The sequence below is a fragment of the Sander vitreus genome, chromosome 17 (genome assembly GCF_031162955.1).
Source record: "Sander vitreus isolate 19-12246 chromosome 17, sanVit1, whole genome shotgun sequence".
NCBI lineage: Eukaryota > Metazoa > Chordata > Actinopteri > Perciformes > Percidae > Sander > Sander vitreus.
Window position 1 is genome coordinate 6,821,620 of NC_135871.1, and position 271,561 is coordinate 7,093,180.

At 41.9% G+C, this 271,561-nt stretch overlaps 1 protein-coding gene across 1 annotated transcript; it reads right to left on the reverse strand.

The window, feature by feature from the left end:
• Positions 1 to 14,571: 14,571 nt before the first annotated feature.
• On the reverse strand, positions 14,572 to 227,619 carry adgra1b (adhesion G protein-coupled receptor A1b). The gene is made up of 19 exons (XM_078273676.1): positions 226,949 to 227,619; positions 206,635 to 206,706; positions 188,183 to 188,254; positions 185,762 to 185,833; positions 185,510 to 185,581; positions 184,925 to 185,088; positions 178,418 to 178,631; positions 163,094 to 163,258; positions 151,275 to 151,494; positions 150,600 to 150,749; positions 149,117 to 149,278; positions 148,556 to 148,792; positions 76,352 to 76,565; positions 75,644 to 75,852; positions 53,618 to 53,745; positions 47,651 to 47,774; positions 32,082 to 32,230; positions 17,873 to 17,968; positions 14,572 to 17,487 (listed from the first exon to the last, which is right to left on the reverse strand). The coding sequence occupies exons 1-19, from the start codon at positions 227,164 to 227,166 to the stop codon at positions 16,059 to 16,061; spliced, it is 4,167 nt and encodes a 1,388-aa protein (XP_078129802.1). The 5' UTR covers positions 227,167 to 227,619; the 3' UTR covers positions 14,572 to 16,058.
• Between the last annotated feature and the right edge of the window lie 43,942 nt (positions 227,620 to 271,561).

Below are 271,561 nucleotides of genomic sequence, written 5' to 3' on the forward strand. Positions count from 1 at the left end.
TCCAAAGCCACCCCCAGCAGATTAATTAAACTTTAGAGGGTCCTTTATGGGCCCTCCCATGACCCAGTGCCCGGGACAACTGGCCCAGTGTTCCACCCCTGTCGGCAGTCTTGCCTGTTATACAAAATGAGACCAAATAGAAAAATATAACATCACATATTTCCTACGACCTAAAGACCCTATACATCTGTTTAAGAAACACGTTAGAAAAACAGACGCTGAGGCAAAGATAAAGGGACAGGTGTATTCAGGTGTTCTAAAAACAATGGGACGTTAGTGATTGTAGTTTGGCCAGTGATTTGCATCAAATTGGCACTCCTTCTCGCAGTCATAAGTCAAATTCAAACACACAGATATTAAAGCCTACACATAATTTCAGATTCAGAGTGACTTACACCTTCCGAGGATATCATTATCTTTGATGTCCATTGTAAATAAACATCAATAAATCCGCTTAGAAATCATAGGAAAAAAAAGCTCCTTATGACTTCACTTGCCTGAGAATGTTTTTAGGTGTTCTTAAGTATCAAATTAATCCAGTGTCAGTTGCCTGTACACATATTGGTACTTTGCAAACAGAAACTGTTAATAGCTAATTTGGCGTACCTTAATAGTGCCAATGTAAACAAATATAGGCTACAAAAGTTGAAGCACACCGCTAACTCACTGACTCCATCCATGGCAACATTATACTTCCTGTTGAGACGAAAAGGGGTAGGGAGTGTCAAACTTAACCTTGGCCTACAGTATGTGTTCAAGGATGGAATACTGTTTCTTATACCCTATTATGTACTTTCTTTACTTTCTTCCTTGCTTTCTTTTTAATTTAAATTTACTTTACTTTTCTATGGTTCATCATTAATCTTCTTTGTTGTTGCTTTTTCATGTTCTCTCCCTGCTTTGAGTTTTTAGTCTTGAGGATATGATGCTAAAGTTAGTTCCATGGCATTCAATATCACAATAATCATTAACAAAAATCTTACATAATCATTGCAAATGTATTAAAGACTAAATTGATTAGTAGGCCTATATCAGCCATAATGACTGCAATACATGTAATAAAAAATAAATCTACAGTACAATGAACGCATTGGAATTCATGCAGTCATGCAGCTGTATGCAAACAGAATTCTATGCATGTGGCTTGGTGTTGTGCCCAATTGTGTCTGCATGTTTGTGTGAGGCTAGAAGCACTCGGGCATAAAAGTCAGGGAGGGAAAAAATTGCATATTCATCAGGCCTCACAGACAAAATAACCTACTGGCATAATCTTGTTAAATAGCTGCAGTGAGACTTGAGATGTGACATTAGGAGAAACATTTATGAACTCAGCCCATGCGCTTGGCAGGAAGAGAGAAAGGACGGAGTTAGAGTGTATCTCTGCATTCATTTGCATTTGGCTGGGGGTTTGAGATCAGCCGAGGCCCCTCCATTTTTCACCTCCATCTGAACACTTAATTACTTCAGCTGGCTAATCTTTCACTTAATAAAAACCTATTAAATAGGCCTGTCGGGGTATAAGCAGGACACGATTTAGAGGGCCCGTGTTTCTGCTTGGCCTTCACTTGGCCAAGACAATATTCTTTGCCGAGCATATCAGTCTTGCAATTACACTTACATTCATGTGGAAATTTCAAATACTCATGTTTTGACTTCAATCACTTACATATTGTTGGTTTTTGTTGTCTGGCGACTGCAGTAGCACAGATCCTCTCTTATGTGGTTTATGATGAGTTTCTCTTTCTGTCTCTATGCAGAAAATCCTTCTCCAACCACAAAAAAGAACCCAGCTCATGCATTTACCTGTCTGTTGACCTCAGACTTACACATACTGTAAATGAAGGCTATTCACTGACACCCACTTGTGTCCTTCAAAACCTCGAGTTACCAACTTTAACCACTAGATGGGGTTCCTGTATAGAGAGCAGAAAAGAGTCTGAAACCAAAGACAGGACTGGCAGTCAGATGTTTCAATGTGTTTGTCTTGCTGACATTTGAAACCACTACCACTATGTCACAACACTGTCTGTTTTTATATCTTGGGTTAATGGTAGCTCTTCCCTACTCATAGCATTTATATAACTAAGGACTTGATTTCCATCACACTGAGAGGAAAACCCTGAGGAGCTCTCTGAATGCTTCGTGGCTCACATTTCACCCAATATGTTTACACATTTGACCACATGCTTAAAGCCTTTAAGAGTAGGGTGGGGTACTGAAACCCGGTTCCACTATGGAACCGGTTCCTACGCAACCGGTAGTACTCGGACCGGATTAGAACACAAATTTCGGTTATTCATTTCGGTTCCACTTAATGTGTCGACTGAAATATTTTCCCTCTGTCGCTCTGAAACGGACGTAAAAATATGACACTTTCTCTGTAGTCTACCGTTAGCTAGCTACCGTAAATGTAGTCTTTCAAAATGCCATATATTCCCTCCGGGCTCACCAAAACGGACGTAAAAGCATATTAACCACCCTGAGCCGAGGAAACCGAGCACAGATTTGTGACTTTCTGTTGATATCTAGCACCACGAATCAGTGAGACAACGTGGACGTTGTCAGGCGGGACCCGGCGTGTTCTTCAACAACAATAATAACTCTGTTTTACCCGGCGGTGGAAAAGCACCTCTGCCTGATGGCACTTCCTGCAGCACGAATGGGCCCGTTTCGAAGTGGAGAGAGCACAATGGGAGGTGGAGGATTCGTGGCACTACCTGGGCATTGCGCTGCTCCTTTCTGGTAACTTGCATTGAGTTTCTGTGTTTGATTGTTCAAACGGTACCCAACCCTATTCAAGAGTCTGACTGGACATTTGTAATCTGAGATTCCCAGAGCACATGGAAACAAATAAAAGTGTGGAGCGCACAGTCGGTACCATGAATCCTTAATGAGGGAATATACATGGAAATATTGTAGGGTCCGAGGCAGGATTCTAGAAATGCCACGGACACTTAACAGAAAATTAAGACTATAATTTGGCATTTTATTCCTTTATTCGACAGAAACAATAGTAGAGGGAATTAGAGAACAGAGAGATGGGGAATGTCAATTCTCCAGAGTCAATGGCGTGCAACGAAGGCCCCCCGCTGGACATTGCAGTTCATGGGTGGTGCCTTAACCCTTTCAGTGAACTGTTCAGGGGTCAGGGGTCTTAATGAGGGGTCTTAATTATTTTTCAATATGTAGGCCTGAAACCGACAAAGAGCAGTAAGGTTTTATACAGGCAGGAATTATTGTCTTTATAAAATTGTCTGGTGTACATCAACTGATTAGAAGTTAAAGAGTCTGTATTATACTCCTTTTCAGCATCATATTTGTATCTCTTGGGGTCTAATAGAAAAGGTTTACATGCTCTGATGTTCAAAAAACAAATATTATGTTTCTCTTAAGGCTCTGACACACCAACCCGATTATCGGCTGTTGGACAGTCTGGTGAGGTCGGTGACTCGAGTCTGTTCGGTGTGTTCCTTGCCGTCGTCAGTCGGAGGAGCCGTCGGGATCCATTTTGGCCGATTTGACTTGTTGAAACGGCCAGTGGGCAGTCGGACTCAATGACCAATCTGATTGGTGGAGTGCTAGCCCTTGACTAGCGAATCAGTGCTTCTTCCACAAGAAGAAGCCCGAGAGCTGACAATGCCAGTATCTTCTTATTACTAGCCATCGTATTTTCTTCCATTCAGCGATTAATGACAACAACGCTCCTTCTTGACTGCTATCAACACTCTCTGATGAAAACAATGACTGACGACAGCGTGCTCTGTGTTTACTAGGTCTTTTCCGGTTTTCATTTTTTGGGCGACAATACAGATTACTACCGCCTGCTGTTATGGACACGTACTACTCAAGTCGGCCTCGCTTCTGCAGACGGTCGGCCGTTGGGTTGGTGTGTCGGGGCCTTTAGAGTACTGCCCATTGCTGCAGCTCCTCTGCCTGAAACACTCTGCCTGAGGTCTTGACCCTCCTTCCCGAAAAGCCCAGTCTACTCTGATTGGTCAGCTGGCCCACACTGTGATTGGTCAACCAAATTCAAACAATGGCATTCTCAATCATTTCAAACAGGAATGTGCACTAGGCGTTTCAGGCAGTTGAGAAAAAGTGCTATCTGTGGGAAGGAAAGTTATATTTGGAGTGAAATGTGTTTTTTTTTTTTTTGTTTTTTTTTTTTACTTTATACATACACAATAACCTATACAACACACTAAAAGATGGGAAAAAATGAAAAAAAGCATAATAGGGGATCTTGAAAGAAACAGTAAAAATCAGTTCTCTCTTTAAGCAACTGATTGGAGGTTAAAGGAAAAATTAGGCTATTTAACCAACACTATTATTTATTAATGCATTCAGTTCATTTTTGACTTGTTTAATAACCTTTGACTGGTGGAGGTGAACACCGGTTATTGGCAGCTGTGTAGGATTCAACACGCCCATAACAAACAGTTCCTTTAGCGTAATCTCCCGGCCTCACCCCTCCCTCTCCATCCTCTCAACTCTCCTCCCTGCTCCCTGGTCCTTTGCCCACCATGTCGTCCCCAGCTGTCCTGTTCTCTCTCTGCTGAAGGAGGGAGGAAGAAGGGGAGAGGAGGGGAAGGGGAGCTGGCCGGCTGAAGCCTTGCCTGCTTGGCTGTCATGTTTGCGCCTTGATGTTCCAGACTGCAGTAGGAGCCTCTTTTAGGCCACCATAATCCACTGGATTGTTGCATTAAAACCATCACATGATTCTTTGCTTACTGTCTGTTGTACCGTGTTGCGTCACCATTTGAGGAAGCTATAAATAACGAAGAGGGGGCTGCGGGGGAAGGGAGTGGAGACACAGGACTGTCACCCCGGAACCCAACACACAGCTTTTAGTTAGAGCGAGAGCAGTAATATTCACACTTACCTGACTTAGTCTTTGGCATGCATCACAATACTCACAAAGGATTTGATGCATTACGAAATTCAGCAGCGCAGCAGGGGCCAATGGCTGTGACAAGAAAACAAGTTCAAGAAAATATTCAGATGTGTCACTCACCAAGACGTCAAAGTCTTTTTGCCAAAATGAGAAGCCACCTCAGATTGTCACATCATAGAATGGAAATCAGGTGCGGCTGTGTTGACAGTAAGCCACTGTGAAATAGCAGAATGGGGCTGAGGTTGGTAAAATAGGCTAGGGTTTTTTGTTCATTACTTTCATGTGCTTTGACAGGCGATGATAGTCTTCAGAGCTCTTCTCGAGGGAAGCTGAGAGATAGCAATTGGCTGGAAGGCAACCTCTGCAGAGGGAGACTTACACTGATGCGAAACATAGCTATGACAAACAAAGAAACCAATAGAGCTGTTTTTGTTTTCCCATGTCAGGAGCCCCTGTGCACTGCCCGCCAGGCAAACAACTACAGTACAAGTCAGTGTAAGGAAGGAAAAGCAGGCTGTATCTTCCAAGAGAATGTTTGATGACAGAGCAACATGCTTCGTAGGCGTACACGTCACTATCAATCACTGCGTCACTCAGTGTTGTAGTCGAGTCACCAACTGTCGAGTCTGAATCAAGTTTCGAGTGCCCAGTGTTTGAGTCTGAGTCACCAAAGAAGAGTCTGAGTCGAGTCCGAATTGAGTCACCATTACCTGAGTTTGAGTCAGAGTTCAGTCACGAGTCCAGACAATAGCAACTTGAATCGGACTCGAGTCAGAGTCCAGGAATCAAGTCTGAATCCAGGACTTAAAGTTGGATGAGATTTCGGACTACTTTTATGTGTAATAGGCAGTGATGGCCATCAATGCCTATTACACAGAAACTTGATCCAACTTCCAAATCATATTTCATCAGTGTTGGGAAGGATACTTTCAAAACGTATTCCGTTACAGAGTACAGAATACATGCCCAAAAATGTAATGTGTAACGTATTCCGTTACGTTACTCAATCTGAGTAACGTATTCTGAATACTTGGATTACTTCCACATTGAATTGCATTTTATAAGTAGGAATGCGGCCATCACATACAGCTTACTAAACAGGCCTATTCTGGTGTGTTCTTCTGTTCCAACTGGCTGATTGTGTACCTAAACAAGCAGATAGATTATTGTATTTGTAGTCCCGAACTGCATACTACAAAAATCTAACCGCAGTCTAAGCTACCATGAGCTAATTTTAGCTAACGTTAGCTAACATGTCAAATGGGGCTAGTCTTGCAACGGCTCTGGCGCTAGTAAATCAGCATGTAGGAGAATGTAAAGTCTACAACTATAAAACTATAAAATAGCAAGGTGACCAGTAAAACTACAGCAGACGACTACCCTTGGCTAAAAATAACTTACTTTAAGATGCTTCTTCAGGTTGGAGGTGGAGTAATTTGGACGCTGAAAGGAAGTTGGTTACTGGCAAGCAGAAGTTGCACTGCAGTGCACAGTTATATTTCGTTCTCCCTTCTCTTTATTTAATGTGAAATGCTGTTTGAATTTCCAAGATAGAAACGCATTTCTGCCCTGGCTCTGTTGTGCCGGTTCCGGCTCCATCTTTACTTCTATCAGTGATCACGCAAATAGCTAATTTTTTCATTTTCATATTGGGGCTTCTGGGAAATGCATGGAGTTGCGAGAGTGAATAAACCCGTGAAACAGAGAACTATCGTCCTGTAATCCATTGATTTCAACAATGTAACTGTATTCTAAATACCAACTATTTAAATTGTAACTGTAACGGAATACAGTTACTCATAATTTGTATTCTGAATACGTAACGCCGGTACATGTATTCTGTTAATCCCCAACACTGTATTTCATGGATGCTCTAGTACGATTTCATAAATCCTTGAGTCCAAGTCATTAGTGAGCAAGTCCAAGTCGAGTCACAAGTCCAGAGAATAGCGACTCGAGTCTAAGTCTAGGACTCGAGTACTCCATCTCTGATTAACTATGACTGCATCATCACTAACGCGAGTGGTGGAGGTGTTCAGATCTTTTAAGTAAAGCTGCACTAATCAATAGTTCTTATATCAGCAATGGGTAATGTTGAAAGAAGCAATCTTATTGTTTCTCCCCACAGCAGGCACATTTTCAGTAAGTGAAAGATAGTGGAGTATTTAGCAAGTTAAACAACCCAATATTTTTTCCAAGAGTTGGTGGAGACCAAAACTGAGAGAGTGAATATTGGAATTACATTCATCAGGTGGCCAGAAACATGACTCCAAATGACTGCTAATGTTGCTACATGTTAGCTGGATGTGCAAATGGACAATTGTTGGCAAACACCTATGCCACAACTGGGGCCTGTTTCACAAAACCAAGACAAGGGATTAAGCCAGGATTTATCAGTTATCTTGGCTCAATTTAGTCTTGACTCGGTTTCACAAAAGCAGAGGCACCTAAGTTACCATGGAGATTTATTCTGTACAGCTAGCCTGCTAACAGCCAGGATTTATTAATCCTGGAGCCTTTTCTGTTCACCCAGCAGTGGTTTTACCTTATTGTTATCAGCCTGCATTAAAATACAACAGGTGCATATTGCTGTTCAGTTAACTACTGTTATTTAAAGTTGTGAACATACAGTAAATCTGTTATCGACATTGTGGTCTGTTAAGGAAAGCTGTGAACGTGCATCTATCTGAATTACTTCAGCCTGGCTCAACCTAGTCGCTCCTCCTCAGCCTGGCTTGGCCTTCGTGAAACGCACCAAGCCAGGATGCACAGATTAGACTAGGTTAAGCCTCACTTTATCAGTTATTCTGGATTTAAAAATTCTGCTTTTGTGAAACAGGCCCCTGATGTTAGTAATAACATTAGGTCCCATTGTATGCTCATTTTTAGATTCATACTTGTATTTTGGGTTTCTACTAGACCATGTTTGCTTTAATGTTCAAAAAACACATTTTTTTCTCATTCCGTCTGCCTGAATATACCTGTATTCACCCCATGTCTGAAACGCTCTGTTTTAGCGCCTGTCTCTTTAAGCCCCCCTCCCGAAAAAGCCCAGTCTGCTCTGATTGGTCAGCGTTTCAGGGTTTTCCACATCTGCACCCTCAGTCTCTGCACTGTCATTGCAGTTGGGGGACAACTGTAACGGCACTGTAGCGGCTTTTTTTTTATTTTATACACATTTATACATATACATAGTTCATACTATAATGATTCGTAACGTCTGTTAGACACAGATTTAGCATGTACAATACTAATTTGCAAAAAAGTGCAGTATTACCGCTAACATGTAGTGAGTTGGAAGTATAACGTAGCAAAGGGGTATCTGAAAATTGTCCAGGGAGTTACTATTGTAACTTTGCAAAGTTTAAAGACTTAAAAAGTTTGTAGAACAGCTTTACATAAAAAAAAATGTAAGCGTCCAAGTTCAAGCCAAGATAACCCTGATGACATTATGACATCATTAGGGTCATTTTCTCAGACTTGTCTTCCAGAGCGACAGAAGACATAACAGGCAAAGTAATACTTCTGTACAGCACGTGAGTATGTACTAAGTTACTTTCCACCACTGCAGTAGCCTTAAGCCCGAGACACACCAAGCCGATAATCGGCCGTTGGACAGTCTGGCGAGGTCAGTTACTCGAGTCTGTTCGGTGTGTTCCGTGCCGTCTTTTGTCCGAGGGGCCGTCGGCCTTCATTTTGGCCGATTTTGACATGTATAATCGGCGGGGGCGGGCACTGCCGGCAGTCGGACTCAAATGACCCATCTGATTGGTAGAGTGCTAACCCGGAAACGGGGAGTGGAATGAGAGTGACTAGAGTCTCTCAAAATCTGACGAAAATCTTTTAAACTGACCTTTGTCGATCTGAAATGAAGACAGATTCAGCAACTGCACGGCCTATTAAAATGTTTTCAGAAACATGTTTCGGTGAACTATTTTAGTACAATATGAGATCGTATTCTGAACAAGCCACCATGACAGTCTGTCTTTGAATTTCCGGAGAAACCAGACCCACGTGACGCGTTCGTCCAATCAGCTGCCAGTCTTCATTTTTGGGCGACAATACAGATTAGCCTGCTGTTATGGAGACGTATTACGTCTTACTACTTTGGTGTGTTCCGAGGCATTTTTTTGACCAACTCGGGGAGACTGATCAGTCCAACTGCCTTTTCTGCCATCTGGTCAGTGTGTCTGCAGCTTAAGACGCACATTCAGTCATACACACACATCCCAACACACACGGAGAGATTTCATTGACACACACAGCCCCCATTAAAAATGTAGCTTCCAAGAACCAGAGTGATGATATCTAATAAGAAGTTTTGCCTACCTCTTTCTGTCTTCTCTTCCTCTTTGATCTCTCCACCTCACACTTTCTGTTTCTTTCTTCCCGTAAGCCTCAAACTATCCATCCAAATCCCCCCTCTCTGTCTCTCTCTCCGTTCACTCTGCAGCTCTGCCTCGCTCTCGCACCCCTGTCAGTCTCCGGCATGTTATTTAAGTCAAGGACGGCATTAGCATGTCGATCACCAGCCTTCTATCACAAGTCTTGTCTTGCCAAGGCTGGAGCAGGCGTTGTTATTAGGGTGGGGAGAGAGTGGCTAAACATGTAAGATGTTAAAAGAGAGTGAGAGAGGAAGCCGAAGGCATATAGAGACAGGATAACATGACCTATAAGAAATTAAAGCCGATAAGTGATTACGTAAGACAAAGCATACATACACTACTTGTGTCAAAAAAATAAACCGTCTGCGTGCCACATGTTGTCAAGTTGATCTACAAACTTAAAGAAACCCTTCTCATCTCTGTCAATGAAAGACAAAAGCAAGTGTCAAGAGATGGGCCTACAAAGAGACTCGAAAATCATGCCCCCGATCATATGTGCAGCTCCTACATCATTATATGAAACCCTCATTGAAATCAGATCAGACTGTATGTTGTTATTCCAGATCTGATTACTCACACAAGAAAAAAATACATTCAACTTATGTATTTTTTATAACGCAATTTAATGAACGGGTTCATATGATATCGTACAAAAACGTATGCACACCAATTCGTATGATATCCTATGATATTAGGCGAACGTGACGACTGGCCACAGTTAAGTTTGGCGGTCTTTACAGTTGAATTTAGCCGACAAAAGGTGGCTTTGAGTCGGGTCCAGAGCACCGCCAGGTGACGGCCCTTTCAGTTGCTGTTGCAGCTGAGTGTAGCAGACAAAAGGTAGCCGTCATGTGGCAACGACAGTTACATTTAGACCCCAAAACCACTAGTTAATGCTGCGTTCATAGACATCGGAAAAACATTTTTCCGAGTGAAAACGTCATCATTCACGTCCCTTCCTGTGGGAATCACAGGTGGGAAACTCGGGTTAGATTTTGCTAACAGAGTTTCCCAGTTTGATGATGTGTTGTTGACAACTGACGTTTGATGTAGGCGACTTTGGTTCACTGAACATATTTCAATGACAATAAACTGTTTATTGTGGACAAACGCCTCTGCCAAGAAACACACACAGACATAACATGTTTCAAATTATTCATAAATAGGCCCATGTATAAAAACAACACCTTATCCGTGTCCTTTCCCGTTCGTCCCGTTCCTCGTCCTGCAGATAACACAAACAGCTGTCCATGTGCTGTTTCTATGCTCGTATAAAACAGCAGCAAATCTTTTGTTATTGTGGCCTCCATGTTTTCACACACCTGATGCCCTAGGCTACGGCCAACCGTTGGTGGCAGTCATGCAAAAAGTTGTTATGCCAAACGCCAATATAACAGAAGAAGAAGAACACGCATCCCGGCCATGTGAACCAAGGGTTAAGCGTCTCCTCACAACCCAAACCTCCTATGGAGCCATTTTGATGCTATCAAGCCATCACCTCCCGTTAGCATCCCATTGACTGCCATTCATTTTGGCGCCACTTTGACAGCGAATAACTTTACATCTGAAGCGTTTAAAGACTCTATTTGTCCATTGTTTATTTCTAAAGAAACATGACAATGTATAAAAGACTTACAACTTTCAGACACGTTGCTCACGTCACATTTACGTCGTCTCTCTCAGTTGGAGGCTGCGCAGTAACGCTCAGCGCTCACTGGAAAAGTGCTTCTAATGGCCTTCACTGGTCTCCATCCAGAGCAACGGGATCTGTTGGTCCATTCTATATATGTCAATGATGTGAACGCTGTCAGTCAGAAAAACAACATAATCACAGGGGCGGTCCCTGTTATTCCCAGGTGGCATGAACGCAGCATAAGATTAGAAAAAAAAAAAGATTGTGGTTTGGTAAAACATCGGTCCCGACAAAGTAGTACTCATATCATATATCCCTAATCACAGGTCGATTTATAACAAATAGTGGCAATACTAGTCTTTCCTAACCACGGACTGTTATTGTTGACAGCTAAATTAGCTTAGTCATAAGTACGGACGTTAAATAAATCCAGTCTTAGGCCGATGCTCTGACAAGCAAAAGCCCCCACTGTCTACTGTATGTCCTGATAACTGTTTAGAAAACAGTTTTATATTTTAGAGAACTCGCTAACAGCAAGAATCAGTCTCTTGTTCATTGATTTGCACTGTGCGTCGCTGGCGCAGTTCAACACATTTCAATTCCTGCAGCGTGTGACGAGCCCGAACGTGACAGTTTCACGGGATTGCGCCCGCTTGTTGCGTTGCCTGTCAGATTGCCCGCGCACCCCTACCTGCCCGCTCGCCTCTAATTGAAAATGAATTACGAGGCGCGACAATGGTCGAGAAAAGTAAAAAAGGCCTTTATCTGCAGCAGTTACTGTGGTGCATAAAGCAATAAATACGTGGAATACATGCGGTGCACAGTGCACAACTTTTTGTAGGTATAGGCCTATGTACAAACGGTTCATGAGAACAGCCTGGTATTTTTTCAGGCCCACTGTCACTTCGCTTCACTTTCCCCCAGCCACCCCCAACTCTCTCTCTCTGCTCATACTCTTTATTTACAGACCTATTCATTACTACAGGAAATTAAAACACTGTTAATTGTATCATAAACACACATCTGTGCTACTAAAGCCAGATTAATTTTTAATGAAACAGATGCCATCCTGGGCCAATTTCTCCCTTCACCAACCACCGCGGTCCAACCTACCGCAAGTGGCCTGTAGTCTTTCAACCACATGGTGAAGCATCCTTTTGCTTTACTGACTCTCTGTGGTAATGATGGAAGCGGAAAAACGAAAACACACTCATTTGTGTAAAGACACCCCTCGGTAACTAAAGCCATCATAGCCTCATACTCATTATCTATATAATCGCCACTGCAGCTCTTTCGGCACTGCAGAAGGCAAAATAAGGTACTGTCTTCAGACGTCCATGACTCACCTTTAATGGACAGCCTGCAATACTCATGTTCAGTCAGGGTCTTCATAGTAGACGGAGGAGAGATGGGGTCTGACATTTCACATGGCTTTCAGTCAGACAAGTAATCTGATTGGAGGAAGGGGGGGGGGGGAAGAGAGCCTTGTGGCCTTGGTAAAGAAAAAAAAGAATCCAGCTGCATATTAAATGTACTCAGGCGTTTCATGGCCTGTCAAACCTGGATGTGATTTGTGATGCGTGGAAGACACACTGTCTCATTTCCTGGGTGATGTGTGCACATGTATGTGTACAACGTCTGGGCATGCTCAACACACACACACACACACACACACACACACAGCGGCAGTCAAGCCTGCTATCATTTGAATGCCTCCCCTGTGGTGGCTCCTTAAGGTATCTCAATCGCCATCACGCTGTCAGAAGAAATAAACACATTACGGTGAGAATTGAGACAAAAAATAAACTGGCTTTTTCTTTCACTCCCATTCATCGTCATATAACTTAAATGCACTCTCTGCTCACGTACACACACACACGCGCCAAAGATGCTCTCATCCGTTGCATGGTGAAAAAATACATTTATTGGAATCTGTGTCAATGTAGAAAAAAGTGAAAACTGGCTTTAGGTTTTGTCACAGTACCACAGGTGAATATATTCCAGCAGCCGTCTGGTGAGCCGAAAACTAAGTTAGCAAGCTCGTTTAGGGCAGTACATCTGCTACTGATGACAACAGAGAAGTTGGCCTACGGTGGCCCATGATACCAAAAACACATCGTCTCACAGACACTGAGAAGCTCGGGCTGCTCCTAAGACACACCACCAACAAATAGACATGTTGTACAGCAATTAACCTAGCCCAATGTTGTCTCAGTTTAATGTGGCTTCAGAGGGAGAGGCTGATTTCAAATGTTTTGTTGTGATACTGTTACAAATCCCTTTCCAATAACTGTAAAGCCAGGGCCACTGACTGCCAGCATCTAAGGTGGCTCAAAGGAGCCCGTATTGTATGATCAATTGTGGGCCACTGTTTTATAACTCATACGATTGGCCCATAATATCCCATTTTGTCCAGACCCTGGAAATAACTGTGCAAAGTTATGAGGTTCATGCATCATCTTTGATGTCTACTAGGGCCTCCTTTCACTATTTAAAGCCTGCCATCTAAATAAAGGGAGTATCATATTAATATTTCTCTTTTCTATTGTCACTTGTCTGAACAAACATTTCTATAATAAACATACTGTAAGTGACAAATTCTATTCCGGCAGGCCAAATGATATTAATGAGTAGTGCATTTTCTATTTCTGATATGACAGGATAAACTCACAACACATGGCGAGTCTGCATACTTTATGAAGACAACTAAAGTTGCAACAGAAAAAAAGGACATTTCTAAACTCAGATACTGAGTATTAACATTGAGAGGTCAGGGTTTTTTTTCCCCATACAACTTTCTTTACATATAGACTTATTTTATTCTTAAATAGCTTAAATCTCATATAAAATAATTTGCAGAAACTGATTCTATATACACAGACAAGAGTGCACAAGATGGATAAAGAGATGGTGTGCATGCCGAGGAGCTTTTGCGAGAGCAGGGTTTGCTGGGAGATTATATGCGCTGCTTGGTTGTACCTTTTCTTTTTAAAGTTTGGCTTTTCTGACGAAATGTATGAGTGGAGCATCATACTCAATATCATCATTCATAAAACAACAAACAAGTGCTTCTAAATCAATACAGAGCCTCTTTTGCCTTCTCTTTTGAGTGGCAATTGTTCAAAGAGAAGAATGTGACCTTCATGGTAATAAAAATCCATACTTCAATCTTGGCCTCTCCTCCTGTAAGTTATCTACCAAAGCAGAACCATGAGCTTTGTGATTTTCTGGACTGGATTCTAGAATAAATCTAAAGATCACCAGTGGGAAATAAAACAGTATTTGTTGGGAAATAGGCTTAATCCAAGAGTGTGACAAAAAATGAAGAAAAAAAAAAAGGCAAGCTGCAGCAGTCGAGGCAAATAATATGTCCATGGATGGGCATTCATTGACACTGTTAAAATATATCACATCGCTACATACAACAAGGCATGCATGCTTTGGGGCTTTTATAAGACAAATGAAAAATAGATCAAATATAAAGGACTGCATTTGCAATTATTTTTGCCATGTGTCATTTTGTGGCTTTATCTAATAGTGGGTGAGGTTGATGCAAAATGTTTTATTAGGTTCTGTTAAAGGCAGGGTTGGTAACATTTACCAATTTACACTTTTTTTATATATATATATATATATATATATTTGTTTGAAATGGTCTTTACACCCCGACAGCAATAAATAACTCATGGGCTCTGAAAAAAGGAGCGAATACGATCCGTCATCTGTAGCTGCTGTAACGCCCACCAATCGCTGCCTCGCGGTCTGCTTGGAAAGAACCAATGAAATGCCTCCTTGCCCCGCAGCGCGTACTCTACCCCTCCCGTGTACAAGCCTAAGCTGAGTGTACGTCGTCGCAGCCGGAGTTACTGCAAGTCTACCGGAGGATGGAGGAGAAAACTCCGCAAACGTTGCCGCTGCTGCAGTTATTTGGTAGTTTTGATGAGTGAAATTGTGGTCTTTTCTCCACTCTGCTCTGATACAGCGACGCAGCGGTGCTCGTGCACGTCTGTGTGTGTGTGGCTTATTATTTCTTAAAAAAACGTATTATTTCTTAAAAAATAAGAGGACATTTTATTTTACAGGCAGGATTCCCAAAGCAGCTTGTTGTTTCTTCTATAATCACATTCACTGTCTTTTTTTCCGAAAACGTTTGATTTGACATAATCAGTATCATATGATAAGAATAATAAGAATAAGAATCATATGCTGATGTTATAATGTCTGATTGCAGAATAAAAAACAAAACAAAAAAAACCTGCACACTGGTTTGGCAATCAACTCGCTGTGAGAGACCTGGCTCTATGTGGCATTAATAAAAGAAATCGGACTGGATCCAATGACTCAATGACACCAACTCTCTATTCACAATGGCCAACGCTGTTGCTGTTGATGTTGCCACTATTTACTTCTGTCCAGAATAAAAGAAACACAACAGTGAAGACGTCATACAGACAGCACGGTCAATACCAACCTGGAAGAGGATGCTTACATTTTAATGTCACTTCTCTTTTTCTGTTGCTTTGAATTTTTCACAACTCAACTGGCATCCATCACATCTCTGGCAAGCGAAAGGATCTTTGTATATTATTTAGAAAATCTCGAGTAGATGTTCACAGTAGCCCGACTGAATGGCAAAAATACCCATGATGTCTAAAATTGCTGGTTTAGTCGTCTAAAACATGGATGCCAAGAGTTCTTTAAAGTACTGGAGGTTCACTGTCGATTCAGATTCTGAGTGTAAAAAAAATCTTGCAGCGTGTTTGAGCACTAACACACATATTCATACATACAACCATTCATTTTCTTGTTTATATATATATAAATATATATATAGAGAGATACAGAGAGAGGGATGTAGTAATATGGAACAGTGGAAATACCTTCAATTACATCTGATGGTATGATGTGACACGTTTCATAAATTCTTCTTGATGGAGGAGATTCTGTTCTGTGTATGGACGCTCATCAGGGAGCATTTCGATTTCTGTACAGTAAAACGGCACACATAAAAACATGAGGACATTAAAATAAAAATATCCCACGCTGATTGTGATGCTCAAAATGTTGTTCAATTCATTTTGTTTTGTATTCTAGAAAGGGAGGCGAGGGTTTATTTTTGGTGGGACGAGACAGGGGTGCCCCCACACTACACAGTAGTTTCATTCTTCCAGGGTCCAGTGCGTATATTCCCTGTGCTGTCTGAGGTGTATAGGAGTCCTTCGTGCAGCCCCCCCTTTAGAATCCCATTCTGATTGGGCGGGTTCTGAGGGTAAGACTGTCTGCGCGGGGCGTGCATCTCCAGATGGTGATGTGTTGCCATCGGGTCCTGCTCGGCAACTTTGCCGCAGCCGCACAGGAAAACTCCTGTGTCGCCTGCCTCTGCCGGGCACAGAGAAGGGAAAAGGTCCGCCTTGGCACAGCAGATATGCCTGTGGCAGGGATTATGGCACGCCAGGGCCGCGTGCGTCGTAGCTGGCGCGGCATGGCATGTGTGATGCCCATCCTGGTGGCCTTCGTGGGCCAGATGTGGACAGACGTGGGCGTGACGCTCGTGTGTGCTGTGGGGGCTGTCAGTGTGTGAGCTGTGCACGCTGCCTCCGTCCACGCTGGAGGGGATGTGATAGGCGTACTCCCTCTCACTCCCTGCTGCGCATGCAGCGGCGCCGGCCCGGCGGCTGAAGTGACGGCCTTTAGTCCTGGTGCTGCTCTTTAGGCAGGGGTGCAACTGGATGCCCGGCCGGTAACCCTCCGGGTCGGCATGTAGCAGCACGTGTGTAGCCGCTGGCTCCTCCTCCATCAGCTGCTGGCTATGTAGCGCGGCGCAGCACGGCATCACCGGCGCCAGACACGTCACGTGATTATGCGAGGACGGGAGGGCGGCGTGTTTACAACGACCTAAACTGCCGTGGCCGCAGCTCGTCAGTGCTTTACCCTGACATGGCGAGTCATGGTGGCACTGGCCGTGACTGTGGCCATGCCCGGGGGTGTCTCCATTCACGTTGACTTTGGGCCGCGCCTGAGCAGGCACGTGGGCGCCAGAACAGGCATTGGCCTGTCGTCCGGGACAACAGGAACACCAGCAATGCCAAACGTCATCACGCTTGGCACAGTGATGGATGAGGATGAAGAGGCCGAGGGTGACTGAGAAGGCACCGTACAGGCAGCTGAAGATCATGTCCAGGAAGTGGCCCTGCGACACGGCCAGCGCCCCGAAGGTCCAGGTGGCCAGGAACAGGAAAAGGGTGAAGGCCGCCGTTCGTAACTGAGCCTTGAAGGAGTGCTCGTTGGCCAGCAGCGCGGGGTTGATGGGAACCCCTGGGCAGCCAGCGGGGCAGTGGCCCCCGCCGGGCGGGGCAGCCAGGGCTCCGGGCTCGGCTCCCTGGTGGCAGTGGGTCGGCGCGTCGACAGCAGCCAGCCTCTGCTGCTCCTCCGTCAGCTGCTTGAGCTCGTACTTCTTATCGGGGCGTCGCCGCAGCTGGATGAAGGTGCAGAGGAAGTAGATGCACGTCACCAGGACGATGAGGGCCACGGGGCCAAAGAAGGCTCCCAGGCTGGGCTCCCACGCCATCCAGCAGCTGCAACACACATTAACACCGGTGCATTTTAATACTTTGATTTCCAAAACATTTCTATCTCTGTATGGGTCCTTTCCATAATTTGTTGTAAAACACTTAGAATAACAATATGAGCCTGGCAGTTGCAAAAACAGCAAAATTGACAATGCACATTTGCCCTATAGGGTTACATTGCAGCTCAGTTCGTGGCTACCGGTGTTCTCACTCACTAATGCATTGGAAAATAGGGTCCAGGTTGAGACAAAACAAGTAAATTACCCTTGAAACTGTGCACAAACAGCGCTTATTTTTAACCACATTTTCTGTATACACACATGCAACATTTAAAAAGCACCAACACAGTGTGTAATTCAACATTGAGAGCAGAAGCAATTCTAGGACTTACTACGGCGCTTGCTCCCCGCTGCCATAGTTGTCTATATTGACGGCTGCCGTGACCCCGCAGATGATGAGGGGCACTCCACCGCTGACTAAATAAAATCTGTGAGGTGACAGAGGGACAAACAGAGGCAGAGAGAGAGAACAATAAACGATGAGAATGTTTGGCGTGAAAAGGCGTTTACAAATCCCCTATCGCACATCTGGATTACAGCAGCAAACTGTCAAAATATGACTGAGAAATAGTTTTAGACACACAAGAGCGAGATGATCCAGACAGACAGATCAGATTATAGACTTGTGCAGTGAGTAAAGCTCACAACGGACAAACAGGAACGGGCACGAGAACATATCCTTCCCCCCAACCCCTCAAATATGACGTTGGAGCTTGTCAACGTGTTTGTGATCACACTCTACTGGTGTGATCACACCCACTGTTTGTTTTTCTTTGCTACCAACCCAAGTGTGAGTTTTACTCTGAAAACAAATCTGTTTCCTGTCGATGTAAGCGGGATTGACTCGTCAGCACTCCTTGCTGCAAATTACGGCATCTGCTGTTCATAACAGCTCAGGAGACGTGAAGAGAAACCTGGATTTTGAGCAGAAGGAGACGCAGAATTTAAATTCAGCTTGGCTCGCAAAGCATCACAGGTGTCTCAGTCAGATGTCAACATGAATCAACTTATGCTGCTAGAAACTTTCATTTTGAGTTTAGTTTGGAATATTTTGCAGCAATCTTGAATGACAAACGCACAAACATTTTTAAGCAAGTAGTTGTGGTTTGTGATAGAAAGTTATGCTCTGGGGCGACCTGTAGCTCACCCAGTAGAGTGTGAGCTACAGAGCATGTAGGCTGAGTCCTTGGCAGCGGTCTGGGTTTAAACCCGACCCGCGGCCCTTTTTATTGCATGTCGTCCGCTCTCTCTCTCCCATTTCCTGTCCTCAAGCTATCCTGTCAATTAAAGGCCATAAAAAGCCCACAAAATAATCTAAGAAAGAAAGTTATGCCCTTATTGCGCAGTGTGTTCCTTTGTCTTTTCTGCTTCTCGTGTGAAAAAGTTCAACTGCCGGTTCCCAAAGAGGTGAAATTGAAAGACTGTTAGACAGTTGTGACGCACGCGGCTGTATGAACAAAAACGATGGAAGCTCATACAGTATCTCTCGGCTCTCCAAGCTCAGAGAGTCCATTTGCAAACGATTGACTGACTGTTTCAATAAACTCTTGGAAGACAATTCTCTCATTGGGAAATCCATCTCTATTATGGGAGAATTTCCGAGACAGGCTTCAATAGCAATGCTCTCCTCTTCCCATATTAAAGACTTTATAAACTGTTGCAATCATGCTTGGTGTGAACACACTCTTACTGGAAATTCCCATCAGATGCAGACAATGGAGTCAGTGGAGCATAAGCACTACCATCCTCAGTCCAAAACTGACTCCGGCCTTGATCATGAGTAAGGCGTTTGTTGTCATCTAATACCTAACTGATAACAAGACGAGATGTGTGAGGATATGTCTGATCAAGATCAGCAGGTGAGCGATTGGACGATTACTGTGTAGCGTTTGCTGTGTGGTAATACATCAAAAGGCCTTTATTGGTTAATGTTGGGGAAAAAAGAAAACCTGAGTTTACTCACCGCTGCGCTGACCGTCAGGCACTGTAGTCAGTTTGATAATCGGTTACCACATCTCTCAGATTCAGTGTGGATTGTTGCATTTGATAAATTGGAAGCTTATCTGTGCTGTGCAGTGTACCAACTGCTTTAAAAAACGCAAACGCAGTGACACTTGCTTTTACTACACATTTGGATGAATGCTGCTTGGTCTATTATACGTTCCTACAGCAGCAGACTGTGAACTAATGACAATAACAATGGCAGAGAGTTTTGAAGAGAAACAAATATCAAAGATTCTCTATAACTAAAGATTACATGCTGCGCCAGTGGTATGAAACGGTACACACTTCCCGTCTCCTAAACAGGCATGACGTACATATTTAGCATCACGAAAATGAGTTTTGTTTGGGCGAACATTAGATGACGTTAGCTTACACAGTACCAGTCAAAAGTTTGTACACGCTTTCCCATTCAAGTTAATGAGAAAGTGTGTCCAAACGTTTGACTGGTACTGTATGTGTTGCCAGGTCTCGCGAGAGTTTGTCCCTGAGACAGAAACATGTCTCAACCAAAGTTAATTTTCTTCTGATATGTCCGTCTGAAAAATGCCATTTTAATGTCAAAATGTTCTGGAAATATGTGGCTTGTGAAAAAAATCAGTCCAATATTTACTTTGGTAACTATGGGGCGAAGGAAGCGTCATAATCTGTGTTCACGTTCACTTCTTCCATTGGAATCAATGGCGAAACCCATGTGACACAGATACAGGAAAATACTCTGAGCTGGGGCATCTCGGTTCTAAACCGCCTCTGCAAATATGTTGCTGTTGCCGCTTTCTCTGCCATACCCCCTCGGGTATCGCCATGAATTGTCATTCTTACGTACTGTAGCGCAAACTTGGATGTCGTCTTGGAATGAATCGTCCCTCATCTGCTGCCTAGTGAATGTACTTTTTAATTCTCCAGGTAGACAGGCAAGTATCTGAACAATGCACTTGCGTCACAGAATACATATCATGAGCTTTAAGAATTTAGAGCAGGAACAAAGTTAATCCCGAGCAGCTGTCCTTGGCCCCTCTCTCTGTACTGTCATCCACTTTCCTATATAACACTTTGCTATTTCCTCTTTCTTCCAATTCAATTTCAACCTCTGTCACTGCTCTAACCTTTGCACCACTCCATCTTCCACCATCTTCATCCTCAGTTTCCTCCCTTCTCTCTCTCTCTCTCTCCCAATCTGTCCTCTGTCACAAAGCACCCCGGCCCAAAAATTCAATTACAATCAAGATGTTTGTCTGGGCTGGTTTGGCGAGGGCTGGTTAGGTGGATGGAGGGGTGGGGGAATTACCGGCCTGTCACTGTCTGTGAGTGGAACGGTTCCCCCGGGGGGACTCTCCTCCAACAGAAAGCCATTTACACAGCCTTCAGCCAGATAAGCATACATGAGAAGAAGTAGTGGATGTTAAAGCACTCTGTGCTTTAGAAGCCTCATGGCCCTTTATCCCCTGCTCGTGTTTCCTGCAGGCCTGTGCCCAACAAAACACATGTAGAGTGCGTGCAAAAAATGTATAGCATGTTTGATCAAATGACTGTCTACATGCTGCTCTGCTTTTATGCAAAAAAGGTGCTCCTTCACATTAAAATTCTTTCCAATGCACTCACTCTTGTGTAAACACACATACAAAGTCTTGCACACTTTGACTATTTTGTTGGCCATTATATTGGAAAAAAAGGCTTCAAATAAAATGGCTGTGTATGCAGAGTTGTGCTTTGGAGTGAGTTTAGGAACAGCAATCATCTGATATAAATAGACCCTGAAGTGCCTTTTAGCCAGCAGCTACAGTGACTCCCTCCCATCTGTGTTCCTCTGCTTATGCACCGTCCTCGGTTTTGGGACTATGAGCTGTCCTTTCTATGGACCCGGTCCAGGATATACATAGCACAGCTGGGGACAACGGATGGTCATATAGTTCCAGCACAGGGCAAAGACTTATGGGTATGCAACAGTAATGTATTTAGGCTAGGGATGTTAATATTGACTGATTCATACTATCTGTTAAAATAATATAAAAAATCTATATAAAAAAGTAATTAAAAGAAGTTTGTTGCATGGTAAAATAAAACTACTGTACAATCTATTTCTTAACTGCAGTTGCTGCCTACAGGACGGTGAACTGGGACTCAGTTTTAATTAGCATCTTTAATGTAGGCCTACTCACTGGAAAATAAAAGTGCTGCATGTCTGAAATGAGCTTATTCTAAAGCAATAGCTCAACATTTTAGGAAATGGAGATTTATTGCAGGGAATTTCGCTTACTTGCCAAGAGTCAATCTCGGAACCCAACAATTTAGCTTCCCGGGGCTCCGGACAATATTTCGGGATTTTCAGTGTAGCCAGTGGTAATCTGGAGGCAAAACTTCCTCTTCTGTGTGCCGGGTCCGATTAGCAACTTGAGATGCGAGAACAGAGTTGAAGTTAAGAGACTACAAACAGATACCAGCAGATATCTACAAACAGATATCTACATATGAATGCACATAAGGAGCTAATACAAAGCTAAATCGTTGTTAGACGATAGCCGATGGGTTCTGAGATTGCATTTGGGCCAATGCGTTACGCCTCTTTTGCTCTCCACATGGAATGATCACCTGCATGTAACCAAAGCTCACTCAAATGTGATTGGTCACTAATCGGACTACACACCAGAACGCTTCCAAAATCTCAAGAGTTAAATAGGAATATTGATACCACTGCTTTACATAAGAAGCTAGCACCAGCAGATGTTAGCTAATCTTAGCATAAACATTGGAAGCAGGGGCTAGCAAAAGGTCCAAAGGTATCAACTCTTGAAAAGATCACTAACTAACACATTATATTGCATTTAATCCATAACAATACATTTCAGTTTGTGGTTTAATTAGGGGCAATGTCCCACACTAGTTATTGGCCAGGCAGATACTGTATTGTTACCCTTGTGCATAGAGCCAAGCTAGATGGTTCCACCTGTTTCCAGCTAAGCTAACCGACTACTACCTGTAGCCTTATAAATTTAACGGTTTGATATAAAGGAGGTGTTTTCTCATCTGACTTGGAAAAAGAGCAAATAAGCATATTTCCGAAAGTGTCTGCTATTGCTTTAAAACTGCAACGTGTAACAGTCTAGTATATAAATGTCATGTTCTTCTTTCCAGTGGTGTTGGGTCATTTTGTGATTTCAGAGAGATATTCTACCTCAGTGGACCATTTCATTTTTTAATACACATATCTCATAGTTCATGCATCACCAGTCACTCATACTAGCCATTTCCCTTTATGACAGCTAAGAATAGCTTTTCTAAAACATCCCAACCAGAGAAAAGCATATCTATGTGACGTGACTTTATTCTGTGTATCAGACTGTGCTTTTTAAGAAGTGAATTTGCCTGTTTGGATTCTTAATATTGGCAGCTGGGGAGAAATGCTGATGGTGAAATTCAACAGATGTTGGAGATAAATGTTCTTTTAAAGTGAAGTGTTGCTTTAGAGGAATGATCTGCACCCATCACAGCAGATGACTGTCAGTTACAGTTTTTGCCGATTGGTTACACAAATGATACACACATGCGCCACTTGAATTACTCTTTCAAAGCAGCAACAACACACTGATGTACTTTATACACAACACTGCTCTCTTTAGTACTTTGTATACCTATTTTCTCATACAGAACATATACTTGCATTTCAATGAAGAAGTGTGTTGCAGAATTGCAAACAAAGTGCAAAGCAGAAAATGTGTTTGTACTTTTGGTGCATTTGTTTTTGGCATGGTTACAAAAGGTTAAGGTTTTGATGCTTTTGTCTAACGACTCACTTTAAGTGTGTAAAAATCTGCAAAAACTGCAATAGCATGCACAGAGGTGTTTAAGGTGTGTGGTCCAACACAGTGTAGCAGATTTCTGACACAGGTCAGTGTGATGGTCTGCTGGGTATGCCATCAGATGCTGTCAGGAGTGAAGGGACAGGCAACGAGGTAGATGAGGAGAAGAAGGGCGGTTGCTGGGAGGCAGGGGGGGGGGGGGATGGAGAAATTGATTTGTCTCCAGCTGCTAAGTCTCATTCCATGAGCCTGTCTGACGGGGAGCATTACAGTCAATCACTGTGGATCAACTCGGCTGCCGCGCCACACGATCTCCTCGCCTGCCTCCAGACAAATTATCTCATTCACAAGGGGTGCATGATGGGAGAGCCTCGAGAAGGTTCCATATTAATACCCCCAATCACGCAGGTGTCTGAGGATTTGTTTGCGAGGAAAGTGCTGCTTAGTGTTGAGGGGGATCCTCATCCTCAGTGACTTTCAGTCAGGAATACATTATTGAGCAGATTCCAGTTGAAATAATGTCAGACATATGACACTGCTCATTTATAGATTTTTATAGATATTAGTTTCAGGTGTATGGGTGATAAATGTCCATGGGAGTTCTACGTGTCCCAGTAATCCTCTAAAACACCGCATAGAAAGCAAGTCTAAAAGCAAAATAGTGAGGTCTTCCCAGTAGGGTTCATATCCAGTGCAATTGCAAATCATTTTCTTGTGTGGGGTCATTCGGCTATATCGTCTTCAAAATATTTCATAAGGTTCAAGAAAAATTCAAGCAACCGAAACGCCACTTATATATTTATATTCCAACACCTTTGAGGAAATGACACTCCAAAACCGAATATAAGATTAAATGACAAACAGGCATTTGTTACGGTGCACCCTCTGTTTGCCTCCGTATCGCTGCTCTCAAACCTTCCCTTAAAAGGCTTTCTCGTTGGAGCTCCTGGAGTTCAGCTCTGCAGCACAGTTGCAACGGCAGAAGAGCTCACGCAGCACCTTCTCACCGCAGAGGACGAGCACCGGGTGTGTCCAAAAGCTGATCCTCTTAAATATGCCAAATGCCGTGAGTAAGCAGAAAAGGAATGAAGTGGAGAATGAGTGGAAAAGAGAATAAAAGATATCACAAAACGCAGAAATTCAATCAGATGTGTGTGTCTAAGCGAATAGGAATTTAATGGGTCAAAAAGCTAAATGCATTTAGATTTGTGATAAGGCTCCTGGCTCGGCTGCCTCCCGGGTGATTGAGGTAATTATTTATAGCATGGGGGCGGTGATGCCATAGTAACAGGTTGTTTTAGGTTGTTCGCTTCTTCGACCTTCCTCCTCCCCCTTGGCATTCATCTGCCCTCCATTCTTTTTGCCTTAAAGAGCAGCAGAGAGCCTCAAACAGAATAACTGAGCCAGAACAGAACAGCTATTCCAGACATTTTCCTGCCTGCAAGAACGTGTATCTATAGCGATGGGAAAAGTGCAGAATCAAGAAAAGAAGAGCAGTGGTTCCTAACCTTTTCCTGTCCGATGTACCCCCACATCCCAGATGAGCAACTTAATGTCACCTGTCATGTTCCAAAGCTGGTCATTGCATTTGATTTCATAGTGGATGTTAAATGTGGCTAATTATTTCAGATGTTTATCCACTACTTTTAGATAACGATGTTGACCTCTCTGCTCGCTTGCTAACTAGTTGTCATGCAATCTCAAGGCATACGGTGTTCCAGCTGACTCCTTGGTGAGAGGTGTGGAATGTGCATTCAAAATGTCATGGCTGTTTATAGCTTTCTGGTTACCATGACAATACATTTAGGCTATTTATGATCTGTAGCACACCAATTTGTAATCTTATTAGGATATACTTTTTCCGCCTAAACACAATATGTGGATTTGTTTTTTAATCATATCTTAATTTGTATTTTCTTACAATTAATGCAGTCACAAGGTACAAGTACACCTGGTTGGGACTGACTGGGCAGGAGCATAAAAAGCCACAGATAATGGTGATAGCAATGCTTATGGTAATACGATTAAAGTTTTTTTGTATTTCATGAAAATCCAAAAATAGTTGAATGACCATGACAAGCTCAGTGAGGAAAGACAGGAATTTATAGTAAAGACATTTATACTAAACTCATATTAAGTTAATTGACTGATCAAAGATGTTGAACAGAAACCTTAAGACGGATGCTCGTCGTCAATAATAAAATTAATAATAATAATACATTTTACTTATGGGCACCTTTCATAGCACTCACATAACACTACAGTTAAAACAAGCAAAATACAGTTAAAAAGGCAAATATAATTAAATTAAAACAAACACATTTAAAAGATTGAGATAGAAAATGAAAATAAAGCAATCTATCCATTATTTTGATGGAGAGTGAAGTCATGTGGGGTAGGCCTTTTGAGGGAGGTTTTAAAGGTGGGTAGAGACTCTATGGTACGGGTGGATAGCGGGAGGGAGTTCCAAAGGCGAGGAGCAGAATGGCTGAAGGCTCTCAACCCCATTGTGGACAGGCGGGCAGGAGGAGTGGAAAGCAGTGAGGAAGAGGAGGATTGGAGTGTTCGGGATGGAGTGTAGGGCTGAAGGAGTTCAGAGAGGTATGGAGGAGCGAGATTATGGAGGGCTTTGAAGGTGAGAAGAAGAATCTTAAAGTCAATACGGTATTGGACAGGGAGCCAGTGCAGTTGTTTAAGGAGTGGAGTAACGTGTTCAGTTGTTGGGGTTCTGGTGATAATACGGTCAATACGGTAAGCTGAGTTTTGGACCAATTGTCTTATAAACTCTCTCTGTCAGAGTTATTGGTGCTAAGCAGCAGTTTGCTGCTTGAATATCATCTTCAACAGGTGAGTCTGAGCTAAATAGGCCTCAGATCATAAATTTCACTAATTAAAAGTTATTAACTCGGCTTTTATTTAATCTCTGGCATTTCTCAGACTCATTTTCACATTAGCTGACTTCTTTTCTCGCGGCTGACAGTGACTCTGATTAAAAATGTATTTTCCTAACAAGAGTAAATGTGGGAGAAATCCACAAGGAGAGCCAAAACGGTACAAAAAGGAAGACCTGACAGTTATGTCACTACAGAGTGAACAAAGCCAGATGCTTGACAGAATGCAAACTAGCTATGGATGTCTGTGCAGATAAACAATGCAATAACTCATCTAAGCTATTGTTGCCGTCTAAAGGAAACATGAGCCAGCAAACCCAAACATACGCTCAAATACTTTGATACACACACTCCTGCACACGAAGATGAGACTAGGACAAATTAACACACACATTTGCAGATTAAAAATAAGAGAAACTGATCCATATTTCTATGGCAAACATCTGTGGTGGAAAGTGAAGTACATTTACTCAACCACTAGGGGTGGAACGGTACATGTATTCGTATTGAACTGAAACGGTACGGGCGTCTCGGTTCGGTTCATGAATTTACACGGAGAATACACGGTATAAAAATAAATAAAACTTGCGTGCAAATTAATTAATGTAATGCGGAACTACTGTTAGACACGCGATTCTTTAGGGACACCTAATCTGTAGCCCTGCCCTTAGCTCTGAAGCTCCCGAGCTCCGCCTACATGTCGAGTCAGTCAGTCCAGTGAGTCCACACGAAGCAAACTAGTCCCTTCCATATACAGGTGCTGGTCATATAATTAGAATATCATGAAAAAGTTGATTTATTTCAGTAATTCCATTCAAAAAGTAAAACTTGTATAATGTTCATTCCACACAGACTGATATATTTCAAGTGTTTATTTCTTTTACTTTTGATGATTAGAACTGACAACTAATGAAAACCCCAAATTCAGTATCTCAGAAAATTAGAATATTGTGAAAAGGTTCAATATTGAAGATACCTGGTGCCACACTCTAATCAGCTAATTAACTCAAAACACCTGCAAAGGCCTTTAAATGGTCTCTCAGTCTAGTTCTGTAGGCTACACAATCATGGGGAAGACTGCTGACTTGACAGCTGTCCAAAAGACAACCATTAACACCTTGCACAAGGAGGGCAAGACACAAAAGGTCATTGCTAAAGAGGCTGGCTGTTCACAGAGCTCTGTGTCCAAGCACATTAATATAGAGGCGAAGGGAAGGAAAAGATGTGGTAGAAGAAAGTGTACAAGCAATAGGGATAACCGCACCCTGGAGAGGATTGTGAAACAAAACCCATTCAAAAATGACACAAAGAGTGGACTGCAGCTGGAGTCAGTGCTTCAAGAACCACCACGCACAGACGTATGCAAGACGTGGGTTTCAGCTGTCGCATTCCTTGTGTCAAGCCACTCTTGAACAAGACAGAAGTGTCTCGCCTGGGCTACAGACAAAAAGGACTGGACTGCTGCTGAGTGGTCCAAAGTTATGTTCTGTGATGAAAGTATATTTTGCATTTCCTTTGGAAATCAAGGTCCCAGAGTCTGGAGGAAGAGAGGAGAGGCACAGAATCCACGTTGCTTGAAGTCCAGTGTAAAGTTTCCACAGTCAGTGATGGTTTGGGGTGCCATGTCATCTGCTGGTGTTGGTCCACTGTGTTTTCTGAGGTCCAGGGTCAACGCAGCCGTCTACCAGGAAGTTTTAGAGCACTTCATGCTTCTTCTTCATGCTGCTGACCAACTTTATGGAGATGCAGATTTCATTTTCCAACAGGACTTGGCACCTGCACACAGTGCCAAAGCTACCAGTACCTGGTTTAAGGACCATGGTATCCCTGTTCTTAATTGGCCAGCAAACTCACCTGACCTTAACCCTATAGAAAATCTATGGGGTATTGTGAAGAGGAAGATGTGATACGCCAGACCCAACAATGCAGAAGAGCTGAAGGCCACTATCAGAGCAACCTGGGCTCTCATAACACCTGAGCAGTGCCACAGACTGATCGACTCCATGCCACGCTGCATTGCTGCAGTAATTCGGGCAAAAGGAGCCCCAACTAAGTATTGAGGGCTGTACATGCTCATACTTTTCATGTTCATACTTTTCAGTTGGCCAACATTTCTAAAAATCCTATATTTGTATTGGTCTTAAGTAATATTCAAATTTTCTGAGATACTGAATTTGGGGATTTCATTAGTTGTCAGTTCTAATCATCACAATTAAAAGAAATAAACACTTGAAATATATCAGTCCGTGTGGAATGAATGTATACAAGTTTCACTTTTTGAATGGAATTACTGAAATAAATCAAGTATATGACCAGCACCTGTACAACCAAACACAGACGTAGCTGTATCCCTTCTCGCCTCGACCACAAATGGCCTCCAGGCCCGTTTGCTTCACTGTTTGCTCCGTCGTTAGCTGTTAGTTCCGCCATTGCCTGTTAGCTTTGCCGTTAGCGTGTGAAGCTAATACCAAAACTCGTCAACTGCTCTGTGTAACCGAAGCTGCTCTTTTAACACCCCTGCTCTGTGCATTCACATATGAGAGCAGCGCTTGTCTCCCATATCACACTAGTAACTGATTGACTTGTTTACAAGTTACAGATGGGAGTCTGGAGATGATGCAGGGTACTTATTGTTTACTGTTTATATCTTACTTTATACACTTCAAGCTGTTACAGCTAGCTCAGTGGACAGCCTGAGACATGCACAATAAAAACAATTGCCTTCTGCATTTTTTGTTTTGATTTTCCCTCCATTGTACCAAACCGAACCGTGACTTCTGTGTACTGTTCCACCCCTATCAAGCACTATACTTAAGTACAGTTTAGAGTAGGGTGACCAGATTTCCTGGAACTAAAACCAGGACACTGCGTGACCGTAGTGTTCGTGCACGCACACACTTTTGTGTGCCAGCCCAGGTCAGACATAAACACAGACAGATTAGACACAATTTTTCCTACAGAACACGTAGGCCTACTGCTCACAACATAATGGGGTATCTCAGTTAATATTCATGAATTTTCTTGGTATGTAGCCTACATATCTAAGAAATAATATTGCAAGACATTGGGCCCTATCTTGCACCCAGCGCAATTGACATTGTACACCGACGCATGTATCATTCCTATTTTGCACCCGACGCACAGCGGACTTTTCCCTCCACAGACTCACGTTAGTAAATTAGGGAATGAACTTGCGTTCCCGGGGGCGGTTCAGCAAAAAGAGGAGGCGTGTTCCGGCGCAAACGTTCCCTAGTGCTATTTTGCAGTTTCAGAAAACAATTCCGCCACAGACCATGAAAAACCTAGTCTAAAGTCAGTGGCGTGTTATTCAGATGCTATTTAAAGGTCGCATGCTTGGCCGTAATGTAGAGTGTGCACACCGAGCATACATGTTGCTTCTCTCATCTCACGGACCCAGCAGTTCCCATTTTTGCAAACCATACAAGGAAAAATATGACCTTGTTTTACACAACATTTCCATGAATCATGGATGTGTTGATGACATAAATGAGGAAATATTAGAGGACTTAAGGAGATGTGATGTTGAACTGCATGTGCCGATGCCACTTAACCCAAATGCCCCCCCAGCAGCAGCAGCACGGGAGAGGAGAGACAGAAGAGCTGCATCGTCTATAGTGAGGTCATCTCGGTCTAATGTTAGACTACATTGCAAAAATATCACCATGCATTCATAACCTCGTGATTCAGTGAGAGTGAGCCCAAAACATCGGAAAGTATGTTTCTGTGACATTTCTTTATTTACATTTTGACACAAAGAAAAAGCAAACGTCGGTCTCCTCGGCTGTGAACCGCCCCTGGCGTGCGCCCATGGATGTATTAAGAGCAAATCTACCATTATAATAGCAATCCGCCATGGAAGAAGCGCGCCTGCTTTTGAAGGGAATGTGAGATAATGCTCTGATTGGTTTATTGAACGTTACGCTCAAACCACACCTATGAGTAATGTAGCTACTTCAGACCACCCCATTTTAGATTTGCGTCGGGAAATCCGCCCGAGATCCGCCCACGAAGCTACTTGCGTTTGGCATTTGATATTTGCGTTTCAGATCGTTAAAATAGGGCCCATTGAGTGAGTTACGTGTGGGACCAACTTTATTTTTCAGAATTAAAGCATTCTTTTGGAAAATGCACCCACTGAACTTGTGAAAAGATATTTTTCATTGCATGGCATTCAATTAATTATTTGGAACTGCTGCCACAGGCTTGAACTAAAGTTATGGTAACACTTTATAGTAAGGGTACATGAATTATGAATTCATGCATGAATGAATTCATGATTTGTGCATTACTTCATTCCTTTATATCTTATGAATCATCAGGAATTGAGATGAGTTCATAGCCTCTCTTTCATGACCTCATGCATGAACAACACCAACTAAAGCATTAGGTAAGGTGGCTACATCATTATGCACAAGTTGTGTTCAAATCAGAATTTGCGCAGTGAAGACCACATTTTTTTGCAGAAAAATAAATAATCATGATCATGCTTAATAAATCAGAATTCATAATGATGTGCCCACATACCTAATGCTTTAGTTCTGTCGTTCATGTATGAGGTCATGAATGACAGACTATGAACATGTCAATTCCTGATGATTCATGGGATATTAAGGAATGCAGTAACACATAAATCATTGATTACATATGCATAATAATACATAGGCCTACATCAATTAATTCATGCATGAATTCATGATAATTCATGTACCCTTACCGCAAAGTGTTACCAGTGTTATTCTAACCAACAACACACACACACACACACACACACACACACAAATGTCATCTCATTTGATATAGCAGATAGCTTCCCTATTGGAAACATTCATTCCATATACAGTATTTGTTAGAGGAGTGAATTTGCTCAAGAATCAACTTGTTGGCTGAAAGCCTACTGTGAAATTGCGCACGTGTCAGCAAAATTGGCCCGTGTGACGAGTAGCACCTTTAAGGTGGGAATGGTCATGCGGTTCCTCTCGTCAGTCCATGTGTTGTTCATGAGCGAAAGGATCCGCTCAACGGGAGCATTTTGGCCCGGTAGACACATGGCGAACTGACAAAGAAGACCTACATTTTTGAACGGAATCTCCCTGCTTTTGTAATGCGCGAACGTTTCCACCCAGCGCTCGTCGGCTGGAAAGTTTCCAGCGGACCTGGAGGGACTGGTTAAAACGAGACAGATAAGAAGAGGCATTGCAACAATGTTTACAAATATAGATTGTAACGCTGGCTGCACAGATTAGGCAGACGCAGACCGCTACGATTGACTGACACACACACACACACACACACACACACACATTGTTAAAATCATACGCTGGACGCTTCTTTCTACATGGGTTTAGTTAATGATCAGGCTATAATAAGACCACGCCGGCTATGTAATCGCTGACAACCGGAGACAATTGCATAGTGGTTGATGTAAACCGGGACATTTTAGCGTCCCGACAGGCTTTTGTCGGGACTCGGGACACGCAACTCAGAACAAGGATGTCTGGTCACCCTAGTTTAGAGGCATTTGTACTTAAGTGTTTCCATGTAATGTGACATTATTATACTTCTACTTCACAAAATTTAGGAGGCAAATATTTTACTTTTTACTCCACTACATTTTAGGTTAAGATTTTACATTAAAAAAAAATTTGAAATACGATGCATCGTTAAAGATCTTTTTTGGCTTGTGACATGTACAAAAAAGGAGTGTTCAAAAACACATATGCACACACACACACACACACACACACACACAGTACTGTACAGAGCTGTGTATTAACTTTTCTGTCTCGAGGCAGTCAGGGTTAAGGAGGGTTGCGAGGACATTTTGTGCTTACCTCAACAGAGGGGGCTGTTTAGGGGGGGGAGGCGGGTCACCATCTTGGCTCTGCGGAGGCTTCTTGATCACCTGTTTGTAAATGTTCCTGGCCGTCACCCCGAGCCACAGCATGGTCGACAGAGAGGAGTAGTGCAGCACAACCCCGACCTGACACAGGGGGAAAGAGGGCACATCAAGTTATTTATTTGACTTCTCTGAACTTTTGCTTCTATACACTGTGCAGTATGTCTCCCTGGAAAAATTGTCAGACTAACGCAAAGAAAAAGATGTTCAGAGCTGCCACTCATTTCTCAAAAACAACACCAATGTCACCAGTGGTGGAAGAAGTATTTAGATCCTTTACTTAAGTAAAAGTACTAATATCACACTGTTACAAGATAAAAGTCCTGCATTAAGAATGTAAGTATCATCAAGAAAATGAACTTAAAGTATAAACAGTTCTCAATGCAGAAAGATCCTCACATTTTAGAGACTGGAAACGATCCAAACTGTTCTGTCAATCAACTAAGTGTTTAATTGTCTAATCATTTCAGCTGGGCTCGTAGGCCGATATTGTTGGGTAGTTTAATTTATAATAAAATTTTATTTTATAAACTACATGTCTTCTCAAATCTTAATTTGTGAAGTAATACTGACAGCTGACAGTGTTTAAAATAGTTACTACAGTACAATTCAAAATACTGGAGAGAGTCGTCTCCCCCGCCCCCTCCTCCGCAGACTCAAAGTTCATGGAGGTTGCCAGGCTGAGACTGCAGCATCCATAGTCTGGCTTTGCCAGACCCTCCTCCAAAGCACGCTGAAGGAACATCCACAACAGTGTTGCTAGACGCTTGTCTCACATAGCTAGACATTACTTCACAGCACAGCGGAGTAGCTAACGTTAGATAACACACTTTTTCGGCTTGGAATTACGTTAGGAACCGCTAAAAACACCACAACCTCGCTGTCCTCTCCACCCGATGGACAGACACACTATTTGGCTTAGAATTAAGTTAGGAACCGCTAAAAACACAACAACCTCGTCGTCCACTCCACCCGACGGACAGACACACTTACTAGGCTTAGAATTACAGTGAGAACAGCTAGAAAATAACACTACCTTGCCGTCCTCTCCACCCGACTAAACAAACTTCATTGGCTAAGAATTACTGGAAGAATCGCTAAACACACTGCAAACTCACGGTGCTCTCTTCCAGATTTACAGCCCCCCTCACTTGGCTTAAAATAACTCACCGTTGTCGGCTACGGCTGCTAACTTTACACGTTGTTAACAGCCATGGCCCGCTTGCCTGGTCCTCCTGTAACGTTAGCAGGGTTAGCGTGGCTGCGTTAGCCAGAATTGCACTCGGGTACTCTAACTATATAATTCAATGTGACTACACAAATGTTGAAATGACATAAAATGTCCGTCCCTTGTAGCCGTGTTAAATTAGCCTGAAGCTAATGCTTACCTGCTCAGGGGGAAATTAGCCAACTTTGTGTCCTTGGGCTCTAAGTTGTCTCCATCTTTCAAATACATCTCCAATATTTACCCGGGGTTTGTTACGTCTCTGGTCACGCAACTGTTATACACATGCCGTTTGTTTAGGTTGGGTAGAATCTATCTCCGTTGATCCTGTTTGTTTGCTGCTTTCATGGCTGTACTAACGTTACAGCTGTAGCGTGCTGGCTTTACAGGTATATCTGGCAACTCGGCCTGGCTGTCAAACTGGGCAGTTGATAACAACACACAGGCCAAAACACAAACAGAAATTCTGTCACGGAATGGAAATTTCATTAGGAGAAAATACTGGCTCTTCAACTTAGCATGTTTCCTTAAAGGTGCTGTAGGTAGGATTGTAAAGATCCAGGACTTAGCCAAAGAATTTGAACATCAACAACTTCTCAGTCCCTCCCCCCCTTTCTGCTAGAGGCCAAACGGTCTCCTAAGCCCCTCCCCCCACAAGGTAAAATGAATGTGTGTGCATGAGCGTTGACATGACACGCAGTTAGACACCCCCCCCTGGCCCTGATTGGTGTAAATGAACAGGGAGCTGTGGATTTTTGCAAATCGCACTACAGGCTGTAGGTGGTGCCAGAGAGGCTGGATTTTTTTTTAAATTACCTGCTTTATGTAGTTCTACTGGAACATAGGGTCAGTTTCAGCAAATATGACAGAAAGTTAGTTTTATAAGACTTACCTACTGCACCTTTAATATCTGATGACGCATTGGGGTCATTTTTGAATTTATTACAGTAAATACATTACATATTGGACCTTTTAAATAAAGTAAAGTAAATGTACTTAGTTACATTCCACCACTGAATGTCACTCCAAGGCTGTCTCCATAGACGTTTTCCTTCAAGACCTGAAGTCTAAAAGACTAAAATGACTAAAAGACAATAATACAAGAATGGAAAGACAGGTTCAAAAAGTGCTATTGAATCATCAAGGTTGTTTGGGATACGGTGAGGTTCTACTGCTGGATACTGAGCAGCTCCTTATCAGTTGAGTTAGAGGACACGAGGAGTGCACTGCGAATAACAAATCTGAATATAAATGATAGTCACGTTGACAACCATCAGCGCGTGATTGTTTTCCAAAATGCACTGTATACATATCTCCGCTCTTCCTCGTTTTAATATTCATGAATAATGTTTGCACGGGGGAACTGATCTTACTTTGTTTAAAGGCTTTTTCAGCTCATAGAAAGAGTGGAGAGATGAGAGTTACAAAAAAAGAGAGGAGAGAGAAAATTAAAATGCTAGTCAGCCTGTTCATTAAGGCACTTACTACGTTTACATGCACATAATATTAAGTTTTTTGCCCTTATTCCGAAAAAGCATAATATTCCGACTAAGCTGTTTACATGGCTAATAAAAGGGAAGTCCACTAATATTCCTGTTTACATGCAGTCGTGTAAAAAGGATAGTATAGGATTAGGAGTTTTTCAAAGTTTTCTAGTTCAACACAACCTCTTTCTTTCATTTCTTCAACTCCTTCTTGAAAACAGTAATTTTTGCACATATCCAAAAACCTGTTGTTATCCAAGTCTTGTCATGTTCATAAGTAGGTGTGTCTCTCCTTCCGACCAGAGATGTGGGCTTTTCTTTTGGCCATGCATCTCTACTGCAGCCTTGCAAACTTTTGGCTGGTTGGTTTGTGTACAACAACCACAACATACATAGAACTGACCGTAAGCCGTAAACAGGCAAGAGGCATTAAACTCTCCAAACTGTGGTAAAAACTCTGATTGAGACGCATATTCCGAATGCACTGTATACATGTGCAAAGAACGCTTCTAAAACCCGAATAATTATAACACATCCCACACATCTTAATCGGAAAATGCTGAATTCAAAATAAAAGGCCTTATTTGGAATATCCAAACAGAATATGCTGTTTACATGACCTGTATCAAATTCGGAATATTGTCATATCCTGTATTATAGTGGAATATTAGTGTAAACATACTCACTGACAAACCTGAGACACCCAATCAAATGGGTCCTCTCCAGTCTGTTAGGCCGAGGGGCTAAGGCTAGTGCACTAGCGTCTGGGAGTGCTTTTCATTATGCTAACTTATGCTTCCTCGCGTCCTCTCTCTTCCAGTGACCTTTCACTTCTTTTCTTTTTTTCTTTTTTATTTAAAGAACATATGTATATCGCCAGTATGTACATACACAAAAAGGCAATACCAGAGGTGCATAGACAGAGGAATTATATGTAAAAATAAATAAAAGTAATAGAAAATGCAATACACATTCAGATCAAATGTATCATCGGTACATGCAAAATTTCTCAAACACAAAATCAGTCCAAATTGCCTGCTAATTCTTGATGTCTCTAATAGTTTTGCCATATTGGTGTAGTTTTTCCCATCTTATTGTCTTCTAAAACAAATACTGTCTTTATGTGACCTTTCACTTCTGGAGAAGCTTGGAGCGAGGAAACACAGGTGTATCCTATGCAGTCTTTTATCACGTCACGTCGCTTAAGAACAGAGGATTTCTCTTTTGGCAGCTCCATTGTCCTCGCATCTCGAATCTCTGTCTCACGTCCACACTGCGAAGAGCTAAACGCGAGGAAGAGACTTGAGTGAGGGAAGCGAGGAGACACGTTAGCATGATGAAAAGCACCCCAGATGCTAATTGGAAGTGTCCTTGAGCTGGTTATGGAGAGCAGAGAGAGAAAGAGCGGGTGGGAAGTCAATCACTGCTGCAGAGTCCGCAAGCTTCAGAGCTTCATTAGTGCCAAGAACATACACAAAGGAAGGGTTTGTAATATGGAAATAAGGAGAGAGGAAGGGAGTTCTCAAACTAACAGAGATTGTAAAGGTAGGGGTGCACACATTGATCAGAGTTGGCGGATTAGGTTTCAACTTCCTGAAGAAAACAAGAACTAAACCTCTGATATAGGAAGTCAAATTTAATTAGCATAAATAAAGTAATACAGCCATGTTGTCCATCTGGCAGTTTTTTTAAAATATATATATTACAGATCACAAAATTGCAGTCTGCACACTATTTGACATGCACAGAACTACATCACATTAAACTACATTTATCAGACTTTAGATGCACTTCTGAGGCGTGAATAAGTACACTTTTAGTGTCCCATGTATGAGTTCCTTATATTCAGTTAGATTGACTTTAAGTCAGGTTTTGGTATGGCTAGGTATTGTTAAAAAAAATGTGATACCGGTACCGGTACCGATACCAATACCAATACCGTGACTTCTATACCGGTTCCTGAACGATAACAATTTTACACATTATGGCACAAACCTTTTTTTTAAATTTATTTTTCAGCTCCTACTACGTGAGACCTGTCTCTGTCCATGACGTAGATTTTCCTGAATGTCTCTACGATGTGTAACGTTAGATACGCTACATACTTATTGGCTCACTGACGCTGATGAGATTTACTCCTTAGGTATGGAAATTTGGTATTGAATAACGAGGCATTTTTGAATACTCTACACTATAGAGGCATTTCAGTCGCTGCCTAAAACATATTGAATTCCGTAACCAACCCTAGGTTTTGGACATTCTCAAGCAAGATGAGCCTTCAGAGGCAACAATGCCCAGGTTAAACAAACCCCACTCTAAGTTACTGTGACAGTGGCAGATGAGGTCTTGACTACGTGGCAGAAACTGGCCATTTACAGTACAGGCAAGTCTTCTCAATTCACCAGCTGACATTCCCCCCTTACCTTGATTCCAAAGGATAACATATTAGAGTGAAAACACTTATTTCCAACATGGCCCCTTGTTACAACAACCCTGCATGAGACCACAGACAGTCAATACAACTCCACTACAAAATCCAATGATGAGCACACCAACTGATCTCAGACTAGTGAGCAACCAGTTAGTAACGCCAAACCCACAACCAGATTATCCACCAAGGACAACAAATGGGACTCCAACAACAACAGCAGCCTGCCATCTCAGGAGAAGTGAATGCCAGTCAGACACTAGTGCCATCAGAGGAACTACCACACGGGCTATTTGTTTATGTGCTGAAAACAACCTGTGAACATTTTCTAGGGCTGTCCCGAATACCATTTTTGTGCTTTATTATTATATTCGAAGCTTCGTTGGGGCGTCAAAGTGTTTATCGACATTTCCGACCGCACTTTCACGGAGTAAGAGAGAAAGAAAAGAGACGAGGGACTGAAGAAACAGTCAACTGTTACACAAACTCCTGGGCAGTTCAGTGCTTTGGTGTTTCAAAACTTTCTTGTGGCAGCGATAGAGGCAGTAATGTTTCCCGTTTCCTGTGCGGGACTCTCACACCGCCTCAAAACCCGACTGATCGCCGGTTTGGCCACCGCAGCATGACATTGGGTTGCGTTTCTCCAAAAGTTGAATCTGTCGCAATTTTATTACAGTATTGAAAGAAAAAACAAAACAAAAATCCCAAAATTGAAAAATTGAATATCTACCCAACGTTTGTCACCTCAAACTCCCTCTGTCATCACCTAGGTGACTATTTTTAAACAGATTTAGACTCGTGAAATTGTGAAAGCTGTAAAGTAAGTCTGTATTTTGCATACGTGTGAGGTCACTAAAACAAAATGAAAACCATGCTAAAGATAGCTTACTCAGTGTCTTTCTGCAGTATCAATACACCCAGCGTTTACCAAACATGTTGCTATTCAAACAGTGACTAGCTCATTTGATCATTCACTTGTCGGCGCGTGTGGCTGATTTTACGGACATCATTTTCTGCAAAGCTTTAAACCTCAGTATTTCTACAGTTGATTTAGAATGGCACCCTTATGCATTTTCTGTAAAAATAACACTGTCAGGTGAATTGTTTTAACAATTTTAGCGAATGTTACAGAGCTAAATTGAAAGGTCCCTCTAAGCGGTCTACTATGGGCATATTCATTATGTCGGCACCCTACGTCTTTGATGCATAAGTAACCAGTCTACCATAAGCATTTTACACGTGGGGAAATGAGCTCAGGAACACTCAAATTGGACCCAATGGAAGTACAAAGCAAATCACTGCAGATATTGTAATGTCTAGAGCCTCTTTTGCCAGGATTTGCTGTCGCAACTAATTTCACAGTGGCACACTAATGAGGAAATCCTCTGTACAGCATCTTTAAGCTGACAGTTGGATGTAACCTCAGATCTAGGTCACATCCTTAGCCAAGTTCTTCGCTAAATTAATAGGTTATTTAACGCTGGTCACGCTTACTTCAACAATCAACTGAGATGTCCAACCCAATCCAAATTTGATGGTCTAAGGTAAGATGAGGTAAGGCAAGGTAAAACAAGGATATACTGTATGTTGTTCTGCTGCTTAATACAAGCAAACAGAAGATGTAGCATGACAGCTGGGGTGTTGCTCAAATCAATGACAAAATGAGCCTTGTTGGAAAGAAACGATGGAAATAGATATAAGAGATGACTTTGACTCTGAGACCGTGAAGACGTCGGGTGCTGCATAGCGGCGGTGCCATAGTGGGCGGGGAGGCGGCGCAACACTGAAGTGTGGCATACAGATAGAGAGCGGGAAGATGAGTACAGGATGCAGGTGGAGATGGTACGGGAGGAGGGTGAGGGGTGGAGGGCTGGGTGGGTGGGGAGTGCATGCTTGAAGTGCTGCTAGTACTGCCAAAGCTAGTTTCAGAGCTCCTTGAAGTTCCCTCTGTCAGAGGGAGAGCATGTACTTATGTGTCCTCCTGGGAGGAGGGAAGGGGGTGTGTGTGTGGGGGAAGTGGGATGATTGGGGAAAGAACTCAGTAGGCGCTGTTCGTATGAGTGTGTGCATTTCAATATGCGTATATGTGCGTTGTCGTGCGAACACACATCTCCTCAAGCGGTCCTGTAATTATCCCAAATTGTGTCTGGTGGGGCCGGCCTCCATCCCCAGTGGAACAGCAGACAATCTGGGCTCCTGCCCACATCTGAGTTGTCCTGTTAGCAGTGATTGGTTAAAGGAGGAGCAGCAAGAAACAGTCAAAGGCCCCAGGATAAAATTAGATAAATGAATGACTGCTAAATAAGTTAAAGAGCAACAGCAGGGCCAACTCAGTCACATGGCATTGTCAACAACACCTGCTCGCACTGCTGGACAGGAGGCGTAATGCTTAAGTAGACTTCAGTAACATTTACTTTCTAATAAGGGTTTATCAGTTGTAACTTATGGATGTATTTATAGGTAATACAGCATGTATTAATGCTTTATAGATTATAGTAGTAAGCATTTTAAAAGAACAACTTTTCAGTTTCCATGTTGTTAAAAACCAAAATCCATCCATTAAACAATTGATTCAAATTTACAACTGCATTGATGGATAAATGCAGTGGAAGGCTATGGCTCAGGTGATGTTATATCAAAGTTGTGTTTAAGGATCCTCCAAGTGGCCAAATAAATGAAATAATTGGAGGTTTTGGAGGTGCGCGTACCTAAATATATCCAATCAAACGTGATTTGGGGCGATAAACTAATCCAGCCCATTATTTGTTAGTATGTCGGTCGTATTCGCTAAGAGCGATGTCATGGGTCAGAGGTGGGTGCAGTTGACAAACACTCGCACTTACATTTCCTGAAGGATTGTGGTTAAGGTTTAATTTAATCATTTTTTCATTGTCCTCTACTTTTCTGGCCTCTACTATCCTCTACACCTCCATATCTCCCCACAGCACTGTATCGCTCTGTAATCACAAAGCCAAACCCAATTTTTTGATTGAATACCATGCCTACATATTCAGTCTCACTCTGGAATACATTACATTATGGAAGCAAAAGACGACCCAACTTTGATGAGGTTCCCAACAATCTGATTTGTACTGAGCAGGACATGTTGCAGTTGGAAAATAAGCGTGTTAGTATTCTCTGGTGTACAACACTATGTGAAAGTGTCAATGCTTATTTTAATTACTCGTGTTATCATTCGAAAAGCAGCAGTAGGCGGTGCCACGGATCCGGCCTCTGGTCCTCATAGCAGGCTGCTGCCATCCGAACAAGTATACGCCGGGGCTGTGTGAGAGGAAACGTAAACACGGCAAAAGAGCCAGTGTTCGTGCAAGGCTAAAGGCTAACCCCAGCACAATTTCCCTCTCATGTACAGTATATGAATGGAAGACAATAATGTCCCTCCTATCTAATAGTTTAGCCTTGAATTAGATGCAGCCCTGAGCCTTTGGCCACAGTAAGCAGAACTTTCACGAAAAGGTACATGTGCATCTGCATTTGTAGAACACCCAATAGGAATGCTCTCTCTCTCTGAAATGCGCTGTGATTGGCCAAAGCCTCCCGTGATGGCTAGATCTACTTAAAGGACAATTCCGGCGCAAAACGAACCTAGGGGTTATTAACTGATGTATACCTACTCTGTCGCTCTCTGGGACATGTTTTCATGCTAATCGAATGAGTTTGGAGCTTTAACGACTCTACCGTGGACCGCTGGTTAGCTTGAAATGCTAGTATTTGGGGCATGGGGACACTCAAATTAAATCGCTATTTAATACCACTAAAAAGGCTCGAAATATCACCACACTTTAACGTTAGCATAATTTGGGTCCCTAAATGTGAACCGAAGCATTGACAACGTTGTAAGTGTACAGATAGTCATTGTCAATGCTTCGGTTCACATTTAGGGACCCTAATTATGCTAACGTTAAAGTGTGGTGATATTTCGGGCCTTTTTAGTGGTATTAAATAGCGATTTAATTTGAGTGTCCCCATGCTCCAACTACTAGCATTTCAAGCTAACCAGCGGTCCGCGGTAGCCTCGTTAAAGCTCCAAACTCATTCGATTAGCATGAAAACATGTCCCAGAGAGCGACAGAGTAGGTACACAGTAGGTTATCAGTTAATAACCCCTAGGTTTGTTTTGCGCCGGAATTGTCCTTTAAGCCTGAATGCAGAGCCAAGGAGAAGATGCAGAGGTCTAGTTTTCTCTCAGACCACTTGAATTGCAATATGATGAAATATTATTATAATTTCTTTACGGCAAAAATCAACTGCCTACTCTAGCTTTAATATAGGACTGCCAATTTATTGGTCCTAGAGCTACAACTTAATTAACCCTCAACAAAGTATGGTGATCAAGTACAGTATCAATACTGTACACTATTAAGACTGCATTTTGGTGTTGTGCGGAGTATTTAGAGTATATGAACCCCATCCTCAACATGACATGTCAGCAGAGTGAAGAGTCAAATTTTTACCATACATGGTAAAGTTATTGACGTGATGTTAAACAGCAAGAAGCAGGTGAGTGAGGGATGCTGCATTTTATCACAAACAGCAGCCGTTTTGTGTCAGTTCCAGCTGTAATGGAAGACTCGACGGCTGTGACACGAATGGTGACTTCTTACAGGCTTCCCTGTCACCGAGCCTCATGCTAGGCAGCTCAGGCATGAAATATGAAGCTCTGCATCTCAGCATGTAGAGGTGGAGTCTTCACACCGTAGAACCAGGGGCCACCTAAAGTGCTTGTGACAAGTGAGTCCCAAACCTCCTGCAGCTCACAATGAAGGGAGCGAACAAGGCCCATTGATGGAGAAAAGGGAGTCAGTGAAGGCAGCTGAAACTGTGAGTGGAAAGTAGAAACCAACTGTAAATCAATCTTTTTGTAGCTACATACAGTAAATGCACCCCTGCTGAGGTGGACTGACAGTGGAGAATGCTCTGCTTCAGCTAATGTTTCATGCTCACAACCTGAACAGGAAAGTAGGGCTTTGACTTTTGCCCAAAAATCATATTCAAAGTTTGTTTGTTTATTAATATTAATATTCAAATATATTCAAATATTTAGTAATACTATTTTGACCATTAAATGCCTTCAGTAAGACTTATATTGGTATCAAACTTCGTATATGTTCTGTCCACCAGAGAGCAGTGTATCAGTCAGTAGGTGTGCAATGATGTTTTCAGAAGAAAAACACACTGCCACAACAATTCTTTTATTAAAAGTCAGACCCTGGATTAAACACAAACAGTATGCTTTCAACAGGAAGTTCGGATATTTCACCGTAGCCTACGTAAGTGGTCTGATGTTTATACTTTTGCGCTGGTGTGTGCGTCGAGCCGCGCGCGCGTGTGCGCGTGTGTGTGTGTGTGTGTGTGTGTGTGTGTGTGTGTGTGTGTGCGTGCGCGTGTGTGTGTGTGTGTGTGGGGAGTGTGTGTGTGTGTGTGGGGAGTGTGTGTTAGAGTGAGAGAGTGACGGTGATTAGCTTCAGAGCGAGTAGCGACTCTAGAGTCATAGTGAGAGAAACAAAGTGTCTCCCCTGTGCTTTCTGACCACGGTGGGAAATCTGTAGCAGGAAAAGTTAACCCTCTCCTTGATTTCACGTTGTTTATGGAGCAGGAGAACCAGGAAATGAGTCGGGGGGAAATGCAACGCTACCACGCTACGGCCGAGCGAGAGTTACATTTTGAAATGCGTGAAAAAGCCTCGGAATCTGAATTGAAAACGTTTACAAGCAAACACATTTACAAAAAAACAATGCCCATAACAGGTTCAAATATTAAGGGCTGCCTAATATTCGTTCAAATATCAATATTTTTTTTAAATATTTGAATTATATTGGTTTTAACTATTTCCATCACCAATACACTGCAATGGCCACATAAGTTCCTTTACAATGTTATATACAATCTCTATTTACTTTATGAATTATAATTTCATATAAGGCCTTACTCCTTGTTTGCCTGCATTCTTGATATTATGGATGTCACGATTCGATTTGACTTTTGATTTTAAGGTCACTATTCGATTTTCGACTTAAACATTTTCTTTTTGGCAGTGACGGCAATGCCACAAGAAGAGCCACTAGATAGCAGAAGGGTACATTACAACGACAGTTTAAGAATACTGTGGGTATTGCCTATCCTGCTTTCGATTTCTATAGTTGAAATCGACTGCTCATTTTAATTAATTTCAAAATTGTGACACCACTACTTAATATATATAGCAAAGTAAAATAGTGAGGTGCCAGTAGGCAAGAAAGTTTTTCTCCGACTTGTTTCCAAATCTATCCTGACATCCCAAATCTCCACATCCCTCCACAAAACTCGGTCACTCATTCATAGATAGAGCCAGGGACGTCACTAGGATTGAAAGACAGGGGGGGGGCTTAGCCCCCAGGCTATGCAAAACTCTCCCTTGCAAAATCTTACTTACAAACGTTATTCTAATGTTAGCTTTTAGATACATCAAAGCTGCATGGGGGGGAATGTACATAGGTGCTCTTGCTGAGTTATTCTGTAGGCTATGACTTAAATGCTATGCATCTGCTTGTGTAAATGTGTGATGAAGTTAATACCATACCTAATTCCTCTCTCTATTAGATAAGTTGCAGGTCAAAATAAGACACTTATTACTGTTACTGCATGGTAGAGTAGTTGAATCAGTGTCATGTCAACTCCCAAAACGCCTGATTTTGCGGGAGCTTTTGTAAAAAATTGCGATAAAGGTTGCGATGTCTTTGGTATTTTTGTTGCAATGAAGTTGCGAGAGACTGAAAATTGCAAAAAAAAAAGTTTGGATTTTTTTTGTATACTTTAAAAATAAAAAAAATAAACTTGTTTCAGGGAGAATAAAACTACTCTTGGCTGAGTTTTCCTAGTAACCAAAAAGGCTCAGGATGCTGCAAATGTTGGTATAATATGAAAACGGCTGGTGGATTCAAGACAAATAATTAAATAATTTATTGAATGAATCAAATGTGAACATATGTGTCAGTGGCTTGTTGATCTTTACATTGTTAGTTCATAACCTGGTCTGGGACACCCATTCATACGGTTTGATAAAGTACTTTTCTGGACTTTAACTTCTCATTGCACTTACAATAACGAGTGTAGCTGTCCTCAATGTAGGTCATCGTGTACGTCTCATCTCCGTTTTGTGTGTGTGTGCGCGCGTCAGAGTCACATACTGACGCTAAGTCTGGCACGTGGGACTGCTGTGACTGGTTGAAGTCGCGGGAAACTCCGGTTATTGGTAAACATTTCTGTGAAGTTGCTGTGATTGGTCAAAATTGCGAGTCGCACTGAATTCACAGTGATTGGTTAAATTCACGTGAATTGTTGTGATCGCGATATCGCGAATTCCTGGAGGGACTGATATGTATGCATATATGTATGTATGTATGTATGTATGTATGCTCATGTATAGCCTAGCCTACAACATCTGCATACTTGTTTAATTTATTACAGCAAATGAATTCAGAAAGTTAAGTTGGTCAGAATATAGTATATATAATAAATATCCTAAAATAATGTAGTTTAGGCTATGCCTTAGTGCCTAGACCTGCCAACAAATGCCTGATGTTAGAAGAAAACAAAACACCCCACACTTGTTTAGCCCTGTAGACCAGTGGTTCTCAAAGTTTTTGACATCAAGGACCCCTAAACTGACAGAAACTAGACCACGGACCCCCATTTGATTAGATTTTGTCCGAGGGTCCCCATCTGCTAGCATTTTTGCTACTTTGAGAACCATTGCTGCAGACCACTAACATTACTGACCTCAATCAAGCCACTTCCCTCAGAATCAGCTGCCCTGCTTCTCTCTCTCTCTCTCTCTCTCTCTCTCTCTCTCTCGCTCTCTCTCTCTTTCTCTCAAAATATCTTCCAGTATCCATCTGCTCAATAAATTGAAGGATTACATATAACGGTACAATAGCATTAACATTGACACTATGAAATTTAGTATTCAGTGACAACATTCTGTGGGGACTTATATTGTTTTTAATACTATAGAGATAGCATGCTATATTAATGGCAAAGAATACAGAACTTTGGATAGCTAACTAGGTTACATCGACTCTTTGTACTTCTTTTTTGAAGCTGGATAAATTATTTGTTGTTCCTAAATATGAATTTGGATAACGTTAGCGACAGTGAGATGCTTGCTACAGTTGCATTTCGAGTGATAAATCTGCGAAAACAACGTTTTATTTCTCTGATTTACTGCTTTGTTTTAATGCCGCCAGGCGCTCTTCTCTCTTCAGTCACTCTCTACCTTGCTAGTCCACATACTGTTACGTGCACGCGGGCTCGTTGAGCCTCCATCTCTGCCTTTTCCACCAGCTGACAGTTCGTGAAATATAAATAAAACAGACAGACTGCAGTGCACGACGACTCAAACAGATGCATGGTGAGGGAAGATTGATTTAAAGTAGGCCTAGTAAGTGACACAGAGTGCACTGTCAAAAAAAGAAAATATATATATTATTTTTCTTATTATTTGGTGGGGCTTAGAAACATTTTGGGGTAGCTTCAGCACCCCTAAAATAGGCCTAACGACGTCCCTGGATGGAGCCACCAAAGGGTCAGACAGTCCAACTGCAGGAACACACTGCTGTATCACAAGGTGGGGCTGGCTTTCCTATATGCATCATCTCACACAGTCCTAGATGGCATTGTTTATTTTTTTGTGTATTGTATTTTAACCCCTTGGTCTATTCATATTTTGCAGGCTAAAGGTTGAGCATTTCTCATTATGTACAAAGCATTCGAAAACATGCGAGTACTCCTTTACAAGCTGCATTCATTTATGTCAGCAGAGAGATAATGCCTGATGGAAGTGAAAGTAAAACTAATCTGTGGCCAAATGAAAGAAAACAGAATGAACATTCAGACGCTAATGTTAACACGCTAACGGCTCTATAAGCACAGCGGTGCTTTGAGCTGAAAACCAATGTGGGCTGATGCCCATGTTAGTTAATGCTCACAATGACAATGCAAACATGCTGATGATTAGCAGTTACAATGTTTACCATGTTCACGTTCTTAGTTTAGCGTGTTAGCATGCTGACATTTGCCAATAAGCCGGTACACACAAAGTACAGCTGATGGGAATGCCATTAGTTTTGCAAGTATTTAGTAATAAACCAGTAGTGTTGGAAAATAACCACTTAGATAGACTGAAACAATAATGGATGAAGCTTCGGAAAGTGGAAGTGCCTTAAACCTGGATAATATCTATTTTCCAGCAGGGGGCGACGCCACTAGCTCCAAAAAGAAGTCAGTTTCTATAGAAGTCTATGGGAAAATGACCCTACTTCTGCCTTGATTTATTACCTCAATAAACATTTTCCTAACGAGTTTATGGTGTCAATCGCTACTTTCAAGTTTTCTTCAATACAGCATGATGTTCATTTAGAAAATTATGGTCCCATTTATTTTGAAACAGACGATAAAGCAGTGGATGCTTTAGGGGCGTGGCAACACACCGACCTGTCAGTCAGGACAGAGGCTTAGCAATGCTAACCATGGCACTGGGCTGGGCACATTAAAATAGACCTGAACTTGTTATTGGGTGTTGTCTCTGGTTTCATCTTAAACTGTAACCCTCACACTGTGTGTTTTCACTTCATCAAAGTTGATTGAAACATTTGTTTGCCTAAAAATGTCTTGTTCAGCGTTATGCCAACCAAGCTAGCTAGATACCGCTAGCATTAGCTTGTAATTAAAGGGGAGGTTTGCCGATTTTCTTTACTGCCTGCAGATGAATGGCCTTTACCCGCCGGTAAATCTCCACTATCCAGTGGAGATTTACCGGCTTTACAAGGGTTGAAAATCAGCAACATTCCCTTTCTAGCATTTAGCATAGCGCAGCGCCATTGCAACCATAAACAACGCTGGCTTGGCTGCGTCATCCTCCCCAGCTCCGCCCTCTCGTCAACAATCGTCACACCATTGCCAAACTCGAGTCTTCAAAACGGCCGTCCACAAACCAATGAGTGACGTCACAGATTTTTGCAGTCTATGCCAAACTTCCCTGGAAAAAAGATATTTGTATGTAATTCCAATTCTACTTTCCAAAATGTCCACAAAAATGATATAACATATAACTATATTGCTTACCACTAACCTCAGGCAACAAAAGTGGACACAGACAACAGAGAGATAGAGAGTAAGTGCATTAATGACGGGGCTCATTGTGTCACCTCTTTACTAAAAGAGTGACTAGACCATGCAGCTGAAGCATGAAATACACATAAAGCTGCATTACTATACGTCCACATGCACTGCACTCGGGGGCTCTACATTCATAATCAATTTTCTGAAAAGCTTTGACAACTGGATGAATGAAAAGGGAATGCACTTACTGCTTGACAGATGATGGGGTATTTGATTCGATTGATGCCGCCGGCAAACACAGCAAAGGTCAGAGCCGTGTGGAAACAGAAGTTGAGAAGCATATGCCATCCCTTCCGACTGATGCGGATTGCGCTGCCAAAAGAAGAAAAGAATTAGCCGGTGAATACCATACCCCACATTGTTCTCTTTTATCATAAAGTCAAATCTCATTGAGATTCAGTTTTCAAGGTATAGTGCCCATCAGTCACTTTGAGTATGATTTAAGTCAGTCTTTTGCAAGGTCTGCGTGAATTGCCCTTTTTCTTTTACCTTGCTACAGCCATATAGATTAACAACCACAGAAGAGCCTGGGGAATGCTGCTCATAGAGCAGTGCAAACAAGCCGTTACACACTCTGCTGCCAATACATGTGCTGAATAATAGAACACTGTCAAGTATTCTGAAAACACTTCCAACTTTGAAAAAGTAATTATTCACGTTAAACATTTGCAAGTTGGGTCAACTAAAACACATTTTGAATTCTTTTTTAAAACTGTAATGAACTTTTTTTCTTCCTTTTAATGGTTGCTAGCTTATCAAATACAGTAGTACAATATTGTATTTTTCCCCTCACCTTGAGCAACATGAGCTTTTCATGTCTGACAAAATACACTTGAACATTTTAACAGAGTGAACTTTTACCATCAACCAATATTTCATTGGGTACCATGTCATTAACCATGCACACAACATCACTCATGGGCTAACCACAGTGACTCTATAACTGTATTACAACAATGGCATTGTAGTGGAACAGTGGAAATGTTGTAAAACACAACACCAGGAACATTGCAGAAACACACATAACATTAGACTTGTGCACGAGTTTGGGGTCACGGTGCATGCTGGGATGTCTGCCTATATGTCCACCTTGAGAAAATACTATTTTAGGTTGACTCTAAGAAAGGATTTTTAAATTAAAAAAATATAAAAAATAAAATTTTGAGTCAAGAAAATCTAGACTGCATGAATAAACAAGAGTTGACACTGAAAGTCAAAATATGAATTTTAACTAAATTGTTTGCATTTATAATATCTGATTTTCAACCAGACAGAACCATTGCTGCCTTCTACTTGGGTGCTACTGTACAAAATCTAAAGCTAAAACAACACAATCATTCAAAGAAGATCTATGCAATTCAGTGATTTTTAAGTTTTTATTTTGATTGAACTTCAAAGAAATGGTATTTACAGGAATGCTTTTTCCTGACAATGAAAATAAAGTGCTAAAAAATCTAAAGATTCAGTTTAAAAGGTCCAAACCTACTATACCCACTGAAAGACAAAATGGGAACACTTCCAAGTAACTGTATAATCTGTATTTTAGATGATGGCCCTCAGGCAGAGGGCTATTCACAGATCAGATTCTTAGTCAGAGCTCAGTGTGTTATTCAGTGTATAGCCTTCCTACACAGCTCCTTCACACATAGAGTACACATAGTGGTATATGCACACAAATAGGAATCACTCTGCTGGTTTGATGAGGAAATAAAAAGAGATTACGTCCAGTTGGCTGGGCCAATTGTAGTTTTAACAAAGTAAAACTATGCCCTCTTATCCACTTTGTGAAATATGGCATTAGCTGGGGGGTTACACAGTCTTGGGCAGGGCACTTAACCCACATTACCATTTTCCATCCAGCTGTTAGAGAATAGGCTAAATAGGTCAGACAATACTAACATAGTTGTCACTATGTGTGAATAAATGGACCATCCATTCTTTTAACTACTTTCCCATGTCTGCTCCCATCCTTTTCATCCCTACAGTCACTGTCACCATTTGAAATTATATAACGTGCTAGAAATCTCCACTCCCCAAAATGGAGGAGCGGAGCCCCGGCTGCACGTGAGCCAACTGTAGATGAAGCAGTGGCTCAGCAGTGAGCTGCGAGGCGTGTCTGGGGCCGGGCTTCACTGCTCTGTGTAAAGGGAGGGAGAGTTAAAGCTGCTGTTGTCGATGCCTCCGCCGCGGTCCAAGTACTGAACTCCATTCAGCAAAGAGGCCATAAATCAGGCCGGCTCCTGGCCTCCCTGGAAGAAGGTTTTCATAGGCTCTGCTCTGAGCTTTCATTGGGTCAAGTACATTAACCTGGCAACCCTCCACATCCCCATCTCCCAGAAGGTAAGGGGCGGGATAAAATTGTCCTCTCTCTCTGCATCTGCTCTTACCCTGCACCCACTGCTGAGCCAACTGAACGAGCCAATAAAGCTATGGACAGTATAATATGACACACTCTACCATTGGTAGTTTCAGCCAAGCCATTTCATTGGTGGAAGACACGTTCCAAACACACTGATAAGTCCCATAAACCATAGGTAGCAGCGCTGGTAAATGGAGAAATGGAAGTGGTTTCATGCTAATTATGATGGAGGAAAGGTAGCAGCTGGCCGCATAGGGCTGGGCTAAATGGTTGAAATCGATACCACAATATTGAAAATATTCCCGATACTGATAATTATGCTAATAGATACTAATAGCTGTAAACACAGTGATGACATATCACCTTCTAACGTGTGTCTGTCCAACGTTTGTTGCTGAGCAGGTGGTGTACAGTGGGTTTATCAGAGCTTTTTCACAGAAAACAGCTGCCTGCTGTGGCTGGAAATACCGCTGATAAGAGCCGTGAGAATGAACCAAAGCAGTAGAGTTGCAGGCTGTCAAATCAAAACAGTGAGCTAAAAGATGCTTCAAAGCTTAGTGGAGCTGAGGGGAACTGCAGAGTTAGATTACACAGTCAGCTGACCCATTAAAATAGTAATTAGAGCAGTACTTTATAAGTATCTTATTTTGTTGCTTGTAAATAAAAATAAACGTCATAATAATTCCACTAGAAGCTGGCATGTGTTTACTGTCTTTTTTTGGGAGGGGGGGTTCTTATGTCCACTCATTTTTTTAAACACAATCAGGCAACACACACATTGATAGGCATTTTTAACCACATCAACTCAATTCCTTACTACCATCACAAAATGTATGGACAATGAAATATTACTATTATGCATAATTTAAGATTTTTACACCAAGATCCATCATGCTTTGGCTGTAAACAGAAAGTGCAACCTGTATTTATTTTAGCCTAAGCAGTATGTCTTGACATTTTGGCAAATATGGACAATGGGAAAGTGCAATGCTGTACAGTCCCTGTAACCATAAAATACAGACAACAATAAAAAATAAAAAAAAGTAATTCAGTAAGAAACATCATTTTAATATAATTACATTTATGGATGTTTGTCCTTGTTGAACATTGATAACCACTGGACAGACAAAGTTCCTCTGATTTCATCAGTATGTGCATGACATCAGTGTGCTCCAGTTTAACTCTGGGAACACTTGACGCAAATTGAGTCAAAAGGATTATTGGGTTCAACGATATGATACCCACCACTATGTTTTTGACTAGGCTCATACATCACACATGCGCATTGCACCCATAGTCACAGTGTGTGTGTGTGAGCTGAAGTGATACAGTGACAAATTCAAACATGACCAACCCCCGGTGCCTATCCTTGAACAGCCTCCCTCACATTCTGCCCATTTAATACAGTCCCGTGTGCTTCACTGCTCGCATACTGTCAGTCAGCTGGAGTGATACTATATAACTAAAGTGTTACTAAACAGAGATGTGTTTCAGTGCTGGGGAGTGCCTAGAGGGAGGTGTGGAAGACGAGGAGGTGGAAAGAAAAAGCCTCTAACCCTCCCCTGTGTGGGACAGACACCACAAAAGCTCAGGCTTCATATTCTAAATATGGGCTTTTTCTCTCTCTCGTTTGGACTGGAATTAATGTCTTCTTGTTCAGAAAATGTGATACATTAGTGTGTTAACATGTGAAGTATCGTATTTTAGAGTGTCCAAGTTATGCTTTACCCATGTAAACACGACCCGACCACACGCCAAATGCGGGTGAATTTTGCCATTGGTGGATAAAACTGTCAATCTACCTGCCACCTTGGCAGCCAATGGGAATTGAGTGGTTCAGAGTTGTTTTTTTTGCCATTGTTGTTCTTTCACATTTCAACCAAGTCCACCATTTGCTTGGATTTGAGCTAAAAATGTGGTGGCGCATTACGTCACATACATTTTTCCCAAAGATGAATTCTGTCATTGTAGGTAATTCTTATCAGGCTGATGTTTGTTCAAGTGCTCATTTTTCGGATTGGTTTGGTTTTTATTAGTTATTTGATGCTACAAAAATGGGGTGAAACACCATAACTGACATCTGTGATTGACTCACAAGTGGTTGGGCGGATGTATGGGCGGGACTTCCATACTGTGGCTTCACCGCCTGATAACTACTGCGCAGACTCCAAAGTTACAAGATGGCAGCGCCCGTATCCGGGATATTTTGGCTTTACTTTTGAACAGTGGGAGGTGGTGGAGACAAGTTGTCCATCTTTATATACAGTTTAGGTGTAAGACCTGGATACTTATGTGCATGTAAATGTCAATGGCAAAAAGGCATCATTGCATGATCATACATGTAACTAATGATTTTTTCCAGAAATGTCTGATTCCAATATAACCTGTAATGGTGTGCAAGTTAAGATACTAAATCATATATTAAAACACAGAGTCCTGTCCCTCAGTTGTGAAATAGTCCAGTAAAATACCTGTTAAAACAGCCTTTTTATGCCCTGTATTATGTATCAACTAAAAATCAATAAAAATATATATTTTTGGAATATTGGTGTTTTTCTTCCTATGCAGTGGTGCATTACTGCCATTTCATAAAAAAAGCCCCCTTATTAAGGATTTTTCGCACTCGTCTTTACTTCATTCATGTTAATAGTTCTTAAAACCCTACTATGGATCATGGTTGTGAATTATTTCTTTGCATCACGTTTGACTAATAATTAGGGTTGGGTATCGTTTGGGTTTTTTCCAATACCGGTGCTAAAGCGATACTTTAATTTATGGGAAAAGGGTATTTTACAATAACTTTGAATGCACCACAAGGCTACCAGTTTCAAGTGAACGCACCGCCTGTGTTGTTTTTTTCAAAATTTTAGAATATCCAGTTGTGTTTGGAAACTGTTCACATACTGTATCACTCCTGTCTGTTTTTCTTCAGTTAATACTACAGTGCTAGACGACAGTATGTAAGTGATGCTGCTTTTTGGAGCCTTAGATGCTGTCATCACTGTCTGACTGCAGAAGGACACAGCCTGTCTCTCGCCCAGGTGTCACAGATGGATGCAAACTGCAATTGCTCCTGCGCGTTCACACAGTTTCATCAATTTTGGCCTTTAGTCACAGTAGGGACATGAAAACATAAATAAAGCCAAATATATGTGTCTGAGAAAATATCAGTTAACTGTGTTATTCCAAGAATAACACAATATTTTTTTTTAGAAAATGTGACATTCGAGACATTTCCCCATTTCCTTTATATGAAAATGGATGGTGGGCTATTACAATAATTCCACATTAATGCCACGGACATGATAAAGTGACTGATGATGTACAGTACAAGAAAAACTGATGATGAATTGGTGTCTTGAGATAATACGGCAGACAGGCTCTGGCCACTTTAATAACAGCAGATTCTCTGTCTTTGTCTCCATATTTAAGGAATATGGAGTGAAGGTGGCCTACATGCCCCTTAGAAATCCATTGGAAGCATACATTTCTGCTATGACCGTCTGAAACACACACACACACACACACACACACACACACACACACACACGTATGTGTTTAAGACCCTCTTAGTCAGACAGGCTGCAGTGCTTTACGCCAGCCTAAAGCATCTGACTCACACCCCAGGTTTTCTGACAGAGGACTCAAAAAAAAAGGAAAAAAGTTAAGGGATTACAAAAGTGTCTGCCCCAGTGTCCAGATGTGGAACTGAAGTTAATGTCTGTGATGTTAAACACAGGTGCGTACAGTTTAAATGTATACTTCAACAGAATCGAGGCAGTGCTTTTCTTCTTACCTGTGGTGCACTATGTACGTGATGATGGAGGCGAAGAGGCAGAGCAACATGACCGCCGTGCAGGCATACACGACCGGGTGCAAATACTCCCCAGGGTATGGGGGGAAAGACAGCACCTTCTTCAGATCCTGAGGCAGGAAAAAAAAGAGAGAGAGAGAGAGAGAGAGAGAGAGAGAGAGAGACAGAGGAGATCAGACAGAAGTCATCATAAATACAGTGTCATAAAGATAATCAGTGAACAAGAACTAGGCCTGCACAGTGACAGCATTTCTGACAATCCACCCAAAGTCAGAGATGATGAGCTCTTCATATGCATAGGCACAGTAAACTGCGCCGACGAGATATGCAAGCAAAATACAAATGGATGTCAAGGAAATGTCTTCGAGTTAGAACGCTGTCCAAATCAGCATAAAAGAGTAACAACCCTGTCGAGTGAATATTCTTCCCCCTGCATTTACATTTTGTATTTCAGGCATTTAGCTGACACTCTTATAGTCGGAGCAACTGAGTGCAACAATAGCATCGTCTTCCTAGTCTGCCAACATTGAAAGCAAAACAAAAATGGATAGCAGCCAGGCAAAAAACGAAAACAAAGTCAAGTTGCCTTTTGTGTCTTATTGTTAACAGACGCCCATTAAGCCCTTATCAACATCACTGTCCATTTGCTTGGTAATTTATTCTACATTATTCTAAACTCTCAAAATAGAGACACCTTTTTAACACTTCATTTATCACCGTATCTGTAAGATTGAGATCTGTTGTATTCAGAGACAAAACAAGCCATGGTAACATTTCTACACCCATTTCGCATCTCTGTGTGGAGCCAGTTATGACGTCACGATTTAGGCTCCATCATGTTGACGTTGCTAAATAAAGTGCACCTTATCTCCATAGCCCTGCCAGCTCAGTGTGAGTTTGTGTCTGCGAGGTTGATCCACACACACACACACACACACACACACACGCTGTCTGACTCCATCATTGTCTCAGGAAAGTAGCCGAGTGGGATATTCTCTCTCCGTGTTTATCTAAAGGCTGCCTGTCGAGGCCTGTGACGGGTCGTGGCCTTCAAATGAGCATTTATAAGCACAGTTGTAAAGTAATGGCCTGAGATGAAATCAAAGGTTCGGAGTACAGGACGCTGGGGAGATGTAGAGCAGCAGAGTGTGTGGTACAGACACTCATCACTGAGTCTAATAAAGCCTTTCCTGTGTGTTTAAAGAGGAAAAAGAATAAACTAAGTAAAAAGAGTTGGACCCAAGATTTTCATTTGGGTTATAAATAAAAAAAAATCACAATGTATTCTTTAAAAGCAGTCATTGCTCTGATGTTGTTCTGCTACTTACAAGAGATCACTTTATTTACTGCAAACTGCATAAAATACATCACTTCTGATGCTCTAAAACATGTTTCCCATCCATCCATCTGTTCATCCATCATTTATAGCCTGCATTTGACCCTTTTCCCTGTCATGGTGGGCCGGAGTCTTTTTCCAGCTCTCAATAGGCGCGAGGCAGGGTAAACCTTAAGCAGGTCGCAAGTAGGGCTGGGACGGTTACCGCATTACCGCAATACCGCAGTCATGTGACGCCTACCGCGGGTCTGAGCTCGTCACCGTCATCACCGCAAAAAAACATTGGCCTTCACATGTGTGCACGTTGTGTCTAATGACATGGATTGTGCCTGATGACATTATGGCCTACATGGGTTCAAGGTTTTCTAACCAAAACTTATCATCAAAAGATGGAGCAAATCCGACCTTTCGCGAGTTGGGGAGCGCAATGTTCCATGACACATAATATCATTCCATTTGTGTTGACTATTGGGCCTATATGCGAGAGGAGCCTACCTGTGTAATGTCTTGTATCGGACACATGTCTTTGCCTCCAAAAAAAGACAAAGACATTTCTCCGTTCTCAGCTGAGGTAGACACATTAACGTTACAACGTTATTGTTGTTTTGAACGAACAGTCACGGCCATCACACACGTATTAACCACAAATGCATTACTTGAAGCCTGACAAGATGGATTTTCGTGTGATATGTGATCCGGCGGTTCTTGCGTGATGTGTACATTACAGTTGGTTTATCAGAGCGTTTTTCTGAAAACAGTTAGCCTACTGCTGGTAACAAGGCTGACGAGAGAGATGAGACTAAATCAATTAAGTTGGGGGCTGTCAAACCAAAACTGAAAGAGGCTAAAACACCATAGAGCTGAGGGGAACTGCAGAGTCGGGTGGTCATTCTCGGTGGGCTTGTCACTGTGCACGACATCTTCCAGATACATGTAGTCATTTGATCCATTGCTAAAATAAAATTATTGATTACAGCAGCTTTAACACTAACCATAACATCGCTGAAGAGCTCTTCTTGCCTGACTTTAAAAGGTGGTGGAAGAACAGATTATCAATCTTTAATAAAACTACAGACGTTAAAAACCAGAAAATTAAAAACGACAACAGGGAAGGAGAGAGGACCGTAATTAGACCCAACAATAAAATGTACCATCACTTGGGAGGGTGCTGAGGGGTTGGCCCTTTTGGGGGAAAACACATGACAAACACATTCCAAAATGATAGATTTACTACAGATTTAGCTACAGATTTACAGGGAATTATTACGTTTGTATTTGTCCCCGGAGCGATGTCACAGAAGGACAATGAAAACTGCTGTTAATTAAGCTCAATGAATTGAGCAAACATCAACTTAACTAAAGGTCAAAGAGAAAACGTTTCAGTTACTGCATCAGTAAAAATTAACTTGTGCTCAGACATATTGAGCGGGTCACATGGTGAGTGACGGCAGCCATAGTTAAATGGCTTTAGGTGTGATGGAGGAAGTCAAACGTTCTCATGGGATATATTATCGTCATCACTGGGCTTGTAATGGTGGCTGAAAATGTCAGCCTCTTGCCGACAGAGTATTTAACCATTTCTCACCTCAACATATAAAGCTCAGTAGCCCACAGCTGTTCTGAGCTGCTTTTCCTCCAAATCCATAAGACGTCATACATCTTAGAAGTGGTAACTTATTACAAAAGTAGCAAATTGACTTTTATTGTAGAAGAAATCAATGTACTGAGCAGAAAAACTGAACCGGCAGACGACAACTGAGCTGCAGCTCGGAATGCTATAACCAATTTGAAAACATTGAAAAAAAGAGCTTTTAGAAACTGCATTTTTAAAAAGGTGTACAGTTATTGCTTTGCTTTATCTTTTATTAAATTGTATTTATTGATTGACCAATGGACCAAGACAGACTAACCGGCAATAGTGGAGCTAAAAGTCAGGTGTGACTAAAGCTGCAGAAGCAGGAAAAGGCAAGACATGACATACACACATGGGGCCTGCTGGGGTCTGGATTCACTGCTGTAGGAGATTTTAACACTTTCAGTGATGAGTCAATCCCTGCTACTGTAAAGAGCAGACAGTGGGTTACCAGGAAGCCAGGGACTGATTATAACCAGTGATGGGAGTATTATTGGAAAAATGGCAAACCTACCTGTTATTTCTTATACAAGTGAATGAGAGTAAATAATCATTGTTCTTATTATTAAATGATAAAAGTCATGTTACATCACTTAATACATTTTTGAATCACATGCTCACTGCGTTATTTGACACTAGAGCTGTAACAAATAGTTGATTAATCAATAATAAACAGATTACAATTTTGATTAAAACAAATTCATTATTTCGTAAAGAAAATGTCCAAAATTGGGCTGTGGTTTCAGCTTCTCAATTGTGAATATTTGCTGGTTTTCTACGTCTTTTATGATAGCAAACTGAATGTTTTTGGATCTTGGGCTGTAGTGACTATGTATGTCCTACACTTTAGCCACTACTGGCTGCTAATTGAAGTCAATTGTTTAGACGTGTGCTCAGAAGAACCAATATCCAGTCTTTACCAATACTTTATATCACAATGTGTTTATTATTATACACAATAACGCTCATCACGATGTTGTCCAAGCACAGAAAAAAACCTTCCAACCAGCAACACCTGTGGTTACTGACATGAACAAAACATCAAATACATGGCTCCTACATGGGCGGTTGATCAGCCAAAACAAGCAGTTTGACTATGTCAGACAGGGGCGGTTCTACATTGAATTACACCCAGGGCGAGACCCCCTTCAAGCGTTTTCATAATAGAAAACTGCTTTGCGGAGCAGAGGATTTTTTTTTTTTTTCAAGTGCTCGTGATAAAATGCCGCCCCGGGTCAGATGTCGCCCGTGCCAAAAACCGCCCCTGATGTCAGATGTAATCTAGACAATGATGATGGGCATTTCCGATTATTCCGACTTATAGACTATCTTGCACCCGGTGCAAAGCCCGACGCAAGTTTCTTTACTATTTTAAGACCATCGTGCGCCCACGCCGTTTAAATAGCAATTGCAGTTGCGCCCATCTTTGCGCCCATGGGCGTGCTGGTCTTACAGGGAGGTGTGTTCAGGTGCATTCTTGGCGTATTGCTATCTTGAGGCAGCGGGAAGTGATTGCACCATTGACCAACAAAAACCTGGTCTAAAGTCAATAGCGCAGCATTTAATTGTTATTTTAACAGCAAATTAGTAAAATAAATGTGCCTAGGCTCGTGCACAGCACGCGCACACTATGCTTGTTACACACACACAGGGAAGTGCAGCACACAAACATGCAAAAGATTACAAATAAAAATATTATGGTGCAATTCCGCCATCATAATAGCAATGCGCCAAGGTACAAACACGCCTGGCTTTTAAAGGGAATGGGAGATGACACTCTGATTGGTTTATTGCATGTTACGCCAAAAAAACACCTATGAATTAATGAAGACACTAAGTACCACCCTTTTGAACCATGCGCCTGGCGCACGGACCCTTTTTTCCGCCGTCAAACTAGCAAAAGTGGATTTGGACACGCCCTAAAAGCACCTGCGCTATGCGCTTCACGCCGTGCGCTTAGATCGTTAAAATAGTGCCCTGGAATATTATTGAGTAATTGAGAAAATTAGATTAAATGGAAATAAACATGATTTTAAGTTGAGTCAAGTCGATCAACAGAAAGTGTGTCAACTATTTTTGTAATTGATTAATGGTTTAAGTCACTTTTTAAGCAAAATCACCAAACATTCACAGGTTACAGCTTCTCCAATTGGAGTATTTGCTACCTTTCTCACTTTTATATAATTGTAAATTAAATATCTTTCTGTTTTGGACAAAACAAGCAAAGTGAATGTTGGGCATTAGGAAATTGTGACAGCCATTTCCCACCATTTTCTGGCATTTTAAAGACCAAACAATTAATCAAAAACAAAACAACACAAAACTGCAGATTAAATCGTAATTAAAATAATAGTTAGTTGCCATGCAGAGTACCACAAAGCTATACAAGAGAATTCCATGAGACTAACAAACAAACATTTCAAGCAGAAGAGCTGGTGGACCAGGTAGCTTCCACACCAGCCAGAGAAGGACAGCAGTAGCCTAAAGGTTTGAGTTGGCTGGCTGGGAGAACCAGGCTGGCTGAAAGTGAAAGCGTAACAACCACTTCTTCAACAACTACAGAGGTGCTGAACAGCTGTTTAGAGGCCATCAATAGAGGAAGTGCCTTTTTATGGGGCAGCAGCATATACTGTACAGCAGACGAGTATGAAAGAGAAGAAGGGCAAAGCTGGAATAGAGTGTGCATGCTCAGCAGAACCCTCCCCTGGACAAATAAAGGTTACACAAAAAGAGCTTATAGCAGGTAGAGCTTGTGTATAGAGAAAAAGAAGGATGAAGGGAGACTGTCCCTTTCTGTAGATGGATAGGCCCAAAGAAAAGTGGTAAGGGGGGACTACAGGGTGCCCTGAACAAATTGTTCATACTGTATGGCTCCTAGCAGCAGGGTTGATACTCTTGGGGTGATGTGGGGCAAACTGCTGCAGCGCATTTAGAAGTGAAGGCTTGAGCGGGATGAATGTACACTTATACTGAACACTGGCTCAAGAACTATCGCTTTTCTGCACTGTTGTTATAATCCAGCTATCAATCATTTTCTTTAAAGCATATATACTTTTTCTTATATTTTTTATCTCTTAAGGGCTGCTACATTTGAGTTTTACACTGACTCCTGTACATTTAAGTTATGTATAGATCTCACTGTGCTGTGCAACAGATACAGACCGTAGAGTTGCAAATCCCGGCTGTCATGCTGACTGATAGGCCACTGGCGTAGCTCGCAGCATGCACTTAACAACTCTTCCCTGTTGTACTCTTTCTTGCAGAAGCAGGATGTCAGATAGGGACAGGAGGAGCCAGCTTCAAATGTGATTCCTCCACTCCAGTTATTATCATTATTGCTATCTATTACATCACGGCACCAATGGCCACTTTATTAGTCTGTGTGGCAGGACAATGTGACCAGCGCCCTGACAGCGCAATTCATTACAGAGAGGCAACAATACTACCATACAGGGCAGATTGGTTTAGCCTATTCAGAATTAGCACTGGCATGTTATACGTCTAAACGTGCCCCCATTGTCCACCAGCCTCTGCAGCTAAACAGGCCCCTGATCCTCTGTTTGTGTTGTAGTTATAACTTTAATCCAGGATCCTCCCTCCCCATGCCAAAATCAGATTACCAGAGTCAATTAAACTTGATCCATAATCTCAGCGCACAGGCACAGTGGATGCAAGGTTATCAGCCCTCCAAAATAAAATGGGGAGAATACACTGTTAATCTGAGAGGATTTACATGCTCAGTGTCTTGTTTCCGCCTGGTAATCGGTTATGATGATGAACTGCACAACCTGTAGAACCCAAACTTTTGCAAACTTAATGCACTTTTTGCTTTTAATTGATGCAGTTGAAACCGCAGAATCTGTAAATCAATCCGTGACATATGTCCTCGCCAATGTGCTCCTTTCCCTGTGGTAATCACATTGGTGCATGCAAGAATGCACAAACATTGCGGGAGAGAGGGAAGGGAAAGGGAGTGAGAGAAGAACAAAATTAAAATCCTCTAGTGAACAGCCTGCGGGCTCCCGGCTCCCAGCACCCATCCAGCACTGTATTTTGTCATCCTTGAGTGGCCGCGTGAACACTGGAACGGAACCCAAGTGAGTGTGCAAATCAAACCCACTCTGGTTCGCCCATACACCACCGGATAACAGAGAGACAGGACAGCAGACGGGACAGAATAACCTCCGGACTTTACAACGGTCACACACCATTAATGCAGGTCATCAGTGTTTTGGCTGCACCTTGTGGCTGTCACTCAGCTCGTAGCTTTGAGATCCGGTCACGCTCGTAATCAGTGTCTCGCTTGGCAAATGTTCAACAGTGGAGGCAAACAAGGCCCACCTTGAAACGAGCAATCAAACCACGTGGTAAACGAGCACACATCCATCAAATCAACAAACATTATGAGCTGATGAGAAACCTCGCCCGGAATGAGAGATGAAGCCCCTCTCGATGAGCGCCGTCATCTGAGGCTCAGGCATATCCGTTGTGGTGTATTTGTCTACTCAAACATCGGGGGGGGGGGGCATTGTTTCATTAGCATTCATTTCTCTAGAGCCTCCGATTAGAAGTGTTGCATTTAGCTTTAGGATATTCAGAGTCCTGTACAAAAGTTACTGTAATCGCTGTTCTGTGGAGATATTTAAAGCGTGACTATCAAACAAAATGAGCCCTGTGCACTGCTCAACCTCGCAAATAGAATACAAGCTCATAACTCACTGTAGACAAAACCCCGTCTTGGCCCTCTACAACTGGAACAAAGAGACGTGAGTACTCATTTAAGTACTCACGTCTGCAGACTTAGACTTTGAATTAAATTACATAACATTAAGAAATGGGACTAATTGTGTATAAAACTTGAATGCATTACCTTGTCTGTGAACATTATTTCATAATTTTGGACCCTATTATAGTGCTCCATAATAATTTAATGCGAGAACTCAAATATGGAAATTACTTAAAATGTCCATCCCTAGAGGAATGTCATTAGTTTGGCAGGTATTTGATGCTAGAGGAAAAGTCAGGGGAAAGCCAAAGTCAGTAGCAGTCATAAGCTGGGTGCCATGACTCGAAACAAAATGCTGCTAGATTCTGCAAAGCTACTTACAGAATTGGAATAAATTAGATACTGCTGATTAGTCTGGATCAACTGAAGTACATTTCCAGCCGTTCTCAATATCCCTTCGCTACGGGAAACAACTACAACCTTCGAGCTAGCAAGCTACACACGGAAAATGGAAAAGGTTTTGAAGAACATTTGGATTGTGTAACAAGGCAGGCCTGCTTGGTTCTTTCTGGGAATGATGATGTTTACGGCATTTACTATCTAACTGGGATGGTTTGGGACCGATTGGTGGGATTGCTATGGACAAAATACACACAGCAAAGCAAATTACATTTAACCAGGTATCCAGATAAAAATGAAAAACTTACTACCTGAATGTTTTGCATATTGGTCTTTGTTAATAACAATGAGCAAAGAGCAATAAAAGATTCCGTAAGATATTTGTTAGCCTCGGACTTTAGTGAATCAAGGGATCTTGCCAACCTGGAACCAAATCTAAAATGGCACTAGCCACTGGAACCCAACCTTAATTTCATGTTGAGATTTTTCACCGCAAACATTAGATTCAAGCCACCACCCTGCTCCTCCATACTTGTGTGAGAAAACCTTTCATCGCCTCAGTCTGAGAACATGAATCAATAAAAATAAATCTGAGAGAAGATTGTTTTAAAATGTAGAGCAAAGAGGCTAGAACCTCTTCAACAGGGTTTTGTCTTAAAGGGACTGGGTGAGCAAGCACATCATGTCTCTCATCATCATTTGCATGTGTGTGTGTGTGTGTGTGTTTGTGTGTGTGTGTGTGTGTGTGTGTGTGTGTGCGCGCGCGCGCGCGCATGAGAGGGAGAGATAGAGAGAGATGGTTTGTAGGTGTTGTCTGAGTGGGGTGACTCATCTCTTCCAATCGCTACACGACAGAGAATGCTCAATGGATGGGGCTCTATGTGTGCACATACACACACACACCAATAGTCACAGGCGTGGACAGAAGCACACACAAGGGCAAATCTAAGCACATGAACACACACACATGCCAGAAACACCTCTTACACACACTGCTCACGCTCTGTTCTCAGGTCCCTGAGACGGCATGCTGTTCAGCACACAGAGTGGGAGCATACATTACACAGGCCCGCACCTTGTTCCCTTGCGGGTCGATAGGTTGTACCAAAACATGCCATTTCTTTCCCCGTAACGATGGATGAGAATAGGGCAGCGCTCCACAGGTTCTGCTCTGTTAACACTCAAAGACATTGCGGCGGACAGGTTGTACTTTAAACCCAGCCACTGCAAGCAGCACAATGCAAACTAAAAGGATGCATTGCTCTCTGGCAATGGAGGTCTCAGTGGGAAAATAAGCATACGTTTGCCTGCGTGTGTGTGTGTGTGTGTGTGTGTGTGTGTGTGTGTTGCTGTCCACCATTTCCACGTGCCCTTTCTCTGTCTCCAGTACAAACCTCTAACAGCCCTTCTAAGTTGACTAGATAAAAAGCAATTGTGTAATGTTGTGCATTTGATGGCTCTTTTCTTAGCATCACCATAGAAACCTCAACGCATGTTTGCAGGTATGGGGTCTTGCCACCACCTCTCTGAAATGCCAACATAAACAACTTTGTCAGGAAGTGTAACCAGTGCTGGACTGTTGCTGCCATGTTCTCGAACAGTGGCAGCATTTAGCCCCCAGACACAGAGGTTTCTGCGAAAGAAGGGAGCGAGGGATGCTCTTGAATGAATGCAGTCAACCGTGCAAAGAATGAATGCATGGAGAATATGTTATGTAGTGCGTCTAAAAGAAAACAGCTTGTAGTAGGGACAACTATAAAAAGCAGTGATAGGGGAGATAAGGAGATGAAGAGAACGTGTCGGAGATAGATGAAGAGAGAACAGATTCAGCCCAGAAAGCTATCGTACTAACTCCGATCTCTCCCTTGGCCTCTTTTCCCATCCGTCCATCCCCCAACCGCAATGCAATTTTCCTCCATTTTTGATTACAGATTGCTTGCTGAGTGTTCTCAGCCCAGTTCCATTTTACCATCAGACAGTTGTGCTATCTGTGCCATTTAGACCTAAGTGCTAACGCACCATCTCCTCCACCAGCAATTTACATGTTTGCATCTCGTTTAGGGCCATTTGTAAGGCAAAGGCAACGTGTCAGGACAGGGAAATAGGAGGGAATTTCAGCAGCCAGATTAGTTTTCACCTTTGATACAAGAGCGCATCGCTCACCCAGTGATACAAAGGCTATGGATGGGTAATTCACTCTAGCATACATATTTTCAGACATTTCTTTACCCATATTGTCAAACACTCATGGCATGATGCATACCCGGAGATAACACTTGAGGATACAATGCCACTCAACACTGAAGATAAACGCAATGGGGAAAAATTTCCTTTTAAAATAATCTCTACTGCCATCCATCAAACTAACGTGGTTGTGTTCTGCAGCATCAAGGAAAAGCTATCTAGACATCTTTCAAACTACCTTGCCACTACTCCAAACTGCCCACTGACCCCACCCAGACGGCACCTTGGACGTGGAATGATTTAAAGTACTGACATTGGACTTGTCATGGACTTTTTTCACTGGACTCTTTCCTTACACTTACTTAATTGGACTTCTTGCATCAGATTCAAGGTTTTTATGATTATATTGTACAAATATTATCCCATTGCATATTGTGTTTCTTCTGTATTACTTATACAATTGTCTGTTCATTTTTAATATCCATTATCCACCTACAGCAGCTGTTGCACACCCAGCTGTCCAAGGAAGAGGAATCTCTCTTTGAATAGACTCTCCTGAGATTTCTTCCTTTTTTTCCCTTCTGTGCTGAGGCTGTTTGAGGAGTTAATCCCCGTTGCCGTCTTGGGCCTGTAAAGCCCTGTGAGACGTACTGTATATGTAATATTGGGCTATGCAAACAAATTGGACGTTTGACGCCTAATCTTATATGTTTCTTCCGTTTTTCTGCATCAAACTTTTTCATGGGCCAATTCATGGTCCAGAATGATAGCTACAGGCCTGTTGGTGTATGAGCCATCCCCTTGTAAAGCTCCAAGTAGGCAACATGGCCAGTTCCAATCCTCCTTCAAGGATAAGACTGGCATTAGGATGTGTTTTTCTCATTGTCAACAAATCCCATGAAAGACTAAAACCACAATTAATCTATTTCCACTACTTGCCTGTGTCAGTCCCAAAGGTTAAGTGCAGGTTTTGTCACTTTATTCACTGCAAGTCCAAACTGTCAGAAAACAGCACAACTCCGTCTTTCAGTTCATTAAAAATACAGAACTATAGAGCAACTATGGGTCCAGACTTTGGACTTAAACGTGGCTGGGGCATCTGTTAATTTCCTCAAACTGCTTTCCGCCATCCCGTTAAAAACCTCTTCCTCTTCGGCTGTTTAATTTCCCCTCATTTATGTGTTGTGCGCCACCTCGAGGATCCATGAAGTAGCAACGCTGAGAGCAGGGAAATCTATTCAGAGCGCCTTGTTTAATTAATTAAAATGATCGATATTTGCTGCTAGCGTATTGATTATCGTATCACACGAAGGAGGACATTGATATATAGCCGTATCGATATTTTGTGTGATGTGTTTGAATAGTTTTGGGGAAACAATGGAGCTCTATGGCACAGAGAAATAAGCTACAGGCATATCAGGCTTTGGCTACACAGACATTACTTGTTAGAAGGATAAACACAGTTTTTTTGTATTTTTGGTCTTTTCATTGGATTTGTAGAAAAACGGAATACAATTGAACATCCCCAGCATTATCATTTAAGGCTGCTCCCTACTTGTTGCATGGTTCTTACTACTTTGTGGTCTTGTCCTATCAGAGAGCACAGATGCAGGGTTGAACTGCTCTGTCTGTGGAATTGCCTGTGCCAGATAACATCGGGTGGTCTTGCAGTTCATGATTGGATATGAAAAATTTGAAAAAAAATTGTGAACAACGGGTCTAATCTAACAAATCCTTGGCAGCCCCACTGTAGTCGACGAAGGAATACCTTCCTGCATGAAAACCGAAAATGTATGTATTGATATCACATCCTAAAAACATCAAATATGTGAGACCCCTGACTATAAATCTGAAGGGATCTTAATAAACCTTGCCTAAAGATATACCCCAATCGCCTGTCATGTTATCGCTCCACTCTTCAAATTAAGCTAGTCTCATTTTCTGCTGTCCTTATCTCCCCCCTAGGAGTGCACAGGGGGCCACATTGCATCAATAGCTACTCCCTAATTATAAGCCTAGCAACCAGCAGCAGCAGCAGCAGCTCCATGCCCTTACAGAAGATTTTAAAAAGATGCAACCGCAGGGCAAGGCTGTACTCTCCTGAAGAATATGCTTTTACAAAGTGGTATGGTAATGAGGATAAACGTCAAAGGTCATGGTGATCATGACTGGTTGTGGCGGAAAAGGCCATGATGTATAATAAAACCACTTGCCAGAGCTTAATTTGTCCAAGTCTGTTATGAAAATGACTGTCGCCTTTAACCTTCGACCATTCCTGTTTTTGTGCTGATATACTTTTGCTAATCGGGACCTGGCAGCAGCAGCAGCAGCAGCAGTGAAATGGAGGGGCAGAGCAGAGGCGAGCATTCTGGGAGCTGCCGTCTTGGTTGACAACAGAGGTGGACATGCCAGCCAGCCACAGGATCACTTTCTACACTGCCCCAATAGAGGAAAAAATAAGCTCTTAATGTGTGTTGTCTAGACTGCCCAGCATTGTGCAAATGAGCTGCTGTCCGGTTCAGTTAAATGCAGTACATAAATATTGCAACCCAATTGAAAGCCAGTGACAGAAACTCAAACAGAGGCAGAGAGAGGGGAAGGAGAAAGACAGACAGAGAGCGAGAGCGGCTGTGTACACGGCATGCCCTCGTTTCAACCAAGCTGTCTCCGGGGTTCACAGAGGGTTGCACTGTCGACTAGGGAACAGCTGGTGAGAAAGAGCGGGGGGGGGGGACATTTGAACATGGACAGTTTCAGATCAGATGCGTCCTGTTTGGTCGAGACTGTGTGTACCGACAGCGTTCCAGGACATGAATCATGTATGTCAGATGGGCTCTTTCACATGCAAAAAGGACAAGCAGGACCTGTTTGATTTGAATCGTGTGTGACTAATCATAAGACGGTGCAGTAGATGTATGCGAGTCCACACAGTATTGCTATAAAAAAAAATCCAAGTGTTCATAGCTCACTAATTGTTTGAGAAATAGTGTGCCAAAATGATCAACTTGAAAATCAAATCAAAAATGTGACTACATCATTATGTTTCTTAAAGAAAAACATAGTTTCCCGTGCCATTTAATCAGTGACTGTATATAAAAACATCAAAACCATGAGACCATTCAATAGCCTATTAACTTTCTTTACGCAAACACACACACACACATTAAGTGCAACAACTGCGTCTGCTGCGAGCAGCACTATTATAATCTGTCATACACTTACATAAATTGAACAATAGGTTAAAGCAATGCAATCTGTATCCTGTGCTAAAAGAGGTATACACACTGCATTAAAAATAGAGCGTCCAATACAGAGCGTCAGTGAAAAAGGCCCAATAGTTACGTACTGGCTCACTCCAGCAATGCCAGGGCAAAACTGTTGATGTTGGAGAGAAATGGTGGTCTGTGAGCTCTGAACTCATTGGTCAGGGAGAAAACAATATGCATCACATGTCAGGTTATTAGCCAACAGCAATCTGTTTTGAGAGTGCAGCGGGGACTGCTGGATGAGCCTGACCCTTCCCCTTTCACACCACAGCAAGTCTGTAGATCAGAACAGCGGCAACAGAAGAATGTCTGCAGTGGGAATGTGGTTTCAGCGCATGCACGCACGCACGCACACACACACACACACACACACACACACACACACACACACACACACACACACACACACACAGCAATCCCCATGTGCTAAGGTAATCATGCCTGACATCAAATTTAAGTTAATGTTCGCAAATGGAACATGAGTGCAAGTATTAAATATTAACCTAATCCAAACCTCCACTCATGTGCGGTAAATTCACACAGCAGAGCACACCGCTAAGCCTGGGTGTAAGCGGTTGAGTCAGCGCCTGGTTAGAGGAGGCTGCATGGCTGCCTGATGGAGGTGGGTTAGTGCTCGTCTTGCAGCTGCCACGTGTGGAACAAGTGCAAGTGAGGTAAAGGGTGAAAGGTGGCTGATGCTACGTGGGCGGCAAATAAGTAGCATTTACTCTAAGACTTAGCTCAAGCTGCTTAATTATGACAAAGTTTAACGCCAACACAAACAACACATTATGCATTACTGATTACTTATATCCTGTAACGCTATGTGGTTGGTTAGTTTCAGTTAGATTTGTAGTTTACTCTCCATCCACAGAAAATCGTGTTTATTAAGTATTAAGAGGAGGCCTCTCTCATTTTCCCAACCTTCTTTAGCCAAAATCAAGTTTAAGGAATAGTTCAACACTCAATCGCCGTCTCGCCCAGAGTTAAGAGCAACACCTCTCTCATGTCTGCTTTGTTAAACATGAAACTAAAGCCAGCAGACGGTTAGCTTAGCTTAGCATAAACTGGAAACTGCTAGCCTGGCTCTGTCTAAAGGTAACAAAATCCATCTACCTGCACCTGATTAACACATATCTATGTATAAATAGTATTTCTCGGCCAGGAGCAGTGACTTTTCCTGGAGGCTTGTCGTCACAGCAAGGTTGCCAATTCACTCCTCTTCTCCAGAGGCTCAGGCTACATCTACACTACTACGTTTTCTTTTTTAAGCAGCATTTGGGACAAATACGATCTCCGTCCACACAAGAGTTTAAGCTCCAGTCGCAGAACTAATCTCCATCCATATTTACATGTCTGACAACACATATTGCATATTACATGACCATTCGTATACACCGGGCCTGCACATGCTGGTGTAAACAGCAAGCAGATTGTCTGACGTTACTCTGTGGTTGAAAATCATGGATGTAGAAGTTGAAAGTATGGAAATACTTTGGAGAAAGAACAATAATGGCGAAAAGTAAGACCAGGAATTTATTAGTTTGGACCGACGGAGAGATGGAACTGTTACTGTAAGGTATGTGAGCCTACTGAACCGATAAGACTGACTGACGTGCATCAGCGTTTTGAAAAGTCCCTGTTTGTGGCCGGGTTAGCTCAGTTGGTGGAGTGGACACACATATGTAGAGGTTTACTCCTGCATGTCATTCCCCCTCTCTCTCCCCTTTCATGTCTTCATCTGTCCTATGGAAATAAAGGCCTAAAATGCCTGAAAAAAAAAGAAAGAAAAAAAAGAAAGAAAAGTCTCTGTTTGTGCCCGTACAGAATACAAAGCGACCCCAGAATTTTCAAACCAATCATCCAAATGTCTCCGTCTTAGGAGCTCAGAAATGCCGCAGTAGTGTGGACACAAGAACTAAATGTAGCAAATTAGTTTTTATATTGGTTTTTAAACCAACATGTAGTAGTGTCAATGTAGCCTAAGAGGTGCATATTGTATAGTGCCCTTTTAAATCAACTGTCAGCCAATACACAACCACAATGTATCAGCCCACTCTGTTGATATCACAGCCTGTCATCACCCCTTCCCTCTCCTCCTCCCACTACAATGCATATCAACAGAACATGCCAACACAACGCTGTATCTAAACAGGTCATCATCATTATAACTGTAAATCCCTTCATCTCCTTAAACACACACACACCAAAGCTCCTTTAGCACGGAAATGTCTCAGAGATAGAAAAGTCCAGGGCATGAGGATAAAGTCAACCCTGCCGGAGCCAGAGCCGGCTTGTGGGCGAACGATGAAAACTGGCTTGTTGTCTCTTCATGTCCGCCTTGAGCAAGGATGTGGACAAAGGACTAATGAGGACACACAGCTCGGAGATTGCCATATGCTAAGAAAAAAATGCACAAATAAACAAGAAGAAACACTGTGTCTGAGCTACAGAAGATCTGAAAGTTGCCAAGAGGTTATCTTCAATTAGCAACACGTATCCTGCACAACTTACAGTGTGTGTATCAGCCATGATTGCTCAACAAGAAAGCAACAAATGTGGAATGAATTTGAGTAAACAAACTCCCTTTAAAGGATGTTTTTTAAAGAGCGCAATCACAATCAATTGGTGTTTCCTCTCCACTGAAGCACAGAAGGCTTTCTAATTTGATCTCCTCTACGTTATCTACCATCCATTCTTACTTCCTTCCCTCCAAGTTACTACCTCTTGAGTGACAATAAAAGGCATTGAGTAGGCAATAAACATGTTGCACCAAAAAGAAACAAAGTAAAGCTGATATGTTGTTTCTCGCAGTCTGCTGCATTGTGTTCTTTTGTATGGGAGACAAGACCTTGTGGTCAGCTCCAGCAGTCAGCAGTCATGTCACACTGGTATGGAGCCTGCAGAAGGCTCAGCCAATCAGAACTAATGTATCAAGATGGGATCCGGTCTTGGTTGGTTTGGTTCAAGGTGGAGGCGCAGCAGCGAAGACAAGTGAGCTGTGGTCTGTTTGACGAGTTTAAAACAGCAGATACTCCTGAGACCACTCTCAGAATGAGAAGTGAGGTCAGTGGGCCTCATGTTAGAACATTTTCATATTTTCATAATATTGTATTATAAAAACGCTATATCAGGCTGCCTGTTCTGCTCCATTTGCGGGCCAGATTTATTGAAGTCAGTAGTCTATTATAGGGGACAGCTGTCGATGCCGTACCATGACAGAAATAAAAAAGCAATGGTTTGACATTAACCCTCCTGTTGTCCTTGGGTTAAATCTGACCTGTTTTCAAAGATTATATAACAGAAATTTGTTTTGTTTTTCATCCTAGTTGCCCAAAAATAACACGGATGGATGGTTACCTAAAAAGCCCTTCACAAGTCATATTAAGAATCTGCTCACTACTTTTGGGCGTTTTATTCAATTTTACAGCATTATCCTGACTTAACAGTCCGTGATTATCCATAACAATATCCATAAACTGTCTGTGATTATCCATAAACATCCTCTGATCTTATTAGTCAAAATGATTCGTAATTCCTGCTTTTTTTAACACAAACATTTGATGTAATTTCATATAAATGAGGTTTATCGACCATAAATTCCAAAGATAAGTGTAAAACTAGAGGTTATAAGTTGATGTTAGTGGTGTTTATACTGGTGGTAGTAAAAAGACAAACAAAAAAATGCAGAAAACGTCAAAAGAAGTGTTCTAAAAACGTTGAAAAGCGACAAATACGTTTAAAAAAGCTGCAACAAAAAACAGCAACAACTAAAAGTTAACTTAAACTTAAGGTCTGGACCACTTGTGAATTTCTTAAATAAAACTGACTTAAGTAATTTAAGAGACAAAGTCTGAAAATACAACACACATGACATGACCTCGGTCTCTGTGCATAACGTAGTGTTTTTCCCGCAACGTTAGACAGCCAATCAAAAGCATTATTAGATCTTGGTACCAGCATGCTGCACGTTTATTGGCTCACTGATGCTGATGAGATTTACTCCTTTACGGAGTAAGATTTGGTAATGAAGGAGCTATTGTACTTTTAACTCCACTACATTCACTTGACAGCACAAGTTAGTTATTTGTTCCTTTTGAAAATCAAGATTTTACTTAAAAAGCATGTTTAAATCAGTGGTTCCCAAACGTTTTGGCTTAAGACCCCTTACAGAACAGCATAGTGTAATTTTAGGCCACCTAAATGTGTATGAGTTGTTAGCAGTTCCATCAAAAGAGAAATTCCCTGACTAAACTTGTCAGTTGGATTCATTTAAATAACTGTTAAAGGCCCAAATGGGTAAAAGTATCAAGTATTATGAATGCAGGACTTTCACTTGTAGTAGGCTATTTATTTTACATTAAACCATGGTCTGGGTGAATACTTTTTTCCATTTTGAATGGCTGCAGGGTGTCCATAAAAAAGATATAAAGGACACCTACTAAAGGAGTTTCGGTTAAACTGACTGTTTACCGTTCTAAATGAATGCGCCACATTAAAGATGCAGTAGGTAAGGGACAATAACATGGCTGGATAGCTAGTTTGTCTTGCTGGTAAACATACTGTCAAATTATATTTATTGATTGCCAACCGTACACGTTATTGACTTTGAATCTTGCTAGCATAGCTTAGCTGTCTGAGCTGAAGGGTTCTATGAGCTGAGCGGACTATATAAATATCTCCCGTTGCTAAGCGTGATAAGTCGTATCTAAGGCCCGTCCAATTTACTGGAGCAGTGAACAACATAAGAACCTCATGGGTTGAGAAAGATTGTTCCTGGTATCAGTCAAACCCTCAGGTCTAGCCAGGGAAACAGAGTTATTGTTAGAAAAAACTTTCGATTTTATTGTAAAACGCATCCAAAATATAAATGAATGTTCTTTTTTTTTTTTTGTATTGTATATGACAAGTGACCATGGTATAAGTAGGGTAATGCCCGACGAGGTGTCCATTGTCAGGAATTAATGGTGGACAGAAGAGGCCAGAACCGTCTGACGCGCAGTAAACAATCTAAATACATCTTCCACCACTGGACTAATCTAACTCTTTTTCTCTCTCTTTATCTGCCTTTTTTATTGTATTCCCTGCAAACCATCATCACCAATACCCACTCCATCCACACTGTATGAGACTGTACCATGTTTTACTAACACCTAGTCTACTGTAACTGTGATGCAGATGTAAAGTGTCACTAGAGGAGCCCTTCTGTTTCCAGGTATCCACTTCACTTCACATATTCATCACAATCTGTACAGTGTATGGTAATACATGTCTGAACAGCTCTTCCCTTATTGGACCATGGCCTTAGGGCCTTTGTTATGATTGGATACTTACAAAAAGCCAGCCACCCCCTCCGTGTGTCTCTCGTTCTAAAGGTCTGCTCCTGCATATTAAACAGTCTGGAGCGAATTGCAGCAAATCAAATGCAGGGACTTCTTCATCTACGTTATCTCCTCAATGAATACATAAATAAACAGAATTAGCCACTACTGAAAGAGTAGGAACATACAGTACACTGTGTGGATGCAGAACAGAGGTGTGTCTTTTGGAGAGGGTTAAAAGGGGGTTGGGGGGGGGGGGTGGGGGGGGGGGTTTGAGACTTCTCACTGAGATGAAGACAGATGATGAGTGATGCTGCATTGCTGTAAATGATTGAGTCAGCCCTCCCTTCAGACAGACACGGGGCTGCTGAGGAGGAGGCGGGACATAAGGAGGGAGACAGGGAACTGTCCCCAGTGCTGAAATCTGGAACGGCCACTTTCTAACAGCTTCAACTTCAGCTCAGTGCAGGAAGAAGAAGAAAAAATCCTAAACCAAACTACCTGACCCACATCTGAGACAATCTGTATCACTGAGTAACAGGTCAGTCATTGACCTGCCTTCTAATGCGAGAAAAACTAAAAGATGCATTTATTTACACCTTCTGAGCTTTCAAATCCACCACGGCAGGGAGAGTGTGAAAATATGCCTGAACAAAAGCTTTGCTGTCAAGTTTTTCCCCCCCACACGTCCCATCCCAAGTCGGTTATTTGGCATTCTGATCACAAAGCCAGGGGAGGGAGATTCTCTACCATGTAATTCTTTCTGCGCCAAGTCAAAAAGATTCTCATTAAAGTACTTTCCTATATCCCAAACCTCAGTCCCCGGGGACAAATTGTATTGGTTTGTCATGCTATTTGGAGACTAATCATCTCCACACACACATGCACACGCACAGGCACCGACTTTGAAAGGGTCTAGATCAACAGGAATTGGATATTGCATATTGAAATGCATGGTGCCTTTCAGGCATCTTACTACCCCCCCCCCCACATATTCTTTGAAATGATTTTGGAATCTGTTGCATTGTTCATGTTTCAACGCTGTCGTGCTTTGTGGCTAACCCTCTGTCAGTTAGCTCAACATCACAGAGGCACCATGAGATGGATTCTTACACTGTATATATTGCAGACAGATTATCTAAGGAGGAAATCAGCTGTATCATTGAGAAGCAGGGAAGGTGATACAGCTAAATGAAATACTGACGGGACCGCTGAAATCAGGACACAAAGCATACTTCGCACACACACAATGCTAAAACACAGCCACCTTTTGGATCATTGTCACAGCAGCTCAGATGTCAAACTTTGGTCGAATATATACAGACTTTGGTAACTTGTTACCATGACTTTCCTTCAGGACACCAAAGCAGCATTAATGTTATTTAAGTGCTCTCATTTGTAACTCATGTCAAATGAGAGCTTCACTGATGGCTGGAGGCGCCTTACTTGTGCATACTGTAAATTTAAAAAAAAAATGTCAACTTGCAGCCAGGCAGTAATAGGCAACTCCTCTCCATTTGACATGAAGAAATTATGCAACAGGTTTAGTACTTGCAGAAGCCTCCCTATAAAATGCTGTAATGGTCATATACAGGAGAATGATGTCACAAGTCCCTAAATAAGGGTCCTTTTCTCGGGCACTGCAGAGACCAGGCGGGTGTGGTGACTGCATTAGTAGACGCGCAATCCCCGGCGCAAACGCTGGCATAAGAGCGTATGATGTGAATGTGAACATTCCTGTGACGGCTTTCCACCATCGCTATGACTACCTTCTACTTGTCGGACGTGTGTTGAAGTTCAAATCATTAATCTGCTGCCAGGAAAATTTGACAAATCTGCCGATTTCGCTTTATTCCGATAGCCACAAGGTGCCCATTGACGGTGCGCCTCCCCAAAAGCCCCGCGTTGGATAGAAAAATACATGCACAATGACAATCTGACATCTGCTCTCCATCTGACAACAGCTTAGTATTCTCCACAGACACCCCACTCTCTCCCCCAGAGCACCCCATGCCGTTTTTCTATGCCGCTTCCCCCCCCCCCTCCAGCTGTATCCCACTCTTTCTCATTCCTATGCGGCTTTTTTTTTTTCCTCCTCTCGAGCCACATTATTTCCACACACGAACAACGGAATTGAACAGCGGCTTCATAAAATATGCAGGTAAAAAGGCAACTCGGAAAGCAGCAACATCTCAAGCACAAACACTTTTCCATGTTCTACTGAGAAACTGACCTCCCAGTCTAACGAATCCCACTCTTCGGTAAACATCCGGAGGATTTCTTTTCATCCAAAAAAAGAAGCGGACCAGGCAGGCGGCGCAGCGGCTCTATGGAGCGACTGGGCGATGCGATGCCATTGCGCTTTTGGTATTATCCTCATGAAATCAATTTGAACACGGGGACGTCGTCAGGAGAAGGAGAAGATGAGGAAGAGGAGGAGGAAGAAGAAGAAGGCATCTCGGCGGCGTCGAGACCAACTTGAGCGACACAGACGAACGACGCTGTGGTTTACAGTCCAACATTTGGTTCTTGTTTAGGTTTTTTTTTTTGTTTTTTTTTTGCTCGCCGATGGTTGCAACCAATTACCACACCACATGCGCTCGGAGGCGAATAGCTCCTGACAAGGCGCTCCTTCTCTTGAGCCGATCTTCTATTTCTATGCTGTGCTGCTTTTTGGAAGAAGAAACAGAAAAGGGTGGCAGGCTATAGCTACAACACACGCAACTTCTCATTTCCAGGATGTAGTGTGTGTGTGTGTGTGTGTGTGTGTGTGTGTGTGTGTGTGTGTGTTGGGGGGACGTTTAGCGTGGCGCATATCCTATTCCAAAGCCAAAAAAATCCCCGTGGCGCATTTGACAAATCCTTTTTCCCATCTGCTGAGGAGCAACAATAAAAAACGCCTTTAAAGAAAAAGGTCCCTGCATCAAGTGCCTCTTAAAACACGTGACTCCCGTCTACTCCATGGTGAAAAAAGAAGATGCATTTAGTCCATTATAGGCCCTATAAACAGTGTTGTGTGTGTGTGTGTGTGTGTGTGTGTGTGTGTGTGTGTGTGTGTGTGTGTGTGTGTGTGCGTGGAAGGGGGGCATGGCGGTTTGCTAAGAATGAATGACACTGGTATAGTCTACCACAAGACTACTCACCATTAGCACAGCAAAGTTATTATGATGGGTGCAATGAATGGTGGTCGTGTTGCCCCCGGAGCCTGTTATGTGGCAGCCCTCTGCCCTCCAGCCACCGTGTCCATCCAGCAGGTCAAAATCCCAATAGGCTGCGGTGGGGTCTACACCCAGTGCGAAGTGCCTGAGAGCAATAGTAACGGAGTGCACGGCGCTCCCGAGGCTGCACCCATCTGCAAGGAAGAGAGAAAAAAAAAAAAAAGCCAACACGTTCAATTAGTGAAACCAAGTGGAACGTCTGGAAGTGCAATATACAGTATGTGGCTAAAAAAGAACCGTGGACACGGGCGCGCACATTCACTCGCGCGACATTAATGTGTCGGACTGTAACAGTCAGCAGTTGACACGCTGTTGTGTGAAGTGTTGTACATGAACTTTAATGTCAAATAGAAATAGAAATGCAGCAGTGAAGTGCAACATGCATGCAGCCATTTCAATTCGTTTTAAATTCAATAAACAGTGGCAGAAAGTGATTGAGTTTTGATTATTATTATTTTTTTGGGCAGCATGCATACTATGGCTGCGAAGCTGTGTCAACATGTTGCGCAGAACAAACTGATGGACTGCGTGTGTGTGTGTGTGTGTGTGTGTGTGTGTGTAAGCATGTCGGCAATGTACAGTGCAGCTGCGTTGACATCACAGGCATGGTGATAAACATGGCTTTCCTCTTACCTAATTTGGTGAAAGCAACTGGTGTTGAAACGCTCCTACGCTTCCCATCGTCTGCGAGGTTGGACGAATTCCCCGTACAAGGGAAGAGTTTCCCATTGCGAAACACAATAAACTGCAGCTTGCAAGTGGAGTTATCAACAGATTGCAACGCAGCAGAGGAGGAGATAGGCGTACCAGCCAGCGGTAAATGGATTGAGGCGACTGCCACTGAGTTCTGCGGATGGAACAAAAAAAAAAAGAGAGGGAAATAAAAATTAAATAATGTCTCCGAGATGCGCAGGGGGGGGTAAAAAAGAAACAAACTCCCATAGAAAAAGACAAATTGCTTTCCTCTCCACGAGTGCAGGCGACCATAGACCACAAGTGACCAAGGGAATGAGAATCACGTTTGAAGCGCTCTAGTGCGCCGATTTGGGCAGGCTCCCTGCCGCAGAGGTGGAAATGGTTCTTACCATTTCAGCTTGAGGGCACATCAACACTGCAGCTTGATTTAAAGAGACAACCGGTCTGACTTTATCTTCTTTTCACCAACTATAAACACAAAAGAACCCCCGAAAAAAAACACATCCCTGGTATCATTTTGGGGGGAGAAAAGGTTTTCTAGGCGAACGGTACAAGGTGTAGGCACTCGCCATCTTTGAGCACACGTGAATCCAAACTCATCTTGCAAACTTGCTTTTTTATTTCTGTAACTGCAAGCAAAACCCCTCCAGCCATAACCCCAAATAATCCCATCGGAGTTGCATTCAAGATCCACAATCCCTCTGGTCTGTCATGACCTCCTATTGCACATTGAACAAGTCGCATGTTAGCAGGCAGGACTCAGGAGTCTATGCCCTTCGTGTCCCAAGAAAATCAGGAACCAGCCTTTTGGAGCTGCATGATATACAGCTGCAGGAACTTTGCCCACAGCTTTAGAGGATTGACACCCCTGGTGGACAGAAATGTTGTTCAAGGGTGTGTGGACCAGTGACTGGCTGCACTTATAGGACAGCACAGGCAGCACTTAACCCTGCCAAAAGATCAAGTTTAATAATAAAAAAGCCTCCAGAGTAGCACTGTCAGCATATAAGACTTGCACACTCCACTCTATGCCTCATAGTAGGTAACCAGAGGTAGTATTCAGATCCTTTACTTAAGTAAAAGTACTAATACCACATACTCTGTTCCAAGTAAACGTGCTTCATTGAAAATGTTACTTAAGTAAAAGTATGTAAGTATCATCAGGCAAATGTACTTAAAGTACTAAAAGTACTCAATGTAGAAAAATCCTTACATTTTAGAGACTGACAACGATCAAAGCAGTTCTGTGTTTAATCGGCTGATCATTTCATCCGTACTTATAGGCCATTATATTGTTGGGTACTTTAATTTATAATAATAAATTGTATTTTGTAAACTACATGAAATAATCTTAATTTGTAAAGTAACTAGGAACTAAAGCTGTCAGAATAATGTAGTGGAGTAAAAAGTACAATATTTCTCTCTGAAATGTATCAGAAGTAGAAGTAGAAAGTGCCATGGAAAGAAAAGACTCAAGTAAAGTGCAAGTATCTCAAATATGTACCTAAGTACAGTACTTGAGTAAATGTACTTAGTTACATTCCACCACTGCAGGTGATATATACCTGCACAGGCTATTATTCACTTGATATATCACACATAAACATAGAGAAGAGGAACCACAGTGTTCTTGCAAAGGCAAATAAACATATGATCTACACACATGATCTCAGTTGTAATTTATTCAGAAAAGTGCTCATCTTTTCCTTCAGTTGGTAGAAACACTCTTCTGTTTCTTCCGCTGCTTAAAACAGAGAAATATCCTCTGCATTGATGATTACACAGAAAACTGTAAATTCAAAGATTATTTTCATTGTTGATTAATTTGACGAATATTTTCTCAATTAATCGATTAGTTGTATGGTCTATGAACTGTCAGAAAATGGTGAAAAATGTCGATCGGTTTTTCCTAAAGCCCAAGATGACGTCGTCACATATCTTGTCTTTGATCCACAGCTCATACAATACTCAGTTTACTCTCACAAAAGAGTGAAGAAAGGTGAAAATATTCAAATGTAACAAGCTGGAATTTTTAACAGACTAATCGATTATCAGAATAGTTGGCGATTCATTTAGTAGTTGACAACTAATTGATTAATCAATTCATCTTCGCAGCTCTATCAACAACTGAGGTTATCAATACATTTCTGTGCGACGAACAGATTTCTAGGAAGAAGCAAAAACACTGTTCATCCAGTAAGCGACCCTAAATGGAGAATGACGCTAACGACGAGGCCGATGATGTGTTCGTAGCAAAGATAATGATTGTGTTACGCTACGGCTCGCTCTCCAAATGAAGTCTTGTTTTGTCTGGCTTTCAATCACGTCACCCCACAGTGTGAGGGGATCAGCGCTTTGAGCCTAGAGGGGAGGGAAGCTTTCTGCCCAAGATGAATGTGCATGCACATAAAGTGCCCTTATAGTTAATGGGGAGCTGCTTAGTCAGACGTTCAGCCCAATCAATGTCCAGAAGAAAGATGGCCACATTTCTTAATCAACAAAAGCTCCTTTGTCCATTCGTACTGTATGTGTCTTATGCTGGCTATTTGCTGCTGCCTTTTATTATCCTGGAAAATAGTAGATGACAAGGACAACAAATTCTCCAAACCATACGACCATAGGCGTAGATTCCGGGGGGGATGCAGGGGATATGCCCACATATAGCACATCACAAATATGAAAAAAAAAGTTCAATAATAACTGTTCAGGAGGCTCAAACAATAACTGTGTCTACTTTGCAACATTAGGGGGGTTAAAGAACACAACAGGACCATGAAAAATAAAGACGTGATTTCTTGTGATTCCATGTCTTTTATGTAGATTTAAACTTTGAAGCTTATGGCGGTTACACTTTACTTGAAGGTATCTACATAAAAATGACATGACACTGTCATGAACGTGTCATAAACATTATAAACAAGTCATAAACGTTTATGACATAACACTTCTTTTAGTAAGTGTCATTCGAGTTTTGTCATGACAAGTTATGGTTAGAGTTAGAGTTAGGTTTGGGTTAAAACGCAACGCCCAGGATGGGCGCTGTGAGGGGCACGGGCACAAGGGGACCACTGGTGTGAATAAAACACTTAAAAACCTCCTTACAAAAACAGGTTTGGTTATATATAAGCTGTTTAAAGAAGGCCAGACATTAAAAGGTAGGTTAAAAGAACCACTGGACAGGACGGACAGCGGGAGATTAAAACTTTAAATAAAAGGTCACCTCCACACCTGCCCTGGTCTCTCTCCTAGAGACATTACAAAATAAATAAGTAAAATAAAAAAATAAAAAATAAAAAAATAAATATATATATATATATATATATATATATATATATATATATATATATATATATATATATATATATATATATGTGTAAATAAATAGCCCGGTGTCACAATACAAAAGAAATTCTATCCCATATTAAAGACATATTATTTAACCTAAAAAATTAAAATAAAAACATATAAAGGGTCTAAAATACTGTCTGAATTACTTGCCCTTGAGGTTAAAAAATATACACATACCATTAAAAAATTGTAATCAGTGCTGTGTTTAAAAGTGCTTTAAAAAGTAAAAAATGCCACACAATGAATAACCATAAATAATTTAAAATAAATCATAGAATAAAACCACACTGTGAATAAAACCAATGGCATGTGTATTATCATGTTAAAATCTTGAGGCAAGTAATTCAATTTGTAATAATAATAAATGTCAGCAATAAAGACAGAAGCACAATCAAATTATTGACAGTGTCATGACAGTGTCATGTGTTCATGATAGTGTCATGACAGTGTCATGTGTTCATGATAGTGTCATGACAGTGTCATGTGTTCATGATAGTGTCATGACAGTGTCATGTGTTCATGATAGTGTCATGACAGTGTCATGTGTTCATGATAGTGTCATGACAGTGTCATGTGTTCATGATAGTGTCATGTCACTCTTATGTAGATACCTTCAAGTAAAGTGTTAGCCTCATGGCTTTACCAAGGTCTCATTCTCTAACAGATTTGTTTTTGAGATGTACATGATTCATAAAAAAACATCCCGAAACGTGTGATGTTTTGAATATGCATAAAGTTTTGAACAATACAGAATAATAATAATTCCCTTTACATAAATTAAGACATAAACACCTACCCCCTTGAATAGAACAATATAGGTTGTCTATTCTTACCCTCTAAAACGACCAACAGGAGCGTTTTCCATCCTCCTATCTAAACGTAACGGTGGCGGTTTTCAACACATCATTAACGTAATGAAGCGGTGGTCACAGTTTGGTTAGGTTTAGGAACAAAACCTACTTGGTTAAATTTAGTAAAAGATCATGGCTTGGGTTAGAATCATCTGTTCAGTTACTTAACTTCCAGGTAACGCATGTGAAGGAGAACGTGATGCAGCTCCATTTGTTCCGTTAAGTGAAAAACAAAACTTGCCATTGACTTTTATTTTCAAATGGGACACGAACCGCTGTCGTCTGAGTGTTTGTTTGACCTACTGTATCCACAACCCCAACCTAACTCCTTATGCCAAATTTGGCGCTATATACCCCTATTTTCCACTGGGCGCGTCTGCGTTCCGGATGCATGCATGAAGCAGCTCTCCGATCCGCTCCTGTAAAGATACGTGGCAGGTCTATTTTCACGCAAGCCACGCGGCGTTTGGACAACCGGGCAGGAAGTGAAACAGCGAGAGTATCCAGTCAATTTACCCAAACACTTGGGATTGAACAGTACAACAGCTTATTATTAAATATTAACTATGACTATGAAAAGACAAGAATGTAAACATAATAGAATTAGAATTGCTTGACAAATGTATATACGTTAAGAACAATATATAACAGTGAATAAGTTATAAGATGTAGATGTTATGACCACAGTCCAGATTGTGTTGGAGGGCTAATATAGCCTATAAGAAGGCATGGAGTTTAACTGTAGGAGTGCTTGGAGTGGAAGGTAGATACTAGCTTAATAAACACGTGATTGTTCTGGAAAGTACTTAGTAGAGTAAAATCTGCGAGTCGGGCAAGAAGACGCTCCGCTTCTGAGACGCTCCTGGTGTGGCGGAGGACGGAACTAAACCGGAACGCAGCACAGACGTGCCCAATGGAAAAATCGGGGTTATACTTTGTCACCTTACTTCCTGCTTCGCTCCCGTAAAACAATTAGGAGAGGGCGCTGCCACTATAAACGTAAATATGAGTCGTGACTGCTGCTTAAAAAAACTACTTATGGGAGCGTTTTTCGGGGGAGGGCAGTCTCCGACGGCGTGCTTGAGCACAAGTCATTTACATTACACCCAGTGTGTGTGAGGAGTCAGTGGTGATTTTACAGCATTGGGTTTGTTCCCCATTAGTTTCTGCATTGAATAACTCTTGAAAGGCTATTGATTTCCATCCTGCGGTGTGTGCGTATGCGTGTGGGGAGGAAGAAAGACAGAGAATCCTTGCCTTGATATTTATGTTGCATCAGTTCCTTTCTCCAAACAGCTCAAGCTTGGCAGTCTGTTTCCAAGACATCACGGGATACAGACATCAGAGATAGAGGCGGAGAAGGATTTGAGCCTCGGTGACCATCGAGACACGGGTAGTTAAACACAGGGCAGGCTCGCTATCCGAGTGGTCCCTTTCTCAACCGGCGAACACAGATGCCAGGTGACCTCCATCCCCTGGGGCGGGATGTTTTCAAGGCGTTCAACTCACAAAAAGAAATCTTATCTCGTATACTTGTCTCCTCATCTATTTCCACATCTTTTATCCTCTTTTATGTGGCGTTTCAAAGGGATTTACAGCCCAGAGGGTGTGCAATAAGCCACGGCATAAGGCGCAAGGTCCTGTTCTAAGCGACAATCTATGTTCCTCCTGAGCAAACTAAACGGCTACATTTCCTCAACCCCAACGCCACCGGGGACCCTACACATCAGCGTTGATTTAGCTGGTTGTACCTCAGCCGTGTGACCTTCCTCCAAGCCCCTCCCTTCCCAACGGGGCCGCATGCTGTAGCCTTAGTAACCATAATCACACACTGCTCTCCGTCTCGCGCTCTAGCCTCAGGATCCTTCTCCTTCTCCTTTTTTTTCCACTTCTTTTCCTCACAGAGGGCATCCAGGTGAATGTCAGCTCCTATTTCAGGCTGTTCCCTTTCCTCCACCTCCCTCCTTCCCTCCTTCCGTCCCTCCCTCCCTCCCCCACCTGCTCCTTGATGCACGGGCCCTGCTCGATAGAACCACAAAGCTGCAAAACAGCCTGCAGGGCGAAACACGACAGCGCTGTTTGACCCGGGGCAGCCACCAAATCACAGCACAAACATCACGCTTAAACACGGCTCCTCGACATCACAAGGGGGGGTGTGGGGGGGGGGGATTATTGTAGCCGTGTGTTTAAGACAAAGAGGTGAACATTTAGCAACTGTGTTTAAAAAAAAAAAAAAGAAGCATAATCCAAAATTAGCAAAAGCTACAGCTCTATGCCTTTGTAGATATATCTGTGGCAGAGATAATTTGTTTATTTGCGCAGGCGGCAACTTGAAAATTAACTACAAATGAAATGAATTTAGCTCAAAGGGCAGCCCGCTGAGCTCGGCCCCAGCCGAGAAGAACTGCTGACGAGCACGATGGGAGATTTGCATAATTTTTTGTGTGTTATCATTGGCAGTCCTGTCAGCGCAGACGTGGTCAAAGACACGGTGACCATGACAAATAGGTAGACATCAGGAAACGTCAGGGGGTTCATTTCCACCCATAACGTTTCAGAGTTTGACAAAAAAAATCACAGTTTGCTCACAAGCAACATTTAGCGAGACCATCCTCTGCTGGAGCTGCTTTCCAGGTTTGTATTTGTGTTGCCTGACATTAAAAATAAAATACAAAAGCGATGCCATGGTAGCAGCTCGAAAGGTTTTTTTTTTTTTTTTTTTCCTTCTTCTCTTGAGCATTATTATGTTGTAGTGTTGTTAGCATTGCGTATCAAGAGAAATTAAACACATTCCCACACGGTTGCCATGCCAACAGGCGTCTGTTTCTTCCAGATGGGTGGTGTTGGTTGAGGGGGGCATTATGAGCAGATTTGAAGCAGGAAATCAGGCTCTTTGCTTCAGCTGTCAGCTACACTCTCCTCAGTCAGCTCTGACTCAAGCTGTCACATCACAGGGCTGGGTCTTAACAAAAACCTTCAAGAGGCTGCAACAGATGGACAACATTGTTTGATTAAAAAGGCATTGTGGATTATACATTAATGAATGGATTGTGTGTAAAAAGCATAACTAACATATTAGCTGCAGGGCGATTAATAATGAGCCAAAAAAAAAGGGGGCCAACTCTTTGAGACAAAACAGATCTTAGAAGGGACATGTATTAGCATTAATTAATGCAAATACATGACTCTCTACAGAACCTCCATTGTCAGCGTCCTCCGTATCCAGAAATGTGTTGTGAGAGTTACTCATCAGTCTGCCGATGCTACATCAGTGTAGCCTACATGCCCATTATCAGTGAAGGCAAAGACTGACTGTGACTCAGTGCAGAATGTCTTTTGAAAGCACATATTTTCATGCCACTGTGTAATGATGAGAAACAATTTTGGGCAAACGAAAGAAAAAGCTATCTGTATTTCATTCCTCTGAGTCATCTACCATCTATTCTTACAGGGTCAGTTCACCTAAATCACAACATATTTTAACTTGTTAGTATCTGGTGGTATCACATAGTGTCTGTTTAATGTGCAGAGATTTGAAGATATCCACCTATGAATCTTGAGATGCAACTAGTTCTTGGAGAGAAAGTAGTCCACAGTGAGGTCTGTGGATTTATTTAGGAGAGCATCCTTACAGCCAGACAACATGTTGATATTGGACGTTTCCGCAAAACCCTGGATTATGTTATACAACAAAGTTTTTTTTAGACCCGAACCAAATGTTTGTGAATATATAAGATGCATGATTATGACAGTAGATAGTGGGGATGGCAAATACACTCTGGTTACAGGTTTGGGCAATTAAAACACTTGGTGAAGGTTAGGGAAATACCTTGGTTAAATGTAATGCTTTGAGCACCACCACAAATAAAGTTACACTGACTTCTACTGTATTAGCTTGGTTCAATGCCTCTGATATTCACGATTCAAATAGGTCTGTTTTTGTGATCATTCCAAGTTGGCAAATACCTCAGCCAATCTGTGTGGGCCTGATTAAGAATATGGACGTCATCTTGTACCAGAGCAAAACAAAAGTAGCTACATCCATGAAAAATAGTGACAGAAAAATGGTGGCAAGTGCAGATGAGATCAATGAAGCTGTACAGGTTGCTTTAAGTCAAAGTCAGAAATAACATCTCTTACATCTTTGATCACTGTGACAAATGTTAACTTCAAGCTGGATTCATACTTTAAGCAAAGAGTTCAGAGCAGTCCAAGGTTTTATTTTATATATTTAGTTCAGCCTCCGATTTAACCTGTTGATAGCGCCATGGCGACACTAGACTGATGCATAGACTGATCCCCATGGGTTTACATTCCTTCATGTACTTTGTGATAGGGAGTGATGGTGTGCTGCGCATACAGACTAGGGGTGCAAGATATATCGACTCAATATCGTTATTGCAATATATCGAAAGTGTCGCAATAAGTATGCAATATTTTGTTTATTTTGTGGAGCGCCGCGTCCCGTCCGTTGGCTGTGTGGCTTAGTTGTGTTTGATTTAGAGCCCGCTTGAAACGCTATAATGATCATGTTTCATTGGCCAGTTACCGTGCCACTTGCACATGTTAGTGCACGTCAGCGCACGGGTCCACTACGTGACAAACCCTATGGAGCGTACCACGTGTGTGCATATTTCGACAGAGTGACAGTGTGAGTGAAGAAATAGATAGACAACAAAACGGAACGAATCAGAGAAGCGAAGGAAAAGTTGTGTCCCGTTCTCTTTATTTATTTATTTTATACTGTACAACCAGTGAAACATGTCCTGTTCTGTAGACATGGTCCTTATTTATTTATTCATGTTGTAGCAGTCCAATATGACGGTCAGTTGAAATAAACATTGTGTTGTAAGAAAACTTGTTTAATTTGTTAGGGATCTATTTTGATGCGTTTTCCCGTAACTTTTGTAATTTTACATATGTTTAAAAATATCTAAATTAATATCGATATCGCAATATCACATTTTGTCAATATCGTGCAATCCTAATAAAGACATGACTGGAGTTACAGGTAATACATTTCATTTCGCCTGTGTAACCCTATAAATCCATAACAACTACCAACACAGCCTCAGTTTCTTCTTATCGGGCTAACACTGTAGCCCGGCGGGGATTTCTCAAAACCTGGAGAAATGAAAACCAAAACTATCTGTAAGGCTGGATACCATATGGGGTATTTGAGAGAATATGTTGCTTTGTAATTTGGATAAGTCAACCCTTTAATAGAATTCAACCTTGATTGTTTTTGAGGGGACATTTGACTTCATCATTGATCTTCAATTCCAACATGACATGACTTTGCGTAAACATACACGCCGACTTTCTTAAGCCAAGTGGCGTGTTATGTGTACGCAATTATAGCTATCCGCGTGTATGTCCACACTGTATAAAGCGGACGTAAACATACACGCCACTTGCCGTGTTATCACCACTTGCTGTGTTATCGCCACTTGCCGTGTTATCGCGAGAAGAAAGCGACGGTTGAGTTTAGGACACGTGCCATGCGGTTGGATTTAGGAAGAGAAGAACGGGGTTAGAAGAAACTGACGGTTGGGTTTAGGAAACGTGACACGCGGGACACGATCCCTGGTCTCCTGGGTGAAAGTCCTGTGTTTTACCCATCCACCACCCTGGCCAACCTCCCTACGCAGATTTTTGCCCTTTCATACTATTCGCTACGGCGTAACTTCACACGCTATCGCAAGGTAATGTAAGTCATTGGAGGGGAAACGGCGTTGATAAACACGCTGAAAAGCTTGATAACACGCCAATAATGGTATACGAATTGGCGTGTCATACATACGCCATGTCATGAGATCAGTCTGTCAATTCAGTCAAATTCCAGGTGAGCTGAAGCACTGACTTCCGAGGATGGTGTCTCAGAGACTGGGAAGCTTTGGCTTAGAAGATATGAGCACTTCATAATATTCCAAAAGTGTTTTTAGATAGCTCCTCACTGTGTGCAATCATTACTGAAAACATGGCATCTGTGTCTCTATTCTCGCAGTGTTAATGAGCAGACAAAGTAAAGGTTTGGATGCATCATTAAGTAAATAACATTCATATTCTTGACCATTCGAGGTAAAGAAACGGCTCACCAGCAAGCGCATACAGAGAGAGAAAGCCAATACCAAAAACCCTTTTATATATTCATGTATTCATTCACTCGCTAAAACCATTCATTACCTGTTTATTCACCAACATAGCCACTCTGAATACTGCTGAACGAGCTATAATTGGCCTGTTTGCGAATAAGACTGAGTTGGCCCAACTGGAATCCCAAGAAAAAGGACTGCATCCGGTCCATAACAATATACCTTTTTATCATAGGCTGAGAAAGGATTTCAGACAGACATGCACACACACGCACACACACACACACACACACACACACACACACACACACACACACACACACACACACACGTGTCGTCCTTTTGGAGTCGGTCCAGGTCGTGTTTTACGATCACCACATTTTCTCTCCCACGCTCACGCTTCTCAACTTTGATTCAGCTGCAGGGCAGGGAGACAGGATTAATGGGCGGTCATTTGGTGCAGCGATAACAGTTGGCTATCACACAAAGTGGGTGTGCGAGCACTGCCCGAGAGGTGAAACACAGTCATAACTTCGGATTAGGCCGCAGGGATAAACCTATGAGCTCCCCTTCATTCAGTGTATGTAAGAGTTCTGTTATTTTCCAATTGCTGCGTTCACTTATTTTGGGTCATCGTCCAATCCAATGGAGAAAAAGACAACACATTGATAGCATCATGGTCATGTTGAGCCACTAATTCATTCATCAATAGATTTCTCGCTTCTGTTGTCGGCTGATGTTATTTCAGACACACTCCAATTAGAAGCTGCTGTACTGCGCCAATATCAAATGTCACAACTCGTCCGTCCCTCGCTGTGCTGTCAAGACTGTAGATTTAACGAGAGAGTGTGTATTCCACTCCAACAACGCGATTAAAGTAGATCTCCATTTGAGGAGAGAGGGGGGTAGAACAATTGCAGTCTCTTTGGGCCTTTTCAGATTGTAATTTGAGATTCGGCTCGGAGGTGAAATGAATGTGAACTGATGTGTGTGTGTGTGTGTACTTATGTGTGTGTGTGTGTATGTGTGTGTGTGTGTGTGTGTGTGTGCTTCGCAGATTGAATCATTCAATTACTTTGCAGTCGCTATTTGATTTTAGGCCGTGTGTGGTGTTTATGACAATCTCTCAATTTTGGCAAGCCAAGGCCAAGTATTGATCTCATAAATGTATGCCATCAAACTGTCTGAGGGGGAAAAAAGGTGAACTCAATAAATTAACTGGAATGAAATAATTATGCTGCGTATGTAATTGAGTGTAACCCTAACACAAACACATGGAGATTTGAGATGTGTGTATGTTGTCTCCTGTCCGTGATGTATAGTGTGTATTAACTGATAGTACTAACCATTGAGATATGTTGGCCCATAGTGCCTTCTCCCATATTTGATTCAGCGGCAAGAAAGCTGTGAGAGCTGTTTAAGTGTCTCCATGGTAACCTGTCTGTAAAGTGGAGTGACTTAACAATTTCGTGGCAGAAAAGGGGGCTAGCGGGCGATTCGTGCGTTAAGTGCCTTTACGTCAACACGGGTAGACATGAATATGCATGACTGTGGGGAGCTGGGGTTCATTCATCAGAAAAACCAACATGTCCAACATGCTACAGAGAGATGGCTGGCTGTAGACCTCCACTTGGGAACATGATTAACCACTCTCTCAACCTCCTCTTCAGCAGAGATCAAACTGTTAAGATTTTAAAGATTCTTTAAAAAAAAAAAGAGAAGTAATTACATTTTTATACGTGATTTGATCAACCCCCAGGAACATGTAGATTTTCTTGTGAGCTTGATGATGCAAGATAAGGAGTGGCCTGAGAGCCGCTCAGTGATGATAATTCAACAGCAGGCTGTATAGGATTTCACCGACACAGTGGTGTGTCGTCCCTGGAATTGCACCTACACACACACGCACACACGCACACCTGCTGTTGTGTAAATGAATGAGACGCTAGAGGCGTCATCGCTGTCTGCATAGACAAATCACGCTGAGGACAAAGAACAAAAGCTTTGGAGGTGAATCACCTCCATGCACGCACACGCACACAAACACACACACACAAACACACACAACTAAACATCATAACGGAACTTCTACGGTCCCATCATTGTGGTAGATGATGCAACAAGCTGACTGTTTCCAGCTGAAGCCTGCAGCAGGGAGGCGGCCACCAATCAAGACACACACACACACACACACCACACACACACACACACACACACACACACCTTTCAGCCAGGACAATGAAATTTACCGCTCAGCGCTGTGTGTAAAGGCAAAGGCTGCACTGAGAACATTACATGGCGAATCACCATAAAAGCCTTCACACTATAATGACGTTAAGAACATGGTAGTGCTACATGCATATTGTTTGTCATTAAAAGAGCCGTTTTGTTAACCAGCACAGCAATTTCAAATGTGAATTATTCACATATTCATAGCTTGAATGTATTTAAGCTACCATTAGCATTGTCTAGAAATGTGATTGTCTTCAGTGGCCTGTTCTCTCATTTTGCATTTAGCTTCTTGCCTGGATAATACCTATGGGCATTGTCAGGGCAAATCTAACGGATCTGGGAAGGAAATTAAAGCACAGAAAAGGGGAGAAGGAAAGTGCTGTGTATTTATGGCCTCCTTTTACCATATTAATCCCTTCCTACTAATCCTTCAGCTGCACCAAATAAAACTGTAATGGCTTTGGTGGTCATCTTTCTCTAATCGGGCTGATGATGAGCTCACTGGGCGAAAATGACAAACCCAGGCCAGTGTGTATGAGAGGCTGTATAGGAAGTAATTCATACTTCTGTCTTACACACACTATCATAATCTTGCATATACACCACTATACTCATACACACACACACTATTATAATCATTTTACATGTATGTATGAGAGGGTATAGTCGTGTATGTGAGAGAGTATAGTTGTGTGTGTGTGTGTGTGAGAGTATACTAGTGTATGTGTGAGAGTATAGTAGTGTATGTGAGAGAGAGTATAGTATGTGAGAGAGTATAGTATGTGAGAGAGTATAGTAGTGTATGTGAGAGAGAGTATAGTATGTGAGAGAGTATAGTAGTGTATGTGAGAGAGAGTATAGTATGTGAGAGTATAGTAGTGTATGTGTGAGAGTATAGTAGTGTATGTGAGAGAGAGTATAGTATGTGAGAGTATAGTAGTGTATGTGAGAGAGAGTATAGTAGTGTATGTGAGAGAGAGTATAGTATGTGAAAGTATAGTAGTGTATGTGAGAGAGTATAGTAGTGTATGTGAGAGGGTATAGTAGTGTGTGAGAGAGCATATAGTTGGGTATGTGAGAGAGAAAGTATAGTTGTGTGTGAGAGAGTATAGAAGTGTGTGTGAGAGAGTGTAGAAGTGTGTGTAAGAGAGTATAGAAGTGTGTGTGTGAGAGTATAGTTGAAAAGGAAGTTGGTTTGATCAATCAGGAAGACTTCATTAAATTCTCACGTCCTCATTGGCTAAAGGGGCCATTTTAAATGATCATTACCCGGTGGGCTTTCTGCTTTGAAAGTACAGCTAGCACCAACTCAGAGGAACAAGGAACATTTAAATCAAGCAGCAGAAACTTTGATAAAAACAACCTTGTTGGACGTAAAAATGTATTCTTATCTTATTTAGTTTCTTTTTTGAGGTCAGTTTTTGTTTGTGGAAGTAAATGGTAATAAGGAAAACATTGCTATCTTTTTCACTGATGTGTTCAGAGAATTGTGAGAGAAACTGACAATTTGGGACATGACAGTCATTTTGGAAAGATTAATTTCTGAGCTCAATGGTCAATGGCAGAGGCAATGCAGAACATTTTAGTTGGGAATGACAACGCTGAAATGAATGAAGACCCCCCCCCCCAGTACATTTTGAGACTTCAAATAATTTTGTGGTTCCAGAAAATGACTTTATTTTCAATGAAACAGTTATAAAAATGAATTCTAGAAACTGTAGACCCACTAGCCGATGACGGTAACCATGGCATTCAATTATTTTTGGGCCTGGTGAACTCCATCAGTGAGGAAGTGCATTATTGTCAAGACAATTAATAAAGACTAATTAAAGGCCAGTGACAATTTCTGCTTCACAATGTTGAACAATAAAATAAAATAACAAAATGGTTTCCTTTTTAGTCGGAATGATTATTCCATTTTCAATTGTTTCAACAAGACATTAATAATGTATTAGGAAATGGTGAGTTATTGACAACGATGCCTCATCAATTTAGTCAAGTTCAACAGGCAACAGATTTTAATAATGTATGTTCAGGAGTTCTCGGAAGTCATTCCTGACCAAATCCCTGAGGGTTTTTTAATGCAGAATCCATAGTTTCCTTGAAATCCTCGAATTTTTTCAGGACTGGCAACCGCAGGCAGTTAATGCATGTGTTTGCGGTGGGTAAATGACAGCCTTGTCTGAGGGGCAGCTCAGGGAGAAAATCCACTGAAGGTAGTGGGGAGAAGCCCAGGGGTGAATTGCATTTGCTCCCGTCGCAAAGGCCAGGATACCCCCCAAGTTGCAAGGGTCCCTCTTGCTCTGAAAAAGAAATACACCAACGAACACCAAAAAAGAAATTAAAACTAGCATGTAGAAAACTTTTAAAAAGGAGGGAAAGACAAAGACAGACAGAAGGGCATATGAAAAGATTTTTATTCCATAATTAGCAATAATGCTTACCCTCAACATCCAGCAGGTAGTCGCTCCAAAATGCAACCACACATGATTGCATGAAATTCAACTGCTGTTCTAGTACATCAGCTGTGAGTGGGGGACGGCTCGTGACAAAACGGCGGTCTGAAAGCATCTGGGTGCATTCTTATTGCATCAAGAACACCAAGGGTCTTCATCCCCTCCCTGGATCTGTAAAAATGTATCATGAGAAGATACAAATATCTGTTTTCAAATTGGATAAATTATCACACAGCACATGAAAGGGATGACTTACGAGACAGTTCAGTGTTTTTGATTATGCAAAAAGGCCTTGTCATTGACAACTATCTAAAACGTGATGTTCTTTAAGTTATTTTATATGATGCATGCAAGCCTTTATTCGGAGTGTTTGTAAGGTTGTACACTGGCTTTTAAAAATATATGTTGAAATCTTTTATTATTACATTGTAAGGTGTTCGGGTCTGTGGGACCCGTTTTTAATGTTTGGTAAAAGAAAAATTATGGTATTTATTATTTCTTCTAACTCAAACTCACTGGCCTTGGCTCATTTTCTGTGAAGAACATAAAAGAATAACTTATTTTCAATGACTGCACACGGTACACCCCCCCTACACATAACTATTACATATGAGGTGTTCGCGTCTACTGGACCAGAGTGTAATTATTACAGTGTAATAATTGTAGGTGCTATGAAACTTAACTGTGTCCTCCTCCTAATTGGGCCTGCTGTGTGTGTGTGTGTGTGTGTGTGTGTGTGTGTGTGTGTCTGTGAGTCTCTTTGTGTGTCTGTTTGTCTGTATGTGTGCGTGTCTGAATGTAGGTGCTTTGAAACTATGTTGTCTTTCTGCACCTGCTATTCCCACACAAAGTTACAAAATTGTACATAAATTGTTATGGCTGTATTGATTTAAAAGCCTAATAATGTGATGGGTCCACCAGACCCAGGAACATTGGCTGTGTAACAAAAATATGAACACCTTAGAAGGGTTTATTATGTTTGCTAAAAAATGGAGTTACACAAACCTTTGAAGTGCTCTACTACTGTGTCCTCTCTCATGTAACAGCAGATTTAATTCTGAAACCTGATTTCTGAAATTATTTCACACAGCTTGCTCAAACTTGCTTGATCATATTAACTAGCACTAGCTAGTGGAGATATTGCAGAGTTTTCAATGGAAAATGGCTAGCCCGTGTTGTATGTGGGTAGCAACCATAGACTGTTGATATATACAGTCTGTGGTAGCAACTAGCTAGCGGCGCTAACGTCACGACCATGCTAACATGAATTTGGGGGGACACTACAGATAGGATGAAGTTAATAAAAAAGGGTCCTTGGCTATTTTTTAATCAACTTACCTCTTCCTGGATTTCGACGACGATCCACCGAAATGCTGTCTCGTCTGGTAACGGGGTCCATTGAGCTAGCTAGAAGTAGTAGCTCTAGCGCTGGAGCCAGGTCTGACTGGATTTGCAGTTCCATCCCTGAATAATCTCTGCATCTCCGAATCAGAGCTCTGTTGGACTTGATTTCATTGTCGAGACATCATTGACAATAGCTCACCATTTCCTAAAATATTATTTAGAAGACCCACAGCTTCAGTTAGCCTCTCTCTGTCCATTACAGCACCACTTCAGCCAAACTAGTATAATGACAGTGCAGGATTTTGACCGTCAAATACCGCTTCTTCTTTGTCAACCAATCAGGAGCTGAGTAATCAAACTCCCTTCCGTTTCAATCAAACTCTCACACACACACACTACTATTCTCTCTCACACACTACTATATTCTCTCGCATAAACAACTACACATTCTCACATATTCAACTATATACTCTCTCACACACTACTATTCTCTCTCACATACACTAGTATACTCTCTCACATACACTAGTATACTCTCTCACATACACTAGTATACTCTCTCACATACACGACTATACCCTCTCATACATACATGTAAAAGGATTATAATAGTGTGTGTGTATGAGTATAGTGGTGTATATGCAAGACTATAATAGTGTGTGTAAGACAGAAGTATGAATTACTTCCTATATGGCCTCTCATATAAATGTGATGCAGTGCAAGTCAGAAAAACAAGAATAAGTGTATTCATCAAACCAAACCCACCCAGGATAAAACATCCGCCCACTGTGCTTAGTCATAACATTATTAAAATTCTAGCCTCCACATTTTTTAAAGTCAACAAAGGTTGTTTTTGTTTCTCACAATCCTTGCTGGAAACATATTATTTACTTATCTACAGCTAAAAGGATTATAACATCGAAAAGTTTAGACTTTTTGTCTGTAATGTTGCAAAAAAAGTGAAATTCGTTGAAACTTCTCCGTCTTGATTTATAATATGCTCCAAACACTCAGTCAACTTAGTGTTTAATGGGGATGGGAGTTTAGTTCAAGTGTACATGGACATTTCGATACTTGAACTAGAGGTCTTCATGGGTCTGCTCAGTTCCTACAGTAACCAAGACCTGACCCGGGATGCAAGTTGGGTGGGTCCAAATTCTACTCAATCTAAATGGTTGTTGATTGGCGGCACGTCATGCCACAGTTGTGGACTCGAGTCAGATAACTGCAGACTTGCATCATGAATCTGATGACTTAACTTGACAAACCTAACAGACATGCAACTTGACTTCACTTCAACTTTTGAGTCGGTCAAGCATGTAACTGTTCTGCACACAGAGCAGTTGAAAGCAAATTAATCGTGGTTCTTGGTAAGAAGTTCATGGCAGAGTTCGGCAAAAGCTAAGGGCCGTAGGTTTAGTTTCAACTTCGGGCAGAACAAATATGAAGCTGGGGGCCTGGTGGTCTTTTCAACGGGAAATTTTGAGCATCCTGGTGTACTGGAGCCGAGAGATTCCCAGCCGTCCCCACATCACAAAAAACCGTGTTTCCAAAGCTGCTTTGTGAAAAAGCACATCAGCAGCCTGTTGCCTGTAAACTTCACCACTGATATTTCGAGTAAAGCTGATAAGCTGATGAGAGACATTGGGCTAACGAGCATGAACAAGAAAGCGATATATATTATTTAACAACCACAGTGCTACTCTGTAAATAGCGATTTCTTTTCACAAACTGGCTAAAATGAAAGCTCTGGGTGTGTAGTCTAACTGTTTTAACTGTTATAGATAAATAAATTTACATTTCGACAAAATCTTGTGAACTTAATGATGTCATCGGACTTTTCGAACTTTTCGGTCCTACTTTGTCTTTTGTATAGATTAAACAAACAAGATAAACCTGAGTTTTAGAGGTGTTGTTGGGTGGATTTCTATACCTTTGGACAGGGCCAGGCTAGCTGTATCCCAATCTGTATACCAAAGTAAGCCAACCTTCTCCTGGCTCCAGCTTCACACTGAACAGACAGATATGAGAGTGGTATTGATCGGCTCTAATTCTGGGCATATTTCACAAAATGTCAAACCGTTTCTTAAAAGCCTACAGGTAGTGAGTATTTGATACTCAAAAGATTTCAGTTGAGTTTTCCTCTCATTTAAGTGTAATTCTCCCTTTTTGTATAACACAGAGGACATTTAAATGCAGATGTGATGATTTTCACAAGTGAAAGTTATATTTATTAAGAAATTCCTTAAAGTTGTATCTACCAGTTTTTATGTAATGCACGCACTTTTGATGTGTTGGTCCATAGCTGCTGTTTGGTATTCTGTACCAGTTGCCAAGTCTTGGTCATGCTGAGGAATCTAAGACACTTCAACGTGAGCAAGGATAGGAAGGAGGATTTATTGGAGCGCTCTTGTGCCTCAAACACACATCCCTTTAATCGATCTGTTGAAGCATTACCATAGTCAGCTCACTTTGACTGTTCAGCTTTTCCCCATACCCTTCCATGTTTTGATCAATGAAGGCCTCATTCATAGTCAACCCAACCCCCCCTCCCTCCAGCTACAGTTGGACCAGAGCCAATTGACTCATACATGTAGTGAAAAGAGGAGAAGGAGGCTTGTATTTCTCAATCAGGACCATCATTCTAACGATCAGGCAGGCAGCAATTTCTCCAGCGCCATGATGGTGATGGCCATGATGGGAATGGCAGTTCTCTTAATAAGATGAAAAAAAAAGGTGATGATCGGAGCTTACTATGAGCAAATGAAATCCCCTGGGATCTGCACTCGATTCGTCAGCCATTTAATCGGTTAAACAGGGGTAATAAACTCGTGTCAATCTACTGCTGATTTAGCACACTGGCAGTGAAACGCTGGCCTGAGCCATGTGGTAATAGAGCTGGACTGTACTAGTGAGATGCTAATGTGACTTCAAATATACATCAAAATACCTAGCTCAATTTCGAAATGCATGGACATGCACTGTGTTGGCAGCAGCTCTAATGATTCCCATCCATAAAGTGATGATAAAAATACACCACATGCTACAGTTTTATGACGTTATTGGACAGTAGACAGCTAACAGAAATGTGAAACAACATGCAACAAAGGGCCCCTGTCAGACTCAAACCACAGGGTATTGGGATTACATGGTCAGCATCTTCACCCTCACCCCCTATACCTGCTATTTCTGATCAATCTGAGCCAACACAGAGTCCCTGGGTCCACACAGAAAGGTCAAAAGCGTGATGGAACCTTTTTGTTGTATGGTGACAGCGGTGCAAACCACTGACCGACATTCATTTATTACTTTAATAAATTTCAGGGACAGCACACTGTTAGCATCATAAGTGAGTCATGCAGCTACAGTATACTAGCCAGTAGAGCTGAAACCATTAGTCAAATAATTGATTAGCTGATTGACAGAAAATTAATAAGCAACTATTAACATAACACCGCATGTTTTTTCAAAAGCCCTGAGTTTTAAAATAACTTAAACTTGGTGTCATTTCCCCTTAGCCTCTCTGACTGGACCGGCAAATGAATGGAGCAAAAGTTCTATTACTGGGGAACTATCGCCATTCATTCTGTGAACTCTCTGGGCTAGATTTATCAAGCTGTTTGCGCCTGTTTCCAGGCGTTAATTGTTTGCAAAGACTTACTTAACAGATGCGGGCTATTTACAAACGGGGCGCACTTGGGTAAAATCGCAGATTGCCTACCACATGAGTGAGAAGAGACAAGTTGCGCTTTCAATATGCCTTAGTGGGAGGGTCATGGGGAAAGTGGGAGTTCCACCCAAAAAGGTTAGAGGATACGCGTTAAGTGAGCCTATTTATATATTCCGCGGCATTTACAAAGACTGCCAGTAAGAGCGCGCCTCTATTCTGTGGGGGGAAATTCACCGCCTCTCAAAAGCAGGTCTAAACCAGGAAGCACGTTTTCCTGTGTGTAAAAATGTACCTTATTCAATGGCAGCAGTGATCCGAGCAAGGCGAAGGCATAGGCCAAGACGGCGAGCAGACAGGATTTATGCCACGAGAATCACTCTTTTCCAATTAATCGAACCAGAAATCATCCGACGTTACAGATTAAGCAGCCATACACTAATTCAATTACTGGACGAAATCAAAGATGACCTGGAACCTCTCACTGAGCGTTCACATTCCATCCCAGCACATGTTAAACTCCTGGCAACATTACAAATATGGCATCCAATACACTTTGCACAAAAACTAAATAAGAAAAACGCCTCCATGTCTGTTCCATTTTTGATAAACAATTTTGCGATTATTTAACTATATAACACTCTCTTTAATGACTTTACCCCATCGGTTGGGTTGACTTGGGTCATAACAGACCCGTACAGACACATACCTTCATTCTCTACAGAGATCTCAGCAGTATCTATGCCGTCCACACCTTCCACCTGTTCGGCAACGAGTGTTTGCTGCACCACCTCTTCAATAGTAGATAGCGTGTCTATTTCTGGTGGACCTGAACCGGTTCTCCTCGATTATGCCCGGTTGTACGCTACCTTCTCTTTTGTTCTGCGCTTTATGTCTTACCACCGTTTTTTTTACCTCCTCCACTTCTCTCCGTGTAGATGATAACGAGTTGATTTTATTTGTTATGGCAATCCAAATTGAATTTTTTTCCGAGGATGCGGATGTTCCGCCCTGTAATATGTTCAGGTTTGTTGTTACTTCATGCACTAATTGGTCAATTTCATCGTCACTAAATGTAAGCTTGCGCTTTCTTTTTCCCGTAGGAAGATCCACGATAGATACATGCGGGCCCATTCTTTGCTCTTTTAGAGGCGCGCTAATTACGCTAGAGGGCGGAGTATGCGCCGATTGCCTGATGGGTGTCAGGTTTGATAAATACGCAGGAAGTATAGCGTGCGCTATTACCGAACTCGCATAAACAGACGCAGCGTAAATTGAGCTAGTGTTAGTAAATCTACCTTTCTGTAACTTAAAAAATAGAAACATCAGTCAAGTTAATTTTTTTAGGAGGCATAAATGAAAATGAGTCAACCTCAACATTTGTTGTGTTCTAGGTTTTATGATGAATATAATTGGGGAACAATTAGATACAAAACAGGATGTCGGCTGTTTACAATGGCTGGCTTCGCCCCTGCTTTATATTGGTGATCGTAGTCTTAATGTTCTTCAGTTCATTGGAAAGTCCAGATGATTTGAGGTCTACAAACATCTTCTTCATGTCATTTTAAAGGGTCACATAAAGTATGTGCTACATACGCTACAATGTGCACCGAGAAGTGATGCTACACTGTTTATCCGTACCATACAACATAATGCCATAATGTGTGCACTTTTCTATGCTCAATGGGCCATGTGGGTAGTCTGGCTATTACCAGACCAAGCTCAATCTTTTAAGATTGAACATTAGTCTGGGGAGTCTGCTCTGTATTTTCTACTGCACAAGATCAACGGCAATAGTTCAAATGACTCTGTATGCAATTGGATAGTCCTTCAACCAATCAGACCAACGATCAGGGTGACGTAGCAGCGACAGCGGCATCAACGGGTTGCTGCGCTTCGGTGGCCGCCATGTTGAATGTAAACAAAAAGCCGCTTGCCGTCGCTTCTCTATCGTCATCGTGTTAAACCCGCCAATAGCGCACCAGGTGGATAAGCCAGTTTGTGATTGGTCCCCGCAGATTTGTAACGGATCCATTCCATCATTTAATTGACCTATAGTGAATCTGACACGTGTTCCTTCTGTACTCTGTATTTGTCACCAAGCACATGAAAACAAATACAACATTTTACTTGTCTTTGACCCAGGTCCGAGGTATAAAATTAATCTAAATGTATCTAAAATGAATGGCTGCCCATATTAACGTCAGTATTAGATGTCAACTTATCAGCATTTAACACAGTCAACCAAACCACATCAGTGAAATAAACAGACAGATGATTTGGATGGCGCAGAGCTAACACAAGCCAATCTACCCACAGCACACACACATCCATCTACAGAGCCCCCTTTTGGCCCAGATTAGCATCAGACAAGAGAGCACACTTTGAAGATTCTGTCTCAAAAAGTGATTAGCTGGGAGCCAGCCATGTTACCCAACGGGGACTTATTAGCCAGTGTCTACAGTGACCACAAAGAGACAGAGACAGAGGGAGGCAGAGAAGTCATTCATCAAAGATTTGTTTTCACCCTGATTAGGAAACAAGCACAGTAATGGTGTTAACAACCCACTGACCTTTGTCTCATCACCCCGTTTAACATGTTTCAGAATGCTACAATCATACTTGATTCAAGCGTTGTAATCTCGAAAAAAGGTAGAACAAAGAGATCTGAAGCGATTGTTTTTGATCGATTTTTTTGCTTGTTCCAAGTTGGACTGTGCAATCAATGATTTAGCTTAGGTTAGGAGGATACAGCCTGGCTCTTTTTCACCGAGGAGTACCATCCATTCTTTAACAAATCAACACTAGCATGGATCAAGTAAATTGTATAATGCTCACTGGTGAATTAATAACACATGTAAAACTGGTCACATCTGTAAAATTGCTAATTAATTACCTATTCAATTATTGTGGAGTAGAGTAATATGAGTACAGGGTACAAGGCAGTATAAATGTGTGATACTGATGTGTGTTGATATTGCAAATAATTTCATAAATATTTACACAAAAAAACATCATATGCAATTATAATGTAATACAAACGTTTTAAAACATTGTATGCTTATACACTGTATACTTATAAAAAAATCTTATTGAATATTTTCATCTGAGGTTATTGCCATAGCTTTTCAGTGACAGCACTCTACAATCAAGGCAACGCATTGATAACAATGGAAACAATAAGCATAACCGTGTAATAATGCTGTTGTTGTGCACGTAGCAGTAGGTACCCAGTAAGTAATTCCTTGGTACCCATGCAATCTGTAATCTAAAGTTACCCTGAAAACTCCTGTTCTTCAAACAATTCTATTTTCAATGGAAATATATAATTATCTCCAGTCATTGGTAAATTGAAAGGGAATGTATATTTTAGGGCTAGACACAAGTCTAAAATATCTCTCTTGCAAACCTTAAGATAGGGCTGGGCAATGTATCGATATTATATCGACATCGATATATGCAGCTAGATATCGTTTTAAATTGTGGATATCGCAATATCGTGATACGACACAAGTGTTGTCTTTTCCTGGTTTTAAGCGCTGCATTACACTAAAGGGATGTCCTTTTCGTAATGATTTCTCATCAAACATCTCGTGTGTGTGTCAATTCTTTGTGAAAGCACCAACAGGCAACCCTACAATACAGCCAAAATATCGACATTGATGTATTTGGTCAAAAATATTGTGATATTTGATTTTCTCCATATCTCCCAGTTCTACCTTAGGATAGATATTTTTGCACCAATAACCCTGAGAGAGCTAATTGAACTCAACAAGACCAACAGCTAAACAAACACCATAATGTATGCATGGACATACAGCATGAAGAGGCACAAGACATGCGCCACCTCGACTCTCCTCTCCAGTGTCAGACTGGAGTGGGAGTCAGCTGCTGGTTGAGGGAATGGGTGTGTGTGTGTGTGTGTGTGTGTGTGTGTGTGTGAGTGGGGGGGTGATTTATACCAACAAGCTCATTGCTGCTGTCCCCTCTGTCCTGCGAGAGACACTATCTAGCTCTTTGCCTACGATCCTTTGACCCGGGCACCACCGCTGGCCATCTCCAGCTTCATCAGACTGAAGCCACGTGCCCCCAGTCACAGCATCTGAGGGATCTCAGGGGGTAAGAGATAATTGGTCACTTCATGGCAGTGGGTCTGTCTCAGCCACTCTCTTCAGAAAGAGTTAGCACTGTCATCAAGGCATCATTACAGCAAGAGATTTGACCCAAATATCTGCGCTGAGGCAGATATAAAGATTTGCTCCTTGCATCGACCTCAGATTAATTTAAAAGTCAGTCTGGCTACTTAATGCTGCTCTATTCAAGCAATATTACTTTAGGTTTCCGTGTCCTTAAAGAGGTCGTTCACCAGATTGCCAATAAAAAATCTGTTGATAATGTTTGAGTTTCAACATTTCTTTGTCTGTTCAGCCATGGTGGCTGTCACTGCTCATGTTTCTTTTAGTCAAGCCATTGCTCCTGCTGCTGGAAACGTGTTTCACAACAGTATCACTGTCTGTACCCTAGAGCTGAAACAAATAGTAGCGTAGTAAATTAAATATCACAGAAGTTTAGACTGTTGGTTGGGTAACGGTAACGGTTTCCCTTTTGCAGCCGAGACAGAGAAACATTTGCATTATTATGGAGTCGGTTTCAGGTGACTTGACCAGTATCACACTCCTTTTTTTTCTGTTTTTGGCTAGTCACTAACTTAGCCTGTCTGCTGTTTGGCACTGGGCAGGTAGTGTACGACAGGTGTATCAGAGCTTTATCACAGAAAACAGCTGCCTGCTGCAGCTGGAAATCAGGTTGATGATAGCAGAGTTGTTCGTCCTCCAACAATGATCCAAAATAGAAGAAAAAAAAGGCTACAGTACTATTATGGCTTCACTGACATCATTTTACTTCAGAAATTCCTTGTTTTCCATATGGTGAGTCACTTACACACAGTGATGGGAATAACGGCGTTACTTTTTTTCAGTAACGAGTAATCTAATTGATTACTCTTCCCATCTTCATAACGCCGTTACCGTTACTGCCAAAAAATGCGGCGCGTTACTATATTCAAAGCTGTTTTTTTTCATCAGACCAACTAGATCTCTGAGTCTGAGCCGAGAGGCAAAGACTTTTTTTTTTTTTTACTGTTCTTCCTTGGTTAGTGGGCAGTGCACAATACGACAACAATGCTGACGATTTGCTGAGGTTGAGTAAAATGTCATAGTAAGCCAATCAGAGTTGGGCGAATGTTCGAAAGCACGCATAGTCGGACACACAATGAACAACACAAGCGAGTCAGTCAACGAGAGAGAGAGACAGGTATGGCTTTATGAAATCAAGGAGAGGGTTTACTTTTCCTGCTACAGATTTTCCACCTTGGTCAGAAAATACAGGGGAGACACTTTGTTTCTCTCACTAGGACTCTAGAGTCGCTACTCGCTCGAAAGCTAATCCCCACACACACACACACACACACATGCCGGCTCGACGCACACACCAGCACACAAGAGTAAACATCAGGCCACTTACGTTATTTGCACTACAAAGAGTGTATATATTTGTTATTTATTTTTGGTATAGTGCTTAACAAGCATAAATTAATGTTGCCCAGTTGTGGCCTGTTGAGGTGTTGTGTTATTTGTATCGATCCACTATATAAATATAATATCTACATACATGGCATTTGATTGGAGGCTAGTCTCACTTTGTCCCACAGCAACATTAAAATAGTTTAGATTTGTGTACATTGTTTCTGTTAATGATGTATTGTATTAAGTGTCCATTTCATTATAATATTCAGATTTATCATAAATAATTGAACATGCACATGTCTTTTAAGTTCCATTAAAGAGGGGTGGAGGTGGGCTCACATTTGAGCATTTAAAAATGTACTTGAAAGTAACGCAATAGTTACTTTCTGAAGTAACTAGTTACTTTCATAATTTGTAACTGAATAACTAATTTAGTTACTTTTTGGAAGAAGTAACTAGTAACTGTAACTAATTACTTTTTTAAAAGTAACTTGCCCAAAGGCTGCTCAAAGAGAACATGGTGGTGACTGTGATATGTTTCCCTCAAACAAGCTGCTCAAAAGTGAGCTACAAACCTGCAGCCTCCAGGGAGATTTGTATGAGAAAGGATGCTTGACAGCGGCTAGCACAAGCCAGACTTTAGTTCCACTCCAGGGATGGACCTGCCTTTCGATGTCAGTCTAAATGTAATTTTCACTCAGCTAAAGCACCTCAGGTACCTTCTCGCCTCAGTTCCCGGATTAAGGAGTGAGAGTGAGAGTCAGAGAGAGACAGCAACACAGAGACAACATGATAAATGAAATCAGTGTGTGGCAATCTGTGGATATACAGTATGATTGAATGCATATGTGCAGGCACGTATGTGTGCATACTTTAGAGGTGCTGTATCACCTGTAATGTGTCCTGTATGACCACAATGCACAGGAAATTCACTGCTTTCCTCCATCCACACAATACATATACCACTGAGGGATCGAATGTAATATCACATAGCCAATATTTTCACCTTTAGATCTCAAAACCTGTTAAAGCACCACACCAATATGACAGTTCCATAAACCTAAATATAGATTTCCAAAAAGGTTTCGATATGTATTTTTACTGTTAATTAGTTGTAGGTTTGTCATGATTAACTCGTAGCTGTTAATGAGTTAATCGACTAAAAACATTAACTTGACAACCTAGAAGATGAGTGATAACACGAGATGGGAGAAAAACGTGCTCTGGTTTATTGACATTTCTTTAAACCAAATCACAATTGTCAAGGGCGGATGGAGGCACGGTGCCGCTGCATAATAGCCTCGGGAAATAACTTGTTTTAGTGGAACATGTGTACGTTCAAAGTTCAATGTTTCCGGCGGCATCGGAGCAATCCCAGAAGTGGAACGTGGTGGATATAGACTAACGTTAAGGTGACAAACACACTGGTTAATCCATTCCTTACACTTTTTGTTCTTGCGTCTAAACTGTCAGAAAATGTGCTGGAATTATGGAAAACAAATCACATCGTATTGTGCTCAGTGTGGCAGTCCTGAGAGCTAGCTACCTCGCCTGACTGAGAACACAGTTGGTTCTATGAAAATCCCACCAAGATTTTACTAGTGTCATGCCAGCAGAACCAGCTAACAGAGGCGATGGTTACACTTGTCTTTTTTAATGTGACTTTTGTCATACGATCATGCCATCAACTGTCAAGTCTGTACCCTGCGTGATCGGATCTTGCTCGCATTGGGATCCGATCGGCCAGACCACATGCCGAGGTGGCCTGGCTCGCTTTGAGTTCTGATCTCAGTGAGGTGTTGACAACATGTGGGCACAATTAGGACAATGCATTAAATGTAGGTTTTGCGTCATCTTCCGGAAACAAGGGTGTTAATCTCCCGAGCGGGAGCAGGGGTAAGAGAGGAGGAAAAGCGGGACTGGAGCACGACTGAGACCTGCTGATTTATGGCACTGTGGTCACTGTGGTAGCTGCTGGTTGGAAATAGGCAGAGTTTCCCTTCGATACCGCTGTAACGCTAGCACAAGCTAGCCAGCCTTGGTTGGCAAGGGGCTACCAAATGCTGAACAGGCGACCAAAATGTTCCAATTGATTTACATAAAGTGAAAACCCACAGTGAGAGGGTCAAAAGAGGGTCAAAACATGGACAAAACCCTAAAACAAGTTCATGGCTATTTTAATGTGCATAGTGCCATGGTTAGCTTTGCTAAGCCTCTGTCCTGATTGACAGGTCGCCCTAAAGCATCCCCTACATTATCATCTATTTGAAAATAAATAGGACCATACTTTACAAAATGACCATCATGCTGTATTGAAGGAGAAATGAAATTAGTGATTGAGGCCATAAAATAATTATGAAAATATTTACTGATGTAATAAATCAAATGAGTTTTCAAAGTATTGTCATTTTCTCATAGACTTGTATACAATCAGACTTCATTTTCAAACCGGTGGAGTCGCCCCTGCTGGACATTAGATAGAATGCAGTATCAAGGCACTTCCACATTGGCTTCACTTTTCACCACTTAAGTTACAGTGCCAACATTGGGGACAAGCAGGACTTTCCAAAAACATCAAAAACAAAAGTCATGAACTTTCTTTTGGCGACATCTGAGGTCGCCCAATGTCCTCCCAGATCCATTCTATATGTTTAAATTCTGTAATTTTGTCATCCTGATTGACCTTAATGTAATTTTACTATGTTGGTCGATTCTGTACACGCAACATCTATTACATGGCTTTCCATCCGAGCGGGATCCCTTTTTCCTCTTCTTGAGTCTTCTTCCATTTTTATTTTTTTTACACGTTAAAGGCTTTTGGGGAGTTTTTTTTGTAAAGATGGAGGGTGTTGTATGCTGTAAAGATTGTAAAGCCCCTCGAGGCAAATTTGTGATTTGTGATATTGGGCTATATAAAAAAAATGGACTTGACTTCTAAGCAACGTTCCCCCTCTTTGGTTGTAAATCCCATTTACTCGTGGATGTGAAATGTTCAAAGATTCCCTGGGCTGGTAAGAGTGGAGATCAGTGAAACCTATTTCATTTTTAGTAGTAACATTTTGTGTTGCTACAGGACAAATGGGTCAGACTGTCTACAGTATTAAGTGCTAGATTATACCATCTTGTTTAATCTTATCCAAAGTATGTCCTACAATAAAGCCTGGCTGTTATGCAGCATTCTTTGCTATATAAAATGTGTTAAACTTGTTTTGCCATTCATTGACGAAAAAAGGGCATTGGACCGATGCAATTTATAGTGACAGCATTATCTTTTAATCATCTAAATTTAGTTTATTTGCACAAATACCTAATTTACGCAGATTTTGCAGTGATTCTAGTCAATGCCAGTAGTTTAAAAACAGTGTTATTAACTATTTTTGTGAAATATGTGCACATCTTTAATGATTAACTGACTGTTGATTGTTAACATATAATATATAATAATAATCGAATCGGAAAGCCCTCAAAATTTGCATCCAGTGCTTTTTCTTCTTCTACCAGTTTCTGGTACCAGCCATCTTATTAATGGGACTCATTAATAAGATGAAAGAATGGGAATCATTGGAAGCAATGAGATCTTACTTTTTCAATAATGTATTTCATATGGCTTTTTATAATGTGTTAACTGTACTCTGTCTCTTACTGAGTGGCTGTTGGACACTATTTCGAATTGTATCTAAATGTTCAAGTTTCTTGATCTAGGCTACATCTCACAGTTTGATCCAATATTGGGATAAACCCCTTAAGATGTATCATCTTGTTTTCAAGGGGGTCCCAACATACATACAATGAAATTACATGATTCTAAAGGCTCTTTTAAGAGAAAAGCCTGGATTTTATTTGGGGAGAAATAGCAGACATGCTCACATGGTATCAGGAAAACAACTTTAGCTAAAATTAAATGACTTGTTGAGATTTTAGTTTTTACAATGCACCAAGGGAGCAATTGGCAGGATGTGTCCTCACCTCCCCTCCTCATCGAGCAGCAGATATTTAAAGGCCTTTCCATTGACGCGGCAGTGATTGCGGCAGTTCCCTATCTCCACAGCAGAACAACATTCCACCTTATCTCCATGACCTTCCATAGACAGCCCTCAGCCCTCAATCCAGGGCAGGGGGAGGAGGGAGAGAGGAAGAGAGAGAGAGAGAGAGAGAGAGAGAGAGAGAGAGAGAGAGACAGAGACAGAGAGAGAGAGGTGCACTGGATAACACAACTGACTCTTCATGTGATCCCAAACACCACTGACCTTTGTTGGCTCCCCATAGGAACTCCAGCCTAGGTCTATATCTACAAGACCTAACCTAACACACTCTGCCATCCATCTCAATCCTCAAGGCCACAATGCATTGCATCTACCGTCTCATTACCAACTGGAGCTCCTTCCAAAACTGCCAATCCAGGCCAAAGTACACTCCAGGACCCAGATACATGCCCCAAACAGCCCACTGTGTGTCAATCAATGATCCCAGGGGACGAGATTCTTGTCAGTGTAACTATGGTAAGATATTCTATCTATATAGCGTCTCTTTGTTGTGGCCTGCTCACTAGCCAGAGGCTCCTGAGAAAACTAACACTGTGACCTGACAAGGGGGGAAATATTTCTAGTGTAGAATGTGGATGCGGGTCTTGAATGTTATAATATGTTATAATGGTCTACATTTTTTTTCTGCAATTGCCATTCAATGTATTTACTTTCTGTAATTTCCTGTATTTATAGAAGTTTTCATTATCAGTGGCGGAGTCTGCCACTCCCAAGCTGGATTCAAACAGCCCTCACACACAGGAGGCATTCACAGGAAACGAGGCTTACGTGTTATCCTGCGTTACTGTTTGTAATTTGATCTCATTGATACCAGCCTTACTGTTTACTGTTCACTCTATCTGCTGCTAGTTCACATTAAAAGTTGTTTTTGGCAAAACACAGGATGGCTTTTATTGTGAAGAAGTCACAGGAAACAAATGTATTTGTCACCGTGGTTACCACCGACGGTGAGTGTTCATCTAAAATGCGTTTACAAAACAAGTGAACAGTAATTGTTGGCATTTATTCGTCAGCGGATCATTTCTTATTTTGTCAAGTGAGAAATGGAACAAGGAGCAGCCACAGTTTGTTTAGTTGCACTGTAAACAGACACAGTTGCTTTCCTGTTGTATTTCTGACAAAGTAGCTACTCAAAATGAAATCTGAAATCTTAAAGACTACAGCTTTAAAAGGCATGTTGATTATTGTGAAGATGCAGGTAGGTAATCGAAGATGCTTTAACCTTTACAAACAAATCAAACACTATGCATCATCTCAGTTTTAGACCTGTGTTTCATATTAGAACACAGATGAAAGAGAGGAAACATGAAAAGAGAGAAACATTAAACTAGGCTAAACCCCACATTCTGCTTCATGATGAATCATGCACAAGATGAAGGAGCTGATGGGATTGCATTTGAAATTGAACCTTGTACGATTCTTCATGTGACAAATAAAAGTGATCGATTGATATTTAGGTAAGATGTGGTACCTCCAAGATGAAAACAAAAAACCTACAGACCATGACTAAGAGGATTTGACCCTGCCCCAAATTTGACCCTGTTTAAAGGGCTAATGCCTTAATTGACCCAAATCAATGAGGAGAACATCAGCGATACTACAGCACCGCCGAGTGATGATAACCAAAGTCCTGCACCTGCAGTGGGAGGAGAGCAGCCTTGAAAATCCCATTCAAATAAGTACTGAATAAGGAAATCTATGAGAAGGCCTGGACTGCATAAGAATGAGGGCATTAGGATAAATATAGAACAAAGATACTTTTTAGAGGACAGATTTTCAAAGCAGGGTAAACTAAAAGTCTGCAAAGAGGACCAAGAAAGAGAAGTCATACTATATAGTCTTTGTCATACTATATTCTGATGTTTGTCTTCACCTGTATCTAACCCAGTTCATTTGCAGTGCTTAGTCACAATTAGTACTACCCTGTACGGCAAGGGCACACCTTCCACTGTGTGGTTTGCACGGGTGTGTGTGTGTGTGTGTGTGTTATTATGTTAATTGTGTGTTTACCGCTGCGGTGCGATGACAGAATGTAGTGTTTTCCTCTGCTACATTATTCATGGGCTCGAGGAGAGGCTTGGCTCCATGTTTGGCACAGGCTTGTTTTGTTTAGCGTCCCCTGTTACACAGGCCCTATCCACCCCCACTTCTCACATTATAAATTCTTAATCGACGCCCGCACTCGCTCAAAAAACCCAAATCTTGCTGGCTCTTCTACTGCGCCGCAGGCGTTGAGGAGCTGGAAACAAGTTCAGGTGGATCTCTGCTTTGTCCTCACGCTCTGTTTACAGGAACACACAACGCTGATTAATGGAGATAATCAGATAACGGCTTTTAATGAATAAATTATGACTGGCTGGATCAGGAGGAACTGGATTTTCCCTCAGGAGGCAAAAAAAAAAAAAAAAGAAAGTTGAATGTCTTCTTAAACACCAGTCTTTGCTTCATATTCAGAAGCCATGATGTTAAAACAATGTGTTGAATGTGTACTTGTGTGAAATACATTCATGATCCAGTCTGAGTATATTTGTCCTCCAAATTTGTCCCCCTATTTTTTAGCTTTGAATGTGATTGTTATGCATGCTGACTTACACATACACTGACATAAATCAAATCACTATGGAGAGTATATCATCCAGGTCACTCAGGTACAGTAAAACAGGGCTAGAATAAAAAAAAAAAGCCTTCACCACAACAACAATACTGACTGAGGCTCTAACACAAATTGGGATCTGATATGGTACTGACCAATATAGAAAGAAGTTCACCGTGAACTAAGAGTAGGGCGGAACTGAGCTGAAAATCAATGTGCCAACAAGTTAAAGCCACATCATCTGGAGCCAATTGTCTTAATTGAAAAGCTAGCTCGAGTGCGGATAGCTACACGGCCGTAAAAAAAAAGCTAGTCTACATCAAGAGTGTTATTGGAGTGCACAGATGTGAGGAGAGCATTGGAGTGGAGCAGGAGAGACGCTGGTTGGTAGGACAGGTGGGCAGGAGGGCAGTGGTGGGTACAACTGATTTTTATTGAACCATTAAATCCCCAGTGCCAAATGCAATTTGAGGTTTTTGTCGTTTTGCCACCATTAGCTGCTAACAACCCCCCCGTCGCTCCGGGGCCTGTCCTGATAAAAATAGAGTGGAGGGAGAAGGGCAAATCAGAACAACACCACATTCAATCTATGCAATTATGGTGCCATTAACATTAGCCCATCTGATTCCTTAATGTCAGAGCAAGCAGACGCATCGCTCAGGGAGCTTTCCAAATCTCATCACAGAGGAGACACAGGTGGAGAGCCAAAGCCAAACACCACAGTGTAATATTGTGATGAAGCAACAAGTGAGAGACAGAGTAATAGACAGTGAGGAAGCGATAGGGAGCGATAGTCTTGATGAGAGTGGGCGCGGTGCGTGTTTGTTTGGGATTGTGTGTTTGTGTGCGCGACCATGCATGTGTAAAGCTCAGAGGATAAGTGCACATTGAGTGACAAGGGACAGGCTGCATCACCATAAAATGTAATCTATTAAAGCCTATCCCAGACAAGATCGCTACATCTAAATTCATCTCAGTCTGTCAGGCCCTGTTCTATTCCCAATGCTGCGCCACCATAATGGGATATGACAGTACATGTCCTAAGGAATGAGGAAATAAGAGATCTCCATGTCACATAGCCGTGTCACTTTCATACAGCTGCTTGCCCCATAAAGACACAGAGCAGCTGGGGAAACGCTAAACAATGAGCAGAGAATTAAAATACCGCATTATGGACTCTCATACATACAGCCTTGCATACACCAATACCAAAGGTTCATTTTTTGTAGCAATGCTTAGTTCCTACTGCAGTAAGCCAGTTAGCCGGACATGCTAACAGTTGTACTTTACGTTAAGGTAGTCTCGCATTGCCAGACCTTCCTCCACAGTGCTGTGTCCACACAGCATTCTGAGATGGGAGGAAAAACGTGCTCTGGTTTATTTAAACCAATCACAATTGTCAAGGGCGGACGGAGGCACGGTGCCGCTGCATAATAGCCTCGGGAAATAACTTGTTTTAGTGGAACATGTGTACGTTCAAAGTTCAATGTTTCCGGCGGCATCGGAGCAATCCCAGAAGTGGAACGTGGTGGATATAGACTAACGTTAAGGTGACAAACACACTGGTTAATCCATTCCTTACACTTTTGTTCTTGTGTTTTGGTTTTTGGAAAGGCTTAAAAAAAAAAAGACGACACCACCCTCCAAACTCTTGATATGGCGAGTATTGATCCTTTAGCCACTGCTCTAACAACTTACCTCAGATATATAAACAACCTGTACCTGTACATTAATATTTCTTCCAGCACCATTTTCACTTTTGCATTGCTCTATTTTCTTACTGGTTTACAATTCTCATAGATAAATAAAACTTTAAATGTGTATATACACACTTACTTTATATACAGACATATATCTGTACATAGTAGTCACATTTTATGTTTACCTCATTCAGCTTTGTTTTCCTTGTTTTTAGCCATATGTCTGTTTCTGTATGTCTACGTACCTTGAAAGCAACAAAAGCCGGAGTCAAATTTCCTGTATGTTTTCACACTTACTTGGCCATTAAAGCTCAGTTGACAAATAATTTGGATTCTGCTTTAACATGTCGAGCAGTCAAAACCTTGACAAGCCTGCCATGTCTAGTTACGGATGCTAAGCTATGATTGTCGAATCGATCAATTACGTACTACTGGTGTGTACAATGTTATCATAACTGATTGAAATTATGTTAAAAACTACAAAAATATAAAGCAAACTGTAAGGAAACTGGAATTATCCTTTGATGCCTCTATATGACCTACATAAGCAAATGGGACCATCAGCGAGAATCTTTCTCTTTCTATATAGTTATTGTTAATGCCTTACCCATTTTTGATTTCCCGCAAAATCTGAAAAAAATATTTATAGCCCACTGACCAGAAGAGCTTTTGTTTACATTTTCCTATGCAAAGTTTCACAGTGAGCACATTAACCAGGTTTTTACCTCAGCATCAGGAGATTTGGGGTGTTATATGGTGGCAGGATCAGCGGAGAGAAAAAGAAAATTATTGACCAAAGAACAACAACAAGAAAAAGCTAAAAGAGACAGTGATAGAGCCCTGGCCAAAACACAAGTCAACCTTGGTTGGTCATTCAACAGATGAAGAGAATTGCGGGACTGAAAAGTATACAAAACCAATCCTGATATGGCCCTCTTCCTCCTGTATGTAATAGGTCTAATAATGCAAATGGCTGTGAACACTCCATGGATGTAAAAGGTCACTGGCTTATAACGTAAACTTTTATTTTGGACTTGCTACTGAGCTATATCTTGAAATGACTAAGCCTGTATTCAACTAAAGAAAATCTTGGTCAACTGAAACTCGACCTACTCTTCAACCAATCGATTGGTCGATTGGGAAAAACATCTGCAAGTTATCTCTAGATACACTTAATTGTCCACAGTGTACTTAGTGCACTCTACCTGGTAGCATTGTGTCCATCAGATGTTTTTAGCGTGCTCCCAGCTGGGTGTTTTCAGAAGAGCACCTAGCATTTTCAGCTGGGAAAAAAATGCTTTGGTGGAAAGACAACCTTATGAAAGTAACACTAGTGATTGTCCAACCAATGAGAATGTAGTCGTACAAGAGCATATTGACCAATCGATCTGGAGACGTCAGCCCTAGACATAACATTACTAGGGAATGTTGATGACTTTAGCTTTCTCAACAAATTGACTATTACTGAGCAACCAAATCTGTTAGTAGTAGGCTTACATGTAACCTAGGTGTATGAACAGTACTAAAACAAAGTTGACTTTGTTTCACCATGATTATATTATAGTTATTAATCTTACATAGCTACAAATAGATACATTACCTAATCGCTAAGCATCCTGCAAACAGCTGTATTTAAAAAGGAAAGATAGGAATGAAAATAAGTTGCATGTTTCTTTCACTCGCATCCAAAACCAATGCTAGCCAGATCAAGATCTTCGCGAGATGAGGCGCTGGTGCTCATGGAAACACTACCGCTTTTGACCAAAGGGGCCACCAAAATAAACACAAAATTAAAGTTCTTTGTAGTTGCTTTCAGTCTCCTCTGACTTCTGTTTCCTTGTGAGAGACAACACATATATCATGGAGATGCACCTCTACTCACATAATCACCCAGGTCTCATCAAATGTCCCCATCAAACTGGAAGTACAACTGCAAAGAAAGCTGTTATCTAAAAGAGCAGCAGGCAGGAGCCTTCTTTTTCTTTTTTTTCCACCATCCTTCACTGCTCACCTTCTCCCCTTCCTATCGCCCTCTTTCAATGCCTCCCCCTCAGTCAATCTGCCAGGCTCAGAGTGCCTTGAAACAATGCACCAATCATTGCGCAGGGAGCGGGCTCGTGCCTCTTCTCCGGCTGTAGTCCGGTGGGATTGGCTGCTGCCTTGTGCTCCGGGCTTTCCAGACAACAGCCGGATCCTCGGACCACTGTGCGGCTGCCAGGAGCAAAGAGCTCTAATGATCGCCCACTGCCACTGAAGCAGAGCCAGGGACACACAGGCACAGAAAAACATGGAAAAGCCACAGTGCTTACAGGGACAGAGGAAGGGGGTGGGGTGGGGAAATCACAATTTCTGTATTTTTCAGAAGTGTGTTGAAGGCTATCTATATATCCATCTGTCATCCACAATAATCTTCCTATTTAAATTCAAATGGAGAAGATATTTATAAGACGGGTATGTCCTTCAGAATCTTACTTGTGAAGAGTGTGTTCTGTGTAAAGGTCCCATGACATGGTGCTCTTTGGATGCTTTTATATAGACCTTAGTGGTCCCTTAATACTGTATCTGAAGTCTCTTTTATATAGACCTTAGTGGTCCCCTAATACTGTATCTGAAGTCTCTTTTATATAGCCCTTAGTGGTCCCCTAATACTGTATCTGAAGTCTCTTTTATATAGCCCTTAGTGGTCCCCTAATACTGTATCTGAAGTCTCTTTTATATAGGCCTTAGTGGTCCCCTAATACTGTATCTGAAGTCTCTTTTATATAGGCCTTAGTGGTCCCCTAATACTGTATCTGAAGTCTCTTTTATATAGACCTTAGTGGTCCCCTAATACTGTATCTGAAGTCTCTTTCCTGAAATTCAGCCTTGGTGCAGAATTACAGCCACTAGAGCCAGTCCCACAATGAGCTTTCCTTAGTATGTGCCATTTCTGTGTCTGTAGCTATTGAGGAGGAGAGAGGGAGGGGCAAGGTGGAGGGTGGGGGTGTGGCCTTGACCAACTGCCACTTTGCTCGTTTGAAAGCCATGATGCTTGAAAGCAGAGAAAGGGGAGGTAGGTCAAGATTCCAGATCGGCCCATCTGAGCTTTCATTTTCTCAAAGGCAGAGCAGGATACCCAGGGCTCGGTTTACACCTATCGCCATTTCTAGCTACTGGGTGACCATAGGCAGGCTGGGGGAACGCATATTAATGTTAAAAAAACCTCATAAAGTGAAATTTTCATGCCATGGGACCTTTAATGTATTGCCGGTCCAGGTTTAAACAGCATCTTGGCATATGTGGTAGTAATGGCAACCTGAGCTTTCTCAAGGATAAAAAAAAAAAAACATTTTAAAATCACTTTCTCTCCCGCCTTCAGTCATGCTTTATTTATGTCTACCTCTGTCTCTATCTCTTACCCTGTCTCTTCCTCTCAGTCCTCCACATGTATAAATACCCTCACCTTTTCTCTGCCTTTCAGTGTCTTTGCTCTATACGCCATCATTTTCTCCGCCTGATGAACTCCCCTTCCTCTCCACCACATGGCTCCTCTTTTCTCTACGCTGTCACCTGCTTTTTGTCTAAGCGAGGGGAGGCTTTTAGTACCTTATCAAACCCTCATGAATTATGAACGTCCACTGTCCAGTGGCCTGAACAGAAACACATCTCAATGTCTGCCTGCCTCTCGGCTGAAGCAGCTCAGAGAGGAGAGGTACTGCAATCCAGTCAAAAAACACCTTGTTCTGTAGACCTTTGGGATGAATTATTTAAACTGTTGTGACCTCCACTCGCCCCTCAAACTTGTGTGCAACGCAGATTATGGAATTATTTTTGTGCTTTTAATTCCAAGCAAAACTTTTCAAGTATCAAACAAAAATAACTAACTCAAGTGCTTCCAAACTCTAGGTTGGCAATTCTGGCACAAACCTCTTGCGTGGGCGGGTCTTACTAATGTGTTTTTGAGTATGTTTGAGTGACAGCTCAGGGCCTGCCTGCCCTGACGTTTCAGTGCAGCTAACATTTGAGACTTTGGAGGACACACAAACCACTTAGTGATGAAAGCTAGATAAATGTCCCTAGACTGCAAAGGCTTTATTAAAAATGTTTTTATTAGGGACTGTTCGTTATTTATTTAAGGGGCCACCGGAGGAGTCTTGGCACCTTCAGCCAAAAAAGACATGACCCTCCCCTCGCCAGTAAAAACGTTTCTATGACCCTCCAAAACGATTTGGAAAAAAGGCATGACCCTCCACCAGCAATTTATTAATACGTTCTGTACTGGTTTGCGCTTGGCAAATATACAGATTCCCATCGTTTTTTTCACAGCCATGACATATGTGACTAAACCTCTGCATTCTGATCTGACACATCATCAGTGAGCTCAGGAGACCAGATGTGTTTGTGTGTCCTCCAGAGTCTCTAATGTTAGCTGCACTGAAACGTCAGGGCAGGCAGGCACTGAGCTGTCACTCAGATGTATTCCAAAAATTCATTAGCCAATGGGGACGCACCCCTGTAAGACCCGCCCACGCGAGAGGTTTGTGCAAAGCCGGTCTACGGAAAGCCGTTCCACTCCCTATTCAGCCCCATTGTACCGAATTTGGTTGCAGTTCCACCAGAGTTCTATTGGGGGTGATCGTGGTCCAGTGCTAAATGAATGGGAGTCTATGGAGCTAGACGGCTACATTTGTCTCTTTCGCCTGATTGTCGTTGAGAAATCTCAGATTTGATTGTAGTTTTTGCAAGTTCAACATGGATTATAGTTCAAAAGTTGAATGAACGAGTACTAGTGTCCTTTCGATTTCTTACAGGTTGAGTCGTTGTTGCCCATAACACGCTAGCATTTTGCTAATGAATGCTTGACGGCATCCAAAGCAGAACCAGAAACCAGAATGAGTGAATATTTCGGCGTGGTCTTTAAAACATTAGCAGACCTCTTTCTAGCATGTGTATTGACGGGGAGAGCCTAACCTGTTAGAGAACAAAGGAAGCGACTCAGAGCTTGCCGTAAAGCAGTATCTCTGGCCGTATATGTGTATGACGTCATTGACATTTTAAAAGGCTTTTTAGAACAAACAAAAAAAATCTAACACCCAGCAGTGTGTATTTTCTTAGCCTCCCCTTTCGAATGCAACATTCAAATTACTAGACAAAAACTGATATCCTGAGAAAAAGGGGTATGGCTCCATAGAGTCCCATTCATTCTGCACTGGCCTGTGAGTGCCCCCTATATGGAACTCTGGTGGAACTGCAACCAGTTCAGAAGCCGGAAGTAACGAGACAGTGGAACTTCTTCCCTTATTAGAAATTCTTTGGTTTGTGCCAGAATTGCAAACAAAGAGTTTGGAAGCACAAATGAGAAAGCTGAGAGCGCAACTGCAAACGTGATGGAGAGAGCAAAAGACGCTGATCATTGAGAAAGAAGCAGAGGGAACTGTACACAAAAGGACATATGATCAAACGAATAAAAGACCAATAGTTTAGGACTACAAAAATGTTTTGTTTGCAAGTTTTAAGCTTTACCTTTGAGGTGACTTTTTTTTTTTTTTTTGCTTGAGTTAGTGATTTTTGTTTGATACTTGAGAAGTTTTGCTTGGAATTAAAGGCACAAAAATAATCCCATATAGCAGATCACCCATCCGCCGGCCAAACCCAAACACACCACGGGTACTGTCACAAGAGAAGCCCTGTCAGCACTAAAGTACAGGCTGCAGACTGACTCCAGGGCACACTTTGGACTGGACAAAGATTCAACTGGGATTAAAATGTGTGAGTTGCAGTTTGTAAGCATTACTTTCTCATTGTATAATTATTAGGAGTGGGAATCGATTGGCACCTCACAATTCGATTTGATTCTGATTCAGAGGCCAGCGATTCGATTCTAAACCGATTATCGATGCATCTCAATGCAACAATGTTTTTATGTACATTTCCATGCGTGATTTAAAAAAAATATACCCATAAATCTGAGTTTGCTACTCAGTTTGCTAATCAGATTTTGACGTATACAGTATTTGTCACACACAAGTTTTAATGAAATGTTTTGTCTACTGAGGTTTTTGTTTTGTAGTCATTCCGTGCTTAAGCCTTAAACACGCTTGTGAAAGTCACCTTCTCTCCCAGTAATCTTCCATGTCAGAGGCTCAGTCATGTTTAAAGGTGGATCATTGGCTTCTTAGAACATGAAACATGAGGTGGTCAGATGTAATGTGATAAAGTAGATGAACAGCCTATGTGTTTTGCCTAATTATTTTATGTATGTCTTATTATATATATATATATATATATATACACAAAATTCTATATTTTTTCTTCCTTTTGGCCATTTTTGTGTGTGTGTGTTTTTTTTTTTAGTTGTTATCCATTATCCCATCCTCTTACAGTCACTCGGTCTTCTGATTTGTACTTGTCTGGAGACTTTTAAATAAAAATCAACACATTTAAAATCAAAAACATTGATTATTAACTTATCAGAATCGATAATCAAATCGATCTAGAGAGAATCGTGTTGCATCTAAGAATCGATTATTTTTCCCACCCCTAATAATTATGCACTTTTTTTTCACAAACATTGCTCTAGCAACTCATTCATTTAAGAGATGTTCAACTTTAATGGTTACATGAGTCTTAAACATGTTGTAATTTTAAAACAATATAATCATTGTTAACAATTGAGTGCAGTATGACTGCATGACTGATGTATCCTACTACTCTACCCGTGTTTAACAACATTTCCCTATCACATAGTCCATACATGAACTGATTTTAATAAACTGTTTTTAGGGCAGGCTTCCAGGGATGACAGCAAATTTCATGGAAATTCCTTCCAATTTTTTAAAAACATTTAATTCTTAGACAAACCCTAAACGAAGTAAGGAGCTCTCATGATGGCAATGTTAGCCAGTCAGACTGAACTATCCCAACCGCTTTTGGATGGATTGCCGTGATATTTGGTACACACATCCGATGTTCATGAATTTAGTGATCCTGTGACTTTTCATTTAGGGCCACAGGCAGGTGGAATATTTGTGGTTAAGAGTGAAATGTCTCGACTGGCACCATCATCAGGTCAAAATAATGTTTGCCTAATACTTTGATTTATGACCAAAATACCTGCAAAACTGACACGCTCGTCAACCTCAGTTGTATTTTGTGTTTAGTGTTAGCAAATAGAAGCATGCTACTGTAGCTAAAAGCTAAGTCGGTAACCATGGTGAACATTGGCTTTGAAACATCAGCATGCTACCACTGCCACTGAGTGCATGTGGCCATGCTGACGTTAGCATTTAGCTCAAAGCACTGCTGTGCCTAGGTATTGGCAGGGGTGTGTATTGCGTCAACCGTGTGTATGCGCACATGCATTTCCATCCTCATGCACAAGAGATGTAGCACTTGAAGCAGTTTTGATTATTGGATTAATTAGATTTTTACATTTTTTGGGTGTTTTTTTGGGGAATCTTAATGGTTGAATAAGTCGCTTTGGATAAAAGTGTCAGCTAAATGAATGCAATGTCATGTAATGTAAAAGAGAATTGGATTTCAAAAGGTTAAATACTTTTTTTATTTTTTGTTTGTTGCGGAGGCTAATCATCCCAGTACCAAATGCGTTTTAATGTTTTTTTTTAGCCATGCCTTTAATTTAATTTTAGCATTGTATTATTGAACAATAGTGTATATCACAAGCACAATGAAAAATCAAGCACATTGAGTGTGCATGCTGCCTTTTTTGCGTGTACTTAATTTTGTCACTTTTCTTTCTTTTTCTTAGAAGCAGGTGTTATACGTGTTCTGCATGGTCAGATTCATTAGAAAATCTGGTGGACCGCTTTGGCAGCTATGAAGGCTGTAGATAACATTGAAGACACTGACGTCATGTATTCGTGGAATTTTATAAGTCAATTCCAATTATTTTTAGACTGAAAACATCTATCTATAATATATACTGTGTATATATATATATATATATATATATATATTTATTAACCGCAAAGGTAAAAAACAGTATTTCCCAACCAGAATTTCATCCTGGCAATGTGAGGAAGGCTGTCAGCTACCTTATGTCATCAGACGGTGGCAGAACAATATGGCTGGAAGCAGCGTGAATGCAAAGTAAGTCTGCTAACGAGATGAGCCGAGCTGCTGGCAAATACATACAGATGATCCCCCGTCTTAGGATTGGAGTCGGGTGCTGTGCATAGAAAGAGTTGAGAGCTCCAGTATGGATTAGTGGGGCTGGGAGTTGCTTATGCTCTTCAGGAAAACACAGAGTGGCGCCATACTGGATTACACAGCTGGGGAAAAGGTTACACACTTCAATGGGCGTGAGAGTGGGATGAACAGGAAGAACAAGCTCATGGCAGCAAAGATAATTAGAGAAGTCAACGTTTTCTCTTTCTGACAGTACAGTCAGACAGGGGTTCCTGTGTAGACTGCATGGGAATGTTACTGGAACACGGGCTCTGTTTACTTGGAGAAATTAACCATTTCCTGGTCTTTACTTTGCAATGTTTCTGTACTTCTGTCACTAAGACAAATTCCGGTGTATGTGTTGTAATTTGGTAATAAGTGTGCTTCAGATTCTGCTTTTAATTAGCAGTGAGAAAGACGTTAATCACAGTGGCCTGTTGTTTGACATCAGATGTGATCTGGATTGTTAGCAGATATTGTAGACCATAGCAGTGCAATTATACTCTTAATGAGCATGGATAATGTAGTAATATCATACCTGCCATAATAGATGTGGTTAAGCCCACATGAGTGGAATCTGACTCATGATAGACCGAAACAAAGTCTAATCTTTGACCAGGGTCGGGCATGTGATTATGTATCTGTAATTAAACGCCAGTCAATATGATATTGAGGAAAATAATGGATAAATTCAAAGTTAAGGCTGGTGATGTTCTGTATTTTTCTAATGGTCAACAAGTCCCATGAAAAGACCCAAACCAATAAGTAATGCCTGATGCAGTATGTTTTATTCCTCTGTGCCATAGAGCTCCATTGTTGTTCTATTAAAAACACATTAATGAGCACAATGTGAATTACCATGAAAACACACACACACACACACACACACACACACACACACACACACACACACACACACACACACACACACACACACACACACACACCTTCATTATTGAGTCAATCCCACATGCTGTAAATGTGTGCTAGTATGCCTGAACTGCAGCTGCAAATAGTCCACAACAAATACAATACAGTATTTAGTGCTGTTTGAGTAATGTTTGTTAAAAACCACAGTGCCCAGCTGTTTTAGGAAATTATTTAGCCTCAAAAAAATCTAACTATATAGTTGTGATCCAACTTTAAAGATTTACACCTTCAATGGGAATGGATGGGCTGGGAGCTGAGAGACACAGACTGGCTGGAGAGACTAATGTAATTTTGGTTTGGGTCTTTTCATGGAATATCTTGACAAAAAGAAAAACATTGCCAGCCTTTGAATCAGAGAGAGCAATTTTCTTTTTTACTACGCACTAAATTATATAACTAAATGTAAACTACTTATCGTAAATTACGTCCAATCTTTTATGCAATTTAGGGTGCTTTGTTTGTACTCCTCACTTTGAACCAAACAAAAAGCTCCGCATGTCTATAGTCCGGACCAAACAGCCAAACCTTGGTCCGACGAAAAAAGTTGATCTCGGTCTGGATCAAATTGAACCATGGTGCGTTTTTTTCTAGTGTGAAGGCATTTTTTGGATGGTTCAGACTTTCGAACCAATTACAGGAAGTACTGGCGAGCTGTCGTCATGATATAAGAGTAGGGCAGCTCCTATAAGGAACAGCTCAGTGAAGTTTACATGCACATAATATTCAATTTTTTGCCCTTATTCCGCAAAAGACGATATTCCGACTAAGCCGTTTACATGTAGCCGTGCAAAATACGATTTTTTCTAAGTTTACCAGCGGTGGTGGACTTGTTGGACCGTGCGAACATAGCGTCCCGCTTTCATTTCTTCATCCAGCTTCTTGGAAAGGTCGTCCTAGCGATGTGTGCACATATCCAAAAACCTGTTGATCTCCAAGTCTTTGATAATGTTTAAAATTAGCTGTGTTTCTCCTTCTTATCGGGTCTGCAGCCTTGCAAACTGTTGGCTGGTTGGTTTGTGTACAGCAACCAAGCAATGCACAGAGCTGACCGTAAGCCGTAAACAGGCAAGAGGCTGTAAAATGGTTGTAAACTGCAGTAAAAAACAATACAATTGAGACGCATATTCCGAATGCACTGTATACATGTCCAAAGAATGCCTCTAAAACCCGAATAATACTGCAATATCCCACGTCTTAATCGGAAAAGGCTATATTAAGAAAAAGGCATTATTCGGAATATCCAACCAGAATATGCTGCTTACATGACCTGTATCAAATTTGGAATACTGTCATATTCTGAATAATAGTGGACTATTGGTGTGCATGTAAATGTATACGTAGTGTGTGGTTGAGCAATAGAGAGAGTGATGCCATGACGTATGGTCTTTCGAATCGGCTTTGGCCGCGACTCTGGAAGACTTGGGAGTTGAGCTTTTCCTTGAGAAAAGAACAAAGAACGGCACTGAAGTCATTCTTAAAAAAGGAAGATGTGTTCAGAGTTTTGCCGACCGGATACGGCAAAAGTTTAATCTATCAACTAGCTCCGCTACCTTCTTCATTGCTCTGCCTGGTTGTAGTGCTATCCTATTGCGTACAGAGGGAATTTGACAGACAACCGTTTATCCCGCCCCTCGGATTGAGCCCTGCCAATGGTGAGTTCCCAGACCCAACATATTGATGTGGGTCTGGCTTGTCAGGCTTAATAAATGCTGCAGCTCCTCAAAACCCAAGGAAAGTTCCTGTGTCTTCTACTCAACAACACAACAAAACAAAATGATCTGCAGCAGCACAAGGAGAGGAGTCGGTTGGAAAGTACTCACAAAAATTCCAACACTAGAGAGAAGATACCAGAGAACACGGAAGCCCGTCTTCAAACCAATCAATGTCAAGTGTAGGGAGACGCGGCCCATGTAGGTGAGAACAACACCACGTTCAGTAGGTATTTCCCGTAAAGGTCTTTCGTGTCCTTGCATGATTGCAATGTGAAACCCAACTAACTGGACCAAATGCATAACATGTAACAAAACATGAACCTTGGTTTGGACTGAAAAAAAGCCCTCACTCTTGTACCTTCAAATTGTTTATTTTAAAAAGCTAGAAGGAATCAGTCAGGGTTTTCTTTTCTTATGCAGTTTCACTAGTGTTAGTAACGTGATACAAGGCAGAGGAAGACAGATCAATAAAACCTGATTTGCATCAAAGACAAAGGAAGTTATCGCTCAGTATTTCAATTTTTTTCTCCTTCAAGAAAAATCATAACTCATGACAAGCACCGGCTAACCTGGCAATGAATGACAAAGTTAACCCCAAAACGTTTAAATATTTCGAACGACAAGAACAAAAATACAGATAATAGTCCAGTTTCCTTGTCTTCTTTCTATAGCTGCAGTCATATGCACCAAGCCTGATATGGCATTAACATTCCAGGCCTGTGGAGCAGGATCAGTCTCCTCCATTGTAATTACTTACTGCGGTCCACTTCTGCTCCATATCTACTGCGGGTAGCTATTACACTGAACAGAGTCAACATGCTAGCAATTTCAACGCAGGTATCACTAGAATCAGAAGGAATCTGGATCTGAATGCATAATGCCCTACAAGGTGCAAGAGAAACAAGATGTCACATACTAATACAGAGATAGGGACAATAAACAGCAGGTTATATACCTGCCAGTGAACAATGTGTTACTGAATGTACAGTATGTGTTACATTACCTCCTAGCTGCAGGCAAGTTATATTCCCATGATGCAGCCCTGAAACCTACTGACCACTGAATCTTCTGGACACCCCCTGAAACTGGACAATTGCTCTGTGTTTTAGGCAACGGCGCAGAGCCGCTGTACATTCGGAGTCTGATTCAAAGTGATAACAGGGTGTTTGTGAAGGAGTGTGTGGGAGAAGAAGACTGCAGCAGTAGTGGGTGAGCAGACGCAGCGATGAACTCAAGAGGTGAGTATAAATGAGGACTCCAGATTTCTGCCGTCATAGCACGGAATAATACATGTATTGTGGATTCTGTGGATGCAGCATCACCCTCTGTATAATGTATCTACAGGGCTGAGAGGAAAACAAGGTGGGGATTTTTTTATACAGCAGTAAACTACTGCTGTCTGCAGCTTTTGGAAAGCCTGATTTAAGAATTAAAATAAATGCTTTTTTAAAAGGTGCTCTAAGCGATGTCATACATTTTTACAACATACAGCAAACATCTCACTGTCCGCGAGCTGCATGTCCCCTGAACACACTGTAAAAAAAACGCGGTCTCTGTAGACAGCCCAGGCTCCACAAAACGGCAACAAAAACAAACTGTGCCAACCTGCACCACCAAACATAACAAACAGTGTTCCAGCCAATAACCGAAAAGAGGGATTTGGGGGTGGGGGTTGGGAGGTTAGTGCGCGGAAGCACGGAAGGGAGGGGGACGGGACGGGATGAGGAGGAGGGAAGGGCGAGCTAGCCTCGGTTTTGTTTGACAATACTTTGAACGTCAACATGAAGTGCCATCACCCAACATCGCTTAGAGCACCTTTAATGTTACTGTGGTATAGTTTTAGGACAAACCAGCCAACATCGGACTTCAAGTAGCCTGTGAAACATTTGCAGGATACATTTAGCATGATGTTCAGTGGCATTTGGAAAAGCAGGAATTGAAAGCATGCTCTGCATTAGGGCTGCAACTGAGGATTATTTTAATTGTCGATTAATCTGTTGATTTTATTTTATTAGTTGTTGGGTCTATACATTTGTCAGAAAATGGTGGAAAATGTCGATCAGTGTTTCCCAAAGCCCAATATGACGTCCTGACATGTCTTGTTTTGTCCACAACTCAAAGACATTCAGTTTACTGTCACAGAGGAGTGAAGAAACTAGAACATATTCCCATTTAACAAGCTGGAATCAGATGTATACTTTTTTTCATTAAAAATGACTCAATCATCATCTTATCAAAATATAGTTGCCATTTAATTTAATAATTGACAAATAATCAAGTGTTGCAGGCCACATTTTGGCCTTTGTCATGGCTCCAAATCTGACATCCATAGAAAAGTCATTCTCCCTCATTTTGAACCATAGCATCTGCAGATTAATTTCATAAGCGATATGTTATGTTCCACTAAATTTAGGCACGATACAAGGTGAATAAATCCCAATGTTCGTTTTGGTGGAGATCTGCACTCTACTGTACTTTTCCCGTTTTCCAATGCTACGGTCTCCAAGAACCAGCAACTGCTGCCTGCCAAATGTCAATATATTTCTTTTTATAGAATGAGTAGATCTGACCAGGAAACCTGATTGGTCAACCAGACATTTAGAAAGTGCTCAAAACAGCATAACGGCACAACGTGTTCATCACTAAAATTATTACTCCGCCATTTCCATGGTAACACTGAAACTTCTAGAGTTGAATCGAAAATTGCTTTTGAAAAATGTGTATCCATGAAAATAAATGACAGACCACTGTGTAACAGACCAGAACTAACTTATCCAATGGATTTGCAGAAGCTCTCCAACATCTACGGTCATTCATCGGATAAAATGAGTTGGTGTTGTTTGTTATCCGTAATTGGATCCCATCAGCTGTGCCGGTCAGTTGGTGATACAGCGCTATGTTAAAAATAGCTCCTATTTTTTTTAGTTTGCCGATGTAATAGCTAAATCTGTCCATGGGAAAAAAAATCTGTTTTTTTCATCAGATATCTTAGTTATCTAGTTATCTTAGTCCAGGTGTGCTCATATGCCTGCGGTTAACATACCCCTTCAGCTGACCTAGACCAGTGGTTCCCAACCTTTTTTCCTTGGCGCCCCCCCCCCCTACTTATGTCTAAGAAAAGCTGAGCCCCCCCTCCGAAACCAGAGTTGAGGTAACTCTCGAAATAGAGCCTTACTTTCTTTTTTGATACAGAGGAGTTATCAGCACTTTTACGTTTCTCCGCCACGTTTCATTCATAAAATAGTGATGCCGTGGCGGCAGGAAAAACGAGGATGATAGCAGCTAGCAGCTGACCTGATGACAGCAAGGGTCCCAGGTTAAGAGGTCCCAGAGGTTTGGCCTACTAAGTAGCCTGCCTACAATTTTAAGCAAGAACAAAAATATATAGTTTTTATACAGACTTTTGTATACATTATATATTCTAGTGTATTATCATAATTTGTTTAACATGTGCAATTGTTGTTTTTTTTACCTCAACCTCAAACCAGATAAAGACTTGCGCACCCCCTATGATCTTTGCCGCCCCCCTGAGGGGTCCCTGTACCCCAGGTTGGGAACCACTGACCTAGACAAATTAGAGAAGAGCAGAAATGAAGGTAATGCTAACACTGTAAGGCAAACCACTTTGACACAAGGCTTTGAACTGCTTTCAGACCTGGCTAAGTCTCTTTCTCTCTGGTGACAGTGTGAAGAAATCCATTAAAGAAGTGTGATAGGATGTGTTAATGTGAATGACGAGACAATGACAAGATGGGCTACGATATTAAGATTATTAAGAGCTTTGAAGGGGATTGTATTTTCCCATGCTCCTATTTTCCAAACATCACTTGTCGCAGTACTATGCTGGTTACCAGATTACATATACTGTATACCGTCTCTAGGAGTCGGGAGATCAGCAGTCAGCAGGCGGATTCAATAGCAGTTCAGCTTTTGAATTCATGCTAAAATGTCTTTTTCTTAGACAATCCAGTGTGCTTCGTCTGCTTTCCAATCACACTACAAACATATCTCGCTGGAATTTGCTTGGACAACAACCGGTCTTTGCCAAGAGTCACACTGGTCTAAATGAACTAAATTAAACAGGCACACACACCAGAGTTTGTTTGTACGTATTGGTACAGTACATACAGGTTTGATGCAGTTCGCGAAAACATCTTTAAGGACCCACGGATACCTTCAAAACTTTGCATACAACATGGGTTAAAGGCTGTGTGTGTGTGTGTGTGTGTGTGTGTGTGTGTGTGTGTGTGTGTGTGTGTGTGTGTTTTGTTTGTTCCACTCTTCCTGAATGAGAAACACACATTTCATCAAAAATAAGCAGCTTATATTGTTTCAGTAAATCCAAAATTATGGACACTCTGTGGGAGGACTTGTAACTGCTATGCCAAATTTACAGCTTTGCACAGTGAAGTAACAGATACAGTAGGGGGTTGAAAACTACCATTTCCACAAGAGGAATAACAATAATTAGCGAGAAATACACAGAGAGATATATATCCCACAGTTGAGAGAGGAGCACAGTGTTACTGTAATTATAACTTGTAAAAGTCGGTGCTCTTGCAGCACATTCCATCTGAGCAAACACTGGCGGTGCAGTACAACTCCAATCCCGTTGATCTAAGAATTCTAATTGAGGGAACGGCAGAAGCTGGTGAAGATGGTGCAACATGCAAACACACTGCAGCGCAATTAGAAGAAAAAAAAATTCTTCCTCTCCTTTCCGCGGGTATTGAAGACTGACTCCCCAAAACATGGATGTGGATGGATCTGATTAAAGAGGGGGAAGTCAGAGGAAAAGAGTGAGACGCAGGAGGAGGGTGAAAAGGTGTGATTTACGGAGAAATGACAGATGTGTTTTGTGATGCGTGTGAACGTTTTCAGATTGTATTCATCAAAGAAAGAATGCCGCTGAGTGTGCATGCTTTTTCAGTGCTTCCCATCAATCCCGGTACAAACGGTCACATCTACATTGTCTGAGTACTAACCCCCGCAGCATACGTATATGTTTTCCCCAACACATGCAACACACATGTTCAAAAGTATAGGTGCAACATAGGTTCCCACATTCTAAATTATATGTTTTGGGGAAACGTATCTTCTCCCAGATTACGTTTGTTTTTGTTTTCTGCGTAGGGAGGAGGTCGGAGTGCATGGATGGGTCAAACAAACGGACTTTCACCATGGGGGCCGCTGTGCTCGTGTCCTGTGTGAAACCAAAAGTCAGCGGTGACTGACGTAAATTACGTAAGTAACGTATGTCATAAGTTAGGTAAATTAACTTCCATAACACTCTTAACTTATGTACGTAAGATTGTTTCACCTCGGACGCCTGAGAAAATTCCAGGTGTCCCCTCAAATACTGAGGAATTTCTACTCCTGCATCATCGAGAGCGTCCTGATGGGGAACATCACTGCCTGGTACAGAAACAGCACCGAACAGGACCACAAGGCCCTGCAGAGAGTGGTTCGCTCGGCTGAACTTATATAGGCGATAGGGCTGGATCCGAATATTCAAATATTCGCTCGATTGGTAGATTTTGGGATTCGTTATTTTGAAAAAACGTGCATGCAGGCTACAATTTACTGTGGTGTTTTGTCGGTATTAAGCATTTAGCTGCAGGCTAATTAATTCAGCACTATGTCGTCCAGAAATGTTGAGTTACAAGTGAGTTGTCTGATGTGTGTAGAGGTCTGTATGGTTATATTGTAGCTGCCTGGTATTTTCAGGCAATTTGATAAAAGGTAAACACAGTATTGCTGTGCATAATGCCAATACAGCGAGGCGCTGGCTGGCTGAGCATTCATTCACAAACACTGTGTCGGTTGTCACTCGTCAGGCAGTCCGGCAAAAACGCAGATCTTTCCATTTATTTTGAATGCCTGCAGCGAAACGTTTCCAATATTCGCTGTTGATAAGTACCGAAGCTTTGAAGCTCAAAAAATGGTATTTGGCACAGCCCTCAGCTCTGCTCTACCCTGTCCTAAAGGATATTTACACCAGGCCACGCAAGAAAAAGGCTAGGAGAAACATTGAAGATCCAAACCACCCAGGTAACAGCCTTTTCTCTCTGTTGAGATCGGGAAGAAGGTACATCAGGCCAGCACTGAGAGGCTCAGGAGGAGCTTCTACCCTCAGGCCACTGGGATCCTAAATGAGGACACTGCCCAAACCATGATCTTTTCCTAAATTTAACCATGTAGTTTTGTTACAATTCACAACGTCAACCAGATGTTTTAATCTGTTGCTGGTATGAGGACGTATTGGAACAAATGTAATAAAAAAGTAAGAAAATACATTTTTGTCTAAACGTTATTGAGAATGCAGTTGTCTTTTTTTTTAGGAGACGTGACTGGGAGCTGACGCCAAAAAGATTATGCAACTCAGGTAAGTAGGTATGGACTCAAAACTTCCATTCTGCCTCAAGATTTAGATTTACGCAGTTTTGGATGCTGGCTGTCATATCAACATCTGTTCGACGTCAGTTTGCAGGGATGCGGAGGAAGAACAGAATCTTTGTATGCGTCTCGTGGGGTGGCATATCAACGCAAGTCAACACACTCAAGTTATTAATTCTCGCATTTTTCTGCATGCCTGTCATGCCTCGAACTTGGGCAACCTGCTCGTGCAGCGTCCTAACGCTTTTAATTTACCTCTAATTACCTCTCTCATCCGGATGTAGGATGAGAGGATGAAAGCAGTTTGCTGTTTGGGGGGGGGGGGGGGGGGATGGTACAGGAAACAGAGGAGAAGGATTGCAAGGGACTCCCTGCTGCTGCATCCTACTTTTAGGAGGCGGAGCGTACTGTAGGACATGAAGGAGGGCAGAGGGAGGGAGAGAGGAGCATAGAAATGGGAGTCAATTGAGCTGTGATTTGTAGACCAGAAGCAAAGGTGGAAGATAAAGCAGGACAGGCCAGATTAACTAGCGCATGGGAGGCAAACTCAGCCAGTTGGCTCACCATCACTGCTTTTAGCCACATGAAAAGAGCCAGAGAAGAAGGATGAGGGCAGGAGGAGGGAGAGCAGGGAGTGAGAGGAATAGGTAAACTGTCTGTGTGTGGGTTTGGATTTGTGTACTAAAGTAGTATGTAAAGAAGTATGTATTAAAAAGGCAGAATAGTGTGTGTCAGAAGCAGAGCAGTTAGGGCTGGGCAACATATCGATATATCGATATGGGGATATGACACTAGGTATTGTCTTAAATTTCATATATATCGTTAAATGGTAAGTGTTGTCTTTTCCTGGTTTTAAAGGCTGCGTTAAAGTAAGGTGATGTCATTTTCTGAACTTACCAGACTGTTCTAGCTGTTCTATTATTAGTCTTGGCTATTATTAGTCTTAGTCATGATATATGTGTGTGTGTGTGTGTGTGTGTGTGTGTGTGTGTGTGTGTGTGTGTGTGTGTGAGATTATGAAACAGGGAAGAAGGGCAAGAGATCACACAACAGTGCAGATGTGAAATGCAGAAGGGGTTATTGGTGTCTAGATTGGAAAATGCCAATGTTGAAACATGCTTATTTATTAGTGGAGCGACGGGTCAAATAAGAGCCAATGAGAGGGCAGAGGATGATGAATGCCATCTGACTGTAGTGGAGGAGAAAGCCCAACTCATGATTAGGTCGTAATGACCTAATGTCATGTCAAACTGGAGGCACAGTTAGCTGGCCGATGATGAAATGTCAGCAGCTGTCACAGAAGTTGACAAAGTAATTTAAACGGCTAGAATCAGGACATGTAATATTTAGACGTATAATATTTATCTAGATAAAGTTGGCTTAGCGCGCATGGGGATTTTTCAGCTAAGTCTTGCCTTAAAAGTGCGAGTGACACACATAAACAGCTGGCAGCTGCCCAGAGCAACAGGCTTCCAATGCTGGCCAGTCTGGTGCTGGCTTCATTTGTCATTTAGGGAGGAAAGATGTTGCAGAGTTACACTGGGACATGAACCATATTGCTACTGTTGGCAGAGTATCTTTGTAGCAACAAAATCAACATCCACTTTCCAGGAAAACAGCCTTGTTTATAACAAATATTCAAACTTCAGTCTGAATAATAAGTGGCAGATTATTTTCTCAAGCCACAGACGACCATGTAATCATGCAAGTGGAGTTAAAACATGAAACAGCAGTAAGGGATGGGTGATATGGATGGAATTCTCTATCAAAGAAGATGCCATTTTTATATCACAACTAGTGCAGTGCCCGTTTGAAGCGCGTGCCTGTTCGGAACGGGCTGATTGCTTGGTTCCCAGTATTTTTTAGAGTAAATGTTTGTACCAAAATAGTTCTGTTTTTCAGTCTTCATTGTGGTGACGCTGCAGCTACGTTCTTCTGTTCCTCTGCTGTCTGCATGTCGGACCTTTGCGGGAGTCGGCCGACACACACACGCACAAACACTGGCGCACACACCAGACGCCAGCCACCACGTCACTTCTGTTTACTGATAGCTAGCGTTTAAATCAGGCTAATTAATTAGCTAGTAAGTGGTGATTTTGGCAGCCAGACTTCCAAAAGAAAGCACAATGAAATTAAATGTTAACCGATCATTAACCGTTGACCGACAAGCAGGAAACGGAGTCTCGGTTCATCGTATCCGTGGACAGCGACAGGCTTGTACCGGTGTGGATGCTTTGTGCATTGTCGGACACATGCACCACTACTCCTGAAACTGCTTGCGGGACTGACACAAGTCCACAGCGGCCCGTGGCATGTATGTCCGAGCCTCTCTCGAGCGCCTCCACCTGCAGGTTGTCAGCTGTGTGTCTGCCTGGTACACTCTCGGACGGCCGGTTAAGGCAAGTTAATTAGCGGTTAAGAAATAGATTGTATAGCCTATTTACATTTTTATCATGCAAAAGACGTTTTTTAAAACTTTAAACAAAAAAATAAAAAAATGCAGTGTCCGTCTTCGAATCACAAAAAAATTAATTATCGTTCATTTATCGAGCGCCGCTACGTTGGAGTTTAACCCGGTGGACGAGAGGGTCGCCTCCCTACGCCTGCGGGTTGTGGGGAGGAAAACTCTGACTGTTGTTTGTGCATATGCACCAAACAAGAGTTCGGAGTATTCTGCCTTCTTGGAGACCTTGAGTGGAGTCCTGCATGGGGCTCCAGTCGGGGACTCCATAGTTCTGCTGGGGGACTTCAACGCACACGTGGGCAATGATGGAGACACATGGAAAGGCGTGATTGGGAGGAACGGCCTCCCTGATCTAAACCAGAGTTGTTGTTTGTTGTTGGACTTCTGTGCTAGTCATGGATTGTCTATAACGAACACCATGTTCGAACATAGGGATGCTCATAAGTGTACTTGGTACCAGAGCCCCCTAGGCCAAAGGTCAATGATCGATTTTATAATTGTTTCATCTGATCTGAGGCCGTATGTTTTGGACACTCGGGTGAAGAGAGGGGCGGAGCTGTCAACCGATCACCATCTGGCGGTGAGTTGGGTCAAGGGGTGGGGGAAGACTCTGGACAGACCTGGTAAGCCCAAACGGGTAGTGCGGGTAAATTGGGAACGTCTGGAGGAGGCCCCTGTCCGACAGACTTGCAACTCACACCTCCGGCGGAGCTTTTCGTGCATCCCTGTGGAGGCTGGGGGCATTGAACCCGAGTGGACAATGTTCAAAGTTTCCATTGCTGAAGCTGCGGTGAGGAGCTATGGTCTTAGGGTCTTATGTGCCTCAAGGGGCGGTAACCCACGAACACCGTGGTGGACACCGGTGGTCAGGGAAGCCGTCTGACTGAAGAAGGAGTCTTTCCGGGATATGTTATCCCAGAGGACTCCGGAGGCAGTTGCAATGTACCGAAGGGCCCGAAGGGCTGCAGCCTCTACCGTGAAAGAGGCAAAGCAGCGGGTGTGGGAGAAGTTCGGAGAAGACATGGAGAAGGACTTTCGGTCGGCACCAAGGTGCTTTTGGAAAACCGTTCGCCACCTCAGGAGGGGGAAGCGGGGAACCATCCAAGCTGTGTACAGTAAGGATGGGACGCTGTTGACCTCAACTGAGGAGGTAATAGGGCGGTGGAAGGAGCACTTTGAGGAACTCCTAAATCCGACTAATACGCCCTCTATGGTAGAGGCAGAGCTGGAGGATGATGGGGGATTGTTGTCAATTTCCCTGGTGGAGGTTGCTGAGGTAGTTAAACAACGTCACAGTGGCAAAGCCCCAGGAATTGATGAGATCCGTCCAGAAATGCTTAAGGCTCTGGGTGTGGAGGGGTTGTCTTGGTTGACACGCCTCTTCAACATTGCGTGGAAGTCTGGGACGGTGCCTAAGGAGTGGCAGACCGGGGTGGTGGTTCCCCTTTTTAAAAAGGGGGACCAGAGGGTGTGTGCCAATTACAGGGGTATCACACTTCTCAGCCTCCCCGGTAAAGTCTACTCCAAGGTGCTGGAAAGGAGGGTTCGGTCGATAGTCGAACCTCAGGTTGAAGAGGAACAATGCGGATTCCGTCCTGGTCGTGGAACAACGGACCAGATCTTTACTCTCGCAAGGATCCTGGAGGGAGCCTGGGAGTATGCCCAACCGGTCTACATGTGTTTTGTGGATCTGGAGAAGGCATATGACCGGGTGCCCCGGGAGATACTGTGGGAGTACAGGGTGAGGGGGTCCCTTCTCAGGGCCATCCAATCTCTGTACGACCAAAGCGAGAGCTGTGTCCGGGTTCTCGGCAGTAAGTCGGACTCGTTTCAGGTGAGAGTTGGCCTCCGCCAGGGCTGCGCTTTGTCACCAATCCTGTTTGTAGTATTTATAGACAGGATATCGAGGCGTAGTCGGGGTGGAGAGGGGTTGCAGTTTGGTGGGCTGGGGATCTCATCGCTGCTTTTTGCAGATGATGTGGTCCTGATGGCATCATCGGCCTGTGACCTTCAGCACTCACTGGATCGGTTCGCAGCCGAGTGTGAAGCGGCTGGGATGAGGATCAGCACCTCTAAATCGGAGGCCATGGTTCTCAGCAGGAAACCGATGGAGTGCCTTCTCCAGGTAGGGAATGAGTCCTTACCCCAAGTGAAGGAGTTCAAGTACCTTGGGGTCTTGTTCGCGAGTGAGGGGACAATGGAGCGGGAGATTGGTCGGAGAATCGGCACAGCGGGTGCGGTATTAAATTCAATTTACCGCACCATTGTGACGAAAAGAGAGCTGAGCCAGAAGGCAAAGCTCTCAATCTACCGGTCAGTTTTTGTTCCTACCCTCACCTATGGTCATGCAGGCTGGGTCATGACCGAAAGAACAAGATCCAGGGTACAAGAGGCCGAAATGGGTTTCCTCAGGAGGGTAACTGGCGTCTCCCTTAGAGATAGGGTGAGAAGCTCAGTTATCCGTGAGGAGCTCGGAGTAGAGCCGCTGCTCCTTCGCGTCAAAAGAAGCCAGTTGAGGTGGTTCGGGCATCTGGTAAGGATGCCCCCTGGGCGCCTCCCTAGGGAGGTGTTCCAGGCACGTCCAGCTGGGAGGAGGCCCCGGGGAAGACCCAGGACTAGGTGGAGGGATTATATCTCCAACCTGACCTGGGAACACCTCGGGATCCCCCAGTCGGAGCTGGTTAATGTGGCTCGGGAAAGGGAAGTTTGGGGTCCCCTGCTGGAGCTGCTACCCCCGCGACCCGACCCCGGATAAGCGGACGAAGATGGATGGATTATTGTTCGAGGTAAAATGTTCAATTAATCGTGATTTCAGGTCATATCCTGCAGCCCTAACAGATAGTCTAGCTAGCTGTCTGGATTTACCCTGCAGAGATCTGAGGCGCTGTTAACCATAGTCCTCGGACATCCGTTCGAAAAGAGTGTCATCCGGCGGAATTTTGGTGGCAACGGAGCAATCCCGAAAGTGGAGCGACATTGATATAGACTAGGCCTGTCAACAAATTTAGCTGGACGATAAATTGTCCCAGAAATTATTGCGATAAACGATAATATTGGCGTTGAGAGACCGTTTTCATCTAATATAATGATAATAGCATAATAATGCAGGTACACCTTTTCAAAGATCAATACACTGGAATTGGAAGACATTTTAAATATCCACAATAAATGAACAAAACAACCAAAAACAATAAATAAAATGGACTCTCAGTCTCTGTTAACAAAAAATGCACTGGAATAAAAACCAAACACAATCAAAACGTTAACGTTACCTGAAAACAGCGTGTAGTTTCTTTTTAGCATCTCACCTCACACTTTCAGTCACTATGACCACTACTACGGTCAGAAAATTTTTGCCAAAATATGAACAATAACGTCGCTGTCAACAGGCTTATCTGCCCATGTTAGCTACCGAGCGTTAGCTTGAAACCTTCCAGCAAATAGACGGTACCCTAGGGTGCCGTTACCTGAAACCGGTGATTTAACGTCACCGCTCATTTTATACACAGTTTAACAATAAAACAAAATGCTGAGTGAACATTACTACGTTTTTCATGTTGTATGCACCCCCGCTAACCTGGAAAACTGTTTTAAAACAGCAACGTTAATACAGCGTGTCGGAGGAATACAGTGTTCTCCTGCAACGGGAGTCAGAGGCAGAGGGACCGTCACCGCAGCGTTCGCTAACGTTAGCTTCTTGGCTCATCTGGTAAATTCATCAACTTCAGTGTCCACAATGCTATTTTCCAATAAACTGTAGCTGTCATATTTCATGGGACCCGCGTGAGTGCAGTGAGTAATGCAGAGAACATTGCAAATCACCTACAGTATGTGTGTCTAAAGTCCTTGCTAAGAGGTTTTTTTTTTTTGTCAAACTACTATTCCCAAAGTCGATAAAGAACCTTCAGGCACAATATTGTGACAAAGTACATTATCTGAAAATCAATTAAAAAACTTTTAAAATGATTAAATTGTCAGACAGGTAGGCTATGTCTGTTTCTGCCTAATCCATCAAATACCTGACATATCAGTGTACTTCATCACATCGATGCAAAAATCATGTAGAAATCCAACGTTGTCAATAAGACATCCCTGCTCATTCATCTGCAACATTGTGAAATGGAAAGCTACAATAGAACACACACTGTACATATATTGTCTCATGTACATTGTCTACCCTTTAGTGGAGTTACATGTTTTTTGTGTAATCCTCTTTGTTACTGAATGCTCACAAAGGTCGACAGAAAATCTTGGCAAAATTACAAAATACTTTCTGATTGAACACCACAGTAACTTCCCATCTGTGACAAAAAGTTTGCATAATGTATTAGCTACAAAAAACAGACTGTATCTCAACTCTTTTTACCAATTTTGTAATGAATTTTTCCATACTTTAATGAGACCTGTGCACACAAAATGGTCCTGAACCAAAAAAAAATAAATAAATTAAAGTAACTTTAAAACATACTGTATGTGTTTGGCCTTTTGGCTCTTTGTCTGCCATGTAACAGAAGCCAGCAAACATTCTGACTTTGAATAGCATTGACTCAGTGGCCTGCACCAACCTGTGTAAATATACCGCAGCACTGAAATGAAAGCCGAAATGACATCCTCAGTTTTTCATACCTGCCTTGATTTGTGAACTCGGAACCTAAATATCTCTCCACTGCCAGTTTTACCAAAGCTGAATTTTTCCATTTCATATTACACTGTGAAACGTCTCTGCTCATTCGAGGTGACGCTATTACGAGTGATGCAGGTTTACAGTGTGGCTACGGACAGGGGGAAATCTTTACCATACTCTCTTAGACATGATTACAGAAGACACCATTAAGATGCAGATACAATATAATTGAAAATGACCTATTTTTCAAAGGATGATTTTTCCTGAAGCGATGGGCAGGCATGAGCTGCCGATTCTACAGTAGCTGGCTGAGAATATGGTAAAGCTCGCCTGCTAAGAGTGTGACACACCACAGAGAAAATCTGATCTTGGCTAAATGTATGAAAAAAAAGAAAAGAAAAAGAAGACAGCCAGTGATGAGCAAATACGTCCATTCCTCCCCTCAGTTTGGTGCAGAGTGAGAAAAAACATTGTTGTGCAGCAGTTAAAGACTGCATCGGAGGCTTGGTGCGTACTGCACTAAACTCCACAGCACAGTATCCTGCATGATTCAACAAAACGTTTGGTGAAGTAAGCTAAAGGACATTGGGGTGGGGCAGAAAGGAAAGTGAATGGATGGGTGCTCCATGTGTTCTGATAAAAGTGGCCTCGGTGCTCCATGGGTAGATTTTCAGAAAAGATGGGATGGTACGAATGATTCAGTTGGGGACAACTTCGTCCAGCACACATTCTGCACAGGAAGTAAAGGATTAACTCCTCTGCTCCTTTACAAAGGGAAAATAAATCTCTGTCTCTCATTCAGTGGAAATAGACAGAAGTCCCCAAGGCCTGCTGATCTCCAGCCAATGATAAGACAATTTCTCTTTCTCATTCTCCTGCTCCTAGTATCACTCTCCCTTGTTCCCCACTAAGTCTCTCCACTTCTTCACTTTCCACTCTATTTTTCCGGGATGTGTCCACCTGTCTGTTTCTACTCCTTCATTTGTTACTTTCTGCTGTATCGCATCCTTTCTCGTTCTTTTTTCAATTCCAGTTCTCTTTTTGTCTCCCACCCTCCACCTCCTCTCAACTGCCTTCCTCTCGTATGATGTGTTTAGCATTCAAGGCCTCTCACTGCCGCATCACAGGCCTGTTTGTTTCACCGAGCTGCAAAGAGAGAGAAAAATAAGATGCGATTCCTCAGGGACAAAGTCAAATTTCTATATGGCTTCTCACTGTGGACCATAATGCATCTGCATAGATGTGTAGCCACATACGCACAGATGTGCAACATTCATGTCTTTGCATACGCAAACACAACGTGTAGCAAGCATGCATATATATATATATATATATATATATATATATATATATATATATATATATATATATATATATATATATAAATATTTCCACAGTTAAAGACACACGCAGGCATGCATGTATGCTTTCAGATTTATACACCCACCGACACACTGAAGACGGCACACATGCACAAACCACCCACTATTCATTATGAACATGAACTAATAAAACCTTAATACCCATCCAATGTTAATGTCTGTTGCCATTTTACTTTGACGCTTAAATACAGTTCAACGCCCATACAATTAACCTCCAGTCGTTCGCATGTCAAATATGGAGGGAAGATTTCCTCAATCTGTGCCCCCTCCTCACAGAGACGCAGGTCAACGAGCTAATGGAGAGTCCTTGGCCTGCTCGTGTTGGAGTTTAGTACTTTAAATCCTCCATAGCTTATGAAAACACTGTACCCTACATCCCTAACATATTCCAATTAGAAGGAAATTATCAAGATATTAAGCATTCACATTCATAACGCCATGTTTACTGTATCGGGACAAACTGGGTCATGTTTGGTTGTCTTAGATGCCTGTGCTGACATAGAGGATTCGTTTACTGTGCGGCAGCCCTACCCCCCGGCTCTCTTCTGCTGCAAACGTGTCCCTTGATGGAGTCTTAACCTGGAGGGTGGCAGACGCATACACACATTTAAACACACCCTCACACCAAAAAAGCACAAACACATCCACATACAAATAAAAACAAACACACGCCCACGCAGAGCAGGCTGGTTGTAATTAAAAAAGCAGTGGAGCTCTGTGGAGCAGAGAGAGGCTATCTGAGGAGAGAGGGAGGTGGGAATACTCCACCCGTGCTGGCTAAGGGCTTCCACTAATTACCTGTCAATGACAAGGAAGACGGAGATCTAAAGTGGTAAATATTGTCCCAAACTGTCATCCTCAGTGAACCATACACTCTGCAATTCAGTTCAAGGATAATGCCCACTGACTTAGTAAATAAAATAAGGTGCCATATGTTTGTGTAATTTAGGCATAATTACTTCTGAATCTGTTCCAAACAAAGTGACACTGTGGTATTCAACAGTGTGATACCAACTAAAGGTCAGCCATCAGACACGCAGTAATCAGGCAAGATGCTAATAAACACTATGCTTTTTTTTCATTCTAATAATTTTTTTTGGATGTGAAGCAGACAAAGAATGTAATTTGTTGATGTATATAAAAAAAAAGTAGTTACCTTTAAAATATGTTGATTGAGTTCATAACTGATGTATACATATCAATGACTTCAAAGCCAACCGAGAAATGCCTGCCAAGTCTTACATTTCATGATTGTAATGAACGATGTGGAGGCTCCGTGGCAGGTAATCTCTATAAACAGACATCTGCATATGGATGCAGAATCTTTTCTGTGATTGGCAGAAATGCAATCTTGGAACCCATCGGCTATTGTCTGATGACAATTAAGCTTTTTTTTTTTTTTTTGTTATGTAACTGCATCCATTTGCAGATAGCTGTCTGCATATGAATAGGAATTGCGTATGAAGTTGCTAATTGGACCCGGTGCATGGAACAGGAAGTCCCGTAATAGGATTCCAATATCTGAAATTGGAGAATCATGGAATGTGAATGGGAGGTATTATCTTGCTTACACCGTGGTCACTTGGTAACAAAATGCCATATGTAATCAAATTCAAAATACCAGTTGTTAATTGACTAATTTAAAGTGCTCATATTATGCTCATTTTCAGGTTCATAATTGTATTTAGAGGTGGTACCAGAACAGGTTTATGTGGTTGAATTTTCAAAAAACAATGTGTAGTACACACTGCTGCAGCTCCTCTTTTCACCCTGTGTGTTGAGCTCTCTGTTTTAGCTACAGAGTGAGACATCAAACTTCTGTTCCATCTTTGTTGGGAGTCGCACATGTGCAGTAGCTAGGTAAACACTGCTAGCCAGTCAGTTGCAGAGTATGAGTGCGTGCCACGCTAGCAGCTAGGCGAGCATTATAACGTGTGTTACAAAGTGACGAGCATTCGTCACGGAAGTAAAGGCTGGACTACAATAGAGCTGTTTGGAGCAGTTTGTGAACAGTGTTTTCTGTTGGAGATGGTAAGTCCCTTTGGGGTGGACGTTGGGCTTTTTCACTTTGTAAGCCTATAACGTGGACAAAAAACATATAAAACACAATAAAGGAAAGGGGAAAAAGCCAAAAAGCATAATATGAGCACTATTTTATCTCGCTTTTCTGTTGTAAATATCGTTAAATATAGTTTCTGTACCTCAGAATTAGTTCCACTTGCGTTGGGAACCAATGTGTTGAACTATTTTGAATAATCTAATAAAACCCTTGCATTTGCACCATAAATACCCAGTGACAACTGTCAATCACCTAAATATATACAACCTAGCGTTGAAAACATCACCTAGCCTGACCTTTTTTAAGCTCAAACACACAAGAAAGCTTTGAGTGTGAGATTTTTTTTATCTGTGCCAAATATTTGTTCACAAATTCTTGCAGATAGTGTTCATATTTTAAATATTTGAAGCAACAGTTCGAAAGCCGACTTTCTACTGTGTGTGAAGACAAGAGAAGGTATATGTTTTTCTATGGTGACTTTTTTTGGAAACGTTCAATAAGCAAAGCATTTGCTAGGTCAGATTATTCCCTACCAATTAGGTTTTAGGCAGACCTTTGAAACAGTATGTGCTAGATAAGAAGGGGTTCTGCTATCAAATAAAGTGACTCAGTGACTATTGAACAATACTTGTTCATTTACATATACTACATTTGTGCAATGTTGTTAGATTAATATGTGGGTGAGATGCTCTTCACACAGAAATGTCAAAATAGAATCTTACTGGGAATCTGAGAAACATAGGATGCCTCTCGTATTTGTTTGAGGTTATAAAACATGTAAAATGTCAAGTATGACACTGTAATTACTCCACTTAGTTCACTTAACGCAGGTAAATGGAACATCAGGTCAGCATTTAAATATTCAGGCATGATTTGAGCATGCACACTTGTCTTATTCAGATACATTCATAGCAAGTGGATAATGATTGAACTACAATCTGACACTGATTGCTTTCTTTGTCTACCTGTACACACAATGACACTTGCTTTTGTGTGATCAGCAACAGTCAATAAGAGAATGACTAGCTCGATAAACAAGTCTCCTTTTTTAATCAATGTGTGTCTTACATACAGACGCACAGAAAAGGATCTTTTTAGGCACAGTAGCGGCAAGGCATGACTATCGGATGAATTGCTTTGATATTTGGTACGAGCATCAATCCTTGTTATTACAATCAACCCTTATGTAGTCTATATCTATGACGTTCCACTTCCGGGATTGCTCCGGTGCTGCCGGAAATTCTGCCAGATGTCACTCTTTACGGCTTGATGTCCGTTACCTTCTGCTTTCTTTGTGTTGTAATTCTAAACTCCAGTGGATTTATGAGGACTATGGTTAACTGCTCCTCAGATCTCTGCAGGGTAAATCCAGACAGCTAGCTATAGACTATCTGTCCAATCTGAGTTTTCTGTTGCACGACTAAAACAACTTTTGAACGTACACGTTCCACCAAAACAAGTTCCTTCCCAAGACTATTTTGCAGAGGCACTGTTGCTCCGTCCGGCGCTTAGTGCCGCCAAAGACGATTGTGATTGGTTTAAAGAAATGCCAATAAACCATAGGACGTTTACCCCATCCCAGAATGCTGTGTGGACTAGCCAGACCCTCCTCCGCAGCGCTGTGGAGGAAGGTCTGGCAATGCGAGACTAACCCTCATGTGACTTCAGGTGATTCCCTGACTTTTTATCTAGTTCCACCAGCAAGTCAAAGGTTTCACATGCTGTATACTATAAAATATCTCAACATCTATTTAATGGATTGGCACAAACCCTTAAAACACACATTCACGGTCCTTAGAGGATGAATGCTTATGACTTTGGTGACTTTCCCTCTAGCGACACCATGAAGTCGACATGTGTGGTTTTGATTGAAATGTCTCAGCAATCATTGGCAATTGGATGGATTGCTATGAAATTGGTCCAGAGGCCTGTACTACGAATCAAGATCAACATGCCCTGGATTTATTTCAGTTACCCGGCTTCACCAAACCTAACAATCGCGGTCCCGCATAACCTGTGTCACGACGGTGGTTATCAACTAGTTCGGTCAACCCAGGGTTTCCCAATCCAGTGATGCGAGCGTTCACATAAAAGAGGCGGTGTTTGCACAGCACGACCAATCGCAAACATCTACCAGGGCCGCATATTTTACATAAGAAGAGCAAACTATAATTCTACATAAATATGAAAAACACCGACACGGGTTTACAGGCAAAACGCAATACAGTCGCTGCTTCCTAAAACGGGAAGGAAAGTTGGCAAAAAAATAGCCGACGCTGTAAATGCGTAAATCACAACGCTTATCAATATCACCCATCAGTCAGGCACAAGATCTGACCATAATTACACTTGTGCTTTCCATAAACTGTCGTTGCTTTAGCCTATTATTTCAGTGGCAACCCTGGCAGTGCAGTGGTAAGCGATCGTGAGAGCAAATAAAAAATATAAAAACATAATTCAAACCGATGTGTCGCATTGGCAACACACGGCTCAAGAAGCCGACAAATAACCTATACATAGGCTAATTCCCTGCGCTGAAAATCTATATCTGTCATAAAAATACCAATCAGTGAATGTTAACAGGGTTGTCGGTCTCTAAATGTTTTAACTTTTCTGAGCGCACCTCTCTCTCTCTCCGCCCACCGAGCTCCAGATCTTCTAAGAACGGTGACGCTCTCACCGTTATCAACCGAGTATTGATTGGTCAGTAGGCGGTGCTTTAACACCGGTTGATCTCTAACCTCCAACATAACCTGCTCCCGACCAGGTTAGGTGTTCAGCATAAGTTACCACGGCGATTGAACTGATCCACCGTTGTGATACAGAAAACCCTGGGTTGAACCTGAAGTTACCTCATTAACGCCAAATCTTGCTTCGTAGTACAGGCCTCAGATGTTAATTATACCCTCAGGCTGAATTGCAATAACGCTGGTGATCTCTTAAATGTTCATCAATGTTCAATACTTTGGTTTATGATGAAACACTTCTGAACATTCCTATCATCTACAGCTGTACTTTGTGTATGGGCTAATTGGTTTTGCTAAAGCTATTATGTTAATGCAAACAACACCAAATTAAGATGGTAAACATTATACCTGCTAAACATCAGCATGTTCACATTGTCCTTGTGGGCATGTTTGCATACTGAGATAACCATTTAAATTATAGCTTCAATATGCCTGAAAACGGCAAACACACAGACTCCTTTCCCATTGCCAGCAGATGAGAGGATCCTGTGTTTTTGTTTTTTCTGGTGTGTCATCTTCAGTGTCACGAAACAAACTGTAAAAACGGGGTTAGTGGTCTAAACAGTGGAACGCAGCATGGAGGCCAGTGAAAATGTTACGGTGATTACTTCTATATCTGTTACTTATTCTGTCTCTCTTTTTAAAACACAGTGCCGACTAATTTAGAAGGTTGTAAGAACGAAAATCTGTGGCTGAGACGATTAAGAGTCATAGAAGTTACCGTGAAAGACGACAAGCTGTGGGGAAAATAAGTGTGTTCACCAGGGTGTCATGTTTCCAATACTGCCGATCGGAGCTGGAGCAGATAAATACCCTTGACTACCGCAGAGTCAATTGTCCCGGGCAGGGTGTGATTTGTGAAGAAAGCAGAGCTTTTTGCACAACAAAACAAAACATGTAAGAATTAAATCCCCCTTTCAATACCATGGATAGTGCCACTCTGCCAGCCATCCCAAAACACTTATTTATGAACTTCGATTTCCAATAGAAAATAATCTCAAAATTAACATAAAACACAGCACTTTCAAGCCGGAGAGCGGAGTTCACTATGCGGCGAAAACAAAATACTTTCACCCAGGAAATGCTCTCTTTCTTCGGGAGTGTTTTAATCCAAATCTGATCTTTTTCCTACACTTAATTAGTCGTTTTGGTGCCTAATCTTAACTGTCATCGGCAATGACGGCCACTTTTTCTTGCTTAACTCAACTCCCATTGGCCCCTGAAAGGACCGGGCGGCTAAACACATGCAGCTGGTAGCCGGCGTCCCGGAGCTCTGAAGCTGCTAAATACAACCAGCAACTGCTGCTCGGACTTTATCGTTCTATGGCACTAATGTTCACGTTACACGTCACAGCACTTTTAGTTTAAAATACTTCTATTTTAGGTATATAATTAATATACATATTACATATATATGGTCATACATAACATACATATGGTCTAGGCTATTGGTGAAGTAGATGACCACTTTAAGGGGGGGGGTACATCGAGCAGAGGCAGGGATATATAGAAATCCCACGCATCCCCCCTAGCAAATCGCACCCTGGTCCCTGGAATGAATGCCGATTCTGATGAAAGACAAAAGCCAGATGTTATTGGGTGTTAGTGTTGTTTTTGTCCAGTGGGAAAGGGGCTTTAAAGAGCTGCTAGTGTGGCTGTAGATTCTTAAATCATCAGCCTGAAGACAGCCAGTATTGGATCCCTTTCTTTTGTCACATAAGCTGACGGACTACATTTGGCAGGCACCAACAGAGTGAAGATGTCAGCACAGCTGTTCTTCCAACACTAGGTTGGTTCAGTACATTTGAATGTGTTTCCAGGGTGGAACACCTATGCTGCTTCAGTAGTTGAGAGACTAATAGGCCTAGTTAAGATTTCTTCTGTGGTATATTGGTGTTTGTTTGGTGGCTAACGGAGAGCGACAAGAAACATTTGGGAGAAAGAAGAAGAAGACATGACACAGTCCAGACCGGACTCATTACATCAGACCACTGGGATGCTCATGATACTCGTGTGATTTATGGATTCTATTGAAGCCCCTGAAGTTTCTCCCTTTTTACGTACAAGTACAACAGTGACAGTATTATTAATGTTAAGCCGAGGAAGAGAACTTAAAGAAAGGAAAATATACAGTTTAGTTTCCTCTTTCTTTTGACCTTCCTCTGTAACAATCAGACAAAATGTATCTGTGAAAATACAGAAAATCAATCAGGAGAAATGCGTTTGCAATAGAGTGCATTACCTAAGTTGCTAATGTTGTAAGGCTGTTTAATTACGCCGCTTTTAGGCAAGGTGTTGGCACAGCAGGGCCATATGCTGTGTGTCTTAGTCCAGTTGGACCCAAATGGCTCTAAACGGTGCTGAGTTTCTACCAGTGAGACAGAGAGCAGAACGCTTAGCCAGTCAGTTACATGAGGATGGAGGGGACAGCCAAGCCAAGTTTATGGGGAAATCTGCAGGTTTTTAGGAGCTAGCCTATCAATCACTTTTAAAGCACTTTTCTAAAGGTTTGTGTGCCACTGTTCTAGTTAATGACACTCAGGCCGACTGCTGTTGACATAGACACTGGAAGTTAATAAAGACGTGTGTCAACGTCATACAAGCTTATACGAGCTAACTGATTTGGTGCATATATAATTCAATGACAAATTACAATCTTGACAAATAACTTAACGGTCGATATTTTGGCCAACAAAATGATAAGCAAAATTTACAAAATGGATCATGATGATGTGCCAACGAGAATTATTAATTTTTTTCTGACTGTTTGTATTTTTGTTGTTTCTCCTTTGCTGGATAACAAGCAATGGTCTATTGCAGCCTTCACAGTAAGCTGTTAAACTGAGCAGTGTTATACAGGCTGACTGATGAGTCATAGGGGGCTGTGTGTGTGTGTGTGTGTGTGTGTGTGTGTGTGTGTGTGTGTGCATTTCTTTCCGTCTCCTGATATAAAAAATATTTTTTTGAGTTTGTACTCACACATGCCACCTTCCTGGTGGGAGAAAATATGTTCACACAACAGCCCTTCTCCTTAATTCAGAATGGCTGCTCATGTCATTGTAGTCTTTAACTGCAGATGATCTGACGTGATATCTCCTACTACATCTCCTGTATACTTCTGCTTCACATGGTGGTTTTGGTATTAACTGGATGTATCCTTTAGTAGGTGTATAAGCTTTACATCATCCCCCAACTGTACATGGCGCTAACACCATTGTCAATCACTATGGTGATTGGTCTCAAACAACGATGAGACGGCCTACAGGGAGGAGGTCCAGCACCTATTATCGTAGTGCACTGACAACAACCTGGATCTCAACATCAAGAAGACCAAAGAGCTCATTGTGGACTTCAGGAAGTCTAAAGCTAGCACACCTGATCAAGAAGGCTCACCATCGTCTCTTCTTTCTGAGGAGACTCAAGAAGGTCCACCTGTCTCCTCAGATCCTGGTGAACTTCTTCGCTGCACCATCGAGAGCATCCTCACCAACTGTGTCACAGTTTGGTATTTTTCCGATTATTCCGACCACATAACGCCGTATCTCGGAATGTTAACGACAATGAAAAATTATTTGTGTATCTGGCCCGTGATTTGGATCCGCTCCAAAATGTAATGGGTTCTTCCTTGGCCCATGCTACATCCTTCAACTAAATTTCACGAAAATGAGGCCTGTAGATTTTCCGTAATCCTACTGACCGACAAACGAACGAACAAACAAAAACATAACCTCCTTGGCGGGGATTCTTTAGTCAAAAACAGTGTTAATTAAAGAATCAACATTTAACAACCAGATATAGATTATTCTGGTAAACAAAGCACTTCTCGTCACATTAATCTCATGTATCAGGCAGACTGTAGCCTATAAAGCAGGGAAAACTCTGGGCTTCTTCTAATACATTCAACTGTTGGTGGCACAGCTTGAGCCACATGCTCATCGCTCAGTTGACTCTTGACATTGCATTATGCAATTAAATTAGATTATTAATTCCATTTCAGTGCATTGTATTCACACCTACATTATTTAACCTCTTGATTTGCTTAGTGTTGGGTAATAATAGTAATAATAAGGGCATTAGTGAGCGAGTTGTCTCGCATCTACTGTATATGAAGCTAAAAGTTCAATCAGGAAGATCTTCATGCTTACTCTATAACTCAAATCAGCTGAGTGAGGACATTCACACCTTCAACAGAAGCAAAGAATACCATCAAGCTACTGGCCTGAAAGCCATTTCTGCATGTGGTGTTTGGATTACACGTAACAAGTTTTAATACTAACTTTGTGAAATTCCGAAAGATATTGTTGCAGGGTGGTGATACCTCAAACCTTTTATAGACTGTTGAAGTCACTTTCGTGTCCCACAACAATTAGCATTTAAGTGCTCTCGAGTAGGGCACCGCTCTTCACCCCACAACTTTTGAAGAGGAGCAGGGGCTGTGGAAGCTGGGCAGCGTTAGGTGTGAGAGTGTGAAGCGCCCAGGGAGGACAAACTGTGTTCATTCTGCATGTTAAATGAGGTGGAAATAGTATTACACTTCTTAATCTCACACTCAAAAACTGACCTTTATAGAGATTTTATTTTCCTCAAAAAACTACCCAAATGTAGTCCCTCAAAGCAAGAGTGCTACCAAAAAAAACTCTGTCCCCCCCTAATGAAATGCCAAAACGCAGAATAAAAGCAGCACATTTGCAAAATCTCAGCACAGCCAGTGGATTCATTCCAATGATATCTCTTTTTATTTTAGACTGTGCAGAATGATTCTGCAATAATATATCTTTAAAGCATCGTCCTCTTAGGTCAATATGTTTATATAATAGATAAGTCATACTCCTTTTGAGTCTGATTGAAATTAAATGTGTGTAACCCTCTCGCTACCTACAAGCACTCCCCCAGACTCCTGCTGTGAATTGGGAACGTCATTTATTTGATGTTCTTGTCAACGTGCCTTGTTAAATTAAGATAAAAGTAATGGAGACACATTATGGCTTTAGCCTATAATGTTACCTATCTAACTTATCTAACCTACTATTATTATGATTTATTATGATTTCTCCCTGCCAGCTAGCCAGTGATACAGTAATGATCCCCAGTCTTAATGTAAGTCAGTAATGTATACATAATACCACTGCTTTGTACTGGTGATACAGGTAATGCAGTCAGGAGTGATTGTCTGGAGAGGCAATTACACAGCACATCCTCATTTTTTGCATAACATGATGGAAAGCCTCTAATATAGAAAATTAGCTTTCTTGCTCTAAGAACTGCAGAGACACAAGCATTCGTCTAACATCACTCGGAGAAAAAAAGTAATTACAGGCAGCATCAATGCATGCAATGTTAAACTTCAGAGAGGTGAATACAAGATAGGAGTTTTCTTTCTTACATGTACATCTTTTATCTGCTGCTTTAAGAGAAACACTCTTTTTGAGATTAGGCAACGATTAGACGCCTTGGAGTCAGGGTCCAAAATTACCTTTTTGCTCTTTCTGCCAATGGCTGGCAAACTGAAAAATTACCGGCCAAAATGTTTATTAACCGGCCATAAATCTGCATTGAAGATATAATGTCATTAAAACCACTACACCTCATTGTATTACTGCTGCTATCAACCGTCTACATCCTTGACGTTACACTTCCCCGGTGTTGCTCCGGTGCTGCAGGAAATTCCACCGGATGCATGTATTGTCTGTTTCCTTCCGCTTTCTTTGTGATGGAATTTTAAATTTGGTTGATTAATATGGACTATTTTTGACTGCTCCTCAGATCTCTGCAGAGTAAATGGAGACAGCTAGCTAGACTATCTGACTTTTCTCTCGCACGACTATTTTGCAGCGGCTCAGTGTGGAGCTTAGTGCCGCCCATAACGATTGTGATTGGTTTAAAGAAATGCCATTAAACCAGAGCATCTTTTTTTTTTTTTCAAAAGCGAGACTACTGCTGTCATAACAAAGCTGATTTCTCCCCACCCCCTTATCTGTGAAGCCCCACTTCTCGGTAATTTTTTTTTTTGACCACGCTTCCACCATGCTCTTCATTTTTTCTTTTTATGCTAGGTCAATCTACTCCGGTAATGTGCAGCCACCAGGGACATAGTACAAAATTCTGGACCTCATTCTCTATGAGCCCCTTTCCGCATCCACAGCTATTCATTCTAGTTTTATTTTTTATTTACTCAGTCCCCTTTTCCTAGTCCAACGCCCCGGGCCCCCCACGTACTTGCAGACTCTCTTTGCTATTAGCGCGAAATTCTCCTCCGACCGGTGCCACTGGTAATCAAGCCGAGTAGCGAGCTCAAAGTAAGCATAACCATAGCACAGTGGACAGCGAGAGTCAATCAAAGAATTGCGATACAATTATTGACGGTCATATGTTGCAAGGCGCCACCAGTGTGCAGATGCAAAACAAAATGTGGTAAATCAACTTGTGTGTTGTAGTGACGTAGACCTATAAGTATTTCAGCCAACTGCCCGTGTTTGACGGGTACTAATTTTGGACCCTGCTTGGAGTGCACCACACGTCACAACATTCTTTTGTGAAAAGCCAAATCCACCGTACTGGGAGTTTCATGTTCGAGTATGATACTCAAGGACACAGTGCCAAGACTCAGGGTTATGCCAAACAACCCAGCTTTTACACACTTTAACTTGACAGTGTAGAGAAACCTGTCAAAACTAGGAAGAAGAAAAATGTTTTCTCCACATCTGCCCACACAAGTCCATGTGGAAATTGTCAAATGTTGATTTTGAGCAAAGTTGAGGAGTGGCCTCTCAAACTGCAATATTGTCCTCCCCATGATACAGCTGACTTAGCTCGCTTCCAGAAACACACACTTACATACAGTATATGCACACATTCTACACATAGCCTGAAGCTAAAACTAAAGGCTGTAATTGCTGACAAAACGGCAGAGACCTGACACCGTCTCACCACCGAAGAAGATGAGGAGGGAAATGAAATAAGCATGCAGACTGAAAGACAAACACACACCCATGCACTCTCTCCCGCTGATACACACTGACATGCACAGACAGGGTACACCCGCATGCACACTGATGAATTCATCGGCGGAGTGAATAGCTAGAGGGTGCAAACTGTTCAAATGTTTCAGAACTATGCCACTTCAGTGCCAGGGGATGTTGAATGTTTTGCCTGCCGTCTGCAGATGTACAGTGTCCCTCGTCTGTTGCCGTGGTATTTCTCATTTGGGATGGCTACAACCAAGCCATGGTGGGGCGTAGTTGATTTAAAGTGACAGGGACGCAAGGCCATCTTATTCATCACAGGGGAGTGGCCGGCATTCACTGACTACCAAATTGCCGTCCTATTTGCAGGCCCTGCCCCTACTACAAACCCACCTATCACCAGCTGATATATGGTGTGCCAACAAACCCAAACAAGGTGTCATCTTGCCGGGACAAATAGGCAACAACAGACTTAACGGCAGGTGGTAATCCGTCCCGCATGCTTCAACTGTGTAGTGTTGGAGAATTCATTTTATCGTGCCCACGAGCTGCTGTACAAGCTGTTCTCTCTTTCTCATATTTTATTTCCCTCTCAGTTGCTTTCTCCTCTGTTAAGAGCATCTTCCCTCCTCCTTCTCTCACATTTGCATTTGAACACAGTGTCAAAAAACATAAAAGTGTGTGGCCTTTAAAAAATAAAACCCGGTGGGAGGTGAGAAAGAGAAGCCCACATTGACCGTTGTTTGCAGACCTCAGGCTGGATTCAGTGGATTTTGCCGACAGTGCCGAACAAAAGAACGGCATATTTTGGAAAGTTTCACACCATTTATTAACTTTTGCCTTACCTTGCTGAGCTGACTGGCTGGTGAGCCACTGTTGTTGACAGTGTGGCATTTGAAGTTGAGCAACGATTCCCCCACGGCATTACGCTCCCTGCCCGTGTCCTTGTCAGTGCGGGAGGGACTGTCAGGGAGGGCCGAGGTGGCGGATGATGAGGGGGGCCGTTGAAGTGCCGTACAGGACAGACCGAGGAAGTTAGCCGGGTGGATCAGAAAGGCCTCCAGAGCTATGTTAGCAGATACCTGGGGGGGGTGGTGGTGAGGAGAGAAGGAAGGGTTGGAGGGTGGCGGAAGAGATTTTTATATTAGTCATTAAGCAGATGCTTTTATCCCAAGTGACAGCAGAGAGGGGAAAAAAAAGACGGAAGCGAAAAGAAACAAAGGAAGCAATTTATCTTTTTCTTGCCTTATTCTAGCTATCTGCTCGAGCCAAATTAACTTCTGATTATTCTAGGCTGCAAGAAAAAAAAAGGTAAAGCTATGGGACATTTAGTCAGACCATCAACCTTTGCCCTGACTGAGTGTGGTCGTGAGTGTGGGTGTTACTGTTCCAAATTGCAGCCACACCTTGGAAATGACCTGATTGTCTCCGGTCAGCGCCAGGTCAGCAATGCGCTCCACACACTGGACAATGCGAGTGCACGCTCTGGCCTCATTCTGCGCCATCCACAGGATATGCTCCTCCACTAGCATCATGTTGCTGGCTATGTCTGATATGTAGTCCCCTAGCTGTGGAAACACAAGCAGACATGGATGCAAACGGGATGCATAAACACAACTACACAAACTGTACGTACAAAACACACACACACACACACACACACACACACAAAGAGGCAAACTCATCATGCACATCAATCATATCTGCAACAACAGGCCCATTTATAATCTCTAGTCAGAATTGTGAGGGAGGCAATGGTGGCTTCATTCATTATAGGGAGATTTAATTTAGATTAGCAGCTCCAATGGGGCATAATCGTTCCTTGGGATGGCAGTTTGTTATTTACTTACTGTACTTTTCATTGTTGCTTGATTTGACTGCTCCTTATTGGATGAATGAGGGTGGTCTCATCAGCTATTGTCTTAGGAATGATAAAACTCCTAAAGTATCTCCTAATAATATCTCCTCCCGAGTGACCTATGATGAGTAATTGGACAAGTGAGAGCTACTATTGATTAATTTCACTGACTAAGCTCTACAGCCTTCCCCTCGCACAACCTGGCCTTCAGTGTGACGTGAAGCCCTCTGATTGCCTGGCCGCAGACAGAAGAGAAGTTCAGGTAAGGTAAAACACGGCTTGCCCAAAAAAAGATGAATCTTCAGAACGAGGTGAAAAGTTAAGCTGTCTGGAATGGATTGAAGAATTGAAGCCAGAACGTCAGCGCGTTGCAATGTCTTTTTAGGCAGCTCCTGCTGTCTCTTAGGGCTCTTGAGAAGCCGTTGTAAACTGTAGGTGAGCTTAGTCAACAGTTTTCCTGACCTTATCAACAGAAAGTCATTGCTTTCTGAAAACTGTGACCGAGCACATGCATGAATACTGTGAGAACAGGAGTAGCAGCTAATAATATAAGTACAGAGGTTCCCCTTCAGTTACAGTGTCAGACTTTGGAAACTACTTTTACTTACTACTCTATTCTATATACTCTACTATTCTTCTTAATGACCACTGACAAACAAAGAAAACTTTGATGGCTCCACCATCCTACAACCACAATGGCTGCACCTGGTTTGACGAACACTTCACTCTTGGGCTGTCTGCTCTCGTATTTCAAAACCGACAGACATGGCGGCTCGTTTTGAAACTTTCGCTTATTTTACGAAAATACAAAATGTGTTTCTGAACAAAATGTATGTGTGAAATAAACTATGCAGTTGCTCAATCTGTCGTCACGGCATTCAGGACGCTACCAAAATGCATTGCCAGGCTGCTTACATAGACAACGAAAGGGAAGCGTGGAAATGACGCAGGTCAGTGGACACGTACCATTAGGCTTAGATCACATGTTTTGAAGTAAACTGGCTGTGGTGTATCTGTGTGACCACTCTTACATCTCTACGTTTCTCCACCAGCCTTGTCAGTCTCTCCACCAGGTGTGTGACAAAGATAACATCCATGACATCGGTGAAGTGTGCCGCCCTGCTGGTGAAGGCCACTAACTGCTGGCCTAAAGGCTGAGCATTGGTGGTATTAATAGTTATCTGGAATACAAAGGCAAAAAAAAGCAATATTCAAAGAGGATGATCACGATCATCATAATTTGGCAGAGACAGATGAACACACACACACACACACACACACACACACACACACACACACATAAAACAGCTCAGACAACATTTAATAAATATAAATCACTGTATTGCTATTTTAATGCCATGCATGTAGTTTTGATCTTGAATACTTTAACGTGGTACAGTGATCCCATGAGTAATGTAGAACAAAAACAGCTTGTCATCAGTCAGTTTGTATTATGCATATAAAGGCTTACATGTACAGATCTGCAAATACCGGCAGGCTACAGATGAATCAGTTGTTTTTGTATTCTAGAAATATGGAGTTATCAAATCTTGCTGTTAAACAGTGTGAGCAGGTTTGCAAACATGTAAAAGTCAACATGTTGAACATGAGTACATTTGCAAAATTTGAACGGATGCATTGACAACTGGAAAAAAAAGTGTGGAAAAGATTCTGTGATTGAATCTGTTCTCCATGTGTGTAGATACCTGTGTGAGCTCATGCAGCACACGGGTCAGTTCACTGGCATACGGGCACTGAGTGTAGTCCTCTTCAGCCCAGCGACCAGCCCGGTCGCAGCTCCGCCACGCCTTCTTCTCCTTCTGGCTGGAGGGGTGAGGAGCGCTGCCAGAGGGGTGGGGGGCAGAGCCAAAGGTGGCAGGGGCGCAGGGCAGGAAGGAGAGGATGCCAGCTAAAGTCTTTGGCCACCTGCCACACAAGATATCAGCAATGAAGTGAGTTTAGGAATCTACACTGCACCAGATGGCAATTTCATACTCCCTGTACTTGCATATTTGATTTACAGCTAGCTCTAATTATTTTTTGCAGAAGACTGCCAGGTTCTGATACTTGATTGTGAAACAATGGGTTGTCTAAGTGATGATTTCTGACTTATTTAACTGTATTTACTAACTTTATTAATCAACTTCATTTAATTCCCACTTTGTGCAGCATAAGACTTAAACAACTCTTCTGTTTAATGGCAGAATGCACTTAAATGGGCACTCCACCAATTTTACGCATCAAGATTTGTTCACTCTTCATGGGGAGTACTACTGCCAGTGAAAACAGTTGTATAATGTATGATGTGGCACTGAATGAGCTAAGTACAGTCTGAAAAAAAACCTGATGATTTCATTGTGGTTATTTTTTTGTTATGCGTTGGAACATAAATATTTTTAACAAAAAGCTTTACAAACTCGGGGGATGGATGGGGGAAAGACACAGGAACTTAACAGCCAGGGAAGGTCTAACGTAATACTTTGAGTTGAGTTTTAGTCTTAGTGTTTAGTGACCCATACGGCCTAAAAGTCAGGATTTCTCAGTCTCTGCTGTTCAATGATGACCATTAATCCTAGTCACACAACTTTATGAAAGTGCAAAAGACGCAATCACAATGTTTGTTTGCAATAACTTTGCAAACAACGGTGCAAACATTCTGTTTAAGCGCGACGTCACTGTGATACGTTCTTTACTAAATTGCCACAGATGGAACACGACAGAGATGGGTGTATATATGCAGAAGAAACCTGTTCCTGCCTGTTCCTTCCCAAAGGGGAAATTCAGCCTAAAAGAGTAATTACAACTGCTGTTCGTATGGCCATGCAAAGTTCAGTGAAGTCTCCTCTGGAGCAAGAAATGAGACTTTGTCAATAAAGTTGTCAAGAGCCAAGTCCTGGAGCTGCTCTACTGACCAACCTGTGATAGGAGCCAGGGTTATTTTACGGGGAAATGGAACATTTTCATTTTCTGGGTAATGCCTGTTAGTCTTTCAATAAAATAAAGCTCATTTGAGTGTAAAAAGGCAGCCAAACTTTCACAGCCCACTACATATGACTCCATTTCCCAGATAATAAAAGAACTCCAGGTTTTGTTTCTTGGCGCTCTTGTTGATTAAAGGGATTATTCCCTGTGCAGCCTTAGGAAAGCTGTTGGTGCTCACACATACCGATTCATTTGTCTACAATCAGCGGGGAAACATGCGTCTTGTGTTTTGCGATTTCCTCTTTAAAGGTGCCGTAGGTAGGATTGTGAAGATCCAGGACTTAGCCAAAACATTTGAACATCAACAACTTCTCAGTCCCTCCCCCCCTTTCTGCTAAAGCCCAAAACGGTCTCCTAAGCCCCTCCCCCCACAAGGGAGAATGAATGCGTGTGCATGGCAGTGATTGACATGCAGTTAGACACCCCCCCTGGCCCTGATTGGTGCATCTGAACAGGGAGCTGTGGATTTTTGCAAATCACACTACAGACTGTAGGTGGAGCCAGAGGAGTCAGATTTTCTTTTTTTTATTACCTGCTTCATGTAGTTCTACTGGAACATAGGGGCAGTTTCAGCAAATATGACAGAAAGTTAGTTTTATAAGGCTTACCTACTGCACCTTTAAGACAACGTCAAAACCCTTCTGCAGAAAAGTAGCCAAAGTTATGCTTAATGTGGCAACACTTTTGACTTCTTCTAAATGAAAATAAAGGAGCAGTGCATTCAGTACGCAGGTAATCTGTTCTGTTCTGGGGGGTAGAGACCTGCCATCCCGCTGCTTTCCAACACATTCTCTTTTGTTTCTCTCCCTGCAACAGCAGCTACTTGGTAATAAATGGCGTTAATTTCACCCCCAACAAAATAGGGGTCTCATTTTCCAGCCCATTACTCCAGTGACCCAGCAGAAACAAAGCCTCTGTGCTTGCTGCGCTGAAAGTGGGCTGTGAAGTACAGCGACTACAAAGGAGTGAACACGATAACAGCACACCCACTGGGGAGGAGAGGTGGAGCATGTGAGAGTGTGTGTACAACCACGAGGTTTCAAGGTGGTCACAAGGTGTGGAGGACAGGATAAAGGAGGATAGATGGAGGAGGGCAAGGAGATGTGTGGTTTTTGTTCCTCTTTTAATGTGGAACCTGAGTCATGGAAATGGAGTCGTGCTCTCCCTCTTTTATTAGTCTTGCTATAAAGCCAAACTATTTTGAGCCATAATGTTTGTGGGTAGTTTTCATATCACACATCCAATTATTATTTAAATATATGGACTGTCCAGGCTCTACTGCACGTACTCAATTCTTAATACTCTTTGACAGTTAATGAGCCGCATCTGGTGCGAGGCAGACCAGGTGCGGCACACTTTTGTCAGGTGGAACAAAAAACAGCATGACACTGGCAAGAAGCAGGCTTAAGTACCTCATCTGCACTGTACATGGAGAGGTAATAGCAGAGAGAGTGAGCGCAATGATTACAGTATTAATTTGTATACAGTAGACTGGTGACTTAAAATATTGTGAGGTTAAACTATTGCCTTTTTTAGCTGGAGACCTCCTGGTATCAGCTTAGGAAACAGGTCATTACTGTCCATTACCAATAATAACTAGTTCATAAATGAAAAGGACACTTAAGATTCAAGGATATGGTTTATTTATATAATCTTTTTTTTTTTTTACCTGAGGCAAGAAAAACCCTACTGTTAGGAAATGGGCTTATTTGCTTTCTTTCCAAGAGTTGGATAGAAAGATTGATACAACCATGTTTGTACTGTATGTATTCAGATATGAAGCTACAGCCAGTGGCCGGTTAGCTTAGCTTATACAAGGACTGAAAACAGGGGGAAACAGCCAGCCTGGTTTTGTTAGAAGGTCACAAAATATGCCTGACAACTTCTCAAAGGGCTACTAATTAACACATACATTTTTGGTTTCATTTGAATTAAACCCCCATAAAACCAGTTTTACACTTTTTGTATGGATTAAAGGAGAAATCCGGCGCAAAATGAACCTAGGGGTTAATAATACATGTGTACCGAGTCGACCGTTCTCTGGGATATGTTTTCATGCTAATCGAATGTGACCATTTTTTTGCAAACTGCTAATTGGCTTATAACGTCGTCGGGGCACGGGTAAAGTAAAAAGAAATCGCTGTTTCTATACCACTAACAAGTGGCTCAAAATAGCACCACACTTCCACGGTAGCATAATGAGGGTCCCTACATGTAAACCGAAGCATTGAGAACTTTGTAAGTGTACAGACAGTTTATTAAAAAGATAGTTTAGAAAGACAGTACCGTTCACGTATACAGGCAGGCGCCATCTTGGGAAAACAGTCTGACCAGTCGAATGACAAACGCTGTGCTTGAGCTGTTACTGGTTACTGGTTGCACGCATTCGTCGTTCGACTGATTTTTTACACGTAGGGACCCTCATTATGCTACTGTGGAAGTGTGGTGCTATTTTGAGCCTTGTTAGTAGTATAGAAATAGCGATTTCTTTATACTTTACCAGTGCCCCGACGACTAGCGTTATGAGCTAAATAGCAGTTTGCACTAAAACTGGTCACATTCAATTAGCATGAAAACAAATCCCAGAGAACGGTTGACTTGGTACAAATGTGTTATTAACCCCTAGGTTCATTTTTTTCGCCAGATTTCTCCTTTAAATAAGCAAGATATTACATTAATTAGTGAGCTTTAGAGATGCTGGCAGGTGGATTGTGTTACCTTTGGTTCCATTCTTGTGCTAAGCTGCTGGTAGCTTTATACAGAACTTACAGTACAGACACAAGAGTGGTATCAATCTTTTCATCTAACTCTTGCCAAGATAGTGAATAAGTCCATCCATCCATCCATCTTCATCCGCTTATCCGGGGTCGGGTCGCGGGGGTAGCAGCTCCAGCAGGGGACCCCAAACTTCCCTTTCCCGGGCCACATTAACCAGCTCCGACTGGGGGATCCCGAGGCGTTCCCAGGCCAGGTTAGAGATATAATCCCTCCACCTAGTCCTGGGTCTCCCAGCCCAGCTGGACGTGCCTGGAACACCTCCCTAGGGAGGCGCCCAGGGGGCATCCTTACCAGATGCCCGAACCACCTCAACTGGCTCCTTTTGACGCAAAGGAGCAGCAGCTCTACTCCGAGCTCCTCACGGATAACTGAGCTTCTCACCCTATCTCTAAGGGAGACGCCAGCTACCCTCCTGAGGAAACCCATTTCGGCCTCTTGTACCCTGGATCTTGTTCTTTCGGTCATGACCCAGCCTGCATGACCATAGGTGAGGGTAGGAACAAAAACTGACCGGTAGATTGAGAGCTTTGCCTTCTGGCTCAGCTCTCTTTTCGTCTAACGGTGCGATAAATTGAATGTAATACCGCACCTGCTGTGCCGATTCTCCGACCAATCTCCCGCTCCATTGTCCCCTCACTCGCGAACAAGACCCCAAGGTACTTGAACTCCTTCACTTGGGGTAAGGACTCATTCCCTACCTGGAGAAGGCACTCCATCGGTTTCCTGAACCATGGCCTCCGATTTAGAGGTGCTGATCCTCATCCCAGCCGCTTCACACTCGGCTGCGAACCGATCCAGTGAGTGCTGAAGGTCACAGGCCGATGATGCCATCAGGACCACATCATCTGCAAAAAGCAGCGATGAGATCCCCAGCCCACCGAACTGCAACCCCTCTCCACCCCGACTACGCCTCGATATCCTGTCCATAAATACTACAAACAGGATTGGTGACAAAGCGCAGCCCTGGCGGAGGCCAACTCTCACCTGAAACGAGTCCGACTTACTGCCGAGAACCCGGACACAGCTCTCGCTTTGGTCGTACAGAGATTGGATGGCCCTGAGAAGGGACCCCCTCACCCCTGTACTCCCGCAGCACCTCCCACAGTATCTCCCGGGGCACCCGGTCATACGCCTTCTCCAGATCCACAAAACACATGTAGACTGGTTGGGCATACTCCCAGGCTCCCTCCAGGATCCTTGCGAGAGTAAAGATCTGGTCCGTTGTTCCACGACCAGGGACGGAATCCACATTGTTCCTCTTCAACCTGAGATTCGACTATCGACCGAACCCTCCTTTCCAGCACCTTGGAGTAGACTTTACCGGGGAGGCTGAGAAGTGTGATACCCCTGTAATTGGCACACCCTCTGGTCCCCCCTTTTTTAAAGGGGAACCACCACCCCGGTCTGCCACTCCTTAGGCACCGTCCCAGACTTCCACGCAATGTTGAAGAGCGTGTCAGCCAAGACAACCCCTCCACACCCAGAGCTTTAAGCATTTCTGGACGGATCTCATCAATTCCTGGGGCTTTGCCACTGTGGAGTTGTTTAACTACCTCAGCAACCTCCACCAGGGAAAGTGATGCCAATCCCCCCTCATCCTCCAGCTCTGCCTCTACCATAGAGGGCGTATTAGTCGGGTTAGGAGTTCCTCAAAGTGCTCCTTCCACCGCCCTATTACCTCCTCAGTTGAGGTCAACAGCGTCCCATCCTTACTGTACACAGCTTGGATGGTTCCCCGCTTCCCCCCTCCTGAGGTGGCGAACGGTTTTCAGAAAGTACCTTGGTGCCGACCGAAAGTCCTTCTCCATGTCTTCTCCGAACTTCTCCCACACACGCTGCTTTGCCTCTTTCACGGCAGAGGCTGCAGCCCTTCGGGCCCTTCGGTACCTTGCAACTGCCTCCGGAGTCGTCTGGGATAACATATCCCGGAAAGACTCCTTCTTCAGTCGGACGGCTTCCCTGACCACCGGTGTCCACCACGGTGTTCGTGGGTTACCGCCCCTTGAGGCACCTAAGACCCTAAGACCACAGCTCCTCACCGCAGCTTCAGCAATGGAAACTTTGAACATTGTCCACTCAGGTTCAATGCCCCCCAGCCTCCACAGGGATGCACGAAAAGCTCCGCCCGGAGGTGTGAGTTGAAAGTCTGTCGGACAGGGGCCTCCTCCAGGCGTTCCCAATTTACCCGCACTACCCGTTTGGGCTTACCAGGTCTGTCCAGAGTCTTCCCCCACCCCTGACCCAACTCACCACCAGATGGTGATCGGTTGACAGCTCCGCCCCTCTCTTCACCCGAGTGTCCAAAACATATGGCCTCAGATCAGATGAAAGCGATTATAAAATCGATCATTGACCTTTGGCCTAGGGTGCTCTGGTACCAAGTACACTTATGAGCATCCCTATGTTCGAACATGGTGTTCGTTATAGACAATCCATGACTAGCACAGAAGTCCAACAACAAACAACAACTCTGGTTTAGATCAGGGAGGCCGTTCCTCCCAATCACGCCTTTCCATGTGTCTCCATCATTGCCCACGTGTGCGTTGAAGTCCCCCCAGCAGAACTATGGAGTCCCCGACTGGAGCCCCATGCAGGACTCCACTCAAGGTCTCCAAGAAGGCAGAATACTCTGAACTCTTGTTTGGTGCATATGCACAAACAACAGTCAGAGTTTTCCCCCCACAACCCGCAGGCGTAGGGAGCGACCCTCTCGTCCACCGGGTTAAACTCCAACGTAGCGGCGCTCAGCCGGGGGCTTGTGAGTATCCCCACACCCGCCCGGCGCCTCACACCCTGGGCAACTCCGGAGAAGAAAAGAGTCAAACCCCTATCCAGGAGTATGGTTCCAGAACCAAGACTGTGCGTAGAGGTAAGCCCCACCAGATCTAACCGGTAGCGCTCCACCTCCCGCACAAGTTCCGGCTCCTTCCCCCACAGAGAGGTGACATTCCACGTCCCCAGAGCCAGCCTCTGCTGCCCGGGTCTGGTCCGTCGAGGCCCCTGACCTTCACTGCCACCCATGTGGCAGCGCACCCGACCCCAGCGGTTCCTCCCACAGGTGGTGGGCCCATGGGATGGAGGGATGTCCGCCACGTAGCTTTTTCGGGCTGTGCCCGACCGGGCTCCGTGGCAAACCCGGCCACCAGACGCTCGCTGACGAGCCCTCCATCTGGGCCTGGCTCCAGACGGGGGCCCCGGGCTTCCTCCGGGCAGGGTCACTTCATCCCTTCCTCGATTTTTCATAGGATTTTTGAACCATTCTTTGTCTGGCCCCTCACCTGAGACCACTTTGCCTTGGGAGACCCTACCAGGAGCACAAAGCTCCAGACAACACAGCCCTCAGGTTCATAGGGACACACAAACCTCTCCACCACGATAAGGTGATGGTAGTGAATAAGTGTATTTCCAAAATATTACTATTCCTTTAAAGTCCCCCTCCAGACACTTTTTAAAGTTATGTAAAAATATTCTGCTAGGATTAATATTTTGTTTAACATGGTTTTCCCACATAGAAAAGTTAAAAAATAAATCTGAAAAGAGGCTGGAAGCCCATCTTCTCTTTCTCCCTCAATGGAGAAATTCTGGATCTGGCCTTGCGCCATGCCCACCACAGGTTGACCGGTAAATAAGCAGCGTGCATTAAAATGGCTAGAAACATCGGAAAGACCATCCATAATGAGCCTCACGCCGATTCAGACACGAGGCGGGAGCGCCCAGGGGGCATCCTTACCAGATGCCCGAACCACCTCAACTGGCTCCTTTCGGCGCAAAGGAGCAGCAGCTCTACTCCGAGCTCCTCACGGATAACTGAGCTTCTCACCTATCTCTAAGGGAGACGCCAGCTACCCGCCTGAGGAAACCCATTTCGGCGTCTTGTACCCTGGATCTTGTTCTTTCGGTCATGACCCAGCCTGCATGACCATAGGTGAGGGTAGGAACAAAAAACTGACCGGTAGATTGAGAGCTTTGCCTTCTGGCTCAGCTCTCTTTTCGTCTAGCGGTGCGATAAATTGAATGTAATACCGCACCTGCTGTGCCGATTCTCCGACCAATCTCCCGCTCCATTGTCCCCTCACTCGCGAACAAGACCCCAAGGTACTTGAACTCCTTCACTTGGGGGTAAGGACTCATTCCCTACCTGGAGAAGGCACTCCATCGGTTTCCTGAACCATGGCCTCCGATTTAGAGGTGCTGATCCTCATCCCAGCCGCTTCACACTCGGCTGCGAACCGATCCAGTGAGTGCTGAAGGTCACGGGCCGATGATGCCATCAGGACCACATCATCTGCAAAAAGCAGCGATGAGATCCCCAGCCCACCGAACTGCAACCCCTCTCCCACCCGACTACGCCTCGATATCCTGTCCATAAATACTACAAACAGGATTGGTGACAAGCGCAGCCCTGGCGGAGGCCAACTCTCACCTGAAACGAGTCCGACTTACTGCCGAGAACCCGGACACAGCTCTCGCTTTGGTCGTACAGAGATTGGATGGCCCTGAGAAGGGACCCCCTCACCCTGTACTCCCGCAGCACCTCCCACAGTATCTCCCGGGGCACCCGGTCATACGCCTTCTCCAGATCCACAAAACACATGTAGACTGGTTGGGCATACTCCCAGGCTCCCTCCAGGATCCTTGCGAGAGTAAAGATCTGGTCCGTTGTTCCCACGACCAGGGACGGAATCCACATTGTTCCTCTTCAACCTGAGATTCGACTATCGACCGAACCCTCCTTTCCAGCACCTTGGAGTAGACTTTACCGGGAGGCTGAGAAGTGTGATACCCCTGTAATTGGCACACACCCTCTGGTCCCCCCTTTTTAAAAAAGGGGAACCACCACCCCGGTCTGCCACTCCTTAGGCACCGTCCCAGACTTCCACGCAATGTTGAAGAGGCGTGTCAACCAAGACAACCCCTCCACACCCAGAGCTTTAAGCATTTCTGGGCGGATCTCATCAATTCCTGGGGCTTTGCCACTGTGGAGTTGTTTAACTACCTCAGCAACCTCCACCAGGGAAATTGATGCCAATCCCCCCTCATCCTCCAGCTCTGCCTCTACCATAGAGGCGTATTAGTCGGATTTAGGAGTTCCTCAAAGTGCTCCTTCCACCGCCCTATTACCTCCTCAGTTGAGGTCAACAGCGTCCCATCCTTACTGTACACAGCTTGGATGGTTCCCCGCTCCCCCCTCCTGAGGTGGCGAACGGTTTTCCAGAAGTACCTTGGTGCCGACCGAAAGTCCTTCTCCATGTCTTCTCCGAACTTCTCCCACACACGCTGCTTTGCCTCTTTCACGGCAGAGGCTGCAGCCCCTTCGAGCCCCTTCGGTACCTTCGGTACCTTGCAACTGCCTCCGGAGTCGTCTGGGATAACATATCCCGGAAAGACTCCTTCTTCAGTCGGACGGCTTCCTGACCACCGGTGTCCACCACGGTGTTCGTGGGTTACCGCCCCTTGAGGCACCTAAGACCCTAAGACCACAGCTCCTCACCGCAGCTTCAGCAATGGAAACTTTGAACATTGTCCACTCAGGTTCAATGCCCCCAGCCTCCACAGGGATGCACGAAAAGCTCCGCCCGGAGGTGTGAGTTGAAAGTCTGTCGGACAGGGGCCTCCTCCAGACGTTCCCAATTTACCCGCACTACCCGTTTGGGCTTACCAGGTCTGTCCAGAGTCTTCCCCCACCCCTGACCCAACTCACCACCAGATGGTGATCGGTTGACAGCTCCGCCCCTCTCTTCACCCGAGTGTCCAAAACATATGGCCTCAGATCAGATGAAACGATTATAAAATCGATCATTGACCTTTGGCCTAGGGTGCTCTGGTACCAAGTACACTTATGAGCATCCCTATGTTCGAACATGGTGTTCGTTATAGACAATCCATGACTAGCACAGAAGTCCAACAACAAACAACCACTCTGGTTTAGATCAGGGAGGCCGTTCCTCCCAATCACGCCTCTCCATGTGTCTCCATCATTACCCACGTGCGCGTTGAAGTCCCCCCAGCAGAACTATGGAGTCCCCGACTGGAGCCCCCATGCAGGACTCCACTCAAGGTCTCCAAGAAGGCAGAATACTCTGAACTCTTGTTTGGTGCATATGCACAAACAACAGTCAGAGTTTTCCCCCCACAACCCGCAGGCGTAGGGGAGGCGACCCTCTCGTCCACCGGGTTAAACTCCAACGTAGCGGCGCTCAGCCGGGGGGCTTGTGAGTATCCCCACACCCGCCCGGCGCCTCACACCCTGGGCAACTCCGGAGAAGAAAAGAGTCAAACCCCTATCCAGGAGTATGGTTCCAGAACCAAGACTGTGCGTAGAGGTAAGCCCCACCAGATCTAACCGGTAGCGCTCCACCTCCCGCACAAGTTCCGGCTCCTTCCCCCACAGAGAGGTGACATTCCACGTCCCCCAGAGCCAGCCTCTGCTGCCCGGGTCTGGTCCATCGAGGCCCCTGACCTTCACTGCCACCCATGTGGCAGCGCACCCGACCCCCAGCGGTTCCTCCCACAGGTGGTGGGCCCATGGGATGGAGGGATGTCCGCCACGTAGCTTTTTCGGGCTGTGCCCGACCGGGCTCCGTGGCAAACCCGGCCACCAGACGCTCGCTGACGAGCCCTCCATCTGGGCCTGGCTCCAGACGGGGGGCCCCGGGCTTCCTCCGGGCAGGGTCACTTCATCCCTTCCTCGATTTTTTCATAGGATTTTTGAACCATTCTTTGTCTGGCCCCTCACCTGAGACCACTTTGCCTTGGGAGACCCTACCAGGAGCACAAAGCTCCAGACAACACAGCCCTCAGGTTCATAGGGACACACAAACCTCTCCACCACGATAAGGTGATGGTAGTGAATAAGTGTATTTCCAAAATATTACTATTCCTTTAAAGTCCCCCTCCAGACACTTTTTAAAGTTATGTAAAAATATTCTGCTAGGATTAATATTTTGTTTAACATGGTTTTCCCACATAGAAAAGTTAAAAAATAAATCTGAAAAGAGGCTGGAAGCCCATCTTCTCTTTCTCCCTCAATGGAGAAATTCTGGATCTGGCCTTGCGCCATGCCCACCACAGGTTGACCGGTAAATAAGCAGCGTGCATTAAAATGGCTAGAAACATCGGAAAGACCATCCATAATGAGCCTCACGCCGATTCAGACACGAGGCGGGAGCGCCCCCATGTGCTCCGAAGCGCTGCACGCTTCCTTTAGGTGCCCATCTGCTCCGACAGTTTCGCTACCTGTCTGAACCCGGTGTCAATGAGGAGTTATGCACCAATATAAAAAAAATATAGTATGCACACCTCTCTGCCATCGTTTTGAAACTTAGCTTACAAAATATGATACTTGGCAACACCTTGCTTCTCCTCTGATACCTTTCGTTCTGCCCAGTGTGCAGGTTGCGCTGTAGCGTTATCCTAATATATACTGCATATATCTGGAAAGCCCCACACCACAAGTTGACTGGAGTGGTTCCTTAGCTATGTGAAATGTGAAACCCTGTCTGTCTGAATCTGGATTTTTGAGACTGTCATTGGTACAATGCAGTTCCAAGGCGGAAATGCTCAGCAATGGCGTTAACTGCATATTTCGCTAATATGTCTTGTAGCAATTAAAGCACCATATGGAAATATCACCATGTTAAAAACATTTTCACTGCAGGGGGTCTTTAAGTCGTTTTTTATTCCAACCTGCTAGAGCTAATAGTGTTAGGAGTTGAACTGACATGGCTGAGCGTCGGCCGTACGTGACCGCTGAGAGGTGACTCACCTGAAGTCCCCCTTGTTGTTGGTGACTCTGTCAGCGGGGCAGTACGGTGCCGACGTCTCCAGAACAACTATCTCCATTTGCTGAGAAGTGTTGCCACGGGAACTGGTCACCAGGCACTCCCAGATGCCAGCGGTGCCCACGTCGATGTTGGAGAGGATGACCTCGCTGGAGGAGAAGAACAGAGGTGTAAAACTGTGAGTGTGAGGATTACATGTCTCTGTGTGTATGTGTGTGTGTGTGTGTGTGTGTCTATTGGTGAACTTCTTCCTATGAGCTTCAAATTTCCTTTAACGGTTAAAACAAGGTGCTGGATTAGGATTTGGTCTTGGGTAAAAGGTAGACTGAGGATTCTTTTTGTGTTAGGGTGGTTTGAATTAGTTTTTGGATTAGGCTAAGGATTAAAGTTAGTCATGCAGTCGGAGGTTTAAGGTTAGGGCAACATTTTAAGGATTCTGTAGTTAGTAGAAAGCTCCTCATCAGGATTGGACCACAAAAAAATGTGTCTGCATCACAAAATCTAATCCATTCAGAGACCCTTGTGCGTGTATGAGTATGCAAGGGCTTAAAATGTTGGCCGTGACTTAAGATGATCATTACTCATGCTTATCTTTTCTACTTTGTCACAGCGATTCCTATCTCAATGGAAAATGCCTGATTAAACAAAGGATGGTGAAACAGTGACAAAGAGCCAATGCAGGCCATTTGCCAAGGCGACTAATCTTGAGGATTTTAGTCCTCAAGAAAAAAAGGATAAAAGCTGGTGGAAATTGCTAAGCAACGGGCATTATCACCATGGACATACTACCTCCTTGAGAAATGCCAACTGTTTAATTTCCAAATACAATCCAGTTGTAGTCCAATATACACTTTGCTTTGTGTGTGATTGAATTAAGCCGTGTGTGTTCTTAATGCCAGTCACAGTATACCCAAGCAATACTGCATAAAGTTTTTTAAATGTGACTAAGGGAACAATGCTCCACAAACGGTGAAGTACAAGAGTTGATATGAAAAATTATAAGTGACAGGCTGGACAAGAAACTGCAATCTCTCAGAGTAAAGATGATTAATGGCTGAGCTCTGATGTGGAGAAGCTGTACTCCCAGAAAACGTTTCTCAGAGGATGTGAGAGATATAAATATTATTCAGAAACAAATGCCTTCATTTTGTCTGCTTCTCTTTCTCTCACTCACTCTCTCTCTCTGAGCCTGTCCCAGGATGCACTGGGTGAAACGCAGGGAAACACCCTAGCCCATCACGGAACTAACACAGAAACACAAACACATTCACACCTACTGCCAATTTAGAGTTTAAAATGCACCCGACCAGCATGTGTGTGGACTATGGGACTAAGAGAACTGAAGCACACAACCCACATGAACATATTGCATATCATGGTGGAGAGAGGAGTAGTGGTAGTGAGAGAGAGCCAGCTTGAAGACAAAAGTGACATATATTTTAAGTCTATTAAAGTGCTAATATTATGCTCATTTTCAGGTTCATACTTTTTTAGAGGTTGTACCAGAATAGGTTTATGTGGTTTATTTTTCAGAAAACACCATATTTTTGTTGTACTGCACATTGCTGCAGCTCCTCTTTTCACCCTGTGTGTTGAGCTCTCTGTTTTAGCTACAGAGTGAGACATCTCACTTCTGTTCCATCTTTGTTGGGAGTCGCACATGTGCAGTAAGTACTGCTAGCTTATCAGTTGCAGATTATGAGGGAGTGCCACGCTAGCAGCTAGGCGAGCATTATAACGTGTGTTACAAAGTGACGCACGTCCGTCACGGAAGTGAAGGCTGGACTACAATAGAGCTGTTTGGAGCAGCTTGTGAACAGTGTTTTCTGTTGGAGATGGTAAGTCCCTTTGGGGTGGACGTTGGGCTTTTTCACTTTGTAACCCTATAAAGGAAAGGGGAAAAGCCAAAAGGCATAATATGAGCACTTTAAGTGCAAAAAATGTCATATTTGCCTGCTCTGTTTCTCCATGTATGAATTTTTCAGTCCTATATAGTGCATTTAGAAAAGGGCTTTGCTATTTGATTTTGCCAGACACATACTGTAAACCTGACCTTTGCTGTTGTTTTAGAAATGCAAAAAAAGTTTGACAAAAGTCCACTGTAGTTATGTTCAATTAGTGTTTGCGGGGATGCACTTACAATTAAAATTAAACAAATCAAAACTTTGACCTGATTATGATGATAGATGTAAAGTTATCATCCTGTGGGGACCATGAATGTCTGAACGAAGCTTTGTTTAATTTATATATCAATGTAACTAACGTTGTACGGCTCACTGTTTCCGGGCTGACGCTGGACACAAGACTGACGGTGCATATTACAAAATGAAGGAAGACGGTGAAAATAGTGAGGGGTTAAGATAAGAGGCAGGCAGGAGAAAACGACAGAAAGTTTGGGATCATTTTAAGCTCCAAACATGCTGCTACATCATCTCAGTAGTAAACATCCAGTCTACTCGTCCGTTCCACGGAACGAACCCGACACAAGGTAGGCTAACGTCTGCTGCTCTCGTCCACCGCGCTGTTTTACACAACTAGCCTACAGCATGCTACTCTGCAAATAGCCATGTTTTACAAACAAGCTAAAATGAAAGCTTCCGGTTTGTAATCTAACCCTTTATTAGTTTGCTACTAAGCTTGAAATTTTGACAAATTTCTGAAACTTAGCTGCTGCCGGAGACAAACCAGCCCCTCCCCTCTGGAGCGGTTAACCTCATGGCTATTTAATATGCACGTGAATGACGTCATCATGCCGGTGACGTCTGCATTCTTTATTCTTTCTCCTCACTCAGTATTAGCCTTCTTAAAATGTGTCGCCCTGAACAGTGTAGTTGAATAGCTGTGATGTCAGCTTTGAACAGTCACATTTACCTGGGCTTAGTGAACAGCTCTTTTGCATATCCAGTGCAAAGAGCCAGAGGCAAGATGGGGAAGGGGGCGAAAAAGATTTACATTTGGGCCACCAAAAATGTACTTTTGCCAACAGAATAAGGGGCTTGGTGGCCCATGCTTAAAAGTATTAGCATCTATCCCTGTTATTGTATGCAATTTAGGCAATAACATTTTTTTGCTATTTTGACAAAAGGAAACCTCTTTTGTAAATTTGCTACTGCTGTTTACTGTAAAGCAAAAGTATTTCTTATCCGATTGCTCGATTAATTGATGAAATAATCAGTAGAATGCTCGATTCCTAAAATAATCGATAGCTGCAGCACTAGTTTTCAACATTCCCAGATAACCTTATGGTCCTTACAGGGGTGACCGTCTTAGTGGGGGTGAGTGAAATAACTACTGTAGTTAAGTAATCACTGTTCCTGAATTACTTTGTAAATATATGCCTTATATACTACTAAATATAAATGGGATTGTGCACACAGCAAAATAAGAAGAAAAGAGGAAATACATGCACAGGGCAGGGTCTTTGCAGATACAAACACTACCACATACTTCTAGTGGGTCATAAGTGATGAATGAAAGGATTTATTTTTTTTATGAGTCAATACATTGTATTTTTGGGAAAATACTGCATATTATACCATTAGTATACACAGGTTACATCTATATTCGATTCAAAACACTAGAGCTTATTTGTTACTTTGGTATAGACTGAAAGTATATGAATGACAGACGTCATGAAGGACTTTTCATTTGTTGCGATTAGTATATTGAACACATCAGGCACTTTATCAATTTAATTCGGTCTTAACTTATCACAAGAGAAATAAATCCTAGTATACTGTACATAAAGGCTTTAAAAGCGTCCAAATGAAATCACAATGTGATTGTGGTGTGAACTCATCTCCACTGCTGTTTGTTTTGTAAGAGAAAACAAGCGGAAATCAGAGAATGCTGTTAACCTACCCTGTACCAAATGGACCCGTGACTTTGCTCCAATTACTTTCTGTGGGCGAGCCATGAAAATGAATAAAATAAGTCCTGATTTCATCTTCTGTGTTCCACTAAAGCTCTCTCTTCTGATTGGTTTTCTAAAAGGCACTAAATCAGATTTGAACGCTTGACTGAGATGATGACATTCTGAGCTAGAGAACAAGTGTGTATGTGTGTGTGCGTGTGTGTGTGTGTGTGTGTGTGTGTGTGTGGATACATGTGAGGGGGTTTGCATGTGTATAAGTACATTTTTAGCTTGTTTAGAGGAATTTGTGCACCAATCATTTAATAGTTTGGACAGCTTTTTTTCAAGTATTGTCATCGAGACCGATTTCTAACTTCACTGTAAGAATATACTGTAGAAATGAGTCACTATCCAACTGTGATGATTTCTCTAACTCTTACTTCTCTTTCACATGCTTATTCTTCCTCACACACACACTATACTGCTTCTTCAATCAACCACTCTCTCTCTCTTGGACTCTTTCTCCACCTCCCTCTTTAAAACAACATCCTCCCTTATCCACAGGACGCAACTTGAGTTTAAAGTGTGGATGGGCTTTATATTGAAACCCTCTGGGCTCAATCCAGCTGTACAGTGCAACAATTATATAACAAACCACAATGAGGACATATACTGTCTGAAAACCTAATCTAAACAGATAATATAGATGACATATTGGACTCTATCAGACTCTATTTGCAGAGGACAGCTATTACATGGGAATGGAAGGAATTCATAGATTACCCCACAAACTGATTTCTATTGTCACACAGTGTAATATAACTGGTAGGAAACACCAGTGTATGTCCATATTACAAATACTGTACATAAAGCCAACATTCTCCAATTTGTTGATTGATTCAGCAATGAGCGATGTGAGCATTAAGACAGACTCCACTAGATTGAAAACAAAAAGAGAAGATCATACACTACCGGTCAAAAGTTTGGGGTCACTTAGAAATTTCCATTCCACTCCATTACAGACAGAATACCAGATGAGACCAGAGCATTGTTTTTTTAATCAGGGCAGCAGTTTTCAGATTATATTATGTGCTTACATAATTGCAAAAGGGTTCTCGACTGTCGTAGAAAGAAGTGGCTGATCTTTAATGCAATATCTACGTTGCCCATTATCAGCAACAATTCATCCAATGTTCCAAAGGCACATTATGTTTACTAATCTGATATCATTTTAAAAGGCTAACTGAGAAAACATTGGAGAACCCTTTTGCAATTATGTAAGTTACATAAGTAACATAAGTAAGTTACATAATGTAATCTGAAAACTGCTGCCCTGGTTAAAAAAACAATGCAACTGATCTCAGGAGGTATTCTGTCTATAATGGAGTGGAATGGAAATTTCTAAGTGACCCCAAACTTTTGACTGGTAGTGTATGTAGAGGATTATGAGTGGAAATCTGTTTTCGCTCAAAGAAATGTGTGTATAGGCAGTGCTTGGGTCGAGCTATAACCCCACCAAGAATTAGAAAAGCCCCACCATAACCCCACCAATACATTACCATACATTTGACATTTGTGCTGTCTGATTTCCTTTATCTAGCTGCTGTTTCTCTCTTTCTCCAAATCATGTGGTCCAATATCGCCACCAATCTCTATTGAAACCTACGTGCTGGAATCACATGGGAGAGTTTATGTTGTTCACATAAAGCACACTGTATTAACTTGAGTGTCCTGTGGAGTTCTCTCGTAAACAAAGAAAAGTTATGTTTACATTCTGTGTTACTAACCTTTGTTGCATTGTGTGTAGGGTTGGGTACCTTTCGCATCTGAACCAATATCGTTACCGGTACCGGTGCCTGGTGTTCGGTCTCGGTATTCAACGGTACTTTTTTCGGTACCTTACTCTTACTGAAACTGTAACGCCTGGTTGTAACTACAACATTTGATTACAGTTAAAAAAAACTCACAATATTTTATTTAAACACAATACCAAAACCCTCCCCACCCTCCATGAACATTTTATCCCCCTCCTAAAAATATATAAATATGAACAATGGACAGTAAACATTTAAAAAAAAAAAACACACTCAGTCAAGCTCAAACACAGATCAAACTACTGCTACTACTACTAAGTAGTTCTTGTGTAATTCTTTTTTAAGAAAGACTAGCATGTCAACTCTTTCAGGTAAGAGCCGTGCCCGCTCAACACTCACTGTGTCCCCAGCTGTTAAGAACACTGTGTGGAAGAAGCCTGAACACAGAGATATTTGTTTGCAAGCTCGTGCTGCTGTGCAGTCCACCTGAACAGTTAGCTTGCTGTAAAATAATATGTCATCTCGTTATTACTTTCAAGGTCGGCACAATAAATTCAGCCATTTTGCTCACTGAAACAAATCGGCTGACTGAGGAGTGTGCCCCCGCCACAGCCTCACTGACGCCCGGGGCTCAGTCTGGTCTGCTCCGCGGGTCTGCGGGACTAACAGGGAGCTACACTGGCTGCCTGGCTGCATCCAGGGGGAGCAGTTAGCTAACCGGAGCTAACTGACCGGCCCAGAGTTAGCAGCATTAGCGGCGGTGATTTCACAAACAAACCCAGTAAATATCAGACGGGATGTTGTTGTGTCTCGTCCTACCTCCAGCCTTTAGCTGAGAGAGGTTATTTCTGAATAAACCTGAATGCCTCACAGGCTAATTCACATCCAGAATCAGCGGCAGCCAACAATAATAATAACGGGGATGATATTAACGTCTGGCCGGCCTGTGAGCTCTCGAGCAGCATGTGAGGAGGGATGCTGCGGGATGTCAAAGTTGGCAAACAAACAAACAAGCAAAGTACCGAAATTTGGCACCGTTTGATTTTACGTGAACCAATACAAAAAGGTACAGGGTTCTGTACCCAACCCTTACTGTGTGTATCCTTGATGTGAAACAAGCGTGTTAAAAACGTGTCACTTCCTTCTTCATAAAGCCTTTGCAAAGATGCCTTTTCTTAACAATATTTGAAATCATTGTTTACATCCATGTTTACTTAGAAATCTTTTTCTTTCCTGCCTTTGCTCGTGCATTGCCTCCTATCTGTAGATCAGTGGAGGTGTGAAACTATTAGCAGTGATGTGGCATGTGCATCTTCATATGCATGCATGAGACAAACTAAATTGCGACCCACAGAAAAAAATTGCTCCATAATGTAGCGTTACCAGATGTCAAAAACTCCACAGGTCACTTCAAAGTAAACTGCTATTCACTTTGCATTGGAATCTTAGCCTCATACTACAAATGCATTGCTTTATCATCCAACAACGTTGTCAAGGTACAAGAAACAAGTGAAAATAAGCAAATGGAGGCAGGCGTTGAGAGACAAACTTAGAAGAGGAAGGAGAGACCACCGGAGACATCCTACAGTAAAGTCAGCGTTGTTTTAGGCCGGGGGATACTGACTACTGCAGCTGGTATATGAGCAGGACTCATGGCTCATATATTCTGTTACTAAAGATGCAACTTTTTGTGAACATTTACAACAGTATCTGTCTGTGTTTGTGTCTTGTTTGTCGAGATATGACCTGTGTAGTTGTTTATTCTCTATATAATTGTTCTGCCCGTCAAAGCCTGTTATCTATATTTGCATCGGTCTGCCTTCTGTCTGCACTTGTGAGTGTTCTGGATATTGTCTTTGTTTTATTTAAAGTGCTCATATTATGCTCATTTTCAGGTTCATAATTGTATTTAGAGGTTGTACCAGAATAGGTTTATGTGGTTTAATTTTCAGAAAACACCATATTTTTGTTGTACTGCACATTGCTGCAGCTCCTCTTTTCACCCTGTGTGTTGAGCTCTCTGTTTTAGCTACAGAGTGAGACATCTCACTTCTGTTCCATCTTTATTGGGAGTCCCGCATGCACAGTAGCTAGGTAAGGACTACTAGCCAGTCAGAAGCAGAGTATGAGTGCGTGCCACGCTAGCAGCCAGGCGAGCATTATAACGTGTGTTACAAAGTGACGCACGTTCGTCACGGAAGTAAAGGCTGGACTACAATAGAGCTGTTTGGAGCAGTTTGTGAACAGTGTTTTCTGTTGGAGATGATAAGTCCCTTTGGGGGGTGGCTTTTTCACTTTGTAAACCTATAACATGCATAAAATAGATATATAACCCAATACAGGAAAGGGGAAAAGTAAAAAAGCATAATATGAGCACTTTAGAAGAACAGCAATTGTTATTGTTAGTAGTTCTTCGGTATCATCACTTGTTACGACTAGCGTTTGTGTGCTGTGCATATAGTACTTGAAATAGACGATGAAATAGCCGATCAAATGCCACCCATCCAGACATAGCCTTGTTTATTCATGCATTTCCTGCAACTTAAACAGTCCCACTCCCCAGCCCCAGCTAGAAAGAAATAATGAAGGTAATTAACAATATACTCCAGCTTTGCTTTACATTAAGAGGGCCCATTATTACCCATGTTAAATTACAGGGGCTTGGTTTTGAGCAGTTGGTTCAAAGACATTAAACCAAATTGGTCATTTATTAATCTTTTAGGCGAATGTTCACATGATAAATTATGAATGGAACGATAGGGGTCCTTGTACAGTACATAAAACAAACAGGTTAATTTGAATTTTTATGGATGGGGATGCAGGTGCTGCTGATGGTGTCGTGCGCTTGCAACTGTTTGATTACATGCATGCAGGCATGTATGACAGTGCTGCTGCACTTGTCCTCTCTGAGCATGAATAGGCTGCAGAGGGGACAGTTACATCATCGCTGAACATGGGCCAACAGTCTGAATGCTCGGGAATACCCAGGGAAATAACCCACCCAAACACACATACACACCCAAACGCCCACCTCTCCTCTCCTTTTGCTGCTCCCTCCCTTTCTCCCACCGGAAAACTTCACTACTGCAGCCGGATCACAAACGTCCTCGGTGAACTGCTGCACCCAGAGAAAACAAGGAGAGCTGAGGAAACCATCCAACAGCCAGTCCAGTTTACATAAAAAAGGTCATCCTCACATAATAAACTTATGAAGTAATGGCTCCGGTACGTGAAAAGCAGTAGGTCCGGGGCACACATTCACAAAGCACTGACCTACATCCACACTAACACTGCACCATTGTGGAGCAGATCCCCAAGGACTCATTAGGAACACTTATGCTTGTATGCTGATATTTAACAATTTGTTTACATAATGTTGCTTACGAGACTGTACATTTTCAATCTGTCCCCTCTACCCAACAAATGTTCCAAAGCTGGGACATTTTCATGCAAGCTTGCTGATCACACTTGGTGAATTTGTGTTTTATCACAGCTTGTGAGGACAGTGCATAACTATATACATAAATTATAATATATATATATATATATATATTTTTTAGGTCTGTCAAAATAACGCGTTAATTTCGATTAATTAATCTGAGAACAAATAACACTTTAAAAAAAATATCGCAGATTAATCCATTCCATATTGACGTTTGACCCGGAGCCGTTCTAGCCACCATTGGACTGTAAAATGAAAGAGGGAGACGAGAATGTTCTGCCTGGATTATTAATTGGAACATTTACTTGTAAAAATCTTCTTCCTGCCAACCCTGGCTACCGAAATCTGGTGCCACTGATATGTCTGCGCTTCTCTCTGATGCTCTGAAACACAAACACCGCTGCACATGACGCTAGTTAACACTACACTCGACAGCAGCTAACGTTAGCCTACCGCTAGCTAGTAGCTGGATTAAACACGGTTACAATGCTGACAGCTAACGCTAAACGGTGTAAAGTTTGACTGTGTTTTACTGTAGAAGATTAAACACAGATGGTGCGTTCAATGAAACTGGTAAACTACAGTCTTGTGGTGCATTTGAAGTTATTGTAAATGTCCTTTACCATCTGGTGGTTGTTTTTGTTGTTCAACAGCAATTTACTAGTGAAATAAGTTATTGTTATTGTTATACATTATTATTAAATCATTTCATTTTGACCATATGGCCTCAGTAATAAACAAGCCGTTCTTTAATGTCACCAACTGTTGTTTAGTACCCTTTTTTTTCTTTTCTTTTTTTACTTTCTTAAAAAGTATCGGTTCAGGCACCGTTAATTATGTATGCGATTCATTTTGATTAATTAATCACAGAGTATGTAATTAATTAGATTACATTTTTTAATCGATTGACAGCCCTAATATATATATATATATATATAATAAATGTGCTACTTTGAACCTCGACTGTTCCCTTGAACATTCAGATGCCAGGAGGAGTAATACATATTTAGTATGCACATAGGCATACACACATAACTCACTCAATAAAATGAACATACTATTCCTGCTGGAGCAGCATCCATATCAAATTAGCACCGTTGTCTTAACCCGCTCTATCCATAACTCTACACTAGACTAGTTTATAATTAACATTTCACTTTATCCTTGTTAAACTTCATTCAATGTAACCAAGTGATTGTATTTTTGTACAATTTTTGTATTTTTTTCTTTATTGACTGAAACTGGCAAGCTGTAAAGTGATGAACCCAGAGATACAATTGTATATGTGAGTATAATCAAATTTGGTCTCCTTAGCATCTGAAAGCTTGTAAACAGAGGGCTAAATTCATGACAGAAAATGAGGAAAAACAACAAAAAGTGCAAGCAGAAGCAAGGATTTAAAGAAAACACAGTAGAATGCAATAACAGATGAAAGAGATGTGGGTAGAATTTAAAAAAATTAAAGTTTATGTTTGTAAGCAGCAGCAGAGACAGGGAAAAAAACAGAAAGAGAGCTTTAGAGAGATCACAATCAGGGACACGAAGAAACATTTCCCTTTTTCCTTTTGCCTTAAGTAGTATTTCCAAACCAGGTTCTTCATTTTGTGTAAGATTAGCCTGATTAAAAATGGAGAGGATTAAGTAAGATACATCCAAAGTGTCTGCCGTAGCTAGCTACAGGGCTCTACAATGTTTGATTAATAAAACATGAATCACAGGCTGGTCCCACTGCTGCCGCTAGCATAGCTAATACTGAAAGTTTGGCTCGACACTATTACTCAGCAGCACTCTGGCGCACATTGCAGAACCATCAGGCCTCAAGGGGCCTGCTTTTTTTGCTGCTGCTCACTGTGAGCAATGTAAACGGATCAGCTTATCGGCCCACCTGCGCCAGCAAATAACAGGCTATAATGACACGGCACAGTGTGAAAGTGGGAGGGAGCTAAAAGACACATAAACACAATACAATACTACACTACAAACAGAAAGAACATATTTCATAAAAGCATGTCTGTTGAAGTAAGCAAAGATCATGTCATGTTTTGAATGCCTGCAGCCTAAAGCAGGATGAGCAGAATTTAGCTGAGAAAACTGTTTTCAAATCACAAAACATTTTGGGTTCACCTTCAAAAGGGGTCACTTCACTGAGGCTTTGGCATCACCGCTCACGTCGCTGCAACACTGTGCGACAAATCCCGACGAGGGCTTAAAGCCCCGCGCTAAATCCTGTGTATTCAGTCTTTCCCCTCTGATGGGGCATGCAGGGCGAGGCTGACCGACTCAGAGGACATTTATCCATGGTGAACCACATCAACACGGGCCATAACGACTAATACATTGTAGAGCTGAAGATCTTTGCCTTAATTGTCTTAATTTCTATCATTTTACACGGGCTCGGGCTGGGCTCGGGCTTGCGCTCTGGGTTGCGCAGTAAATGAGCGGTCAGGTGATGGGTTTCGATTAGTGCGAAAATGGATGCTGAGGAGGTGAAACGGAGGCTGGCCTCTGGAGGACTTATTTTATTTCTTTGTTCCAACTTCCAAGTGGCCTATAGCCTACATTAGTCATGAATAAATGATGTTAAAAAAAATATATAAATGACTCATTCTTGACAAAAGGCAAAAGAGCTGTGTGCGTGCGCACATTTAAATAATGTCGGTGTCTCTTTTTTTCGTTCTCTCCCTTTTCCACTGAGTGGTGCGCGTGCCCGCTTGCGGTGTGAAGCGCGTGTCCATGCTATTCTCCGACATGCACTCTAACAATCACTGCTGATAGACGGCCTTTTGTACAGTCGGGCTGTAAACGGGTTCGGGCTTTTAAAAAGCTGTCAATCAAAATGTACTTGTCGGGCTCGGGCCGAATTCTGTCGGGCTCTGGCCTTGTCGGGCCAAACTTTTAAAGCCCGATTACGGCTCTAATACATTGTCCACTGTGGTTCAAGAAGCATTGACAGCGTCTGGCATGTCAAAGGCCAAAACATTAGTTCCGTTTTTTTTTGTCTTAACGAGTGCCGGATCAGTAAAATCACAGGACCTTAATTCCCCCCCCCCCACACACACGTCTCGCTCAACAGTGTAATTTAAGACTGAGCTCAGGGCGAAGGGTGAAGATCAGCCCAGGCACAGCCGATTGTTTTTGTTGGACCGAACTCTGTTGCTCTTCAGCTATGGAAAGGTCTGCTCCGTGCAGGTTTTGTACAGGAGGGATCCATTTTAGGTGCCAAGACAAACAAACAAAAATGGCCAGAATGGGTTCCACTTGGGAAAGAAAATTACATTATTTGTGTATACAAGAGGAGAGCAGTGTGTAATTGCAGGGGGGGACTAATTAGAATGTGAGCAATGAGAAATCCATCATGTTCCATTGGGACACTGAGCTGGAAAAGCAGAGTCACAATTTTGGGGGACTTGTTTTTTGAGGAGGGGGGGGGATGGGGAGCAGTACAGCTTGAGCTGATGGGACTGTCAGTACTCAGCCAAAATGGAGCGCCAGTCGCATAAGAAGTTATACTTACAATGGCACCTAACGTGATGTCTGCCTGACATCTAACTAATATGAAGAACAACTCGGATAGTTTGGAACACTTGGAGGCATTTCTTGAAATCCACGTTATAAACACGTCAAAATATACACAGGTCTTCCTGGTTGTCCGATGACAAATATCGCGACATGTGTACTGATGCCTCCAAGGTACCAGCACTGTAGGAAATTCTATTCATTACACATTATGTGGTGGAATTTCCAGAAACACCATGCTGTGGTAAGATGAGACAAGGGGGGGAACTTAGGTAACATTAGGTCAGTCCTAGGTCACAAGTCAGGGGATGAGAACATACTGTATATTTGGCCATACTCCAACAGTAAACCTGTCCTGTGTTCAAGTAAGAATGTATATGTGTCTCTAGAGATTGAGGGAGTATAAACTGCTTCATGATAAGGGAATATTGTGTTCCGGGACTTTCTCATTTTGAAGGCCAGCAAAAACAGGGTAAAGAGGCCTCACACACACCTTAGCCTCTCTTTTTTTTTTGCCGTTTCCCAGGGAAAGATAGACTCTTGGATATACACAGTACTGCTAAATCCTAAGTCTCCTCAATCGAGACACCTTACAATAAGGATTCATCTCCTCTCTGATGAGCCAGTGACTTCAAACATAAATCCCACTACAACGTCCGATAATCGGTTTTGAAGATGGTATTCAGAGTCTCTATGTGGTTATAGCATCATTGAAATGATTAATATGACAATATCCCATCCCTGAATGCTGTGTGGACTAACCAGACCCTCTTCCGTAGCGCTGTGGAGGAAGGTCTGGCAATGCGAGACTATCACCTAGTCACACATAGTCATTTGATTTGATGTTAATGTAATAATATTGTTTAATGCAGCTTTAAGTAAGTACAGAGGTACTGTCAACAAAATGATAAGCCAACAAAAGCACCTTTTACAGCGATATACTGTAATATTAGAAACATGTATATTAAATTATTTAATATATTGCTACTTATACCTTGATGTGTAAGCAGCATTTTACTGTTGTAGCTAGAGGCAGAGCTAATTGTCACTTTTTATGCTTTTAGGTACCTGAAACTATGCATTATCACTTGCATCATATCATTTAAGCTGATTAGGTTTTCTTTTTAAAATCTAAATCTGCAAAAAACTTGTAAATATTTCCTTGCACGACAGCTGGATTGTTGAAATATCACAATATCACGGAGCTACTGGCAGCTACGGGCAGCTATGGGCAGCTACGGGCAGCTACGGGCGCGGTTAAGGTGTGTGTGAGACGGTGCGACAAAACAACAATGGCGGGCGTAATGACAGATGGTTCATCAAATCACCTGCCAGGTAATTCTTTTTAAAGTGCCTGCCCTTTTCCATACAGTTTTCTTCAGAAGGCTTCTCAGATGGTTCTGTGTAACAAACCACCTGGCTCGTCAGATTAAGTAAATATAGTTGTCAAATAAAATGTCAATTAAAAAGTGCAATATTTCTGCAGTGAGGTAATTAAGTATGTAGTAGCATAAACTTGAAATAATAGTATCTTAAAATTGTACTTTAGTACTTTAGTCTCCACTAATGTTGATAATGGATAATGGTAGGCAATGAGTAGTGACTGACCATCCATCCATATTAATTTATACTACAATTAAAATAAACTATGCCAAGAAACATCACTACTGAGACACTGAACCTTCACTAAAAGTGCCTTCTCTACCCTTTAATCCAATTATTCAAGGCAGAGCTTTCACCATAGGGATCAGTGAGAATGTCAAACAGTAAGCTGGTACATAATGAAAAGAAAGAAATATTGATATTTGTGGCGTTTGCAGTCAGGGGAATGGTATACCTTCCCAGAAATGGAGCGGAAAAGTAGCGGTCACTCCTGTTGCCAAATAAACCACACAACAAGAGGCGTTCTGGCCCTGTTGACACAGGGATACATATTTCTGTCAGCACTCCAATATTTATGTTAGAGAGGCAGAGTCAGTGCAGGCAGCAGTTAAACTAATCAACAGCAATATGCTCCTGCGTCTGAGCCCTGTTGCCACAGCATTATGTCAAATGCATTTACCACACACACACACGCACACACACGAAAACAAAGACAGAAAGAGGATGGAGGGTTGCGGCAACATCTTCTTTCAAAAAAAAAAAAGTGCGAAACCAGCATTGCCAGTCTACTTTATCACCGCAATTATGATTCAGCATCTGTTCCTCTTAGCGTGTGCTCGGCTGGCGCCGGTGCGGAGGGATCGGCTGGACGGCCAATCTCTAGAGACGAGCCGCAGATTGCTCTGAGGTGTTGGCATGCTCCCAAGCCAATTCTGTCCTGTCCTTTCAGATCCTTATCAAGGGCACCCATAAAAAAAAGGTAAATCACAGCTCCTATGGGTGAGTGAGAGATGCCTGTGTGTGTGTGTGTGTATATGTTACATATGTGTCTGTGTGGGACTTGCAGTGACCCCTGTCAACATGTGTGTGCTGAATGAATGAACATGAATTGTCTGCAAGTGCGTGTTTCTCTCTGTAACAGTATGAGAACGTTGATGCAGCAGATTACGTATTTGTGTGAAGAGTATTTTGACTTTATCTGCATGGATGGACTTACAAACATCCTTGGAAGTGTGTGTGTGTGTGTGTGTGTGTGTGTGTGCCTGTGTTAGTGTAACCCTCCTCTCTCCTCTGCGTGTACCTGGTGAGCAGGCAGCAGTCGTGAAGCAGGGTTTCCTCCACGTAGACGCCCCGGTCCTCCTGCGTGGTGACGCTGTGGCCGTTGTGACGCCACCGCAGCTCCACCGAAGGGTCCAGGTAGGAGGCGGTGCACTGCAGGGGTAGACGGTCTCCGCGAAAAACCAGTTGTCTCTGGGAGGGGATGAGCTGGAAGAGGGGCATCTCCAGAGGTCCATCTGGAAGACGAGAGGATAAAACAAGGTTAGCTAGTACACCTTCCCTTCCCCCTTCCAGAGGAGGGAAAGGTAGAGGAGGAGAGACAGAGGGCATTCTTCCATCCTTGGGAGAAAAACACAGAGGCAGAATGGAGGTTTTAGGGGATCAGTGTTGCAAGTGGTGTTAAAATCTAGCAATTACATGCATGATTTGAAATCAGACGCATATTAAACCTGCACACACGACCACAAACACATTCTTAGCGCATGCCCCTACACACACATACACGTGTATGCCGCCACAATATTATCACACACACACACATTCTGTCAAGGTCACACTTCTCCCCCCCGTTCCCACATGTCGTTGCTGTTGCTATGAGAGATGAACAGCAGCTGATAAAGAAGAGGCCTTGAGCGCTCCCCTGGACTCTCCTTGACTCCTTACATGTTCACAATGGAAGCCTGCCACAACACCAGTGATATGATTACTTACCAAGCAGCTGGCTAAGTCCTCAAGACTTTTTGCCAGAGAATACGGCTACGATAAGGATGAGATTAGAAGACAGGGGAGAGCGTTTAGTCCAGTGCCAGAATACAGGAGGGGGTTTGATTTGTTGTGAAAATCCCTCAGGACCTGATTGATCTAATCATACTGCAGATATAGAACACACAATGTTTCTAATCAGGAGGAACCTGTGGAGATGTAGACCTATCACTGTTGCCAGGTTTGGTGAGCATAGACAGGCCATGTACTAACTATATATGTATATATATATTTTTTTTTTTGTTCCAGGATTAGCCCGGTGCCTTGCCAGCTCACTTGTACCACCTTGGGAGTTCCTTTGGAGCGTGTTCACACAAGACATTTCCTTGGACACGCTCCAAAGAGCAGCGTAAGCAAGAGCTTTGCCTTCGCTTTGCCTTCGCTTGTATTCCAATCAATTGTGGATGTTGCTGCTGACAGGCAATTCGATATACGGGTCATAAAGTCTTTTATTGCACCATGCATTGGTTTGAAAACAAAAACAAAAAACACTGAAAGATCAGGTGATGTGGTGAAATGTCTCAAACCCACCACTCAACATTTCCCTTGAGCAGAAAAAAGTAGCGAGCACAACTGTTTATGGTAATACATAACCGATATGCAATCACGGCGATTAACACATGCAGAGCTGTGACCTCAATTTTCTACATAAGTAATTCATAATCATAGGTGCATAATCAAAAGTGCCACGCTTTCTAGAGTAACATTAAAAATCTGTCACTAATATTAGATCTTCCTTGATGACATCTCTGGGTAATTACTTGAGCTGACCCCGTTAGAGTGCTAAGACTCTGAGAAGTCTGCAGCAACAGTTGCTGATGTTTGTTTTCTCCTGCGGGGTGACACGCAACAGACACAGCATGGGAGCCGTTGACTGTTGGCTTGGCTGATGCTGATACTGTTGAAACAACGCTTTGAGCCAAGGATCAGAGTGTGGCTGCTTGCCTTCGGCCGTTGGACACTGCCAGAGCAAAAGGCAATTATTGGTTTGGTTGGTGTGTGTGTGTGTGTGTGTGTGTGTGTAGAGGAGGAGAGGAAGAGAGAAAGGAACACGGACAGAGGCATAATGATATGTATGCCTGTATGTGCGAGTACATTAGCAGTGTGGCTCAGTATGTGGAACAAACATTGATGCACCCGGACTACCAGGGCTTTGTTAGGATACAGCTCATTTAGTAGTCTCTCTCAATGGAGCCTGGACATGCCACCACAATGTTCACTCAATTAACAAATTTCTTGAAATCCTTAAATGTTTGAAGAAATCAAAGCCCGATACGTACGGATTCAGACTGCTTTCATACTGCATGCATGTAATCCAGTGCATTTATATCTCATTAATAACAGTCTCACAGTTTACTGTGTGCTCTCTCAACCCCGTCTCAGAGCTGTATTAAGTAAGAACATCCCACTGCTGCTGCGTCACATTAAACAGCTTTTATTGTGAAGCAGCAACAGGAAACATAAAGCGTTTGTTAGCACTGACCACAACCGTTCATCAAAAATGTGTCCGCAAAACAAGACAATGGCCATTTTTAATTTTTGGTTGAAACCTTAAGAACTGCAACGTTAAATTTGCCAAGCAGAAATTATAGGTCTCTATTCCCCCCCCAAAAATGAGGAATTATATTAGTTTCAAAGTGGGATCACAAAAAAATGTGTTAAGACTTTTACAGTTGACATTGTTTTGGTTGACTTAATTGAACAGCTATCAACTCCACCTCATTTGAAAATAAAACATTGTCAGGCTGATGCTCCTGTGTGTTTTGGAAGTCACTTCATTATCACTCTCTCAAAGCAACTGTGAAGGTGTGTGACTGAACTTCAAAGACCCATGTGACAGACTATGTTGTTATATTTCTATATCATTAAAGCATTAGAGGCAGACCACAGGCTAAACAACATGGGCCTGCATGTGGAATGCAATTTAATGGCATGATGCCAATAAAAAGGGCAAATGCACTGCTGTGTCATCATGCAATAAATACTGCTATACAGAGCAGAGGCATAACATGCCATGTTAGCTCTGGACTCATGGCTGTGCTGTGGCTCTCACCCCAGCAGTGTTAAAGAACCAGAAGGCCGTGGCTAGATGAGTCAAACAGACGCCTGCCCTGACCTCAACACAGGAAGCACCTGATCCTGGCAGGAAGCTGCGCACACTCCTCCGTTCCCCCTCATCTGCAGGCAGTACCCGACCTGTATCAGCTTAGGGACAGGGGCTCATTGCTGGAATGTATGGTGCAGACATCTGCTACCCATCAGACTGGAGCAGCTGGAGAAAGAAACCGATGCATCGTCCATGACAAGGGGGGAAATCTCAGTGGAGAAATATTAATATTTTGGTATGCCAGTGTGGAAGAGGGATATTTTCATCCTATAATTTTTTAACAAGAACCTAGCACTAGGTGCTGAGCAATATCCCACCCACACAGCCTTAACAATGTCCTGGCCGGTGTACACGGCTGTATGGCTTTCCCTTGCAGAGTGAAGCCATATGAAAATAACAACCATCAAATAGCATTAAAAAATATGGTTGTTAGAGCGCCGCACTGTAGCCAATTGAAAATTGTGTGTTGTAAATGAATAAGGTATTGTAAGATGGAGTTGTGCTGTGGAGAGGCAGATGGATCCAAGCATGGCAAGAGCAGGGAGCCCAGAACGTTATCATTGTAATCCCATAATGGATGCTTTAGGGGCCTGAAAGGAGCGCTCCTCGTCCCCCCACTGGATCCCACTTGTGGCTCTTTGTCTGTGGACTGCGCAGAATTACCCTGTAATTGCTTTGGATTGTTCTGTGTAAATGAAGAACACATAGAATTAGGATTACATAGAATAACTCCAGAATGTCTGTGGCGCAGACGTCTCAGGACGGTGTCTCAGGACATGCTGCAGACCGGGACACATTTTTCCTCATCAGTTCTCTGCAAACTGTGTCACACATCATGCATATGGTAAATGTCCATATAATGTCCCCTCACATACACACATGCACAAACACACACAGACATACCCCAGTACTAACCAATGATTTTCTCATTCCAGAGCAATATCCCCTGTGTGAACCAGATGTAAGGAGAAGAGGAGGATGATTCTATCACATGAGATACAATTCCCCTGTGGACCGCAGCATGGAGCGGGAAGATAGAGCATTCGAGGGTGGGGTGGGGGGGGAGACAGGGAGGGAGGCACAGGGAGATTGCCTGTCTGTAACTGGTCTTGAAAAAAGTGAAAAGTTAAGACTCGTTCTCTTTACTGTAGCTTCCAGTCAGTATAGAGGCTGTTTTGTTCTGCTTAGAATCTGTTTGATGCACCCGCTGCTGATAGACACCATAGATTACAACAATGTCTGTCTTAATCTTTTAGTCTTCACACTAATTTAGTCTTAAAAATGTACTGTACATTAGCCAATTTTGCAAAAAGTGTGCATAAAAATGGTTCTTCTACAAATGTGTCAGCCGCTTAAAACTAGACGTACAATTTCACTAGCATTCTAAAAATAAAACGGGGACCAATACATTTTAGTCTTATAATATCGGTCTTTCTCAGCATTGTCTTTCTTCCGTTTTAGTCTTCTGTGGATAAGGGTAAACACCCCCCCCCTTTTCCAAAACTATAATTTTAGGGAAGGTTTTGCTGCGCACACCTGACCTTTTCCACCAACCTCTTGCTACATTTTCAGACATTTTCACAACTGGCAACTGCCCGGCTCAACTACAGTCTACCGTTGGCCACACTAACTTCAGTATAACGACTACCAGCTCAATGATATGCTTTACTGAGAGGGCTTTGACAGACAGGAAAGGCAGGAGAGAGCCTAGCTCATTTAGTTTCCTGGCACAGATTTCTTCAGGTGATCTGAGGATTTGAATGAGCAACTTCTGTAGCACAAGCTCCTTCCTCTGGCCCCAACACAGGTGGTACATAATAGGGCCACACAAATACTGTATCATGAGACAATTTTTGCCCGGGGCTTTCTCTCTGGCACTAAATCATTGCCTTATATTAGGCTTCTCAAACCGTTCTCAGCAGGTGGAGAGATAACAGTGGGGTGGGAAATTTATTATCAGAATACATCTACTTAATCATGTTCTCATTGTGCTAACCACTTGAAAATGCAATATTAGTGAAATGAAACGGTATCTAGCTAATAAATAGTCTCAGGAGGCATTCCTGTGTAAAGATATCCCATATCTAATACATTACTATTCGTCAGTGCTCAGCAAAATGTTAATTTTAAGAAACAAATTAATCTAAATGGGATATTTGCTTCTTCACTGCAAAAATGTCCTATCAAATTTAAAAGAAAACATTTACGATATGAGCTTCCTTTTGCTTGAAAAACTAATTTGGCAGCGCGGTAAGATTACTTAAAATAAAGTCAGCAAGCATGTCAATTTACCAGAAGTCGTAAAGCAAGATAAATTACAGTACCTAAACGATTAGTGCTATTCTTGTTTCCACATAACATTTCACACTGGCATAGACCAGTATAGCGCCTTGCATTCAAAAGTCTAAATCTTGAAATGAGATATTTTGTCCCAAGATAAAGCTGAGAATTCATGTAAGCCAAAAGACAAACTTGAAATAAGAGGTTTTTGTCTTGAAACTTCATACCTTAAAATAATGTCAATACTGGAGGTCCTGTAACAGAGGTCCCCTAGCTCTATCTAAATTGCTCATTAACACAAGTAAAGTAACATTAACTTGGATTAAGTCTTGCGTAGTCAGCACTATATAATCTATATTTAAAATCTTAATATAAGATTATTTCATGTACTGACAAATTTTAAAGCAGAGTTTTTGCAGAGTTCTCATATAGGTAAAATGAAAGAATCTCTTAATAAATGAAGGGATGCATTGATATGCATGCAAAATGGACATTTAGGAGTTGTCTTTTATAGGAAAATTCCTAATTTCATGGAAACCAAGTCACATAATGTTGTATATTTACATGTTTTTCAAGTAGCCCTGGTATTATTCTCTTAAATAAAAGGATCCACTTCACCTGTAATTTCTTTTAAAAGTAATGCTAATTTCTCCCTGATCTTAATCCCTTTAGAAGTTGTAATTAATTACAGTAATTTTCCCTGATTCATGACTAATTTTTATTCAAGCTTAGATACAGTTACTGGTACTAGCAAGAATAACACTGAGGTGTAAATAACATTAACGTTACATGTATTCTCTTTGTAACATTTAAACTGCTATTGTTTTATTATTATTAGTGAGTTACAGTGATATGATACTGTGTTTTGAGCTAACATTAAATGCTGCTATTATATGGGTAGGCTATACCAAACATTAGCCAAATGGTGATGTTTTTAGCTTTGTGACTTTCGTTTCTTTTTTTTAGCTTTGTGACTTAACTATTGGCAAAAAGGCTAAACCTAGCTATAGCTATTGCTGTCTAGCTAACTAATGTGCAAGCTAGTGTTAGCTAGCTAGGTCTAAAGCTAGCAACAAGCAAAAAGGCTAATCCTGTAGCTATTGTTGTCTAGTTAATGTGCAAGCTAGAGCTAGCTAGCTAGGTTTAAAGCTAGCAGCAACATTTATTTAATTGCAGGAATATTAATGAATAATGTGGATTATACAGAAGAGTGCTTAGTCAATGTGCTTTTTTAACACTTTTCAGGTAACCTTTTTCTTTTTTTAAACTCTGATGTTACTCCTTTATTTTTGCTTACATCAATTTAAGAGTTAATCAGTATCACCCAATAGTGCCCACTCTATGTTAACCTCACGCTTATATAATAGGACCTTGGCTTACCACATCTGAGCTGTTGTTCACGTTGGTTGCGAAACTCTAGTCCGTGGAGGTGGGTGGGGAACACACACACCGTGTCATTGCCAATCCTCACCGAGTTACTTCGAGCCCAGAGGAGCAGCCACTTCAGCTGACAGTCACAGAACAAAGTCTCAGTGCTGAAGTGTCTGTTGGGAAAACCAGCGCACAGTTACAACCTGTGTGCCTCTGTTACTGAATGTGAGCGACTTCATTCATCCTACAGGCGGACAGCAGGCATTTTGACACTTCATAAAGGAAAAACACAGGTGCAATTGATCAAATTAATTATAGTTTCATTTCATTTATGTGTGCCAGTTCCAGGGTGCAGGTATTGTGCATGCTGACTCACTGCTTACTAGCCCACCTATATGGAGCAGAGCCCTCGTTATTGTCATTAGTCACACCTGTGACGTTACTGCTATAAGTCAAATATGAGCAATGAAAACAGCATAACTTCTTGACTTTTACCCTTGCCTCTGTAGCATGATCTATAACAAGGTCTTAAACACATTTTTTAACCACAACTTAGATAACTGAATGTATTATGTACATGTGTGGTTGCCTTACAGCACTCTGAGAGCCACGAGGTGTGTAAAGAGTCCCACGGTCAGAGTGGAGAAGATGTTCCCAGACAAATTCCTGGTAAAAAGGTGAAACACAAAGCCATTCATCCAAAGACAGCTCACTCCTTGCATGCACTAAAGCCATACAACTGTATTTTGTTATACATTACTAAATCCGTATCAAACACCATATTCTGACAGTACAAATTAAGCATTAAGCTATGCAACGCATGTTTTCAATTTAGGGATTACTCACAATTTTGAGAGGTTGCCCAGATCAAGAAATATTTCAGGCGAGAGACAGCCAATCCTGTTTTTGGACAGGTCCCTATGAGAACAAAAAAGGTAAAGAGAGAAGAACATCCTTTAGTTCATATAGTGGAAATCTATTTTACTGAACTTGTAGTCAAAACAACAGACATAACTTGAAGTACCTGTGTTCATGCATGTCTTTTTAAAACACAGAACTTAAACAGCTGTGAAGGCTGTTGGTAAACCATGTTTATTCATCTACTCAATTTCCTGAAATATCTATGCTGAACTTTACTCCTCATATAACCATTGTTGGCACACATACAACCTCACAAACACACCCACGTGCAAATGCAGTGGGCTTCCGTATGCGAGTGGCTGAGCGCTGTCGCGTCCGTGGCTCCGTGCCCTCACACTTTGTAATTAAAGACTGCTTTGCTGGAGCAGCTGTGGGAAAATAAGCAGAGCACTCGAGTAATCACCAGTTGGGGAGCACTTAAATTAGCACTCTGCTGCTCCCCGAGCTTGGCGCACACGCGCCCCGAATCAGCACGGCTAACTCCCTGCCTGCATCTCTGCCAGCCAAGATCCCACTAACTATCAGGCTACAATCGTGTCACTCACTCTAAAGCCTATATATAGAAAGGCAGGATAACAGTAATCACCAGGAAAATTACTCGAGTAGAAGAAATCAAAAACAAAGACAAAAAAAACCTCATACATTTTTCTACAGGCCAAAAATTATAACACTGCGCATTTACAGTATGCAGTACAGTACATTTTATGTAAGTTGTATGTCAATTTGAAAGTCCAAGTTTGTATATTAATAAAAACCAGAAGAAATAAAAAAAACTTTGTTCTAATTAGTATGCATACTGTCATTTTCTTTACAATGGAGTAGTAAATTTGGAGGTATTTACTGCACACTTAAACAAAAAAGAAATCCTGTCACAAATGAAAAGTTTTATTCAACACACTTAGGCGTTTTGCCATAAAATCCTGATTTGGTTTGGTGTGACCATTAGTTCATGGTGAATGGGATACTCTAAACAGACAGCTACTAACTGCAAGGTGAGGGTCAAACAACAGACAGAGACACCTGAATGTGGCACTTGCACTAAGCCTACTGTCGAAGGAGGTAGGCTATCATAACACACCTGTCCCTGAAAATTAGTGAAACTCTTTACAGCAAAAGGTAAGCCCCAATTAAATTAATAGTTATTCAACCTGCCGCGTTTCTTTATTCTTCTATCTTCATTTAGTTTCAACAAACAGTGATTCAAACAATGCTGACTTTTTCAAATGTAAAGACAATGATCATGAGAGAACCAAACTAAAGATTTGTAGCAAGCCAAACCTAAATATTATCAGATTTTGAAAACCCGAAAAATTCCCTTTGGTCCTACAGCCCACTAGTCCGACGATATTACGAATCCCACTATGGCCACGCCAAGACCCGCCCTTCAATAGCATTTATTGGCCAGGCGTCCATGCTTACGCTAGGTAACGTAACCCCATTTGTACAGGTCCTATCCCCTGACCAATCGGCTATCCTAACCTTAACCACTTGAGGTCAAATGCCTAACCCCAACCAAACGAGCTGCTTCGGTCTTGGCGTGGCCATAGTGGGATTTGTAATTTCGCCACCAAAGGTACGTCGGACTAGTGGGCTGTAGGACCAAAGGTAATTTTTTATTGAGAGGTCGGAACAATGGAGCATCAGAGAAATGAGCAGTCCCCCAGCTGGCAGCAGCAAACATGCTAGCAGATTAGTTTACTAGTGGTAGGGCTAGCTCGGCTAACCCTGGCTTTGCAGGTTGTAGTCGAGAGTCTCCCTATGGGTGCCAGTGTTAGCATGCCTTAGCCTAGCTACATTTTAGCTACTCTACTTGTGCTGTTAAACATTTTATCTCCTCGGGAATGTTGCCGGTACGGCCGGTTATGTCTTTAAAGCAAATGACTCAAGGATGAAGGGAAATGGAAAGAAAGTCAACGTGTCTTTAGCAAAGGTTAACTAGTCTTGCTTTAACACTAACCAGCAGAAGCTCAGTGGTTCCCCAAAATCTCAGAGGAGAAAGTGAGTGACACGTGCTCTCCCTTTCACCTCCTGCTGGTGTGCCCTCTAGCAAAACATAAAAACCCTAAAATTCTGCAGACTGTGGTCACACCAGGAAGCTCCCACTTGTGAATGTGTCTATATTAAGGAAGGCAAGGCTTAAGAAAGGCCATTGTGTCTTCACTTAGCATTGCCTGGACAAAGGCACAGGAAAGGCTAAAATAGTAATTCAGCACCTTTGCTTTAGTTAAACGTTTTAGTTCTCTCTTTACTTTGTACTGTAGAAACTCCTTCTCGTTGTCTTTAAAGCCAGAGGACTTTTCCCCATGTCCCCTGGAGAAAGCTATTACAAGGCTTCATCATACTTACAGTCTCCTCAGAGCCAGCAGACCACGGAAGGCCCCGTGCTCCACTGTGCTTATCAAATTATTCTTCAGGTCCCTGGAGAAGAGAGACAGAAAGAGCAATTAAGTCAGTGATTACTATCTATCTACATATCTGTCTGTCTGTCTACTGACATCAAGTGGTGGTCAGGCATTAGTTTTGAGGTGAAGTTCAGTTGAGCTCATGCTTGCTGACCGAAATAAACCTGCACCTTCCTAGGATTCATTCAAATGGGGATGATGATGTTTATATTGTTCACACAGAAGAGTGCAGTTTGTGGGTACGCGATCTGTGCTGCCTGCACGATCCGACATCCGCATGCGCAAGATGATGATCCTGTTTTACGACGATTTACGACACTGCACGATCTGTGCTATACCATATAGCAATGAATCGCAAAGGGGAGTGTGGAGGAAACTGAAGGTCTGCAGTAACAGAAAGACTCAGACTTCATTCCACATGTAACCAAAATGATGTATGTTCATGTAACAACTCCTTTATTATTTTGGATTGGAAACCACGTAAACACCTCATAATGCATAGCGTACGCTACATTTAAAAAAATCCCCACACTACATGTCACAAAAATAACAATGTCAGCAAGGCGTAGTACACGGACGTCGCTATGCGGTTTTGGATCAGTGACAATAAGTACTTAATTTAAATATCTTTATAAAACAGACCCGCCACGAACTGCATAATGAATAACATAAACCGTCAAGTGTTTCAACGCATGCGTGATACAAATAGTGATGTACAACGTGATACACTACGTATTTAGTATTTATGCGCGTATCGGATCGTGCAGGCAGCACAGATCACGTACCGACACAGTTCACAGAATAACGGTTTGCTAGTTGGGAATAAAGGGAAGGACTCTAAGCTAGAGGAATCAAGAATCAAGTCTCCAAACCTATCCCGAGTTGAAAGATAGCCTACTTTACGGCTTTATTATGGAGTTGACAGGCGTGTGTGTTCGTGTCGGCATGCGCCCGTGAGCACCCACGGAGGAACACAAATCGGCGCCTATGTTGCTTGGTCTCCCAAATGGAACGGTCCGGACAAGGGGGGGTGGAACGGGGGATGATAAGGATCTATCGGAGATCTACCTCAACTTTTGGACTGCTCTCAGGATTGCACTTACTCTGCCAGTCACTGTGGCTCTAGCAGAGAGGAGCTTTTCAAAGCTAAACTTGATCAGGTCATACCTGAGGTCAACCATGTTCCAGGAATGGCTCACTGGCCTTTCTGTCAAGTATCAATCATTCAATAGGAGAGCAGATTTCATACGATAACATCATTGATGATTTTGCATCAAGGAAGGCCAGAAAGGTCAGGTTTTAGTTTGTGTTTTCTGTTCTTTGTGCTATAGTGTAACAATTAGATTCTCTTTAGTGTGTTTTCACATGTGTGTGATGAAGGATTTGTGCTATTTAGAATGGGCCTATTTATTCTACATTTTATTTGTATATTATTCTTAATATTTTATATTATTGTTACTCTCTGCTCTTGTTAATTTTTTATTAGGGCTGTCAAAATAACACGTTAAAAAAATTTACGCAGATTAATCCATTCCATATTGACGTTTGCATACAGACGAAAATCTGGTGCCACTGATATGTCTGCGCTTCTCTCTGATGCTCTGAAACAGACATTACAGGAAACACAAACCCCGCTGCATGTGACGCTAGTTAACACTATACTCAACAGCAGCTAACGTTAGCATACCCTACCGCTAGCTAGTAGCTGGATTAAACACGGTTAAAATGCTGACAGCTAACGCTAAACGGTGTAAAGTTTGACTGTGTTTTACTGTAGAGGATTCAACACCGGTATGTAACAATCTGCAGCTGCCGTCGGAGAAACAACACAGCCAGTGCGTTCAATGAAACTGGTAAACTACAACCTCATGGTGCATTTGAAGTTATTGTAAATGTCCTTTTCCTATCTGGTTGTTGTTTTTGTCGTTCAACAGCAATTTACCAGTGAAATAAGTTATTGTTATACATTATTATTAAATCATTTAATTTTGACCATATGGCCGTTCTTTAATGTCACCAACTGTTGTTTAGTACCCTTTTTTTTTCTTTTCTTTTTTTACTTTCTTAAAAAGTATCGGTTCAGACAGTTAATTACGTATGCGATTAATTTCGATTAATTAATCACAGAGTATGTAATTAATTAGATTACATTTTTTAATCGATTGACAGCCCTATTTTTTATATATCTGATTGTATATATTTTTGGCACATTTTTATACATATATATATATATATATTATTTTAACAACATAAGTGAAAGAGAAAATTCTATTTCTCAATTGTACAAATCCTTCATTAGAACATTTGAAAAACACACTTAAGAGAATCCAGTTATTTAACTATTGCAATTACAACAGGATACACACTTTTTAAGTCGCACAATCTCCACCTCCAACATTTTCAAAAGAAAATGAACACAATTCTGCACATAATATGGCAGTATAAGTAATCAGAACTTAAAATAAATATACACTTTAATATAGTAATTTTGCAAAATTCTGCAATTTGGTGTTTGTTTTTTTTTGTGGGGGGGGGGGTCTCGCCCTGGGTGTAATTCAATGTAGAACCGCCCTTGCTTCAGCATCTGTATGGAACGCAGCGCATGGGGGAGTATGGAGCAGCAGCTCGACCGCGGTACTGTAAGATGACGTAGTATTAAGAGCGACAAGCGGTAACGAGTAGTATGAAAGACCGATGCCACGTGGGAGGCTGGTTGGGGTGGTGGATGGGTCAAACAACACAGGACTTTCACCCAAGAGACCAGGTTTGTGTCCCGTTGTTGTCCCACGTGTCACTGAAACATACATTTTATAACCCCACCCACGATCTTTTCCTAAACCTAACTGTCCCGTTCTCATGTCAGTTAAACGTACGTCCAGACCCAGAGCGTCAAAAGTGACGCCAAGGGTCCCGACCAAGCATGTTTAGATACGACAATAACAAACGACAAAGGCACATGCCCAAGCGTCCGTATTTGACGTGATGGGAGTGAGAATGTGTTGGCAGTCCCTAGCAGGTTGATGGCTTAAAAGAAAACAGCACCTTTGATCATATATTCTAATTGGGAAATACTGGGGCCATTCATCAATGACTTAACTTCCACCTGTAAGTGGGAAAGCGCAGACCATTTCCTGCATGTGTGAGACCCACAGCATATCCAGCCAAGGCAAAAACACATTTCAGCCAGGCGCTCCTTGTTCACCCAAATACCTCTGACGCTACTAAAAATGGATCTCCGAAAAATCTCCTCTCTGGTTTTCTCTGCAGGCCAAAGAAAACTTCCTGAAATTGTGTCCCCGGTTTCCTTTAACTTTGTACTGTATGTCCCGTGTGATGAGAATGAGAAGAAGGGTAGTGCCTTTCTCCAAATGTGAGCAACAATGTAGCTAAACTCAGCCCAAGACCTCTTTCTTTTTTAAATATAACAGTCACACAGGCCAGACCAGGGCCAGCCAAAAGAAACAAAACAAGACGGACCAATCAAAGCCACAGCCATTGTCCTAAAGTGGAAATAAAAGTAATGCTAGAACTCTCTTTATTTGACACATGAGACAGTTTGGTATAGCAAAATGCTCCCTTTTACCTCATCAAAGCAGAAGCTAAATAGCTCACCATACTATATTCGGTACAGACAGATTTATAGGAGGCATACAATAATGCAGATTTTCTCTAGAGATTGGAAGCATGGATGTGTACATCACTACTACTAGATGTACTGATTGTGTTACGGTAAGTGATGTAAAGCATTAGTTACACATACAGAAGACAAGCCATCATTAGCGGGAGAAAAATGACTTCCATCTGGGGTAAATGATCTGTATCTTGTGTTAAATTGTTCGGCCTATGGTTGAAACACACTTTGTCTGCACCATTAAGACTCCCCAACAGCCCTCCAAACAGGTTGTGGACAGACCAAAGGTCTTCTTGTATGCAGAAGTGCGTAACTTGCACGCACCTCCTGTATTAATATTTGGCTGGAGGGGGGCCAGCCCTGTAAACGCAAAAGTCTGTTGCTCTGTCGCTGGGTCTTTTGCTGAGTGAGTGATGTAGTAACACCATTGGTCGGAGTGAGTGATGATGTCGGTCGAGTTGGAGCTTCCCCATGGTAATGTCCTTCACTGTCGCCGATCAATCAGCCGATTATTTTCCCTCAATACGCAGTTGATGTTTCAGCCACTGCCGTTTTAATGCACAAAGAGTGTGTGTGTGTGTTGAGTTAAAACAGATAAGATAAACTACTTAAATAACAGAAAGGAGTACACATTATGAAGAAAGGGGGAAAAAAAATCATCATTATTATCGGTGCACCAAAGAGAGCAGGGAAGAAATAAACAGTAAAGTGGTGAGATGGGAGCAAATATACAGTGGAGGTTTCAGTTTGTCCAGGAATGGTCTGGTCTGTTTGACAAAGTAACATTAATTACACACTTCATATGAGCAATCCAGAACAACAAATTATTGTTATATATATATATATATATATTATTGCATTGCATTGAATTAATTATAATTAAAGCAGTCCTCAATTATTTGTTTCAAATGTATCTTAACCATGTAATTTGAAATACTACTTCAGTACACAACAAGCACATATTACTGGGACCACTACAGATGGACATTTAATATCCAGGAATCCACATTAGTCCACACCTAGTCTTGTTTTAGCTAAGAAAGTGTTAAACGTATTTTTCTTAATCTGGTATATAAATAAATCTGTGTGCTCAGTTTGACCTCAACACTTGAATACACCAGCTTTCTATTTCTGCTGACTTTCCGCAATCAGAATAACTAATCACATCCTGCAGGAGTCATCATTCGCACAGCAAGGTGTAGCACGCCTTAGGAAGACAACTGAAGTTACCTTCCTGACAGACTAACCTCCTGGTCCAGTCAGTCCGGCCAAGGGCTGGCTCTCATCTCCGCTCTCATCCAAAATTGTCTTTGATCATGTATATTATGCTACCAAAGAGCGTGCGAAGGGTCGAGGTCTAAAGGTCATGAGTTGTGCCTGCAGCACCTCCATTTATCTTCAAACCGTCTTGCAGCTCACTGATCTGCCCTCTCTGAATTTGCTGAATGTTCAGAACCTTCAACCTTACTGTGTCTGCCTAATTCAGGCGTCAGAGGTCACTACTCAGGGAGTCTACATACAGGAAATGTGCTACTGTACAAAGAATATCAGAGCACGCTGAATCCAATTCTATAATGTGCATAAAACCGTCGACAGAGACAATCATATGGGACAACTTCATAAGAACTCCAATGGCCTGAAAGGGCCCCTAACTCTCAACCTAATCAAAGAAAATCAATAATAATCATATTAAAAGCTGAACATTTCAAATTACAGTTTTGAATTGCAATGTTGAGTCTTTGGATGAGGTTCCATGGGATACTTAGTTGTCAACTATTAAATGAAACGCCAACAATTTTGATTTCCGATTAATTAAAATGATCCGATTCCACCTTCCTAAATGTGAATATTTTCTAGTTTCTTCTCTCCTCTGTGACAGTAAACTGAATATCTTTGAGTTGTGGACAAAACAAGACATTTGAGGACGTCATCTTGGCCTTTGGGAAACACTGATCCACATTTCTCACCGTTTTATAGACCAAACAACTAATCGATTAATCAAGAAAATAATCGACCGATGATTCGAAAATTAAAATAATCGTTAGTTGCTGCCGTACATACATGTCCATCTGAATCCCCGCTGCGATGGATCATATACTGCTATCATAATATTCACTTAAAGATAATGAATTCCTGACTTTGTGTATGAGGTAATTTATAAAGCCACATAAAACAAACGATGGCGGGCAACACAACAAACTTTTACAGACATCAAACCTGAGCCAACAAGTATCTGCAAATAAATGTTATAAATTATGGTTGTGTGCTCCAGACGGGTGGGGTCTGCCACATAATACAACAGAATGGATGCCAAAAAGTTTCAACAATCAGAGGAAACTATTTGAAAGTCCATTTAGCATCCTTTTCTGTGATTAACTGTCTGGCATGATCTGTAATGTCCTCACGTAACGTAAGCTCCACGCGTCTGGCACTCCAAACAGCCCAAAACAAATTGTGAGAATTATTTGCAGTGCATATATCATGTTGTGAAGTTTGTATTGGAATCAAGCTCTCAAGTGCTGTTTTTCGTGGACGCTGGACAGAATTTCATAATTGTCTCTTACTCTACTCTGAACACATTTTATTTAACTTGTCTTTGGTGCAACACTCCCTTTGCATTTAGGAAGAAGCAGCTCTGATGAGTTCAAGAGGTCCCGGTTTCCACTTGACAAAGTGCATCCATATGTTTGCAAATCTATTAGAGCTGTACCGAATAGTTTAAAACTTCAAGGCTTCAGTCATAATGTTGACAATCAAATTCCAAATGACCATTGAAATGCTGCGCTAGGGTTGGGCGACAGGACTAATATGTTGGCGATTGGCCGAGTACATAGCCGGTTGTTGTTTTTGGGCAAGTTTTGTCCTTTTATTGTGCTAATTTATTGGTCTGCCTCCGAAAAAAAAAACGAGGTGCGCTGAGCAGTTGCCCCGCTGAGCAGCGGCTATCACTCGGCTCTCTGCTCGTGCATGATTCTTTTGTGTAGAACTACTACCAATTGATTAGTCTGAACTCAAAGAAGCTAAATGGAATTCAGCCAACATTCATTTCATTATTTACACCTGTGTTTTTCCTACTGTGACAAGTCAAATGGTCTTCTGTGAAAAAGGCCCATCTGATGTTGTTGTTGTTGTACTTTAACATTCTGCTAAGACTATGCCGCTTTTAATATAAAACAGATATAAAAAAGCATTGGCTCTGCAGTAAAAAGTAAACAGCAACATCATATTAACACAGTCAAGCAGAGTTAATCAGAAATAGAGTCTATTTAATATACGTTTAGAACAGGGGAAATAAAATCTAAGTGCTGGGTTTGAAAATTTAAGCCCGACTTAAACAAAGAGGTTCTCTCTTCAGTTGAGGTCAACAAAAGCCCTGGCTACTATTTGAGAATTTATGGTACACACACATACAAACAAATGATAACTACCTTTGGGGAGACTTGTCCACCCACTTATCCACTGTAGATACAGCTGGAGCAGCTCAAATGAGATAAATGTTTAAACAATAGCCATTTTCTACTCCCTCAGGCCCTGCATGTTTGAAGAACAGGAGCAGCCCTCAGTATAGACTCCAACGTTTGCGGTTAATGTTTGAAAAGCTACTGAAGTGCTTCCCAATTAATTTAAACTGCACTGTATATCTTAGCCTGCTCAATTTCTCCCCAGCCATGCAACCTCAAGGATATCAGCTTGTTCGCTATATGTGACACTAATGGGCAGATTCCTCTAGAATTTGGATGATTACCACATGACACAGTCACACTGATATGGAGGCATGCACACACACACACACACACACACACACACACACACACACACACACACACACACACACACACACACACATGCACTCACTGCGAGTAAAAAAAATAAAATAAAATAAACACTGACCAGACCACACACATGCTGCAGGAAAAGACAGAGCAATGCTTTCTCTGTGATAGCAAACAGTATTAAATCATGCAGAGCATCGTTAAATAGATCTCTATGTTGATGTAATTATCACAATGAGATTCACAAAAGGTCAATTTCTACATGAAGTACATGAGCAAATAAAACTGTAGCTTGCTGCGGCCACTTGGGCACTCATCCAAATGGAAAGTGATGCTGCGTGATGTATCCCATTGTATGCGCACTTAATGAAATGAGACGACGACACACAGTCATTAGTATTTAGTTAGTTAGTGCATCATATTTCTCAGTGGCATGTTGGTGTCTACAGCAGGATGTGTGTGAGTAAAGGCACCTTGTTTCCAGTAAACAAGAAGACTCTCACATGTAGAGGGCTAATAATCAGGCCAGACACACACATGCACACTCAACACTACATCCAGTTTTAATCATATTTTAGACTAGAAAATGGAGAGTCATTTTATTCAATTAGTTATGTATTCAATTGACAGAATTCAGCAACTATTTTGGTAATTGAATAATTGTTTTAGTCCAGGAAAAATGCCAAATATTTGCTGGTTGACATTTGTAGTTTTAAGTGAAATGTCTTGGCAATTATTGGATGGATTACCATGACATTTGGTGCAAACATGCATGTCCTCCCCAGGAAGAGGTGTAATAACTTTGGTGATTCCTTTACTTTTCATATAGCACCATCATCAGGTCAAAGTCGGAATTTTTCCAATACGTTGGTTTATGAGCAAATACCTGCAAAACTAATAACGTTCCCATCAGCCACAGCTGTACTTGTGTGTTTGGTGCTAATTAGCAAATGTTAGCATGCTAAACGGCTAAACTAAGATGGTGAACATTATGACTGCTAAACATCAGCACGTGAGTGAGCAGCATGTCGGGCATTGCTGATGTTAGCATTTAGCTGCAAGTGCAGCCTCATTAAGCCTAAATGATTCACAAAAATTGACAAGATTCACAGATTTATTGAACGAAAACCATTAGTTTGTGCAGCCTGAGTGGAGACTAAGATGGAGGCAGATAGCATGCAGCAAATCCTTTGCGTCTCTCATCCTCAATGTCAAAACTCTAAGTGGCTGTGTCATTAACAAGACTATGTGCAACATATGTTGGCATCAACCCTGATGCTACTGTGGAATCTGTTTATTAAAACCATTTGTTCACATGTTAAATATTCAAGGTTCCGTTTGCAGATGCTTTGAGGGAAGGCCTGGCCACACACTCTGAATCACAGCAAACACTCACGGAGACAAATAACCACCTACTGGATTATAAATGAATATGTGTTGGAAGCTTACTGAGGAGGGGAAACAAGGTGGACACTCAGACAGTTCACTCCAATTAAACAGTCTGAATGTGTATGTATCGTGACTGGCTTGTAGCTACCGCTGCCAGAGCATCAAACAGCAATGGCTTTCCTCTTTGTGTGTTTGCATTATTGTATTATTACATATTGTAAGGCCTAAAGGCCTAATAATGGGTTCCATTTATAACTCTGATTTTTTATTGTGGGGATAGCTCTAGCCAGGTTCTAGCCATTGTTAGCAATACCAGTTGATATATACCAGCTGTTTTTTGTGCATACAAACAGCGTGACATGTCCACAGATAGAAGAACAGGACTGTGTTTACAACTATAGTGAGACACAAATAAGACAGAAGTGCTAATAACTGTACGTTACTACAGCTTTGACTGTTGATGCACGGGGCATCCATATTGGATTTTGAACTCGGGGTACTGCGAGGTTTTCCGAGGAGTTCCGAGTTTGGAAATCCGAGGTCAGGGGGCGTGTTCCCGACTTTGACCTCGGAAAATCCGATATCCTAGTACAAATGGAACGCACTATGAAGCTTGAATTCATTATTCAACCTTCTCGGCAAGACGTACAGCACAATCAAATAGCCTATTTAAAACAGTCAACAGAAATCAATGTAAATCTGGTAATATTTTGCATAGATTTATACTATATACTATATATAATATCACAAAGGTTTTTAAAGAAAAAAAGAAGTGAGCCTTTGCCACTTAAACAGCTCCACAGTCAGAACCTAGTTGGGGTGATGATCAACATTTATCAAACACCGCTGGAGTGCAATTTATTCGCAGTGGGTGGGTGAGCAGTGCTTATGAGATATTTGGAGTGATTTTTCTCAGATTGTAGAGATTACAAAAAGGAGGGGAAAAAGCTAGTCACTTTTGTAGAGGACGCCTTTATTTCTGCCAACATGCAAAAATGAAAACAGTCACATGAAACCAGCAGAAGCAATTTTCACAACAGATGGAGGGAAAGCTCGAAGAAACCCTGAACTGTGAAGAAGATACTGTCTTGGTTAACAGCTCGGCAACCGTGTCCTATTTTGGAACTACTGTTTTAATCAGTATGAGATATTTCTATCAGAATGAAGCAAAAGTTCAAGGAGAGTGTGAAGCAAATTCTTCCAAGAGAAGCTTTTGATGCATGGCCTCTTGCTCTCTTGCTATCTTTTTAAATAGCATAACAAAACAAGAAATAACTCCCAAGATGGAAATAAATATTGTAAATCTTTCTACTAAATGATGAGGTTTCCAGCATCCATCTGCTACTTTTGTAATTGCAGAGAGAAGTGAAACACAGGAGAGAGGTAAGAGGAGGAAGAAGACTCTGTCCTCTCTGTCTCTCCAAACTTAGTCAGTAAACCTCTTAAACCCATGGTGCTCACATGTTTTGCCTCAACTGTGACCCAGCAACGGTCTCTTATAAAATAACAATAAAGCCATTCATATTACAAGAGTACGCTTTGATCCATTTAAGGCATTATCTTACTTCATGTCCTCTCAGGTAAACAGATACAAAAAAAAGCAGCCAGGCTTTTACACACTAAAGGGAAATCTAGATACTTCACCCTTGGTGAACTACATAACTGCTCTCTAACATCAGACCTACAGTGGAGCACAGAACTAATTTAAAACGACTGAAAAGGTAGCTGTTAAAATGAGCCATAATGTGTTCTGGGAGATTAAATAGTTGGTACTTTTTCAGCGTCCTTAATAAAAACTATAATGAACGTGTACTTTTGGCAATATCAGTAAAGGATAGAAAATTGAATGAACCATAATTTGTGTATAAGAGCAGAAAGAAAATGGTCTTTTTACATTTAATTTCTATTTTTTATTTTCAGGAAATTTAAAGGTGCCGTAGGTAGGATTGTAAAGATCCAGGACTTAGCCCAAAAATGTGAACATCGACAACTTCTCAGTCCCTCCCCCCTTTCCGCTAAAGCCCCAAACGCTCTCCTAAGCCCCTCCCCCCACAAGGGAGAATGAATGTGTGTGCATGAGCAGTAACTGACACGCAGTTAGACAGAGGTCTGTGTCCAAACCGGCAGTGGCAGATGCCGCCCACAAAGAGCCTGGGTCTGTCCGAGGTTTCTGCCTAAAGGAAGTTTTTCCTCGCCATTGTTGCACCTAATACTTGCTCGTGGGAAATTGTTGGGTCTTTGTAAATTCTAGAGTGTGGTCTAGACCTACTCTATCTGTAAAGTGTCCTGAGATAACTCTTGTTATGATTTGAAACTATAAATAAAATTGAATTGAAATGAATTAAGAACAAATACATTTTTACACTGACATCATGGCATGGTTCCTGATTGACAAAGCGACTTACTAATATGTATTTAAAATCATAGATTGAGTGACCTCTTGCTTTAATCAAGTGTTTCATCAATTGATTCAGACGGGTCAATAATACTCTCATTTGTCTGCTGTCCCAGTTAATAACATCTGACCTTTGACCCGCTAATAACCTACCGGCACTCTGCTCTCGGAGTCTGTCACATATTCTTACAGTGGTGGAAGAAGTATTGAGATCCTTTACTTAAATGAAAGTACTAATACCACACTGGAAAAATACTCTGTTACAAGTAAAAGTCCTGCATTGAAAATGTTACTCAAGTAAAAGTATGTTAAGTATCATCAGGAAAATGTACTTAAAGTATTAAAAGTAAAAGTACTCAATGCAGAAAAATCCTCACATTTTAGAAACTGGAAACGATCCAAACTGTTCTGTGTTTAATGGTCTAATCATTTCAGCTGGACTTGAAGGCCTGTATATTGTTGGGTAGTTTAATTTATAATAAAACATGGTATATTATATACATGTGTTTTGTGTGCAAAAGTCTCAATTTGTAAAGTAACTAAAGCTGTCAGATTAATGCAGTGGAGGAAAAAGTACAATATTTCTAGTAAAAGTAGAAAGTGGCATGAAAAGAAAAGACCCAAGTAAAGTACAAGTACCTCTAATTTGTACTTAAGTACAATACTTGAGTAAATGTACTTAGGCTACATTTACATTGCTACGTTTTGGTTTAAAAACATATCTTTTGCTACGTTTACACCTGGCAGTCCCCCCTGCTCTGGCGTTTCAGAGAACATTTGAAAACACTTCTGACCCGTTTTGGTTTGGAATCTCCGGGGTTGTGTTGCAGTCTCAACGGCCGCAAACGGAGACCTTCGGCAAAGTGATGCACGTTCGTCACGGAAGTAAAGGCTGGACTACAATAGAGCTGTTTGGAGCAGTTTGTAAACTGTGTTTTCTGTCACAATTTTGGCACCCCCCCCAAAAAAAACAAAAAAACAAGTAAAATAAGTGTGCCGGACATCATCATGTATGGGGTTTAAATAATAAAGGTTTATTTTAAAGTATATCAGTCCCTGTAGGCCCAGCATAAATATAAATAAGTATATGGTATCTATATACACATATAAATGTACTTTATTTTCATTACAATAAATAAATCATCATTGATGGCATTCGAGCATATGTGTTGCGGATGTTTAAATTTGTGTTCTTTGTGTTCTGTTTACTACGTCCCCGCTGTCAGACATAAGCTAATTGTTATATTTCCCACATGTGCTGGGTTTTGATATAGAAATGCATTTTTCATTCGCAATGGCAAGATTAGCCTAATAGCATGTAACAAAACATGTTAAATTATTTCGATTTAGCATTAGAAGTAATCAGACTTCATCTGTAAGCAACACTAACGTTAGAGTGCAAAATGAAACGAATGTGAGGAGGACACGGAGCTTGAACTGGACATTTAGTTTTGTGTGGTCTAATAGAACTCCTACCTGATGTCATCACTGGTCTCATCTCTACTTGATGCCATCGCCAACCTCATGTCTGTCTCATTCACTCCTTGCCTGTGTTCTTCTCCACTAAGACATTGTCAAACAAACATTATGTAATATCTTTTCTATATTAGTTTTTCCATATTAATAATATAAAAAAATGAATCTGTTGGTATCAAGTGTCTCCCCCTACACTTCCACCTAATGTTAGACCTACCTGTTGCCTTCCCCTGTCTTTCCTGATCCACCATCCTCACACCTGAATGAAATGAACTCACTGATAAATATAGCAGCCTAAATTCAATTCTTATCAGCCTAGTGATGTTATGCCATAAGGTTGTGCTGCTGTTGAAATTACAGTCACATTTTGGATTGTAAAAAGTACAAATATGGAGAGCCACTTAGCATAGACCTTTAAAGAGAGAGATGTGACCCTGTAATTACAGCTTCCATGTCACCCAACTACAGCCTGTATGTCTAACAGCACAGCTAACATGAACAGCTAATGGTAAAACAAAATATATTAATGATTCCACGGTAAACCAGAGTTATTGCATAAGTTATGTTTTCCAGCTTCTTGTCATTTATTGTGCATGCTACCTTATATTTACCAGTTGTTATTTTACCTTAATAAAATTAAGATATGTCATGCATGGGATTGGTACCATAGGGTTTAACCAAAATTTAAATGTAGCCATAAGCAACATTGGTTTGCATTAAGCTAGCCGTAAACCCCACTTAAGCTGCTAGTGTTAGCAAACACTAGCCAGTCTGAGAACAGTGAGAATAGTCTGTTATCACGAATATTTGCAAGCCTCCAAGTTTGGTAGCAAATATATGCATGATTCCATGGTAAACCCCCATTTGGCTGCTACATTCCCAGTGTTAGCAAAGTAACACTAGCTAGTCTGTTAACATGAACATTTGCAAGCCTCCAAACACAGACGTCACACTTTAAATCCTACCTGTTGCCTTTCACTATCCACTTATTTAAAAGCTGTCACATCCTTGGACATGCCATCTCATTTTCCCTCTTTCTTTTTCTATTTTTAGCCCCCAACAACTCATTACTCGTACGCTTGTACCTGCTCACACAGCGCCCACCCGCTCCCCGCTCCCTCTTCTATGTCAACATTCTATGATAGAATCTTATGAGACAGGGCGCCTACTCTAGCCTGTTAGTCCTCTAAAATGTTATATAATAACACAATATTGAGGAAATGCAGAAATAATTTAGAAACGCACAACAGCAGCTACCCAAAAAATAATTTGAAAATATATATATATATATATTTTTTACCATCGCTTTGCTGCATCGCTTTTTTACCATGGTCGGCGCCCCTATGCGCCGCATATAGCGCATACCCACTTTTTGCACCACTGCACAAAAAAGATATATAACACAATAAAGGAAAGGGAAAAAGCCAAAAAGCATAATATGAGCACTTTAAAAGCCAAAACGTAGCAATGTAAATATAGCCTTAGTTACATTCCGCCACTGCATTCTTATGCTCAACAAGCCAGAGGATGCATCCTTCAGCGGTTAACCACGCCCTCATCAATCACCTCCAAAGGGGGACGCATTCACGAGGAAGACCGAATAAACGTCACCTGCCCGATGGGAACAACAGGACTTGCAAAACCTTTGAAAGGACGCCTCCTCCTCACACCTCTGACATCTACTTTTCAGAATGAGCAATTGCAGACGGCACTCTGAATTCTGATACCGTCTCTGCCCTGAGCCGAGGTCCACTCAGCCTATTCAGCCTGCCTCTAAATTGCTCAGGCTAAATAAATAAAGTTTGGTCAAAAAAAAAAAAAAAAACTTGACTTGCTGCTCTCAATAAAAAAAACATTTAGACAGCCTGCTGAGAATAAAGCGCCTGTCACACCCACTGCCACAACAATAAAAATAACCACTACTGTAAGACACACAATATGCTTGTAGCCTATAGGAGTTATAGGAGCGTCTCAACAGCAGTGCAAACAATTGGACAATCTGAAAACTTTCTACCGTTATATCAAGATATAATTCTAAACTATGGATTTTATTTTGTTGTTTGAACTAGATAGAGATGGACTGTGTAACACTAAAATAACTGTCTGTTACATTTAACTATGTATTTGTTTTTATCCTAGGTGTGAAAAGTGTATAATTCAAGAAGGAACAGACTGCAACACTTCTTCTTCATTACCTCCGCCACTTTTCTTAACATTGCGAGATAGGGCGTGGCCTATGGCGTGGCCATGAAATGTGTTTCCAATCCAACAGTATCTATAGAAACATCATCCCTCAGCTTTGGGAAACTGAAAAATATACCAGCCTCGTCCGATTCTCACAGATCTGTCACAAACTGAGGGCTTCTGGGGTGGGAACCCATGATGAATCGGCAAAAGCTACATTCAGTGTCCTGACCAGAGAACAGTGATGGGCTTTGTTCCTGCTTTGCTCCCATGGGACCCAGTTTGGCTGATGGTAATGGGCTTGCGTCCATATGAGGGAATCCAGGCCATCATCTAACATACAGGGATCCTCCATTAAGAGGACGCTTTCTGGGCTATAGAGACAAATCACATTAAAAGATTTCCCCCTAGGGGGATTAACAAAGTTGCTGATGTGCTTTTGACTTGCATGCCATGCTGATGGTGATGATAAGTATTCAGATGTAGCACCAAGTAAGGTTTAATAAGTTGCAAAGCTAAAATAATTAATGCAACATCATGAAGGGCGACCATAGACATACACTTCGACGGAGACCAGTGAAGTCTATTAGAAGCGCATTTCCGGTGATGGCTGAGCGTGCTGCGTAGCCTCAAACTGAGCTTGATGACGTAGATGTGACGTGAGCAACCTGTCTGAAATTTGTACGTCTTCTGGTAGCCGTGCCAAGAGAAATCTGTTTGTGGATAAATATTACTTTATATGAATTCACTTGCCACATACCGAAGTATTTCCAATCCATCAAAACATTGCCGAAATATTTTGTTTTATTATGTATGCTTTTCATGGACTCTCTATGGGCTTCTCCCTTGATTGTATGCCTCCATGCCCCCCCGATTGCCTGCGAGCTTCTCCTGACTATATAGTAATTTATCTACCGTGCGACAGAAAGTCTGCTTTTTACAAAAACGTCTGCTACGGGGCCATAACGTGAGATACAAGGTAATGGAGCCTTTTAAACATTGTTGTGTTTCTTTAGAAATAAACAATAGACAAATAGAGTCTTTAAACGCTTCAGATGTAAAGTTATTTGCTGTCAAAGTGACGCCAAAATGAATGGCAGTCAACGGGATGCCTATGAACATCCCCTTGGAGGTACGCTTTCGGATGCTCGTTTACCCCCTTGAGGGCGACCAGCTTTACATCCTCTGACCGTTGAGTAAACGGTTGGTTAACCCAAATGCTAGAAAAAAAACAATGTTCTCTCTTACTCTTAGTGATATTCAGCCATGCTAGAGCTTTAGCAATGTAATTCCTCCATTGTATTAACGTGGAGACAAAAACATGTCTCAAAGCCAGAACAAATGAAATGATCTGCATGGCTACAGTGGTTACCACCAGGAGTGAACAAGAAATTATGTTGTCGAAATTTGGGCAAACTAACCCTTTATACAGTGATTCCTAACCAGGGGTACTTGTGCCCCGGGGGTTACTGCTATTGTTGCCAGGGGGTACGTGGAGCAGCTCAACTAATATAAAAGGAAAGAAAATTGAAATTATGATTTGATTCAAATAACAACAATTACTGCATATAGGGTTGGGTTAAAATAATTGATTCTCAAATTAAAATGAATCTTTGAGTGATCTGATATTGATTAATAAAATCCCCAAATCAATCTTTTAATATAGGAAGAAGACCAAACTTTTTGGGGGTCAGTTCTTAATGTAGTCATTAGCATTGTACATTATAAATATTTGAGGGTTGCTTCTTGCCTATACAATTTACAGCATAGGTTCTCTGAGAACCTCTTTTATATCCAAGCAAAATTGGTATTGTAACTGAAATTTCGGAACCCTGTGAATGGTAATCGAATTGATTCGGGAAATAACTGACTAATTGCATAAGCCGCTGAAATTGTTAGCTAAAAGTACTGACTAAATAGTTAGCTACCGTAAAAGTAATGGATAAACGGTCGAAACATTCGTGCTTCACTCCAAGTAGTAGTACTGTAGTATGATTTCATGCCCAACCGACCTAAATATTGTTCAATAGTATGAAAAAAATAACAATATCCACCTTTGTGTAATCCTTTTACATTTGAAACACATTGGGAATTGATGAAAGGGGTGCGTGACATGCACCACCAACACCATGACAAATTCCTTGTATGTGCAAAAAACGTAGTTGGCAATAAAGCCCTTTCTGATTCTGATTCTAAATGAGTTCATCTGACTGGCCTGAAGGGGTACCTCAGATCCAAAAGGTTTGGAACCACTGCTTTAATAAAGAGAACCTCATTTTATTTCCACTACATACAAAAGAAAAACTTGCTCTGGGTTCACCATGTTTCTCTCTCACACACACACACACACACACACAGACACAGGGATATTAAGCTTATCAATCAGCTGCCAATTCACCACAACCCAGTACGTCAGCCGGGCAGGCAGGCAGGCAGGCAGGCGAGGCAAAATTCGGCTGGGCAAGACCAGGGAACAGCTGGCCGCCACTTTCAACTCATTGAGGCTACCTGGCTTGGCATCAACTGCTAGCGGCAGACACATCTCTGCCAAATGCTGCATGTGGCGGCACGGATGGACAGGTTGTACCCAGAGAGACGAGGTGAAGAAAGGGATAGGGCACGCAAAGTGCTGCTCCAAGAGGTTAGCCTCCACAACCCTTTGGTTGAGTGTCTTTAAAAGCCTTGCAATCATTTCTCCATCACTCCAGTGCTGGGGAGAAGACGGCAGAACTGTTTAATGGCACTAATAAGGCCCAGGGAGACAGGTGACATCATTCTCTATAGGTTGACCGGTGACATAGCCACCCAAAAAGGAGTGGAAGAAGGGCAGAATTACTCCACTGACAATCTGAATTTAACTGTCAAGTAGTGAGGAAGACGTGGGTCAACTGACTTATATGTATAATATTCAGCAGTCGCTGAGGTAGCCTGTGCGTGTGTGTGTGTGTGTGAGCTTAATATGTGTGCTCTATGTGAGCAAGAGTGTGCGTTCATACATCTGAGGATGATTGACTGAAAGGGAGAGAGTTATTAAGCCATGCTCTGTGTGATTTCAGCCCCTGTGTGATTTCCTCATCATCAGCCAATGTCAGTGTCACAATCAGGTAGAAAAGCAGTGATCACTGGGCTGGACGGAGCTGAAGGCAATCAATAGTTGACTTCAGGGGGCAGGCGGGAAAACAAGAGCTCATCATCAGGCTGCATGCAAACAGGCCTCCGGGAAATTGTATAAGATATGGGACTCATCGACATGGACTCGGCGCAGTCAGTCCATGTGTCACAGCGCACTGCATTAAGCCTTTAAATTATGATATATATTATCCATTTTAAGACATTTACTGCGGCGATTGAGGTTAAGCATTAAGGCTGAGGGGTGAAAGCCATTGGCAAGCCTTCTACAGAGTAAACCCCCGACAAGGACCTCTTAGTTCCCCACCATTTTGCCTTTTGCCTTGTCCATGCTACAGAGCGATACGGCTCCTGTGATGACAGCTATTAGGACTCTGGGGAGGACAAAACAGTAAAGAGAGCTTGATTTAAGTACTCACAGTTTTTCTAGGGCAGCCAAGCCATAGAAGGAGCCATTCCTTAGCAGGGAGATCTTGTTGTTACTCAGGTTTCTGTTTCGGGGCAAAAGATAGTAGGGAGAGAAGGTGAGGTGAGCATACAGAATGAGTGAAGGGAGGTACATTTGGAAAAATCACAAAAATAGAGCTGCAAGAAAAAGAAAAACGTATTCCAACGGCTGAAAGATTGTTTATCCTCTGACTGTCAATATGTTGGCCAAAGATAAGGATTTATGTCTTGATGAGATTGCAGCTGTGAATTACTCATCCTGGCCACGTCTCTGTCTTGTTTACTGGTGTTTGTGGTTAAGATGGGTAATGATCCAACCCCCCCCATCCTCCCCATCAAAAATATCAGCCTAATAGAAAAGCTTAAAGAAATGCCGGTTCAGCACAATTCAATCACCCATTGCTCACATTACAACAGAAAACAAATCAATGAAACGCACCAAAGGGATCTTTAAGTGATGAATAAATATTCAGAGGCGCTGATGATGCAGGGCCTCCATTTGGATTATTTCAGTGACAGATGTTTCTTTTTTCTTTACTTTTTTTGATGAATTATATGTCTGTGCTGAACGGTAAAGACTAAGGACCCTATTTTAATGATCTGAAATGCTAGTATCAAACTCCAAACGCAAGTAGCTTCGTGGGTGGATCTCGGGCGCTGTTGCTATTATGCCGGCGGGATAAATGACTCTTACGCCGGGCGCAAATCTAAAATGGGGTGGTCTGAAGTAGCTACATTACTCATAGTTGTGGTTTGGGCGTAACATGCAATAAACCAATCAGAGCCTTATCTCATATTCCCTTTAAAAGCAGGTGCGCTTGTTCCATGGCGGATTGCCATTATAATGGCAGATTTGCTAGGAGCACGCTCTTAATACATCCATGGGCGCACGCCAGGGGCGGTTCACAGCCGAGGAGACCGACGTTTGCTTTTTCTTTGTGTCAAAATGTAAATAAAGAAATGTCACAGAAACATACTTTCCGATGTTTTGGGCTCACTCTCACTGAATCACGAGGTTATGAATGCATGGTGATATTTTTGCAATGTAGTCTAACATTAGACCGAGATGACCTCACTATAGACGATGCAGCTCTTCTGTCTCTCCTCTCCCGTGCTGCTGCTGCTGGGGCATTTGGGTTAAGTGGCATCGGCACATGCAGTTCAACATCACATCTCCTTAAGTCCTCTAATATTTCCTCATTTATGTCATCAACACATCCATGATTCATGGAAATGTTGTGTAAAACAAGGTCATATTTTTCCTTGTATGGTTTGCAAAAATGGGAACTGCTGGGTCCGTGAGATGAGAGAAGTAACATGTATGCGCGGTGTGCACACTCTACATTACGGCCAAGCATGCGACCTTAAAATAGCATCTGAATAACGTGCAGAATTGTTTTCTGAAACTGCAAAATAGCACTAGGGAACGTTTGCGCCAGAACACACCTCCTCTTTTTGCTGAACCGCCCCCGGGAGCGCAAGTTCATTCCCTAATTTACCAACGTGAGTCCGTGGAGGGAAAAGTCCGCGCTGGGTGCAAGATAGGGCCCTATATGTTCTTCAAGTGATGCATTTGTCTGGCAAGAAAAGAAAAGTTGTGCTGAGTGTGTTACTGGCGCACACACACACACACACACACACACACACACACACACACACACAATCTTGTCCCATTATTCAACACACTGGGCCTTGGGACTTGAGCTTTCCCTCAAACACACCAGAGTCAAAACACAGACAAGAATACAATCACGTAAACACACATGCTCCTACACCGATATTATTATTCTTGTGAAGTCTTACTGTTGAGAGTATTTATTCCCTAACCCCTACTACCATAATCCTCCGTACTCTACGGTTAACTTTAACCTTTAACCTAACCCACAAAACCTAAATATTTTAAGAATGAGAATGACACAATGTTCACTTAACAGGAAGTGTAACAACACTAAAATGCACATCCAGTACAGTGCAGTGTTATGATCCCACAGTGACTTGTTAGATGTGTTACCTGCTGCTATAGTGCAAGAGACATTTCAGACACAGGACCAAGTCTACTCATCCACCCAGCTAATAACGTCCAAACACAGTGATACAACATGATGTGATACAGGCATTGCAGGTAGTCAAGTGCACTGCACTAGCATTAAGAAATGTTTTTGTTTGGGTATTATAGGCAAGGGAAGCAAGGTTTTTGTGAAAATACTTTCCAAAAAATTCAAAATACCTTACATAAGGACATAATAAATAAGATAAAATCAAACACAATACAAACAAGGAATACACTTGCAGTGCAGTCATTAACCCAAGTTTTAAGGCCCTGGAATATATTTTTTTAAAGGTCCTATGACATGCTGCTTTTTGGATGCTTTTATATAGGCCTTAGTGGTCCCCTAATACTGTATCTGAAGTCTCTTTTATATAGGCCTTAGTGGTCCCCTAATACTGTATCTGAAGTCTCTTTTATATAGACCCTAGTGGTCCCCTAATACTGTATCTGAAGTCTCTTTTATATAGGCCTTAGTGGTCCCCTAATACTGTATCTGAAGTCTCTTTTATATAGACCTTAGTGGTCCCCTAATACTGTATCTGAAGTCTCTTTTATATAGGCCTTAGTGGTCCCCTAATACTGTATCTGAAGTCTCTTTTATATAGACCTTAGTGGTCCCCTAATACTGTATCTGAAGTCTCTTTTATATAGGCCTTAGTGGTCCCCTAATACTGTATCTGAAGTCTCTTTTATATAGGCCTTAGTGGTCCCCTAATACTGTATCTGAAGTCTCTTTTATATAGGCCTTAGTGGTCCCCTAATACTGTATCTGAAGTCTCTTTCCCGAAATTCAGCCTTGGTCCAGAATTACAGCCACTAGAGCCAGTCCCACTATGAGCTTTCCTTAGTATGTGCCATTTCTGTGTCTGTAGCTTTAAATACTATTGAGGAGGAGAGAGGAGGGGGCCATAGATATAGAACAATAGATATGACATGTAATTCGGACTTGCCATTCCAGAATGGAACCACTTGGCACCCATCTTACCAGGGTTAAGTTTTAGAATTGCTTCAATTGGAACCAATGGGGAAAGAGGCTCATGTTGTCTTTATAATCCTTATATTTTTCGACCAATACATCAATAGTGGTTTTAATTCAAAGTAATGACCGTAAGACAAATGTGCCTTTCTAGAACGAAACCAAAAAATAGAGATTTGGGTGGAATTTTGATTGATATAGCTCCAAGAGAACAAGTAATTCATTCAATCATAAAGATAATCTCATAATTTTGCATTTATATTGCAGGTAATAATTTTGTCTTAACTTAATATGTAAAAACTGTCTTTGGTATTCTGAATGGCTAATATACATTAAACAATGTTTTTTTTATGTAGAAATCCTAAATAGATTCAGTATTATGGCCTATAGAGAGGTAGTTACGATAAGACACATGAGAGAAACATCCAAGTGTAATTTATTAATACATTTATTTATGTCATAAATTGCTTTACATAAGTGCAAGATATGTTTTTCTCTCACACGTGCACACTTGCATACACAGAAACTACATACATACACATTTTTGTGAGTTTTTGAGCATCCTATTGGCCCTGAAACAGGATGGTGTTGTTCAGTTTGTTCCTCAGACTCTGGCCATGTATTTTAAGATTGTACTGGCTTGTGATGTGGTGTTGGCGCAGAGTAAAATATTTTTCAACAAGCGCCTCCATCAAAGTGTCACCAATAACTGACATTTCAGCCGGTCTGTTAACAGTTACTAGGTAACGTAACTAGCTAGCTAGTTCACCAACTTCTCTGTGTTTATAGTTAAAAAAAGAAGAGAAAAAATACTCTATCTACTCCTACTGACATGTGGAAAGTGATGCCAGCCTCCGAGGGTCTCTTCGGTCCTTCTGGTAAAGCAGTTAGGTGCTGCACAGCTCACAACCATACTTGCTGCCTATAGGTGACAATTGTAAACAGTAACCTAGTAAGATGGCGGACAGTTATCCCATTAGTTATGACGTCATGTCATATCTATTGTTCTATATCTACGACTAGCTAGTAAACAAATGAAGAACTAAAACGGAGCTAAATGTTTGGGAGAATATTGGACTGGCATATGCATTGGATTGGCATTTGTGGTGACGGAAGCAAAACTACTTAAAATGGATGCTGCTCTGTGTCTGCTGGATGGGTATTTACTGTAGGCATGTGTTTGCTAACACATTCACCATCTCAACTTTATAACTTAATAATATGTCAGTGAGCTTGTTGCACTGGCACCAAGTGGACAAAAACATAAATTAAAGCTATAGTGCGTAGTTTCTGTTTCCCCCATGAGGAATTATAAGTAATGACAACAAAACTGTCGGAGCGTCCACATGATACAAGCCTCACGCCCCCACTCCTCCTCAACGCAGTTGCTAGTAGGAGGATTAAAAAAACATGATGGACTCTTCTAGCCTAGAAATCTAGACGCACCCTAGTGGCAGCAAATTTATTTTGCAGCCAGGGGGGTCTAGGCACTCTCCGTTGGCTTGCGAGCTGGAAAAACCAAACTCTGGTCAGGCCAATCACATCGTGTATAGAGTCGGTAGGCGGGCTTATGGCTGCTGCTGCTGGGAACAGCGGTCTTCTGGAAGACTTGGGAGTTGAGCTTTTCTTTGAGAAAAGAACAAAGAACGCCACTGAAATCATTCTTAAAAAAGGAAGATGTGTTCAGAGTTTTGCCGACCGGATACGGCAAAAGTTTAATCTATCAACTAGCTTCGCTACCTTCTTCATTGCTCTGCCTGGTTGTAGCGCTATCCTATTGTGTGCAGAGGGAATTTGAAAGACAACCTTTTATCCCGCCCCTCGGATTGAGCTCCGTCAATGGTGAGTTCCCAGACCCAACATCTTGATGTGGGTCTGGCTTGTCAGGCTAGGACTCTTCATAAAAGGTAATAATCTTCACTCGAGTTCCTGCACGGGAAAGTCACCGGACGACACAATCTTCTGAACATAGCCATACTGAGAAATACAGAGACAGTTGTGTGGAGCTGATAGTCTTGATTAGCTTTGTAGCAACTCATTTGGCAATGGCTTGAATGTAAAGGACATTCATTAATACCAAACAGTTACGCACTAAAGCTTTAATGCAGGTCTAACTATGATTGCTGTTGGGCTTTAATAAAATTAATGCAAGCTTGGATCTAAATAGCTTTCTTTATTCCTCCTTCCTTTCTTTCTTTCTTTCTTTTTAATTTTCGTGACAGTAGTTGGAAGTAGTAGTAGTAGCAGCAACAACAACACTACACGGTTTGACACTCTGAGGCTCCTCATTTCCACAAGAAAGGAACCCATTTAATTAAGAATAATATTAATGACGTGACGATAAGTGACATAAAGTCTTTCAAAAACATCAAGGAGAAACAATGAAGCATTTAACAGATATAAAACTGCCTGTAGCCACAAATATTGGTATCATACACACACACACACACACACACACACACGCACACACACACACACACACACACACACACACACACACAGAATGTCATACAAAGCTGCAAGCTACAGTACAATAGGGTGAGCGGCTAATGATTTGTATTGCGCTTATTCTACTGCCCAGATTCACATCATTTTAAATACACCTTGGATGGCGTTTGTAGATTTCATATCTGCTCAAATATTGATTGCTCCAGCCAGCTCTTAAATCATCTGCTGGTCGCACACACACACACACACACACACACACATATACACACGGTCAGATCCTTCCCCCATCCTCCTTTAACAAGGTTCTGGGAGTGATTGATCAGCTTTAGGGAGAGAGGAGTAATTGGGATGTGTCACCGGTCTCCTCTGTGACGATACGGCGCTCGTTATGGCTGCAGGGAACGTATACTCAATTTTAACCCCAGGATTAAGGAGAGGGATCCCACAATGCATTGTGCTGAACAGGCACATTGCTAGGGGAGCAGAACGGAAGTGTGTACACTGAAAATGTCACGGTGAAGACTCACACACTACACAAACAGACAGAACTAGTCATAAACTCACAAAAAGAAATCAACATTTAGTCAATTTGGTCACATAAATGTATATTAATTGTGCGTTTTTCTGGACAAGAAAAAAATATATACTTGCATTCGTGCCAGTATGTTTGTTTCTTGCTTTAACAAGCTTGCATATGCATATTCTTTGGGGAAAGTACCTATCTCTCCCAAGGGTGATAACAGTTGTCTTGGCACAAGAAACAGGACTGAAAATAGCAAATCCCCTCTCAGCAAAAGGCCAGGATGGACACAAACTAGTGTCAGCAAATTCATGTCAACATCCAAGATTGTATTTACATTTGAGTCTGCCCCAAAAGCCAACTTCTGAGAATAGCACATCTCAATCACTTTGGAATAAAACATATTTACAATGAACTAGTGGCCAAATTAGTTACAATACAGAAAATAGTGCAGGAAAACTTATACAGACAGATACATATGATAGTATTAGATGAGATAGTTGACTGATTACTAAGCCCTGCGTCTCTTAGTTGTAGTCTGTCTAGCTTTCCATTCTCACACAAGGCACATATATGGGGAGCATATGCAAGGGTGTAACTTTGGTTTGAGAAATGGGGACACACACACACACACACACACACACACACACAAAACAGGTGCTCTGGGGGTCGTCCGCCAAAATATTTTTTTTTATTTGAATCCCATTTCCTGCATTTCTACATACGTTTAGGGACTATGGTGATACAAAATCCAGGAAATAATTAAGTTGATCATAATGATAAATTCTTCCGGAAAGAATAGTACCAGGCGCGTAGTCAGTAATGGGCCAGGGCGGCACTGTCCCGCCCACTTTACTCACTGGCCCGTCCAGCCAAGTTTGATCAAAATACGTTTTGTTATGAAAAATATGGAATGGAATGGATGGAATACAGTGTGAATAAGGATGAGCTTTTCTGCAGCATGTGCAGACATTTCCCCAGCGGAGCGACAGCCCATCAGCGAGAGGAGTGTGTTTGAGTGCTGTCCCTCACAGAGGTAACATTAAGGCCCTGTTTACACGATGACGCTCGCGGGTGAAAACGACAAAATATTTTATCAGATGTGCCTTTCGTTTAGACGGCGACGGCGTTTTTGGGGCTTAAAAACGCAAAAAAGTGAAACCACCCTCCAGAGTGGAAATCTTAAAAACACTCCACCGTCGCGTTCCCGTCTAAAGGGTAAAAACGCAAAAGTCTGAAGACAGCTGTGTGGAGAGAGACGAGAAAAAGGCGTTCAGGTAGTCCGTTGTTACGGAGTAGGCTACAGAAATTATAGGCTCCTGTTATCTAAAAGATTTTCAATGTAATGGCTCAATATTCAAATGATTTTCGACAATGTGGATAAGGTTGTTATAGTTCGATGATCATATGTAGGCTGTTCATTTGAGCCAGAGTAAGCTACAACGTTGCGGATGAAGAGAAAGAGAGAGAGCGAGTGGCAGCGGCTTCAAGCAGCGGCTGAAGGGCTGCGAGGCTCAGGATATTGGTAGCGCTCCCGTTGGTGCTGTGCTGTGGCTTATCACGGTCGACTGTGTCGGTCATCATCATACAAACATGCAACTCCACCTCCTCGTCTGTCCAGACAAAATTGTCAGCTTTTGTTGTTCGCTTCACCATGTTTTGGTTTCGCAACGCCACTTTTGCGTTTTCTCTTCAGATCGTTTCCGTCTACACATAGCCTAAGTAAAACTTGTTTCATGCTTCCTTTGTTATTATTTAAGTAACCTAGTAACCTTCCTATTTAGTAAGAAATCGTGAACACTGATGAAGGCTTCTAGCTGAAATGCGTTTGTGTTTTGCCCACATTAAATAAGAAGATAACGTATCTGTGAGTAACGTCGTTTTTTGTTTTCTTTGATCCTGTCACTGCCGTGGACTCGATACACTGTCACTTCATTATATCTTTCATAATTCAAACAATGCTTGGCTGGAAGTTTTCATTCTTTGATTTTCTTTTACTGCTGGTAGCGCATATGCTGCTCGTGATCTGACCATAGTCCTGAAGCAACAATGCTGTTATGAATGCACAAAGGATATGTTACATGTGCAATTTCTGTCTGACGTAGGCTATTCTATGCCATGCAGTATGTAAACGCCTTCTCTGCTGTTTGGGTTCATGTTAAGTTGCCACTTTGTGCAATAAAATGGTTAATTGTATAACAGTGCTGTGCAGAGACAATGCTGCTGTTCTGCCGGTGCAAATATATTTTAGCCTGAATAGGTTCAAATCAACAGGTTTTTGTCTATACTGTTGTGTACAACCTTTTTAGACTAAGCTTTGTTGGTTGAGCATGTTGTAGACAGTACTGCTATTGCCGTTGTAATGCAGTATGTTGAATGGTTGTTGTTTTTTTTGCTACTTCTACGTCTTTTTGAAAATGGCCCACTCACTTTTGTACTGAATTTGAAAGTGGGGGGGGACACAAACTGGATTTTGAAAAGTGGGGGGGGGACATGTCCCCACTGTCCCCAGTGGAAATAACGCCCTAGAGCATATCTATATACTATATACTAATGTTCATCATTTCAAATGGCTTCAGTTTTTTGAGAGAAATGTGGAGTTGCACTGTAAACTTCCCTAAACCAAAAAACTAGCAGGACACTAAACCCAAACAACATACAAACAAACCTGTTACCCCATAATAATATAGTTAGCTAATGTCATGCCCCTTGTCTTTGTAAGTAAGCTAGTTAGCCAGACATGCTAATGTGTGAAAAAATACAAAGCTTGACAGGCCTGTTGTAGCTGCAAATGGACAATCGCTATTTGTCAAACAGGAATCAGACATGTGGGAGCTTGTCAAATTGTGCAAAATGCCTCTCTTTTCCCACTAATCAATCAGAATACCTAAGATGTGTGGGAATGGACCACACGATTTACAGGCAACCATTTAGGGAGGCAAAACTGAGTAAACAACAATTCACATGGATCTTTTTTTGGAGGTCCTGTCAGTTTGGATTCATCTTAACACAAAGCTCTCCTAGAGCAGAAAGTTACAGCAGATATACGTCAGCATGGAGTCAACTGGACTTGATGAGAAACTACTTGACTGAAGGGTCAATTTCACAATATTTCACACGCAGATTTATTGAAAAATAACCGAAGCCCTGATAACTGTTTCAGTATCAGAGGCACAGTGGAGTTTATTCTTTCATTTCCAGGGCCTTACTCTAAAACAGTATTACTTCAAGTTTTATCAAACTGCAGCAGCTCTTTTTTAAAGCCACAAATGGATGGTGTGATGAAGTGAAGTTAGTCAACACTGAGATCATGAGATACCAGTGCTGTCACTGTGTTTCATCCCAGGTCTCCCTTCTGTTCCCCAGACCGCTACACATACCTCTGCGGACGGACGTCCCACTCAGGGACAGGCAGCCTCTGTTTGTGCAAACTCAACCGTGTCCTGTGCTGTGCTATGCCGTGTGTGTGTGTGTGTGTGTGTGTGTGTGTGTGTGTGTCTGCTTGCCGACCTCTGCATGCCTATCTCAGGCTTCTGCGTAACGTCCAGGAAATCACAGGAAAAACGGAATTGAACATTATGTAAACAGCCCATGATAAACTTCTGGAGCATCCGTCCTCTCTTTATTTATATTATCAATTATGCTCTCTGCGGATAAGCTGCTTTCAATGAGGGACGAGTGCACGGACTCAGCATTGTCTCTGTGGGCTGCAGCAAATGGTTTATGTCATTGCTTACTGTGTGCCAGTGGCAGCCACAGCCAGGCGTGTATACATGTAAGACATCACGTCTGACCACGAGTTCATAGCTTGTAAATGTTGTACTTTCACAATTCTCCAATATGGCATAAAGTGCTTTTGTGTGAATGTTTTGTGAGCTCAAAATTATAAGTTTGCAAAGTTCTTGTCATTAGATTACTTATTCTTCTTACATCCCAATATGTCAGATAAATATAGTTAAGACTTTTTTTCAAGCAATATAATAACTCACCTTGAACTCAAATGAACACCTATTTTGATAATTGATTATCCTGTAAATAAAGTAAGGATGCCATACATTTGCTGGTTCCAAGTTCCCAAATCTAAAGAGTTGCTGCATTTATTGGTCTTATATAATAGTAACTAAAAAACAAAATAAATCTGGGCTGTTGGTCGGACAAAACAAGCAATTTGAAGACTTCACCTTGGGCTCTGGGGAGTTGTGATGGGCATTTTTCATTATTGTTAGAGAGAAAGTAATCAACAGGTTAATTGGTAATTAATCGCTTCAATTATTAAAACTCTATAGCTGCAGCCCTAAATCTCATAATTCAAAAGTCACACTTTGCTTCAGTCCTTAAATTTCGTGGCTAAAAATGATTAACCAGCAAGTAAAATCATATAAATTCTTCCCTAAAACAGGAGCTCTGGCTTTCATTCCCCCTCCGTCCACGCAACAGCTGGGATATTTCTGTGAGGTCCAACTAAAACGTCACTAGCCTGGCTGCCATGCACCAGAGACAGCCAACTCACCAGAGACATCCAACTATATTATTACAGGAGAACACAATCAAAAATAGCTTCAGCGGACACCATCTAGCACACCAGTCATGAGGACCAAGTGGAGTAAAGATCACAATGTCAACTATTGCAAACATTTGGATCCGCTGGCCTCAAGGTTTCAAGCCTCTTCTCTTCAAACAGCCGAACCCTCTGTTACTTTAGAAGATCGAGTTACTAGACACAGCTAACCAAAATAACATATTTCATATCTACTAACATTAACCTTGGACAGGAAACAGATGTTGCTTTAGGGGTTACCTACAGAGTATGTATTAACAGAGCTTCACATGGTAGATGATAGGGAAGCACATCTGCCTGGGATGCCACCCTTCATAATACAGACCACACTCTGAAGAAAAAAAATAACAGGTTTTAGTGGTTCAAATGCACCAAAGGAGTAAGATGTCTTGAATCAGTTAGCCTATCATTTGTGAGTGATTTGCCTCACTCTGGCTAGTTTCAGTCACTGTGCCTTGTTTCGATCCTGGCTAGAAATGTTACGGATGTAACATTTTGACACTTAAACATGAGACTAAGTGGTTTGTTGGTGTAGTGGATTGATAAAAGACATATCGCTCAAAGGAATAAAAGCTCCACCAGCCTTTACACTGCAGGTGGGAGCCACTGCTGAATCCCCTCCTGGCACAAAAGGGGAAACAAGAGAAGCAGCAACTTCCTTCTTTTAACAGGAAGCAAGTGGGTATTTGGGAAATGTAGTCCTAAATAAGGTTGGGGGTCCCGTCACATAACTTTCAGTACTTTCAGACTCTTACCATATTACTGTAATATTTTATGTTTACCAACTTAATAGTTCTTCATCAGGACCTCCGGTATGTATTGGAGCAAGTTGTAAAAAAAAAAAAACCCGACTCATTCATTAAATCAACATTTAATATCTTATTTAATGTCTTTTAATGCCTAAAACAAAAGGTAGTTTCAAATGTAATCTGAATCTTTGGGTGTACTTGATAAATATAGTTACAAATGTTATAAATTAAACCTAAATGGATTTGGATCTTGAGCACCAACAACATTATGAGATGGAGGCTGCCAATAAGCTAGATCATGAATCATTGGTTCATTGTCCTAACGCCAAAAAGATATTAGGTATTAATGCTATGTGAAGAACATTTAAGAACATTTTCTTAAAATCCTATATCCAATAAAAATTTAAAAAGGTCCAGTTACTAAGATTGTTGTTTTGAGTACTTTGCCAGATGTTTATATGTCTGCGGCCAGATTTTGTCACCGCGATAGCAACCGTGCAAGATATAGTCAGGAAACTTTACAGGTGTGTAGTTGACATCAAAATGAAGGCCGAGTTCGAAGATGGGTGTGGTCCGAGCATGGGCGCCCGAAAGTAGAGGAGTATGGAAGTGCCCCTCCCCTCCCACTTTATGCCCCTGGCCCAAATGGTCCTGCGACTGCCCTGCCAGTAGTTTGAATCTTGAATACAGTTTATGCCATTCTCATGCCATGCCAACCCGGTCTCACTCCCAACTCGTAAAATACTGACGCGGCGCTATAAGATTTGTAACGTTTGTGAGTAGTATAAAAGAGCAAAAATCCGTATAAGGAGGTTGGCTGGGGTGGTGGATGGGTCAAACAACATCCTGACCCAGAGCATCAAAAAGTGACACCAAGAGTAACAAATGCCAAAGGCACCTGACCAAGCATTGTTTTTTGACCCAATGGGAGTGAGACTGTTGGCCATGCACACGTGTAGGTACTCATTGGTAAGCCTGGAACGGGACTTAATGTTCATAGTGGGGAAAGATAACTCACAGCTGTAAATTATACAACAGTTTCCAACACAGCAGCAAGGTCAGTAGTCATGAGCAATCTGGAAATATTCAGCTCACTACTGCATGATATAACCACATAACTTCATAACATCACAACCAATAACGTCAAGACTTCTACATATACACCTATAACGATCCCTGATTCAAACACAGCATGTACATACACACACAGACAGGCACACAGTGCTGATAAAGGCCTGCCAAGGCCCCTGTGAGATGGGAAGGAGAGCTAATATGCTTCCCACTGGGATCACACCCTGCAACAGAAGCAACACACATCAGGGTTTTAATCACCTTGTTTTACAATGAGTCAGAAAATAGGCAAAAGACAACAAGCTGGAGGTTACCCTCCTCTGCTCTCAAATTTATGAACCTTTAAGTAACTTTAGTATTTACTTAGCGGCGCAGTGAGGAGGCAGGGATAGCAGAGCACAGACGTATCCTTGGCAGACGCTGTATTTATCATTACCTAATATTTTTAGATGGTAAGTCTGGGTTTCGACACATTCTTGGATTTTCAAGGCTGCAGCGCGATTTACAGACTCCCCCTCTCCCCCAGCGGCCATGAACTCTTGATCAGTGAATCATTATTGCCTCATGCAAAACTGATCAGCTGTTTCTTTCGCCACGTGAACGGTAGTTATAGAGCTTTTTCAGACAGCCAATCTGAAGGGCAGCGGAGCCGCACAATCTCTGAGTGATGTACCAATACACATCTACAGAAGCCTGGAGGAAACCTTGAGAAAATACTAACCCGTTGGTGTTAAAGAGATGAATCAATAGTTGCTTATTAAGGTGACTGGCGGGTTCGAGCATGCGGAAACATTACGGATCGGCCTTGACCTCACAGTTCTTGAGCACACGGATAACTCCGGGGCAAATGTTCTTGGCTTAAGCTATCGCAGAGGGGAAAGTGCCGGGGATCTAAAAGTATTACACCCTCTGGAGCTTAGACGACTGATATTGGAGAGTGCCCTCATCTAAAGTTGAACCTTTTGCTTTCTTTAAATCTTCCATATCACTGGAGATAAGTGCGAGAGAAGCCAACAGAGGGACAGACAGAGAGAGAGAGAGAGAGAGAGAGAGAGAGAGAGATTGGCATGACTCCTCGCGGCGACAGATGTTTGATACGACATCATACAGCAGCGTCGTTTTGGTCACTTCTCTTTAGATTAACAAGCAGTTCTCTATGCATATGGGTGACATGTCATTTAGGGCATTTTGCGCTCTGAATGTGTGTGCTCACAGGTTTTGTCAGCGAGGTAATGCACAGGAGAATATGGACGGGCTATGTGTGCCAATGTCAATGAAATATTCATGCAGAAGTACTCAGAACTCTGAAGAGGGTAGAGCACAAAAAGCACCTCGGCAGACAAGAAAAAAAAAGCCCCCAAGGAATAACAGCGAGCGAATATAAGATAGAGGGAGTGAATAAGAGAGAAGGGGGGCGGGGCGGGAGAATAAACAGAATTATATTTATAGCAATACCAAAAAATTAGATGAGAGAATGCAGAAAGCCATTTTAGGAAAAGAAACAAGAAAATGGCATGCTCTGACATTGCCACGTTTGTTCACGAAGATGCACACAGATTAATATTAGACTCCGACTCCTTTTGATCGCGCTATAGATGATAAAGCTGGGACCATATGCTTTTGTCCCGATTTGATTCTTTCACGATACATGGGTGTCGATTGGATATGTATTGCGATTTTCATTGATTGCGATTCTCCAAGTATTGCGATACGATAGCATTGAGTATTGCGATTTTCCTTTCCCTCTTTAACAAAAACAAAAGTTGAATAATACAATTCTACAGACACTATATCATGAGACATTTCTAAAAATTGATTGTTTTCTACAAAGAATGCACATCACGTGTCAGTCAGTCAGTCTGACATGTATTTCATTTGTAAAGAAGTAACATGGATTTCCTGCATTTTCTGCTTTCGCTCTGTTTTGCTGGAAACGGATATGATGTAGTTGCAGTCGGCGGTATGGTATAAACAATATTATGTAAACAGCCCATGATAAACTGAGTCCGTGCACTCGTCCCTCATTGAAAGCAGCTTATCCGCATAGAACATAATTGATAATATAAATAAAGAGAGGACGGATGCTCCAGAAGTTTATCATGGGCTGTTTACATAATGTTCAATATGGTATAAATGGTATAAATCACTGGTAAAACAAGAAATGCAAAATGTTGATTCTAATCGATTTTAAAAACCGTCACCAAAAAAATAAATCACGATACATAAGTGAATCGTTTTTTTTCCCCCCACCCGTAATGGATGATATCACAAACTGCCCAACCTACAGTGAAGAAGCCCATGATGAACAGCAACAGCTATTTCACAGCCATGGGTGGGTCTTTGTCTACCCTGGCGTGATGACCAGTGCAGTGGTTTGGAGCCAGCCATGGCCTCGTCCTGATCACTTCCCCCCTAGACGCCGCAATCAGCCCCTCCTGTCTGTCTCTGAAAGGATGATGATGAGGATGATGAGGGCCCACAGAGCAGGCTACTTTACGCCAAACACCTCCAAATTTGTGTCCGCCGCAGACCAAATGCCCTCGTTTTCTCTCGTTCAAAAAGAAAACAACCAGGCTCTGAAGGACCTTAGCGTGGTTCCATCAGAGAACATGCACAAATCCAGAAGCTGCAAGTACAGTCAATCAGAAACATTGCATCTTCTCCTGCAACAGTTGGATCCAATGAACTCGAAAAAGATTTAAATTAAAATTTACAAAAAAACATCTATTTATTTTCATGAATTCTGACAAAAGGCTGTAACTGTTACAGTACTGTAGAAAATAGTACTGTAGTGTAGTAATGTTTTTAGGCTGTTTGCCAGTGCCAGTTTGTCTATAGTCTAAACATGAATTTTGTCTATAAATATTTGTATATAATCTTTTATATATATATATATATATATATATATATATAAAAATAAAATATGGAAAAACGATTTTATATATATATATATAAAATCGTTTTTCCAAGTAGAAAACAAACACCCATTTTAAATGTTGACACTCCATTGAATCGGCGTTATCAGTGCTAAATACTCTCATAGATATGGGTTAGAAGAGGCTTGCTACACCTGCACATACTTTTTGTTACGTTTTAGCTTCTCAACCCAAGACTAAACATAAAATAGTAATAACAATAATCAGGTGATAAAAACGTGACTACAACTAATTTTTGTCAAAAGACTAAATCACTATAAAACTCCAGCTGCCAATTTACACTGCTGTTTGTTACTCCTGGATCTGCGACAATTCAAACCCCACACACTGGACTAGCCAAACTCAGCAGGTAGTAAAAGAATAATATGCAAATGATACAGCCCGGTTTGTTTGCAGCACGACAGCTCAGCAAGCGGGAAAACAGCGGCAGTTGTAGCACTTTATAAAAAAACTTTGCAAAAACCTTATAAGTTTGACTTATGTAAGTGCACAGTGTGTATCTCTTTGCGTGCAGTTTCCAGCAGTGAAGCGACTCAGACACTCAGTTACAATCAGCTGTTACTGTGCGACAAGCGCCTCCCAGACACAACAACCTGTTAGTGGCAGTCACATCATCTCAATCAGCCTCCGTCTCAGCTCTAAAGTGACGATTTAACCACACACTCCCCCATCCCAGCTTTCCCAGCATCCTCTCGGTCACTCCCTTTGCTACCCTAACGGCTCTTTCACTGCCTCTCCATGTCTGTCTCCCATCTTCTCTCTATCCCCTTGTCGCTTCCACAATCTGTCCCCTCCTCTCCCCTAGACGAGCGCTGCGTCTTCCTGTCAGAGCACTGCCTGAGACAGGTGTCGGCCACCATCTCAGCTGCTCCTCTCTGCAGAGAGACATTGCACCGGTGAAAGAGTTACATCAGATCAGGTCCCAGGGTCAACAGAGCTGTCAGGCCAAGCACCAAACTCCTTGACTCCCGGACCCCCAGCCACATCCACTCATAGAATGTGATAAGGACAGTTGGAGGTGTTAATCCAGGCCGTTACCAGAGAGTTACTGACACACAGAGAGTAACTGACACAGAGTAACTAAAACACAGAGTTACTGACACAGAGTTACTGACACACAGAGAGTAACTGACACAGAGTAACTAAAACACAGAGTTACTGACACAGAGAGTTACTGACACACAGAGAGTTACTGACACACAGAGTTTATGACACACTAGGGATGTAACGATACACTCAACTCACGATTCGATTCACGATCCGATTTTAAGTTCACAATAGGATTTTGTCATGGTTTTTTAACAGAATAAGCTGCAGATGCCTGAAAAAAATGTATACCAACTATGCAAAAACAACAGACAACTCTTATCAAAAGTGCTACTGAAATTGTATTTTATCTTAAATAACCAAAAAATAAATAAAAAATGAATATTTTGATTTTGTAAACAAATCGTACATCCAAACAATAAATAAACTAAGAACACGTAACGACGTCTGATCTGAAGTCAAACAAGTGAAATCAAAAGCAGATTACGCCCTAGGCCATTTAAAAAACGACATCATTTTTTTTATCTCAACACATCTTGATACATTTATATTGATTTTCAACCGATTCACCATGCATCGTTACGTCCCTATGACACACTTTTACATTTAGTTCATTTTTATCTTTCTTATTTATGCTAATGCTCTTTTATTTGCTCGTTAAGTTTTTCTTCTTCTTGGCATTTGCAAGGCGCTGCATTATTACAGGGTTCGTTCCTCATGAACATTTTATAGATGCAATAATAAAAGGCAAAAAGAGAAGCAACAAAGCCCAATCTGTGGCTTTAATTAGAGGTGGCATTTGGATCTGGGTTAGCGCTCTTGAACGTGACACAGTCTGCTTGAGTTGGCATTGAGGAAATGGCTCTACAAGGAGCTACGTAGGTGGTGAGATCCGGAGAGAATGAAGTGAGCATGCCGCGAGACATTTAGGAGATTTGTTGGGCAGTCTACAGGGGGGTGGTCAGTATGTGCATACTTCCCCTGATGTATCTGTTTATTTGCACAGCACATCCAAACAAAAGAGCGAGCAGGGAGGCCACTTCAGCCTGACAAAGGTCACATTTCCTAACGCAGGAAAACTGCTTCCTGGCCAGCTAGGGCTCGGCTGGAGGATTTAGTTCCCCAAGGAACAGGACGGAGTGAGGCATAGGATTATTTGTACAGGTCTAATCATAACACTGCATTTCTTAAGCGAACTGAGAGCAAGGTGTCATTCTGTGGGAGAGATGCTTCAACATGCAGTCAGTTTGATACTTACTGTACGTTGTGTTTAAAAGCAAACCTGAAGTCTTAGTGTATCTTTGTAGAGCAATTTAAAAATCAACCTTCGTTAGTACCTTCAAGCAACAAAAAAAGCCCCACTTTGAAAACAAATCCTTTAACAATTCTCCACTTAAAGGAACAAAAGGCACCCCTGCCTACGTGGAAGCAAACACCACTCCAAATAAAAATTGCACTAAGCAAAGTGCTACCATTAATCAACCGTGCTCTAAGATTAGAATGAGTGGTCGGCTGTAATTTGTCAAGGGCCTTTACATTTAATATTTTCTTTTACACTCCGAAAGGCACACCTCAAGTTTCCAAAAAATAAAACAGTCTATTAATCTAGCAGTCAATCTGTGCACCTGCGAGAGAGAGAGAGAGAGAGAGGGGGGGACGTGTAGGGAAAGTTATCAACCCCTGGAGTGTTTAAAGTGCTATTTCATCTACAAGAGAGGCGCAGATGAATACTAAGGGAGGTTTCTCAAAGTCCCTGTCGAAAGCACAAGATCTATGTTTGAATAACTTTGAATGCAATGCAAATAATATCCCTAAAAAAAAATTTTTTAAACGTGGGTTCTGGGGACCACTAAGGGTCCAAAAACATATCGAGTTTTCTTGAGAGCAAGATTTCAGGACTGCATGGCTGTGAGATAAATATCATGTTCACTTTATATTCTGTGTTGCTAATCCATTATGGGCATCATCACACGTCAACACGCTGTGCTGCTAACTTTTCAACTTTTTAACCCTTGTGTGGTGTTCATATTTTTATGTTCCCGGGTCTGGTGGACCCACCACATTATTAGGCTTTTAAATCAATACAGCCATAACAATTTATGTAAAAAAATACTTAACAAATGTTTACTTTAGCTCAATTACCAATGATATAGACATCATTTATGGTTCATATTTGCCATTTACCCCTGTGAGATCACATTTATGATCATATGATCATTTTCGGGTTTTGTGAGAAAACAAGGATATTCAATTATAAAAAAGGTTAAAAAATATATACAAGATTTTTGATCATTATTGGTGCTTATTTCTTAGAACTTAATCAGAACAGGTGAAAGTGCTTGAAATGTAACAGTGTTGTAACTTTGTGTGGGAATAGCAGGTGCAGAAAGACAACATAGTTTCATAGCACCTACAATTAAATACAGTTATGTTGTTAGGTGTACCGTGTGCAGTCATTGAAAATAAGTTATTTTTTATGTTCTTCACAGAAAATGAGCCAAGGCCAATGAGTTTGAGTTAGAAGAAATAATAAATAGCATAATTCTTCTTTTAGCAAACCTTGAAAAAGGGTCCCACAGACCCGAACACGTGCCGTCAACTGTTTTTTACCGTTTTGAATGTTGTTTTTTTATCTGGCGTTATAGATTTTAGTCTACGTATTTGTCTGTATGATTGTTGTTTTTCCTGTCGCACTGCAAGTGGCTGGTGGAGAACAGTTCATTTTCCTTTATGTGTGTAAGTACACAAGGAATTATGAAAAATAAATAAACCTGAATCGGAATCTGAGAGGCCGAGGTGACATATTCAAATGTCTTATTTTGTCTGACCCATAGTCCCAAACACAAACCCATTCCATTGAAATGATATACAACACAGAAAAGCATTAAATCCTCCCATTGACGAGGCTGGACTCGGTGAATATGGCATTGGCTTGGAATCGTTGCTTAATTTAATGACTTTGACATGTAATCAATTATCAGAGTTGTTGGCAATTCTGTTGACCGACTAATCACTTAAATGACTAATTGTTGCAGGTCTTACAGACAGGGATATAATCACTAAATTATATCCATAATATAATGACGTTTTATTCGTTTGATTTATTTGAAAAAAAGTCAAAACATGCCTTTTAAAAGGTTCTGTTTCTATACATGCCAGATTAGCATTTCTATCTATTTCATGTTTTTCTTTGCTTTCTTAAGGTACTATCACAGTACTTCTGTAATATTGTTGTTGGGGGTGCATTTGAGGGGAATTTAGCAACCATAATGTAATTTTTAATGACTATCAATATGGTCCTCACCTACAATATTTTTGTAGTAGGCTATAATATTCTGTAGAATATAAACTGCAGTTTATTGATTTGTGTGGTACCCCTCTAAAACTCATTTATCCTGGACAATTTATAACACTGAATGCTCTTGCCCATGCATCCAGGTCCCCTAACTGGGATTTAAGCACCTCCAGGGGCCCTTTAGAGAGCTCCAAGGACCCTGAGAAAAAGATCCATCCACTAGACAGTATCCCAATTTCAGAAAAACATATAACGTTGGAATTCTAGCTATTATTAGTTTCTAAATGTTTACAGATTGACGGAAGAGAATTAGGGCCAGATGTGAAAAAATGTATTTGAGTTCTGAGTTTTAAGTCAGAAGTCTGAGAATGAAGTCGGACTTCAGAGTTTAAAGAATAAAGTCAGAATTGTGATTTATTCTCAGAAATGTTTATTACTATTATAACAGAAATGTTATACTCAAATACATTTTTTTGTGGCCCTAATCCTCTTCCGTATATTCAACTAGGCTACAACATGAACATCTAGACACAAATGTCCAAAATGTGGTGGGGCTCCGTGTGACACATACTGCTGCTCCAATTAGTGTCTTATTTAGGCGGAAGGTTTTGGCAGTAGTGAACCTAGGCTACTTACAGGGACACGGTTCTGTTGGGTAGGAAGCGGGGCTGCAGGGTGTCCATCAGGTCCACATCATCGCATACAACTTTGACTCGGACATGCTGCCTGCTCAGGTCCTTGGACCTCTCCGCCGAGCAGTGACAGCTGTCAACGATCAGGTCCGGACAGTTTCTGTTGCTCAGGCTCGACTCCCACAGCCCGAGAATTACGCACAGTAAAGTCAGCGCTCTCATGGTGGACTGAGTTTTTTTTTTTTTTTTTTTCTTTCTAAAAACACGCTCCTTTCAAGTTATATCCTTCCAGCTTCTGTAACAAGTCGGGACCATTTCACTTTGCCTTCCGTCACATTAAAGCACAGCGTTTGATCGGGCTGCAGTCCAAATCTCACGCTCCGCTGCTCACCTGCTGCTTCCTCAACAGCTGTAAACTTCCAGCCATCCTGTGTTATAAGAAGTCCTCCAAACTGTTTTCTGCGCTGTGACATGCGGGGGAACTTCCAACGGCGCGCTTTCAAAGTCCGGATAAACTTTACTGCGACACATCCTTTCCAGGCGGCAATAGGCTACATGAAATATAGCGTAGTTGAGGTAGTAAACCGCACCTAATCATCCACTTAAAGACCCATCTCCTGTTTGAGCTACCGCATGCCGTGTTATTCACTCTTATCAGCCACTTCTTGCGCCCTAGCACTTGTTGCGCAGTGTCCAGAAAGTCCCTCCCCGCCGAGTCCTGACAGACTCCAGCGTGGCTAAACGTGCCGTATCCCAAACACATTAGGGCTACACGAGGCCACAGACACCCATTATTAGATAACATGTGATATCAAATAAACCACAATAGGGGAAGGACGATTCCTTTCACTTCAATCACATCATTGTTACTGGAAGTTCCTACGCAACAGTGCAAGTGGAGTAAATCATATGATTCAAACAGGATGAAATACAGTGTTGTCACCAAGTCATGTGGGGGGAGGGGGGGAGGGGGGGAGTCAAGTCACAGGTTATGTCAAGTCAATTCGAGTCCTTTGTAAAGGCAAGTTAAGTCCCAAATCAAGTAATTTTTTTTAAACTTTTAAATCCAAAAGTGATTACTCGGGGCACAGATGCAGCCATTGAGGTGGTCTGGTCCGATTAATGAGGATCCATCAGGGGTCTTTGATGTTACTGTTGCCATAGTCTATATCCATGACGTTCCACTTCCAGGATCGCTCCGTTGCCGCCGGAATTTCCGCCGGATGTCCTTCTTTTCGGCGGACTGTAGTTAACTGCTCCTCAGATCTCTGCAGGGTAAATCCAGACAGCTAGCTATAGACTATTTGTCCAATCGGAGTTTTCTGTTGCACGACTAAAACAACTTTTTAATGTACATGTTATACCAAAACAAGTTCCTTTCCGCCCATGACGATTGTGATTGGCTTAAAGAAATGTCAATAAACCACAGCATGTTTTTCTCCCATCCCGGAATGCTGTGTGGACTAGCCAGACCCTCCTCCGCAGCGCTGTGGAGGAAGGTCTGGCAATGCGAGACTAGTGTTGCCATTGCAAGGAGTTTGACTGACAGGCTGATCATTCAATCATGATTATGCTGCTGCATAGCATACTTGACAGGTAGACAGAAACATGACAACATTAAATGATATTATTTTCTATTTAACAGCTAACTTTCAAATGTATGAATACACACAAGTCATCCGAGTCGTCATGCCTCAAGTTAAGTCAAGTCTCGAGTCATTAACTTACAAGTCCAAAGTCGAGTCTCAAGTCATTTATTTTTTGTCAAGTCAAGTCGCGAGTCATCAAAACTCGGGTGACTCGGGTCGACTCCAAGTCACCAAGTCCACATCTCTGCTGAAATGAAACTATTCCTCCACTGTGTCACCACCAAGGGGCTCCGGAGGTCCCTGGGCCCCACTTTGGGATCTGCAGCATTGCGCACTGAACCGTGGCACATGTGTCAGGCATGATTTCTCATACATAAACATTTACATGGCGTGATGAAAAGTGTTGCTGTTTGTTTTATTCCCTTCATTTACTCGGGAACAGCTGCAAAAGGAACTGTTTGTATCCGCTTTCTGTGGCCTGTACAAAACTGAAAATGATCTAAACGTCAAATCACTGCCTGAATCACTCCCAAGAGTGTTTCATAAGAAGTCTAGTTATCTTTCTCCCTAAAACATTCCTATTACGATCCATATGGAATCTTAAAAATTTGAATCATATACATATTCTTCTGTGTCCATCAAAATAAAATGAGAAAAAATGTGTTCTTTACAGTACGTTGCAGTGTCATGTTAATGTATCAAGGTCCATATTGCTCCACTTTGATTAGTTGCGATGAGAAGCTGCTGCGGGCGTCAGGCACTTTGCGAGCAAAGGGAACAGTTGTAAACCTGACATTCATTTAAATGATGGCAATAAATAAAGAACATGAGTTGGAAGGTGACCAGGTTGACACAGTAACACACGCTTGGACTCGTGGAGTTGATTAACATCTTGCTTTTTTTTATAGCTGAACTTATAATAATATTTCAGAAACTAAAAAGAAAGAGATTTATTATGCTCATTTTCAGGTTCAAACTTATATTTTAGGTCTCTACTAGAAGATGTTTATATGTTTTAATGTTCAAAAAAAACTATTTTCTCACTGTCTGTCTGAATGTCACTGTATTCACCTTGTGTCTGAAATGCTCCATTTTAGCGCCTGTCTCTTTAAGCTTCCTTTCTGATATGTCCCCTTTTGAGTGTTTTACAGTAACTATCATCTGTCTTTATGTTCTTGCGTTGTCTGAGAACGTGAGTGTGATTTGGAAATCTGTCCATAATGTGGATTGAGAGATAAGAAACACAGTTTCACTTTTCATTAACACCGTTGCCAATAGGAGCCGCTGCATGCCCAGCCACTTGATGACTCTTTTCACAGAAAAAAAGTCAGTGAATAGAAGCAGAAGTTACTGCTATTCTTCTCAGAGAATGGAGAGTCTGAACAACCCACACACTGTATTCAGTGACATCAATCATATCCGTTGATGGTGGATCCTGTGTGTAAAGAGCCTTGCCCCAGGGAGACAGAAGCTGAGACAGCTGGCTGGTTGGGCACCCCGGGGCCGGGGCAAGGTGCTTCCCCTGTGTGTGTGTGTGTGTGTGTGTGTGTGTGTGTGTGTGTGCACCGCCAAATTCCTCCCTCATTATCCACATTGTCTCCGACGCAGGCCTGAGAGCACAAAGGACGATTTGAAGCCGCTCCCACTGACCCTATTCTCCTGTCTGACAGGCAAATATGGAATCCATTCTCCCTACAGGAGCAGGCTGCACAGGGCAAGACACATCCCTCTCCCCTCTGTGTTTATCCACATATGGAGGCCTTATTCCCTCCTTATTGTGCTCCCATGACGCCCTCTCGGGCTGTCACTCACGCTTGTTTACACAGATGTATATTTACCTGGTGAATGGTAGTGCAAAGGAGGATCTTCCCGCCAGCTGACCCCTGGTAAGCCATAGTAAAGTCACCCCGGTGTAGCTGACATTACCATTTGAAGTGATCCATCTTTGATGAAGCTTGCAGAAACAGTTCCTTGGATGAGAGCCATGACTGTTCACTGAGCTCCTTGTATGCTCTTAATGGAAAACAGAAGCATGAACACAAACCCATTTTATAAAGGTTTTCTCCCTGGCAAAGGCTGCGTTTTCACACCGACAGCCTGTTATGAAAGGCATCACTAATCAGCACAAACAACTATAAAATACTTTACAGTTTAACATAATCGTTAAAACGGCTCCAGATCGCAGCGTTGACTCAAGATCAAGACTCATTAGGGCACATTGGAGGGATGGAGTCAATTGTACTGAAGCAAGGCAAACAGTGTTCCTCTGCACAGCATGTTCTCATGTTTTCCCTGTCTCACATTAGTGTTCACGGCTCTCCTTTATTACTTGGTGACAGAGATAAATAGGCCATGGCCGGCAGCAATCACAGTCCTCGCCAAATATTTACCTGCTCCACTTGAAGAGGCCAGGCTACCGCAGGATGACAGACTCTCATTATTACGTCATGACTTTTTGGATAAAGGCTCACAGCATTTTAACGTCTCCTGGTTTTCAGGACTGTGTTGTTAATGTAGTGCAAAAGAAAGTGAGAGCTGTTGTTTTGGCTTTTAGCAAATGTGAGGTGGTTTCTAGTTTCAAAGTCATGAATATTAGTGTTATCTGTATCTGGACCCCTAAACTGACAAAAAATTAGACCACGGACCCCCATTTGATAAAATTCTATCCCAGCATCCCCCTTCTGATAGGATTTTTGCTTTTAGGTGTTTTATTACAGAAAGTGTATGAAACCCATGACCAAAACAGTCTATGCATTCTTTCACTGTCTTACTATGGACGGAATAGTGAAAATACATGGTTCGCCTTTTTCGCTGGGGACCCCCTCTGGAACCCCTCTCAAGGTCCCCTGGGGGTCCCCGGACCCCACTTTGAAAACCACTGGTCTAAAGCACTTGGTCAGTATTTCACATGCACACCAGCAGCTTACTGCTTTTCACACATACAATCTAGCAATTTAACTGAAGTTAGTGTAGTTTACAGTCCAGCTGTGAGAAGTGAGGCAGGCTCATGTACAAATCCCTGATGGTCCCGACCCACTGGGTTCTCTGTGAGTCAGCCGTGAGTTGTCCAGACTGTTAATCAGCAGATTCACTCAATCTTTCTTTCCCACTTATTAACATGTGCTTGTGTAAAGTTTGATAAAATTCGAGTAGGCACTGGGCTACTGTGACATGTATTGTTTTGACACGCTGACCACCAACATGAGCCCATGGCTTTTAACCAGCTTAAAGCCCAGAGGATTTTGGTCAGGACAAGTCAAGTCAAATCAAGTCAGATTTATTTATAAAGCACTCTTTAAAAAAACATCTATAGATAACACAGGGAAAAAGGAGGTGTAGTATGTGACTTAGCCAACGTCTCTGTGAGTAGTTAGCATCTGAGCCAGTGCTGCCACAGTCAAAAAAGCGATAATGCTAACTCTGACCAGAGAGCAACAAGAACAATAACAGCGCAGTATAAAAAGCTAATTACATGTTAAGCATAGGACAATCTGGCATCCTTTCCGGGTTAAAGAGGGTCCTGGGATGAATTTACTTTCAATAAACTGAGAGTCACTATAATAAGGTGCCAAGAGGATTCGGGAAACCAGTGCTACTTTTAAACTTGTGTGACGGTGTGGTGTGAGCTGGCGTATTAGTGTTTCTTACGGCGGCAGACCCAGTGACCACCAACCACCAGGGTACGGCACAAGGACTTCAGTCAAGCTTTGGAACGTGTATAATGATCTAAACAGAGACTACTGGAATTAATCTTCTGAGGCCTCTTTATGAGAGTGCGGATTTGTTATTGCCTCCACAGCCATCTTCCACTTTCCCTCGCATGAGAATATCAGCACCATCCGCATCACAAACCAGATGCCAACAATGAATTTGAGCTCTAGTCGTTTTCACCTCATTTACAATCCAGGCACATGACAGCTTTTTCACCAAATTGTTTTCAACGGAGGCTGTGGACAGGAAGTTGAGTATATTCATTTGTAATCACTGTTTTCCCCTCGAGTCTCATAAACGAGCTCGCACAAAAACTCCTAGTTTGTTTTCAAATCTCGATACGATCATCATGAAATCTCATCAGCCCGCTCGTTTGTCATCATTAGCGTCCATGGAGGTCACTCTGCTCCCACCTGCCAATCCTAAACAATAAGTTTGACGCGAATGAAAGTGATTTTGGCTCGGAGTACTCCAAGGATGTTTACTGTGGCTTTTACTTTGTTGTTATGACACAGAGTATTGGTCGAGGGATAGGGGATACGTAGCCCAGCTCTGTCTGTGGTGCAACAGTGAACCCTGGCCTTATAAGTATTCTATTCTCCGTCCATAATCCGGCCTGCGTGAGTGGGGACCCAATGAGGAGATAGAGTACCATGAGAACGTTTCCTGGCAGAGGAGAAGGAGAGCAAGGGCACTGCAAAAATAAATACTATTTCAACAAGTCATTTTTATCATGTTACCAGTCTTAAAATAATTCTTTTATAAAACAAAACATTGAAAACAATAAGCCAGCAGGGTGCAAGGAATTCACTTGCACTTTTAATGTCATGAGGTTCTCTTTTAAAACGGTAGGTGTAAAGATGTCTTCCTGTGGCTTTTTTCTTTTGTCTTTTAAAGCATTTAGAATATTAAGTTTATTTCTTTTGACTTTTTTTTTGTTGCAGTATTAAAAAAACATTTCTCTGCTGCTGCTCTTTACTTCATCTGAGATATTTTTGGATTGTGTGCAGTACTGTCTATTTCACAGAGCTGGGAAAGGGCAGGATACATACATACATACACACATTCATACATGCATCCATACACACACACACGCACGCACGCACGCACGCACGCAGGCACGCACACACAGAGAGAGAGAGACAAGCATGCACCAAACAGTCCCACCAGTGTGATCCAATCATGGATATGGGAATGAAGTGACAATACTGGGCCCTGTTGGGGAAAGAGGGGAAACTACTCTGTATTGTACTGTTCTTTAGAAGATGGGGTACAAAACCCAATAGACTGGCTTTTCACTGTTTATATTACAAACAATGAGCAGGAAATGGAAAAGCAGAAACATGTTTAAAATGAGCATATATTACCAGAATCTATTTTGGACTTATTTCAAACAAAGATGTATTGTGTGATAGTTTGAATCTAAAAACAGCCCTGAGGGGGCGGCTTGCATGTGAACTCTGACCCCGATGGCTGTAAACTTTAGAATAGCAAGGGGTAAACAGGCAGGGCTCCCATAGTCTGCTCTATCAGGCCCACTTCTGTAGCATAATCGCTACTTGTTCTCAGTAGTGAGAACCAGAGCGGAGGCTCTCCCATGGCACACATTTCACGCCTGTCGGTGGTTCTCTCTTTATCTCTCTGCCTCCCTCTCTATTAAAAAGACATGCTTTGCCTCATGCTGGACACGTCTTCTTCTTTATAGCTGCTGAGCGAGGCTTACAGCTGGACACTTTGGTGCAAGTGTATTAGGTCCAAGTTCATGCTTGTGCAGCCAGCAAGTGCTTTTCTTTTTTTAACCATTCGTTTTTTTTTCCATTGCGAATCCACTCATCCACTTCATGCAGAAACATCTCTTTTCTGTTTTCCGCCCCCATCAAAGAGGATGGATAGGAGGAAATCAAGAAAGCATATGTCTCTCACCGCAGGAACCTCCAGCTAAGCCCTGCCTTGCCGAGAGACAGCTCGCCAAGAGAGTGAAGCAACTCCGGGCTTTTCAGCAACACATTCTCATGGGCATTTCATGGTCAGGATGAGCTGGTGCCATCCTCCCCCGCCTGCGCCCGACTGCTCCAACGCTTTCGCACTTTCGTGAGCCGCTCAGTGTGCCATCCAAACCCAAACCCTGCGCTCAAAATGCTCTCTAATTGGTCAAAACCGCTTATTTGGCTTGTGCTGCTTGGCCTCTCCACAAAATGTTCCGCCGCTGCTCTGCCACAGCAAAGACTGGGAGGATGCAGCGGGCTGTGGGCACAGTGAGGAAGGACGTGTCTGGCATCGCCAGGAGGAAGAAACCATGGCCTCAAAAACCAGAAGGCCATACATGGAACATTCCCAGATGGGCTAAAACAGCACATAGCCTTGAACAGCTGAGCTTATTAAATCTGAGGGCTTCTGTGGGAAATTGAGATGGTTCTTCTTACTAAACTAATGCTGTGTTTCAAATCGCGCACTTCTGTACTTACGTACCACTATTTTCCACCGGGCGCATCTGTGCCCCATTCTGGAGGCGCCGTGGTCCCGCGAGCAATTGCAGCCATTCAAGTCAATGCTTGATATTCCACCAGCTGCACCACCAGTGCAGTGTCCCATAAGCGTGCGTGAAGCGGTTCTCCGCTCCGATAAAGCTACGCGGCAGGTCTATTTTACACGCGAGCCGCGGGGCTTCGGACAGCCGGGTAGGAAGTGAAACAGCAAGAGTATCCAGTCAATTTACCCAAACAACCCCCTCAAATCGTTTATGTCTCCTCTACAACACCACGGACGGCGAGAGATTCGTCTTGGAGGTGGACAAACATAATAAGACATTACAGATCTTTTCAATAAAGACAACGCTAGAAAAGAGAAGGCATGGAGTTTAACTGTAGGAGTTCTTTGAGTGGACGGGTAGCCTGACAAGCCAGACCCACATCAAGATGTTGGGTCTGGGAACTCACCATTGACGGAGCTCAATCCGAGGGGCGGGATAAACGGTTGTCTTTCAAATTCCCTCTGCACGCAATAGGATAGCGCTACAACCAGGCAGAGCAATGAAGAAGGTAGTGAAGCTAGTTGAAAGATCAAACAAGTGTCTTTGCTAGTTTAAGATCGATGCAGTTGTCAATTTTCCGTCCTGCGCCCGCGTCGTTTAAATAGCAAATACACCTGCGCCCATCTGTGCACCCATGGGCGTGCTGGTCTTGCAGGGAGGTGTGTTCAAGTGCATTCTTGGCGTATTGCTATCTTGAGGCAGTGGGAAGTGATCGCGCCATTGACCAACAAAAACCTGGCCTAAAGTCACTAATGCAGCATTTCATTGTTATTTTAACAGCAAATTAGTAAAATGTGCCTAGGCTTATGCACAGCACGCGCACACTATTCTTGTTACACACACACACACACAGGGAAGCGTAGCAGCACACAAACATGCAAAAGATTACATATAAAAAATATTACGGTGCAAATCCGGCATCATAATAGCAATGCGCCAAGGTCCAAACGCGCCTGGCTTTTAAAGGGAATGGGAGATGATACTCTGATTGGTTTATTGCATGTTACGCCCAAAACACACCTATGAATTAATGAAGACACTAAGTACAACCCTTTTGAACCATGCGCCAGCGCACGGACCCTTTTTTCACGCCCTAAAAGCACCTGCGCCAGGCGTGTCACGCCGTGCGCTTAGATCATTAAAATAGGGCCCTATAAGTGAATCAGCGACTGGTTCTGCAGCTGGAAGGCAGAGCAGCTATCATACCTGCATTTTATTTGCTGTCTCTGTTGCCTCCTGGCAAGGTTGCACAGAAACCCAACATAACAATATACTGTACCAACAAGAATCATCCAAACGGGCAGAACAGAGTAAATCCACTTCCAGCACACAAACTGGATGGTGTCTTAGCATAATATACAAGATCACTACACTCAGCATGTGTTGAGTATTTGGCAACTGACTGCAGGTAAAAACAGACTTGTGTGCAGTTGTGAATAATTCATTCAGACTACTTTGAGTACCAGATGGAGATTTACCAAACTGGGGAAAATCCAGATAGTGAATACAAATGTACAAGAATCATTTTTGAAGACTTTTCTGTGATAGTCTAAACAGTCTCTTTTGCAGGAAATTTCCACCCATCTGTCTCCATGTACTAATGTGCAGTTGCTATTGACCCTTGTCTGGGCTGCATTCTTCACCACTGGACCATTGACATGTTTTATTGACTGAAATACAACAAGCATTTTAGCAACGTTTTTTTTGTTTAGTTTTATTGCTTATGTCAATTATTTCCCTTTATGGAGGGGTGCTGTGTGAAAATAGCTACATATCTTTAACACATGACTGAGCAGGGAATGCATTACCTTTATTACATAACTGTCACGAGGCGATAAAGATGTCAGTTCCCAAAGTTTTTGGATGTGGCAGCACAGGGGATTCTGAGTAACTGCAGGTTTTGTATGACTGCTGTTTGCTGGAGTTATCGAGCATGCTGTCGCACCCTTTCTCTGCCCTCACTAAAGTTTCAACGTTAAGGGTGGCAGTTTGAAATAAACGTATTTCTCACAGACAAGGTCGCATCACACTTTTTTTTTACTCCACACAGGAAAAAGGGTCCTAATTCAGTCCTGCAATTGTTGACCATTAATATAGGACAAAACGCAGATGGGTGCTCAGGTCTTTTGGACTAACGGTGTCCTAGATTGACATCTGCTGCCCTACAGAAAAACAAAATCAGATAAAAACACAAAGATTAAACACAAACTAAGACAAATCAATCAGATTTCACAAAAGAACCCAAAAAAAAAAAAAAAAAGGAAAAGGAGCAGGCAGAAGCATAATGCTTATATAGTCCTAGCCCCGCACATTTCTCAGGCTTCAAACTGCGCAACATACAATGAGGTTGTGAGCAGGAGTGTCAGTTTCGGTTAATTTTGCTTTTGATAGCCCGACACCCATTAACCGGTAACTAATCGGTAATGACAAACATGTAGTTGTGAAAGCTGTCCAGCAGTCGTTGGTCAGAGCTGCAGGGTTACCACAAGTGGATTCCACCGTATCATAAATTGTTGCAGACGTTTTTGGCTTGACGCCATTTCTTACACAGATTTGGTGCACAATTTAACAATTTTTTGCCACACAAGAAATGATAAAAATTGTAAAAAATCCCTTCAAAATATCAAATTAAGACACCAAGACCTTGAGGAACACCACAGAAAAAAATCGATGCTGCTATTTGGTATAAACAACATTTGACATTTCTTTGCAATTGGATGGCGAGCACTTTCTTTTCAAGGAAGTTACATTTCTATTGGATAATAATATTCTATTTGGTAAGACAGGTGGCGAAAAGTCAGATTTCAGTCTTAACTTGATTTGGACCAAATATACATATGCACTACGTTTGACTGCGTAGGGCAGATTTTCCTAAGGAAGCAGATTGATCCTGGTTAAAGTCAACTCACCCTAAAGGGTTTCTCATGTTCACACATACTATACTCTCCAGGGAGGTCTTGGAACAAGATGGATGTATCTTGAAGCTCAGTGCCGGAGTCCTCAAACCCCCGAGGCTGGCTAACCTCTGCTCCGCTGCTCTCTGCTTGGCCCTGATGTGTGTGTGTGTGTGTGTGTGTGTGTGTGTGTGTGTGTGTGTTTTTACTCTCTCCCTCTCCCCTGATTTTCCTGGGCTTATTGAGTCATGATTGCGCATCGGCGCCCAGTGACAGAGGATGTCAGTTGGCTGTCAAGGCATTCGGGAAGCTCCAGCTGAATCAACAGTCGATGCACAGAAAACGGCTCACTCAGACAGACACACATGCACAGCATCTCAGTCTTTTTTGTATATATACAAAGAAGAGAAAAGCTATATAAAAAATGGCTACAAAAATAGACAAGGAGATATTTACAACCTCTTATGTCATGGAAACATAACCTGAGGCAAACTGTATGTTGTGAATGACTTCAGAAGGTGATTAAGGATCCTGGCTGAGGATACTCCTCTTTCTGGCCGATCTTATCCTCAGTAGACGGGGCCCATACATCTCAGTGACGCACTGCAGGAGTTAAAAATCTGAGCTCTTTTTCCTGTTTTGCTCTTTTTTTTCCCTCATTCCATTCCCTTTCTGTTTCACTCCCTCCAGTTCAAGACACTGGAAGCGTGCCAAGCAAAATGTTGACCCTGATTCCCTGGCGTCACTCGCGGAGCGGGCTCTGCAGGGGCCTCGGCTCTGGCCATAAGCAGCGGCGAGCTACGATTGGCCGTCGACAGCCAACAGGTAGCATACCTTTTGGATTTTGCTGATGCACGAGGACAAAATCCGAAGAAAAAACAGACAGAAGTCTGTTTTAGGCTTGAGAAAAGCTTTTTTCTGATTTTACTTTTTTTGAAATAACTTCCGCACTGTGTGTCCACGAGTCTCCAAGGAGACGGTCGGACAGGATTTATCTTCAAAGAGGCTTGACATGTCAAGTGTCTGCTGGTCAGTCACCAAGGGGTCAAGCTATTCTCAGAACCTCCAGTGGGAAAAAATAATAATTCAGCATCAAAATGAGACAAACAAATGAGCGCACTTGAAAATTGACGTGAAGAAATTCACTAAACCTTCCACAAATAAACATAATTTCTTCGCAAGCATATTCACACACGAAGTACCCAGCCACTCTATATATATGGACTGAAATAAACCATCTGACCCCTTGATTCCTCTCCACTGGTTTTGTATGAGGCTGAGCTCTTTATAGGTTCTTCATTTGTGGCTTAGTGGTCACCAATGCAGCCCAGATGCCAGCAGGCTCCAGCTCAAACTGCCTGCAGCCCGCAGACTGGTGCTGTGTGACATCACATCCTGTCATTGTGTTGAGAACGCAGAGCTGAACAGACGAGACAGAACGTGGGCCAGTAACATCCCAATCAAGTCTCTGACTGCCTTCAGCCCACCAAGAAAAACAAAACTCACAATTAGAGGAAAACTACAAGAACAACAGCGGCCTTTAGTCCAGACCTATGAGTCATAAGAGATAATAGCTTCTGTCATGGGTCACTAAACACCGAGGAGAAATGCATTTTCACTAAGCTGTATGTGACTAATTGCATATACTGAGTGTCATTAAGCCAAACCACATTTATCCTCGAATGGCCGGGAACAATTAAAACAATTGTATCTCTATGCAAAATATTGAAAGTAAATACCCAGTTTAGCCTGCTCTCAAAATGATTGGGAAATTATTATCTGTTGTTATTGTTTTGGTTTTTATATTCAACTGCCATTTTACTTTAAAAACGTGTTGATTCATTTGCAGTGTGCCTTTCTAAAATGCACTGGCATGTGGAAAGAGAAAGAGCTACTGAGCAAAATGTCATGGAAACATAATTATTTTAGAATAATTGTGATTAGCTTTTAAAGTGGTGTTACTGCTGAAGCCAAAGTGATTTAGTTTTCTTATTTCCTTAAGGAGTTTATTGTAATTGAATGGGTATAATTTCAATTTATGCACTGATGAATTAAGTGTGTTCATGCCAAAGATATGTTTGAGATAATTTAGAGGCAGTATTACATATTTTTCCCACCGGACGCCTTTTGAGATTTATTTTTTCAAGAAAATCAGTGATTGCTTGTTTTAGAAAACATACTCTCTGTGTTAAAGCTCCCATATTATGCTCATTTTCAGGTTCATACTTGTATTTTAAGGTTGTACCAGAATAGGTTTACATGGTTTAATTTTCAAAAAAAACATCATATTTTTGTTGCAGCTCTCTCTCACTGCTGCAGATCCTCTTTTCACCCTGTGTTCAGGTCTCTGTTTCAGCTACAGAGTGAGACATCTCTTCTTCTGTACTATCTTTGTTTGTAGTCGCACATGCGCAGTAGCTAGGTAAGGATCATGTTAGCTAGCTGTTTCCATAGGCAGTAAAAGAAACTCTTCTCCAACTTCGGTCAGTTCCAAGGCAGGATTAGCTGGGAGATTTATTCTAAACAAGGGCGCACATGTAAGTAGTTCTTTTGTAGATTATGGTGAACTTGTGTGTGTTGTAGCATTGCTTTGCCATTGAGAACGAGGTAGCATGCTAGCACTAGCTAGCATTCTATCTCGTCCTCGTACCTCGTCCTCTTCCCTACTTCCTACCCCCCCTAATTCTAGTGTCCTTGCTCGGCTCACACCCATCTTCGAAATTATGCTAGCGCTAGCATGCTAACGGTTGCCGTTAGCCAGCTCGTTTCGGCTAGTGACGTAGAAAGCCGTGCACATTTTCAACAGCTCGCCCGGAGACTGAAGGCAGGACACATTCAGAAACCGTATCTCACACAGAACAGCATGGATTTGTTTTTTCAAAGTTTGTATGCGTGTATAAGTACCAGAGACACAAAATAACACCCCAAATCCCAGAAAAAGTGATTTTTTCATAATATGGGCACTTGATAATGAAAAACAAGAACAACATTGGACAATATATCTTCATCCGACATTTCTGACCCTTGGATATCAATATTGATATCAGTTTAAAAAAATCCAGTAATCGGTTAGGCTCTGCTGTATAACATTCATAACGTAGCCTAGCAGGTCCCAACCATACAAAGGTTTCTCAAGAGGATTTCCAGAGTTGGCAATAAGAATAAAAAATAAATTATAATACACAATATTATATTTATTTTTGAACATTGTTCACGAAATCTCTCTTCAAAACGCATGCCACGTGTAACGAGAGGTCAGTTAAGTAGACGTGGCTTCGTAAACATCTTCTAAATCTGTTTAGGCTTCCTAAAACTCTCCAGCCGCCTGAACTCTCTGTTGTGACTCATGCAGATACACAAGTTGGTGCTGTATCTCGGAGAAGTTGCTGATTCAAATGCAAATGCACATCTGAGTCATCATCACTGATCTAAAGTGTTGGAATAAAAAGGATGTACAATCATTTATAATCTGTTTTGACATGTATCTGATTTAAGTCTCACACTCCCTCCCGCAGCTGTAATTACCACCACTTATTCTTGTAAATGTATCTCCTATGCTTAAATGTTCTGATATTTGGGGAACATTTTAATGAACACTTTTAAATATACAGTACATGAACTCTTATACTTGATAACTTCAGTCCGTGGAGCAGCTGCCCAGTACTTTTTAACACTTTTGCCAAACAAATCTGTGTGTGTGTGTGTGTTACACCGTGTCTGTCAGGTGAAGGTGGGCCTGAATCTCAGTTTTTTATTTTTTATTTAATTAATTCCTCAACTGTACCACAACTTGTCTACAGCTCATGGCAATGGAAAATTCAGCTTGACCTTTACTCAGGCAGCACATCTTCCATTGAAACGTTATAACTATGCCTCACTCATGCAAGTGCTTTTCGACACCTGTCAGTTTCAAGCAAGGTTGCCTTTGACAGTTTGCCAACTCAGTTGTTGTTGAGGTATTTTTATCAGCCATCAGGCTCTCTTGTCTCTCGGGGCTGGGAGGAGATGTACTTCACTTCTGACTGTGTCATTACATGGTGCCTTAAAGTAGTGAGTCCCAACCAGGGGTAATTGAACACCAGGGGTGCTTCTGCAGTTGACAGGGTAGATAGATTGTGAGAGATTGACAGATTGTGGACATGGTCAACTAATTTGAAAGAATTGGAATTACAATTTGATTTGAAAAACTAGAGACCATCTTGCGATTGGATCACACCAGCCGCAACACCTAGGCTAGGGACATTAAAAGTGTGTGTGTGTGGGGGCAATATCCTCTTCCCTACTTCCTGCCCCCCCTAAGGGTTATGTATTTCCGTTTACTTTGTTGAGAATTGCTCTCTAAACCTTGTCTCTTGTAAAGTAAGTAAGTAAAGTTTATTTCTAGAGCACATTTAAACACAGTTTAAGCTGACCAACATGCTGTACAAAAAAGCACTAAGGTGCTGTATTAACCCTTGTGTTGTCCTCCGGGGCACCGGGACCCGGAGGACAACACAAAGGCTAATTCTAGTGTCCTTGCTCGGATCACACCCATCTTCGAAATCAGCCTTCATTTTGATCTCTGCTACACACCTGTAAAGTTTCCTGACTATATCACACAGTTATATAGCACAGTTAGGGGGTTAGGTAGGCAATGCCCCTTCCCTACATTTTATCCCCCTACATCGGGTGCCCTTGCTCTGACCACACCCATCTTCAAACAACAAAAAACAACGTTTTCAGAATGTATCATGCACGGTTGTGATGCTATGGCGGTGACAAAATCTGTCCACAGACAGACATATAAACACCTGGCAAAGTACTCAAACACACACACACACACACACACACACACACACACACACACACACAATGTGAAATAGTGGACAAAGTGAAATAGTTACAGAAACTAATGGATAATTTGAAAATTAACAGATGTGAAATACTTAGCTAACAGTAATTGATAATGTGACATAGTTGGCTAAAAGTATTTTTTTCATAACACTACCTACAGTATGCAACATGAACATATTTGTTGTTTCAGATATGTAATATATATCTACTTTCTAAAATGTAATTGAAGTTTATTCAAATGTTGCATTGGAAACATTGCTCCTTCCCAAGGCTTTGAGATTGAATGGCGCTTTGAGTACATTTTTGCACAGGCTGGAGGTAGCAGCTATGTGTGCCCATCCTCGTTTGACTTGCCTGGGTCCAGAGTGGCAGATAAGAGCTGACTAAATAACAAGGAGCAGCTAGCGGGCCAGTCTGCCCGGGATAAGACACCTCCTGAGGACTGTGGCCCTCAACGTCAGTGACAAGTTAATCTAGAGAGGGCTGCTCTTCAACTGAATTTATTCCTTTGAGTGTGTGTGTGTGTGTGTGTGTGTGTGTGTGCGTGTGTGTGTGTGTGTGTGTGTGTTTGTGCGTACGTACGTGTGTGTTGACATGTCTGCACCAGGTGTTTGTGCAGCACAAACACACACTTCAATGCAAGCTTTGACAATAAAATCATAGGTCTCGCAACACCTTCTCATCCCCATTCATAAATATTACACTGAGCTTGCTTTTACTGTCCCCAGATGCCTGCAATCCTATGTCATGAATTGAAGAGGCAGGACGGAAGTATTACTTAAGTTGTAATATTAAAAGATTTATACTGTATTGATCAATAACTTCATATTAATGTGTTTGAGTATAAAGAGTACCAGGGGAGGCATCTGTTTCATCTTAATACGTTCCTGTTTATGTTTACAGACCAGAAACTTGATGCTCACTGACTGTGAAACCTAAATATAATATGTGATTTGAGTGTGTCTTTGTGCATTTTTTGTATCCTTCTGCATGTCTATGTGAATGTTAAGTCACGCACGTACAATATAATGGTGTATTTTCTTGCCTGTGTATGTGTGTGTGCCTGCGCTGTGTGAGGTTGCGTCTATGTTTATATCTACTTGCTCTTAATTAGAGGAAGCAGTGAGCATTGCAGTTCTGGAGGGGATTTTATGGCTATGTAAACATCATACATCATGATTCAGCGAGGTGAGGGGAGCACGGCCCAGCAGCTGCCAAATCTCACTTAGATTGCTGTCTAGATGGTAACAGTCGAGGGTGACACAGCCAACGTAGGAGTGGTGACTGATTTGTTTTCCCTGGGTCAGAACACATGAGGGTGGATAGGATTTTAAATGTAAGCAAGATATGTGTCTCTAGGTATTGCACTCCAAGTATCACATATGCTTAAAATGAAATCCAATGATTTAGTCACATATGTAATCTTATATTCTTTTTTTCTTACAGCAAAAGATAGCGTCAATTATTGCTAATTCAATAAAATCTCCATAGAATGAATAAAAAGATTGAATGTAGCATCTGTGATGTCATCCATTGGTTTCTGGACTGCCATTTCGAAGCCAGAAGTTGCAATGCATTTTGGTCGTCGCTATCTTGGTATTTTGGAACCGGAAGTGACCATTATGGACAAACCGGCAGATCTGTGGAGAATCAGAATCAGAATCAGAAATACTTTAATAATCCCAGGGGGAAATTATTTTTGTTACCACTCCAGGTATACAAACAACATATACAAACAACATATATTATCCAGACTAATGACGAATGACGAGTCTAAGCCAGTGTCTCTATGGTTTCAATGCGCTAAGTTAATTGCTAAAGGAGGGAAAGTCGCCGATATTCAACCCTTCTGACGCGACTCATCCACTTTTTTTTACTGGACCTCCTGGTACTGGTGCCATTTGTCAGCATGAATAGCAGTACACAGAGCTGGTTAAAAATCTGCAGACTTTCTCTTAAGTTACCAGCCAACGCTAGCACTAGCTAGCTACCTTGATTGGCAGAACACGAGACATTTCTAGGCGACCAAAATGTTCCAATTAACTGTGAGGAAGTGTAAACACACAGGGAGAGGGTCAAAGTTTAAGATGAAACCACATACAACTCCCAAAAACAAGATCATGACTATTTTAATAACCAACCCGTTCTCACTCCCAACTCGTCAAATACAGACGCTTGGTCAGTGGCTCTCATTGTCACATACAACGCAAAAAGCACCCTTCAGCATCTGTATGGAATGCACCGGGCAAGATGACGAAGTATTAAGATCGACAACGGTAGCGACGAGTATGACAGCCCGAAATGCCACGTAGGGAGGTTGGTTGTGGTGGTGGATAGGTTAAACAACACAGGACTTTCACACTGGAGACCAGGTTTCGTGTCCTGTTGTTGTCCCGCGTGTCACTGAAACGTACATTTAATAACCCCACCCATGATCATTTCCTAAACCTAACTGTCCCGTTCTTGTGCCGCATGTCAGTTAAACGTATGTCCTGATCCAGGGCGTCAAAAAGTGACGCCAAGAGTCCCGACCAAGCACGTTTAGATATGACGCTAAAGGAGACTTTTAGCGTCATTAACAACACCAAAGGCACATGCCTAAGCGTATTTTACGCGACTGAGAATGTGTTGGATTGACAGCTCTGCGTGTAGCCACACCTCCTGCTTTATCGTTGATTTTAAAATAAATGGGACCATAATCTACAAAATGATAATCATGCTGTATTCAGGAAGACTTGAACCTAGCGATTGATGCCATGAAATCGTTACCAAAATGTTTTTTGAGGTGATAGATCAAGGGTAGGGTAATTTCCCTATAGACTGCTATTGAAACTTACTTCTTCTCAGAACCAGTGGAGTCACCCCCTGCTGGAAATGAAATAGAATGTAGGTTTAAGGCACTTCCACATTGGCTTCACTTTTCAGGCCCGGAAGTTGCCGTTTGAAAATCTTAAAAGGGTGATAGAATGCAAAACCGATTTTACCTTGTCATAGTTGAATAACGACAGTTTGGTGGGTAAATAGGACATACATAGAACCTCAAAATCCCATTGACACCGCTTTCCTCTGCAAATCTCACAATTTGAAACTGCCTCTGAAAACGGGCGAAACTCAACTAACCACCGAGCCTCCTTATTTGGCTCTAGTCTCTATCTTTGTCACATCCAAACATTTACATAGGCTACACCACTGATCTGAGATCAACTTAGTCTTCTGAATCTCAGAAATTGTATACATTTTCATCTGCTATTTTACCACTAAATTCACTTCTCAGACTTTTTTATGCGAGAAATCAACTATGTAGAGGTCAAATATGTGCCGTTTTACGAAAATGTATGTGTAGCACCTCTGGTCCTAACCTGATTGGGTAGATAAGACACTTACATCACTCTAGGTCCTATAGGAGAATACACTTGGAATAGATGACTCACGAAGGGAGTAAGTGTTAGGTTAACAGTTGACAATTTTAATGCTTGTCACCTTGAATTAACATAAACATTTACAGCATTCACAGACAATACTGTATGTATATCAGAATAAAATAGAGCTCTTAATTAAAATAATAAACAAAAGAATTAGGTCCCTTTGAGTTGGGTGTTCCAACTCTATTGCTCCTCTGTATTGAGGAGAACTGTTCAACCTCCAAGAGAGAGAGTTCAGTCTTGAGGGAAAATATCCGGATGTGTGTGTTTAATGTCAAGTTCTAATACTACTACCCGGGTAGGTTAGTGTGTTTAGCTGTGTCAGAATGAATGAATCTGCAAATCCAATTCCTCTGTGGTAGGTCTTTATGGCTGGCCACACCACATCCAACACCGTCCACAGATCTGCTGGGCAAGGCTCGCCATCCTTCTGTTCGTCAGTATTTCTGGTACTCAACAAAAAAACCAACCTGCACAAATAGTGCAGGCTTGTAAGTTATCTGATTCTACTCTGACTACATCAACTTCTTAAATCAAAACAAGCATAGACTTATACAAAATGAATTGTCTTGTATCACAACAATTAACATTTTAACTACAAAGAATGAATTACTTATCAGTAATTACCATATGTCACGGTATTGTAATAAACAATTATTTATCTTTTTAAACCACTTTTCTTAGTAAACATTTCTCTTTTTAATATTTTACAATTTAAACACGAAAAGTGAATATAATTATCCCTTCCTTCACTAAACAAGTGCATTTTAACAACCAGAATGAATTAAATCACATTTAAAGTGGATTCATTCTGCTAATCAAGGTGCTTTAGCAGCAACAAAATAAGTGAAATGCTCCTTTAAGGTTTCACCACCATGTCTGTATTGCTTTGCTAACCAGAACTAGCAATTAGCTTGCCGATTAGCATAACATTTAGCACAGTTTATCACCAACCAACTAGCAATATGAATTAGCCACTAGCGTTAGCATCGTAGCTAGCGATTAACGATAGCTTTAGCAGTCTATTTTACACATTAAAACAAAGGCTATAACTCTGTTTAGTTTTATAGCAAAAGTATCAGAACTTAAACAGCATTTATCATTTATTTTCTCCCTCAGCGGCTAGCAAAACAACATATGTGCCACGTGCGGCTACTCACCGGAGTTCAAAGACATTTATAACTCGACAGGGATTGTATCTAATAGATTCACAGCTCGCGACCTAATAAAAGAGCAACTTATCAACACCAAAACGATTTAATATGACTGGATTAATCAAGGTTTTGGAACTGTTTTATAGCATTTTATACCAGGAAATGCTCCGTTCGCTTGTAGCTGCGCATCTGCTGTCTGCTCGTCTAGGTGTTGCTTTGACCCCCGCTACAAAAGTGGGACTTCAGGTACCGCTCGCTGCTTATGACAGTCACACTGTGCCAAACGCACTCTGCTGGAGAAACCGTGTAACTGCATATCTTAAACAACACACAAGGGTTTAGTAGCCCTATAGTTCATATGGGTTACATATATCTAATTGCAAATTTTGTCTGGCTGTGTGTCGGAGTTCAGCGGCCGGTGCTGCCTGGGTTGCTGCCTCGCCGCCTGGCCTGCCCTCCTTCACAGACCCCGGCCTGCTGTGAGCTAGATGGAGCCCCGTCACGGCCGGCAGCCTGCGGCGCTCCATACCCACGCAAAGTCACCGTTTTTTGGGTTAATGGACTATCAAACACCACTGCCCTGACAGAGCTCCAGGGCCTGCAGCTCCCCTCTTTCTGCTAAATGGCTGGTGTGTGTGAGTGAGAGCGCGGTCAGCGAGCTTGTTACGCCCGCAATCTCTTACCACATGTTCCAGTTAATCTTATAATGGATATGTGTGTTGAGTTATTTAAACAAACGATATACGCCTCTTGTCCGTGAGTCTCATTGATAGAGCCTGCGGCTGGCTGGAGCTGTATCAATGAGAGCTAGCTAGCCTCCTCCTAGACCTCTGAAATTCACAAAAATGCATTAAATTGAAATCGGACACAATTGTTAGCTTTATAAGACCTTGGAGTAGATGTTATATAAGTGGCGTGATGAAATTCAAACTGTAAATATACTCTAGTTATGCCGAAAGTAAAGCTAACTAGCCACGATCTGTACACATAGAATTGAAGGGACTAGCTAGCAGCTAACGAAACCCCTAGTGGTCACAAAAATGCATTAAATTGAAATCGGACACCATTGTTAGCTTTATAAGACCTTGGAGTAGCTGTAATATTAGTGGCGTGACGAAATTCAAACTGTAAATGTACTCTAGTTATGCCGGCAGCTGGCAGCCGGCCAGCGCTGCGGAGCCCAGAGCCCCGGTAGTCCAGTAACCGAGGAAACAATGACTTTCACTGGGTATGGAGGTTTCCGCTTTCTCGTCAGACTGTGTGGAGCTCCTAAAGCCCGACACGTTTTACCAAATTTGCAATTAGCCATACATTTTTCGTAAAACGGCCCATATTTGAGTTTTATATAGTTGATTTCTCGCATAAAAAAGTCTCAGAAGTGAATTTAATAACGAAATAGCGGACAAACAATGTATAACTTTGCAGTGTCTGAAATATGAGACCTGCTGTCTAATCTCCAATGTATGTGTATGTGGTTCGCTCAAACCAATCAGCTCATCTAAATATCCATGAGCATACCATATTTGGAAGAAAAGCTCTTGTTACAAATAGGGCCATATTCCCAGGGTAGTTAAGGGCCCATAAAATAGCATTCGGGCAATTTTCAGCCCAACCAATTTTACATACCCATTAGGAGACCTTAAGGAACAGTGTGAAATATCCTATATAATCATTCTATCACCCCTTTAAATAACTGTCACTTCTCTAGTACTAATGAAATTACAACTGATCAATGCATTTTTGTCAAAATATTATGAGACTTTTGCTTAATTACTGCTAACAAAGGAGACTATGTAGCTTCTTTTTTCACTCTGTTTTTATCTAGCCCATAAGGATGAATATGTTTTTCCATCAGCAGTTCAGTCCTTTTACTATCTGTCATTGGCACAGACTCCGAAAGCTTTAGTCCAGTTTTTGTTAGATTCTTTTTTTCTGTTTTGGCAATCCACCACTTAATCTAGCACTGTGGCACAAAAAGCTCCACTGCTTTTATTGTAGATGTTGTAAGAAACTTTAATGCAACCTGTATTTATAGAAGTAAAAATCTATTCAGTTTATAGTGTACAGTAAAGCTCCCATTTGTTTCTTCCAATCCCACAATATCCACTAGGCTATTCATTTATTTCCCTGCTAGCGGAGAGATTTAACCCACTGGCTGTTTCAGTACCGCTGCAACACATGATGGATGTGTTGTGCATTATCAAACAGTGTGGTGCATCTGTCATATATCTGAAGTTTTACATGATCTTATTTACTTTGTCATAGATAATGACAACTATGGCAAGGAGAAGGTTTGCACAGAGCAGAACAGCTCTGCTATATCACAAAATGCAATGTCTTCCATTACAGACAGATGAAGATTACTTAGTTTTTCAACTTGCTCTTTCAGAGGAAATTGCTTTTGAAAGTTGGTGAAGTTATTAGTCTTTGCGATAAACATACACTATTGGAAATATGTAAGAGACAGCATGCAGCTGTCACAGAAGACCAATCACAGTTCTTAAAGTCTCCACACAGCCCACGTTACACCAATGCATCATTAAAGTCTTGTATTTCAGCTCCGGTGGCAACTTTTAAGTGTGTCTCCAACATTCACACTGCTCTGATCAATGTGATCTAAGAGCACACTTTGACATGTCTCACACCAATTTTCCAAAGGAGCACAGGAAATGAACATAAAAAGTCAGCACTGGTAATAAATTAAAAGAAAACGCAACTTGTCAAATTCTAAAAATATATGTATGCAGCTAAATAAAAATGAACTTAGTGCTGGAACGATTGATTTTAATGGATTTGTTAGTTGGCAGAAAATGTATTGACAATGAGTGTGATTTTTTTTCAAGCAATTATTACCAAAAATGTCAAACATTCAGTGGTTCCAGCACCTTAATTGTGATGACTTGCTGCTTTTCTTTGTTTACTATTCACTAGCAAGGACCACACCATCAACCGGATACGTTTTCAACAATTTAATATTGAAAGATGATTAATGCGAGGCATGAAGTCAATGAAATGCGAGACGTGAAGTCGCTTGTAGTCCTCAGTTGACTTGACGTTGACTGCATTGTGGGGAGGCTTCGGTAGGGAATCCCCCAAAACATCCAGTTACTTAAAAAAAGAAATAGTGGAGCTGAGATTGGTGTGATCTGAACGGTGGAACGATTCGGGGGGCTAATGTTGTTCTGGGATAGCCTACCATATGAAAGGCCGAGGGTGATACGAACGGATGAAGCAGATTCTCAGAGAGAAAAACCTGCAGTTCAAGTCAAACAGGTGAGAGAGACTAAACACACCAATTTGGTCTCACATTTACTGCAAAAAGTCATGATCCTGCTGTGAAATATTGAAGCATGTTGTTGAAACATGTATTCTTCAGTTACGTGTTTGTGATGAAGTTCATGCAATTTTTAGTTAAGGTTGGTTGAGCCCTTGTAGCTTATAAAAGGAGGAGCACTGCAATACTAAATAAGCACTATTTCATCAGCTCAAATTAACACAAGACTGTGGCTGGTTGGCTCAGTTGGTAGAGCGGGCGCACATATGCAGAGGTTATTCCTTTTCCTGCATGTCTTCCCCCTCTCTCTCCCCTTTCATGTCTCAGCTTTCCTATCGAATAAAGGCAGAAATGCCCAGACTTTCACCGGGACACGCGTGAATTGTGTTTTAATCCAAACCATGAGGAGTCTCATGTGTTAAATCAGCTGCTGCTCTGATCCGAAATAAACGTGTCTAACAGTTATTCCGTTGTCTTCTGAATGTGTTCTGCTTTATTTTTATTAACATGCATTACTTGTCACTATTGCTGTCACAAGTTTGATTTAAATCCTACTATTGCAGTTGTTTGGATGGTAAGAAATTGTTGCACATGGACCGGAGATAAAGTGGGACAATGCGGATGAAAGGGGCTTTTCCTCCGCTGCTCTCCCCGTGAATATGCCCCGTGCAACGTGGAGAGGCGGGGGGAGGCAGGAGGATCCTCCCACACCGTGCAGCGGACTCTAAAGGAGACAATGGCACCTGACCAAACATCCGTATTTTTCGAGATGGGAGTGGGAATGTGTTGGAATGCCACAAAGCTTAATTGTTGAATTATAAAGCTGAATAATAGGCTATATTGTTTTACAGATATGCTTACAGTGTGTATTGAAGTCACTTTCTAGTTTTTGTCCAGTCATGTTTGTTCTGTATGAACATTATTTGTAGAAAGATATTTAGAATTATAGCTTATAGAGATTTGTGGATATGGTTGTAAAACATATTCTCTCATTATGAATAAGGGTTTGACATTAAGCCTAGTCCTTAGGGTAAATTTCCTGAGGAACATTAATTCCCTCTGCTCACTTTTGAGGCATAGTAGGTTAAATAATAATACATTTTATTTATATAGTGCTTTACAGGCTACTCAAAGACACTTTACAGTAAAACCAGCACATTTAGCACATACAAACAGATACAGCAATACAACCAACACAAAACAAGCATATTAAAAGCAATTAAAACAGAGTGTACAACTCTGTAAAAATGTGGAGTGACTAGTGTTAAAACAATACTTATGTTATGAAAACAATGTACTTTTGGTTTAAATGTACATAATGTTCCCTACAGCCAGATTAAATCAACTGACTAGCCTTAATTAACATTTGACATGCCTCACTCCAACCCAAGCTTCTAAAGAATGATTAAGTCATGACCGTCAATTTGCATACTAGAGGAGACTCATTGTCCCCACAGGAAAGGTAACTGCTCCCCAGCTGTTTGAGAGCCACCCACTGTTGGGCCAGACTTGATTAGAACATAGGAAATGCATATATCTGTAAACTTGAATAGAATTGGCACTACCACGATAAATGACCTTTGTCTTGACCTGGAGTAACCTGACAATTCAGAGGTGGGACCTTATCGTGAGAAAACAGCTGACCAATAGGGAGAGATGTCATTTGAGGAACCACCCTCAACTTCTTTAGGATAAATTTGGAATACTGAGAAGGATTCAGGACTGCAAAACTGTGACAGCATGTTTTGTATGTCCGCTGCTTGCATTGTATTGTTTTGTCACGTCACAAGACTGTTTTTATGGGACTCCATCAAGGAGAAGCATGATTCAGTCCGCTGTTAGCTGCAGTGTAACATTTGCTTTCTGTCTTGTCATTTTCATCATGTTGTTTATTAAACCTTTTGTTAATTCTTTCAATTGGACCAGCCTCTCCTTCCTCCTCAGAAATCAAACGATCGCGTCTTCTTTAGCTTTTCTTAACAATAGTAGGCCCGAAGTAGATCTTTTGAAATCCTTACGCATTCAGTCGGTCCGCTATTGTCCGTCGGGCTTTTTCTCTCTGTCTGATAACAACAGCCGTATTTCCCTTTTTTGCATATTATATGTTTCACCTCCTCAGCGGGTTAAACATATGCCGCACGGGTCTTCTCCATTTCTGCATCAGTAAATCTGTGATGGATACCGTGGTCTATTTAAGAAAGCTGTGAACGAGCACTTATCCCAGCTATCTACACCTGGCTTAGCTTCACCTTCTCATCCTGGCTCGGCACACGTGCAACCGATTAAGCCGCGATGAGCGGACCACACTAAGTCAAGCTGCGCTTTTTCAGTTATCCTGGATTTCTTCATTCTACTTTTGTGCAACAGGCCCCGGGACATGGTCAAACCTTACACCCCAGCCCGTTTACTCCGCTCTGCATCGGCCAACCTGCTTGCTGCTCCCTCACCGTGAGGGACACCCAATCACTCAATCAAATCCCGAAATCCTGTTTGCTGTCCTGGCCCCTAAAATGAGCTTCCCATTGACATCAGGACGGCAGAAAGTCTACACATCTTTTGCAGCAGACTAAAAACACACATCCTCTGACTGCATTTTGGATAAAAAATAAATGAAAAATTGCACTTACACTTACATGCAACTCTTTGTACTATGGCTTATTTTAAGCTAATGGGCTTGCACTTGATTCTTACTGTCCGAAGTTTGTACCTTCATGATTTAATGCACTCAATTGGAAGCTTGGATAAAAGTGTCAGCCAGTGTCAGCTGTGCATACGTTTTTGTACAATATCATACGAATCCCTTCATGAGAATGCGTTGACACATCACAACTCAGATTTTTTCAGACTGAATACTAGATGACAACTGGTATTTCTTTTTACAGCAAAGTCTGCCTTCACTGCATTGAAAAAAATGACTTGTCATAGTACATTTAAAGTACTTGTCGGGTGAATGTACTGGAGAGTGTCAAGGCTTTTATTATGTTCACTCTTTAGAGGCAGTTTCAGTTGCTCCTCTGTGTATAATATATGTTTTTTTCTTCGTCTCCCTCATTTGGTCCTATCATGTCTATTACACTGTATGAAGAGGCTTTATTCATCTTCCTTAGGAACTCAGTGTGCTCTAAACTAATTTAATAAAAAAACAGATAGCAAAAATAAGGACTAATAGACATTTTGGACTAAGTAGGGTGGAGGAGAAAGCATCTAATACCAACCATACTAGTGCTGTTTCTAATCTCAGAGCGGTCTACTCTTTTTCATTTGCTTCAACTTGTGCCATTGCCGTCCCAAAATAAACTGATTGCAAAAGGATTTAGACCCATCATGAGCGTCACTGAAAGCACACTATAGGCATTTATGGCTGCAATACATGAGCGCCCTGGTTACGGGCCAAACATTATCCAAAAAGCCCAGAAGAGTATTAACATTTGATTGCACCATCCCATTAATGAGCACAAGGTCACACAGATTCCAGAGTGAAATGGGGTCCTGTCATAATCTTACACTTTACAAAAAGTCCTCTGACACCTGTTAATTACCGCAGCCCTGCACACACAAGTCGAACACACAAGTCTCTTTCCGGGCAAGTGGGCGGTTGATCAGCCTTTGCTGCAGAAGTGTTGTTTCTGATAGGTACGGGAATGAAAACTTTGTGATTCAACCCAGGCCTTGAGGCCGTCCCTCCGCCAGCTGGGCCCTTCCTTTCTCCCTCTCAGCAGCGAGCTGTGTGCAGCTACTGACCCTAATCCCAAACCGCTGCTGTCACTTCTGTTTAGCACCCGCTTCTGATTACTCTACAGGGGTATGCCATAAAACCCCCACTTTCTCCAGCACATGGAGCAGACTGACGATGAAATGTGATATGAAAGATTTCAAGAACATATTGTTTTTTTCCTTCTTCTGCGGCTGCTGCCACTTTTTGCCCTTACCCCCTTGTGTGCTGTGTTCACTAACAATTTTTAGCATCTGTGAAGCAACAAAGATGGCATATGAATTCCACAGGTGTGGAATTGCTTTCAGTGTTGTTCTTTTTCAGTCTTTTGACATTTCACACCTTTCTGTGTCTCACACATGGAAGGAGCCATTTTGAAAGGTTCTTTATGAAAAATCACATAGGCGAGAAAAATACTGTTGCTCACCCACAGCAACTTTCAAAATGTGTTTGAATTATATGAAAATAAGAGTAGGAGAATTCAAAATCCATGAAAACACTCCGTTAAAATGCCTTACCTTTTACTTCACAATGACACAATGTCTCACTACAACAGTTTTCTTTAATACAGAAAACCTTTTATATAAAATAAAAGCAGTGTCACGCTTGAAGACTGGAGAGGAGGCTTTTAAAGTTCCCTTTTTAGATCAGCCTCCCCTAATTGGAACCGACCCCCTGCACAGGTGAGCTGAGCTATCCTGAGCAAGCAACAGTAACACTTAAGTTTCTCAAAACATCATTACAATAGGATAGATCAGTTACTGCTGACATTACTATTTATACATATATGTGCACCCACTACAATAGAACTATCTACTATCTTACCTTTTGTTCTTCGCCTTATGATTGCCCAGCCTCTCCCTACAGAAAGGACCTAATGAGGCAAACCTGCATTCACTCTCCCTGATTAAGCTGGTGAGCAGCTGAGCTACCACCCCCCCCCCCCCACATCACAGGCAGAACCACAGCAAAACGCTATGAACCCATAAACCTGCCGAACAGGCCTATGTCAAATAATAAAGTAAGAAACTAAAACAATAACCTACAACGTTACAGTGAATTTAAAAATTAAGCAGACACCAAACAGTATTCATTTTGGGAACAGGTCCTAGTTAAAAGGGAGAAAGGCAGCCTTTTCACAAGCAGGAAAAATGGAAAGTTTCCTGGCGTATAAAGAAGAAACCCCAAAATAGGCTGATCAAAAGCTACCATTATAAGCATTATGAGTTGTGAGCCTTTTTCCTCAAGTCTTTAATAGGATCTTCTTAGCTAAACATAATCAAACTATAACAGATTGATGATTCTTAGGGATCAAAGACTTCTGTACGGAAAACACTCAAGAGGAAGTTAGCACAGATTGAGCTCCTCAGACTGAAAGCTATAGTCGTGTGGAGGAGCTCGACTCTGCGGACTGTTTTTATCCCTCAGTTTGCCTCTTATGAATCATGGGAATACCACTTAGAGACAGAAAATAGAAGCCAACTGTATGTTTTATGGGAACTACAGGTGTGTATGTGTGTGTGTGTGTGTGTGTGTGTGTGTGTGTGTGTGTGTGTGTGTGTGTGTGTGGTGACTACAGAAAATATCCATTTGCACTACTGCTCTAATGTAGTATTGTATTATAATTTCATTTAGTTTTTTTTGTCAATTATGTCACTTGTGTAATAATGACGAATGATAATGCATTTTTATTTTGAAAAGTCTTTACTTAATGTACGTAGACTCCATGTCCCTACATAGATTAAGTTTCTGCAGAAAAGTGATACATTCACTGGAAATGGATATCATGTTGCCCTCATTGGTATGGTTTTTTCGATGGGAGGGATCGCCCCACTTCCCAGCATTGGACCATTGATGGGCTTGCCACTAGCAGTTATCATATATATATATATATATATATATAGATTTCAATTCAATGACCACTGACAAGCAAAGAAATTAGGCAACACCCTCCTACACCTGCTGTGCTGCACCTGATTGGACGAACTCTCTGTCTGCTCCCGGATTTTTTAAACGGACCAATATGGAGGCTTGTTTGGAAACTTTCTGTTATTCTGCAAAAATAGTTTAACAAAATGTGTTTCTGAAAACATTTTATGCGAGAAATAAACTATGCAGTTGCTGAATCTGTCTTCACTTTGGATCGGACAACGGTCAGTTCAAAAGATTTTCGGGAGTTTAGAGAGGCGGCGATGCATGCTTGATGCCCCTGATTTGCATAGCCTGGAACTCAACTTTATGCAAATAAGTAGTGGGCAACTCGACGCCCATCTCTCGAAATTCCCAAAAGCATTGCGTGGCTGCTTACATAGACAACGAATGGGGAGTCTGGAAATGTGGAAGTGTGGAAATGACGCTCCCTGTGGACATGCACCGTTAGCCAGGGATGGTCTAATGAAATACAACATCGAGTTGCATCATGAAAAATGTAGGATCCAGTGGTTTTGGAGCTTGACCCATACAGGGGACTAAATGTCTCTAGCAAGTCCCACAACTTTATGATTAAGTGTAGTCTATATCCATGATGTTCCACTTCCGGGATTGCTCTCCTTCCGCCGGATATTCCGCCGGATGCCACTCTTTTCGGATGTCCGTTTTTGGATGTCCCGTTACCTTCCGCTTTCTTTGTGTTGTAATTTTAAACTCCAGTGGATTTCTGAGGACTATGGTTAACTGCTCTTCAGATCTCTGCAGGGTAAATCCAGACAGCTAGCTAGACTATCTGTCCAATCTGAGTTTTCTGTTGCACGACTAAAACAACCTTTGAACGTACACCTCCCTACATGTACACGTTCCACCAAAACAAGTACCTTCCCGAGGCTATTTTGCAGCGCCACCTTGGCTCGCCCGGCGCTTAGCACAGGCCAACACGATTAAGATTGGTTTAAAGAAATGCGAATAAACCAGAGCACGTTTTTCTCCCATTCCTGAATGCTGTGTGGACTAATCAGACCCTCCTCGCAACGCTATGGAGGAAGGTCTGGCAATGTGAGACTAATGAAAGTGCAATACTAAATTGCTGGAGCACCTCTTTAAATCCGTACTCACCTGTAAAGCACATTTTTGTCTGAGTGTGTGACTTGGTTTGCAGGTGTGTGTGTGTGTGTGTGCGTGTGCGTGGCCGTGCGTTAAGGTGCTAAGACAGGCGCAGGCTGAAATCCAAGGAGGAGGTTTAAGCGCATTGCTTTTTCCCTACCGTGCAGTCATATTGCAGTGTTACAGTGAGTTCACAAGGCAGTGTCTGTGCTACAATAGAGACCCAGGTGCTGCATGTTCAAATACACCTGATTTGTTTTGTAAATGCAACTGTGAGTGGAGCACCTGGCATTATTCTGTTGCTAGACATGCAGGACATGTGGCATATTTCCTCCAGCCAGAATGTGTCTGAAACATGACTCATCTCTCCACAGTTACTCGCTGGAGGCCACATGCATTCAAACTCCCAGTGAGGCTCACCTGTGTAAATTTGAGACAGTTCTCATCTCTGCACCCCTTTATTCATTTCTGATGCGTGGTAGGCCTATCACATAGCTCAAACCCAAGTCATTGATCAGGGGAGCTGTAGAAACTTGTTTAAGATTTTTTTTTAAAAGAGCCTCGCCGACGCAGAAGCTTCCCAGCTAAACCGTTTCCAGAGTCGATGTCACGACTACATAGCCTCTACTGCAGCACAAAAGGGAAGCGAGCAAAGAGAAAGAGTGGGAGAAAAAAATAGGGGTGGTTTAAGATAGGGTTTGCTGAAGGAAGTAGCTGAAATATACATCACAGCATGCTGTTCTTTTGAGATCCCACTGCAGTCTCGGGGGGTGCAGGGGTGGGAGAATGGAAAACACGCTCCTTAGTCACAGAGAGAGGAAACTCAAATACTACGCGGTGAGAGATGGCAGGGATACAACAGCGGAAACTGTCTTAATGTGGCGTGGTGTGTTAGGTGGTAGCGTGAATTTCAATCACAGCGCCAAGTGAAATTAATCAGGGACGTGGAGGGCTCTTGACGATTCCAGCAAAAGTGAATAAGATCACAGGAACGTCACAGCGCTGCATATTACAGGATCAGGGTTAGACAATAAGATAATCTGCTGCCGGGGATGAGGCATTATTATGAATAACAATGTTTGTGAGTGTGTGTGTGTGTCCATGAATATTCTTTTTTGTTAATTGGAAGGTATTGCTCATGAGCGTACACCTTGTCAAATGCATTCACCTTTGAAAACACTCCTATACTGCAATGTCTCTCTAGCTCACTCTGAAACGCGCACACACGCACGCACGCACGCACACACACACACACACACACACACACACACACACACACACTTCTATTTTATTTTGTATGTCTATGCATATTTGGACATATGTCATGTTATGTGTGAATGTGTCCCTGTTCCTCTGCTGGTTTGTCTTCATGCATGTGTGTGTTAGTAAAACGCGGAGCTGCTCTGTATTCCCGACTCCCCAGTGTGATGCAGAGGCTCCAGGCTGAGCTATGACTCATCATGGGCTCTCAGCGAGATCTCTGAGGTCAGACACAAAAAGGGCAGATACAGCGGCAGAGAGACATACCAAAAGGAATGGGCTTTAACAAGCATGTGAACATGGGCTTGAAATCCACCGCCAGGTTGTAGCCACTCCACTAAAATAACCTCTGAAAACATATTCCCCAAAGAGGAAAAAAAAAGATGCAGAGGGCAAGGACGAGACACACAGAGAAAAAAGTATTATAAGGATGTAAAACTTCTTGAGTTTGGGTTTTATTAAATTCATGCTCACAGTTAAACAACTAAATAAAAAGCAGAATTCACATCAGTTTAGAAAAATAGAAAGTCTAGCCCTGGAAAAATGTAATAAATAAATATACATACCAATTAAACATAAGGATCCATACATTTATACTCACATACCCATTTAAAAAAGCACTTAAACCATTCATATGGGCTACGTAAATGCCTCAAATACAGTAAAATAAGATGTACAACACTTAATCAAAAAGAGGAATGATGTACAGCACATGCACAGCCAACAGCACCAGACAACTCCAGAGACTTCAGCTAGCTGTTTCATTCAGTGCTTTGTTGTACAATCTGACTGCAGTAGTCTTTAGTCGGTTTGTTCTGCACTGAATTTTAAATACCTGCCCATACAAACTACTTTGTGCTTTCAATGTGTACTATTTTGTTGATACTGTAAAGTCTGGATCAATTGAAGTATATTTCGAAGGATATTACATGTCCCTCACCTTCCACTCTCTGTGTGATGCCGTTCTCAAAATCCCTTCGCTACGAGAAACAACAACAAACTGCGAGCTAGCAAGCAAGTTTATTTTGGTTCTTTCGGGGAATGATTGTAAAGATTTACAAAAATGATCTATTATTAACTATCTAACTGGGAAGTTTTTGGACTGATTGGTGGGGATTGCTGTGGACGAAGTACACACGGTGAAACACTGGTATGAGCAAATTACATTTAATCATGTATTCAGCTAATTGTTCTACCAAAACAAGTTCCTCCCCCGAGACTATTTCGCAGAGCCACCGTCGCTGCGTCCGGATGAAGCCTGACATCCCCTCCCCTTCCGCTAGCTCCGCTATCTAATAATTTATACAATTAATAATAACTTATACTGTTTATTGATCCCCAGTGGGGAAATTACAATGTACATTCTGTTTGTTAGAAATCACTACTACACTTCATGCACAAATGGAGAGATGTCAGAGTGAGTGGGCTGCCAGTGCTAGACCAGCGCCCTGGGCGGTTGGGGGGGGGGGGGGGGGGGTTGGTACGGTGCTTTGCTCAGGAGGTGAACTGGCATCTCTCCAGCTACCAATCCACACTCTGTACTTTGGTCCGTACTGGGACTTGAACCGACGACCCTCCGGTTCCCAACCCAACTCCCTACAGACTGAGCTTCTGCCACCCCAAATTTTGGTATTAGGTTTTATTTTGCAAGGTCAATGCGCTGCAGCCGAGGTTAAGCACCACCCAGGATGATTGGGATTGGTTTAAAGAAATGCAAACAACCCAGATCTTTTTTTTTCTCCCTCCTATCCTGGAATGCATCCACAGTGCTGTGGAGATAGGTCTGTCAATGCGAGACTAGATACTGTCCACCTAAATAGATTTATTCGGCCACCATCAAAAATGTGGCCACTCCTGCTGCCTCAGAGCCTCACTGGAGCTATGGTTGCAGGTTCAGCAGAGAAAAGAGAAAGACACCGACAGAGCGACAGACAACACATTGGCGTTATCACACCAAATGCTCGTTACATAAACAAGCTCAGATCCTGCTTCCAATTTGAGCCCAATTACATGGTGCTCACAGGCCATGGGAAGAAACACAGATCTCAGGGCAGATTAGGGATCACTCCAGCATGCCCAGCACGGGGGCTCTCAATAGAGGCTAAATGCTGTCATTCTGTTGTGATCTCGTGGATGGGCAAAGTGGGGGGCAGATAGAGGTAGGGGGGTGTGTGTGTGTGTGTGTGGAAAAGACAGCGATTATGAAAGTTAGTCCATGCTCTGAGGCTGCACATGACAACAAGCAAGGAAACATTTGATAAGATTTTGTGCTAAAGAACCCCATCTGATAAGACGGTTGTGGTTGATTGTGTAGAACGGGATATCTGAAGGCAGCATGATAACCACAACAAAGATTGTGAAACCACTTTTCCTCTTCCTTTACATGCAGAAAGCTGGTTAGTGGCCATATTCTGACTTACTCAGGTTACATTTCTATTAGTATCCTTTTTTAATCATGATCCAGGTTTGACTTTATGAAGTCAGTAAATCGGTGTCACAATAATGACAGAGAGTGTGGCAACAAGGGAAGGAAAAACACAACTAAGCAGTATTGCAACTGTGACGATCTGACGAAAGAACAATGGCAGTGGGCCGGTATATGTAGTGAGAGGCTAATGAGGGAATGAGATGCAGGTGAGGAGGTGGGTGGGGAATGAGAGATGAGGGAAGTTTGAACAGGTGTGTAGATGGGTGAGGCAGTCAGGTGAGGGGGAAAGAAGGGAAGTCCAAGGGCATCTGCTGGATGGATGGAAAACGGCATTGGAAACTTCATTTAATATCGCATGTGGCGCTTTCTTTTGCGGGTTGCACATGTTCCACCAAAACAAGTTCCTTCCCCGAGACCACACATTTTTCAGGGCCACTGCCACTGTGTCTGGAGCTTACCAATTGTGATTGGTTTGAAGAAATGCAAACGACACATAGTGTTTTACTTCTATCCCAGAATGTATCTGTGGTGGAGCCAGACCTTACTCCAAAGCGTTGTGGAGATAGGTCTGGCAATGCGAGACTACACATATTGGGACCCTACTCTCTTCCCATTGGCTCACAGGCCTGTTTTTCACAGAATATATTTTGACAACTCACAGTAGGAGAAACAATAAATGTAATAATTATTACTTGTAAATAATAAGATACATGATGGCTAAATTACAGTACATTGGGTTTCTTAAGTTTCTGAGTCCAGGTTTTATGCATGCTGACTCACTGTCACACGATCATGGCTTACTCGCACACTTGAATAGAAAGGACCCGTCGTTAATGTGATTAGTAACACCTGTGCTTTTCCTACTATGACAAATGTCTGCACAGTCTTGACAGTGTGCCATAGCATCACATGGCCCTCATTTGTTTGTTCTTATCAGGGCCATTTCAATACCACAGGTGATTTCCTCTAATTGTAAAGCTATGGTGAAACATTTACAGTGAAGATTTGAAACACAGTAAACACCTTAAAGTGCTCATATTATGCTCATTTTAAGGTTCACAATTGTATTTAGAGGTTGTACCAGAATAGGATTAATTTTCAAAAAACACCATATATTTGTTGTACTGCACATTGCTGCAGCTCCTCTTTTCACCCTGTGTGTTGAGCTCTCTGTTTTAGCTACAGAGTGAGACATCACACTTCTGTTCCATCTTTGTTGGGAGTCGCACATGCGCAGTACCTACGTAAGGACTACTAGCCAGTCAGAAGCAGAGTATGAGGGCGTGCCATGCTAGCAGCTAGGCGAGCATTATAACGCGTGTTACAAAGTGACGCACGTTTATCACGGAAGTCGGAAGGCTGGACTACAATAGAGCTGTTTGGAGCAGTTTGTGAACAGTGTTTTCTGTTGGAGATGGTAAGTGCCTTGGGGCTTTTTCACTTTGTAAACCTATAACGTGCACAAAAAGATATATAACACAATAAAGGGAAGGGAAAAAGCCAAAAAGCATAATATGAGCACTTTAAAGTAAAGAATGAATATCCTTCCTTAGTAGATTTCAAAATAAAGTCCAATTTATGGTGCTGTGTTAAATCCACGGTGTAGGTAAACGTATATTCTGACCCTACGTGGTACCCCTACGCCGTACCCTACTGTGTACCCCTACTGTGTACCCTACTGTGTACCCCTACTGTGTACCCTACGCCGTACACCTATGCTGTACCCTAGGCCGTACCCTACACCATACCCTACACCATACACCTACGCCGTACCCTAGGCTGTACCCTAGGCCGTACCCTAGGCCGTACCGCTACGCTGTACCCTACACCGTACCCTATGTCGTACCCACCGCTGTACCCTAGGTCGTAACCCTACGCTCTACCCTACGTCATACTCTACGCTGTGGCCTGATGTACACCTCTCAAAGAATGTACACAACTGTGATTGGTCTGTTTGGCCGTGGCTTGGTAGCGTTGCATTTTCCCCTCCTCTGGGTTCAACTTCTCCGTAAACAACATGAAATAAAGGCGAGGGATAACTTTTCCTGCTACAGATTTCCGACTGTGGTCAGAAAGCACAGAGGAGATGCTTTCTTTCTCCGTCTCCGCCTCCAGAGTCATAATCCCCGTCACTCTCTCACTCGCTCTACCACACATTGCCCAGCAAACACATATGATGCCCTTGCTATTCTCTTAAAGAGATACGCTAGAACGACGCAGACACCAGCGCACAAGTACAAACCTTCAGGCCACTTATGTAGGCTACAGCGTAAGCTCTGCGTGGAGCCCCCACAGAAATCACACTTAACTCTTGTGATTTGGCTAATGAAACCACACTGGAACATTTATATGCATCAACCTAAACTCAAGTTAAATAATGTAGAATTTATATTTCTTTACTTTGTGTGGAGCCTTTGAAAGCCCCTCATGGACTTCCTGAAACCTTAGTACAACATAAGAGAGTTTTATGTAACGTTGTAATACATGTACATAGTTGTTTACTGCTAAATTTAAGTTCTGAATGTCTTATATGGCCCCTTTATTATATCAGGAAACAGAAAACAGTTTTTTTCAAATTACATGTTCACAAAATCAATCAATTAGTTGATCAATCTTATAGTCTTATCAGTTCATTATGTTTTGTCAACATTGCAGCTTGTAATCTACTCAAACAATCCCATCACCCGAGCCGACCCTCATTTTAATGAGCATCATTTTTCTGCATCATGTTTCTTCCTGTGACTGTAACCTGCAGCTCCCTCAGGAGAGGAACATTGGAAATGTAACAACAGCTGAACGAGAAACACACACACACACACACACACACACACACACACACACACACACACACACGAGTCTCACATATGTAATCCGCTTAGAACATTAAAGGGGGATTGTCAATCAATTGTGATGACAGCTGATACTTTCTATGTGCGTCAACACTTGAGTAAATCTCATTGCTCTTACGCTTTGCTTCACGGTGTGGCTCCTTGGCACTGCAGTGGACTTGATGGTGAAATGTGATTCCATACTGCCATCTTGTGCTGACTCGGAGCAGCACAGTTTGCTCTGCTGGCTGTGTCACGAGAACATGTTATGTTATTGCAAGGTTGAATGGTATACTGATTTAAATTCGCAGTGTGACTGTTTACAGAATTAGCTGGCTGTGGACACGTCACACCTTTTTACTCTCTAATACTAAAAGCAGCCATGTGGAGCTTTAATAATTGGTGTGATGTGCAAAGATGTAGAAACAAAACAAGAGGGTAATATGGTAGGCCCTAAGACAAGACACAGGCAGTGGTGGAAGAATTATTAGTATTCAAACCTTTACATGTTTAAGTAGAAACACTACAGTGTGAAACATAGTCTGTTACAAGTCATGCATCCAGTTAAGTAAAAGTACTAAAGCATAAGCATCAGAATATAGTTAAAGTACCCAAACAATAAGTGTTCATTATGCAGGGGGCCAATTTCAGAATTATTTATATATATATATATCATTGGATTATAATTAGTGATGCATTGATATTCAGTGTTCATTACTTTACTGTTGAAGCTTGTAAAGGTAGGGGTAATTTTAATTATTGTAAACACCTGTACTGCCTGGTAGCTTAATCTATAATAATGTATCATAATTTATCAGGTACTTTATATTTTCTATTAAAAATCTAAAATTGCAAAGTTACTGAAGCTATGAAGTAAATGTAGTGGAGTAAAATGTACAATATTTGATCAAGAAGAGGAAGAAGAAGAAGAAGAAGAAGACATGCTTGGTTGATCCCTAAGGGCATTGATATTTCTTACACATAGGCCCAAAATGCATGCAATGCAGGTGGGGGTCCGGTGCCTTGCTCAAGGGCACTGGCACTTCTCCAGCTACCAGTCCACACTGCATACTTGGTTTGTACGGGGACTTGAACCGCGAACCTCTGGATCCCAAGCCAAATCCCCTCAGACTGAGCTACTGCCACCTCCAAAATGTAGTCGATTAGAAGTATAAAGTATTATAAAGTGGAAATACACAAGTTCAGTTCAGAAAATTGTCCTTGTATCGGTCTGACTCATGCTGAATCTGTTTTGATGCTGTGATAACTCTCTCTGTCATGCTTCTTCTAACCGCATTTAAACTTGCTGTCCTGCGGGGAGAGTAACAGAGTCTGCAATATTATTATTTTTAATCTCTTATCAGTTGATCACTGATGTAACTGATATTTCAGAGTACCATACAGCCACAATACAGATACACTGTGACTGTAAAAAAAAAAAAAAGCTGTCAATTGTTAGCCAAATGTTAAAAAGCATGTTGTCTGCAGTCACTCCAGAGACCATTGGTCATTGGGATTTTTGTAGTCTTAAAGGAGAATTCCGGTCGATTTCAACACGTAGCTATGTTGTTTGTTGTCACGTAGTGCTAGCAGTAGCAAAAAAAACAAAATAATCTGTGTTGCCTACAATGAGTTATGCTACTGCTAGCTTTCGCACCCATGCTTTTAGCTTCTTAACATGTTCGAGATGTCATTACAAGTGCCTTGCCATGTGAACTGATTCCTTCCGAGTGAACACAGTGAATATGGCTGCAGTAGATGTGAAAGAAATGCATAAAAGTTGTGCAAATTCATACCTCTGTTTAGTTCCGGTGTTGAGACGGCAGTAAGACGAGTGCTTAGGGACTGTCTACAAACTACAACACCGAAAAGAGATACAACAAAAATATTTATTAATTTAATGATTAAATAAGGTAGTGTCTCCAAACTTACCTCAACTCAACTTGTCTCCTGCTAGTTGTACTACAGCACTTACTTTTCAAAAATAAGCATATGCCTATTTTTGAAAATATTTTTGTATCGTACAAAGTGCAAAACACTCAATAAATGCTCAGTCCTCAGAATACTATTAGCACTAGGGCTGTCAAACGATTAATTGTTTCTTAATCGCGATTAATCGCTGAATTTCTATAGTTAATCGCGATTAATCACATGTATTATCACATGAAAATTCTATTATTTTGCATTTCAGAACGGTTTTTAAGTACATATTAACAATGGAAAGCAATTCTTACCAGTGTATCTTGATTGGGAATCAAATGAATGCAAAGAAAGTTACTTTATGAACTTGACTTTAAGATTTGTATTTGTTTATTATTTATTTACTGTAAACAAAAGAAAAATGTGTGAATCTGTCATTATTGCACAATTCATAACATGTCAACCGTAGTACGTCTTTAAGACCCGAGTCCTCTACGATGCTGACAGGTCTGCAGTTAGTTGCCACCCGTTTTGCAAGAGCAGTAGTAATTCTTTTGGATTTGGTTTCATTAACAGGTCGGCAAGTAGCACTCTCCAAAATAGTGCTTTGCCTGAGCCTGAGCCTAGCATCAACCTGAGTCACGTTAACTGAACTACTATCCTTAGCTTGTAGGTGGTAGCTCAAGCTTGACGTGCTTCGGTGATATTTTAATTCGGCTTTACACAATGTGCATATGGCTTTGACTTGTATACTGAGCCGTCCGGGAGTTTTGGAAAATGAAAAGTGCCGTTCAGAATTGTGTTGCTGCTGTCTCTCTCCATCATGCCTGCAGCCTGCAGCAGCAGGATGTGTTACGAGGAAGTGGCAGCTTGATGATGAGTAAAGGTGCGGCAAAGGGTCAAAATAGTAGCCTAGCTAGATTCTATTGATTTTTAGAACAGCTAAGGGCACAGCTAAGGGCATGATGCGAAGCCGAGTGAAGTGTAACATAAATTAATAAATGGCGGCATGCGATTAAAAAAAATGAACGCATTATGCTCGGCCCTTAATTGCATCGCAATTAACGCGTTAATGCTGACAGCCCTAATTAGCACACAATGCTTATACACCGTATCCCACAGTTAAGTTTTGTGTTTATTTATAACAACTGCGATTATCTTTTGTTAGGGCTTAGGTTTAATTTCAACAAACGTGGTTGAGGACTGAGCTTTCTCCATGTGTAGGTGAAGGTTAAGGACAGGAGGGGCCGTCTATTGTGGAGCTGTGGCCTGACAGTGGCTGCAAGTGTTGAAATGTCAGGGTGCATTATTCACGTTATTTCTGAAAACTGCCAGTGTTACTATTTTAAAACTGTGGGGATACAATACTATACATATTGAGACGGTATGGTCGAAAATGTAAAGTCTGACTGACCATTGGACAGTCCATTTATGATCAAAGCTGAGCATAAAGTAATTGCAGTCGACAATACTTGAGAAGGTGCACCTTTGATATGTGCTAAGTCCAACTGATGATCTGCAAAATAACTTTATGGGTTAGAGTACATCTTCCTCACCTGAAGCCAATCTTGATAGGTTTTTGCTACAGGCCTCCTGGACCTAATACTCAATACCTGAACGACTTATGTGAGCTGATTGACAGAGTTGCAGATGTGAATGGTAAAACATTTTTACTAGAGGACATTGATATTGACTGGTGTTGGAACCGAAGCAGTGATTCTCTTCACACACCTACCACATGTTTTCTAGATAGTAGATGTTTATTGATTGAAGAATTATTGATTATTAATCAGTATTGCTGAAGTTAAATAAATGAGATATATATATATATATATATATATATATATATATATATATATATATATATATAGCAGTTGTCTGTGATGATTTGTATATGTGTTGTAGTAACAGCTGGTTGTACAGGTCAGTGCTCTGAATTTTACTCCTTCACTTGTCAATTTCTAAATATGAAATAAATTGTTACATTAATTAATATCTGTATTTTTAAGAGAACACCACCTTTGACACTGTATTCACAGTTGGCCCCTGATTCCAGGGTAGTGCCCCATTTGATTATTTGTCAATTTGATAAAGTTATTAATACCCATATTCATAATCGTTATTAATATTCATACAAATATCTTTGATAATTGCTAATAACTTAACCTGTACTTCCTAATCCCCAACAGTGGCTTGCAAGTCAACGCCCAACTAAAGAGGATGGTCTCATTAGTTAGTGCTTGTATTCTATTACATATGATTTCTCAATCAACCAGAGTCTTTATTAACAGCGCTGGCCACACATCTGCTACATGCATTGACCATCTTTACACAAATGCTCCCGAGCGCTGCACTAAACCAGTCTCTCTACCTGTGAGGTTCAGTGACCATAACATGATAGCAATTACCAAGAAGACCAAAATCCCAAAATGTGGGCTCAAGATTATACACAAGAGAATGTACAAGAAATGAATTTCTGAATGTTTTTTGGAAGAGGTTGATGTGTATGCTACTCAGCAGCCAGATGCTTCTTTACACATTTTAATGAACATCTCTATAGGGATTGTCGACAAACATGTTCCCATGAACAAATATACTGCCAAATGCAGACTGTCCATGGTTGATTGAGTCTTTTAAGACCTAATGAAAAAGAAAGATGAAGCCAAATCTACATTAGCAAAGTTGTAGTCAGTGGACTTAAGTGACAACACTGAATAAAAGAATTAACAATAACTGCCATAAAACAAAATGGTAAAGAATCCCGGAGAACCTTCAATTAAATAATGCATAAAAGAAACTTAGAGCATTGGAGTCAAATGGCAGGTTTTTAACCAAACCATTGCATATAGCCAATTACTTTAATAATTTCTAAACAAGGTCAACGCTTAAACCTTTGGGTTGCCTTGTGTTGTCTTCGGGTCAAATTTGACCCGTTTTCTAAATTTCTCTTTCAGAAATATGGGTTTCATTTTAACTACCTTATTTGAATTACCCAACAATAACATGGATGATCCCATACAACGTGCTTCCCAAGTACAACAAAAGATTGGATCTCTACTTTCATTGACTTTCTTCCTTTGGCTGTTCTATTAAAAAAAATTGCATTTGAAAAAAAAAAAAAAATGTTTCAAACCAGTATCCTGACTGAATGTTGACATATACACTTCTGTGATTATCCTTCCTTTAATATTAGTCTAAATAATTCATAATGTATGCTTTTTTTAACTAAAGGATTAGGTATAATTTTCTATAAATTAGGTTTATTGACCTCATTTATTGACATGAATTCCAAAAAAGTGTAAAACTAGTGGTAATAAGTTGGTGTTAGTAGTGTTTATACATGGTAGTAAAAAGAAGTGTAAAACAGCAAAAAAGTGCCAACATTGAAAAAAGCACCAAAAGTGACAAAAAAAAGGGACAAAAACGTCAGAAAGATTCTCCTCCTTGTCGACCCGAGAGGATGACAAGTGCATGGTCGAATGGAAGACAACACAAGGGTTACGGCAGAATATGAGCAGCATTGATTCCAATACTCTTGCACTTATAAGAAACAATCTAAGTAAGGGATAATGTACTTTAGAGCGAGCCGGTCATTATTGCAAATTATTACACGGCTTGGTTGAATTCTCCATTCTGATTAGTCAATGACGGCATTCTACGGCCTGTTATTTCCGTATAGCAGGCCGTGGCTATGTATAGAAGACCATTGGCAATACTGTTCTTCTTCCCTGGTGATGACCCTTGAGGCTAATTCATAGACCTCTTCTGAGACTAATTATTTAATGGCAATGCAATTTATTGTACATCAGAATGCATGTTTGAGAAAATTCAAATGACCACTTTGTTAATGTATAACAATACATACAGCACATGTGATGATGAACATATCTTAACACAAATGTGATGTTGTATACAGTATTTATATGATGAATATGGTGTACTGGATTTTGGAACCCAGGAAGACCATCTGGTGGCGTTGGCGTCATCTAATGGTAATCCTTTTGAAAATACAGTACATCTCTTTTTAAAGGGATCTCCAAATTTACAGAGATTGATTCAGTTGAGAATCAGGATTTACAGTATGAGGATTATGAAGACTGGCTGCATTAGAGCACCAGTATTCCTCTTTTCAACTTTGAGTTAACAAAGGTATTATCAGGCTGTCTGGTCTTCAAAATGAAGATGCCTGTTCATCCAGAGAATAAAATCCAATTGCTCTACATGGCTTATGATGTTGACATTTGTTTAGCCTACTGTATGTTAACACATTTAAATGTGTATTATGTATCACTGTATTGTTTACTTTAATTATTTGCTACTGTGGTGCTTGCTGGAATAAGTGTACTTTTGTCTAAAGACTAAATTAGTATTTTCTTTTTTTTTATTGCTTTGTTGTGTAAGCACATAGAGCACAGCTTAATGAATGAAAGCAACAATGCCTGGATTATCAGACTAGCACAAAATAATTAGTCTTTCCAGTGCTGGAATCAGCTGCAATTTTTTTTCACCATCTTAATGAGAATAAATGTAGTCCATATTTTACTCAAATTACATACGTTAAGGTAATGAAAATTTCAGATATCTTTGCTTCCACTTGGAGCCGCCAAAGAGCAAAGTGACCTCATACATCTTTAAAGGAAAGCATTTTACAGGATTCACCCATAGAAGTAATGTGTGGGTATGTACTGTGTGATGATCTCAGATCACCCTCTCACTCTGTATTCTACTGACTCAGAGCGAATGGAGCTGCAGGGAATTAATATTCACATTCAACTCCCACTAGGACACTGCTGCCCTAACATCTGCAACACACAAACATACACATTTGCATGTCTGCAGAACCCACTGCACCTCTAATTCATATTAAAAAAAACAAGCAGATTTTGAAACTGCTTAGTTAAATTATAATACCATCTTGACTAACTAAGGTTACATCCAACATTAATGCAATAAGTGAAATGTAGAAAAAGTGTCACCAATACACTTTAACCCTCTTTTATTGCTGTCATTCATATTCATACACCAAATAAACATGCACAGTGTTACTATTTATTTACAACAGGTTAAGCAAACTGATCCCTATATTAGCATGGGACAGTATATAAATACATTTCACATTAAAATTGTTGTTGGTAGCCAATGTAATGTACCACAACAGGAAAGAAACGGCAGTCCAACGGTAGCCATTTTCCATTTCAAAGTTGCTGAAAAGTTGCTCCACATAATATGCTAACAATATTACCCATAATGTTCTGTTTCATACCTTTGTTTCCGCAATATATTCTGACCTTCATCTGGTATTTGTAACCATCCAAAATGCCGTTCATTCAGAGCAAACCGGCACTGATAATATAGTTACGACCGTGGAGCCATAGGATAATGGATACTCTTGAGCTTTATGTGTGGATAAACTTCATCACCGAGTGAGAAAATGTTCTATGTGGTTGCATTTGTGGTTCTTTGGCTCCATAATGGCATTCTTATCTTGTACTGTTCACTGAGAAGCTACAACCGTGGTGCTACAGTATATTGAACAAAACCTGAAAGTCTATGTTTTATCATATTAACCTTTTCAATTGGTCAGTGCTCACCGACTTCCACAGAGCAGATGCAGCTCAAAGGGAAATGAACATTGTCAACGATCACTTTTCCTTTTCAATAAGATTCAAATGACTGAAAAGTAGAACAGGAGTTTAACCTGCACATTTGGACCCAGATGAGACCCCAAATCCAAGTCGCATCATTAGCCATCACAGAACAAATCCTTTCAATAGCCTCAGCTGGGCATTTTATAGTGATTATTCTCCATCATATTAAACTAAAACAAAACCAAGCAAAGCAGAAGAAAGAAAAGTAGCACTTGATAACCATGCAGGAAGAACAGAAACAGAAGTAAATTATAATTAGAATCATCAAGCAAGGAGAGAAATTAAAATGTTGGTAAGTTGATGACATATTCAAAACTAGATTAAAACTAGAACAAAAAGAGAAATAATGCAGATTAAATAGGAACATAAACAGTTTTA

Coding starts and splice junctions, on each gene's coding strand:
- adgra1b (XM_078273676.1), bottom strand. CDS start 227,166: ATGAGAGCGCTGACTTTACTGTGCGTAATTCTCGGGCTGTGGGAGTCG. Junction 76,566..148,555: donor CAGCCAGTCAGCTCAGCAAG/GTAAGGCAAAAG, acceptor TTCCATCCGCAG/AACTCAGTGGCAGTCGCCTC. Junction 47,775..53,617: donor ACGTACATAGTGCACCACAG/GTAAGAAGAAAA, acceptor TTCTTTTGGCAG/CGCAATCCGCATCAGTCGGA.